The sequence below is a fragment of the Scardinius erythrophthalmus genome (assembly GCF_964197995.2).
Source record: "Scardinius erythrophthalmus genome assembly, chromosome: 15".
Taxonomy (NCBI): domain Eukaryota; kingdom Metazoa; phylum Chordata; class Actinopteri; order Cypriniformes; family Leuciscidae; genus Scardinius; species Scardinius erythrophthalmus.
This window is the reverse complement of record NC_138235.1, coordinates 15,957,867-16,201,451: the sequence shown is the minus strand read 5'-3', so window position 1 is coordinate 16,201,451 and position 243,585 is coordinate 15,957,867. Positions and strand designations below refer to the sequence as shown.

Sequence of the window (243,585 nt, the reverse complement as noted above, 5' to 3'; positions counted from 1 at the left end):
CTGGGCCTTTTTCACAATGGAGTCAATGTGAGTGTCCCACTTCAGGTCCTGAGAGATGGTGTTGGCCAGGAACCTGAACGACTCCACTGCTCCTCAGTGCCGCTCATGATGGTGAGTGGGGGAGTGCTGGGGTGTTTCTCCTGAAGTCCACGAACATGACTAGTTGTTATGACTGCACCAGACAGCCAGTTGTTCAACTGTGACTCTGGTGACTCTTCATCATCCTGGATAATGCCGATGACTGTGGTGTCGTCTGCAGACTTCAGGAGCTTGACTGAGGGGTCTTTAGAGGTGCAGTCAGTTGTGTTCAGTGAGAAGAGCAGTGGGGAGAGGACACAACCCTGTGGAGCACCAGTGCTGATAGTGAGAGTGTTCCCAGTCTCAGTATCTGCTGCCTATCTGTCAGAAAGCTGGTGATCCACTGACAGATTGGGCTCGGCATGAATAGCTGAGTCAGATTTTATGATAGAAGATCTGGTCTGATGGCATTGAAAGCCAAACTGAAGTCCACAAATAAGATCACAAGTCCACAAATTGCGTAAGTCCCAGATCTTTTAAGATGTTGCAGGATATAATGCAGTCCCATGTTGCCTGCATCATCCACTGACCTGTTTGCTCTGCAGGCAAACTCAAGAGGATCCAGCAAGGGTGATGTCCTTCAGGTAGTCCAACACCAGTCTCTTAAATGACGTCATGACCACCAACATAAGAGCGACAGTCATTAAGTCTAGTGATTTTTTTGGAATGATAGTGGAGCGTTTGAAGCAGCGGGGAACGTCACACTGCTCCAGTGATCTGTTAAAGATCTGTGTGAAGATTGGGGCCAGTTGGTCAGCAGTGCAGACTTCTATACAGGGAGGGTGAAACACGTCTGCGCCTGGTCTTCTGTCTTTGAAAACTCTGCTCACGTCCTCCACACAGACCTTAAGCGCAGGGTTGCAGGAGGTGTTGGTGTATGTGTGAAGTGCAGATCAGAGCGGGTGTGAGGTATGAGACTGGGCTTTTCAAATCGGTGGTAAAACATATTCAGATCCTCAGCCAGGTGTTGTTTCTCCACAGATCGTGGGGTGGTGTCTTGTACATGGTGATGTTCCTCAGACCTGTCCAGACTGACTCCGGGTCATTGGCTGAGAACTGTTTTTTTTAGATTTGCTTAATCATGTTAATGCAGATGATTTCAATCTTTCTCAGGTTAAGAACCCTTCGGCGGATAAATATATGGATATACTATATTGTTTAAAACTAAGTGTGCATATTAAGCCTGGCCTATGATAGCGGGGCCTACCATAATACGTTGTTTATGTACTTTGCTATGCTGTTTAAATTGTATTAAATAATCATTACTGATGTAGAAGTTGAATTTAGCTAGACTTTAGCTTCTTGACTGTAGCTTTGGTTAAAGATCAAATGTATTTTTGCTTAATGCAGTATTTTTTCATAAATTAGTTTGAGATCAAACATTAATTGGCTGCCCCTTGTGTAGGAAGAGGAATGTAACTGAGAAAAAAAGCGCTTACTGAAAACAAAACAAAAACGTTACTGCATTTACATAATTATCTTAATAACAGTCACTAGAAAAACATAATTAAGAAATAGTCCAGAGTGACAGTTACACTGTTAAGTTTATTAACACTATAAATACATGAACACAATTTCAGACAAGCAAAAGAATACTTTTACCATGTGCATTATGGGTAGCCAAAAAACATTCAGACATTTAGTGATGGGGTTAATATAAATAGGTGTGCATGTTGACTTTTACAGTTCAGGACATCATCAAAGTGCCCACCGTGGTGTGGCTTATTTTTATGCAACTGCTGTCTCTTATTACATAACACTACTCTCTCCAATACTTGAGGAGCACCATGGAATCATTTGGCCACTTGAACTTCCCCGTTTCCATGATCTGTGTGATGTTGGCCTGCCCTGTCCCTCTGTGTGGTCTCTCTCTCTGAAGTCATGAGTGTGGCTCAGAACAGACTGGTTTCGCTTGACTCCAGGATTTTTGGAAGAGGTACCTGTGGGTGTGAAACAAACGTAAGCTCTTTTGAAATTATATTAACACAACACTTGGACCATCAGTACATTTCAAGATCACTGACAGCTTTTCAGTTGGCATCACAATATCAAAGTAAATAAAATAACAAAGATATGTCTGTGTAAAAGGAAACAACTCTCCTCAATGGGGTTGTCATGATATCATAAAAATGTCTTATGATGATATTATACCAGCTGATGAAGTATCACGGTTCCAAGTAGTATCACGATACAATTCAGTATTGTGTTAATTCATTGTTCAAATCTACAAAATGAACCAAATTTTCATACATACTGGCTATTGTTACCAATCAAATGAAATCAGTCCAGCTCTGCACAGTATAGCACAGAAGCTGCATGAAGTGAAATTAAGATGTGGCATTAATGCATTTACGCTGCAATTAAAATCGCATCAGTAATGTTATGAGCTTAATGTTTTGAATATAAAACTGATTATAGAAATATAAAAAGTTGAAAAAAATAAATAAATAATAGGCCTTCTTTTTTAAAATGGGAAACAAAAATCACCAGTAGGTGGCAGCAAGTCTCTACTTCAAAAAAAAAAATAATCTAAAATGTATTTTTTATTTATTTTTGCTCACACTAGCACGGCCATTTAAATTCTTGGGCGTCAGGGACAGACGCACAACGAGTAATCTATGCAGAACCATAAAGCAGGGCTTCTCAATTGATAGGTTAGGCATATATATGTGTGTTTTGCAGTTCTGTTGCTGCTGTGTAAAAACTATACTAAATGCAAAGTTAGCATGGAAAAATGAATGGCAAGTCAGCTTTTAAAAAGAAGAAATCATGTTTCATAGAAGCTAGAGACTGTTTCATAGAAGCATAGACTTCATAGAAGCCAGTCAAATGTAAAAACTACACAAGGGAAAAGAAAATACCTTGAAATTACCTTAAAATACCTACAAATTATTGAAACAATATAATTTACAAAATGATATATTTTTCTAGATTCAGACTAGGGACGCTAATGATTAATCGAAGATCGATTAATTGTCAATAATTATTTAATCGATAACTTATCGATGGTCATCATTAGATTGTGTAATTTTGAGGTGTGTGCGGCTCATGGGCAAAACACGTACAACAGACACACAGGGAAAAATGAAGCAAGCACGCCGTAGTTACGTATTACGGCATCTGCTCTTCAATCGCTCTCGCTGTACTTTGATGTCACACACCGATCCGTCTGCGCGGTGTCAAGTCGAACACACTTAGGGCCTGATTTACTAAACAGGGCAAATTAGCGTGAGAGCGCAATCCCACAAAAGCTCCGATGGGAAAGTTCTGTGCGTGATGTACTGACGACACACAAATTAAAGAACACAAGATTCAGCCGGATCATTTCCATAATGACCAACGCAATCTACCAAGAGCAGTGCAAATTAGCGTCTGGTTTAAGACATGCTTTTTTGGCCCGTTAAATAATGGCGCAAATACCAGTAAATTAATGTGCGCAAACCTTAGTAAATCACCTTGTTTTGTTTATTTAAAAACTTTCTTCCCATTAATTTTGCGCCTGAAAGGGAAACTCCTACAAATGCATATGCAATAAGGTCAGCCGCAAAAATAACCCTGTCCATGCTTTTTCAGCGCAAATTTTTCACTGCGTGTCTTTAATAAATCCTGAGAATTGTTTTTTTGCCGCCAATATGGGGTTTGCGTTAATGTCTTCAAGCCAAGCAACGAATTAGGTAAGCTAGCTGTTTATTTAGAAACATAATTAAGCATGAGTCAAAAAACCCTTGAAAGTGATTTTACTGAACAAAAGAATTACGTACTTGTGTAAACGCGACAATAAAAGTACATATAATAAACAAGTAATAAGATCCTGGTGGATGAGTAATGGTTTTCCAGCTCTATTTCAGCTGTGCGCTCCTATTCTATGGCGCACGATAAATAAAAACCTGTCAGTCTGAGCGATCAAACCAATCCAAGCACACTCTAGCTGTAAAACAGTGTCAGATTGGTCTCTACACATCTTCCCTATCCACTATACCCACCCACCACCCCCGAAATCCAGTTTCCATTGGTTGAATGTTCAAATGACGTTGGAAAACACTGCATTATAATTGCAACATGATCCGATCCTGGAAGTTCTATAGCTTTAGCCAAGCAGCCTGTCATGCCACTCCGGGATCTGCATTGTCTTATGTTGTGTTTGGGCTCGCTTGAGACCATCTGTTTCACATAAAGATATACAATCTACTATGGTTTACTAATGTTTCGTGAAGGTACAAACAAAAATATATACATGGCATCATATGGATACTGTTTACACACGCGTCAGTGGCGCTATTTCATACAATACTTGGTATAGTTTGGATTAACTGAAACAAATACGTTTGTTGCATTGCTTGTTGAGACCTTTCAACGATACATGACACAAGTTAGCCTATATACAATGATTTTACAGATCACATTTTCATGTAAAGCAGTTATTTTTTCACTCTATGAAAATAGAGCATATCTAATATGTCAGCAAATTTAAAAGCACCTATATTCACTGTAAACCCAAGCTGCTATGCTTTAAAACGACAGCTATTTTGTGTTGGTTAAGCAAGTGGTTGTCAAGTAATGTGATAACTTAGTAGAGCCCCCTCTGCCCGCTTTGGATTTAAGAGATTGGTTATCGATTAACCGATTGTTAATTTAAACAACATTAGATTATGGGAATTTATGTAAATTGGCGTCCCTAATTCAGATGATGCCTTGTTATTAATTTTGTATGTATGTAGGCTTGTGTAGTTCATAGTAACATTAATACATAAACAAAGAAACGTTAATACTGTACAATAATGTAGTGTTTGATTTTTATGGACATTTTTGTACTGTGTTGACTTTCCCCTTGATCAGAGTCCTGAAGCAAGACCAGTTGAGAACCACTGCCATAGAAGACCTTAGTGTGCCCCCATTGTTAAAAGAACAACAGTTCCCAGTTGTCCCTCCCTGACAATGGCCCCCACTCAAGTTTGTGCACACAGCAACTAATTAATTGTTAACTTGAGAGACTTCAACACTACATACCGCTTTGAGATAAGCCACGTTGCTCTGTCGAATCTCGCTGAGCAACTGATCCCGAGGTGTTGGGTCCACTTTAGGTGGCTGTCGCCTTCGAGGAACCGGCTTTAGAGTCTTTATCATATCTTTCAGGTTGGCTCTCTCATCTGCAGGTCCTTCTCTTGCCGTGCTTCTTTGTTTAGGAACACTCCTCAGCTGAACATTAGCTCTTCCCTCTTTCCTCTCATCCCTTTGGTTCAGTTCCAGAAGTGGATCCCTTCGTTTTGGAGTCTTTTTCAGTTGTACTTCCTTTAAGGGGTTTCCTGTGTCTGAACTTCGAGGATGCTGTTGTGGGTCAAGATATTGAGTCTTGCGGAGCTGCTGAGGAGGACTTGGTTGTGGTGAAGGTTCAGGAGAACCTTCAGGACTCTCCTCAGACCCATCTTGAGAGCCCTGCAGTAGGGACAACGGTATGTAGCCTCCTAGCATTTCCAACATGCCAGGGGGCAAGTTGAGAGAGTTCTCATACATCTCCATGACCTTCCTATGCTCTTTCATCTGCTGGAGCTTCTGCTCCTCCATTCTCTGCTGCCGCTGACGGTCCAAGTTTCTGGTTAGGAGATTGGTGACCACCATCCGAGGCCCAGGGAGTTCAAAGTGGTAGCCCATCTTCAGAAGAGTGTTGTTAGCCTTGAGGAGACGAGACACTTCCATTTCTGCATGGTGTCCTAACATGTGCCTTTGGTTGTGGAAGCGGAGCTCAGTAAGTGTCTCGTTGAACTGAAGGCAACGTATTATTGCCACAATCCCTTTTCCTGTGATGAAATTGGATTCGATATTTAGTGTGGTGATGCTTCTGTTCTCTCTGAGCATGTTAGCCAGAGCGAATGCCACGTTTTCGTCTGCACCGGTGTTTGCGATGCTGAAGGTCTTAACGTGTCTGTTCTTCTTGAGAGCATTGACGTAATCAAGGAGCATTACTTTGGGAATGTTTTCAATGTTGTTGAGATTGACATCTGTGACAGAGGGGTTGTTGTTGTGGATCTTATCCAAAGTGGTCTCCAAATTCGTTTCATTCCCAGAAGGTCTTGCGGTCTTTTTAACAAAAGTACCTCCACCCAGGGCAAGTTTCGGGATCTTCAGCTTGGATATGACCCTTTCCTCTTTCTCGGGAACCCAGTTCTCATATGAAGAGGGAGCAGGTTCAGACTTGGTGGAATCAGGTTTCGTCTCCTCATTCGCTTTAGATTCTGTCTCATTAAGTTCTGATTGTTCTGTCTTTGCTTCAACTTTTGTATCTGTAACCTCTGGAGGCGGCTGTAAACCATCTTCTGAGGTCACTATGGGGTCGGTGGCATCAAGTTCTATCTCGACAGGCTGCTTGCTTGCTTTGTCCTCTTCTTCAACCTCCATTATCACTTCTTCAATCACTTCATCAATAACAACATCTCCCTCTCCTCCCTCAACCTCCTCAACGATCTCCTCATAGACATATTCCACCTCTTCAACTTTATCTCCTTCTTTTGCTTCAAGCTCCTCATCGGTTTTCTTCTGATGATGACAAATGGACAGAAGGGTCAAATCTGAAGAGTTGAACAACTTTTAAAGACTACAAATTATGAAACATTTAATCTCCAGCAACTTACTCAAAGCCTAAAAATAGAATGTCCTGTTTACAGCACAGTTGCTGTTTCAAAGCATTTGTTGTTGTGGTATTTTTGGCCTCCTGGTTGCAGCAGTTATAAATAGTCAAATTTGATGATTAATAATCAGAGTTCGAAGCACTTCAGCAAAACAGTTTATATGACATGACATGCTCTGAATGTAAACAACGCAAACAATAACTTATCTTACCTGACTGGGTAATAGAGTTGTGGGAACTCTCTCCTCCTCCAGCATGCGTTTGGACTCTTTCTCCCAGTACATATATTCCACCAGTGATCTGTGATCAAATGATCCAGTGGGTGGTTTGTCAGTTTGGTCTCTCTGCCTCATTCCCACTGGCACTCTCTCGTCAGGAGCGATCTCTTCCATCTCACTCTGGAGCTGTTTGAGCTCCTCTGTCGAGAGGCCTGCCAGAATCTCATCCTCATCTATCTCTTCTTCTGACTGGGGCTCGCTGCAATCTGAAATAGAAAAAATATACACCGTTAAATAATCGTTAAAAAAAGTTAAACTTAGAATTTACTTGTTTTCTTACAAATAAATGTGACTATGTTGTGTTAAACCAATGAAAGCCGGATATCGGGCACAAATACCATGTGTATGCTGTTAAATAGCTGAGTAATTTCTGTGCCACTAGCATCACCAAAACAGGTTTCTCAATCACTCTCCCTGCCTGATATTAGTCAGACAATCAAGGGAATAAAAATATACAAACTTGGACACATTTTGTCTGAAAATTGTAATAACCATCCCTTTAAGTGATATTACACATCTTGTACTGAATGTCAGGACAGCTAATATGTTCAGTACAACAACACGAATGCGAGCTTGATATTTCTTAAATATATTTTAAAGCTCCATTACTTAAAACTACAGTGCGATACTACCACCAGATTTAGCACTGGTCTACTGGGAGTTAGTTAGAGATGGAGTAGGCTGAGTGTTAAACTCATTTTCTTTCAGCACCTCAGAGTTTTTTTTACAAAGATCACCTATTTTTTTTCAAGATTAATGGCAACAAACGGCTGAATATATTACCAATAAAATACCTCGGACTGTCGTCTCATGAGAAGCGTCTCTCTGCCTCATTCCCAGCGGCACTCTCTCGTCAGGAGCAATGTCGTCCATCTCACTCTGGAGCTGTTTGAGCTCCTCTGCCGAGAGGCCGGCCAGAATCTCGTCCTCATCGATCTCCTCTGTGTATGACTCCTGATCCGTGCGCTCAGACATGTCCACCTTAGTGTTTTCAAGAACTCAACTAAAGCCACTGGTTTTGAAGCGCAGCGAGCGTCGTGGCAGGACTCAAGGCCTTATGCCGCATGTACGATCTAAAATAACCTCCATTCAACAGAGGGGATGGTATTTATGGAACAAGTGGGGAGATACAGACATAGACTTTTTTCAGCAGCTTGAGTCAGCTGGTCCGTCCCTTGAATTTCAACATGACAGACTAGAGAGAGAGAGTAGGGTGGAGAAAAACAGCAGCAGGTGGACATGCCAGTCAAGCGGCCCCGGTGGCTCAGACGCTAACTTCAGCTACAAACATTTTATTTAACTGGAATTACAGGATGACCAAAGAAAAATAGACATTGTAAACCTGGCTGTTTGAAAGGCCAGTAAAACAGGCAGGTTCCATGTGTTAAAAAGCTGCGTACCATCAGCACTAGAAATATATAGTGATTTGACCCCTAATCCTCCACAGTTCTATGAGGACAGAAATAAAATCTGTCTGATGTTGAACACAACAGTCAGGCGGTCAGGAAAAGCAGGCTGATGTAGGATGGAAAGACTCCACAAACATTAGTGTTGTCTAGCGTTGGAGGAAAAATACTTGAGCAAGTGTAGTTTGTCGGAAATGTTTGGAAAGCTAAAATTGCATATTGACATTGAGAGCGTTTCAAAAATCAAAAATTTTAAATAATTGTGGGTTGACAGTCACCTTAAAATACAAATATTGCATAATCACAATATCCACTCATTTTATAATATTACACCAGGAAAACAAGGCATTTCATTAAAGTGTTACATATTATAATATTCTTGGTGATCCCTTTATAGATGGCTTTCGGTATATTCGAAATCTATTAATACTGTATCATTTGTGACAGATCAAGAATAACATTTTTTGAAGGTTAGCTATAAATATACTAACGGAAACAGCTTAAATTGTTTATTTATGCCCACAAAGATTATATAAACTGACATGATATCCTTGTTCTTCCTTACTTTTACAAACTTTAATCAATGAATAGGCATAGGCAATCAATGGCATCGTTTTTCCTGTCTCTTCAATAACATGCAACATATTAATAAATGATGTTTATGTGTATGAAAATATAGTATCTGCATTTGACCCTTGTATCAGTTTCATTTTTTTTCTTACATTAATGACGCTCGACATGTTTTGAGCAATTACCATAATTCCCATGTAGAATTTTCTCCCACCTACACTAATTATACATCAATGTGTATTGTAGTAGTAATAATTCTGCAGTGTTGAAAAGAGGCTTATTGTTAGGTTGTAGCAAGAAGATTTGGTTTAACGGAAGGACAGCTAAACCAAACATGAACACAATGCCAGAAACTACATATTGTGCACCAATATTGGCAGAATCTGTAATCTGTCTTTAAAAAATGGTAAGCATGGGCAAAACCTATTTTTGCATGCATTCACAAAAAATAACACACTTATATAGGCCTTTTCATAGAGGCCTTTTTGTTTTAGTATTCAACCTGTAGAAGTTCCCCGATTGTGAATCACTGAGAAGTATAAAAGCTGAATTGGTGATGGATTCAAATAATGTGATCCATTTTCTCTTTAAATTCCAACAGATTTTATTTCAATTAAAGGTAAAGAACACAATAAATTAAACAAACAGGAAAAAAGCTAAATGTCCAATCGTTTGGAGGGATTTGGATAGCAACTGTGCCTGGCACTTAGACCAGTGACATTTGAGGTCTAAAGCTTGCACAAATACTCTTTGCCAAGCATACATTTCCCATAATTCCACATGACAGTGGCCAGCCTTCTAAATTCAGATACAGGGCGATGGCATACAGTAGAGCACATTCATTAAAAACTTGAGCATGTTTCCAAGGGCAACAGAATTAAAGCTGCGATTCTTCTTTAAAAATGTACTTTCAAGTGGCCCTTCATAACACAACACCATAATCTGTGCTTTCTCAAAGTAGAGGGGAAAAAAAATGGAATCAACCAAGCAAATCACTGTTTGATCAAAGCTTTGCACCTGTACACCAAATCGAAACAAAAGCACTAAATGTATACAAAGTATACCGGATTATTATTTTTTGGTATAATATTCATTACTTAGTGTACGTTAGTAATATAGAAGCGTGTGCTGCTGTATATACCTTTCTGTCAACACTTAAGTTAAGCTCTCAGAAGGATCATCCTTCAAAAATAAAATGTGAAATAAAAATGTTCTCAAATATCACTCAGAAATGCATGGAACTGGCACAATATAATTACTTCTGAAAGCCACATGGCTTGCTGTCCATAGAAAGGCAAGATTGGAAAGTTTTACACTGTTTTTCAAGAAAGGAAATGTAAAAATGAAACAGATAATAAAGCTTAGCCTCCAGCACTTAATAATAATAACAATAATTATAATGATAATAACAATAAGAATTACAACAATATCAACAGTAACCATAATAATTAAAATTTGTTAATCATAACAAGTAAAGCATAATAAAGCGTTTTATTCCCATTGTCAAAGATTCTGGCACAGATTGTTAAAACAATGAATAAAAAGACATTCATGAACCCGGTCCTACACGCACGCACACACACAAACAAACAAACAAAGTGTCAAACAGAATGGTAAGGATGTGTAAAAAGACTAGACAATCTCTCTCTCTCTCTCACACACAAACTAAATAAATAACCATTTAATCCCAATAAGTGAACAGCAATTTCACTACAGCACACATCAATCCCCAGGGTCTCATTACAAAGCGTCTTTGTGTTTCGTCATTTCGAATGGACTGACAACAAAAGAAAGCTGTGGTTCACTGATTAAGAAATCGATGCATATTTCTGAATATTCCAGAAGTTAGAGCAATAAATATTTAGTGGGAAGGCATGATATCTCCGTCACATCACACGGCTTTAAGATTTCAGAGGCAGACTCAGTACAGTACAATGGCAAGGCTGCGAGGAACCGCGAAATACGTAAAAAGAGGGACGAGAGGAGAGAGTCTGAAAGCGCTTCAGTAAAGGCTTTTGAATGATGTGAAACACCCCCCCCCCACACACACACACACCAAACCTACAAAATACACACATTTGCATACAGGTTTTGTTTTTTGTTTTTGTCTTATAAACACGCCACACTGGAAACCTTCTGTATAAAACCAAACCCATCCCTGACTGTGTCCACTATGGAATGCAAACAATGAGGAAATATTATATTAAATCTACTCGTATACTCTCTCTCCTCCAGTCTCTCTCCTTTGCCATTGCTGAAGACTCGTTTTCTCTCCCATAATAGAGAGAATAAAGATTGTTGAGAACTAGAAAGATTCGTTTCTGCATAGTGTTCACCCACCTTCCCCACAAGCGTTCTTTGTCGAAAACACAAAATCAACATCTCACTTATATGTATCTATATACATGATTTCCCCCTTGATATAAATGTTTAGGAATGAAAATTGCAACCAAATAAAACATTACAAGGCATACATAATAATTAGCAAACCTAGCACAAATGTTCATATATAACAGTCATAAGGACATACTGCGTATCCTTAAAGGTAGGTGCGGTCACCATATTCATCTATGTAAATTGGAATAAAAATGTAAACCACAGAAACAGGGAATCAATAGGAATCTAGTCAACGTTTAAAGTGCAAGTCTGTTGCAGTTTCTCTTCGCAGAAAACAACAATGTGCCAAAAAACTTCTGACGTGAACTGCTGCGCAATAGATTCGCCAGCGCCCCCTGGTGGCAGCTGACTATATGGCAAGAGCACATCTTTCGTACACTTTTTCTGTCTGACCCATCGAAGCATGGTACTGATTTTGGACAATCTCCCAAGACAACACAATCTCTTTTGTCTGAAGAAATAGCAAACACATACACAGAAACCCGTTTGGTCCTCAAGGAAGAAAGGAGACAAACTGAAGCCTGGGTCAGAAGCACATGGAGTCGGGGCGAGAAGACTCTCCATTGTCTCTCCTTTGGCAGCCCTGTGGGCATCACAAGGATCTCTCTGTATCCGGCTCCAACCGCATACCGAGATCCGAGTGCCTCACCTTAAGCATATCTCCTTACAGGAACAGGTGGTCGACCTTGGAATAGGATTCAGGCATTGGACTAGGAGATCCAACTGAAGTCTTTCTCGCTTCCCGCTCTGGCGTCTCCTTCCAGAGCCGAGTCACTTTCCTCTTTGCCATCGTCTATTGCTCTGTCGTCTCGCTGCGACATCCCTGAGCCTGCTCGCCATTTCCCGTTCTCCTCCTCGCCTTCACCTTCTCCCATCAGCTCGGCCTCCACCATCATCTCCTCTTCTCCGTCTCCGTCGGCGGTGTCATCAGGGAAACGGTGGTCCCCGGGATACAAGAGTTCCTCTTCTGGGGAGCCGTCCTCGCCGTTCTGGTCCAGCAGGGCAGCCATGCCTCGACCCGAGCAGTCTGCGCAGACGCCGTGGCGTCGAGAGCCGTGTTTGATGCCCACGCTGGCGGCCGACATGAAGACGCGACTGCATACTTTACACACGTACTTCTTGTCCTTACTGTGCACCTGAGAAAGAGTGACAACGCATTGTTGAGAGACAGCAATTCATGTCTTTTACAAAAAAGTACTGTGGCAAAACCATTATAACACCATAGTACACTTAAAGCTATAAGATACGAGAGGCTTACAGTGACCCTGTTTGAGCCTGGAATTAAAGGGAATGAAAATTCTGTCATCATTTACTCACCCTCATGTCGGTCCAAACCCGTAAGACTTTTGTTCGTCTTCCGAACACAAATGAAGATCTTTTTGAAGAAATCAGAGATCTTTCTGTCCCTCCATTGACAGCCATGCAACTACCACTTTGATGCTTCAAAAAGTTCATAAAGAGATCATAAAACTAATCCATATGAATTGAGCGGTTTAGTTCAATTCAATCTGTTCATCATATAAAGCGATCGAGTCTCTTGAGATATTTGGTCTAAACCGCTCGATTCATATGGATTCGTTTTACGATCTCTTTATGAACTTTTTGAAGCATTAGTTGCGTAGCTGTCTATGTCAGAAAGCTCTCAGATTTCTTCAAAAATATCTTCATTTGTGTTCTGAAGATGAGCGAAAGTCTTACGGGTTTGGAACGACTTGAGGGTGAGTAAATAATGCAAGAAATTTCATTTTTGGGTGAACTATCCCTTTAAGATGTTTCTCAGGTGATCTGTGGCTGGTTGCAAACAAGTTAGTCATCTAATTTTCTCTTCAACAGTGGTCACGACTCAATTTTAAGTCATGAGGTAGATTGGTTCAATTTGAATTCGGAAAGGTGGCTGTAATGCAACATTTTGGATACCAACTGCGTAAAACACCAAGGAAGAAGAATCTGTAAAGTGGCTGTGTTTATGCAATAGGCCCCTGTTCACAGGTGGACAGTGTTAAAAACGTGTAAACGGGGTCCGACAGGTTATTTTGAGGTATATATTTGTTAATATTCAAAATTGCATGTGACCACACTGGATTTATACAACCACAACAGTTAATCATGCACAGCCAAAGTTCAGTTAATACAGGTACGGTTAACAAGCAAGTTAATGAGATTTTTGCTCAACATGACATGCCAAAGCAACAGCAATATAAAACACCCCACTGCTCAATAGATTGATATATTAAGAATAATTCTTTCACCAAATAATATAGTTTCCCAACCTTTTTGTCCTTAATTGTACCCCACAGCTCCTTCATTACTTGAACTTAATCAACAGAAACCAGAAATGTGTTTCTCTTTTACCTTAATTTACACTGGATATCATTTAGCATAATCAGTAATATTAAAGCTGCACCATGTAACTGGTTGTGTTTTGGCTTTGCTCCTCTGTGTGGATGAATGTAGTTTGAGGCAAAGGTGTACACAGATAGAGGACATCAGAACCAATGGACAAATAAATTGTAGTTATTTAGTTTTTACCATTTTGCAAGATCCATGGTCAATTTTTTTTAGTTTGTTGTGACAACAAACGTTCAGCTTTACACTGCCCAGAGCCAGAGTCACTATTCTCTGTGGACGGACATGACGTGACATGCATGGTTGAATGATGGATTTTTACCCCAAATCCATACAAATCATTATTATATTACTTCTATACCTAAAACAATAACTACTGTGGATAAAGACAGTATTCAGACTCACCAAGTAGCTTCCTCTCATCTGTTATTTTAAACTGCATTTGGTTTAATATTGTTTTGATATATTGTTGTAATTTTAATCTTTTGAAAGGTTCACAAAACAAAACTTTGCCAGTAACCCCAATAACCTGCTTCAGTACGTCTTAGGTGAAACCCTGGTTGGGAATCACTAATATACAGCAGTTAATTAGGCTATTTACAGTTGCCTAGCAACATGCCACATTCATGTAAAATGTACGTTTTATCCACAATTTATCTGCACTTTATAATGGCTTTGAACCACTGATCTATATAAATGACTGGATTGCTCATTGACGTCATAAAAAGTGAAGCCACCGCGCCGCCATATTGGTGTTCCCTAGTATTCCCTCCCATTCTATTGAATTAATAGGAAATCTTCTGATTTTAATGAGAAAACATTACCTAACGAGTCAACGTTTTTATATCTGAAGTCTCCTTGTACAAGTCGGAAATTTATTCAAAGTTATGTTCGTGTTCATTACAGTAGTGAATATCAGCTGACGGATGAGACACCTAAGCATTTATATTTCAAAAATCTCACAATGATTCTTCTAAAATCTAAATATACAGATGTATGCTTTGCAAGGCATGCGCACACAACTTAATTTGTCACGTTGAGTATTTCACTGTGGTTATGTAATTATGTTGTTAAATAATACTGTTTTTATTCGTACAGTAACTGTAAATGATTCAACAGTGTTTTTGTTAACAGCATGTATTTCGAAGCAGTGAAGACAACACATTAAACGTTGGTTAAATGAATAATTAGCTCAACAATAATAATCAAAAATAACACTTAATTCATATGCAAACTGTCATGCTAGTAAAAAGCCGCAGAATTTGAGCTGACCTGTTGCTTTTTAACGGTTTGCAAGATCTCCAAGAGTCTGAAGTGGATGTTGGTCAACAAAAAGACATCAGGAAATAATATACATGCTTCACAAGTTATTCAGACAAATGACGCTGACTGCGTATGGATTTAAAGGAACACTCTGACTTTTTGGGACTTTAGCTTATTCACAGTATCCCCCAGAGTTAGATAAGTCCATACATACCTTTTTCATTTCTGTGCGTTCTGTAAGTGTTATTTGACGCACCCACCTCTAGCCTAGCTTAGCACAAAGACTGGATGTAAATGGATAAGGTAGCATACTAATCCCAATAAGTGACAAAATAATGCAAACATTTTCCTATTTACATGTTGTGATCTGTATAGTCACAGCGTGTACAAATAACAAGGCTATATGAGACAGAGACCACTTTTAATCGTATAAATACTGGGAACTATATTCTCACTAGGCGTAGGAGCACAGCTACTTGGGCGGAGTGATTAGCGCAGCACACAAGACGCCCTGTTGATGGTTCCGTAAACAAAACAAACGTGACTTACTAGCTAGTAGCGAACGTGACTTGTGATCATGGCTGACTTTGAGGAATTGTCAGAGGAATTTTACTGGGTATCAAACCAAGATCCAGAACCATAAAGTTTTGAGCCAGAATACACAGACGAGGAGTTACAAACTATGGAAGCTGTAAGACAAGATACAGCGAACACCCATGATTGTAAACTATAAATTTACTATCTAGTAATTGCTGACTCTATTTCTCCAACTCTGAGCGAACTCTCTGCTCCTCACCACAGGGCGTCTCGTGTGCTGCGCTAATCACTCCGCCCAAGTAGCTGTGCTCCTACGCCTAGTGAGAATATAGTTCCCAGTATTTAAAAATGGTCTCAGTCTCATATAGCCTTGTTATTTGTACACGCTGTGACTATACAGATCACAACATGTAAATAGGAAAATGTTTGCATTATTTTGTCACTTATTGGGATTAGTATGCTACCTTATCCATTTACATCCAGTCTTTGTGCTAAGCTAGGCTGGCGGTGGGTGCGTCAAATAACACTTACAGAACGCACAGAAATGAAAAAGGTATGTATGGACTTATCTAACTCTGGGGGATACTGTGAATAAGCTAAAGTCCCAAAAAGTCGGAGTGTTCCTTTAAAGACATGATCATGCATGGTTAACCTTTTTATATATAATATAGTGCAATTTAGTAATGGGATTTTATGTATTATAATATTTATTGTATATTCTTTTCAATTTCTGCTAATAATCTCAGATATATGTTCATGCTTAATATTTCCTGCATAATAAAAATGTAGACACGCCCATCATAACGATTTCTATACATCGCTTATTCTACCCGAAAAGACAATAAACATTACAGATAACGTTCGAAGTATCAATTAATGTACATACATATATCCTACAAAGATATGTGCGAGTGATTCGCTGCAAATCGGGTGATTTTTAGCTCAGTGTTTTAAGAGAATGAGAATCGTAAGATGGCGCTCGAACATTTCCAGTGGCAATGAGCAATCCAGTCATTTATATAGATCAGTGCTTTGAACACATTTACATTTAGGCGTTTAAAAGATGTTTTTCTCCAAAGCGGCTTACAATGGATTCAAAGTAATCAAGACCTTGACATTGCTAATTCCGCGCTCTACTGTGGTACATTCACTTTATTAGCGTTACATGTATAGATGTACTGTGCTAACATTGCTTGCTTCACAGGAGAAAAGAAGCATTTCAGCAAAGTACTGTCTCTTATGCAGACCTTTGAATTTTTCACCACATTTTAAGGAAGCGTTGACAACATGCGGCGGTGTAGCATATCGGGTGCGATCCATCATGCTGCGGATCATGAATTAAGCAATGTTTAGGTGTTAAACGTTTCAGCGCTAAGCAGAAGCAGCGCTGTCTGTTATCATGTCACACTATTACAGGCCCTTTGATATGCTCAAAACCAGAGCTAATTTCTGTGGCACGTCGCTTAGCCACACAGAGACCAAGAACGTGCCAAAGCATGTTTATGAGTGCCTCCCATGAGATGATACAGTAAATGCAGGCTTTAAGAAAGAGAAAAGGAGAGGAGGTGTTAAAAGACTCCTGGCAATAAGGGCAGAGAAAAACTGAGATAAGAGGGGTTTATGGGATATGGCAGAATCTTGTGTTTAATAGGGGCCCACTAGAGACTCGAATGTCTCCCACACAAACATCTTTACAAAAAGCACATATGCTGTTTAGGCTTTCAAAAAGATAAAGAATTAAATGTTTAACCATGTGCTTCAAAATTTGTAATATTTAATAAAGAGCATTTTATTTTGAGGTGTATTTACATCCACATTGCCTCCACAGTGTAATCTTAATCAGTCTGCAGTGCCGTGTACTTTTAGTGGCGTATACTGTAGTATTTGCTCCAGTTGCTCCGCGCTCACTGCCGCCCCCTGTTGGTACTGCACTCACCAGCGTGTGGCGTTTCATGTGCTCCCTCCGCGTGAACTTCTTCCCGCAGATCTCACAGGGATACGGCCTCTCACCCGTATGCGAGCGCATGTGCCTCTTCAGGATGCACTGGTGCATGGCGGAAAAACTGCAGTACGGGCACTTAAACTTCTTCCTGATCACTGTGAAGTCGTTTACTGTGGATAGAGATGAAGAGATGTGAGGAGAGCTGATCAGAGTATGAACACATGCAGGTTAAGCCACTGGAAGTATGAGAGTTAATATGTGAGAAGTGTTAAAGCCCTGCACAAGGCATTAATGCCAAACCTACTTACCAAAGCACTGGGCTAATCTCTCTCTCTCTCTCTCTCTATTGGATAGAATGACTTTAATTAACAGCCGCCATTGCTGCATTAACATTATGAGTTGATTCGTGTTAACCCTAATTATTTTAATGGGTGGTGTTTGGGCTTCTTCTCATTTTAGCATTTTGTAAAGCCATAAAGGATGAAAGAAGAAGAAATCTACATCAGAATGAGCCAACTGTAATGTTAAGGTCATGAAAAGCAAGGACACATATTTTGCTTTAAAATGCCCATTTTTTTGTACCAGTTTTTCAGTTTCCGCCACTGAATAAAAATAAAAAAAGTTATTTTTTCTCAGAATTGCGTGATATAAAGAGTTTGTGAGATAAAGTCACAATTACATTTTTTATTTAGTGGCGTAAACAAGCTTCCATAGAATTGTAACATTATTTTTATGATAATTAAAAAAAATTGGAGCAAAAAGCTGAAGCTATCACATTTTTGTCAAACACTACTTCCAGATCAGATTCAGAACGATGATAAAAACACAGATGGAGTCCATCAACACCCTAATGCTTCACAGTCCTATAGCTCGTCCTGAGTTGACATTTCATTCAGTAACATAAGGCAGTTTTGATTTATATGCTGTTTAATGTCGATGATTGCATTATTTTACAGATGCACAGATGCATTCAGCGTGAGACTCACGCAATTGACACTTTTCACACGCTCTCACGCCACACATCCATTTTCTCACGCACAGAAAAATCGCGAAGCAAAGAGGACACGGAGACCGACAGACTAGACAGAGCCGGTTACTTATGATATATATATAAAAATAAATAAATCTCAGCTCTCAGATTCTGTCAATTATATTATGAAACTCAAACCATTTTGGCATCATCTCTACTAGATAGTTAATAAACACGAATGAACAATGTTGAAAGAGACAGAACAACTTACAACTTATTTCACTGTAGTGTGTCAGTAGGAAATATCAGTTTACATTATGAAACATTACTTTTGCCATTAATTGTAATAATCCAAAGAGATTTTTGTATGCACAAGGAGTCTGACTACAGCCGATATGAGCTGATCTCACCATCATTGAGTCCGTCTGTGATTACATGAAGAAACAGAAAAAACTGAGACAGGCTAAATCCAGAAGAACTGCGGCAACGCTCGAAGAAACCTAAAATACTAATGTGCCTAAGACTTTTGCACAGCACTTTACCTGTATTTTAATTTAAATATTTTTATGTAAGTTATTTAATGGTAGCACTTTATTTTATAGTCCTGTTCCCCATGTATATATTATAGTAACTACAATAACTGGGTAATAACTAGGTTCTAACCCTGATCCTACCCCTAAACCTAACCTTAACCCATGTATAGTTAAAGCTGCAGTCCGTAGTTTATCCTCTTTGTCGCCATCTTTGTTCGAAATCTGCAATTGCAGTTATTTGCGTAATTATCAACTTTACATGGGTTGTGCCTCGGCACGGCACAGCGCGGATGAATCCAATGTTTTGAGGAGAATGTGCGGCCGTCAGTCACCGCTGGTGTGGATACTGGCATTCGCAATCACAGATTCTACTTTTGGAACTATGACCAACATAAGAATTTTCACCGGAAAATGTCATCAGAACAAGAAACATCCACTTTAGTTCTGACCAACTAAGGGAAAAAAAGCATTGCAGTAAATCGCGCTGATTAAATCTAACAATCGCTTATCACGTCAAACTATACTATGCAAATTATACTTTGTTCTCAAATTGTTAATGTTAACAACATCAGCATTGCGTGAATGCCCTTCCGATATTTATCCTTTATCCCTTTTTTCTGTAGCCACTCCAAAGTCCGACGTCTTTTGCATTTTACAACGGGTGAATCTTTATTCTTTATGTACTTGCTCAAAAATGTATTTTGGATCATTTTTAACCCAAAAAAGTTACGGAATGCAACTTTAAATTATCTTAAATTACCCGGTACTGTCTTAGGAAAGTACACTAAGTACATACAAGTGCACATACTGTAAAACAAAGTGCAACCTATTTTATAATAGTTTTCAGTGCAAAAAAAGTAGAGTAAGGTCACTCATAAATGGTCAGTGTTCATATTATTATTATTATTATTAATGGCACTTTCACATCAGTTACTGTACATTCTTTCCAATCCTTTCACTCCGTGATCTAGTGGCAGACACTGAAGATAGCCGATGCTCTTCTATCACTTACAAACTGCAAGAGAGATACTCTCCCTAACTCACCTGCCCTTAGCTACCAAAAACAGCCCCAAAAGACAGTTTCCTTAGCAACCACAGCCCTGAAACAGATTTTACTGCTCAAATTCAACAAAGAAAGATGAAAAACCTACAATGCAGCATAGCATAGCATCCCATTGTTTGCTGAACAATTGCTGCACAAATTATCAACCCAAACTCACAAAACCAAACATCAATTCCACATGTTCTTCTTCTAATTCTTCCATTTTCTGTTAGCAAAAGATTCAGTCAGAGGCAACCATGCTTTATACTGCGATGACTGTAATGTCATCAGACAGTGATCTAGACTGGCTCAGCTAATAAGCCGATAGGCAACATTTAGGTAAGAACAGACCCGAAGCCCAGGTTTACCTGTAATCCATATGCATGAAACCAACATGTCTCAGTTGAGCAAATTTACTACTTAAGAATATGAACAGCTGCCCTGGTACTTTGACAATCTACACTTTTTAAACACCTGATTTATGACAACAAGCTGAAATTTGAGGTAGCAAATAAACCCCATGCGATCCTCCAAACAAAACTGTAGTACTACAATTCCAATGTGTAGCTTGTGCTCTTTTTTTTTTCTTTGATAATAAAATAACCACACAGGTTTCATGATGCTTTACAGCAAAATTTATTGTCTACAAAATTACAACCAAACAATTACACAATAGAATTATTCCAGAATACATCATTTACAGAAATCTGTGCTTAAGTTCATTTCGGTAATAAAAATAGTGCAATTCAAAAGAGCCGTGACTGAGATTTCTGATGCGTTTTCACACCCACCGTTCAATCCTCTTGAAACAATATATCAGTCATTTCATTTCCTGAGGAGAAAGTGTTAAGACCTTGAAAACTTGCAGTGCAAATCTCTCTCTCTTTGCATAGTTCCTGAACAGTGGTTCCTTTCACAAATCACCCTGCATTCAACACAATTGAGCTGGCAAATTAAAATTCCAATTTCGAATATTTGTCGCATTTAAAATGAAAAAATACACAAACGCTGGAAAAACACACGTTTTAATGTTTTTCTAAGCCTATCCAGTTGAACCCACTTGATGTGGCGTCGCTGCGTTGTTCATTCGAAACACTGCAGAAATAGAGAAGCTCAATGCAGAGAAGGTTTTGGTTATGTTAAAACCGTTCACACACGGAGAACGCATTTTCTGCGCTCTCTCTCCATTGTTTTCTATGTAAACATGCGCTAGACGGACATCTTTGACCGTTACACTTGCGTCTCGCACAAGAGAGCCATGTTTAGAAAGCCATGAAGTTAAAAGAAGTTCAACATTTAAAAAACATGTCTCGAGACTTTGTGGCTCATGTTTTTAAACACAAAAGTGCTGTGTGTGATCGGCGCTTCGGCACTTTTTTATTAAACTATGCATAAATACATGCCGCTGTTTTGTTCATAATTGTTCATGCAATTTACGAAATCAGATTTGATTTATAGACGTTAGTTTAAACGTTATGCACTTTTTTTACACACTCATGTTATTTCATTGGTTTGAATAAACAACTTAATGCAGTGCATTAATATTTTTCTCATTGCGCCCTCTTGTGGCCTCAGGACACAAGCCAAAAGCTTTTTTTCCCCTTCCTGAAATAATGCCTTTTAAATTTGAATATAATCCAAACATTAGTAAGATTTAAATAAAAATTTGAATGCAGTTTTTCAGCCAATTTGACAGCTCTACAACAAAGCACCACGCTTAACAGTTTGAAAGATAACCGTTAGATCGCACTTTCACTTTAAACTTGGAAAGTTGTGTACCAAGTAGACATGTTGAATGAGGAAGAAATGCAACAAAGCTTTACATACGACACACACATTGGAAAGTATTTCAGAGCAGAGCGTGATCAAGACCACAAAGATGCCAGACAAACATCTCCATATTTTCTGAGGAGAAAAAAAATGAAATTGGGAGACTCAAGGACAATTTTAGGGCGGTTGTAGTGTGACAATAATCCACTTTTTTTTTCACTGCGGTGTCAGTAAGAATGATGTTGACACATTCAGTTACTGCCAAATTTGATTTACTGCATAAGGGCACCTTATGAGTTTACCCTGCATCAGAAAATACTGCAAAACCTCTGATTTCAGTTAGGACAGTCCGTCACAAAGACAAAGAGAAAAAAATGCCAGTGACACTCAAAAGTTGTGCAAATGTTAACTTTTGCTGCAATGCGCACTTGACAGGCATGACCAATCGCAGAGATTCTTTGAAAGGTGAATCGAGTTTCAGAAATCAATTCGCTGTGTTTCAAACTAACTTCTAAACCCTTCCACACTCTCCAAATGGATCTAACACATCCTGAATTCTCCATCAGAGCTTCCCCTAGTGTGTAAGCGCCCACTGTTACACTAGTAAACACATCATAACTGTATGACATATGTTGTGTGAAAATCACAATTAGCATATTTTTGCCTCCAGGTATTACTACAAGATTAGACCGCCTTGAAGATTTCCCAGAACTCTCTACTAGACAAGTTTGTGGTCTGACCACTCAATGGCACGGCCAACTTTAAAGATTAAAAACAGAAAATCTTAATTCACTTTAGACATTTCCATCTTCAACAGTCAATAAAAGTGGCTAACTCTCGAAACACAACCATAGTTCCATATACGTTAGCAAGGGTCCAGAAAACACCCTAAATGCCCTTTCACTTTCCCTCTGGCTGTGTTAAGAGTCAAGACTTAGGAACTAGCGTGAGATCACACAACTTAAAAGGACTTGCGTTTTTTCTTCTTACGTCTCCTTTATCTGTGTGATTTAGGGTCAGCATGAGAACAGAGAAGAGCTAATTACTGACATAATTCAGTGTACTCGCATAGTCATGCACACACATTTGAAAAAGACATAGCAGGGTGAAAGATTTAGGACATTCCCTAATCTTCCCTCATCCCTAATCATCTCCTTCCACTCAAGCGCAGAATGCAAGAGAGAGATTCCCCTGCAGAGGGCAGCATTGTGCACAGGTTAAACAGCTGAATTCACTACTCAACATCCAGACCCTTGTGCCTGAGTCCGTATTGCAGTCTAAGCATAAGATTGGTTCACTGGTAGATGGGTGCAATGCCACCCAAAATAAAAAAGAAGGCATTGGCATCCAATGCACCGAGATCACTGTGTTCTCCAGTCTTTAGTGAGAACTTGAATAATCCTGCGTTGTACAAAAAGCAGACAGCTCTATATGCGACAAGAGAAATGCCATAAAACGTCTTTATTTTGCATAGCAATTGTGCCTATCAGCAGACATATGCAGTAGTCATAAAACAACCTGACGGTTTAGATATTCCAAAAACATATAAATCTGAAAATTTCTCTAAAAAGAAAGCTAGAAATATCAACAGTGCTGTGGCCAAAAATCGGGGAAAGGCCTGAATTGGGATGACCTGAAGTTTGTAAAACATTCCCTTTATTGAAATGACGAGTCTTGCTGGTTTGGAGAATCAGTCGTCTATACGGATGTGGCCGTGGTCATCTTCCCGTAAGCTGTGCAGGTTCCACAGCTGCTCGCTGGGCGAGATTCCCGAATGACAGCAAACCTTGGCATGGGTGGCCAGGTTTTTCTGCGTGCTGAAGGTTCGGGAGCAAGCGGGGCACGTGTACACGCGCTCGCTGGAATGCACGGACGACAGGTGGCGGTTCAGGTCGGTGCGGTCCCGAAAGTGCTTGAGGCAGTAAACGCACTGCATCAGCTTCCGCTTGAGGTGGATGGTCTTCTCGTGGCGGTCGGCGTTGGACTTGAGGGTGAAGCTGGCGGGACACTGCGAGCAGTGGTAGCGCGCCGGCGGAGGGTTGAGCGGGGACGCGGCCACTACGGGGCGATGGTGGTCGAGGCAGTCCAGCGAGAGGGCCATGAGCGAGAGCGTGTGGCTGTATTCGTGCTGTCTCAGTTGAAGCAGGCTGCTAAACAGTTGCTTACACAGAGAGCAGGCGAGCTCCTGCCGCCAGCCCGGCCCTCCGCCCTGCACCTCCGCCACACACGCTCCATGCTTCTCCTCCACCATCTGATCTTCCTCTACAGGAACCTGGATGCGCTCCAGCCCTGAGAGAGAGAGAGGTGAGAACTAACGCCAGGATATCGGCTTATGTATGTGAAAAAAATAACAGGCAGTCATGTGGCGGGCCATCGGCGTCACAGACGCCACACATACCTGCATTGTTATTTGGATTGTCGTCTTCCTCTTGCATTTCCTCCTGTAATAATACACACAACATGCAAATCAACACTTGTGTACTTCTGATCCCAGGTCTGTATAGAGGTGTGTACTCCTGAGGCATGCAAGTTCATGAGGTAAAACACACAAACAGACACACTGGAAAACGAGGAGAGAGATGGGAGCCTTGAAGGAAAAAAGAAAAGCAAAGAAACAGTCGAAGCAACAGAACCTGAGACACAAAAAAATAAATAAATAGCATGCAAAGAAAGCTGACGGTCTTTCGTGCAAAAATATTGTTTAACCAGTATTTTTACCTGGCTCATTTTACGTAAAATGTATTTTATAGATTTTATTATATGTATTAGAATTCTAAAATGTTAACCTTAAAACAATTAAAAACTCGTTATCAGTAGGGTAAGAAAAATAATTCAAAAGATACTTTCTGTAAAGTAAATGTATCTTAAGTGATATTTTTACTGAATAAAAAGTACCATTTGGTGAGCAACCAGCAAGATTTACGTAAAGTTTTAATGGTTTTAATGTTTGTATTCTATTATTTATTCATTCAACTTGGGTTTTTCAATAGCAGATCCAACAGGTGGAGACAAAGAGAAAACCCCTGGCCCACAAGGGGATATTTAATATTTGTCTATGAGGAGAGGTGTGTGTTTGTTTGGAAGGTGGAGGGTTACAGATCCGATTGTGTTTTTTCAACCGTCCTGTGAGATGCATGCAACTTGAATGTCTATAGATGTGGCCCTTCCCCCTTATTCTCGTTCCGCCCTCCCTTGCATAAGAGTGACACATTATGGTTTAAGCAAACAGATGGCTTGTCCACAGAGATGGTACAACTTCTTGGGGGGGAGGTCCTGTGAAACCAAATGCCACCTCAGCACACACGGGGAGAATGCAATTTCCTGCTCACTCTAAAGAAAACTAAACCCAAAAATCCACCCTGCCCCTAAGCATTGTCCCTCTCTATTGATTTCTACCACCACCAGGATCCCCCTCTTATCAGAAGACCAGAAGCTGCGGAAGTTGTGATTTGATTCATGGAACAAATGCACAGGGCGCACTGAGGACGATAGACATCCTGAAGTCGGTCACTTTTTTTTTTTTTTTACTGATGTTAGGGGGGAAATATGTAGAATTCTGTGGAATGGATGTGGATATGGTAAAATGTGTTAGTTATTAAGATATTATATATTAAGGCGGACATAACCCATTGGTTCTTGTCCAAATTTAACTTTTACATTTGGTCCCCTCAATCTTAAATACTCGATTACATGATTGGATAAAGACATAATGAAACCAACATTTTTGATCTATGTTTCCCAAGGAAAGGAAGAAAAAGCAGAAACATGAATTAAAAAAAGAAACAGAGAACATGCAAGAACAGAGCAGAGAAAAAAAGAAGAAGAAAAAGCAACAAATCTTCTACAGAAATCCGACAGATTCTTAATAAAGAGGATACAGTATATACCAAGAGACACACACAAAGCTGAAGGATAAGTGGCCTATAGGGTGTTGTTGGACTTACCTCAGTGGGTGAGGCCTCCGGGGCCTGTTCCGCATTGAGTTTGTCTGGGGGGCCCCCAAACTGTGACATACCGAGGGCCCCTGGGGGCCGCAGCACAGATGGCGGAGGCGGCAGTAGAAGAGGAAGAGGAGGAAGAGTAGACTGAGGAGAAGATGAAGACGCCCCGTGTTTGCTACCAAACAGGGCCCCTGGATGGTGGGAGCTGCTGCTGCCATTGGAGCAACGAGGCCCTGAGGAGCACAGGAAATGAGTCTCACCCACCTACTCTCAGACCAGCGGCCATCTTCCATACAGCAGCAGAGAGAGAGGAGGAGGAGGAGGAAGAGGAGGAGGAGGGAGGAGGGGGCAAGGGGCACACATAGCCTTCATTTAGAACCAGAGAGGGAGAGGAGGGAAAAGATGAAGAGACCGGAGTGGGGTTAGGGCTTGGCCTCTCTCGCTCTGTTTTTTTGGTCCTCTCCATCCACCCACGTGCACACACAAAGAATGACTGTATGTGTGTGTGTGTGTGTGTGTGTGTGTGTGTGTGTGTGTGTGTGTAAGTGAGCCATAAAGAAATTGGAAAGAAGAGGCTTTTAAATAATGGCGGAAGTTCTCTTCATTTTAAAACCACATCTCAGGCTACTTGCCAGAATCCGTGCGAAAAGTTCAAACGTACATGAAATAGATTGTAACTGCCTTACTCGGCAGACACCAAGAGTAGCAAAGGTTCAGAGAAAAATGAAATATTTACACCAATTATATAATGTTAAGGGACAAATGTGTCATTTTTATTTGACTTCTTCGATGGATGATTTGTCTTTAATTACTGTATAGAACAAAAAAGCTTTGATGCAAATAATTAGGCATGTCAATTTAAGGTGTTAATTCAGTGCATAAATGTAAAAAAATAATTACTCATGCCCTACGACATATGTAATTCTGTAATAAGGAAGTTTCACCTTTTTAAAGCTTTACTTGATACTGCAGATGTCAGTCTGCATTAGACTCTTGAAAAAGAGTTTTTGTGATTTACTTGTCTGTCACAAGAATTTGTGTAGCATTGAAACTCTGCATTATAATAACAAATATATTTCCTCATTAGACCTGTGCTAGATCTATACTATATACAAGGTCATATGAACAGCCAGTGTGTGTGAGACAGGTACTTTCAAGCCACGGTTTCTGAATGTTCTTCTGGTCTTTCTTCTTTTTTTTTTTTGGAGAAGAAGAATGTTTGTGGACTCCTGTTGTTGGGAATATGCCGGAGTTGCTGGTTAAGAGCTAAGTGGACAGATGCACATGCTACAGTAATGCACAACCACGAACAGATTCCTGGAATTCTCCACTCCTACACCGTCCACTCCCATCCAGCACACATCACCCCCTCATTTCTCTTTCCTCGTGTCTGCAGTGTGTGCTACAAACTCCTCGTCAATTAACAGCTATTGAATGGTTGAATGTATGGTTCGCATCTATACATTAGTCCATTGTCATTCTCATTTGTAAAATTCCCAACTAAAGTGCACTCGGGTGCTTTGATGTATGTTGCAAAACTTTCCAGGAACTTATTCGGGGGGGTGAGTGAAAATGTGGTGTAGGTTTGAGTGATCGGATCTGGGGCAGCCATTTGACCCGATTACCACCAATAGATATTGTCCATTACAATAGATATTTAAACACTGATCACAGGTCAGGGTTTTGATCAAGCCTGCAAAGCTTTGTCTCAGGCTTTGCCTTAAAAATAAACTAACTTTCACCTCTCTCCTATTAGTTATCTAAATAAAGCAACATGTCCTACGGTTGGTTTCCCAATCTAATGGAATCTACAGGGAGAAAATTCTCATCTGAATGTAGATGAGAGGATACAGGAAATCATTTATTATTACAGCTCATGATACACCAGATTTAAGAGAAACTAGCACAGGTTTACTGGCACACTGAGGTTAACCACCAGCTGCCATGTCTTTTCTGATGGAAACGGTACAAACCTTCATTTTACGTTCCCTTAATGATACCTAATTGGTAACAATGCTTTTTGTTTGGTTTGGAAGACAATTTGTTGCATGAGCTTTGGCTGCGGAAATCGCATACTCCGTATAGTATGAATGTAATCCGGACGTACTGCATTTGTGTTATCATTGTCATGTGACCTACCAGTGTCACTTAACTGCCATTCACAACTTTTCTCCCATGGCCGTATCTCACCAAAAGTAGTAGGTCATCCAGGTACTTTTCACCTACTGTTTTATGTATATTGTTAATTTGCACATACTACTCTTTTCATATACTGTTTGCCTACTGTATACTAGGGAAGAATGCTGTTTCGGATGCAGCTTATGTTTAGCATGGGCAGATCAAACACGAAACTGTCTAGCTACAACCCACCGAAAAGAGTAATGATCTATAAATTCTGCAGAAAAGGAAGCAGAGAAATAGCTCGAACTGCAGGACAGTTTTACCTTCATTAGCGAAGCATTTACACCCAACAGGAAGGCACATGCTCAGGTCTAATTTAATGAAATTTCAGGCCAAAAATAACCAAACATTCAGCTCACTTCTCCTGACAGCTTGCCAACAGATGCACAATTACGAGCACCTTCATTTGAATTCCACCTAAGCTAAGCAATTGAACATACTTGGTTCCAACTAATTTCCAAATGTACTCCAGCATGTCCTATCTACAGCAATTTAAACTGAATTTGCTCAGTTGGTCTATGTCAATACTTCAGAAATGTTTTACAATCAAGAGTGCTGATTTTATTTTTTGCATTGCCAATCACTATTTCTAAACATCTTGAGAAAATATGAAAGTACATCAACTGATTAAAGATAAGAGAAAAAGAAAAAGGTATTCTAAATGTAACAGTGCATATACTACCAGTCAAAAGTTTGAACAAACCAACTTATAATAATTATTTTCCACATTTCACATTAATGGTAGTCATCAATGTATGAAATCATTACATACCTCCCATTTCTCCATTTGTTATCAAAATGAATATTTTATGATTAAAATCATTCAAATATAAACCTTTTGATCAATATTTGAAAAGACAACAAGAAAAAAAGATTCTAAAAAAGATTCCAAATTTAGCTTGTAATGTAGGTGTGCTTGTTACATATCTGACAGTAAGGACAAATTCAGTTGGACAGAATACAGTATTAATATGGTATATGTATATTCATAATCATAAACCTATTTAGTTATCTAAATATTTTATGCATACTATCCCATGTGCAGTAGTGTACATTGTTCTGTATTGTATTGCATTAGAGCATTTTATATTTTACTGAGCTGTAGTATTATCAGTGTATCATTTATTGTTCACACTGTATTGTATGTGGTTTGGATTGTACATTGAGTGCGTAGCTTGTTCTTTGGAACAACTCAGTGATTCCTAGTAAGTGTAAATTTGTATAACCGTATGCATGAAACCACACACACAAACACACACACACACACACACTCCCCTGAGACTCCGGCAGTGGCGTTGAAGAGGACAGGTTGTCAGCCTGCTGTCAGTGTGTATAGATCAATGGAGAAGACAGGCACACACCTAAAGCAAGTTACACCACTAAACCTGACCCAGGATCAGCCAATAACACACAATCTGGGTTAATAACAGCAGCCTGCAGGACGCAAGGGGACCCCCCGTGACCTGCTCGGCCCCATCAAATCAATTCCTTTCCCAGAGACTTCAACAAATCTACTTTGAAGTTTGTGAGAGGAGGGCGACTAGTGATCCGTCAGAGTGGGCACAGTGCGGTTGAACGAGCGTTGTTGTTTTAGAGGGTGCAGAACCCCAAACAATCACTGGTTGATCGGTTACGTATTAACGAAAGTGTGTTTGTGCCGACTTCAACACACATCCCTTCATGTGGAACATCCTCAAGATCTTATTGTTTAATATTGAGATTCGAAGAACAAAAAATAATGGATTTTCATATCTCTAATAAAATCACAAAGAAATAAATCTATTGACATTATTATACACTGGTCTTACAGAGACACTTTATCCAAAAATGAAACTTCTGTCATTATTTACGCTCCCTCATGTTTCAAACCCACATAATTTACTTTCAAGCTAAGCTTCAAAAAGGGCTTAAAGCACCATACAATCAGTCCATACAACTTGTGCATTTCTGAAGCCGTATGTTAGCTATGAGTGACCAAATTTGGGTTTGAACTCGAGAACCGGATCAGTCCGTTTCGTGAATGAATCATTTAGACCAATGTGAACTGGATTAACTGATCTATTAAGAAGATCTAACTTAAGTTTGTTCAGGAATCAGGAATTGCTACTTTCCTCATGAATGTACCAAGAAGAGCTAAAGCATGATTTTTAGCGAATAACGGCACATTTGTTTTCCCCAAAAAAAGGTTTTCTTTTGTAACCCAACCACATTATTTAGAGTCCACTTTTCACAATGCAATCTATACGCAATTAAAATCAATTCATGCGCAGCAATTTTCTTGATGAATATCCTGTTTTACTCTGAAATATGTCACACTAAACAGTAAAATGGTGACTTTAAGCCAAAAGTGAAGATCACAGGAACATTCTGCCAGTGCTGGTGGAAGGCAGGAGGATTTGTACATTAGCGAGATGATCAGATTAATGCTCCTCTACGTCGTCTTTTAGCTAGAGTTTGGGAGACAAAAGCTCCTGTGGCGTGAGTGACAGCCACTGTGTTTCATCCTCAAGAGTGGCCATTAAGACTTAATGTAGTTCAGCAAACACACACTCTTGAGCCTGCCCTAAGGGTTTTAAGAGCAGGAGTGGTTCAGAGTTGTCCTCCCTCTCCTATTCACAAGACTGAACTTAAACAGACAAAAGAGACAATTACCAACCTAGGACAGAGGGAGAGAGAAGGAGACAAGGAGACACAAACTCTCAAAAGGAAATAGCCAAAAATAACAACACAGACCCACAGACATTCAATACTTTGACAAAGTGATCGAGTGTGGGCAAAGATTGGGTTTGGCGAACCCAAAGCTTTTATGAATTTCAGTGCCATTCATAAAAGCTCTGGTGTTTTTGGAGGAGGTATTCAACCACAAAAATGCCACAACTCACACACACTTCACCAAAAGAACGTGTTGAGGGTATAAATATGTATGGATGCATCTAAACATGACAAACTACACTAGAAATTCTAGTTATTTCTCAGTTAGTACATTGTATTACATGTATTGAAGTACATTCAAATGTGAAATTCAACAGTGGGTTCTGTCTGCAGCCATTTAAAACAGTATTTTTACATCTAGAGTCATTATGACTACACTGCAATACAGACTGTCTCTACAGGGTAGCAGACATCACATCATTTTTCTCTGTCCCATCATAAAAAAAAGATATTAACACACACACACACACACACGTTGGGTTTCCATGTTCTATGGTGACTTTCCGCAGACATACCCGTCACAGAAAACGTTATGCATTTTTAGAGTTTCATAAAACATCACTTAGTATGATTTATAAGCTGTTTTCTCCATGGGGACCAGAAAATATCCCCACAAGGACACAAATTTTGGATTTTGCCATCCTTGTGGGGACATTTTGTCCCCATTTACCTGAACCACACACACCCTCACACATATGGAATTTTTGAGAATGTGTAATATCATTGTTGTAAATGTCAATATTTCATCATGCAATTCTGTTAATATTTAAGTAACTGTCAATACTGTCTCCAGTCTAAAGTGTCTCGTTAAACTAAATCTGCCATTATACTAGTGTCAGGTTGTATTAAATAATGACACTATGAAAAAATATGATGCCCCAAAGTTTAAACAAAACTTGATATTCTCTAGGCACAGTCAACTAATAGGATTTATTAAGACACAGGGGCACGAGGTACACAAAGACATACAGAGAGAGTTTATATAAGAGAGTTTTCAAGCACTCTATAGTAGCAAAAGAGCATATACAGTACCATCCTAGCAAGAGCACAACTGAAACTCCAAGGTTTTGGACACATAAAATACAACAGTGGGTCTTGAAGCACTCAATGACAGCACATAAAGCCTTTACCATTCTAGCAGCACCATATACAAGTTCCTATAGATCCTCTAGAAACATCAATGTTTACAGAGAAGACCTACAAAAACTCCACTATAGCACATACAGCCCAGCGGATAAGAACCTAAAAGTCCCTACAGGACCCTATGGTTTATGAAGACCTATCTAAACCTATTGGAGAGTCTTCATGCACCCAATGATAGCACATAACACACAGCACATATTGTTCTAGCAGGAGCACATCTACATCCCAGTGGGATTCTATCAGAACCTAAGGCTATGGAAACTCCATGAGTGAGAGCAGCAAACCACAGTGTGACTTACGGGAAAGAGAGTGTCCTCCCTTCGGCAGGTATTCGAACAGAAGCGGGTTATCCTCTCCGAGCATCTCTGCCCCCAGAGACAGCAAGCTGTTCTTGCTCATGAGGGCGGCCCGCAGGTTGGCCACCGATCCCCCTCTCTCCTGGGACACGGCCTCGTCCCGCTCCGCGGACAGAAACACGCTGTCCCCCGCGCCGGCCTCCTCCTGCTTGACCAGGAGGTCCATGCGCTCGCTGCGGCCGTCCGACATGTGGGCTTCCGTCACTTCTGCACCTGAGAGGAAAGAGAAGGAATGTTAAGAAATGCTCAGAGACACAAATATACACACTCACATTACAGGATGGGAATTTGTCGACTAACTTGCAAGAACAGGTTGAGGCCTAGACGAATGACGAATACGGCTGTGTAAAAATATCCATTTTTTCCAATTAACTGGGACTTTTATTTGAACAATACTGTAGAACTTCTTAAAATCCCCAGATTGATCTCATGACTTGACTAAATGTGACCCTGGATCACAAAACCAGTCACAAGTCGCATGGGTATATTTGTGGCAATAGGCAACAATACATTGGATGGGTCAAAATTATCCATTTTTCTTTTATGTCAAAAATAAATGGACAACTTTAAAGGGGATTTTCTCAATGTTTTTTGCACCCTCAGATTCCAGATTTTCAAATAGTTGTATCTCGGCCAAATATTTTCCTATCCTAAAAAACCACACATCAATGGAAAAATGATTTATTCAGCTTTTTTTGTGATGTATAAATCTCAATTTAAAAAAACTGACCCATGTGACTGGTTTTGTGGTCCAGGGTCACAAATCTTATGACCAGGTTATTTTAATGAATGGTTCAAAAAGACAAATTACCATTTTGTATCTGAAAAACTGTCCTGTATATTTTACAACATTAACAGGAAAAAAAATCAGCATTTTCTTCATGTAAAATGAAATGGATTTTCATTCAATTTATTTTCTGAATGCATGTTACTGATTTTTCTGTGAACAATTGTTATCATTTTTAATCAAAATGTCTCCACTTGATCTTCTGGTGAAACAGCATTCTTCTCTATGGTGCCGTATGCAGGTTTTCTCCAATCATTTTGTTCGTACATTAGCGAGAACTAATCTTTCTTAAAATCGATTGCAAGCTTGCGTTCAGATCTGCTCCATCCAATTAACACCAACTGATTGAACCAAGTCCAGCCCTACGTTTGATTTAGTCCGTTTTGGCTCGGATGTACATCACAATACTGAAGAAAATATCTGTCGCTCATTCTGACTCATTGAGACTTTAAAACTGAACTACACCCAAATGAATCAGAATCGAAATTGGAATTAAATCGAATTGAGTTGGCAAAACGGACCTGAATTGAATTCCAGCCCTGAACAAAAAAGACAACTGATAAATAAACCATCAAAAGAGAAACCAATTTCATCCCAGCAGTTATCATTTTAAACAGAAAAAAAGCCATGTCAGTTTTACCACCCTATTCATAACTACTGTCAAATCAGGCAACACAGAGAAGGCTGCCAAAACACACACGTACACACTCCACCTGTCAAAAGACAAGGACAACTGCTTGGATGTAAGGATGTCCAAACTGTAAGAACAACGGTAAAAAAAAGTGGCAAGACAAAAGCAAAAAAAAAATATTTACCAAAAGAGAGCCAAAAAGGCTTGTTTAGACTCAACTGACAGCCTAAAGGAGAAGAGCTTTTCAAAACAGCTGTCAGTGAAGCTCAGATCACTGGAAGCCTCAAAGCAGCATGAGTGACAGCCCAGCCGGCGAACGGCTTCAGTCACGGCACCGCAAGACCTGTGCACAACCTGCCATACTTCACACCACTTCATTACACCTTACTTTAGGACAGCATGCTAGCAGAAAACACACACACACACACACACACAGCTAGGCTCTGAAGCATGTATTGTGTTTACACAGTATTCTCTGGGGTCTGGAAGAATAGACAGAGAAATGGAGACAGTGTGAGGGGATGAAACATAATGAGTGTTATAAACCCCCTCCCTCAACACATACACACTGTAACTTCATCTGAGGGCCTCCCAATGACAAGCATCAACTTCATCAACTTTGAGTTTTAGAGGAGGATTTGGCTCATTTCCAGAGAGAGAGAGAGAGAGAGAGAGAGAGAGAGAGAGAGAAAGACTCTCTCTCCCTGTGTTTGTGTGTGTGTCCTTGTGGGGACATTTTTTTGGGACAAATCCAACCTGTGTGTGTGTGTGTGTGTGTGTGTGTGTGTGTGTGTGTGTGTGTGTGTGTGTGGCTCATGAAGCAGTGACCCCCATAAAGATCTTATCTCTTCTGGTGTCCACAACCTGGAGTTCACAAAAAGGTCACTCGTGAACAACTGAGTCTCCATCATTCAAACTTAATTAAAATGTATTTTTGGAAAACAAGTGCTGTTTAAGCAGATTCTGTAATCATAAGTTTCCAAAATGTACCTTAGTGGTCTTGCCAAGCTCAAATAAAGCTGGTTAACATAAAGGATAGTGACTAATAACCTGTGTTCAACAGACTGTTCAAAAGAGTCCTCAAGATAACGAAAAGGAAAACTGTTTTTAAAAATCCAGTTGAAAAAACAAATGTGCGGAGTTCTTAGAAATGTATTCAAGCTGCTATATATCATTTTCAACAATGGTTTTTGATTTAATAACTCTAAAAATGTCATGTGTAACCATCAAGTGAACAGAAATTACATTTCCTTACACCTTGAATATGTGTAGGTTAAAAGTTTTTTTTTTTTTTTTTATAAATGTAATGAATCATTTCAAGTTTGAACCATAATGACATTTACATCCCAAACGAACCTTGCCATGTTATAAAAAGGTCAAAAGGACTTCCTGACACTGTATTGGGGGTCTCCAGCGGTCCTCTTCAAGATCATTCTTTCACATAAAGTGAAGCTGTTTTCTTAATATATTTTAAGAAATAACAATAAATTCCAAATTCAAGAATTTCATCCCTTAAATGATTTTGTTTTACTTCATTATGATATCTATGCTGCCCAAAAAAACTAATTCATTTATGTTTGCAAAATACATACACATTTATCAGATAATAGGTGTATTTAAGTCATTGCCTGAGTTAAGTGCATTTTTATTGCATTTTTAATATGTAATTATTATATTTGGGGGAATAAATGAGTGTCATGTCATATGGTCTGATCCACTTTAGAGTTTATACTGGCCGAGATCCGCCCATTTTCACAGGAACTGGTCTGCTCTGACCAACATATAAGGCATCCAACCACAAGTTGTTTCGTTTTACACGCTATTTGGGGACGAGTTTCAAACCTATTTTTGTTACCATCACAAGTCGATAGCACAAAAATAAACTGAGTCTTGAAATAATTAAAAAACATTGTTGGTCCAGGACTGAGTGTATAGAATATCAATTTAACTTTAATTTAAGTCACAATGTGAAAAACTGAATATCTAGCGAGTGAGAGTGAGAGTCTTTTCAATAAAAAAATTAAATAAAAATAACATAGAGAGAAAGAGAACACATCTTATTCTAACTGTTTGAGGTGCTGAAAGAAGTAATTGTGAAACAGAATTAGAGAGAGGATGTGGAAGATGTAGAAATGAGAGAGGAAGCAGAAATGTGGAGGTGAGAGAGAGAGAGACAGAGAAAGAGATGAAGATGTTCACTACTAAAACAAGATAATTCCAACATAATTTCATCATTTCAAGATCGTAATTTGGTTAATGTGTAATTTATGAAAATGTTTCTCATTCATAGATTCTGTGCAGCTGCAACACTTGTTGCTTAAAGAAATGTTGAATGGTGTTCATGAATATCTGACTGCGTGTGTAGCTCAATTGCCACAGGGGAACATTCCACTAAAACCAGCGGATTAAACGCAATTCAGTGTGTGTGTGTGTGTGAGCAAAGTATGTGAGAGCGAAAGAGTGTTAATGGATGCACCCATCATACAATTGACCCTCACCGACCCAGGGCTTTAGAAAAAATCATACAATCAGCCAAACATACTCTGTGTGTGCCAGAGTTTGAGGGTGTAAATGTGAATATATATTGGAAAAAATACAGTAAATAAGATGCATGTGTAAAGGTCAGTAAGATTTGTGCGTGTAAACCTCACTCCCATGGCCTCAAGAAGCCCACTAGCGCCTCTAGTGTCCTTGTTAGTGCGCCCGCCTCCCACATCGGAGACCCCAAATCCAACTCGGAGCGAGTCGAGTAGGGCCGTGACCCGGATGGGAGTGAGGATTGGGGGGGTGAGTGTAACAGATGTAGGCCAGTAAGAGCTGAGCGTCTAAACCTCACTCCCCTGGTCTCAAGAAGCGCACTAGCGACTGACGCTATGGGCTGTGGTCTTTAGCCTCTATGTTAGCGCGCCCGCTTCCCACGTCGGAGCGGTAAACACACATGGTCAGGACACATTGAGCCTTAGTGCACAAGTGGGAAATGTGGGTTTGAATAGTGTCAGATGAAATTGTAAATATAAACACTGCCCAACTTAACTTATGGTCAGCGGGTAATAAATTGGAGTTTGGCTGGTAACTTTACTAGGAAATGCAACATAAATCCAGTAATGATAGTCTACCTATAGATGGGAAAGAAATGTTGTTGACAAATAAGCAGAAAAAGGACAAGCAGGAGAAAGAAATGAGCAGTGGACAGGTAACACACACACACTGATGTGCACAAACATGCACAGGCAGAGTTAATTAAGTTGGGGGAGTGGGGAGACGGGAAGCAGGAATTCATTAGATAAGTTCACCCCTCATCTGTGGGCCGGGGCCACAGGAGTCAATCAATAAAATGGATCTGCCGCTCCCAAATGCCCCAAGACACGACGCCCACAACGAAGAGAGGAGAAACTCGCCCCTTTGACCCCGATTTCTCCCCCTACACACCTGCCCTGACCTCTCGCCCAACACAAACACATTACAGCCAACACAATACTGAGGCATGCCGTTATTTTAACCACAACATATTCCTCTGTTGCGCTCTATAACATCTCACTGTTCATTACGTCCCACTCAACGCACCACATGGAGATACAGGAGGGATCATTCCCATAGCCATTATGAGCCCACTGTGATTCACATCTAAAAGTACAAACACACACTATACACTAATGCATGAGGAACAGTGGTAGTCTATAAGAAAATACTGTCTCTTATACAGGCATCAACAGGCAATACGGGCACGGCAAGACGGTTTAAAAACACATATAGAAACCTATAGGAGAGTCAGTGAGCAGTGCCAGTCCTGCTCCATCTGGTACCAATCCTGGGAAGATATGCAGAGTCATAAATATGCACAATGACAGACAAATAACTGCCAAAAAAAAAGTACAAAGACGTAAAAAAAAAAAAAAGTAAAAGTAAAAGACATCTTCTCCAAAGCAGGGGGTTTCAAAAGGGTGGAGTGAAAAGTGATCTAGGGTCAGTGGAACCGCCTAGAATTCAATTTAATTTTAATTATGTCATTTTGTAGGCTTATTCATCTGACTTTCATGTTTAATATTACTCTAATAGACTGTCAGTGGGTAGAAAAAGACACACTTAATAAAAAATGATTCAATATGAGTATCAAATGTTAAAAAATATATAGTAGGCCACTTAGATATACTACCATTCAAAAGTGTTTCTTTACTTCAAAGTCTTTACTCTCACTTCTGATTCATTTAATTTGTCCCTGCAGAATAAAAGTACTACATCCAAAACAAATACTGTACGTACACAGACAACGGTAGTGTAAACAGCATGGTAGTGAATTATTACCATGTTTATGTATGATGCTATTGACAAAACCAGGATACAATATATAGTCAGAATATGGCTTTACCTGCACATGCAAGTGAACTGAAAGTTTTTCTTCATCGCTAGCAAACTGTAGGGAGCTTTTGCATGTTTGTTTTAAATGATTGTAGGAAAATGTTCCACTTCATCTAGAACTAATTTTGTTCTCCGTATTCTGAAGTTTCCAGTTTTACAGAGTGAGACACGATTCAGCGCATGAGTGATCCATCCAAATGATTCCCACTCAAACCCCGAACTCGTTTTTACTAACCAGTTTGGCCAATTCATGGAAAAGCACTTCCTCAAAAGAGTGATGCATTAAAATCCCGTAAGAGAGTCTTCAAGTATTCAATTATAACACTAATTATTCATCATATACTACAAAGCATAACATACTATACAATTTTTAAATACTATTTTATTCAATCCACACCATACAAGACACATTTACTAATGCCTCTCCGTTATTACGTCCCACTCGAGACGGCGCATTGAGATACAGGAGGCATTGTTGCGCCTTTGTTTCTGATAGCAGCTTAAGTGATTGAGGAACGCTTATGGAATCTTTCTTCATGTGTGTAATCCGAAAGCTTTAATGGGCGCTGATTGAAGTGCTGTGTCACCCCGAGTGAGATTACAGTGGGAATAATGGCACGTATTGTCCCCCGTTCCTCTCATAAGAGAACGCCTGAATCAGTTTGATTCTTTCTTGCAAAGGGGATCTCAGTTTAATGTGGTTGCCATGGCAGCCAGGCACTCTTGGCTTCAACATTTATGCTAAATAAAACACCCTTTTAAGAGTAGACACAAATAGGCGGACCCACCGTGTTGGCTTTGTGTCCGTGCGTGTGTGTGTGTGCGTCTGCGCGTGGGCGTCCGCTGGTTTGTCGTGTTCTAGAATGTAAACTCTCGGCATGAGAGAATATGCATTCAGAAATGCGAATAAGTGTGTAATAATCGTGCGTAGTGGCTAATGGAAGACCTTGTGGTGAGGCACTGAATGCACGCTTCGTCTCTGAAAGAGCTTTTGTGAGCATTGAGAGTGTGTGATCTGTGCGTGTTAATAGTTATTGGAGGGGATGGGGTTGGGCGAATGTCTATTAAAGCACAATAAACGAGAGAAAGACAGAGAGAAAAGGGTCAGCTGATGGGCTTTGACCCAGTGACCCTCTGTTCCAGCTGCTGTGGCGATTACGACCCTCCCCGGCTGAAACTCAACACTGTCTTTTGTTTCAGCCGGTTTCGAGGTGTCCCTGGACTCTCTCCATCTCGCACAGAGATCAGGTTTACGCACACACAGCGTGGAGTTTGTTTCTGTTCGCTGATAAGACACCGAGAGCTGTTTAAGCTGTCATGTTTAACTCTTATCTGCTGCATCGTTACATCAGAACTAGTAACACGCACTCATTAGCCACGATAAACGTCCCCTCAGGACACCGGAACGCACATGTATGTAAACACACACACGCCACTCATGTGTCCAGCCGGCTTATAGGTAGGGAGGGGAAGGTCAGGCCTGCTTTCTCAGCGTGGTTGGAGTTCGAAAGGGTAAAAAGTAATTTCCAAGGAATGGAGGGAGGGAGGCACTAAAAAAGCCGAAGAATTCAGAGGCAATTTAAAAGCAGTGTGGGAGAGGGGGATGAGAGGGAAAAAAAGAAGAAAGAGGAGGCATGATGGAAAGTAAAAGAGAGGTTGTTATTTTTCTCTTTCTCTCGCTGTTGTTTTTTAGGGACTAGTCGGGCCACAACCTCCAAGGAGAGAGAGAGAGAGAGAGATAGAGAGATAGAGGGAGAATAAATCAAACAAACCCTGAAGGCTAGAAAGGAGGGAGGAAAGACGAGAGGAGAAGTGTGGGTAATGATGGAGGGGGGAGTTGAGTGGGCGACGGAGAGGACGAGAGGGTGAGCGCGAGCAGGGGTGGAGGTGGAGAAGAGGAGTGGAGGATTGCAGGGCTCAAGGTAATCTGGGGAGTTAATGCAGCTTAGCAAAGCAGAGAGAGAGACCGAGAGAGAGAGGGAGCACAAAGTGGCAGACAGTGAAAGCAGCAGAAAGAGAGAGGGCGTAAGAGACAGAGAAAGACAGACGGAGAGAGAAAGGGAGGGCCGGAGAGAGTGGGAGAGAGGAGATCTTGGGGAAAATGGAATGCTGGGTGGAGAGGGGAAGCAAACACGCAGGGCTTTGTGCTAAAAGCACGACTCTGGGGAGGGTGCGACCGACGCTAAATCCAGAGCACAGGCCAGAAATCAGGGTTTAAAGAGCAGCCAACAGGACCGGCCCTTTTTAGACGTGCACTCTGAGAGCCAAACACATGTACATATGGTCTAAAGTGAAACTGATGGTGAACTAGGACAATTGATCAGCCATAAATAGTTCTTAACTATTGCTTCATTTACAATGCTTAATTGACAATGTTGTCATTGTCATGTGACCTACCAGCATCAGTTGTGTCACTTCACTGCCATTCACAACTCCTCTCCCGTAGCCTCATGGGGAAGGAAAGTGTCAATTGGATAACCACTTCAGAATCTCGCCGGAAGTAGTGGGTCATGCGGGTAACTTCTGAATAAATGCTAAATAAATGGGTAAATGCTACTCATTTCACATACAGTTTTTAACCTACTATATGCATATTTGGTTTTTGAATGAATTGGTTGAGTGAATGACTCAATGACTCACTTGCAAAGACAGTCACTTGTTTTGTTCCTGAATTAATCAATGTTTTTGAAAAGACTGAAATGTGCAAACACAGAAAAGCGGTGCGATACAAACATTTCAATGTCCCAGTTGTACTGTTATATCAGCACTCTTGCAATGCTGCTCGGCCAATCAGATTCGAGGACCGGAACTAACTGCTATATAATGGAATTTTAAAGCTAGTTTCGTCCTTGTATATTTATCATAAACAGTTATTTACAGCATCATATACTATACAAGAGTCTCTTTCCAGCTCTCTGGAAAATGAAGCTTAATGGGAGGAATATTCCACATACATAGTATGTATCGCCACACTGGAGTTCTGGATAAACATCTGATGATACACTTTTCAATAAGGAAAAAAGTTGTTAGAAGTCTTCTCTGATAGGCCTTTGTTGCTGAGTTTCTTACATCAGTGAAAGAACAGGCTATCATTCTTACAGTTCAATTTAAGCCACATATTATGTTGCAAATCGTTATAAAGCTACCAGCCAAATGGAGTTTCTCCAATTGAATTACTCGCCAAAGGCAATTTTACTCACATTTGGCACTTAACGACTGTTAATTCTGGACCCTGAACATACACATCACAAACATTTTGCACACAGAAAGCTTCCACACAGCTGATAGATGTTGGTTTGTGTTGTACCTGTGAGGAATGTCACTTTGAATGAGGTTAAATTACTGTGAATTTAACAGCAATGTTGACGACACGGCCTGGCGAAGCATTTTTGTCCAGCCGATTCCCAAGTTTGATTGTGGCTTTAGTCATTTTCCAAACCTCATCTGATACGAGGTGTAAACTGGGGCTATGTGTATGCGTTCCATTCCACGATTACTGTGTTTCTGCCTCATCATGAGCTGTATTCGCTCAGCTGTATGGCCATATCCTTGGTAACTTCTGTCATGGGCGATGAAGAACACAGGAGCCAGAGGAAAGAGCTCAGAGAGAGAGAGACAGTGAGAATTAAGACGTAAAGTGGTCAGTAAAGATGTAAAGGTCCGCCATAAGAGTCCAGACATACTCCAGGTATGAGGCCAAATGGAAAGCCTGAGGAGAAATGAGCAGGAGGGAGACGCCAGGTCTTTAGGCGTATAGACAGAATCCTTAATGTCAGATTATCTTAGAAACGATACAATTCCAAACAAAAAGAGAAACCTCAAAGCTCATCATCAGTAGCGTCGACTGGGTCAAAATCAATTTAACGTTTTAATAAGATCATTAGAAATGATTCTGTTGAATGATCAATCATGCACATATTCCCGGTTCCGTAGGTAATTCTGCAGCTGTCAAAACACGCTGTACAACTTTACAACAAGCATGTCCGGCGTGTGACCGATGTGCAGTCTGCAGCTCCACATGGTCAATGGAGCTCCATGGCAACAGGATCTCATTTAAAGGCTTCTACATTTCAACTCCACACAGTTGAAGTGAGCACGAGAGCCAACAATGAACAATGAGAGATGACAGGATTGCATGTGATGTGATCTGGAAATCTCAATACAATTCCACGCAAGGTTTCCACATGTGATCTCGATGCTTTCAAAACACGCCATACAACTTTACGCCCATGGCACATGGTCATTGGAGCTCCATGGCAACTACATCTCATGTAGACGTTCTACATATCAAGGCAGTTCTTAAGTAAACGCAAGAGTTCATTAGAACAATGAGATATGGCGTGATTGTGTGTGATCTGCTGAAATCTTAATATAACTCTGTACAAGGTTACTGTGACTGACGTGCCAATCTAAAATGGAACAATAAAGAGGTTTTCAGGAGGGGGAAGAGTGGGAAAGAGAAAAGAGAGGGGACGAAAGCAAGAGAAAATGGGAAGCTTCTTATTCCCTCTCGCCAGAGGAGAGTTGGGTCATTGAAATTAATTGCATGTGATCAAATCAGCTGAATCAAGGCAGATTAAGGAGGTGCCCTCCTCTAGAGTATGATGGACGGAGAGTTAGAGACTCTAGGTCTTATTTAAGCTAGCTGATGTGTCACTTCCTCTTCCACTTGTGGCGGGGGCCACAGAGCTGGCCCAGTTGACATGTGGGTAATAAGCCACACAGTTACACACAATCTCTCACTCATCAAAACGCATCAGAGCTAATGACAGAGTGTGGAGGAGAGAACAAGACTGGGCATGAACGGAGAGAGGCATCCCCGTTAAACGGACTAATGTCCTAAATCTTTAAAGCTTCATTTTCATTCAAGTTCAATTAAATATGGCATTTACCCTGAACTATGGTTCATAAATAACAGTTTGATATCTAATATGTCTAATAAGCATGCAAAGAGCACACACAAATATGGGTAAAATAGCCATGGTTTTATTGGACTGAACAATTTTTGTCAATTCTTCTCAGTATTGAATGTAAAATAAGTACATCTATTGTCATTTCTACTTCAACTTTGTCTGCCATCTTGAGATTTTCCCTTTTCTCAACTTTGCTTTGGTTGTGCGCCTACGATGCCTTAAAAATGGGCAGCGGCCATAGCAATAGATGCTATTTATACTAAGTTAATTAGTGATAGATTCTGTTTACACTGTAAAAATAGCAGTATTTTCTATGCAATAAGTGTGAATAGAAGTTAGATGCTATTTGCACTTATATATAGTGGCAGATACTACTTGCACCTCAGTGTTGTTGTACATTAAACGGTGTGCAATAATAACAGAGTAAAATAAAAATGAATAAAAACACTTTATTTACACTTTTTGGATATTTATTTCATTTTTTTTGAAAAAAATAAATGACTATCCGATCCGATATGTGATGGGAAAAGGGAGTAGAGGGAGTTCGGCAAAAGACGGATTTAGCACGGGTCGATTAAAGTCAAAACTTTCTGCCACGTGCCTTACCCCTACACTATTGCTACTGCCGACGATTCAGCATCTTCTGTTATTTTGTCTGGCCCAACTAGATGTCAGTGGGTGGAGTCAGTGTAAATAGCCTCTGCCAAAAAGGCAGCAACACTCTTAACAACACTCGATAAAAAATGTCTTAAAAAAATCTAGGAAGAATTACTATACTTTGGTAATGAATATAAGAGAAAAGAGGAAAGACAGTACAAAGGGAGATGAAAGATACAGATGGAGTGTAGGGAACCAGAGGTTAGACAGAAAAATGAGGGAGAGAAGTGGGTAAAATGAGGAAAATAGCAAATGAAGGAATGAGACATAATTGACCTCATAGTTGCAATTCCTCAGAAGAAAAGGAATGGAGGCTGGAAGTAGTGGAAAAATAGAGGAATAGGGAAGGATAGACAGGATGAATGTGGAGAGAGAGGGGGAAAGAAATGGACTTTTTGGGAGGACAGTAACGGCCGCTTCCTCATGCGGTCTCAGGAATGCAGGACGGGTGGATCTGAGTGTGTTCTGGTGTGTGTGTGTGTGTGTGTGTGTGTGTTTGCCCGATAGACCAGACAGGAATCCCTAACCCCCACAGACTCTGGAGCCAGTTATCAGAGAAAGAGGGGCCGGGATGTCACAACTTTTATCTCTCTTTCTCTCTTGCTTTCCCCCTCCCTTTTTCCAGTTCTCTCTTTTCACATCCTCCTCCTTCTGCCCCTCTTTCTCCATAATTGTGCCAGAAGAAAAAAGAAAACAGGGAGGATGTGGGGTAAAAGAATGAGAGTGAGCTAGAGGCGAGAGGAGGACAAACCTTGTGAAGTGAGACTGCTTCAAGGTTGTGGTGAATTCTTTTACAAAGCCAAACACAGAACAGAAAGAAACATCAGATCATATCATTATCCTGTTTCTATATTCTAGTGCATGGCCATCTGAAATTCTCTATTCTGATTGGGCAGTTTTTCTGGAAAGACACTGTAACTTCTATAATGAAACTTTATGACTGTTGTCCCAGGCAACCGATTTCCTTCATAGCTGTGCTTATTTTTCTCTTTTTTCTTAATCAAATAATTATGTGTGCAAATAATAATTTAATCTCAAATCAATAATTCATGTGTGTTAATTGGAAGTGCAAGTTAGCAAGTTTTGACATAAATAGTGACATTCACTTTGATAAATGTCAGCTTGTAACCACGGGTACACCATTAACCCTCAAGCAATCATATTCATCCATTGTGAAAAGCTGAGCCGAAGCCCACCTCAGAATTAACAATGCAATGTTCCTCCACAAGTAACGTGCAGTTTAACACCTTAACCACTAGAGGGCCAAATCTTCAGTACCGCAGCTTCAAAGTACATAGTAAAAATACGCTCTTAACACTAGATCTGCAACTTGTAAAAAAACTGTGATGTAGTAACATAGTTACGTCACTCGACAGATAAGCCAGTTCTGAGAGTGGTCCGCAGATCCCCTGGCTTGGCTCCAGCACTATTTCTGTGGAAAGGGGTGTGTTTGTGTGTGTGTGTTTGTGTGTGTGTGCAGTTCCTGCCGTGAGATTCTGATTGTTTGGAGCCGAGCTGGTGATGAGCCCAGACCCTCCATACTGATCACCTCAGGAGAAGGACGGTGACACCTCTCTCACTCTCTCTCTCACCTCACACAATACCTCTGAGAGAGAAAGACGGGGAGGGTGGGCAATCTGCTGGCTTCCTGCCGTTTTCTCGGAAAAAGGAGCCTTTAACTTCACACCGCTGTCATAGAGTGAGCTGGTCCAAAAAATCCACCTCGGTACAAGAGTATTCACAATGAAAACCACAATGCAGCTCTTACTGTGTGTCTGAGTTTGAGTGTGTGTGTGTGTGTGTGTGTGGGCATGGAACAGAAGCCAGGGAATGCTTCTAACGGTGTGAAGCTCACACCCAAAGATACTGCATCTCTTCAAGGGCATACCTTCACACACACACACACACACACACACACACACACACAATTGCTGCAGTCCATTATTTGAAAGAAAACAGAAGTGACACACTGAATCGGTGGGGCACAATTGAGGACATACAAGAGATTTGTACACTGCATTCATCACTACTAAGACCCCCCCCCCTAAACCACATGTGCATTTACCTAGTTATCTACATGAAGACATACCGTAGACTTCAACCATGTTTACGTAAAGCAAACTGTGATGGCCACAGCGACGTTAGCATTTCCATTCATCTCAGCAGCGATTGCTTGGCTGGTGCAGGAAGTACATCATTTGAAATCTACCATCTTTGTTCATGGGTACTCAGTTCTGGACACTTTTTTGAACCAGTCATCTGAGTTAAAAATGTTGTGTTACTTAAAAAAAAAAACTGGTATAATGTTTTGAATAGCCATCAAAGGATAATATATATTTTTCAAAATGGTGCAGCTAAGACATAATGCTAACTGACTGGATCTATTAACTTGTTCAAAATGCATTAAATATTCAACACATTTGTATGACCTTGTTTCCTAAAAATAAAAATAAATATAAAAACAATATATATTATTTTAGAATGATTAAAAATGAAATATTAAGAGGTATATTATTACTTTTTACTTCATTGTTGACTTTAAACGATGAAAATGGGATAAAAAAATAAAATAAAATAAAAATTATTTATTTATAATAAGACTAACCCAAACCCAAATCTTATTCCTACTCCTCAAGAAAATGTTTTGCATTTTTATTCATTATAATAATAATGCATATTTTATGTTATTATATTATACAACATTATTTATGTATGATGCACTTAGTAGTTTACCTACAGTAGAGCACACCCATTTATCTAGCTTCTAGGGACAATTTGTATGACACACTCATAATCCACTGCTCCACGATCACACCTGTGAGCACATATGACACACACATAGCACATCTCGCAACACAAACCAATGGCATCATCTTCTGTGCACACGCAGCTGTGGTGTTGTAGCTACAGTTCATGCATCAGCCATTGCCCACTTTACACACACAGACATAGGAATTTCCCCTTGCACCTTTAACGCCCTCTCCCCTAAACCTCTCCTTATTTAGGAGCGAGGGAGAGCAGGGTGCAGCCACAGGGAGGAGGCGAGGGAAGGGCAAGACAAAGGGTGGAGGGTCGAAAAGAGTTGGGGAGGGTGTGGGGTTGAAAAACGAGTGTGTGTGAGGAAGGGAGATTTTGCCCTCCCACGCCGGTTGTGTGAGTGTGTATGTGTAGCAGGGCCAATCCGACACACCCAGAGGGCAGCGAACCTCCACATCCTGCCCGGGGCGTCCGTTTGTCCAAACAGCTCAGTTCTTCCTCTTCTCTACTCTCTCTCTCTATGCTGAAACCAGTCTGACTGGAGGGTAGAGAACAGGAGAGGGTGGGGGTTTGTCTATAAAGAACAGAAACCCCCCGTAAAACCAGAAGAGGAAGAAAAAGCCACGGAGTAAAATACAGCAGAAGAAAACAAACAGCAGGGCGTTGTCCTGCCCTGAATAGGGAAGTTTGATGGTTTGGTGGTGTTCTTCACACACTCTCAAATACACACACAAGCACCTCTTACCCTCTCTGTCCACAGCAGTGAGCTCGGAGCTAGTGCACGGCGATGACAAGAAGTACAGCGAGGACCCGTATGCAAGTCTTTCAGGGTGTCTAAACACTAGACAAGTCAAATGATATATCCTGTCAGGCCTATAATCATGTCCCAGAATGCTCTCTTCTCTCTCTTCCCCTGTGTCTCTCAGTGATCAGTCTTTAGAGTGGCTACCAGCTACAGTCATCACATACCACTGCAAATCTACTGATTTCAAAATGGGATGGAGCAGGGGTGTCCAATCCTACGACTGGAATTTAGCTCCAACACAATTGCCTAGAAGTTTCTAGTAATCCTGAAACCATGATTAGCTAGTTCAGTTATGTTTAATTACGATTGGAGCTATCCTGCAGGAAACGGGGAGAAGGATTGGACACTCCTTGAGATAGTGCATCTCAAGGACACAGAGCAGTGGTCTCCAACCCTGTTCCTGGAAGCTCCCCAACAGGACACATTTGGGATGTCTCCTTGATCAAACAAACTCATCAACTTGTTACATGAGACCTTAAGATCTGAAATGATTGGGTTAGATAAGATAAACCTCCAAAATGTCTACTATTGGAGAGTTTGTGGAACAGTTGGAAATCACTGATGTAAAGGAAACCTGCAAGGATGAATGCTACACCATCCGACCAAAAGTTAAAACTGTTGCTGTAACACAGGGGTGTCCAATACTGCTCCAGGAGGGCTACTTTCTGGCAGGGTTTAGCTCAATCACACCTGCATGGAAGTTTCTACTGATCCTGAAGACTTTGATTAGCTGGTTCAGGTGTGTTTAATAAGTGATAGAGCTAAAGGCTACGTCTACATTAATCAGGATCCATTTTCGTTTCAAAACGCTCTCTGTCCACACTAGCGTTTTCAAGCATTTTCCAAAAGTTTCTCATCCACATTGAAACTTCAGAAAACTATAGATTTACCTTACTGCGCATGCGTAAAAGCTCGTAAAAGCTCACTGAGATGATACAGATGGAACAGACATCATAACATTCTCATGCTATTCTTCTGGCAGGATCATTTTATTTAACAAAATATTCACTGATACATGCAGGTCGCACTCAGTCACCATTATATGTTTGGGCTAAAACACAACTGCTCCCATGTTTTCAAAAAGCTCTGTTTTCGCAGGACAAAAACGCCGTCTCAGTGTGGACAAGGCCAAACCCTGCTGGATATTGTCCCTCCAGGATCAGGATTGGACGGCATCTATTGATCAGTGAAATTTCAAAGAGTCCAGGAGTCCAACGGGCCAACCTGTGCTTTGAGAAATCCAATTTGCCACATTCCTGGCTGATTTCAAACTGATCCATCATTTTTCACACTCTCAAAATGGATCTTTATGCATTCCTATCTATCCAATGCTTCAAACTTTCTCCAGTCTCTAAATACCATTAAACTGATCACAACATGCCTGTCACAAGTGTGGACAGGCCCTCTCCATTAAAAAGGTAAGAAACACAAAAATAACTTTTGAATAATAGCAGGACAATCCCTGTAACCCCCATGGCATCCGGAAATTCTGAAGGCGAGCGGCGAGAGCAAAGCACTTTCCCCCACCCTATGTATTGTGATTAGAGGGATTATCCTTCATTAAACAGCCCACCACGATACTAAGAGGCTTGTCTCATTGTGTTCCTCTCAAGATGTCTATTATTTTCCAATAAGCCAGATGAGCATGGTTTTCCCTTAAACTGGTTAATGTAAGGAAATATGTGTTGTGGGTGGGGCTTGATGTGGACTGATTCCAAACAAGACTGGTGCTTTTCACAAAAAATGTAAACAACAGAACCATGGCTTAGTGGTTACAAGGGGTGCAACAATTCATCGATATGGATCGACGCATCAATCAAATGTCTAATGGTATGATCAATGCAAATGTGTAAAATCGCATATGTATTGTTTCAGAGGAACCTTTATTTACACTCTCCACATTTTCAAGCAATGTCTGTCTACGCATTACCGCCAGCGTGTGCATTCTCGTTTAAACTTGCCTGTCAAAGCTTTACAATAAGGACTGCCTGATGGCGCGGGACAGTTGACGGAACTGTCACTGTCCCAATCGGGCCAGTGTTGCATCGTCACGAAAGTTTGTCATTTGCACGTGTTTTTAAGCCTTGCCAATTGAATCATTCAAGCGCAATAAGATGTGAAAGAAGATAAGCAAAAACTGAATTGAGTTCTCTTTCGCTTCTCTTTGTGCTTTATTTTTGCAATTTGTTTTTTCATTTATTTTTCTAAATAAATGTATTTTTTATACAACTGGAGTACCTCATTTTTGTTGTTTCCTAATGAGGACTAGATTTTACAGATCGCACATTTTATCACAGAAGCCTGAAAGACTTTCTTGACTGATGTCATGTCATAAGCTGTCATCAGATTACTGATCTCATGTGTGACTTGATTTTTTTTTCAGAATTATTTATTTTTCTTTATTATTAAAAAATAAAATAAAGTGCGTACATGATGTGCAATTTTCAGATAAATGTTCATGTTATATATTTTGGTTGCATTTGTGAGTTAAATAAAGATGTAACTGGTTGTGTAAAATAGGCACATAATATCATAACATCGACATATCGATCAATATACCCCTGAATAAAATTGTATTGTAATCATATCACAGAAGTTTTTGATGTATCGGAAAAAAGCTCTTAATTTTGAACTCTCAAAGTGCACCAGATTGATGAACATAACTTAAAAATGTACAAAATGTTCTTCCTGGGGGGTGGGGGGGGGGGGCTGGGTCGGGGGGACAAGGTCCACCCACCCCAGTTTCACAAAGTCCTGTGGGGAAACACTGCTATTTGTTGCCCCATGGGATTGGGATGGAGCCCGGATGGCAGAGATGGACACTGGGCTACATTTGTTACTGACTAACCCAACTCAAGTGTGGGGAAGGGGCAGACCTGCGATCTGCCGAGCAGCTCAGGCATTCTGCTACAAGGGCAGGGGGTGCTGACGTTTTGGAAAATGACTTTGCTATCATCGTCATCTTCATTGGCCAAAGCCGAGGCACCGTGGTGTGTCCTGGCTTGAGGCACCTCTTGGTTTTAGAGGCCAAAGTGTCTATATATAGTGCATGTGTAAAGGATTCTGGGAGGGGTAGGTACTCAGAGAACAGAGCACTGAAGCAGGAGGGAACTCCACCACAAGGAAGTCTGGATTTTTCTACCTATGATAAACTCCAGAGTGTTCACTTTCAAAGACACTGACAGTGAGACACATAGGTGGGAGGTGTGGAGGAGTGACAGACATGTCATTTCCAAGCAGAGAGAGCGAAAGAGAGACAAGGACAGTGGGAAGAGACCTAAATGCAGTTTGTGAACCTGAAACCTGACCAACAAAAAAAAGAACAAACAAAGGTTAGATAAATTATAAATTGACCAACAACAAAGAACAAAGATAATTTCCTGCTATATACTCACAACACTTTAAGTGATTATTGTCTGAAATGTTTGAGAAATTATTGACTGTGGTAATTAACAGTGTGTCACACAAGCTGTAAACTGACATTAGGTTGAAAAATACCAAAAAATAAATTCCCTTGGTGGCCATCTTGGTAAATCCCTGGGGCAGCTATTGTCCAATTGTTCCAAGTAGTACATGAAAGAGGAAAGTCCCAAATCTCCAAAACTGTTTGCTAAGCTCATGTTTATTGCATTTATCACATCACCAATAAAATCTGACCGCAAAACTTTTTCATGTCATGTCTAAACCTTGTTCTTGCAAAACTATTTTGAGATTTGCATTGTCTATAAATGATGCATATGAGACCCACACAATGTTAGGTTACCATCAACACAACTATTTTAAAATTAATTTACATTTTAGAGACAAAACCTAAGAAAAGATTGGCTCTTTAACTAAATGACAAGACTTCCTTTCCAACCGACACTATATTGTGCATTGCGATTTCTTCTATTCCTTCCAAAGTGGTCAGTTTCCTCATTATATTGTCTCCGGATTCCTTTGCCCACTATTAGTACTTAAACTAAACGTTAAAAACGCTACCTGGTCAATTAATACCTAATAATGTTGGCCTGTTTCACCTTACTGTAGTTGAAGACTTGTTCTAGCGAGGGAGGAACAGAGGGAGACTGAAGAGAGAGGCGACAGAATGGCATAGAACGAGGCAGAACACAAGAACTCTGTCTGACAGTTCGACATGACGCCTTACCCCAGAACAAACAAGCATTCAGCTACATTGAGGGGCAACCCAGAATGCCATGGGGGAGACAGAGGGAGAGAGAGAAACAAGAGAAAGAAAGAGAGAGAAGAGCATTGTGAAGGTCATCTGGTGGGATGGAGAGTCTCAATCAAAAGAAAATAAGGAGGCACATCAGATGAGAGGGAGAAGGAAAACTGAACCAAAAAAAATAAAAAAAACTTGCTATAAGGAGTGAGTAAAGGCATAAGAAAGAAAGAAAGAAAGAAAGAAAGAAAGAAAGAAAGAAAGAAAGAAAGAAAGAAAGAAAGAAAGAAAGAAAGAAAGAAAGAAAGAAAGAAAGAAAGAAAGAAAGAAAGAAAGAAAGAAAGAAAGAAAGAAAGAAAGAAAGAAAGAAAGAAAGAAAGAAAAAAGAAAAAGGGTTGGGAAGAGAGACTGTAAAACTTCTGTAAAAGTTCAACTTGTTAAATATATAATCTATTTTAGTTTTATTGCAGAGGGAGGAAATATGAAAGTAGATTTTTAAACTGGGAGAATGCGATGAGGGAGGGGAAAATCCAGAGGTGTTCAGGGTGGGAGGGTTGAGATCTGTTCACAATGTTTTAAATATTAAAGCTATTTCAGGTTTAATGAGGTGTAAATACTATGGGGAGAGTGGTAAGAGGATGGGGGTTAAAGGGGCCTCACTCTCATTATTTCAAGCGCACACCTTTAGACTATAGAGACCCAGAACGAGGGAACTGAGAGTGAGTGTAAAAACAGAGAGATAAAGCTGATGAGCTGGGTAAAAGACTAAGAGCGTGATGAAGACACATTTGAAGGGCATTACGTGAATAATGAATGAATGAACAAAAGCGAATGATTGAAAGAGTGCGTTAATGATGAGTGGAAGGTGCATAAGTGAATAAAATGAATGAACAAGTGAATGAATGAGTCAGTAAATGAATGCATGATGAGTGGAGTGCATAAAATGAATGAATGAGTCAGTGAATGAGTGAAGGAATGAATGAGTGAGCAAATTAGTGAGTAAGCCAATGAGTGAGTAAATGAATGAATGAATGAGTCAGCGAGAATGAAAAAGTGAGTCAAGTGAGTGAATAAATTAGTGAGTGAGTGAGTGAACAAATGAATGAGTGAGTGGAATGATTGAGAGAAAATTCAGTAAATAGACAAATGAGAATGAGTGAACAAAGAAATAAATGAATTAGTGAGTGAGTGAGTGAGTGAGTGAGTGAGTGAGTGAGTGAGTGAATTAATTCGTATGAATTAGTACCGAGGACTGAGTGACCAGTGAAAACATGAATAAGTGAATGAATGCATGAATATTACGCAAATGTTTGTATAACTCTGTGCGTGTGTGTGTGTGTGTGTGTGTGTGTGTGTGTGTGTGTGTGTCGGTGGGGACTTCAACCTGTGCACTGACTCATGGGGACCATCTGTGATGCGAAGGTTTAGGGGTAGAGTTAGTTTAAGGGGAGAGAATACAGTTTGTACAGTAAAAACGGTTGTCTATGGAGAGTCCCAACAAAGATAGTACACCAGAAGTGTGTGTGTTTTCTTCACACAAACACTCTGAAATCAAATACAAGCACACAATGGCCACATATGCATCTGTACGCAAATAAACACAGATACCTGAAAAAAAACCCACTTCTCTTCTGATGAAGATTCACTATTTAAAAACAGAATAGCACATTTACAGTACAACTTTTGAAAAACGACCGAATGACCTAAACATGGGCATTTTGTCTTGTGGAAGGGGAAAGCCAAGATGATCTTCTTCTCATTTTCCTAGTATCTTTCTGATCAAGCGATATCCTTGCTCATGAATAGATAATCTAAAATAAAGTTTCAGTGACCATTTCCTGCGCAGCGTCAAAAATTCCCCCAAAAGATAGCGTGAAGTTCACAGACACGGTCAACCACAGAAACCCCCCTCTTCAACAGGGAGTAAACCTGAGACATGAACAACCCTGAAATGAACAAGCCACTTTCACACAGATACCATGACATCACATCAGAGACACATGGGTAAATTTCCTTCTGAAACTTCACTCTATGGTGGTAATTTTGTGACCTGAAAAGCGAGTGCTAATGCTAATGCTAATGTATACTGTCGTAGCCTCTAGCATTAGACTCAGGCTATGGAAAGTCTACTAGCACAAAAAGGATTGTTGTTTTAAGAGACTGTGAGACAGGGAGCTGTGACTCAGGTCTGTGTAACAACCACAGTGTGTTTGTTTGTAAGTGAAGAGCGTGGCTGCTCGATCAAAGGAGTGGTCTGGCTTTCGGAAGAGCGTTTCTACATTCCCATTTCACACTCCTGACAATGAGTAATGTGATCATACCACATGTAGATGGGTGGGGACAAACTGATACAACTACTATACAACAAATAACTGTAGGATGATAAGAAGAAAGATGAGCACTATATGACAACAAAGAAATGAACATGTGCATCTTTGATAGCGGCATTGCTCCTCTCACAAACACTTCAGGTTGCTTAACTTTAACTTACACAAATAAATGAAAGTTAAAAACACTTCTAGCTACTGAAGCTTGATTTCATGCGCCATTTACAACCCATAACTATTTTACGAGGTGGCGATTTCAGATGAATTCGGAAACGTATTGTTTTTAGAAACTCAGTGTAAGCATATCATAGGAAAACGTACAGATTAAATTGTATGAGTTCAAAGAAATGTAAGTGTTATGATTTAGTTCAGAAAGCAATACATAAACAACACATTTAAATGTACAGTATGGCATTTTTCGCCACTAGGGGTCGCTAACCTATTTACAATAACAAAGGCATAGATTGATGACGCAACATTTGCTAAGAATTATGGATCTTGTCGTCAACGTCAAGCCGACCGATCTAATAATGTTTATGGATGAGAAAATACATCAATGCTTTTATCATGACTGTGATATGAAGCAGTTCGGGATTGCTAAGAGACAGCAATCAGCTCCACACGCGACACGAGTCCCGCGGATATAAAAGGAATATGGACATTTCATTCTACCGAACTACACGCAGAATTACTAGCAGTACTCACAGGTCAGTTTATTAGACAAATTAAACTTGTGAGGTAACGCAGCGCTGTTTCACTTGGTCTAACATTACACTAGCACAATAAACTGCATTTGAATGTGTTGAAATGTATGTGTTAGTCTGTCTGTATGAGACTAGCAGTAAACTAGATCAACATTAGAATAACATACAGATCATATTCTGACATCTTATCATTGTTGAACTATAAAATATTGATTAGTTTTATGTAAATGTGCTCACCTGTTTAATAAAGTACATGTATGTAGGAGCGGTCGAAGTCTCGGACGTGGAGCTCTCGTTTATATACTGTCTATGGGAGCTCTAGGCATCTCGAAAAAACAGCGCTGATATTGATTCTCGTTTTAGTTCTTATTTTTTATCCAAAGTCTGCTTGCCATGGTCCGTAATGTTTGAACGAAACAACAACAGCGTGCAAATAGACATTGCGAACTACAAAGTTGTCCGGGTCAGTCGCTTTGGTTACTATCAGAGGGCTCTGGTTCATAGCTCTGGTTGCCATGGCAGCACGAGCGGAAACCAGGGACAACGCGGATATGACGCCATTGGCGGCGACAAAACGGAAATAAAGAAAAGGGACGTTTCTCAAATTAAATTACAAATTTCTCCTGGTTTGAAAGTTGTTGGAAACAGTCGGGATAATGTAAGTACACAACTAAAAAAAATATATAACATAGATATAGTGATTTTTGCTATTTTTAAAGCAAAAAGTTACATATTGTGCCTTTAAATGGCACTGACATTTGAGGGTAGCTCTACCGCCCCCTTGTTCCTGCCACAGTAATGCAAGAACATTAAGTATCTACAACAGTTATGTATGCTCCTAATGTGCTGACTAAATATTTACTTCTCTCTTTGTGTGTCTCTGTGTGAATGAGCGGCGCAGTTTCATCTACTACACTAACTCAAGCACGAATGGCTTATTGGTTTTTCACCATCTACCGTCTCACTATAAGAGGACACCGCACATGATTATTATGATTGAAGTAACCCTTAAAATGGAATCCAGAAAAATTTAATTGGAAAAAATTTGGTGAAAAAATAAAACAGATTTCATAGGGCGCTACGAAATTAAAGGCACACTAGGCATGATTTGTACCTTAATATAACAGCGATGATTTCGATGGAAAACAAACTTGTAGTTTAGCGGGGGGGGGGGGGGGGGGGGACTGGGTTCATTGGCAAAACCAGCAATGCTGGTTTGAGAGGTTTGGCGCCCCGCCAAATCTCGTGAGAATCACGACTTGCTTTACGGCACGACGTCACATACATCAACAACATATGAAGCAGCCTCTATGGAAGACACTAGCATGAATTTCAGACGTGAATCATGGCAAGAAAAGAAAACGAAGAAAGCGTGGTCGGAAGAGTGCAGAGATGACTCTGATGGAGTGGTATTTACGCCAGTAACGTTAAATACAAGTACTCCACAGCGACTCTAGGGGTCTAAAAATAGAAACTGCATAGTGTGCCTTTAATGTAAGAATAATCACCTAGCATATCCTGGTCTGATGTGTAGCCTAGAAACATGTAGAAGTGTACATCTCATTTAAACTTAGCAGAATGCAAACAAACAAACAGAAACATATTGATTGTAATATTATGACGTTTCTTCAAAGTTTCAGAATCTGCATTTCGGGAAACACGTCCATTATGACGCCTGCATATTCTGCATCCAGCTTCAACACCCTTTCAACACCAAACACCTGCTAAACATCCAGTGCAACCACACATCCCCTCTCTGGAACTGTGATGGCTTGATGCCCTGTGTTTGCCATCGGTCAGTAAGATGCTCCGAAAGGGAATGTCCAGTCATGGCCAATCCATTCAACAGAGCCCTAAACAAAAGGGCGCATTTGAAACCCAAGGACATACTGTATGCAAAGAAGAATGGGTATGCAAATCAGCCCATTGGCATTTTTCTGGTTCTTATCTTACAACATTTATGCAGAAAACAGTTTCAATAAGAATTGAGATAAATAAAGTGATTACGTTTTTTAGAAGACCAGAGAAACCGCTAGAAGCTTTACACCGCAGTCCTGACTGTCTTTTTTGGTCTTGGCTGCTTAATCATGTTAAAAACCATATCCACACACACACACACACACACACACACACACACACACACACACACACACACACACACACGCACATGTTTTCATGTTTTAAGGGGACTTTTCATAGACATAAGGATTTTTATACTGTACAAACTGTATATACAATCCCCTTATACTAACCTTACTTCTACCCATCACACAAAACTTTCTGCATTTTTACATTTTCCAAAAACATCACTTAGTATGATTTATAAGCTGTTTTCTTCATGGGGACCAAAAAATGTCCCCGTTTGTTGGGAAATTGTTTCCCCATACTGTAGAGTTTACCAGGCCACACACACATACACACTTTTCAAAATGCAGGTTGAGAGATATCCTGCTGTTAGCCAGAACGTCATACCAAGAGCATGGTAATTCAGATATACAGTTCTATAAACATGCCAACCACCAATTACAAGCTTCTTAAAACCATTAGTCTGTGCACAATGCAACTTGGACATCAGCATCCTGAGATCCCATTTAGTGTTGTCAGCAAACAGCACCCTTTACCGTGCAAACCATTACCCCTGCAACTAGACACTTCCTGTGCCCTTTAACCAAATCTGGGAAAACTACCTTGTGACTGGACATCTACACAGACATGGACTGCGTGGAAGCTGAAATCACTTATGAAGGCATTTATAGAGTCCTACTAATTACTGAAGCTCTAAAGCTTCTATTCATCTCAACATGCTTATGGGAAATATAACAGGTGGGTGATAAAATACACAAAAATAAATAATCTGTGTTTAGCCTACTCTCTACAGTCATCCAAAGTCACAATGAGAAATAAGTACTTCATAAAAAGTAAACACAGGTAACTTTTCTCAAAATTACTTATTTATTAATTAAATATAGATATGTAGAAGAAATAGGCCTTTCACAAAGATTTCAGCAGTATGTAGCATGTCTGACACACAACGCAAATGCAGCCTCACCACTTAAAATGGTTATCACACCAACCAAGTTTGCTCATAATATGCTTTGTTGAATGCAACGGTCATGCAGCTTAAAATCCATATGGTCGTTACAGGTCATTATAGAAAGCAAATGTCATGGTAATACTGAACAACTTCTATAACTAATACAGATAAGCACAACTGATGTCATGTAATACATAAAAGCAATGACGAGTGAAAGAACTAATCACCTAATCAATGAACCCCTACATTATGCTACTGACTGAGATAGGTTTAAAGTAGGGATGCCCCGAGACGATCCCAAGGATAGGTATTGGGGCCAATTAAGCTTTTTTTTACTGATTGGTATTGGCTGTTCTAAGCTCGATCCTTTATTTTTAAAGGGGGTAACTTTGCTTTTCATTTATTACTTAAAGCTCATTTGAAGTTCTTCGATACTACATCAAAAACTACTAGCCGAACTGATAAAGTTCACACATTATTTAAAATAAGTTAACAGTCAGTAATAAAATAAGAACAACTACACAAATTACAAATGTAAAATAACACTATTTGTTCACTGCAGAAATTAAATATAGTTTTATCTTTGTTTTATTAACATTAATGACACAGACAACAGTAGAATTATTGGGTGTCTGCTGTCACTTTAGGACCGAATGCTCGAACTGTAAAAACTGACAAACATACGGTTTCTTTATCATCTGTTTACTTATGACATTAACAAGAGAATACTTGCAGAGACGGGTATTTATACATCATTTTGTGTTTATGTGTCAGTTCAAGGGCAAGGAAACACGAAAGAGGAATCAATTCGGTATTCGCTTCCCGACTTTCACCTCTTCTTCCAGGTTTAAAATTGTTTGAATGCGTAAATTGGCAAGACAAAACGCGTCCAAATTATTAACTTTCAATCTGTGATGGTTAAATTTAGCTGTTAATCCGCGAATCACATGCGCGCCGAACTGTGGGGCCTAATCCGTACGGATCATGGATCAACTGCGATCCGTTCCACCCCTAATATTTGATGCGCACTTTTGTAAAGAATCACTTGAAAGTAATTTATTTAGTGTTTATTTTTATCTGCAGCTTTCAAAAAAAAAAAAACCTGATCGGGACATCCCTAGTTTAAACAAAACAAAACCATATGGAGCTACAAAAAACTTAGCACCTTGTTAGCACCTACATTTTGGGTTTTGAGGACAAACCTGTCTGCCTCAAGTCCTCAAATATCTACTAATTCAGTAGGAAAATTACAGCCGAGTCCAAAACCCGGAGCAGGGCATGAAGGCTTTCGCAAAACAAGTCCTCTTTCTCTCACCCTGATCTGACTCGTCCAAGCCTGAGCATGTAATGTGTACCAAACAATTTTCTCATCTTAACTGAGCATTGAGATATGGCCCATATTATCAAATGACATCCAAAGCAATTTGCCGTTTTGCAAGTCCTCGGTTCCTTAGCGGACTGAGATTTACACACGGTTAAGAGGGATGATTTTAGATCTGAAAATGTTTCCATTCCATTTACAACGTAATTAAATTGACCTCAAAAGCTTGACTAGAATATTAGTTTGGCTTATAGAGGCCAATGCGTGAGGAATATAAATTTGTACTATTTATGTTGCACACAAAGGAATGGGCGTGACTTTTGCGAGCATGTGTTTGTACGCAGCACAGAGAGCCGGTGTGTACTTAGATGTGTGGAGTCTTGCACTTGATATTTGATCTGTGGGGTTGGGTCAGCAAGCGCAGTTATTTCTGTTGGAGCCCCAGGTAGCAGGGCTGGCAAACAGAGAGGATGAGAGAGTGCCTCGAGAGTTAAGTAGGTAAACTGGCGCTAAGCTGATGCAGATCTCCGCGAATTCCCCTCCCTCTCTCCTTCACTTTATCCCTTCTTCTCCACACTTCAGAAGACCTTGGGGCACCCCCCCATCCCAACACACTCGCACACACACTTACAATTTAATCCTCATTCTGCCACCAAGGTCAATTCAATTATCCTGTTTTCTTAAAGTGTGTGTGTGCCCATTTCACAGTCGGCCTGCACAAATACACCAGAGATTAGAGCTGCCACACTTTTAATGATCTACATACCTATAAGCAACTGTATCTGAGACAGGTAGGGCCTCTTCCCCGCTTGCTAGCGTGATCTGTTCCTCAGCACGGATTTTGTTTTTAGGTTGATGAGGCTGCCTCGCGTCCCATGTGTCTTTCCGAAGTTAATGAGGAAATTAGTTTTTTCAACCCCAAATTCCCCACCTCAATCTGTAGTTTGTCATGCTGCTATACTATTAGTGTTACAACAATAATTTTCATCTTCATCAGAGTTCTATTTCTATCTAGGTTTGAATTATACAATCAAACACGGTGGTAAAGTATTCCAGAAGATCTGACTCTCACGGGAATCGACGAGGCAGTGCTTGCGTGTGATAAAGTTGCGTCCAAAATCGCATACTGTCTGAAAAAGCACTACATTTGATGAGGAATGAGCTTTGTGAATGTTAAAAAAGTATGTTGCACATAGTATGAATGTAATCCGGATGTACTACATCTGCCACCTACAGCATCAGTAGTGTGCTTTACTGCCATTAACAAATCCTCTCCCGTGGCCTCATGGGATAGTAAAGTGTCCATTGGATGCGCACTTCAGAAGCTCGCCGGAAGTAGGTGGTCACCTGGGTACTTTTCGCCTACTGTTTTATGAATACTACAAATTTGGACATATTACTCATTTTGTGTTTTGTTTTTCACCAACACTCTTAAAAATAAAGGTTCAAAAAGGCTTTTTTAACAGAAATGCCATTAAAGAACCATTTTGGGAACAGTTAATAGCCTAAAATAGCCTTTTTTCTTAATGTGAAGAACGTTTTATTAAATAGTGGAATCTTTTTCCACTTTGAAAAAACCTTTGTTGGATGGCATGGAAAGATTCAATGGATGTTTAAGGTTCTTCATGGAACTGTAGATGCCAATAAAAAACAAAAATGTTTTTAAGAGTCTATTATATAGTAGGGAAGCATGCATATTCAGATGCAGAGTAAGTCCCTTCTGCAAGACCTAACATACTTTCATTAAAAGGTAAACAATCGGCTCAATGATGTTGTCAAATGTTTTCCAGTGAATGTGATATAATAATACTAATAAAGTAAGCAATAAAGCAACCAATTCAGCAATCCTACCTGGAATGTCCTGGTTGCCGTAGCTCCAGCCAGGGGTGGAGAGCATGGACGGTAACGGAGAAGCTGTCCGACTGTCCCCTTCATTCTGTTGGGTTATATGCCTGACTGTGTCCTTGTTCTTACGGTTCTTCCTGCGGCCCGTGCCAGGGGGTTGCCAGCCCCCCTCTCCTCTTCCACCTTGCTCTCCGGGTGTGCCTTGTGTCCCTCGGCCAGCCCCGTCTTGCAGATTGGAGGGGGAGACCTGCTCCTCTTTGACCTGGACAGAACGGTAATCAGCAGGCCACAGGGGCTGCAAACAAGCATCCTCCTGGCTCTCATGGCTTTTGGGTTCCTGGTCCTCTTTGCCGTAGTTGCTACCGCCCTCATGGCAGCTAGCGATGGCTGAGTCTCCAGATGAATTTGCCGGGCTAGTGCGCCTGGCCAACCACGGCGAGGAGCTGCGGGCCGAGATCATGGACGCCAGTGCCTCCGAGGCTCCGCCCACACCAGGCCCAGCCCCGCCTCCAATAGAGCTCACCACGTTGCCCATCTCAATATCCGCTAGTTCATCTGCGAGTTCTGAGCGAATGCTGATGTCTAGCGCTGCCTTGATAAAGCCGTGACATGCCTGCACTATGTCGGTCATTTGAAGGTAGCTGGCAGCCGACATCACCTCGATCACATTCTTGCTTGTGAGCGCCAAGTGGGCAGAGTACATGAAGTCAAGGATGGTCTTGAAACCTTGGGCCGTGACAATGTCCAGGTGCGTGATGGTGGCCTGCTGCTCTGAAACCTTCTTCACCTGGCAATAAAGTGTCTTGAAATAGCGGCTGCTGCCCAGCAACACGTTCTTGTGCGCCTTGAAGATCTTGCCCTCCACGATCACACACACGTCGCACAGGATGCCGTGCTGCCGCTGCTCGTTCAGCTCCCGCAGGAGCTGCCGGTAGTGCGACGTGATCTCCATGTCTTCCTTCCGGTTATTCATTGGACTAACGGGTGGCTGCTTCTCCTGAACAGAGTCTGGCGGAAGACAACATACAATACAGAAACCCTGGTTAGTACAGTTGCAGTAGATGCAGGAAATAGACCACAAGTTCCTACAGCTTACACTAGTATACACTTTGTAGATTACTGTGAAACAGTTGGCATTAATAAACATTTTAAACAGCAGTATGGCACATTGTTTTCACACATTATGACCACATTATGTTCCATGTGAATGGTATCCAGGTATCACTATCTTAAAAAAATAAAACCTGTTATTTTGCATTTTGCAATTCAAGATTTCAGAAAATGTATTTAAAAAATTAAGCTGAGCAGAACATTATTTTCAGCATAATGCTGATAACCACAGAAAATCATTTTGACTTGCACTAAGCACAAAAAACATACAGTAATCCACCATGAAGGTCATATCTTTGTTAAAGCACTTATTTTCAAAGTCTAAATTATTTTCTGCGGTAATCAACATTATACAGCAAATTCGGTTTTGAGCTTGAGGCAAAAAAGAGAAATAACAGCTAACATCTGCCAGTTAATTTGTCACATTAGAAATGCGATGTCAGATTTAGAGCACGGCATTGTGGGATACAATATAGTGTGCAATGTGCTCTATTGTTTGCTGCACATTTCGGCAATACGGGTATTCACAATTCACATACTGTGCACAGTATACATACTACATACTTCAAGAATAGTATAATAATATGCTAATCCAAACACAGCCAATGAACCAGAGTAAGAAGTAGGCCCAGATGAATCAGGAATCTGCAGACTTTTCTCCACGTTTTTTTTTTTTTTTTTGCACTACTTTGGGAAGAAATATACCGGATTGTGTGAAATGTATTTGGTAAAATGTGTTAAATGGAGCTGAGAGTACTTCAATGGTAGCTGACAGCATTATCAAATTAGTTGAATTATTTAATAAATGAAAAACACAATTCTGCAGAAACGCAGATTGCATGTGAGCCTGGCAATCAGGAAATATTTCTTCATTTTAAGGTGTCCAAATCTGTGTGGCAAACGGCTTTTTAAGATGTTTAAGTAGTGAGACAATTGACAGTCCCTGACACTGCTGGTAACCGCTTATGCATTTCGAAGAAAACTTAAGATTAATATTAAATCAAGAGAAGAACTGCATTTTCATGGAGCGTCGCATCAAAATCTAGGAATTCTCACTTATCACCGAAAACCTACCTCCATAAAAGACGCCTACCAGCACAAAACCTGGCAGAAGAAATTGACCATAGCTTTGAGTTGTTATTACTGAGGTCTTCTATCTCTGTAAAAAGTCATTTAAGCACTAAATGTCACTAAAATGCCATTCTGAAGCAGGTGACATGCATTGGCCAGCTCTGATGGCTTGAGGCTGATTGTCTTCTGGACTACAGCCATCACCTTTCCTCGCTAAAAATGAATTATCTGTTTGGCAGCTCCATTTTCCACTTTATTATTCAACTAACTCACAAAATGGTAATTAAATGAAACAATTTAGCAACAAAAAAGAGAAAAGTGAGAAGAGGAGAGGCGATGATTGTGTTTAAGTGCTTTACACACTCACTGGGTGATTTTATTTGGCAGCTAATAAAGCGAACAGAGAGAAACATCATGATTAAAGGGTTGAACAGTGAACACCTGAGCATCTCTGCTATAATCATTAAGATAGAGAGATGGGGGAGGAGAGCAAGTTGAGGTTATGCATTGTTCTTGAATGTGCACAGAGGAAAGAGAGAGAGAAATACAAAACATACACTCAACTGGGAAGAGGGGAAAAGCATAGGGATGAATCTCACAAAAACAGTCAAAAAAAAATTCTTGGTTATATTCTACCCCAAAAACAACAAAATAATATTTAAAATAAAAACAAGCCTTTTTTAGGGCAAGTTTTGCAACATGAGATTATTTTCATGACAGTTAAACACATGAACTCACAATTCTCAGTAGCCTTCAGTAATAGAAAATAAATAATGCATTACTGCATTTTTTTATTATTATTATTATTATTTAAAAAACTTTGTCAGTGACTCCACAAACAAAAATCACTTGTATTCATGAATGATTCAGATATCGGCTGAGCGAATGATTCAATGACTCGTTTAAACTGTAAATACAGTCACTTGTTTTGTTCCTAAATGAATTAGTGGTTTTGATTAAATCAGTTGAGACTGAATTAAGTCTGTTTGAACAAACAACCACTGAATTGCAATTCAATTAAAACTGAATGCCAATTTCAAATTGCTAAATCACAGTAATGAGAATTAGACTGTTTTCCACATTACAGGAATGGGGACTGGGCCGGAAAATTGTCTTAATGGTCATACGATTATGCTTGATCTTTTTTAACATTAAATATGATCCCGTCTTTGTAAGATTCACCCACAGACTGATTCATGACAGCAGATGCCTGTACTAGCATCTCTTGCTAACCGCCAAGCCATGATTTCACTGACACCTCACTGAGGCCCTGTCCCTAAGCCCTCGCGATCTTCCTCTGAGTCCACACTTCCCTGACGTAACGCCACTTTGACTGCCGAGTAAAAGTCTGCTGCGGAGCAAAGGTGCGCATATAGCGAGCACCCTTCAAAAACCTAAATGACAAATGGGACACCTTCAGCTCTCGTGGTCTTAACAGACACGTGCACGCGGCGGCCATTGTAAGTCCACAAGTTCACATGAAGTGTACCATTTGGGACAGGGCCTGAGATGCGACTTCCTACAGAACATGCACTACATATTCACACATACGCAGATATCCCCACTAGGCTACTAGCATCCTCTATGAGCAGCACAGAAACCGTCCTGGTTGGGGCTAAATCGCAGGGACGTGGAGTGTTATCAAATGGGGCCATGATTTGTTTTGTGAGCGTTCAGGCTGTCAGCTCACATCGGGCCGGCTCCAGCGTGACAGCTCCCGTTCACTATAGTGACAGCAGCGTTTGCTGCGGGGCCGGCACACTTCAGGTCATGTTTAGGAAAGTTCCTCTCAACCTGATGGCTTGTAAGATCAAATCAATCCTCTGCCTCTCCCATGTCCACTTGTACAAATACACCTTACTTGGAAGACTGAAAGAAGAGGAGACTGACATTGACAAGTGACTTTTTTTTCTTTTTAATAGTTTTAAGTTAGCCTCCAACTGCTTCACTTGAGGCTTTTTTGATTCGATTGCCGTAGTCCGACTTGTTCTAAAGAACAACAACTGAACAATGTTGCCTGATGTAAAGGGATAGTTCACCTAAAAACTTTTCCTCACACAAACATATCAGATGTATTCAGAAGACTAGGAACATGAGTCGCATGCATAAACCATACTTTTATGGTTTGTTTTGTCCTTTTTAGGACAATCTTTACTTTTGTGTTCCACTTGAGAAAGAAAATTCATACAGGTACGTTTTTGGAATGGCATGAGGGTGAGAAGTATTTTCTAACATCTGAAAATCTTTTTATCAAAACCAATTAATTTTTCTCTGACAATGAGGATACGCTCAGTAAATAACGGCACTTTGCACCCCAGACACACCAAATTAGGAAGTTCTTTTCATGTAACTATTCAGAACTACTTCAACTGTGCAACCAACAATGAATATTAATATCTTTCCATTGGCCGACTGAGTTACATGGCAATCTGGGCAATCAAGTGCAAAACAACAATAAACATAAACAACACAATTGACAGACGTGCAACACGGCTAAACACTGAATGAGACAGAATGCAGTCGGACTAATCAGATTTTCTGCTTCACTGGAACTAGACGGATCTGAAGCTTAAGGAAGAGTATGACAAAAAGGAAGAGTGTGAAAAGAGAAACAGCAGGGTCACATTACCTTAGTGAACCCTACAGAGCCCAGAGCGGATGTGCAGGTGCAAGACCATATTTTACAATTCATATTTTTGGAGAAGGATATATGCAAGGAGGGGCTGATTCCAGAACAATACTTTGAGATGTCTATAAACGCTCACTGAAATAACCATCAAATTAAAGACTACATGCTTTTCTAATCGCGGGACTTGATTTTATGCTTTGGGAATTGGTTGGATAGTGAAAGTGGTTTTGATGTAACAGATGAAATAATGTGCACCGACGACCAGGGATATCATAGGGTCAATTTTGATGTTGACTTTAAAAAAAAGAACTTTCTTGTTCTTCAAAAGAAGGCTGATGGCTTTGAATTAAGCTCTCCGACTACAATACCAGATAAATTGGCCAAAAAAAGCCCTTTAAAACTACATAATCTAACAGTGTAGTTCAGATGATTATACATGATTGGAAGCAATTACTTTAATAAGGGTCGATAACCACTATCCATCAATATTTTACCACCAGGAGCACAACATCGTGATATTATCTGAGTTCGCCGCAGCCCAGCTTGTGTCCGCACCAAAATAGAAGGTGTAAGAAGTGGTAGTAGTAAGGTTAAGGTTAGGGTTAGGCCTGTAATGGGATTGGAGGGAAGAAATGTGCAAAGAATGGAGGCTAGAGCAACATAAGTCTCTGAGGATAGAGTGTTAAAGACTGCCACCACCGCTTACAGTTCCTGTCACCAGCAAAAACTCAGATCTGGAGTGACTGGGTTCCTCCGGCCAAGAAAACACACACACATTCATACAAACACCCATGCATATATGTCTATGCTCTTCCCTGTTTTTGTTGAGGTGGTTCTGATATTCTTGGAGGGGATGGGGGAAACAAGGCCATCTTTCTTTCTTTTGCTTTTCGTTTCTGTGCATGATGCTGGGAAGGACAGTCGTGACATGCGAGGAGGTGGCGGAAATAGGAAGGGTGGGAGGAAGAAGGAGACAGCGAGCGCTCAGAGGGTGTAAGTCATGTATGCGTCAGTGTGTTTCTCAGGCAGCCAGTCATTTTAAACCACTCAACTGGACATCAGGGCCATTATCCGAGGGGTTAATCCCCAATTTCACAGAGCTGGCTACAGGAAAAGCGGAACAAAAAGGGTGCAGCCCTGTATAATAGCACAAAATGTATGCTACAACTGTAGCTGACACATAAGAAAAAGTTGTAAAAGAAAGGCAAGTTTGAAACTTTTTCAGAAGTTCATGAAAGTTTTATGATGTTTTATGATAAAATAGCTCAATTTAATTAGGGAAAGACTACAAGCGTACCCTTAAATTGGCTTTCCAGATGGTGGTAAAACCATTAATTGACTCAACTAACAGCTGTTTAAATGTGGTCTGACCGAGTAAATGACTCATTAAACGAGGAGAATTGGTATTAAAAGATTAGCCAAATAAAACAAAATAAACAGAAAATGAGAATTAAGCACAGCTTTAAATAAATATGATTACAAGCGCTATGCTGGGGTATCTCTTTAAAGCATCTAAGAAATAAAAAATGTTGTGTTACAACAATTTCAGAGACGAATGAGCTAAGGATAAAAGGTGGATGCATTTAGTCTCGCTATTTATAACTATTAGGATAGCAATATAAATAGACACAAGCAACTGAGGAGGATAAAAAAAGGTGTTTTGGATACACTGCGTTGATAAATACTAGATGATTACTACTTATAATTAGCAAATCTAAAGCTTATCAAATTGTTCATATACATTAAAATATTAATTAAAATACATAAAACAAAGTTGGCATTTCTGAATGTACATTAATGTAGTTATACTGTATTATTACGCAACAATGTTTGTCAAAGAAAGTTTTAACACGTGATACCAAAGTGTTAAATAAATGTAACTGATAAAAGTAAGGTAAGTTTCATACCAAGTTTGATTATTTTACTCTCAAAGCAAGCAGATAAGTAGAAGCTCGTTACGATATGTTCTTTGGCACAATCTGTTCTAGGTACGATTAATAGATAGGACTAAATAACATGTGGGACTTTGGTGAAATTAATTTGACTGCAGCAAGAGCAACTCAGAATCTCAGATACTTTATGTGCTGCCATTTTGCTGGTGTTTTCAGCACTTACATGTTTTAATAGAGACTGCCGATCAATTCAAATTGAATAGAATAATTGTATAATAAGCTGACTAATTAATCAAAAATATTGCAGTTAATTGCATATATCAATATTTGCTGAAAAAAAACCTTCCAAAATAAAGATAATTCAAAGATATTCAGATTTTACAGATCCATTCATTTGATCAAAAGTGACAGTAAAGACATTTATAATGTTACGAACACTGTTCTTTTTAACAAAATCCAGAAGAAAAAAAAATCACGATTTCCACATAGAAATATTAATCAGCAAATCTGTTTTCAACACTGATAATAATCAGAAATGTTTCTTGAGCATCAGATCAGCATATCAGAATGATCATGTGACATTGAAGACTGGAGTAATGATGCTGGAAATTCAGCTTTGATCAGAGGAATAAATTACATTTTAAAATATTAAAAATATTATTATTTGTTATGCCAAAATCCTAGAGTTCTCTTGACCATATATCTCTGCATAGACTGAGCAGCACTATCTCCGTGTCTGTCTTTAGGCCAGACTCCAGCTGGCCCAGGTGACAAGAGCCTGTCACACCACTGAGAATGTGACAAGAGCGGATCTAAAAGGCTTTGAGAGTCTTAACCCTCCGCTCAGCTCCACCCGGCTCAGCACCTCTTCCCTCCCCACCCACGTCCTCCTTTACCTCCTCCTGAGCATTAAGCCGGAGCGGTGAAGGTGAGTCCGTGCTGGAGAGCTGGATAGGTCAGAGTGTCGGGTGAGTGGTGTGAAACCGGGACAGGGAGACTGTAGTGTTTACCGGTTCACATCAAGGCCTTGTCCCTCAGTGCTCTCTGCTAAACTGCGGTCCTGCAAGGTTTCATCCTGAACTTCTCACTGAGACTTTGGCCTGAGCTAGCTGGCTAAAAATTAGCGGTGAGCTTCAAGTATTCCCTCTCCCACTAATGGCAAGTTTTGTAGTAACATTCGTCATTAGACATTCTACGAACTATAAGTAACTTCATAAGCAACTTATTCCACTAACCCAAGCCCTAAACTAACGGTCTACTGATACTCTAATGAGAGTTGATTGACATGTAGAATAAAGGATGCATGTCTAAAGGGGACTATCAAAGTAACCAATACTTTTATCCAAAATGACTTACATTGCATTCAAAGTAAACATTTTTGAGCAGCTCCTGCATTCCCTGTGAATCAAACCAACATCTTTGATAGCGCCATGCTTTACTGTTTGAGCTACAGTAAACAGTTCCACACCCAAGCAGAAAAAGGAAATGCATTAATCACGTCCTTTATATCAAATATAGATATTTTATGTGTTTGGATGTTACATAATGGCAGAAAGATCAAAATTAAAGGGATAGTTCACTTTGAAATAATATTTTGGTATGTTTTAGCTTACCTCAAGGGCATCCAAGATGTCGGTGTCTTTGTTTCCGCAGTAGTTTCAATTTTGATATTTTTAAGTCAAACCGTTCTTGTCTGTCAGTCCTATAATGCAGGTCTATGGTCACTATCTCAAAGAGCATGCACAGAGAAGTCCAAATTAAACAATTCCCCATCGTAAGTACACATTGATGGCCTAAGACACGAAACGAGCGGTTTGTGTGAGTATTTATATCGTTTTTACCTCTTGTACACAACCACGTCCAAGTGATCTGAGGGCGCACGCGCTTCCTGGTGTGTGACGTGTGCGCGCGTTCTGGCTTAGTCTGCGCAAGCGCCGGAAAGTTTACAAGAGGTAAAAACGATATAAATACTGTTCATTTTCTCACACAAACCGCTCATTTCGTGTCTTAGGCCATCAATGTGTACTTACGATGGATGGGGAATTGTTTAATTTGGACGATGGGGAATTGTTCAATTTGGACTTCTCTGTGCATGCTTTTTGAGACCGTGACCATAGTCCTGCATTATACGACTGACAGACAAGAACGGTTTGACTTAAAAATATCAAAATTGAAACTACTGCGGAAACAAAGACACTGACATCTTGGATGCCCTTGAGGTAAGCTAAAACATACCAAAATTTCATTTCAAAGTGAACTATCCCTTTAATGTCATATCCATGAGTCTTTCCCATAAAATAATTTGTATTTTTTGCTGTTTAGTTGACACTACAGCATAAAAAGTTGTACTTTCACATTTAAAACAATAAATATTTAATAAAAATAAAAAAATGCTGAGTATTCACAGCAATTCATATACATGAGCAAAGCTTTCAGAATCGAGTCACTACTACCTTTACAGCGGAAATAATTGTACATTTTTTGCCATCAAGCAAACACCCTTAATTTGAAAGTTTGGATGTGTCAGCATGACTAATTAACATTCATGAGAAAAACTGCCATAACATGACTCAAGTTTTCGCCATCATTCATATGGCTCGCTGCTATTTTTACAGCAGGAGAGCCATTATGAATAAAATTTAGCAAGTTGGCAATGCACACATCCTTAATATAAAGTTTGTATGCGGCTGAACAGTCCCAGAATATGGCTATTTTTATTGTAACATTTTTCTATTTTACTATCAACTGAAGTACAGGTACTTTGGACACTCGTACTTCCATGCAAACTCACAGGCACACAAAGGCCTTATCTCTACTCTTTAGTAATGCTCTGGCACACTTTTCCCTAACGCCTGGTGAACATTTCCATTCATCTCTGAAAGACTGCGACAAACTCCCTCCCCAGAAAGTATGCTGGCAATGCCTGTGTGTTACAGAAACACTGCCCTTCTCTCACTGCATTGGTCTCTGAATGATCACAGAATCATAACACATTACCATTATTTATGCCTTTCCCCTTAAAAACAGCCACTTTTTCCTCTAACCAATGGAAAGGATTCTGGAAAAAGTGTGTAAAGTTCATGCCAAGGCAAAACGCAGTTAACCTGTTAACCCTTTAAACTGTACCTGGCAGAGGCACTTCTTGCAGTGTGAGCTATCTGGCCTTTGTCCTCCATCTTTCTCTCACTCTTTCCCTCCCTCTTTCCCGCTGTCCTAGTGTATTTCTGGGCTATTCACTGCCTCGGAGGCCCTGAAGCCAGCCGTGTCTCCAGTGGAGGCTCCCTCTCTGACAACCCGGGGCTTAGCCTAAATTCTCTCGCTATTAAAAGCTGTGAAATGCAAATAATGAAACATCTCATTACCACTGTAGGAAAATGAAAAGAGAAAATGGTAGGGGGAAGATAGAGGGAGAGTGAAGGGAGGTTAGCAGGAGATAACCTGACAGAGTGTCTTTTGTTTCACCAGAGCTGGTGTTATGGAGGGAGTCAAGATTGGATTTGCCAGTAAAATAAACAGGGGTGGATCCTGGAGTAATGTTCTGGGGTGACTTACGGCCGTAGAGATGATGGCATGAGGACACACACACAACACACACACACACACACACAAGAGATCCGGGAGCTAACTGTCCATACGGGTTATACTTAAAATGCTGTATGTATTCAGTATGCAAAGTGAGTTTGAGGAGACGGGTGCACATGGGAGAGTCCCTAGGGGGTCCTAAAACCTCAGTGTGGGGTCTTGGTTGTCACATATCTCCTCCTATTACCAGCAACAAGGCCATGGATGGGTGAATCACACCTGTCAAGAACATGTCCACATGTCCAGGTCACATTTCATCCCACAATCGAAAGAAAAAAACATATTGTGCACCACGACACTGAAGATATTATTATATGACCATTAAGATGTTTGCACATTATTTTAGTGACACATATTCTCATTAAAATATTTCTCACTGGTGATTAGGGTAAAGGCAGGGAAACAAATATTACCATGACCAATTATTTACAATATGTAACCTTCACTCTAAAAAATGCTGGGTTGTTTCAACCCATATTTGGGTCAAATATGGACAAACCCAACCGTTGGTTTAAATTTTGAAATAAAATATGAACAAACCCAATCATTGGGTTGAAAAAAATTATACATTTTTTTTTTTAAATTTCCGCCACTGAATAAAAAAATTTAAAAGATAATTGCGCCTTTTTATCTTGAAATTCTGACTTTTTTTCTCGCAATTGCGATTTTATATGATGCAATTCAGAGAAACAAAGTCAGAATTGCCATATGTAAATGTAAATGCACAATCGCGGGAAAAATAGTCAGAATTGTGAGATAAAAAGTTGCAATTAACTTTTTTATTTTTTATTCAGTGGCACAAGCTTTTCATAATTCGTGCATTACAGTTATGAGAATTAAATTAATTGGGGGATAAAGTACTTAATTGGCATAAAATAAATATCACGATGGCCTAAAAATGTTTCATTTTCTTTATGCTCTTTAAGTATAATTATTTTTTTATTTTTTATTTTGGGTGAAATCTGACCAAGACATATTTTTGACAGTTTTTTGTGAGTCACTCATATCATTCATTGTAAAAAATAAATAAAAATATTTTTCTTATTTAGTGTTTTTTTTCCAGGTTTCCAATTAAGATGTTTTAAAATAAGACATTTACATTAAGTAAATTTAAACTGCATAAGATGTTAAGATAATATCTTAATAGAATAGAGAATATATTTTAATATATCTTATCTTTAAAACTCCTGAACTTTTACTGCTTCAGAATCAGTGCACCAAATTGAGTTGTTTGTACTAATAAAACAGCAAAACTTTTATCAATACCTCAATAAAAGCTACAAAATAATGTCTTAATATCTCACACTATTTTGCTTTTCAAGTAAATATATATGTTGTTTTAAGGATGTATTTATACTGGAAAAAAGAAATTCACAAGAAATTTTCATGCAATGCGTGTTATGATACTGCAAATGAGACGATTACAGGGATGGGTTAAATTGAATTGAATGAATGAGTTTGTGTATCTTCATGTTCGCTGAGGGACGGGCTCACTTAAACGCAGAGTTGAGAGGTTGATGACAAGCTAGTTACTGAGTGGGAGACAAATTCCAGCACGATCTCCACCTCTTCCTTCTCTTTCGCTGTCTTGCTTTCTCCCACTTATTTTTTTTTTCTCTCTGAGTGTACACTCACATTAACACACACACACAGAGTCATCGTTTCAAATCCACCAAATGGTGTGCCGATGACTCCCTAAAGCTCGGGCTGCCGCTACTCACGAATCGACGACTCATCTTTAACACCTTCCTGGAGCTTGCACCGTGAGAGGTGTCACAACAAACTGGCGTTGTCACGCTGCACTGAAGCAAGGCGTTCCTGTAAGCACACACTCCTGTGCGCGCACACACCAACACACAACCTCACACACCATGCTGTGACAAGCCATTATCACAACAGGAAGGCTCATCACCGCCAGATAGGTCCACAAATGCAAACTTCACAGAATGATCCGCTGAATCCTGCTTTTCATTTTTATACTTCATAAAGCATACATTTTTAGCATTGCACTTGTTTTGTGCAGATGCAATTTAGTTTATGTCCATTGTCCACCCCCTATGTCACTACGCACATATGCATTTATATACACATGGACGGATGGACAGATGGATGGACGGATGGATGGACGGATGGATGGATGGATGGATAGCAAACTCTTAAATTCTCGTTCTTTTTAAAAGTAAGATTTAGAGGCTTTTAGAGTTCCAGATTCAAACCTACACACACACACACACACACGTCCTGGCATGAGGTGTCTGTCAGGAAGCTAATTGTCATAATCAGGAACACTGGCTCCTGTCAATGACTCAGAGAGAAAGAGAGGAATAGAGAGAAAGAGAGGTGCAGGTGGACAGAAAGGAGGGGGTGTATGTAGCGTGACTGCTGGGCTGTCAACAAAACATTGGCATCCTTCTGAAAACCATCCGTACTGGATAACCCCGAACTAACAGCTCGCCAAATACTAAAATGATGGGGAGAGAACAGGAGGAGGTGGCAGAGAAGAGAGACAGCTAGACGGTGAAAGAAAGAAGAGAGCGGAGAACAGCATGACCTCACAGCTTATTAACGAACTGTTGCTCCTCTTCAAATCGCTGATCATGACATTAAAAAAGCTCTCTCTTTCTTTACAGGTGTGACATTCAACTAGCAGATCTTTGAAAATGACACTTCAAACAGGTTTCCTTGAACACTCCGCCATCTGCTATTGGTCAGACAACCTCATAGCTCCGCCCCTAACTAATGTCATTGGTTAAGCCTCTGTTGCGGTGGTGGAAGGCTGGTCGAAGGCTCAAACAAACAGAGCGATGTTTTGAAAGCACCATAAAGAGCCACAGTTTCTACTTTTTATGGAAAATCAACTTACAAATGCCTTCATTATAGCTGACTCTGTATATTAAGAAAAGCATTTTAATTAACATCCAAAAGATTACTCACTTCTCAAGACCCTCACTAGCAACTCAACTATTGTGAGCAGGGCAAACCTTTATAAAATGTTTCCCAAAAGTTACGTTTCACTTGAATGGTTGCGGCATTGTCTGGTTAAGATCTAACAGGCCGTGCTAACAAGCCAAACTCTACGCCTCGGTCAGGACTTCCTTGGGTAATTGATACTGTGGGGCTCAACATTAAAGGGTAAGTTCAACCAAACTACCACTATGACAGTTCAAAAAGTTCATAGTGATTGAAAAGAGATTGTAAAACTAATCCATATGAATTGAGTGGTTTGGTCCAAATTTTCTGGAGATACACGATCACTTTATATTAGGGCTGCAACGATTCATCGAGTTACTCGATTTACTCGATTACAAAAATTCCTCGAGGCAAAAACTCTGCCTCGAAGCCTCGTTAAATTCCTATGACGCGCACTGTACGCGCAGAGATCTGATTTCACACGGACCGTTGTTCAATGTTCAGGAAGCACACCATAGCGCGTGATACATTTTGAATTTATTTGGCGCGATGGCAGAGAGTAGATAAACGGCAGAGAATGTCTAAAGTTTGGGATCGCTTCCTTTCAGCGTCGCTGAATCAAGGTAACGATTCTGTCCCCCGCATTTTTTTTGACCCAGCGCCAATATTTTCGCCCGTGCCGAAGCCTATGATGTTCGCTGAATTTAATCCCACACTGTATTTGTAGTGATGTCGTGATGCGGTTTGACTAGATATGATGTTTAGCTTTGATGATTTTAAGAAGTAAACGTATAGCCTAAAGAAAGAACCCCTTCACACACACACACGCACCCTCGTCTCTCTCACGCGCCAGTCAGACCAATTGCGGCAATGCATCACATATGCTTTTATTTTACTTTTATGTAGCCACGCAACAATAATTTCAGCAAGCATTCACTGTATTCACCGAGACGTGATGGAGGAACAAATACTGTATTGCAGTCTTTGCGAGACCTTGTTTGTAGGCTATGTCACGTCTGCCAAATAGTTACAGACAACAACAAAAAAATTAAACTCCCCAGCCTGCTTCTCCAAATCCACTCGTACTTTTGGGGAAGACATAATCGGCTACCAAAGTAATTGAGCATAGAACATTTTAAATTAACAAAAAAATATAATACTACAAAACGTGCTAATATACTTCACTAGCCTAAGTGAAAAACAAAATGCTGTTCTTTTTCTATTTAATAAAATGCATATTTGCAATAAAACATTCCCCTTTTCAAAGCTACACTTATTTTTTTTTTTAATATAAATTGTATACATTGTGTACCTGTTTGGCTTGATATTTTATATTCATTTAATTTATTTTTGTTCTCCGGTGGGAAATTTGCAGAAGGTGCAATCCTTTTTTTGTAATGTTGTATTAAGAAGACAAAACTAAGACCAAATGGCCTTTACCATTTAAGTTTGTATTCATAGTTTTACATGTTATAGGCTACATGTTTTACAGTATAAAGTTGACTTAACTGTATTGTTATATAATTGTTGGCACTGGCACTTATAAACACTAAATGGGTAAAAATTACAATAAATAGGCTTAGTTTTGAAGCCAAATGTTGGAGTTTTTCAGCCACATCATTTTCGATATGCATTATTTGTTTTGGTTGTTTAAAAACACACAAAAAGTTTTTATCCGATTACTCGATTAATCGATCGATTAAGTGCTAGATTAATCGATTACAAAAAGAATCGATAGCTGCAGCCCTACTTTATATGATGAACAGATTGAATTTAGGCTTTTATTCACATATGAACATTAATAAACTCACACATCAGTTGTGGTAAACAGAAGCTCAAGCATTTTCACTTGATGTGCGAGAACCAATGAGGTTCATTCTTGTGTTACGCATCACGTTTGAGCTTCTGCAAGAACCAATGAGGTTCATTCTTGTGTTACGCATCACGTTTGAGCTTCTGCAAGAACCAATGAGGTTCATTCTCGTGTTACGCAGCACGTTTGAGCTTCAGCAAGAACCAATGAGATTCATTCTCGTGTTACGCAGCTCGTTTGAGCTTCCTCAAGAACCAATGAGGTTCATTCTCGTGTTACGCAGCACGTTTGAGCTTCCTCAAGAACCAATGAGGTTCATTCTCATGTTACGCAGCACGTTTGAGCTTCCTCAAGAACCAATGAGGTTCATTCTCATGTTACGCAGCACGTTTGAGCTTCCTCAAGAACCAATGAGGTTCATTCTCGTGTTACGCAGCACGTTTGAGCTTCTGCAAGAACCAATGAGGTTCATTCTCGTGTTACGCAGCTCGTTTGAGCTTCCTCAAGAACCAATGAGGTTCATTCTCGTGTTACGCAGCACGTTTGAGCTTCAGCAAGAACCAATGAGGTTCATTCTCGTGTTACGCAGTACGTTTGAGCTTCCTCAAGAACCAATGAGGTTCATTCTCGTGTTACGCAGTACGTTTGAGCTTCCTCAAGAACCAATGAGGTTCATTCTCGTGTTACGCAGCACGTTTGAGCTTCCTCAAGAACCAATGAGGTTCATTCTCGTGTTACGCAGCACGTTTGAGCTTCAGCAAGAACCAATGAGGTTCATTCTCGTGTTACGCAGCACGTTTGAGCTTCAGCAAGAACCAATGAGGTTCATTCTCGTGTTACGCAGCTCGTTTGAGCTTCAGCAAGAACCAATGAGGTTCATTCTCATGTTACGCAGCACGTTTGAGCTTCAGCAAGAACCAATGAGGTTCATTCTCGTGTTACGCAGCTCGTTTGAGCTTCCTCAAGAACCAATGAGGTTCATTCTCGTGTTACGCAGCACGTTTGAGCTTCAGCAAGAACCAATGAGGTTCATTCTCGTGTTACGCAGTACGTTTGAGCTTCCTCAAGAACCAATGAGGTTCATTCTCGTGTTACGCAGCTCGTTTGAGCTTCAGCAAGAACCAATGAGGTTCATTCTCGTGTTACGCAGCACGTTTGAGCTTCAGCAAGAACCAATGAGGTTCATTCTCGTGTTACGCAGCACGTTTGAGCTTCAGCAAGAACCAATGAGGTTCATTCTCGTGTTACGCAGCTCGTTTGAGCTTCTGCAAGAACCAATGAGGTTCATTCTCGTGTTACGCAGCACGTTTGAGCTTCAGCAAGAACCAATGAGGTTCATTCTCGTGTTACGCAGCACGTTTGAGCTTCAGCAAGAACCAATGTGGTTCATTCTCGTGTGACGCAGCACGTTTGAGCTTCCTCAAGAACCAATGAGGTTCATTCTCGTGTTACGCAGCACGTTTGAGCTTCAGCAAGAACCAATGAGGTTCATTCTCATGTTACGCAGCACGTTTGAGCTTCCTCAAGAACCAATGAGGTTCATTCTCGTGTTACGCAGCACGTTTGAGCTTCAGCAAGAACCAATGAGGTTCATTCTCGTGTTACGCAGCTCGTTTGAGCTTCCTCAAGAACCAATGAGGTTCATTCTCATGTTACGCAGCACGTTTGAGCTTCCTCAAGAACCAATGAGGTTCATTCTCGTGTTACGCAGCACGTTTGAGCTTCTGCAAGAACCAATGAGGTTCATTCTCATGTTACGCAGCTCGTTTGATCTTCAGCAAGAACCAATGAGGTTCATTCTCGGTGTGTTTTCTGTATTTTTGCATGAACCAGTGAAGTTTGTTCTCACGCATAAAGCAGGTTCGGTTGAGCTTCTGTTTACCACAACTGATACCACAACAATGTTTAAATGTGAATCAAAGCCTAAATTCAATGTTCATCATATAAAACGATCCAGTCTCCTCGGAAAATTCGACCTAAACCGCTTAATTCATATGGATTCATTTTACAATCTCTTTATGAACTTTTTGAAGCGTCAAAATGGTAGTTCATTCTCTTGCTGTTTATGGAGGAACAGAAATCTCTCAGATTTCTTCAAAAAGTTCTTCATCTGTGTTCCGAAGACGAACGAAAGTCTTACGGGTTTGGAATGACATGAGGGTGAGTAAATGATGACAGAATTTTCATTTTTGGGTGAACTAACCCTTTAAGGGTTTTTTTCAGCTACTTCACTCAACATTTTTATTTTATTTTATTGTTTTAAGAATAAAGCTCACTAAATGTTATTAGATTTATGATTAAAACTAGAAAATAACAATAAAAATGTATATATTATTACATTTTAATGTCATTTTACATAAACTGGCCTTGTTTCAGGTATGTTCTGCTATTTTTACTGAAAAAGATTTTAAAAATAGATTAAAAAGTGAAAGTAACAGTACCCTTATCACACTCACTCTGACGCCATGCCATCTATATCGTCGAGCCCCATATTAACTCATATGATGTGTTTCTGTCGTTCAGGGGCATTTTCACACCTTCGTCTTCTGCCTGCTGAGGACTAAAGGGGAAAAGATGAAGAGAAACACAACTGTGGCTATACTTAGAAGGTTTGACAGTTTGTGATCACAACATAGAAAAAGAAGCGAGCGAATGAGTGAGAATGGAAAAAGAAAGAGAGTCCAGGAAATTAGTGATTGTATGGGTCTTACAAGTCACATCACAGATTTAATGCACTTTATATTAACCCATAAAACATTATGTTTCAACCTTCCACAAGGCTGATATGACCCTACTAAATAATTCATTATCTCTAAGAGCTTCTTTTGTTTCATATTTGATAATCAAGTATAGCTTAACAATAGCCAGTGTTTTTACCCAGGATTGTGTTTCCATGGTAACCACGAGTGTGGCCAAGAGTCAACCCTGTCACCACACGCTTCGCTCCTGTCCCATACTGTCTGTTTTTCCTTCTTTTGTACATTTCCCCGTACGAAGCCTTGACAGAATGGCTCAGGTGTCTCCTGCTGAACTGCAGACGCTAACATCACTCGATTAACAACGGATAGATTATCTGAGCGATGTACATTGTGCTGCATGTAGAGATAACAGGGCTAGCGTGTTGCTCTGGTGATCACGATCATTCTGCGACACCGCCCACCTCACAAACCTAATTTTAAAGAAAGTCACACATTCCCACGTTGTGAGGTGGCAGTATCGAGTGTCCAACCAACACTTTCTCTGATCAACCCCTTGGGTGGGTTGGGAGGGACGAGAGGACCTTAATTTCATTCCCTTCCTCTCATGTCGTTTTACAAAAATAAAAAAGCCCAAAATGCTGTGATGGCACTTTGTGTATTTAACCATGATGACTAAATCATGTTAAACAATCATTTAAAAAATAAAAAATAAAATCACGTCAGTGGAGGTGCTATTGGGTCTGAAAAGTTCAGATAAATAATAAAATAATAATACAAAATTGAATAAAAAAAATTATATATATATATATATATATATTTTTTTTTAATTCAATTTTGTTTCAATTTTTTTATTCAATTTATATACAAAATAAAATAATAAAAAAGTGTTCACATCTAACCCATTCCTCCTTAAAACTCTGCAAAGTCAGTGGGGGCTGCCAGAAGGTGTTAGGAGATTTGAAAAATAAAATAAAATAAAATAAAATAAAATAAAATAAAATAAAATAAAATAAAATAAAATAAAATAAAATAAAATAAAATAAAATAAAATAAAATAAAAGTTTTCACATCTAACCCATTCCTTCCTAAAACTCAGAGACAATTGCTACAAAGTCAGTGCGAGTTGCCAGAGGTGTAAGGAGGTTTAAAAATTCAGATAATAAAAATAAAACACAATAATAAGCACTGAAAAAAAAAAGACATTTACTAAACCACAAAGTGTGTCAATGTTCACAGCTAACCCATTCCTCTGACACAATGGCTGCACACACTTTCCATGCAGCCTGGCATGGCTGCGCTCACCTGGCAGTTCAAGCTCGGAAAGCAGGGTGTGGAAGCTGGAACCAGGGCAAGATCAGGGCTCTTATTTAATCTAGAAGATAAGAAAAGAAAAATGGGGCCATGGAGGGCACACAGGTACTATTTTCAACACCCCATGTCCTGGGCTAACAATCACTGGATTTGGGTGGGGGGTGGGGGGTGGGGTTGGGGGTAAGCCAGATCTGGTGATCAAGGAGTCAAGCATGAAGGACACAGTACAAAGCTGACTGACGTCGCCCATCACAGTGACAACACAAGTTTTGCTGTATATTTTTCAGATTTTCCACCAACTGCAATTTTTGCGTATCGTCACAGTGTGCAGATCCAAGTTGTTATTGAAGCTCTTTGACAACTGACAAGCAGAGGAAAATTACAGCGAAAGCGGCAGTCCCGCGACACGCCAGAGCATGAAGGCCGCTTTCTGCCCGCGCAATCGCGGTTCGAGAGTTTCCCATATGAGACACTTATCCATCTGCCGCAAATGTACCTCTTCACCGTGATGAATATTTCATGTTCTGATGGCACTTTTAAGACAGGACTAATTAACGAAAACTAGTTGATCTGGCATACGTTAAATCAGTTCAATTAAAAGCACGCAGGCAAACGCTACATGCTAATAGCAGGAGCAGAGGAATAATTGTATGTTGAGGGGGAAGTGCTGAATGTTAAACAGGCCCTGTTAACAGCACTTTAGCACTTGGCAATGAACTCCTCTCAGGATTACACCGACCCTTGATAATGGACTAATGCGGATCGGCACATCATACAATACAATACAATACATTTGGAAAAATCAGAGGCCTTCCAATGGCCATGGCATATCTACAGATCTGATAGACAGTGACATTGCAAACGGATTTAAAACCCAGTTGGGGATTTGGGAACTTATACCAACTTTGACTTTTGGGTTTGGGAATTTTCTAAGCTAGCATTTAGACACCGATCTAGATGGTTCTGAAGAAAGGAAGCCTTCACCCTAACAATCATTCCAATGGCTTTCTACAATTCACAGCGAGAAGGAAATGTGTTCTGTGGTATTGTGGAGTAAATGTGTTAGCGCTAGGAGCGTCTCCACCCTCCCTTAATGGTTAGCTCTTGGCAGACAAGATGGGATGAAAAGTATAGAGACAGACTAAACCATCTTATGAAAAATAAACAGAGCTTTTAAGAGACAGACAAAAGTGCTATGGAAAGTGGGCAACCCACTGTCCACCGATTCACCTGAGAACGTTTGAAATGGTAATGGCCTTCCTGTCCAAAACTGAATGCTAACGTTTTTACTTTTTTACTCCATTGGTTTTTGTCGTATCTCAATTGTTACTTTCATTGATGAGCATTTGTGTGTCATTTTCCACAATTTTTTTGTAATACTTATTCCAGCTTAATATGCAGAGACTGCTGTAAGAATGGCATTTTAGGTTGATTTCCCTGTACACTATGTGCTTCTCTGGTGCTTTCAAAACATTGCTCTGTTTGTTTGAGGATACTGATCAGGGGTGTGTTTCCCAAAGCCAACTATGGTTGCAAGTTCCGTCGTTACCAACACAATTCAACAGAACTTGCGACCACAGTTGGCTAATGACGCTTCTGGGAAACACACCCCGGACCAATACAGTAACACTGACTCAACCAATGGCGTTTTGGGGCAGGACTGTCTGTTTGTCCAAACAATGGACATCCCATTAAAGCGCTGATGGGAGTGGAAAGTTCTGCGCGTGATCTACTGACGAAACACAAATGCATATGCAACAAGGTCAGCTGCAAAAATAACCCTGTCCATGCCTTTTTAGCGCTTATTTCTTGAATGCGTTTCTTTAGTAAATCCCGCCAGTAGTTTTTTAACGCCAAAAGAGAGTTTGTGCTAACGTAAGTTGTTAGTAAATCTGGCCCTTAATATTTTTAGGGTAAGGGGTTTGTTAAAATCCCTTAAATCTAATTTGGGAATAACAGTAATTATGATGCTTTCATGAGAAATCATCAACATCTATTGGACTTATTGAATTATTGGACTGTATATTACGAGCATACCATGAGACCATGACTAGTTTAAAGTGTAAAACTGTAACTTTAACCCTGTTATATGTTAAATACCCTGACTGTTCCCCGATAGTGAGTTTTACAATAAGGAAAAATAAAAAAATGAGGCAAAATAAGTGTGAAAGCATGCAAAGATTGCATAATCCATTGGGAGAAATGAATATGGCACTGCGACATTATACTGTATGTGTGTAAAATGAATATAAACAGTAAACTTTTATTATAGTCAGGGTTGCAATCACTGCAGTTCCCATGGAATTGCTTCAGGTTTTTTCACAGGTTTAAGGTTTGACATATTGCATTTGTTGTATTTGACAGAAATGCTTGTATTGAAACATTTTACTCAACCGATTCATAGCCTTCTAATTATAAAACTGTGCTAGATGACTGTAGGAGTGTGCAGAAATGTATGACAAGGAGCAAGAAGAAGAAGTATTTTTAAAACTAAAAATAGTTTCTTTTTGAATAGTTAACCATATATTGGTCACACTTTATTTTTAACAGTGTAATTATACATTTAAGTGCAGAGTAATATTAATTAACAACATGTACTTACTACATTAGGATTAGTGGCATGTAATTATGCATAATTTACTGTTATCCCTGCAGTAAGTACATGTAACATTTGTAACAAGGGCACTGTAAAATAAACCCATACTTTTAGTTACGGTAGGTCATTGGACTAGTCTTTGGTTAGTTTTTGTAAGCAACCCTTATTATAATACTTTGTGTTTTGGATGTCTATGGCATGTGATGTCACACTGTCCTCAAAACTCAAATGCGTGACATTACTGCTGGGGAAAAGTTAGAAAGCGTCACAAATACGTGCCAGTAGGTTTCATATTTACTTCATTCGATACTCGCATATGAAGCTCAGTAGGGATGTACATTAGATAAAGTCTACTTACTCTAAATCCCTAATCACCACGTTAAAAGGGCTGAAGAGGATGAAGACAAGTATGGTTTTAACTGGTGAGGGTTAGCATACCTCCCTGTGTGTAAACATCCTGTATTTAAGACCACGTGTGGTCAGAAAGTGAGCCAGAAACGACTGAGCGCGACATGGGTGGGTGTGTTGTCAGCGAGTTTGTGTGTGTGTTTACTTTTCAAACCCAAAAGCAGCACTAGATTATGTGACGATTTAAGACCCACTAAGCTGGACCAAATCTCACCCCGTACACACAACCAGACTGATAATGAGAGAGAGAATTACAGAAGATATTATCGAACAGCGCAAGGTGGACAGGCATAAGGAGAAATAGAAGAGGAAAAAACAGAAACAAAAACCTCATGACCACATCCTCTTTTTCACCCTGGGAGTGTAAAGCCCACTGCTGCCTAAGCTCTTGCCCAGTGTACGCTATCTCATTTCCAGGGGCTTTTTTTTTCTTCATTCGGTTCCTCCCCCAGGGCTTTCCACACAGCCTGAGAGCCCCCTCTGAAATATTCACAAGGCACCTGAGGACACAGGTCTTTGTGGGGCGGTTCCAGGGAGGTCGGCTCCGGTTTAACCCACACAACGAGTGCCTAATCTAGGGGGATGAACACATCTAAGTGGCTGATGAGCACAGCTGTCACTCCACACACACACACACACACACACACACACACACACACACACACACACACACACACACACACACACACACACACACACACACACACACACACACACACACACACACACACACACACACACACACACACACACACACACACACACACAGCTCTAGGGAGCAAAGCGCACCTGTATGCATCCTCACTCACACAAAAGAACTTCCACAATCTAGTTTAAATGTCCACTCGGAAGATAAGCACGGTGAGGGAGTATTTTGACTTAGAAAAAAACTTCAATGTTTTGTTCATACTCGTATGAAATTTTATACTGGTTTAAAAGGAAAACATTATGAATGAAACTCAATTGACGTTAATAGATCCTATATCAATATCCTAACAAACAGAATATCCTTAAATGTATAGCTGCTGGTACACGTCAAGGCTTTCTCACGATTTTTCCGCCTGTCATGTGTACAGGTACACGTTCAAACCCACATGTAAAATCAATTTCTTTTTTGAGGAATTGTATAATAGGCAATTGAATTTGCATACTGCCTATAGATTCACTGATTTTAATAAATGTCTATATTGTCTCAGTTTGGGATTTGACTGTTTGATGCAGACTGTCTTTGTTAAACTAGTCGGTTACAAAATTCCAGTTTCACGTTAATTAGTTGTGGCACACATCCCTATTGATAACGCATATGGTGTGAGGGTGTAAAAATTAAATAAAAAATTCAAAACGCAACAATTGTCTGCTGAACAGTCATGTTTGTGTTTAGCTTTAAATATTGATGCGAATCAAAAAGGATGCATTAAACAAGACACGTACCGTACAGATGTTTAATGCACAGTATTCATGAGTGTGTTTCTAAGCTGATAAATATAATGTCAGGCTTTGTGTGGTCTTAAAGTGAGGGGGAGAAGCCGGTCCCCAGTGTTGTTGCAGGTTCATGATTTCTAACCTGTTACCCACACAACACAGCCCACAGCCCGGGGAGAGCAGCCATCTTCCACACACTCCACCCACACACACACACACACACACACACACACACACTCAGCTGTGTGTCGTGTCAGCTTGCACCCCCATACCCTGCCCCCCCACATCAGCACCCTTTCTCCACCGTTCACACACACACACACACACGGCCAGTTGAACTACCCCCTCTTTATCTGTTTCTCCATCCCTCTGCACCATCAGCCACCTCCTCCCCCATATCTTGTCTTTCTGTGCAAATGTTCAGATTAACAACCGCAACCACCCTGAATAAACACAGCACTGCACTTACTTGTTCAACTAACTGCCTGAACCTCCCTCAAGATACACTTGCACATCCACACACATGCTAAACATGTATGCTGAAACATTATAACAGTACAAACAGTCAAAACAAACTCCAGCAGGGTGGAAACCCTCATTTAAAATGAAGAATAATTCAGCACGTAAAAATAACATGCAGGGTTAAATACAAGTTCTGCACTTTTAGAAGCGTCTATGCTATCGATTTCCATAGAAAATGTCAACTTTAGTTTGTAGAGTCGGAACAGAAACTGTGTTGACAGAGTTGCACTTGCAGTGGAAGTCTATGGGGCATTAATTTGCTGTTTTGTTTGTTTTTACAAACTGAGGCATAATTACCAAACCAGGCTCTCTGGAAAAATCTGATAATTCTGCAAAATGGTTTTACATTGATTCTTACATGTTCCGTGGCTTTCAAAGTGAAAAGTCCAGTGAAGGGAATGTGAATCTGGCAACGTTTTATTACATTGGTGGCTGTACGTATCGCGGAATTGAGTGGCTCTCAAAGGTTATTCACGTTTGAAAAAATGTACTATCTACACTAAACCTTTACCATAAAACTATAAGATACTGATAACAAAAGCGAACGTGAGCTAAAAACGCATTTGCTGAAGGTTGGGCGAAACGATTTTGAATGCGCGATTGCTTTTTACTTTCACTTTTGAATTCGCGATCACGCGTATCCTGTGTATAGGCCTATAATTTGCAGGCATCAGGGAGCCGCTTCCTATATGCTAGGTATTGAAACCGCTTTCGAATTCACTGACACTATGCAAAACCACATTGGGGGCGGTGCCGCGGTGGGCAAGTAATGAAATCAGTGTACAGCCGAACACCATGTAACACCGGTAACACTGACTACCACAGCAAGCCTAGTGAAAAGGAATACACGTTGTTGGTGTTCTACTGCCTTTAGTGTTCATTTCAGCTGGATGAAATGCAGTGAATTGTATGTATAGGTACGTTTTTGGACTTTTGCCAAAATGTAGGTAGAGGCGCATTTTTCCATTGAGCCTATGCTGAATGATCCTCTGTGGTACAGCAAGCCGTCAATAGACTTTAACTTGTATTTAATTTTCTATTAACAGCTTAGTAAGCGCTGGACGTGGACAGATATGATATTTCGGCTTCATTAAAACAGTTCCTATAGGAACACGACGCTGCTCTTTACTTTTATTTCAGTCCCTCTCTTCCCTTTACCCCACGCAGTAGGAACCAGTTCCCCTCCCCTGCTTTCTGTTGACACAATACAGCCACACCTGTGAGGAAGTCAATATGCATAGTGGACCAAATCCCCCTCCTGTCTAAAATGTTCTCCCAGTTACACACATACGGATTCTCCATTAAACAAAAACACCTGGACACGACCCTGACCCGCAACACTGCCCTCTAGAATGAGAGCTCTTGCTAAAAAGAATACACAAATACAGTGTGTGCACGTTTCGAAGAACGCTTTTATCTAAAGTGACTTAAACCATACTTATAAAGGTATATATTTGTGCACTCAATGTGAATCAAACCCGTGGCACTGTTAGCAACACGCTCTACCTATCAAACACTTTATACTCAAGTAAAGGAAGGTGGCAAAGAAAAGACTAGAGAAGCACCACATTTTAGTGCTTAATAACAGTTTGGAACTATCAAAGTACATAACAGATACAAAGACTGTATGCAGATCTCTTGTCCTGGATCGGTCAGTCCAGCACACGGTGTCATTAAATGATTCTAGGCTATCCTGAATGACTGTTTTCCATCCCAGGAGAGAGAGAGAGAGAGAGAGAGAGAGAGAGAGAGATGGGTGGACAGCCTGTACCTGACAACACCGTCACACACACACACACACACCATCGACACACCACTAACATCAAGACAACACCAATTACAATCTTTACATCTACATTAGACGTTAAGGATAAATAATGCCATTGTCATGTTAATTAACTCGTTGTTTAATTAAAATACAGGTCACGGGTGTCAGAGGTGAATTAGACCTATAAAAATGATCTGCAAAGGAAGTTGTCATGTTGGCTTCATTCTGTGTAGATGGGCATGAGGACAGTTCCTTACATAACCAGTTCTTCTGCTCAACTGACTCATTTTTGCACTGCAGACAGTCACAATGCCATAAATATATGAATGTAACTTTAAAAAGCGTGATGTTTACAATTATTCACGTTCTTATATAGTTATGTTATTTTTCAGCGCGGTAAATTTCGCACGTAATGCGTTAAGTAGCTTGACATGTATTGTCTGAATACGACATTTTTTCCTATACTCTTATAAAACATTTCCAACAAACCAATCAGAATCGGGTGCACCTGTAGCGAACAAGAGCCGACACGGCGCGAGCAAGCGTCATAATAATCAATACAGAGTGCTACATTCTTTTGACACGCGCTGAACGATACATTGTTGCGCGTAACGCTCGATTCGAATCTATCAATTCATAGACGCGCGTTCGAATTCATTGTTGACGTATATCTGTAAAACCGCTGAGGTTTCGCCGTAGGCGAGTCAAACAAGTGGGGTCGCTCCCCTTAAAACCAACCCGTCAGCGAAGAGAAAATGGAGGAAGACGGAACTGACCAGCTTTAAGGGGGCAGACGGGGGGGAAAAAGAGACAATAACCCGAAGAGCAGCGCTCATGTCACCTAACGCTTTCCTCGGTGAAGACTCAAATACACTCCGCTCTCCTCAACTTGAGGGAAGTATTAGGCTACGAGCCCCTGGGTTTAATTATGCAGGAAATAAAATAATAGAAAAGTGTGTCCAAAAAAAAAAAAAAAAAAAATCCCCTTCCCTTTTCTGGTAGTAGGTTTAGGGTGTTGACGCAGCAGAAATTTCCAGCTGGAGAAATTCCCCTTTTGGAGGTTAAATGAGGGGAGGAGAGTGGGGTTAAGCCCTTGCCTGCCAAAGCTGAGCTTTTCGTTTAAATACCACCACCACCACATGCACTGACCCCCTCCCAAAGGACATGATTTTAGGATGAAAACTTATGGCAAATGTTGTAGCCTAATACAAATAGTATTAAGTTCTCAATGGTGAAATATGAAACACCGCGCGTCGAGACAAAAAGAAAGTCTCCCATCACTGCAATAAAAGTATCCTGAATGAATGACTGCACATCTGACAGCTGTTCTCAGCGCGTGCATCATCTGTCATGAACATGTTCTCACCTGGAGACGTCAAACAGGTTGCTGTCACGCAGTCTACTTAATGACGTGAAATAAAACAAACACACCGGCCTCGCGGAAACTCTTAACTTCCACTTACCTGGATACCTGTGTTGAGGCGCGAGCTCATGTCTCTGCTGCCATACATCCAGATGACAAGTCAAGATTGTAAAAGCACTGAGAGTGAAGCCTGTGCGGTGGTCAGGAGAGCTGTTAGAGATAGTGTGGAAAGGTGAGAGAGGCATACCTGTTAACCCATGAGTTCTGGGGGGAGCGCGATGTCGATGCTTTGGAGCTCCAGTGTTTGCTCGTGACAGGTTTGAGAGAGTGTGCACGTCAACAATGTCAGCAGTCAGCTGGGAGACGCGCGTGTGTCGGTCAGTGTAATTCCCCTGCTCGCTGTCTCCCTCTCTCCACGCTCGTCTTTTTCTGTAATTCTCCCTCCCCTGCTTTTCCGTGTCTCGGTATCAGGAACCAACCTCCCCCTCTCTCTCTCTGTGCGTGTGTGTGTGAGAGTGTGTGTGTCTTTCTCTCTCGCTCTCTCGCTCGCTCGACTGAGAGTCAAATACAGGAAATGAGGCAACATAAACGCTCACATTCACCATCGAACCCTGGACAGCTCCAGCTGAACTCATGCAGCCATGAAGCCTCCAGGTCAATTATGAATATACAGAGGGCAACATGCCCACTTTATTATTACAAAGATGCTTATCCTACTAATATGACAGGTGGAATACGGATGCTGGATTTCAATTTGATTTCGTCCTTGCATACTCAAAATCAATCAATAAAAGCAAAAAAATTTGATTAAAATAAACATACAATAAAATAATTTCATTTAATTAAAAATAAATGTTATAATCCGAAGAATCCCGTTGATTTGATACAATTTGATATATGCATGACGTGTAAATATAAAACTGTAATTTGTGTAATTAATATATATATATATATTAATATATAATTATACATAGGCCTATATATAAACACACACACACACACACACACACACACTGAATCATTTAGCAGACGCTTTTATCCCAAGCAACTTATTATATATGATGTTAAAATATGTAAAAGGAGCGGCCATTGTCTTTCCTAATTTCCCCTTATTTTATTTTTCTCCCTTTGATTTCTTTAAAACACGAATTGCTCATTTTAAAACTCGTCTGTTAGAGCTGCGAGTGCCCAGTTCACAGGGCATGTGATGATTTTTCCTGTGGCTCCTGCTGAATTTGCATGAGGAAGCGTCTGTGCGTATAGGCGCGTGTAGGCGTCAGTGAGTGAGCGGCTGCTGCACGCTTTTGTCCACTGTGCGCGTTCTCGAGCGCGTGGAGAGTGACACGCGCCCCCTAGCGGTGAGAACGGCGCGTCGAATTCGCCAACGCGGGCATGTCTCAATCACCTACCGACAAATGTAAATCACAGGAGGCGTGGTTACTTTTGCTCGTTTAGCATATTCTCAGAGACACAATGAATTCTGCATAGCTTTACACCAGTTCAGTTTTTTTTGTTATTTGAATGCTGTCAGGTAATGGTCAGGCCATTTTGAATTGCACGTGTGCGTACTTGAGAGCTTTGGCCAGATCAGAATGTGTGTCAGGCAGGGTGTGTGTGTGTGTGTGTGGATTAAACCCATTGACCTGTGGCAGGGCTCCTGTCTTAGGCTCCTGTGTAAGCGTGTAATGCTGATGTTCTTTAGCCACTCTCCTCATCCGCAATCCGTGTCAAAATCAAGCTGCTTTTCTCCCTCGCTCTATCCGTCTGCCTGTCCATGTCTGCCAAGCTGCCTGACACAACATAGCCTGCCTGATTACGCCCCCTTTTATCCTGCCACCTCTTAAACACCACCCCCCTGCTTCCAGCAAGGGGCTCAAACTTCATTAGCCCTCTTACGTATTTATTCATTCATATCATGAGCACTCATCAAAGCTGGGCCAGAGGGACAATGGCCAAGGAAGGCCTCACATACACATAAGCATAGGGAAGTGTCCAGACTACATAGCAATCATATTATTTTCTCAACAAATGCACAGGCAGTCCTGCTAGTGCTAGAAACTCTAGGCTAGAATTATTATTTTTTTTTTTGGACAAATTAATCATGTGAAAAAGAAGTGCACTTTAGCATACTTTAAAAAAGAGTACTTGAGAATATATTTAGTTTTCAAACACTTAATTGCATGTTTATTGCAATTAAATGAAAATGTATTATATTTGAAAATTATATTAAATGCAATTAGCTGAACTTAAAAGTGCTTTTTTAAGTAGCCTATAACTTAAGGATTTAAAGTCCCCTTATTATGCTATTTTAAAGTTTCCTAATGTTGTTTTGGAGTCTCCTACAACAGGTTTACATGCATCAAAGGTAAAAAAAAAAAAAAAAACACTTTAATTTTCTCATAATATACACTCTACATCACCACATTTTTCAATGATTCTCAAACGACTCGTCAGATGATTCAGTCCCTCCTTCTGCGAGCCTACTCTGCTCTGATTGGTCTACTCTGCTCATTACCATAACTGAACTTCAGCTCCGGAGGCTTCCTCAGTCCTCAGCGATTGTACACACTGTAAAGACCTTATCAATCCGAGTCCAATTATGAAACACAGGAAGAACTAGTTATTCATCTTGAACTCAGTGATACGCTACTCAGTTTGAGGAACATTATGAGATGTTTCAACTGTAATTCTTCACCATCAGCATTAACAAGAGTATGTCCATCAACAAACCGATGTGTATATTTCTAATTTATTGCGGTGCACATGCGGGAACTGCATTAACTGTACCAATAACAGTTTGGTTTAACTTTAAGGTTCGTAAAATAAATCTCTAAAATTACTCAAAGTGGTACAAATGACAGACAATGTGCATTAATGGACACAGTTTTATGTAATAGTGGGCCACAGCTGATTAGCATTAACTAATTCAGTAAGACAGTAATAGTGTGAGTTAGCCAGTTAGCTGGAGACCTACACAATATAAAACACAAAACTAAGTATTTTGAACAACCAGTAGAAAATATATCAATAATTATTCATACAGGTTGTGATTCTCAGGAGCAAGCTGGTCCAAATAAACTGGGTACTGACTCAGCTTTCAAGAGCAAACGTTTTGCGAATCCCATGTTGAACTCCCGCGAGATTTGAGAAGCAGTCGTCAGTAAAATGACGTGTGTGTGTGGGCTGATCAAGTTGTTCGTGGGCGAGCAATGTACAACATAGGCGGGCATTATGCAAATGTCTTTCTAGTGACGTAGAACCATCACAAAGTGGGATTCGACAGACAGACGACTCATTTAGGCGGTTCAGAGTCGATTTTCTTTTTTGGGAGACAATAACTTTATTTATTGTGCACTTTCGACTTTACAACTTTGCAGACCGTTTACATTCACAGACAGCTATATTACACACTGCATGAAAGGGAATATTCAAAAAACCATAATAGGGGCACCTTAAGTATATCTTTATATGTAATTTCACAATGATTTCTATTGCCTTTGAAATATGGTTAAAGTTTATAGTCAAATGTACTGACAAGCACTTATGGTAAACTAAAATACTTCAATGTAATTTCTTTTGAAACTTGTATGTCATGTATTTACTAGTATATTTAATATATATTAACTTTAATTGTGATATCAAATAACACAACAGTTCAAATTATAATCAAGCACTTTACGCGTGCTTTAGTATGTTAGTCAACAACACATCAAAATAAGTGCACTTCTTTAAAGCACGACAAAAGATTTTTAAAACAATGATTTAAAATGTTTTTTAAAATAAAACTTTTAATTTGACATTATTACAAAGTGCACTTTTTTAAGTGTAATTTTAAGTGTTAATAAATAAAGTGCCCATCTCTTTAAGTATGGTTAGCTGGCCTTTTTATTTCATTAATATTACATTATTTGCAAGTACAGTTTATTTTTAAATATACTTAAAAGATTTGAAGTACACTACAAGTGCATGTTCAATACAGTTAAGTGCACTTCTTTTTCACAAGGGTAGGCATCTTGTTGCTGCCTAAAAACTTTGTTATTTAGGCCACTACAAACACATTTTAACTCATCAATACACTCAAACACATGTACGCACAGATCGTCGATGCATAATTAAAAGAAAACACTCCCGTAAAACGTCAGTACAGGAAACGAGAATGGAGTCCAAGTGCTGACATGTGTTTGAACTGTGACAACAGGAGGAGAAACATAAATAGCATCCTTACAAACTTTCTGAAGTCTGAAATTAATTGCGTCTTTACTCCGGCCCCCCTACCGTGAAGCGCAATAAATCGCACACGTCAAACAAGCGGGAGCAAAATATATATATATATAAACATTAACTGTCATAAAAATAGCACGGATGGATTTCAAAGCACCGTCCCCCCACCTTTCACTATCAATTTGCCAGCGAGCTGAATAGTGCTCTGTTTCTGCCAGTCTGTCAGTGGATGTGAAGGGAGACCAGGTGTGTGTCTGTTCTATTCAGCGACGGTGCTGTTTTCTATGGGGAGTGCGGGGACGTGGTGTCCATCTAAAGGTGCAATGTGACGATAATGGCAGCTGACAAAAACCAAAACCGACTTCTACACTAGTACCCGCTCTCAAAAAAAAAAAAAAAAAAAACCTCAAAACTAACAAACAAAAACAACATTGGAATGACAGCAAAACAATGACACCTTCACAGGCATTATTGGGTGAATGGAAAAGAGGTTGGATAAACTGAGGAAAGGGAAGTGAGAGTGAGATGTGTTGTACTGTAGATTAGATACGTGACAGACTATCACACAACGTAACGGCTCTTAGGTGTCTGCATGTCCATCATCGTCTAGTCTGGTCAAGTCTAATCTTGTCATCATGAAGCAGTGTTCAACACAGGGCACTTTCACACCAGAGCTTTTGTTGTGGACTCAGGTCCACTTGACGTCAGGTTTTAGTTTGTTTGGTATGGCGTTAAACTACAAACAAACAAACAAACAGTTCGTTTGGTTGGTGTAAAAGCATTTGCACCTTGTGTGAACTTGTGTGAACCAGCAAACCACACCTGAGTCTATTTTGAAATGTTGAGCTCAGAGCTGGTGTACGATTCATTTGGACTTGCAGTTGGTATGAAAACAATCCGGGTTAATTTGCACAAGTGAACAGCTATTGGTTATGTATTAGTTTGTTAGGCCTGAAACATCCTCTACTCAATTACATGAACACACTCTTCTAGCTACTGTACAGAAGCACGACGTGTCTTGGTGCTACGAAATACCTCAGACCACAAAGTACAAAATACAAGTGTGTTGCATTCTCAGTGTTGTATGGTGGCTGAGAGAGCTCAAAGTGCTGCAACTGAAGAAGACACGCAAAACACCATCAAATACAGAAATGAGCTTTAAATACTCACAATGCACATATGAACAGGATGTTAAAGTAAACAAAAAACTAGCAGCGCGTTTCTGTATTTGGTTGCGTTGTGAGTTTTTGCAGAGCATTTCTGTATTTGGTTGCTTTGTGAGTATTTGCAGAGCGTTTCTGTATTTGGTTGCTTTGTGAGTATTTGCAGAGCGTTTCTGTATTTGGTTGCTTTGTGAGTATTTGCAGAACATTTCTGTATTTGGTAGCTTTGGTTGCGTCGTGAGTTTTTGCAGAGCGTTTCTGTATTTGGTTGCTTTGGTTGCGTCGTGAGTGTTTGCAGAGCGTTTCTGTATTTGGTTGCTTTGTGAGTATTTGCAGCATGTTTCTGTATTTGGTAGCTTTGGTTGTGTCGTGAGTATTTGCAGCACGTTTCTGTATTTGGTTGCTTTTTGAGTATTTGCAGTGTGTTTCTGTATTTGGTTGCTTTGTGAGTATTTGCAGCACGTTTCTGTATTTGGAAGCTTTGTTGCTTTATGAGTATTTGCAGCACGTTTCTGTATTTGGTTGCGTCGTGAGGATTTGCAGAGCGTTTCTGTATTTGGTTGCGTCGTGAGTATTTGCAGAGCGTTTCTGTATTTGGTTGCTTTGTGAGTATTTGCAGCATGTTTCCGTATTTGGTAGCTTTGTTGCTTTGTGAGTATTTGCAGCACGTTTCTGTATTTGGAAGCTTTGTTGCTTTATGAGTATTTGCAGCACGTTTCTGTAATTGTTTGCGTCGTAAGAATTTGCAGAGCGTTTCTGTATTTGGTTGCGTCGTGAGTATTTGCAGAGCGTTTCTGTATTTGGTTGCTTTGTGAGTATTTGCTGCATGTTTCCGTATTTGGTAGCTTTGTTGCTTTGTGAGTATTTGCAGCACGTTTCTGTATTTGGAAGCTTTGTTGCTTTATGAGTATTTGCAGCACGTTTCTGTATTTGTTTGCGTCGTAAGTATTTGCAGAGCGTTTCTGTATTTGGTTGCGTCGTGAGTATTTGCAGAGCGTTTCTGTATTTGGTTGCTTTGTGAGTATTTGCAGCATGTTTCCGTATTTGGTAGCTTTGTTGCTTTGTGAGTATTTGCAGCACGTTTCTGTATTTGGTTGCGTCGTGAGTATTTGCAGAGCGTTTCTGTATTTGGTTGCTTTGTGAGTATTTGCAGCATGTTTCGGTATTTGGTAGCTTTGTTGCTTTATGAGTATTTGCAGCACGTTTCTGTATTTGGAAGCTTTGTTGCTTTATGAGTATTTGCAGCACATTTCTGTATTTGGTTGCGTCGTGAGTATTTGCAGAGCGTTTCTGTATTTGGTTGATTTGTGAGTATTTGCAGCATGTTTCCGTATTTGGTAGCTTTGTTGCTTTATGAGTATTTGCAGCACGTTTCTGTATTTGGAAGCTCTGTTGCTTTATGAGTATTTGCAGCACGTTTCTGTATTTGGTTGCGTCGTGAGTATTTGCAGAGCGTTTCTGTATTTGGTTGATTTGTGAGTATTTGCAGCATGTTTCCGTATTTGGTAGCTTTGTTGCTTTATGAGTATTTGCAGCACGTTTCTGTATTTGGAAGCTCTGTTGCTTTATGAGTATTTGCAGCACGTTTCTGTATTTGGTTGCGTCGTGAGTATTTGCAGAGCGTTTCTGTATTTGGTTGCTTTGTGAGTATTTGCAGCATGTTTCCGTATTTGGTAGCTTTGTTGCTTTGTGAGTATTTGCAGCACGTTTCTGTATTTGGTTGCGTCGTGAGTATTTGCAGAGCGTTTCTGTATTTGGTTGCTTTGTGAGTATTTGCAGCATGTTTCCGTATTTGGTAGCTTTGTTGCTTTATGAGTATTTGCAGCACGTTTCTGTATTTAGTTGCGTCATAAGTATTTGCAGAGCGTTTCTGTATTTGGTTGCGTCGTGAGTATTTGCACTGCATGTGTTGTCAAAATAATGATGTTTTCCTAATATGCTGGTGTTTTTTTCTTTTTGCATGTCACCTTCCTAAAAGTCATTTTTTCAGGTTTCTCAGAAAACATAGAAGTTAAAACAAATAAATTCGTTCTTCTTGATGCAGCTGCCATCTTGAAAAGCCTGTAAAATTGCCTAAGTCTCATTGTCTTTTGACTTAGGCAAAATAAAACAGCCTAAGTCAGACTCTTGACATAGGCCATTATACTACAGGGGTAGAATTGCATGATCTTTTCAACTGAGGATGTGGGCGATTTTACCAGAGGTGGCCAGCATCATGAGGAGATGACTTATGCAAAAAAAAAAAATAATAATAATAATTGTCACAAAATGACTTTGGCATTTATTTTAGGAAGGTGACGATGTGTTTTCTTCAGCTGTATTTTGTTGAGCTCTTTCGGCACCGTAGTGTTGCCACTAGGGGTGCCATTGAACTATGAGCAACAGCTTGAGGTACTGATGGGACAAACAAAGCTTTTCAAAATTCTGAATCAATTGAACCAACTGTTTAGCAAAATGATTCACTGTTTCAAAATACTCGAACACCACAGCTGGTGACGCCTGCTGGTCAAAATAACGTAAATGCAAAGAAAACTCAGCTCAAACACTTTTTTTTTAACTAACTGCAAATGTGTTCTTGAAAGTAGTAATCTATTAAATGTGATTTACAAATCTTTAAATAACATTACATGTGAAGTGTCTGTAAAATATCTGTCCTTTTATTAATATGTAGGGCTTTATTTTTTATGGAGGGCTTGATTATTCAGAACCCCTGAAATTTCTAAACGTTTCGAAACAGTTATAATGAAACGAAGCCTCGTTTACTGAATTCATGTAACAGTTTGATACATGCTCCAAACCACTGGTTCAAAACGAATGATTTGCAAAGGTTTTGAAGCTCCACAAAGCTGTGTTTCGAAAGCACTCAAGACTACAGGACAATCTTGCAACAGTATGCAAGTTAGCTAAACTGTTGATATGTCTAAATAACTAGATGTTTATTAGATAATTAACAATGCATGGCAAGGGGTGTGATAGCAGACAGTCAGTCAATCTTTCTGCACGATTTAACTAATCTGTCAACATGTTTTTATTTAGCTAGCTAGCTAGCTCAATTAAACAGATAGTGTCTAATGGCACATACATTTGAATTTATGTTGCCCCCTTGAGTACTAAAGTTTGTTACTGCTTCAGTTACACAAAAAAGCCCAAGTATAGCCTACTGTATGTCTGCTTACTTTTACAGAGTATATGTGCATCCCAATTTGTGCATTAACTATTCTATGCCATTTTGTAGTATAAATAATGTGAGTAATGTGTTCATTCTGAAATTCTAAAAAGAAAAAGGGCACTTCAAAAAAAAAAAAAAGTTGGATATGTTGGACACTTTATGCACTCACTGTCACAGCTTTTGTGTAGGGGAGAGAGAGGGGAACCCATGAATCTGATGACAAAATAACCTTATAAACTTGATACACTAGACAAATTAGTACATAATGCAAAGTATAAGTGCATAGTGTAGTACGTCATTTGGGAAACAGCTCCAAAGAAATTGCCTTATCAAGCAACTCTTTGAATTCAATCAATCCACATGTCTCAATCTATGTAGTTTTTTTTTTTTTTTTGGTAAAATATGCAGGCATATTCTTGTCTTGAGATGTTACTCAGTTACTTTAGTAAACAGAGGCCGCTAATAATCTCAGAGGTACTCATGTTGATGATGCAAAGGTAGCAGGGTTACAAATACTAATATTTGAAAAAAAATCTAACTGTTCAGACCAGACAATCGAACCAAGTGTGCTAACTGGCCTAGACTCACTGAGTTAGAACAAGGTTTTTACTGCAGTTAGAGCCCTTTATATTAGAGACGGTCTGTGCTGTGAGCTGGGCTGAACTCGGGCTTCTCTCCTCTCTCTTCCCACTCCACCCACTCCATTTCCTCTTCTTCTCTCATTTCTTTTGTAGCACCGAATGGCCTTGGCTGACCATCACTAACCACCCCCCTTGCTGCCCACCGCCTCTGCCCGCCTCAGAAATCACTCAAGGCCCTCTCTCTCTCTTTCTCTCCTGCTCCCTTGCTTCATTTCTGTGCGGCTCTTTGCAGTCAGAGGTGACCTTCCCCAGCTTACAAGCACATAGACTCAAGGCTTGTCTCCTGTTTAGCTTTAACAAGCTCCTATCTTTTCTTTCCTTTTCTCACATTCAGTGTCAGTGTTTTTAAAACATAAAAAACGAAAGCTAACCAAGACCAATGTTCCTCAACTCTTGTAGCTGTCTCTCTTCTCACCTTATATCTCATTCACTCGCTCCGTACTTGCAGGGGGGAGTATTAGAGTACAAAACGACCTTCTCTTCCCCCGAAGCAAAAACATCTTATAGCGGAGGTCGCCCTCCTGATACAGCTCTCCAGATTGGAACACTATACTGCTTGTTTTAATGATGTCAGGGAAAACACAAAGCTTCCTGGACATCGCTTTCTCTTTTCTTTTGAAATACTAAAGCCTTTCCTTACACCCTTTGCCAATTCCTTAAATCTGGGAAATCATTACATATATAATAAATCATATATAATATAAACACAAACATATATATTAAAGGGTTTGTTCTCCCAAAAAATGAAAATTCGGACATAATTTACTCACCCTTATGTCGTTCAAATTCGTAAGACTTTTGTTCATCGTGAAATGAAATCGGAGAGCTTTCTGTCCCTCCATAGAAAGCTACGCAACTTACACTTTGATGCTTTAAAAAGTTCATAAAGAGATTGTAAAACGAATCCATATGAATCTGTTTAGCCCAAATTTTCTGAAGAGGCTAGATTGCTCATTTAGACTTTTATTCACATATAAACATTTATCAGCGGACATAAATAGAAGCTCAACCGTATTTGCTTGACTCGCGAGAACAAACCTCATTGGTTCTTGCTAAAGATCAAACGTGCTGTGCAACACGAGAATGATCCTCATTGGTTCTCAAGTCAAGTGAACATGCTTGAGCTTCCGTTTACCACAACTAATGTGTGAGTTGATGAATATGTGAATTAAAGCCTAAAAACAATCTTTTCATCGTATAAAGCGATAGTGTCTCTTCAGAAAATTTGGACTAAACCACTCAATTCAAATGGATTAGGATTACAATCTCTTTATGAACTTTTTGAAGCATCGAAGTGGTAGTTGCATAGCTGTCAATGGAGGGACACATTAAAAACATCTTCATTTGTGTTACGAAGATGAACGAAAGTCTTACGGGTTTGGAACGACATGAGGGTGGAATAATGATGGGTGAACTAACCATTTAACAGATCTAATCAATGAATATCATCTAATCTAATCGGATCTAATATCAGAATATATCATTTAAATATATAAAAATGAAAAACCTAAAAAAAAAAAACTTTCTTCAAAGAGAAACATCTAAAATATATAACCATTGAGCTCCATGTTGCTCTTCACAGCAATCCCAACCTTTCCACCTCACGAGTGGTTTGAAGGTCTAGTGAGAGCTGCATGTGTTGAATGAGGGGGAGGAAAGGGTTAATCCTCAACGTTGCCTCCTGCTTTAACGGAGCAGCAAGCCATTTAGTTTGACCTTACCTAACCTTTAGGGGCCGTGACACACTCCCACACCAGAACAAATTACCACTGACCTCGCTGGGAAGGGGCAGCTCTCGGCCACGAGTGTGCTCAGGTCATCGGCTCTGGGCTGCATGGGAACTACAATACAATATACACGAATATATGAGTGCGTTACTCAGGAAATCAATGCATTGTGTATTTTTTCATTAGACAACACAAATGCATACCAGGATCAACACAGCGTGGTTTCGTGTGCTTTTTCCTTTTTGCCCTAGGGCGGTTTGTGCACAAAATATTTTACAGGAGTTTTTGAAGATTTCACAGTGTGGTTTCATGTAGATAAACACAATTAGAGGTAAAACACAAGAGGAACTGATGTCAGTAAAAGTCCAGAAAAAATTTTTCAGACAAAATTGGTGTTTTTGCCTACAAGAACATGCCATTTACAGGGAAACACCCTTGTGGCATAGAGTTTCCTCCAAACAGATCTCAAAAGCCACCCCTGTTGTGTCCGTCTTTCGTCATATTACTCTCCTCTCGCTTTATTACTCTTTTCCTGTATGAGTGACTCTCACAAAACAAGTCTAGATCATGTTTCACCCCAGATGTCCAGATGTTTACAGTGTTTTAGTATTCATCATTACCCTCAATGCCTCTCAATGATGTTCTTATTACGGTATTATAGTTTTTATAGTAATAAAGTAAAAAGTGCTGTGATACAATATGGCCATGATGTAAAAAATAAGTCAAATTATAGTTGTAATAAGAATATTGGAAGACGGGCTATGAAAATAAACTAACTGTCTTTATAAAAATAGGATTCATTACATATCATAAAATGTAATGCCACAGCCATGCTTCTTTATATTTGATGATGAAATATGAAGTTTCTTTTTTCCCTCTTCTTCCTCCACTTTCACTCGCTCACAGCCTACTCATCCTCTTCTCAAGCTGTTTATCTATTGGGGAGAATTTTTTTTTTCTTTTCATAATCGTCTCAGAGGCTGACGACCCGTTTCCACACTAGCGAGGTGGAGGCCTCTGTGTGTCTGAACAGCGGTTAATGTGAAAGGACAGGCCCCCAGCCTCTGCCACGAGAGAAAGGACGAGAAGAAAACACACAAGTGCAGAAAGAACCGATAACCACTCTCGCTTTTTGTATCCTGGTCCTTTTCTTCCTCCCTCCCGCACTGAGGGATATGTATTGGAAAGTAGCTGGCACCAGAGCCCGTGATGTCACTGCTGGTAGGTGTTTAAGCAGCTTACTAACATGAGAGGAAGAAAGAGAAAAAGAGAGAGCACACAGCGTGGGTTGAAAGGGTAGGGGCATGTGCAGATGCTGTATGTGGGTATGTGCTTGGTGGAGGATGATGTGTGTCAGAAGGGCAGATTCATGGAGCCGGGAGTGACCGTTCTTAGGCCATGAATGTCTGCAAGAGTTGCTGACATACTGAGTTTGAAGACGTGATTAGTGGTGTTGCCTAACAGAAGAATTACTAATACTATTGCTCATACTTAGGGCTGTCGATCAAGGATTTGAACAAAACTCTAAAGGGTTCACACCAAGGATGATGACTATAATGAGATCTATGACATTTTAATTATCATTCTAATTCTATGAGAATAGGGAGTCCACATAATAACTATAAAGATAATGACACAGAGGAACGATATTGTTGGAATCACTATCAGAACGAATTCTTCCAGCTGATGAATGATAAAAAAAAAACATTGATAGCCAACTCGCCGCCACTGTCTTTTTGCTTTTTCGTAGAAATAAAAATCATTTAGTTAATGACGCTACAAATATATCCTGTTAGCGCTTGCTCTGCTCCATACGGCACGAGCTGCAGAGTCAGATTTCACTTATTATGTGACGAGAGTAAGGAGAGATGACGGACAAGATGATGGTGTGCAACAGATCCTGAGCGTAGTGGTTGCACAGACCAGTCTTCTTTAATGCTCTTCCATTACGATTTAAGCTTGACGTCAACTAGTCGCTGATCATGGCCTATAGAGGGCGCAACAGGATAAGAAATCTTTGAAGTCCACTCTTACGCTCCGTTTCCAACAGTTAAAATGACAAGTAAATGCATAATCCGAGAGCAATCCACAATATGTTTGATTATATCATCTGGATGCTCAAAATTGATTGGGTGAATGCATATATTAATTGCACACATAAGTTAATCGCCATTCTAAACGAATGCGCTACTGCATTGTAACACACACACATACAAACAGTAGTGCGCAATTCACGCGCAGATCACACAGAAACATGCAATAGCGCAGAAAGGTATTGCCAACACTGTTCTGTGATTTATCAATAAAATAGCTTAGAAACTGAAAAGTTCTAGCATATATTTCTAAGTAACTAAAACCCACAGCTTCACTATTAGTAGACAGATGCTGCCATGTAGAATTAATTTACACACAATCGCTCTCTGTAATTCATATAAATGTAATCTCTACTGTGCTACTTTATCTGTATCTGATAATATAACGACCCAAAGACAAAAGAACTTATAAAAATAAGCTGTTATGTAGGAGCAATAGCCATGTGGGCAGCGCTGTATTATATGCCGTCGCTGTGCACAAGGCAACCCGCGTTCGAGTCTCAGCTTGAATTTCAGGCTTATTTCCTCATTAATCAGCGACTAGTAGACGTCGACTCAACTTTAATCACTTTAATCACTTTAATGTCGACTTAAAAAATTCTGAAGTCAGTCAACCCCTACCTGAGCGTAATGGATAAATATCTTATCTTGTAAAATAGCAGCTCACTGTTGCCTGTAAATTATAAGCCTAAACACAGAGTACGCGTGATCGAGATTTCGAAAGTAAAAAGCGAGCGAGTGAAACCCCGGTGTTATCTGTTATCTGTGTCAAATGTACATTTCCTCACTCTGAAATTCCTTGCAACAATATATCGTGCCTATATCACAGTACAAAGTGCAACAATATGCATTGTGGATGTTAAAAATGAATCGTGACATGTATTAAGATGTGTTTTCAGTGACCCAATCACAAGTGGTAAGCCAAAAGCGTCTCCTGTGACATTGTGTGGCTGTTTGAAATGAGAATAAAAGAGAAACAAATGAAGACAAGATCCAGAATGAAGGTGTCAGAGAGACGTATTACACATTTAAGGGGGGTCAAACAGAGAATCCAGCTGCGTTGTGTGTATATGTGTGTGTGTTTTGTTATTATGAAAGATTTAAGCCCCATGTGTTGTGCAAGAAGACCCACCCTAATAATTTTCACACTCCCACAGGATGGAATGGGTTAAAGGACGCAAAGGGAGAGGCATCATGGGAAGGCGTGGGATGCTCTATCCGTCCGGCCTGTTTTGCGGCTACAAAGAAAAAGTGAGGTCAGAAAAGGAGGAGTAAACGGGGAACAGTGATAGAGAGAAACAGAGGGAGGGAAAGAACATAATTGAAGGGTAGGGCTGCTGATCAAGACACACAAGGAGAGTTTCAGCATCGTCGACACACAAACAATGCTCACATGCCAAAATAATGATAGCACCAGGCGTGGACAGAATTTAGAGACAGTTCATATTTTGTGGGAAAATTTATGGAATTCAGTTGAATGGATTGAAGTAAACAATGTTTTAAATGGACCTGAGAGTACAACACTCCTATTGGTGGCTGAAAGGACATTCAAACTAGCCAAAATGGGCGGGGAAAGTGTCAAATATTATAAATCACAGGTGTTTTAGTTCTATAAAAGTATTTGGAGCTTTTGATGAAATTCTGATGACCCTTCTGAAATGAATATGTTCTATCTATGCCAAACTACATAGGGTAAATGCACAGTCTTTGGTACTGTACATCATTTGGGATTGAAGTTTTAAAGATTATTCACCCATTTTATCTTATGACAGGTTAAGATTCTCTTGAAAAGTTGCAGTAGCCTATTGACATGACTTGAGGTAACACACGTCTATAGAACATTGTGTGAGACCAGTTACACACCAAAGATTTAATTCAGTGTTTATTAGGGGTTTTGGAATGAACCTTAAGAATGAACCAGGCACATTGAAAGATCTAAAGACACATGGATACAGTTTCACCCAAACATCAACATGCACACACACAAACAGAACAACATGTCTTTGTCTTGTCCTCTCAGCAAACTCGTGCTGATGAAGACGCAAACACTCCCTCATTTGGTCACTCCTCCCCCATCTCTCCATTTCTCAGTTCCTCTATCCATCCCTCCCTTTCTCGCCTGGCCAGCTCCACTAATTTAGTTTTTGATTTCTTCTCTCACCTCAACTCATCCCCATTCCTTCCTCTCTCCCAAGAAAAACACACCCACGAGAGTGTTAAAAGATGACATAGTATTGAACAAAAGGGGGGAATTACACTTACAGAATGATTTCTGAAGGATCACGTGACACTGAAGACTGGTGCTGGAAATTAATTTATTCTGCAGAGAAAAATTACACTTTGAAATATATTAAAATAGAAAACAGTTATTTTAAAATGTATTAATATTTTACAATATTAATGTTTTACTGTATTTTTGATCAAATAAATGTCACATATAGCTTGAAAAACAAAATTCTGTTTTTATGATCCTCTTAAAAATGTAAATTAAAATAATAATAATAAAAAATCTTCCATGTACATTAGTTTTTTTAACTAATATTGAAAGCAGAATGTTTTAACTTTTAAAAAACTATGTTTAAAAAAATAAAAAAATAAAAAAACAATAATGAGAAAGCTGTTTATCCATTTTCTACCACTGAACATAAGACTGAAAAATCAAGCCGAATCCTTGATATTAAATAAAGAAAAATGAATGAACGCAGTGTACACAGACCCTTCTGCAGGGAAATAAAACACATTAAACACATTTATACACATAAAACAACATTTGTCTCCCATGTCTTTCATTTATTACACATACACTAGATTACGCATGCCCAGTATATTCTTTAAAAAGAAGAGAGAGCAATGTTAAATGAAGAAGTTACAAGGAACTGTGAGCAAAACAAGAAAAAGAGAGAGACAGAGATAGATAAAGCTGTCTCATCCCATCATATATAAAAAACTTCAGAAATGAGTACCACATCTCACAGGGGAGCAAGAAAGAAACCGAGAGAAAGAATGCTGAGAGGGAGAAGCAAATAGAAATCCCAATCAATACAGTCTCTATGAGCAGCTCAGACGCAGAGAAAGTGGGTCAAACAATGGCAGAAGAACAGGAGTGAGCGAGGGAGAGACTGTGAGGGAGGGAGGGAGAGAGAGAGAGAGAGGAGGTGGTGACCCCTGTTGACTACCTATCCAAGACCCACAACCCCTGATGGCTTTATATGAGACTTTTGGGAGATTCTAGGCAATGCATTGTGGGATGCATCCTGCTTCTAGTCAGCTCAGTGACTGTAAGACACAGTGTGTTTGTGTCTTAATGGCTTAGCCGAGCACAACTGTTCTAACACACTGCAAAACAGAGTCAAAATGGATTGTATGTGAGCAGAAGATGTTTAGCGGAATTTAGTAATGCAAACACAGATTTACCTTCCATATGGCTTATGTGAGATTGATAATGTTGTGTTTTACGTACATGTTCTTGTGCCACTTTTGATACTGTTTACTGTTCAATTCCAACGTAAATGCAGCTAATTTAATTAAGACATTGTCTGAGGAAAAGTGAGCGGTCCTTTCCTTTGCAGAAGTGTCCAATTGAGGTTGCTTGATCATTTTTGAGTGATTATCTCTTTGTATTAGTATTACAAAATCACTAGTTTCTTTTTATGATGTTTCTAGAAAGCCTTAGGAGGACCTATTAAGTATTTAAATTATTCAAGCTTAAATAGTTTAAATGACTCTGGGCCTCTTTTTGTCAAAGACAATATTCAAATGCCTTTTTATCAAGTCTGATATTTCCCTCTGGTATCACCAAGTGAAGTGTTTGTTTTGCAATGTCAATACATCTAGGAAATCACTAAAACAAAACAGCTTTTTACAGACGCTTTCACCCGGTGTCTGAAGCACGTGTGACTACATGGCGATACCATCAGCTGACGCAGTGCGATAACGTCACCCGGGACGCCCGAGTGTATACATTTTTTTTCTGTAATGGCAGTTGAATTTTCAGCATCATTATTCCAGTCTTCAGTGTAACATGATCCTTCAGAAATCATTCGAATATGATCAAATTTGATCTAATGTTCTATTATTATCAATGTTGAAAACAGGTGCCTCTGTATATTTTTCAGGATTATTTGATGAATAGAAAGATCAAAAGAACATAATTTATTTGACATAGACTTAAATGTCTTTAATACAGACATCCCACCCTGCAAAAACTAATTGAATCAGTAGTCCGGGGAGAGTGAACGTGTGGGCGGAGTCCAGACAATGGGTTGATAGATGGTTGTGTCACCGTGACAGCGTCTTGGCTGACCACTTGTGATCCAAAAACGCATCTTAATACTAGGTAAAAACAGGGTTTCCTGTTGATGTGGAACTTTCACTGCGTCTGATCAGATGCTATGTTGAACACCATCAGAATGACCGGTGTCTGAAGCATGTGTTCAAACACGACAATTTTACTGACCAACAACAGTCCATGATATCACTACTGATGCGTCTGTGAGTATAAGAGAGCACCTGCGATATTTGTCATCTGCTTTTATGTCTTCAGGAGCCATTTGCTTGTGTTATTTGAATGTGATTACCATGGAATTGGTCATTTCCTCTATGTTCTAGGTTTTTGACATCTGATGATACACATGATAGTCTTCACTGTATAGAGATTTATCCTACTATAACTACTACTCTTTTGTTGTTTGATTAACATTAATGAACAGACGGCAGCGGTAATATTAAGCTGCTGTCACTTTAAGACAAATGCACGTATCTAATATACTCACCAAACCAGGCATTTTGACATATTTAACTGTTTAGGCGTGAACCCAAAGCTCAAAGTTAACTTTGCTTCTCCCCCGCCGGTGTCTTGGAATGCACGCACAGAAAGCCGCTTGGGGAACAGTATTAATTTCCCGGCTTAATGCAGTTTTAATAACTCTTTATTATCGAGCAGGTCCTGCAGTTTAGCAACAGAATATTGTATTTTACAACAATCACTTATCTAGCTAATTTGGACGTGAAGATCTGATTGGCTCTTCTGATTCTGATCTTTATAGAGACAACCTATCAAACTATAAAAAGCTATTACCGGCCAATCACAATTGGTGCCCGATCAGTAGGAGCACCCTTAGTCCAAATCTTCGGCGAAAAACTCTGAGGGACCGCGTCCGTCACAGGACTGGAGACAGGGCCAGAGGGCGTGGACACTCGTGCTCCTCCTCCTTCGAGCAATAGGGCAAGACTCTAGAAGGAAACGGCAAGATCTGAGGGATGAAATTGATTTAGCAGACAAGATCAAATTGCTGAGAAGAAATAACATCTCTCCTCCTTCTTTCTAACTTTAGCCTGTGCTAATTGTCTTAGTACAAGCTATAGCAGGCCCTAGATGAGTACGGTGAGGGTTGAAGCAGCCTAAAGCCTGTTTTATACTTCTGCGTCGAACTGCCGCCGTAGCTACGTCGTAGGCTTTGTGTAGCGCGCGTACCCTACGGCGTACCCTGACGTGCACCTCTCCAAAAATGTAACAACGCGTCAATTCTACGCGGACACAAGCGCGGTGATTGGTCTGCCAGAACCCCTCCCTCGGGGTTTCACATGCTCCCTAGGTGCGCGTCAACGCGGACAACGACACAGAAGTATAAATTAAAACCAACACGTTGCCTACGGCGTATAGGCTCCGGCGTAGGTCCGACGCAGAAGTATAATGAGGCCTTAAACCCCAGAAATTGGGGTATTTTAAGTAGGTTATCTCCCTAATGCCCCCCCCCCCAAAGAAGATAGCAGTATCAATAGTTTGCAGTTAGTCCTTAGTGGCTCCCCTTAGTATGCTGTTCTTCAGGGTTGAGTGTATAGCAGAATCCTCCCCCATTTCTGAGGGTCCTAAAGTAGGAAGTGGTATTTTGCCTTTAAGCATCCCTTCTCATATTTAGGCACCTTTGGGAGTGTTGGAGTCTTGAGTTTTGAGGTGAATCCAGTCAGGGTGTGAGTGCTTTCCCTATTTGTATTGGGGGAGCAAAGCTGAAGCTCCCCTGTGGATCCCTAGGAGTAGACATTCTTATAGTGGGATATTAATTATTCTAGATAAAACGATTCCCATGCTTTCTCCTTCTAAAGGTAGTCGTAGGCTAATGGAACTAGAAATGTTCTCCCAGGGCCCTATAGACCAGGGTTTCTCAATTCCGGCCCTAAAGGGGCCACTGCCCTGCAGAGTTTAGTTCAGACACCGATCAATCTCACCTATCTGCAATTTTCTAGTAACTATGAAGACCTTGATTAGCTTGTTCAGGTGTGTTTAATTAGAGTTGGAACTAAACTCTGCAAGGTAGTGCACATAAACACCACATAAACAAGCGTGCAGCCATCTTTACACCGTGCCCTAACTACACACGATGCGACGCCGCAACAAAAGGTATATTTTCCATGTTAATCAGAGTTTTTGTCCTAACCAGCCGCGACGATTCTATTTTAGAAACGGTTTCAATTTTTCTGCGACGTCGTGGCTGGAACAACAAACATAAAGTGATAATCTCAGGTACTGTTTATGTGCTTTATTTTATTTATTTAATGCATGCAATGTGACTTTGAATATCGTTTAGTGCTCCAGCTTTGTAGCTGCAAAAGCAACAATGGATAATTCACCTCAGATCTTGAAGTTAAACAAATGGAAACAAGAAAGTTCAAACTGTGAACAAACAAGTGTATTCTTTGACAAAGATTGTTTTAGTAACTCAGAATCATCTATGTATTTTTAATAATGTTTAAATGGTGTAATATTTGTGAATTTGATTATGTAGCGTAATTATCCATTTTCTTGCGAGTGCCGTCAAGATTACTCTCTGGTGCTGTGGCACATGCTGTGGGTTTTGATTGATTTTGACGCATCTTGCAGTCGCGTCGCGTCTAGTGTGGACAGACAAATTATTTGTCGCTGGAATCTTATCGCATCGTGTCTGGTTAGGACACGGTGTTAGAATTTTGTCTCTGAACTTCTGTTTTTGTGGTAGCTCTGTCTATTTCTATGGCATCACTGTTGAAGAGTAATTAGCTGGTGAAGTGGATTTACTTATTGTAGAGTTAATGAAAGTTATCGTGAGCATTGAAATGTTTGAAGTGGATGTCATAACAAACGTCAGTAGACCGGGGAAATTTTAAAACGAGAGGTTTATACAAAATACCGACCCAAACCTTTGAACGTGTATGTGTAAATTTCAGGGAGTGGGTAATGGTTAAATAATCAAATGACTTCAAAGGCATTTAGAAAAGGGCTCAGGTTGTTGTGTTGCTATTCAGCTACTGTAAAAATAAAAGGTTATTTTTTCCCTGATGGCATTTTAAACCTTTGTGCCATATAAACACATGCCACAAAAAGTCAATTTTACTCAACAGTTGCAATATCTGCCTCTTGTGCATGTATTTGTTTCATGAGCAGCTCATGTTCCAGCCATTCATGATCAACACAAACTTTAACTGTTGCCCTCTAAACACAAAACGCTTTTTCTCATCAGCGAGAAGGATGTGAAATCAGACAAGGCCTGTCACAAAGAGACACCCATGAGCTCAAAATCCTTTTGAGACGCAGAACACCTTTTGCACCTCGTGTGAAAGCGCGCAGAGAGGTAAGATGAAAAGAGTTGGTGGAAAGAGTTTCAAAATCTGAGAACAAAAGACTAATTGGCCATCTCTTCCTCTCACCCTAGGTTTGTGGAGGACGTTGGTGGAGCGCAGAGAAGTGAAGAAAGAGAAGTAGAAAAGTTGGTCACTGTTTTACACACACACCAACATGCATGATCTCTCAAACATATCTATCCAGATGGTGTTTAACCTTCCGCCCACACACACACACACACACACACACACACACACATGCATACACACATGGTCCTCCATCTTTCTTTTAAACCAAAGTACTGTAAACACTTTAGGAACAGACCTCTTATCCAAATATCCTTTAACCATAAACACACACTGATGTGTTGCTGCACAGACTCAACCCTTCATCAGCGCACACACACCGAAACATATAGACGGTCATGTAGGGTTCTTCCCCCTGAGGATAAAGCCTATTGTTATACACCAGCGGGATGAACTCAAAGAGGATCTACACACTGCTCTTCATAACCTCTATAGTCTGTAGCTTCTCTGTTTTCATGACTCTGGGTGGAAACAACACAATGCATCACCTGACACAATCATTAATATTCCTTAATATTTTATTTAGATGATTGGCATACTGTATGCACCTTGCCTTATCTTAGGTCTCTTATGGTTTATTTAAAGGTGCACTAAGTTTTTTTTTTATATATATTTTTAAAAAGTTTCAGTATACGTTTTAATTACTGAAGGCATTGCAATATATTTACATAGTGGTGTGCAGTGGTGTTTTTAAATGTACGTGTGTTTAAAGTTTTCAGGTAATTTCAAGTTTGATTTTAATGTGACAAAGCGGTGATATCTGGAGTTGTAAGCTATGTATTTATGAATTGTTTACTTTTTAATTATTCTTCCCATTAAAGTCATAATGGTCTTCGTTCAGGCCGATTCGAGCACGAAAACAAGAGGCGGGATTTATTGCACACACCAATCATATCCAATCAGAACCGATCATATTAATAGCACGATGGAGGCATTTCCTCCTATCACTTGACTTTCCCCCATTCATCTCAATTACCCCCCATCAAACTCACCTTGCGCATTATGGGGTCTGTTAAGTCAATAGGCTTAAGATTTCTTTGAAAAACTACTGTGAAGAAAATGAAGAATATGTGACTGCTTTGCAGAAGCAATGTTAAAAACAGCAACAGCTGTCATCTACTCATCATTAAGTGTCATGACAAAAAAAAATGCTTTCTTCCATGAAACGTAACGATGGTGATGGTGTTATTCCAAGTTTTATGAATGTTTTTGATTGCTTTATGAGAAAAACACACCGCAGACTTAAGTATTCACTTAAAATCTTGTCATCGATAAAGTATCATACATTCCATTCGAACCTGGCGCGTGCACAAGGAAGTTTAACTTCAGCACAGAGAGCGCCACACACAGGAGAGGAAGAAACTTGGTTGCTTATTCTATTTATTACTGGCCTACTGGCACATCACACACTTCAAGAACCACTGGTGTAATGTATTACAGTTAACTTATTCATATAACGCATTTACATGTCAGCATTGTGCCAATGATGTTGGTTTTGTTGTAAGATGTGTTCTTCTTTTATGACTTCTATCGGTTTTACATAGCCTACAGCTAATTACAAATACTGATAAAAGCCAAACCTCGATATTTACTTTATTTTATTATTGTTATTACAAATGTGGACGTCCCTGTAAATCCCAAAGTGATTTTTTTTTCATTTAAATAACATGCCTTTTTATAAAGCTATTAAAGTAACACTATCCCTTTCATTCAGCATTTCATTTTATTTATGAATATATGTTTTTCAAAATAAGTACATAACCAACTGCCCACAAAAGGAGGTTTGTCATATCTAGCTCAGCCAGTGACGTGCGGTGATGTCTTAAAGAGGCTAGGCACTGAGTTATGAAAGCCAGATTACCTGATTTATTGTTTAGGCTAATAATACATAATAACAGTAAACGTTACACACAAGCGCGGCATATCAAGAAATGTACAAATCAGGATGTATCTCTCTCTCTCTCTGTCACACACACACACACACACATACACGCACGTCACACACACACAAGCGCAGCACACAGGCACACACCGGTAACAGTAGTTTATGTCCACTCCAGCATTAGAATGCAACCATTATTAATCCTTATTGTTGCACAACGGCCAAAAGTAAAAGTAAAATCACACACTGCTCAATTGAATATGAAGGCAAATGGCTTGCATTAATTCAACCATATTTATCAATTCAATATTAAGCCCAAAATAGTTTTTGACTCACCAATCGATTATTTGTAGCCTACATAAAATTCATCCGCCGCCCTTTCCTCGTGAAGACGTCGATCACAGCTTTGTAAAACTCGTCTTTACGGGCCTTCAGTTTGCAAAGTCTCTGGTTCTCAATTTAAAACATTAAACTCTGTGATGACGGCCTTTTAACTCCGGTGCTGTCATTTTGGCTTTGAATTTGGCGCGGGGATTAGGCATGTAGGCTAGCTGTGGTGTAACGTTAATGACGTTAGCTGCGCAAATGTCCAGTAATATCTCGATTTTAATTGGTCCATGTCTGATATGTTACGGAGATGTTACGGGCATACCATATTTACGTCCAAAGGCACAGCAGAGTTGTGCTTTTTTACGTACATGTTAAAGAATACAGGATCGAAGTGCGCATGCGCAACATGGGTTTTTCGCTTGCCGTCTGCAATGAATGGACAGTAAAAGCACTGCTTATTCTACGATTTGTTTTTTATTTGATTATGCGTAACTGCTACATTTGTCATCATAACACACATATTGCATATATAAATCACAAGAATAAACAGTAAAAATACAAATACAAGTTTATTATTTAATAAACAATTTTATTTTTGAATTTTGGCAGGGTAGGCAGTGCCTAGTTTGCCTACCCAGACCGCACGTCACTGAGCTCAGCTAAGCACAATGCTCCTATTACCTCTATGAATCATGCTATGAATGTGTGTGGGGGAGTTTTTATATTTTAGGGGCAAGACCGCTAATAACACATTCTCATATTTCAAGTTGATTACTGCTGAATAAAATGGTTGGGGACGTCCTCAAAAATATAAATGCTTCACGAAGAGACAAATGAATGTCTTAATTTACTTTTATTTGAAGTTTAAATTTTAAGGTAAGAGATTGCATTAGGGTTAATATTGAAATTATCTCAACGTTAGTTAGTTGGTTAGTTCACCAAACGATCAATCATTATTTACTCACCCTCATGTCGTTCCAAACCCGTAAACATTTGTTAATCTCCGGAAAACAAATGAAGATCTTTTTTAAAGCTGCAGTCCGTAACGTTTGGCGATCTAGCGGTTAATAAACAGAACTGCATGCGTCTCGCGGAAGAACATTGTAGCCGGAGCTACTTCTCTGTGTTTATGTATATGACGAGTCACGCAGACGCAGGTACTGGACTACTCCACAGTGGCCCCGACCCAAACCAGTCTAAAGTCCACACTTATTATTAGGTGTACCATAGTGATTTAGGATGAGACAAAAACATGGTTTGGACAAATGGATTCACAATGTTCTCGATTATCATATACATTTTGGAAATTTTGGAACACACAAAAAAGTTACAGGCTGCAGCTTTAAGGAAATCTGAGAGCTTTCTGTCCCGTGCGTTCACGCAACACTGCTCTCGCGTCAACACAACATGGATGTGTAGTGGTCCGCTCGTGAACATGCGTCGGAGTCTTGGAGATTCATATTTTGTTAATAAAGTAGCCTAGTAATTTTTTTGAGCAAAAAAAAAAGCACTCATAAAATTGAGGTTCAACCACTGGAGTCACATGTATTAGCTACTTTAATGATGTATTTTCTACCTTTCTGGGGATTGAAAGCGGTAGTTTTGAAGGCAGTCAATGGAGGGACAGAAAGCCCTCAGATTTCATTAAAAATATCTTCATTTGTGTTCAGAAGTCTTACAGGGTTTGACACGACATGAAGGTGAGTAGCCTAATTAATGAATTTTCATTTTTGGGTGAACTAACCCTTTAAGTTCAGATATCAGTAAGATAAATGTCACTAGATTTCACTAAATTAGTCTCACCACACACATTTCTTTTCTTTCTTTTTTTTATTCACAGGGGAAAATATTGCTAAACCTCAGCCAGAACATTTTTCTTTTGTGTATCAACATAATTGTTTTTTTTTATAAAAAATCAACTTAATTGTTGGTGAATTTCCTCTGAGCAGTGCTGTTCACTGGTTAGCATGAGTTCACATCATCATCATCGTTACACATGGACGATGGTCCCTCTAGTGGTGCATTAGGTGATGGTGGTGTCGACATGAGCAGAACAGATGTGCTCCTGCTCGAGGGTTCTGCTTTATTTTATCTGCAATCCGCTACCTGAGTTAACAGATTATAAAACCTTCTGAAGACTTAAGCCAATTATTTATCTCAGTATTACACACATGATCCCTTCAAAGATCTACATCTGGCTCCCTCAGGATTCCAAATAAAAATCTGCATTCTGCAATGACTTTCCCACACACATTGTGTGAAAAACAGCTTGAATAGTTGATGCCAAGAATGACACCTAACAGACTTTGGGGCTTAAGGTTAATGCTTGGGAAAATGTGCATTAAACTATACCATTAAGCGTTTTAAAGCACTCGGAAAGCTCCTTTAATTAAGCTTGTTTAAAGGGACATGCGTCAGATTGCTGTTTCGCCACTCAGGTCTTTTGTTGAAGGTTTTAATCCTTTGACCCAGTGACCCACTCTAAGTGGGTTTCTCTCATTCCTTATCAGATTGCCACACCAATCGCTGTTAAAGCTGCAGACCATAACTTTTTAGGGTTAAAAATTATCCAAAATAAAATTTTTGAGCAAGTAACCAGCCAGTGTTCCAGCCAGTGTTCAAAACTATCTGCTTGCCTTAGCTCGATTCAAAATGGTAAGCTTGTAATAATGTTTTTAATTCCAGTGGTACTGGTACCCTGGTAATCCAGAGTTCTCGCGAGAGCACAAGTTGAATTTGCTCAGCGAGTTACTCTGGTGTCGAGTAATGATGACCATTAAATATGCCCTTGTATCCGAGCTGCACCAATCACACCGGGTTACCTGATATAGGCGGGCCAGAGGACGACAGCACTGTGACGTCGAAGTCAGGGACGTTAGGCCTATTTTAGGGGGGCTGAAGCTACCCCAAAATGTTCCTAAGACCCCCTAAATGATAATAAGAACAACAATAACAATTCGATTTATCAATAACCTTATCCTCATTCATATTTAGACGCAACAAATGATATAGGCTATATCCAGCTACAAAAAAATAGCCGAAAAGTCGGAAGTTGGAAAGAAGGCCGCAGAGCTGCCAACTCTCCCGCATTCACCGCTAGACACACGCAATTGACACTTTTCACACGCTCTCACGCCACACATCCATTTTCTCACGCACAGAAAAATCGCACAGCAAAGAGGACACAGACAGAGACCAACAGACTAGAAAGAGCAGGTTACTTATGAAAAAAGAATCTCAAGATTCTCAATCTCAGAATCTCAATCTCAGATTCTGTCAGTTTTATTACGAAATAAATAAATAAATACCGTTTTGGCGCTTGTAAATGTTACGTGACAGATCCCTAGCGCACGTGAACCGATCATCTCTACTAGCTAATAGTAAATAACACGAACACTGTTGAAAGATACAGTAGTAGGCTACAACGTACCGAAATGTATTCTTAGGCCTATACATAATATCGATCAATCAGTGTTTTTTATCAGCATGAAGAGGTCAATAACACAGCTGGGGAACAATTGTTACATTTACCTCAGGAAAGCCATTTAATGAACATATAGGCTATAGCACGTAGTTGGCAAGAAAAAAAGAGCTATAGAGAGTATTTTGCTAAATATGTGTTCTATATTACATATTTATTATATTTTTACTTATATCATTAAATAAAGTTGTTATTATAATAAAAAAACGCATTATATTTAATTTGAGTTATTTTTAACCTTAAATAATACTGCCAGCTGATAGGGCTCTCTGTGTGTTTACAGCATTAGGTGAGATATTTTTTTTCTTGAGAAAAATTAACACCTATCTTGAGTAGCCTACCTAATATTTATCCAAATGAGTCAATATTAAATCAAATCACAATAATTGAATTGAATTGAAATAATAAAAAAGCGTAGCTTACCAGAAATTGTACCATGCACCATAACATTTACATATAATTTTACACTTATGCGATACTAAAACCTGAAATGGGCACTTTTTGTGACAGCAACCCTATAATTTTTTATCAAAGATGTGGCTTAACTTCAGAATTTGAACTAAAATCAGTATTCTTATGATTGCTCTGAACATTTCTGACTAAGTTCAACAAACATTAAATTACTTATTCATAAACTTAAAAAAAGAATTAATAAAAATGTAGGTGCGACGGGTTTGAGACTAGGGTAACATGGTTGAAGATGGTAATGGGGTTGAAGAGACAAATACAGCTAAACATATACATAGTTGTTTTTTTTACTCAAATTCAAGATTTTCTATAAACACAAGTTACAAATACCCTGGGGGCTAAGCCCCCCCTGTCTTCCAATCCTAGTGACGTACCTGGTCGAAGTCATTAGTAAACATTGCAAGATGGCTATAGATGAACACCAGTTGTTTGAAACGGCTTTGGCCGCTACAATGAACGAGTTAAACTTGCCTTTTTCTTTAAAAGAGGAACAGAAGACGACGCTCGAATCGTTCCTTTGCAAGAAGGGCGTTTTCTTTGCCGACCGGATACGGTAAGAGTCTAATCTACCAGTTAACTCCGCTGGTAGCTAAGCGTATGGGGTTTATTGTTGTTATTGGTCGTAGTGTTATCCAATTTCGTGAAGTGAGATTTTCAAATTCATGCTTGGTGCCGCCCCTCGAGCTGGACGATTTTCATTATGCCAGACTATTAATATTTCAGATTTAGGTCTGGATTTCCAGGCTATGGTACTGGTGGATTTTCACGGGAAATTCGAGCATGTCTTTGCGTCATTACGTCACATCTGTACACATAAAGAAGGAGTCTCGGCTAGTCGGCTATACATACAGACGGTTGGTCTGGGAACGCCCCCGGGAACGCCCTGTCACGTGATGTGAATTTAGCCCGTGGGGGAAAACATTGCCTTGGCGCTAATCGAAATACACGGGACAATCATGCCAAAGAGTTGCTGTGTCGTTTTCTGTACCGCCAATAAACAAACAAATTATGAACTGAAGTTCTACATACTTCCTAATAAACACACAGAACCGGAAAGGAGGACAAAATGGCTTGAGGATGATCAAGGGAAGTTGTGGAATCCCAAGACTGTGTATGTGTGTAGTCGGCATTTCATCACAGGTAGGCTATGTTAACATTGTGTTCATTATTAACGTTATCAAAATAGTGTAAGGTTGTTTCAGAAAGTGGCATGCATGTATAATTACCCTTATCATTCTATCTTAAGCAAAACTATGTAGCCTAGTGTCAAACCTAAACTAGTCGCATGAAAACGACACTCGGTTACTAACGTAACCTCGGTTCTCTCTAGAGAGGGAACAAGTGTTGTGTAAGTTTAGCTTACGCTACTGGAAAACTCCTTTTCTCGAGAATACTGAAGCAAAAAATTATCCTTTAATTTTTAGAATGTAAAACGCATTTGCTGCAGCAGGCAGACATAGGCGAGGCAGCTTGCGCGCCTATTGGCTGCTGTGCGGCAACTGCTGCAACCTATCAGTGTGCCTTTGGCATGACTCCAGCGCCAATGGGAAGCCTTTCCCAAGCTGTCGTCATGGCCCGCTAAAATAGGGTGTGGCTAGACTATAAAACCCCCTCGCACAGGTTGCACAAGTGATTTCAGTCGACTAGAAGCGAAACCAAAGTGCAGCACAAGCACGGCAGGCTACGCAACACTCGTTCCCTCTCTAGAGAACCGAGTGTCGTTCTCTTACGAGAGTACTCTCGTGTTGTGTAAGTTTAGCTTACGCTACGGGAACTCTATGTAAAGCGCAGTGCGTGCTAATTTCAAACACTTATGTCCCAAGGGCAGTAGCCCGGGGCTCATACAAAGTGAAGTGAACGCAATGGCATAACAGGGCGGGACGACTCGGTGTTATGAGATAGGTGCATAAACATATCTATACAGTTAAGGCAGTATGACCACCTTAAACTGCATAGTTCACAGGACCTGCAGCACATCAACAGTCTAATCAAACTGAGTTGGGTAGACAATGTTAATATAGCATCATCAGACTGATAGCAGTCTGGCCTGTAAGGCAGGTACTTCCATGTTATAAAACCTTATAAATGTAGACAGCGAGGCCCAGCCTGCTGCCATACAAATGTCATGGATAGAAACTCCACTTGACCATGCCCACGATGAGGCCATACCTCTAGTCAAGTGGGCTCTCACCCCCAAGGGGCAGTTTAGACCCTTGGATGCATAAGCTGACACGATAGCGTCCACTATCCATCTGGACAGGGTCTGTTTCGAGATGGCTAGCCCTTTGATGCGGCCACCAAACGAAACGAAAAGCTGCTCCGTTGCCTAAAAGTGGCGGAGCACTCCACATAAATCCTTAACGCCCTCACCGGGCAGAGAAGGTTAACCCCTACCTCACTATCAGAAATAGGGAGGGCCGATAGGGAAATAACTTGCGCTCTGAAGGGAGTCGCAAGCACTTTTGGGACATAACCATGTCTTGGTTTGAGGATGACTTTGGAGTCATTAGGCCCAAATTCCAAGCACGTAGCGCTTACTGAAAGCGCATGCAGGTCGCCCACCCGTTTTACTGATGCTAATGCCAGCAGAAAAGCGGTTTTAAAGGACAGGTACTTTAGCTCCACCGCGTGTAATGGTTCAAATGGTTCACCTTTCATGGCCTCAAGGACCGTGGAAATGTCCCAAACCGGAACCGAGGGTGGTCGAGGAGGATTCAACCTCCTAGCACCCCTGAGGAAACGAATTATGAGGTCGTTCTTTCCTAGCGACTGGCCGTTCGCAGGATTTGTGAACGCTGCTATAGCCGCCATGTACACTTTGAGCGTGGAAGGGGTTCTCCCGCTGTCCAACAGCTCTTGTAGGAAAGAAAGAACCACCGTTACCTCCCCTTTTAGCGGGTCTAAGTCATGAGCTGAGCACCATTCAGCGAACACTGACCATTTAGACATGTAAAGCCGTCTAGTAGACGGGGCTCTAGCCTCTGTGATCGTGTTCAGCACTCCCTCCGGGAGGTGCAGTGGTGATAGTTGATTGCCCATACATGTAGAGCCCACAGCTCGGGGTATGGGTGCCAGATCGCGCCCTGAGCCTGTGACAGCAGGTCTTTTCTCAGTGGAATTGGCCATGGAGCCGCACTCCCTAGCTCCATCAGTTCTGGGAACCAAACTTGATTCTCCCATAGCGGGGCTATGAGGAGTATTGAGCATTTGCTTTCCCTAATTCGTTTGATTACCTGTGGTAACAAAGCGATCGGGGGAAACGCATAAAGAGGGCGTCTGGGCCAGTTTAGGGCCAGCGCGTCGTTTTCTTTTAAGAAGAACATTGGGCAGTGAGCGTTGGTTTGCGACGCGAACAGGTCTACCTCTGCTCTGCCGAAAATGTCACAGATACCTCGCACTGTAAGAGGGTGCAGGGACCATTCTCCTGAGGCCGCCCTGGCGATTTATATAAGACACCACTGACGTGTTGTCTGTTCTGACTAGAACGTGGTGATTTCTTAGTGCAGGGAGAAAGAACTGAAGGGCATTCTCTACCGCCTTCATCTCTAGACAGTTTATGTGGAGACGCTTCTCCGCGTCTGACCACAGGCCCATAGAAGGTCTCCCTTCGTATAGAGCGCCCCAACCCGCGTTGGAGGCATCTGTCGAGATCACTTTTATCCGTGAGGCGATGCCCAGGTTCACACCTGATTGGTACCAGCCGGTTCTCATCCACGGTTTCAGAGCGGAAACGCATGTCTGATTCACCGTGAGACGGAGCAGACCTGAGGTCCATGCTCGCGCTGGTACACACCGTCTCAACCACAGTTGAAAAGGGCGCATATTCAGCAAACCCAGCTGTAGTACCGTCGAGGCTGAGGCCATGAGACCCATCATCCTCTGAAACACTCTGAGGGAGAGATTTTTCCCCACAGTGAATGTCGCTGCCAAGCGCTGATATTGCTGTCGCGCGTTCCTGTGTCAGGTGCGCTCCCATAGAGCTGGAGTCCAGTTCTATCCCCAGAAAGGAAATTTTCTGGCTGGGGAGTAGAATACATTTTGTCCAGTTCACTCTGAGACCCAGCTGATCGAGATGGGCCAGCAGTAGTGCTCTGTGAGACACCAATTCCTCTTTTGACTGTGCTATAATTAACCAGTCGTCCAGATAATTCAGGACTCTCATGCCCCTTCGTCTGAGGGGCGCGAGCGCCGTGTCCATGCACTTCGTAAATGTACGAGGTGCCAGGGACAGGCCGACAGGAAGGACGGTGTACTGATAAGCCTGGCCCTTGAAGGCGAATCTCAAGAACGGCCTGTGACGGGCTGCTATTTGGATCTGAAAATAAGCGTCTTTCAGATCCACTGATATAAACCAGTCCCCGGGTCGAATTCGAGCGAGAATTTGTCTGGTTGTAATGATTTTGAATGAGCGCTTCATCAGCGCTTTGTTCAAGTGTCTGAGATCTAGTATAGGGTGGAGCCCGCCGTCCTTCTTTGGGACTAAGAAGTAACAGCTGTAAAACCCTGACTCGCTTTCTGCTGAAGGGACAGTTTCCACAGCCCCTTTTCTCAGTAAATTCGCTATTTCGGTACGAAGTAGGTGTGCTACTTCCTGACTCACCAAGGTTTCGACCCGGGCTGTGAAGCGCGGAGGTCTGCGAGCGAATTGTAGCGAGTATCCCTGCTTCACTATTTTTAGCACCCATTTCGACGCCCCTGGGATGCTTTCCCACGCTATCGCGTGAATGGCCAGGGGTAGAATGAAATCTGGGTTCAGGTTGCTCATATTCGGGGACCGGGAGACCCAGCCATGATGACGTACTTCGTTCATCATGTTCACTTTGAGTGGGGCATATGGTGCTTCGCGCAGTATTTCTGTAACTGGTTCACCGACCGTGTGAGCGGGATGATGCTTTAATACAGACACAGCTCTGTTCACAAAGTGTTCACAAACTGCCAGCGCGCTCTGTCATACACTGAGGCGCTATGTGTGTGCGTAGCGCAGATACAGTCATATTCACAAGTGGGGGTGGGCGCTGTATAGCGGGCACATTTCCTACACTTAGAGTATGAACGGCGTGAGCCGGTTTGACTGATATGGACCCTGTGGTGGTGTGGGACACTGCATGGGTAGTGCTTGTGTGTAAGAGTGAACACTGGGTAGTGGGCACTATTCCTACACTTAGCGGTCGAGCGGCAAGAGCCAGCTTTATTGTATTCGACCTTGGATGAGTGTGACACACAGTGAGGGTAGTGTTTTTGTGTAGGGGTGGGCACTGGGGAGTGGACACCTGACCTGTATTTAAAACACCTTCGGCCTGAGCCGGAATATGACCCGAAATAATGCTCTTTTTGAGAAACATGTGGGTCGCTGTGAAAACTAGGGATGGGACGATACACTTAAACTCACGATACGATGCACCTCGATATGCCAGGGTCACGATACGATACGTCACGATACGATATCAAAAAAGAAAAAAATATTACTGTATAACAACAACTTTATTATGGTGACGTTGAAGGTGGTGGTTCATGTTTGATGTGTTGGTTGTGGTGTACGGAATGACAGCATGGCATAGCTTACAGACAGTCTTAAGGCCATTGCACACTGAGTCCGAAATTTTTGTATGCGTTTTTTCGTGTTCGTCAGCCTTAAAATTCGTCACGCACAGAAACCTTGCACACTGAGTCCGATGCGTATTTATTAAACCTTTGTGCAAAAAAAACGCAAAAATACTAAATGGATTCGTCAAGCAGTGAGGATGATTTCGTTGCCCTCTTTCTTCTTAAAAACAGAAAAAGAAAGAGGAAAATATTGGGTTCATCATCCAATCCTGAGATTGCGCCGAGAGGAAGGAGAGTTTCACCTCCTTATCAAGGAGTTGCGAAATTATCCCGAGCAATTCAAAATTTACCTCAGAATGTCAGTGGAACAGTTTGATGCTTTGCTAGCGATACTGGAGCCACATATTAAAAAGAAGACGGCCAATTTCCGTGAACCAACCGATCCTGAACAGAGACTGGCAGTATATCTAAGGTATGGACACACACACACACACACACACACGGCCGGGGAAGCGCTGGGCAGACAGAACCGAACAGCTGGATTTTGTCGTTCGCTTGCACGGTGGCTCTGAATTGTCAAACACCATTCAAAATACAGGCTGTGGATGCAAAAAACCCAGAAAATCGAAAAGAAAAGGTGAAATGTGACGTTCAGAGATATGCCTTCCTCAGCATAGGTTTTATGATACAATTTCCGGTTTCTTCGTGTGGGAAAATCACGCATTTATATTACACTGTTTTCTATTGCAGGTGCTCACTGAGACTGGGGTTCGAATCCAGCTAAAGCCAACTTTTTGTAATATTTATTATTGAATTAAATAAGCATTCTTTTTGAATGCATACTGTTCCAGTGTCAATAAAATATACATATTTTATTACATATACTACGCAAATCATGCAGCAGTGCCATCTATCTTTATTTCGCGATCCATTTTTTTCGACCTCGATGCGTTTCGTCACGTTTTGTATCGCGATATTTCGTCAAACGATATTTCGTCCCATCCCTAGTGAAAACGGCGTCTTTGTGCATTCGAGCGAGTTGAAAAACTGGCTCGTTGGCTGCTAAATACACCCTTCGAGTCGCCTCTGCTGAGGGAACTGAGAGAGAGAGGTTCGTGCTTGCTTCGATGGCGGTCCGGCCGCAGCGGGACTCGACCATCGGCACCTTCCTAGGCTGGCTAGGAAGACTTGGGAGGCTCAAAGGTCGGCGCGAGCTCGTGCCTCGGTGCCCGGGCGGGCGGCGGACTGCGGCGGCTGGTGGAGCGCGATCGCTGACGCAAATCCCGGCCCTGGCGCTGTTGTGAGGTGGGCGGAGGAGGCGGTGGGGGCGCTGTTTTCCGTGCAGGCGGCTGCTTCCTAGCGCGGCCTGCTGCGGAGCTAGAACGCCGCGGCAAAAAGTGTCTCATGGCCTGAGACGTCTGCTGCACCTCGGTATAGCGTTCGGCGAAGCCCTTCACCGATGGACCAAACAGACCAGACGGTGACACGGGAGCGTCGAGGAAGGTAGCGCGGTCAGACTCCGACATATCGGACAGCGTCAACCATAAATGGCGCTCAGTGACGGTGAGGGTGGCCATGTTGCGGCCGATAGCCTGAGCAGCGGTCTTGGTAGCTCGGAGAGCTAAATCCGTAGCACTCCTCAGGTCCGTCACGCTCTCTGCAGATGGGCCAGCCTCGTCCAGCGACCGGAGAAGGTTGGCTTGATTAATCTGCAGCACGGCCATCGTGTGCGGAGTGGAGGCCGCTTGACCGGCGGCGGCGTAGGCGTAAACATATCCCCTGTCTTTCGCGCTGTCAACCACTGAGAGTGTCGAGGAGACAGAGGATTTTAGCCTAGCCGAGTACGGGGCTCCCCATGACTTGGAGAGCTCGTCGTGCAGCTCGGGGAGGAATGGAGCGGGCCTAGAAACAGGTGCAGCGCGACGTCCAGGCAGATAACAGCCATCCAACCTGTTAGGCGCGGGCTCCTTGGGCGTTGACCAATCGAGGCCGAGGTCCTCTACGGCCTTGGTGAGAAGACGGAGAAGTTCGGCATCGACGGAAGCCCTCACGCTGGATTCCTGCGTCGACGGGGCGGGGTCCGGGATGGAACCTGACCAGGCCTCACCATCAGATGCGAGAATCGAACAGCTGTCCTCCTCCGCAACATCCCGCTCCATCTCGTCGGGCGCCACAGCAGCGGGGCGCTGGCCGTCGAGGAATGAGACGGGGGACTCTGAGAAAGGGGCTCGCGGGGACGCTGCCGGCAAGTGCTCTTTTCCAGAGGCATCTGGTAGCCTTTGTGAGCGGCGCTTTTTACGGCGCGGCCCAGCAGAAGGCGTCGAAACAGCGCACAGCTCGTGGCAGTCCCCGCTGCTGAGAAGGGCTCGGCACGAGCCACAGGACGTGACGGGCATTGAAAAATGCCTTTTTGCTCTTTTACAAGAGAAATAAAATGCAATAATAAAAGGATATGAGCGCCGGATAGCGCAGCAGGTACGGCGAGCGAAGGCGACGAAATCCGACCAGGTCCTTGACTCTAGCTCGTCCCGCTGAGGTGCTGTTCTATGGCATTTGCTTCTCTCGGAAAGTCCAGCTAAGTTGTTTGCTGAAAGGAGACGAAATCACTTGTGCAACCTGTGCAAGGGGGTTTTATAGTCTAGCCACACCCTATTTTGGCGGGCCATGACGACAGCGTGGGAAAGGCTTCCCATTGGCGCTGGAGTCATGCCAAAGGCGCACTGATAGGTTGCAGCAATTGCCGCAGAGCAGCCAATAGGCACGCGAGCTGCCTCGCCTATGTCTGCCTGCTGCAGCAAATGCGTTTTACATTCTAAAAATTAAAGGATAGTTTTTTGCTTCAGTATTCTCGAGAAAAGGAGTTTTCCCGTAGCGTAAGCTAAACTTACGCAACACAAGAGTACTCTCGTAAGAGAACGCGTCTGCTAAGAAACACTCGGCGCCGAGTAGGCCTACTCTTTCCCTTTCAACATAGTCATATTGATAACTCCTGTCAGATATAATTTAGACATAACCTCCCATATTCATTCGTTTGTTTACACCGTTTTGCTGTAGGTTTTAAAAGTGACAAGGAAGATCACCCAGACTACATACCATCAGTGTTTCCACAAAGAACACAATCGACGTTGAAATTGAATAGACTGCAGAGACTGAAGAATCGCTCTCGTAAAAAACTTAAATATGAATAATACTTCAAATATGTCTGGAAACGACACCTCCGGCCATTTGGTTGGGTCATTGACCCAGTTTTTAATTAAATAAGGGCAATCATAACCTATTGTATGGAGCGAATTCTGTGCCATAATTTAACAAACAAATCCAGCATTTTGCAAACAAACTCAATCTACTTCGCAAAGGAAAACTCGACTCGCAAACAAACTCGATCCGCTTTGCAAAGGAAATCTCGACTCGCAAACAAACAGAAAGCAATGTGCAAGCACAAAGGTCACAAATGCGTGCAGGCAGATTTTCTCACAAATGCACCCAGGCAGATTTTCTCACAAATGCGCCCAGGCAGATTTTCTCACAAATGCGTCCAGGCAGATTTTCTCACAAATGCGTCCAGGCAGATTTTCTCACAAATGCAGTTGAGCAACTTCCTCTTCTAAAACAGTAGATGGCGCTAAACTATAGGCTAATTTAGCTTTAGTCTCCCGGGAGAAGCACTGATTTGAAACTTGCCTTTGCCTACAGCTGAGGAAAATGACCGGTGAACGGGTGTGTTTCTGTCTTATTTGATCTATAATTAACCTTTTTGAGGTTTTCTCTTGCCAAACGTTTATTGCATATCTAGACAGAAATCCACATTAGCACTTAGTAGCACTTCACTCTCTCTAGAATCGGGGAATCTGGAAGCTGAAAGCTCTGCCATCTTGTTGCTTTTTGTCATTTTTTTCTGCATCGGACTCATGCGAAATTACTAAATTAGTGATTATGTCTACACTGAACAAATCTATTTCTTTCGTTCTCCATAAATGAATGAGAACATTTAATTTAATTGAGAGGCGGGTTTCATTTGTGTGTCCAAAATAATAATTTGGGCACTGCATAGGCACAGGCAAGATAAGAAACAATTGTATATTGTTTTTTTTTTTTGTTGTTTTTTTCATTAATTATTTTATTACATTAACTGTTAAGCTGACTGAATTCCAACTAAATAAAATAAATAAGTGGGAGCCTCCTTTCAATTAAATTAAAGGTTCTCATTAATTTATGGAGAACGAAAGAAATAGATACAAGTGTAGACATAATCACTAATTTAGTCCGATGCAGAAAAAAATGACAAAAAGCAACAAGATGGCAGAGCTTTCAGCTTACAGATTCCCCGATCCTAGAGAGAGTGAAGTGCTACTAAGTGCTAATGTGGATTTCTGTCTAGATATGCAATAAACGTTTGGCAAGAGAAAACCTCAAAAAGGTTAATTATAGATCAAATAAGACAGAAACACACCCGTTCACCGGTCATTTTCCTCAGCTGTAGGCAAAGGCAATTTTCAAATCAGTGCTTCTCCCGGGAGACTAGCGCTAAATTAGCCTATAGTTTAGCGCCATCTACTGTTTTAGAAGAGGAAGTTGCTCAACTGCATTTGTGAGAAAATCTGCCTGGATGCATTTGTGAGAAAATCTGCCTGGGCGCATTTGTGAGAAAATCTGCCTGCACGCATTTGTGAGAAAATCTGCCTGGGCGCATTTGTGAGAAAATCTGCCTGCACGCATTTGTGACCTTTGTGCTTGCACATTGCTTTCTGTTTGTTTGCGAGTCGAGATTTCCTTTGCAAAGCGGATCGAGTTTGTTTGCGAGTCGAGTTTTCCTTTGCGAAGTAGATTGAGTTTGTTTGCAAAATGCTGGATTTGTTTGTTAAATTATGGCACATAATTCGCTCCATACTATTGCAGTTAATTTTGCAATGTACCGTTGCTGGTCGGCAGGCGTCAATGACTCGCAATACAACATTTTTGTCATTCAAATACACACGATGTTCGCGGTGTTTTCCCCCACGCCGACTCCACCCTCGCCACGCCAGACCACGCCCCCAACTATGACTAGATGCCGACTGTATGTATATTGCGTGTGAGGATGTTGGAGGTGGAGATTTATAGCCTTTTCTCACAGCACGTGATATAATTAAACTTATCAATTTGATGGCGGATCCAGAAAGGTTCAAACGACAATCACCAGGAGATTCACCCATTGTAAAACGCAAAAGACTTCGGACTTCGGAGTGGCTACAGAAAAAAAAGAGACTGCAACGGGGCCCATGCGAAAACAAGGATAATATTGGAAGGGCATTAAATGTAGTCACGCAATGCTGATGTTGTTAACATTAACAATTTGAGAACAAAGTATAATTTGCATGGTTTGACATGATATAAGCGATCGTTAGATTTAATCAGCGCGATTTACTGCAATGCTTTTTTTCCCCTTAGTTGGTCAGAACAAAAGTGGATGTTACTTACTTGAGATGACATTTTCCGGTGAAAATCCTTATGTTGGTCACACTTCCAAAAAGTAGAATCTGTGATTGCGAATGCCAGTATCCACACCGGCGGTGACTGACAGACGCACATTCTCCTCAAAACATTAGATTCATCCACGCTGTGCAGTGCCGAGGCACAACCCACATAAAGTTGATAATTCCGCAAATAACTGCAATTGCGAACAGAGATGGTGACAAAGAGGAAAAACTCGGACTGCAGCTTTAAGGATGTGTGGCCTTGTGTCACGAATGAGGATTTGAGCAGAAAAGTTGCAGATAAGTGGTATTTGAGACGCATTACACCACTCGCAATACTCAACACACTGTATAAAAAAAAATAATTTGGGGATGTATTTACAGTACGGTTCATTTGGCATAATGAATTATCTACACATTTTAGGCATACTGTAAGAAGGGGAGACCAGGCTTGGTGGGTTATGGGTTAATTTTTGGTTCATAATTGCATGCCCTCTTGATCGACACATTCTATCAAGACAGGTTAAAGTCAACATGGAAGTATAGTTGTGATAGTATTTTCTTCCCTATTGTGACGTATATCTGAGTGTAACGGCTTCTGGAATGAGAAAAAAGTAGGGCGGGATTTTTTTTTTTGTCCTCAGGAAGTCCCTAGTTTGCAGTTAGTTGTGGAGGATTTTAGTCTCACCCTCCGCCGATACACGTGTCATGAAGAGAACAGACTTTGTTTCGAGGAGGAGGGGAGGTTAACGGTTTTCATTAAAGGTGCAGTAAGCGATTCCTGAGAAACGCTGTTGATATTTAAATCACGCCATTACCCAAAAAGGATCACACCCCTATCTTGATAGTCCCGCCCCCAAATTCACAAGCACACTATGCAAAACAGGCACCTCCCCCCTCATGAATATGTTTATTATATTATATATATGTGTATACGCCCCTTACTGCTGATTGGCTACAAGTGTGTTTTTGGTGCTTTCAACAGTGTTTCTTAGAATTTGCTTACTGCGCCTTTAAAGATTAATGATGTGCATGGATGAATTATTTATAATAAGCACTGCAACATTCTGTAAAAAATATGAATTGCCAATTTTGATTTCATGGTGACCATGAAAGATCAAAACATGCTGAGGACAATAGAGAACAACAGAAATCAACTGCAATAGGAATAAATGAATAACTTAATTAAAAATGGACAAAAAAATATATTAAAATATATATTAATGTAAGAGATGTGAACCAGTTTGATTAAAATTGTTAAAAATAATGCCAGCTGACATCTTTTATAGAAAGTGTCGAACGAGGATGATCTCGCTTGGTGAGATTGGTTTTGGGGCAGTGTAAAAGAGTTGATAATTTATCATAGCATGTGAACATTTACACACACACACACACACACACACACACACACACACACACACACACACACACACACACACACACACACACACACACACACACACACACACACACACACACACACACACACACACACACACACACAGTAAAACAGGACCGCAACCACCTTAGATCTTGAGAAGGAATACATCAATATTCAGATTAGCGGTCAACCAATTTGAATTTTGTAATGGCTGGTCCTTAAAATGTTACATTTGGTCCCTCAAAATGATTCTAAAGTGTGATTAAAAAGCTATTATAAAGAGTTGAAAAATGCTTAAAAATAAAATTACAAATATTATTCATTATTATAATACAATATATAATTAAATAAGACATGTGCATTGTAAATGGTATGCACATGTGAGTGTTTGCACATTTACACAACACAACAGATTTACCCAATAACTTTCATTTGCACCTAGTTGGGTTTTGAACAGATTTATTAATTTGTTGTTTTTCGAATCCAAAAACATACTAAATCAAGAATCATATGTAAATATCGAACATCTTGCGAATCTGTAGAATTGCTTCCAAGCTGTTACAAAGTTAGGCAGTATTGAATAGTCTTTTAACCCATCAAAAATAATGAAATAAATAACCCACACAACATCTAAAGCTATAACGCTGACAACACATGATAATACCAAACCCCCGACAGTGATTTTTGAGGTGATGGAGCGCTGAGGTGGTTTGGAGGACCACCGGTTCCCGTGTGGGTTTCAACGAGGCAGGTTTTCATGGGCTGACGAACCTGAGATTGACCAGAACTCAAGCATTCTCAGGTTGGACAGTCCTCAAAAGCACTGCTCATTCATGATGGTCAGATCACACCGACCACAGATTACTCGCATCGTCTAGCTAAAAAAAATAAAATAAAAATTAACAGCAAATTCTACACTTGCCAAAAAGAAAATTCATTGTATCAATTTAATACACAGCAGATAATGAGAAGGAAATAATTGCATGTCTTGAATGCAGGAAAAGCAAGCACGTTCACATCATATGGAAATATAGAATAAATAGATGGAGAAATTTAGAATTATATTTCTGAAACGTCTCCTAGATTTTCCATACAACCAATATATAATAATGGATCCATAATCTGAATGGAATCAGGTACAAGAATCATTACACCAAATTTTGTTTCACGTTGACCAAATGTCCCCCATAAAAATAGATGTCCCCCTTTTTCAATAGAAAAAACTCGACTCATTAGTTCATTATTAGACTCATTATTGGCAATATATTTGACTTTGTCATGCAGTGTGTACGCTATGACCAACTTTCGCGCCTTTCCAGCTGGAAATGGCCATTGAAACGTTTCCTTCAACTTGCTACATCTATAAAATCTATAAATCTACATCCATTCAATTTGAACGATTCATTAATATGAAGCTAAAACAAAGACAATTTAATCCGATGCAATGATTCTATCACAATTCACAACCATTCAATTACCTGCGATGTGTCTGACGGTAATGACTTTACTGAACACCGTCCCACAGCTTCAACCATTTTTATACCCCAAAAACTCATAAAACATTGCTCCTGAGATCACGTTTGACACCAGGACGACGTTCGCAAAAACTAAAAAACTCTAAACTCTAAACATTTGTGCACGCGCATCATCTCGACCTGTATTTCTCACTTAATACATTTAATTTGCCATTGACTGTGAGGCTGGTTCATTTAGCTATGTGCAAAACACTCACCTCTGCCTTACCTACACAGACGCTCAGTTGTTCCACGCTGACTGAAGATTTCGAGGCCTTCAAAATATCAACCTTTTCATCTTCTCGACCTCTAGAGAAGCAGGACCGTCCCGCTCATGCTCACACACTCACTCCTGTGACCTAAAGGGCCTTTGCTCACTGCTGGAGATGCTCTAGAGCTGCCACACACACACACACACACACACACACACACACACACACCAGCAAAGCACCTCCTTCCTGTTTGTCACTATGAACAAGCCTTGTGGTAAACTTTCCATGACATCTCAATATTGAAGGCCACTAGAGCACGTTTCATTCATCTCAAACCGCTTCTTTTAGAAACGTCTTATGACGCGGTGATTGTTTTATGACAGAGGAAGAGCAAGAATATAGTTTTTTTTCCGAGATGAAAATTTGAGTGCCGTCAAGGAAAGAGGTTTCATTTAAGCGTCGCTTGATCATTTTGACCAGGCTGATTGTAATGATGAGTCACATTCACCTAAAGCTGCATTAGTCACTTCAAATACACTGTAAAAGATCCAAATGTTCTCAGTTTGCAGTTTGAGTTTGCAGAAGACACACTAGTTACATTGTGTGTGTTGATATGTGAGGTCAGCTGATTTTTTAGAGCAGAAAACACTGAGAAGGGACGTCGGTTGATGTTGTAGTGTATGAGCTATGAGCTATAGCTGAGTGGAGTTAATTATGGAAACTGATGAAAGATTGCTAGGTTAGTTTCCATATCAAGAGGACAACCACAGCATCCTTCCTGTGTGTTTGAGACATGAATGAGTTTCAATCCCGCTGTCTCCGTTGCAAAAATTAGGCAAATTCTATACAGAATAAATTGTGACAAGTTTAATTCTGGCTCTTTCTTCTCTACACACCCATGGACAGGTTTTGGGGTCGGTAAGTCTTTCTGCTCACCAAGGCTGCATTTGTTTGATCAGAAATACAGTAAAAAACTGTAATATTGTGATATTTTCTGTGTAAATACATATTAAAGTGTAATTTATTCCTGTGATAAAAGCTGAATTTTCAGCATCATTACTCCAGCCTTCAGTGTCACATGATCCTTCAGATATCGTTCTAATATGATGCTCAAGAAACATTTCTGATTATTAGTGTTGAAAACAGTTGTGCTGCTTTATATTTGATATGGATTTATTTTTCAGGATGCTTTGATTAAAAGTATTTATTTGTAGCATTATAAATGTCATTATACTGTCACTTCTGATCAATTTAATGTTTCTTTGCTGAACAAAAGTTCTAATTTCTTTCAAAAAAAAAAAAATCTTTACTGAAAATGTTCAATTTCCAATTAAAATACTACTACACATCTTTGCATATACAATGCACAGCAGTTCACCAAATAATTCAATAAATGGTCATGAAACATTGACTTGAGTTGAAATCGTTTTATTATGCAAGGTTATTTATTACACAAATATCCGACTGACCAATCAAAATCAAGTATTTCAGAAAGTGTGCAATGACAAAGCAATAAAATAACACAAATGATAGACTTTTATTCCTGCTGCGGGTCAAAAGTCCCAGTATACATTCACTATGCCGTGACATAATCACTGCAGATCTCAGTGCTCTAACATAAATACAATATTGTTCATTTTTATGAAGTTTCTAAGTATTGCAAAGTATTTTGCATTATTTTGGTTAACTAAATCAAACAAACAATGCACAAAATCCCATCATATTTCTTCGACAAAATAATCTCCTCAGGCTAGGTACTTCCTCAAAGTGCTCAGTGGGGTAAAACGATTAAACCAAACACTATTAAACCTAAATTTGAGGCCAAACACCAACGCTTCCTGTGGGCTAGTTTTGCTCTTGTACGTCCTGTATGTTTTCGAGCGAACATCGAGCAGATCTGAGCCATATATGGTAAAGGCAGCGATAGACTCACTGGACAGATGCAAGAAGCAGGTCATTTATTTTAATTTTAAAAACCTCTGAAACAAAACTTTAATTGACCTAAAACTCAACGACCACCGATTAGAGACAGAAGCTGTTCGCTCATGTTAGTGTGTTTGATAGATAGAGCTCTGCAACTCCAACCCTTGAACTGAGCTTTACATCTTCTACTTAAAACCGTCTAACCAACTCAAAATTGTGCGGGATTTGAAAAACATGTCAAGTTTTAAAGCCTGAGCCATGGTCTAGAATGCCTTTCTCTGTTGTGAAAGTGTAATTGTTAACAGCTTGTGGTTTGGTCAGCAGCCGTCTGCAGGTAAAGCGAGACTGAAAGCAAGATTAAAACAAAGCAACGCCCACACATTTTTTCCGATGAAGTGGTCCTTCAAAGAAACTCACTGTCTAAGTGTCGCAAGGCAAGTCTTATTTCACTCTCGGAAAGCCGAGTAAAAGTGGCGTGCTGTATGCCATGACATATTTTTGAAAATCCCTAAACATGTCAGCAAAAACGTAAGGCAATGGATCAAGAGCATGAGCTTCAGAATCAAACACTACACACTTTACATTAAAAAACAACTAAATTAACCTTTATAAATAAAACCTTCACAAATAAAAACTTCACATAAAACATTTCTGTTTGGGGAGTGCAAAAGAGTATAAAAATATTTTATAATGTACAGATATCAGACATGATTCGTCAGAATGGCGTCTCAGCAGCTCGGCTCATCCATGTCATCATCACTCCAGTCTGGAGGAGCATCCGTGCCAAAATAACGATCCCCGAAATTTCCTGGACACACACACACAAAAAAAAAACATTCCCAAATTTGTACTCACATTTCACAAATGAACCCCTAAATCAATATCGGAGAAACTGCATGAGCCGAGGTTTTTGACTATTATTTCATATCAATCAAGCACATTTTACCCAAATATTTCATTGCTGAAATTCAATGACTGACATAATCTAGAAATGAGCAAATTATTTGACAGCATTTAATAACCTTAATGTTACTTAATAAAAATGTTCATGTTGGATCACACTGCATTAACTGAATGTAAATAAATACAACTTTTGATTTACAACTAATGATGTATTAGTAAATGTTGAAATGAACATTAACTAAGGTTAATGTATTTAACTAATGTTAACTAATAAAACCTTATTGTAAAGTGTTACTGATTCTTTTTACTGTCATTTATTAATTTTTACTCTATTTTTAGTGTTTAAAGCAGAATTAAAAGCTGTACAACAAATACTATTTTGATACATTTAATTGAAATATCAAATATAATACATACATATATGTGTGTGTGTGTGTGTGTGTGTGTGTGTGTGTGTGTGTGTGTGTGTGTGTATAAATATCATATATATAACCAGCATTTATTTGCAATAGAAATCTTTTGTAACATTAAAAATGTCTATCCTGGCACTTTTGATAAATTTAATGCATCCTAACTAAATAAAAATATTACTTTATATATAAAAAAATATATATATAATAATATATATATATATATATATATATATATATATATATATATTTTTTTTTTTTTTTTTTTACCCCAATTATATAATAATATATGAGTCATGAAAAACTAATAGTCATGAAAAAAATGTCACATTGCTAAAAACCTATAAAAAAGCAACATATAGTTTATATCTTATGATTTAGGGTGAAATATGTCTGGTTTTGTGAGATTGGCCTGTTTGTGTAAACGTAACTTGAAGGCATAAAGGAAAAAAGGCCACAGTCAAGCAAATAAAGCAACGGCTCACCTATGCCAGGGATGATGTGGAAGAGGTCATTGACCTTCTTGTCGACGGCGGTGGTGATGATTTTGACCTGAGGGAAGGCGTACGCCACGGAATGCACACCCATCTCGGCCATCAGCAGAGACACCAGCAGGATCTTCTCCTCCTGAACGTCATGATCCTGCACACATACACACACACACACACACACACACACACACACACTGCATGAAGCATGTCTACACACAACAACAGTGCCTTAGCAGGACATTTATTTCCAAAAAATATCATAATGGGGTTGGCGATATTTAAATTTTATTTCACTATAACAATATATATTATGATATAGTAATTTTGTGTTATTTTATCTAATTTCTGTTATAAAAAAAAGCAAATTACAAACAATAGGTCAAAAAACAATACAACAAAAATATTAATTAAATTCAGTTTGTACAGCAATGTAATCAAATGTAAAATTAAAATGTCATAATTGCACTGTGTGAATTAAATATAAAATTCTTAAAAAAATAAGATTCTCATTCTCTCATCGTTAGTCAAGAGCAGTGAGTTATTTTCTCTTTGGTTTGATTCACATTAATGACACAGAGATCCAGGTTTATTAGGCTGCTGTCACTTTAAGACCAAATGCACAGATCCATTATACTGATACACACCCGGTTTACACACATCTGTTTACTCTCACTTGAGACATAACCGGCTGTGTTTACACGAACACTCCACACGCTGGGAATCTTGACATAATTATGTGTGTATTCGACCATTCAAGCGCAACAAGACGTGAAAGCGAACTGAATTCATGATGGCATGCTGGGAGACATGGCTTTCTGTGCACCCGCTTACGTTGTGCTGTGTGTCAGTCAGCGCGTACAAAACATCCAGCTCTTTTTCACTGCTTATTGTGCCAAATAAGACTTTTATCGAGCACGTCCCAAATTCACGATCGCCTTTTGAGAGAGGAAGCTTTCTGTGTGCTTTGGCAGTGTGATAGATTGCGCTTATAACCCTTTTTAACATCAAGCACGTCCTGATCTTTATATTCTCATTCATGCATTTTATCACTCTGAAGTGTCAATAGTGCTACATATTAACATACTGCAACATATAGCACAATCTCTAACGATAGACATTTTATACCGTGGTAACGATATATATCATCATACTGCCCAGCCCTAATACATTTTCAGATGTGGAGGGCTTTTTAGATCACGCATCTCTTGTGATGAATGCATATACAGTGTTAGTAGATAAATATAGGCTGGCGAGTGCATGAGAAGTGTGCTCTAAGTTTCTTCTGGGCCAAAAGCGGCCATCGAACAACAAGCAGCTCGGCCTCGGATCAACTGTAGAATTAATATGTGAGATTGTGTGAAGTTATGTCATGCTCTACGGCCGCTGTCAGATAAGTGAGGTTTCACTGCAACGCCTACACTCACAGACAAACGAACTGGGCCGCTCTACATGTGGTGCTTGAGTAGGCGTGTGTGCCTGTGCCATTGCGCACCATCAGTTCCATTAAACGGCTAGAGCTGCTGCAGCTGTGTGTGTGTGTGTGTGTGTGTGTGAGTGTGAGAGAGAGAAAGAGCTCAGATACACTCTTACAAGCAACACTCTGATGGCCATCATGGCTGCCGCCCCAGTGGACACAGTGCAGTCCATCAGGATCACATGATCTTCGCCGATGTCTTTAGGTAGACGCAAGTAGTGCAGCTGGATGAAAACATAAAAGACAACTTAACAAACGCCATTATGTGCAGCAATAGGTTTAAAATAGTTAACATATATACACACACACACGCATATATATATACATACATATACATACACATATATATATACATACATACACATACACACACACACACATATATATATACATATATATATATATATATATATATATATATATATATATATATATATATATATATATAAAAAACAGGGCTGTCAAAATTAAAAATGTTTAATGTCTTTTTAAAATTATATTTATTATATAAGACTATGCAAAATGTAGGACGATATAATGTTACAACTGTGTTATAATTTTTACAACTATAATTACATAATTACAAATATTATAACAATGTTACAAAAAAAGTCTTAATTTTCCTTAAAGCAAAGTATAATAAATTTTTTTCTTATGATTTGGGGTGAAATATGACCCAGATATATAGCAGCACTGCCTTTAAACGAATGAATGTTTCCCATGGACATACTATGTACTTATTATTGTAATAACAATAACTGGGTTATAATTAGGTACTAAACCTAGCCTTAACCCATGTAGTAGGACTGTAAAATAAAGTGTAACCAAATAAAGTGCTACCAATCAATCAAATGAATAGATGCATAAAATGTAATTAAAAAACATCAGGGCTGTCAAAAGTAAGTCCATGCGATTATTTACATGTCTAACACAAGTGTGATTTCTCAGCACTGACTAACCAATAAAAATACAACATTAAAGGGCACTTACTTCAGTACTGTCAGGAAGTGGTAATATATAACAAGAGTGGTACTAAAAAAACAACAATTGTATCGCAGCATTGTATAGTTGCTTCTGCAGACCTCTGTTCACTGCGTTTATATGTACACACATATTCCACAATTGACCAATAATTTCACATATTTTTTCTTCTCTCAAACTGAATATATTAACTACGAAACAATTGAGATAAAGCACGTTTTAAATTATTTATTTTAACTGATTGAGAAAAAATAATAATAATACAGATAAAAAAAAAAAAAAGAATAATAAAGTTGGGTTGCACCAATAAGGATTAAACTTCAGTCTAGATTAAATCAAGGTTTACCTAATGCGATAAAACCTTGTTTTAAAAATAAGCAGGTTTACATTTAAACCATCAATTTGATCCATAACTTTAAACTCAGATTTAAATCTCAATTAGGAATTAACTTCAAACTTACAGGTGAGAGGGTTTATGTAAATAAAGTGCAACTTCAATTAAAATATGTGGTTGATTGAACAAAGACAGAAAGAGTGGGTATGTCGTCAGGTCTCAGAGAGAATTATTACAAATAAAAATGAAAATTAAAGCGCAGTGAGGATCGTGGCGGCCCGTAAGCTTACGCCTGCTATTGAGTCCGGGATGCGGATCCGTCACTCATCTCGGTGCCGGACGAAGAAAAGAAGAGAGGAATATATTTAGGATTTAACGGCAGGGGTGATGATGAGGTGAGGTTTCTCAAACGGACAGGCTGGCGCTGTCAAGAGTGGAGAAAATCACTCTGCGAATCATGCTAGTTTTTTTTCTCATCTCAGTTGCTTTTTAATACTTTATGCTGCCATGTCACTCCATTATTTGATAGTAAATGCAATGTTTTCATTGCCTGCTAGATCAGTAACGGACGTTTATAACGTCATTTTACAAGTTTATTTCCTGTATCTGTAAGAACTATTAATGTCAGCGAGAAGGAGTTTCTGGTGGTCAATAAACAAGGAAATGGAGTATTAACATTGATACCGTTTAATTACAATGGCGAACACATCATGGCGGTTAATCGCAGGTTATAATTCTAATCCCTAATTTGTTAATCTGTGTTTAAAATTAAGTGCTGCAACAACTCGATTTAAAATAAAACCATCAACAAATCCTTGATTAGCTCTAAACTTGGCTTAATTTAGTCCTTATTGGTGCTAAGAGTTAAGCACATTGCACCTGAAGGCAGCAAAATAGAGACAGAAATGGACAAAACACCTATAAATTGCACTGACACAAAATACTGTATCACGAAAATGTGATACATTTAGGGCTCACAAATGTGTAGCTCCCTTTATGGATACTGAAATTCATCAAAACTCATTTAAAATGAAAATAAATAAATAAAAGAAATACTAAATCTACTTTCTGCTCGCTTGATCTGATTTTTGAAATGTTGGGAGGCAGTAACAGCGGAAAGGGGCGGTACCTCAGGCTCTCCTGTGTCCTGATTGGTCTGGATGAGGATTTTGCCGATGCGGACGTCTTTGCACACGGCTCTGAGCGCGGGCTCCATGGTCTCTCCCGCCCTGAGAATCGACACACCCGTGATCTGCTCAAAATACAGAAACGGTGTGATTTCCTTTTAAGGCCTTAACATTTCTATACAACAGGGAAACAACAACATGTTCTATGCGACAGAGAAAATCCTAAAACAAACACGTGCATTAGGGCTGCATTGTCAAGAGATCGCCCAAAAAAGACATTTCAATGCATGTAGAGGCACATTGTTTTCTTACCCCCTTCCCATGGAAGGTTCTGCCCTCGTAATCCTCTCCTTGTGGGGTCTGAACAATGTTGACCTGCAGCAGATAACAGGCAGACTGTAACGTCAAGTGGTTTTTGTCCAAGCACAACAAATGTAGCTAAACTGATCTTCCTCTCTGATTAAAAGCCGCAGTAAAATGTCAGCAGCAACATGATGAAGCTCACTAGTTCACTGCAGTTCTCCTGCGAGCGTTTTAAGTGTAAAGGTCGTTGTGTCTCTGTTGCTTCTGCTTGTTGATAAGCCGATTTCTCTCATGTTGTGTGTGTTTGTCTGAATTTCCACTGCGGTGGACAAGCAAGCTAAGTTTCCACGTTCAAGACGAGGCTTCCATGCCCACACACTCAAGTCCGTTCGTGTGCCATTACTAGGTTGATCTAAAAAATTCCCCAGCAATCCCTCCTTATCTCTTTTCTCACCTGAGATGGAAGGAAGGACAGCGCTCTCTCGATGAGGAGACGCATCAACCTCTTGGAGTAGAAGATGAACTCGTCTCGACTGGTCTCTTTATTTCTGCAACAAGCATTGATAACAAAACCACTTATAATCAGATTAAAAAAGTACATTTTAAAATGTGTTTGAATTGGGAGATATCCTATTTATTCATAATTATTATGTCACAGTTTCAATGAATATCATGGTGTAACACGGTTAAACGGGACATTTAAAAACATCAAATGAATGGAACATCGCAGTTTTCCGAACTGTCAGATAGACGGGACATATTGTAGGCCTTGCCTTTTTTAATATGCAATAGCCGTTAGTCATAGCCTGGCATAACCACAAACAGTTTGTGGCATGGACACAAGCAGCGAAGAAACTTTCTAAATGAAAGTTCAAAACATTTCAGCCACAGGCTTCTGCTATTTGATATTGGTAGTTGGCTGATGGGAGTATAAGGAGGGACAGTCTCATTCTTGCTTTTGCCACACAAGAATGAGTCACAGGTGTAATAAAATACAGAAAACTAAACAAAAAAATAAAATAAAACCAACTACAAAACTAAAACTGATCAAAAAACAAACAAACAAAAAAAAAACAGAAAACAAAAACCTTCAACAAAAAACCTAAACAAACTACAAAACAAAAAAACACAAAACTAAAACAAAACCTACACAACAAAAAAATTAAATAAACAAAAATCACATACAAAACAAAAAACAAAAATAAAACAAAACTACAAAACAAAAAACTAGAAATAATAAACAAAAAAAAATACAAGACAAAAAAAAAAAAAAATTGTACATTTTCCCATTCAGCCTATGTCATGTTTATAATTCGGCATATTGTTGGGCCTTTCTTTTGTACAATACACCCTTTAGCACTCACTGTGTTGTGTCATCACATGAATATCTAACGTAAAATCTGTGTTTAGAAGCAGAACTAGTAGATGGAAACAAAACCCCAGCAGTAGCACTGAGTTTATCTCAAACAAATATTTTGTTAATTCTGTTACTGCTAGACACTGGCACATGAGATGCTGTACAGTTAGTCGAGAAGTTTCTGCCAGTTTTACACAATGCAACAATGTGCAGCCCACGCGTCACAGCGCAGGCGTGAGTGTGTGTCTGACCTGATGATGGTGTGCATGCCGCGGACCTGCGGTGTGTTCTCCAGGACACTGAGAGTCTGAGGAAGAGGCTGCGCCTGATGGGCCGACGCTAGTGCCGCCCTGTTACCATCACACACACAAACAGACAGGAAGATGTCAGCACAGCGGCGTTAACAGCAGTGTGTGTTCATTCAAACGCAGACACATGCTCACACACCAGTTACTAGTGTCACCCAAACGCTGATCATTCAAACAACACATTCATGTTAGAGGAGAGCGCCAAGCCAGGAAGTATAAGCATAAAGCAAAAAAACAAAAACAAAGGACAACCTCCAAATGAAAAAGCTGACCTATTTATGAATTTGTATTTTTGTCATAAATAAGACAGCTATATGGTGGCTCCAAAAAGTAGACTTCATTCTGAACAATGTCTCTGTCTTACTTTTTAAAAGTCTCTTTTTGTGAAATGCTTTGTTCGTAAAGTGTCCCTGTGCTGTTGTCTCTGGTTTGATACACTATCGCTCAGACGTTTGAGGTCGGTAAGAATTTTCATTTTTCTTTTTGAAAGAAATTAATACTTTTATTCAAGCAAGGTCACATTAAATTAAACAAAAGTGACAGTGAAGACATTCACATAAATAAAGACTTGCAGTTCAAACAATGCTGTTTATTTGAACTTTGTTCATTAGAAAAATCTGAAAAACAGTAAATTCAAAAATATTAAGCAGCGCAACTGTTTTCAACATTGATAATAATCAGAAATGTTTCTTGAGCATCAAATCATCATATTAGAATGATTTCTGAAGGATCATGTGACACTGAAGACTGGAGTAATGATGCTGAAAATTCAGCTTTGATCACAGGAATAAATTACATTTTAAAACAGTTATTTTAAATTGTAATAATATTACACAATATTACTGTTTTCACTGTATTTCTGATCAAATAAATGCAGCCTTGGTGAGCATATACTTCTTTCAAAAACATAAAACATTCAAACCGACCCCAAACATTCATACATGTGGATAAAGTGTTCAAATACTTTTTGAAGCCGCTGTACACCCTTTCATAAAGGATTTGTTAATCACATCTGTTAGAAAGCTTTATGAGCTCTGGGTAGGTCAGTCTTTATTGGGAGCATCCTATTGATTCAATTAAACAAGCAGTCGTGTCAAAGACTGCATCCTGTCAACAAATCATGCAGAAAATTCATGTAATGCAAATTAACTGCTTCGTTAATACATATGCAGACAATATGCAGTCTTTGAAAATCACACCAAGATCCCTTTTTTGTTCTACTTTTGGTTTGTAAATCCAACAGCAAAAACTAATAAAAACAAAAACAAAAATCATAAGCAAATCTCCTCACATATCCCAGCGGAGCTTTCTCTGTGGGGGAAGTGACAAACAACAGAAAAACAGACAATGACAACAGGAAGAGAGGGAAAAGAAAAGAGACGTCACACACACTATCAGGTGAAGGAGGATGAGGTGGTCACATGACTCCGAGTGGAACAAGAGTGTGACAGCTGCCGTCAGCACTTCAACACACAGTTCTGTGGGTAAACCAGCGCTGGTAACGCAGGACGGGACAGTTCACCAAAAACTGACTCAAAATACCGTCATCATGAAACAGAAAAGTAGCAGACTATCCTGCTTCTAGCAACATCAAAATACAAATGTTATGTAATAAAAGTCTTTTGAAGCCTTATGAAAGCTTTTTGTGGGCAACCGATGGAAATCAAAGTCTCTCATGTATGTTCAAATTTGGATGGGTTACGACAGGTTTGACGTCAATGACGGTCAGTAACGAAACCAATGAATTCTGATGTCATTGACCTTGTCTTAAAGGGACAGTTCACCCAAAAATAGTGTTAATAAGGCTAGTGGTAAACAAATAGAGCAAGATGAATCGCACTTTGACAATTGTGGTTTTTATGTGCGCTGAAAAAAAGAGGAAGCGAAAGAGGAGAATATGAATGAGGTCATGGCTAGAGAAAAGAGGCCAACTTGGCATGGCAATTTTGCAAATGGGCCTTGAGGAAAGTAGTTTTAAGTTTTACACCGTGTCCTAACTACACGCGACGCCACGACAAGCGACAAAAGGTATCTTTTCCATGTTAATCAGAGTTTTTGTCCTAACCAGCCGCAACGATTCTATTTTAGAAACGGTTTCTATTTTTCTACGCTGTCACGGCTGGAATGTCGAGACTCCGCCCACACGCTGTTCTGATTGGCTGTGGGTTTTGATTGATTTTGACACATCTCGCAGTTTCATCTAGTGTAGACAGACAAATCATTTGTCGCTGGAATCTTATCGCATCTCGTCGGGTTAGGACACGGAGTTAGTGCCATGTCGCGTTGATCAATATGCCCTTTAATGTTGTATTTTTATTGGTTAGTCAGTAAACGTAGGTCATAGCAGCAAACACACTGTGAGATGATCATGCTAAACTTCTGACACAGTCAGAAAATGATCGCAGGATATCTTTGACATGACAACGGCCGTCTCTGAACCCCTCTCACTGTACGACGTAGGAACAGTTTAGGAGCCACAACCACAGAAATCACCGCGATTAGTCATCTTTCATTTTACATTTCATCTTCACTTTATTGTACTTTCACCTATAAGCACAAACTCATACGGATGGTTTATTTTACCTCATCTAGTGTACGGATTTATTATAGGCTAGTTACCATATACTGTATATTAACACACTCTACATTATGAAAACTGGTAAAACAAGAAACTTCTCTCGAAAAATTTTAACTTCTAAAATAAAATTAAAACAGAATTCCTGATAGCAATTCTAATAATTTCAAATTAATGTTTTTTTTTTCTATAAAAACTGCAAAAAATACTGTTTTGTCACACAGAGGTTGATTAAGTCCATTTATTCCGCAACCACAATTGCAAACAATATAGTGGAGATTCATGTTTGGATTTATTACAGTTCATAACTACAGCAGTCAGCACTATTTTGTCTTTTTTCAACAACAAAAAAAGAGACAAATTTTGGTTAAGTTTTTATTATTATTTTTACGATATTGCACGATATTGCATGATATTGCACAGTTATCGCTTAATGACCTAGGTGTCGTCTTGTCATCGTCTTGTATTTAAAAAAATAAAGTTGTCGAACATTTTTTGTCATAGATTTCGTTAATGAAATGAACCCCAAAATGAAAACTGCATTTGAACAAGCAAGCACAGTTTAACTTCCATTTACCATATTTGATGTGCTCTATATATGTCCGATCAATGTTTATATGTGAATAAAAGCCTAAATTAAAGCTACAATATGTAATGTTTTTGCCGCTAGGGGTCGCTAACCTTACAATAACAAAAGGTGTAGATTGATGATGCAGTAAATGAGTTGATGACTCATAAGTGGAATGATGGAACTTGTCGTCATGCCGATGGATCTAATGTTTATGGTTGAGTGAATACATTGATGTTTTTAACATGACTGTGGTATGAAGCGGCGCGATTGCTAATGAGAGACAGATATCAGCGTCACACGCGAGTCCCGCGGATATAAAGGAATGAGGACATTTCATTCTACCGAACTATCAGCAAGTGCTGAATTACTACTCACACAGATCAGTTTATTTGACGAATAAAACTCGTGAGGAAACACAACGTTGTTTGGTCTACACGATCACACTAAACTGAATTTGAGTGTGTTGAAAGTTATAATGTTATTCTATGTGTTTGTTTGTTGGCTGTATGAGACTGGCAGTGAGCTAGATCAACATTAGAATAACATACTGATTATATTCTAACAGTTCATCATGTTGAGCTGTATAACAGTGATTCTTAGTATTTGCTCACCTGTCTAATAAAGCACATGCAAAAGCGGCGTCTCGTCAAGTCGAAGTTAGTCGTGGACGTGGAGCTCTCGGCATCTCGGAAACGCCAAGCTGATATTGATCCTCATTTTATTTCTTGCTTGCCATGGTCCATAATGTTTTAATGAGCAGCGTGAGCGTGCCGCTAGACGTAGCGCAGTTGTCCACGTCCGTCGCCATGGTTACTATGGCAGTACAAGCGGAAACCAGGGATAACGTGGATATTACGTCATTAACAGGCGACAATGACCAGGGACGAGCCATTATTTAAAACTGGAATTTCTCTGAAATTGAAAATCTTTGGGAACTTTTGGGATATTGTTAGTACACAAGTGCAGGAAATATATCACACTGTGCAAAATATCTTCGTTTGTGTTTGTGTCACAAAGACACATGTCTGCGTTGGTATCGACACGAGGGTGAGTAAACGATGACATAAGTTTCATTAGTGGTTGAACTGTCCCCATTTACACACCATATTTAAACATACGCAAACACAACTGATATTTCTGAAGTCGTTCGTGTGAATAAAGTGTGAACTCTTAAACTGGTGTAGTGACGGGATCTGCTTGATAGAGATTAAAACAGATATTGCAGATTCCTTCCTCTCTCCATGACATGCTTTTTGTCTTTCGGTTTCAATGACGATACAATTATGATACTATAATGCATCACGGCGTATAGAATTGTGGCATGAGAAATCGTGATACAAGTTTTTTTTAGTTTTTTTGGTTTGTGTGAATCTCCTCTTTGAGCTGTGAAAGTGCTGACAGTACCATGCAAATGCATCTTTCTTTCTTTTATCTTTTTTTGAGAAAAATGTCAGTTTTGCTGTGGGTCCTGTTGTAGCTGTCATTCTCTCATTCAATCTCACTGACACAAAGGTCTGCTACATCCTGTGTCGGGGGCTGTACTTCCTCATGTTCCTCTCTCTCTTCCTCTACTCTCTCTCTCTCTCACACACTCATCTGCTGCTGTTTCTAGCCCAACGGAAAAATTAAACTCTTTGTAGTAGACATAGGAAACTTCACTGCGTGCGAGATGCCGTGTTCAACAATAGCTACAGAGAACAGAGAGAGAGTGAGAGAGAGAGAGTGAGAGAGGGGGAAAGAAAGAAAGCATGAGAAAGTAAGAGAAAGAGAGGTCAAGGGGAGGAAGACAGCCACGTATTTTTAGACACAGCATGCAAGGAGTGTGTCTGCTGTAAAACACTCAAGGATGGAAAAAACAGAAGGTATCTGCCTCCCTCCTGACTGCAGCACAAAGCATCTATCCTCCCATCTTATATCATATCATGAGGCATCCATCCCATGATGCTTTACTGCTACTCATTACCAGACTGATCAGTGCTGGTTTCTCAAACATCAAGGCTGTGAATATATGAGTGTGGGTCAGTATCTGGTAATAAAGCTTGGCCCTGTTATTACTGGTTATTACTTTTACTTTCCTTGTTGATAAAAAAAAAAAAAAAAGATTTATTTGTGCAAATCTCATAAAACCGGTCAAGAACACTACTGGCTCATATTTCTCCCTCAAATGAAAAAAAGGGGGAAAAGAGAAATAAAATACAAATAAAATTAAATATAAAATGTAAATATAAAAATTAAACTCAAATAAAATATTAAATTATAAACTAAATCAGTGTTAATGCTAAAATAATTGAAAAAGTTGAAATAAAATATTAATGTTGCATGAAAAGCGCAAGCTAAAATAAATAAATAAAATGTTGCCTTAGTACTAAATTTTTTGTCTAAGTACTAAAAATAAAAATAAAATACAAATAATTAAATATTTATTTTTGATATTTGAATATTAAATAATAAATATGAACCATGTACAAAAATTAATTTAAATTGAAAAAAGTAGTAAATATATTAAATAAAATACAAATGATATTAAATATTTATTTTATATTTACATATTAAACGTACCAAACTAAAGTAAAAAAAAAAAGTACTAAAACAAAACTCAAAACTAATTAAAAGCAAGAAAAAGTTCCCATCAAAATTGCTACAATTTAATTGAAAATATCAAAAATTATTTAAAATACTAATTAATACTATACTAGTATATAAACAATATTAACTAATTAAATTGAAATTAAAAATAATATAATTTTGAGATTTTAGAATGAAATATCACAGATGTGTTTTCATGATATTCAAACTTATTTGATTTATTATTGGATTACTGCCCCACACTCCTGCCCATAATGGCCAATGTGACAATCAGTAACTTAAAGAGACACTGCCCTCTTTTGGTCCCTACAGGAAGTGCAGCAGAGCTCAGGAGGAGGACAGTTATAAGAGGCTGTAGCACAAGTGTCCCCGTGGACTGATCTAAGGCCAGTGTTTTTCTGCATTAGTAACTGCTCTGAATCTCATTATCAGTAGTGAATTTGATTGTCAGGACTAAGCCCAGATCAGTGCTGAGGGGAAACTTCAGTGCAGGCAGTGACAGGGAGTTAGAAGACGATGAGCAGTGCTACTCTACCTGACGCTGAGTTCACGCTGTGCCACCGCAGGAGGGGGGTTTGGGGGGGAAGAGGGGCAGAAATGGAGAGAATAATCCAGTGCGGTGAGGAAGCAAGGTCAAACAAAACGTGTCACACCAGTATTACAGAAAATTAACAGGCCCACATAGAATCTGTGACTTTTTTTTTGCTGATTTTCAGGAGGAAATCTGTGGGATTCTATGGAGTTTTTAATTTCGGGGAGCTGAGTATATTACATTCCTATTGATCGGAGAAAGAATAATTCAATTGATCAAAATATTCAACAAACAAACAGGCAAAGGCCAGGAAATGTCTAGAAGTTTATGAAGGGCAATCATGGAAAATACAGATCCCTGTAGGCCTGAAAATGAGGAACACCATTTGCTGTTCAAAACTACAGTCAGTGATACAAACATGACATGTCAGATATTAGTCCACTACAAAGCATTCCCAAGCGTTAATTAAACCGCTTCTCATGAGGAGCGCACACAGATTAATCGCTCTAATATATCAGAAAAATATAACTCTAATATAACAGAAAAAGCATTTAGGAGGAGACGATGAAGGTCAATGTAAAAATAAAAAAACAGGCTGTTTATTCCTGAATTATGGACCTTATTCAGAACAGCGCCATGACGGGTATGAAAGCGAGGCTCTGAGGGATAGACTCACCGTGCTTTCAATGGCATTTGCTGTAAAATGCTGTATAAAGCTCCAAGATCACTTTTAATTTTCCACAGCTCATGATGTCTGGAGTTTTTGTCATTTGAATTTTCTCAAAGATATTTTGCAGTGTTTCGTCAGCAGAACAATCCATAAACCCATTAAATAACAGTACAACCCACTGAAGAGATGCATGTCTATCCCTCACAGCCTCGCTTTCATTCCCACTAAAAATCAAAGATGGCGCTGCTGTGAATAAGGTCTATACAGAATATATTTGTGAATATCTTAATAAGTTTTGATTTTTTTTTTCCTGAAATGTATTTCAATATTGGGGGAATGACTTAAAATTAGAGCTGCACCAATAATCGGTATCAGCCGATAAAAAAGAAAAGAAAAAAAAAATCACTTTTACCACGATTGGCCATCGGCCGATTGTTTAAAACAAACAGCCGACGATCAGGGCCGATTATATCCTGTCAATCAAAGCGTGCGGACAAACACCTCAGACTGCAACTCGTACTGTGTGTGAAGAAAATGTCTCTTGAAAAGGGGGCCTGAAATTGACATTGTGGAACCACTGGTCTACAATTAGTCTATAAGTCAATTTTATCATCCACAAGGGGGCGATATTACACACCCGAAATTCATGATAACCAAGAACCAACACATGATGAAATGGTGCATCAGATTGGGACGGTCATCTACCCAGTATCTTTGATTGCTTTTACAGTACTGTCCACTGCTAAATATGAACATAATCTCAAGATGTGTGCTGTGCATACCTCCTCCAGCTGACTGTGCACATGCTGCACTATGAGATCGATGGCCACCATGTTGCCGCCACCTACAGGAGATAAGCACAGGAATCAAAATCAACGTCACTAACAAAGCTGCTTTCAGGCAAGCTTCCAAGGTTAAAAAAAAAAATAATACACAGGGAAGGAGACCAGAGGCCTTTTTTTTACTTTTGAATGGATGTATATGATTGGCCATCAACAAATTGGCCATTACACTTTCTCCAATGGTAGAAATGAATCCCATAATGCAGTGTACTCTGCATTTGTATGCAAATTTAATTAAATGCACAACTAGATAAATATTTTATTAATAATACATTAAAACAATATTGTAATGCAATCTGAATGCCTCACTCACCACGTGGCACCACAATATCTGCCAGTCTCATCGTGGGCTCGATGTACTGTTCAAAGGCTGGCTTCACAAATTTGTTGTATTGTTTGATCACTCCCTCAATGTCGCGGCCTCGCTCTGTGATGTCCCTCCTGAGCCTCCGTACCAGCCGGATGTCAGAATCAGTGTCCACAAAGATCTTCATGTCCAGCAGCTGAGAAACAGACAGATGAGGCTCCAGATCAGCTCAGTGAGAAGCTGGCAAATATCCACATTAGGAGAGAGAGTTGTTTACCTTCAGCAGCTCTTTATCTGCAAATGACATGATGCCCTCAAATATAATCACACTGGCCCCATACACCGTTTTCTGCAAACAGATAAACACTCATTAAAAGTCAAGCATTAAAATATGCTAGGTATTCTATGTATGATTATTTTGTGTACTTCAAAAAAAGAAAAAAAATGTGTTTAAGTGTGATCCTAGTAGAGAGAAAAGTAAACCAGCAACATTTCATTTAGAGAACGTAAACGGCATTTTAAGCGCTTTTTCGGTATATAACAAAAAGTTGATTTATAATGCATTTGGCTACTTTTTCAAAAGGTATCTTGCTGGTAGTTAAAGGGTAACTCTCGCCAAAATGCAACCCTAGGGTCTTTTTGTTAATCTACCCGAGGCAAACTTTGAAAGCATAATTAGAATGGAAATGCCACTTTTAAGTTTGACCGTATTTTCGCTTTCGGTCAAAATGCCTTTTGAATGGGAGTGCTTGGGGCACGACTATGATAGCATCAAAATCACTATTTTTAAAACACTAAGAAGGCTCGACACAACATGAAACTTTGCTCAAAGTATCACCAGGGGCTCTACACATGAACTCCAGCATTGAGAACATTGTTTGTGTACACAGAGTTTACTAAAAAGAAAGGTTTTGAACAACTCACTGTATCTGTGTCCGCCGGCATTTTGACAGTCAAAAATAGTCGATCTCCGAATGCAACGTATCAGGGAGGAGAGTAAAGATGGATTAAACTCATAAAGCTTAGTTCCATATAAATTCACGGATTTTGTTGTTAGTGAAAATCAATATTGACCATGTATTTGAAAAAGGATGCTCATATGAGAAGCAATACTAAAATTCAGAATCAGTTAATTTGCATTCGGAGATCATCATTTTTGATATGCTGGCGGACTGGAGTTCATGTGTAGAGCCCCTGGTGAGACTTCGAGCAAGTTTCATGTTGTGTCGAGCCTTCATAGTGTTTTAAAAATAGCGATTTTGATTCTATCATAGTCGTGCCCCAAGCACTCCCATTCACAAGGCATTTTGACCGAAAACGAAAATACGGTCAAACTTAAAAGTGGAGTTTCCATTCTAATTATGCTTTTAAACAAATGTTTGACTCGAGTAGATTAACAAAAAGACCCTAGGTTGCATTTTGGCGAGAGTTGCCCTTTAAACCATTTTAAATCCATGAAGCAGTTTTCCCAAAAGTGATCATTTCCATAAACCTGACACTTTTCAAGCAAATCAGTGTTGAAAAATCAAAGCCGTTTGCACTCACCCATTCTTTCTGCCGTCCGTGCGTGGTGAAGTCATACACTGGGATCTTCACACTCTTGCCCTGCTTGAGTTTGCGGAGTGTGTGCACCAGCAGGCTGAAATCAAAGGCGTCTGGATGGTCAAAGTTGTAATCATTACTAGCAGCCAGCAGCTGCTGGTCGGCCGTCAGAACCTGCAGGAAACACGTCACAGCAGACGGTCCAAGGTTACACCTCTGACTTCAGCTCACATCTCTGCCAGCCGTGTGTGAAGAGATCAAGGCTGATAACTGAAAGGTTGTAGGTCCAAACCAGACAAGGGTTGATCTGTCCTTGAGCCAGACACTCAACGATGCCATTGCACTTGCTGCATTTAGTAAATGTCATAAGCCATTAGTGTGCATTACAGTGCTTTTACCACAGGTAAACATGACGCAAAGGGGTAAACTATGGTAAAATCACTGTAACACACAACCATGAGTGGCTTAATACTCCAATATAATGACAGCAAAAAGCAATCTAATCTATGTTTAAAAAAAATGTAAAAAGTTAAATATTATCAAAAGTGACATTTAACGATTGCTTAGCATTAAGAATCAAGAGATTTCCATTTCAAATAAATGCTGTATCAAAGAATCCACAAAAAAAAAAAAAAAAAAAAAAAAAATCAAATCAAATCAAATCATCATATTAGAATGATTTCTGAAGGATCACGTGACTCTGAAGACTGGAGTAATGATGCTGAGAATTCAGCTTTGATCACAGGAATAAATTACATTTTTAAAATAAAATATATTCAAAAAGAAAACAGTTATTTTAAATTGTAATAACAGCTTTTACTGTATTTTTGATTAAATAAATGCAACCTTGGTGAGCATATAATACTTTTCAAAAACATAAAAAAATGTTACTGACAGTAGTGCATTATATTACTACTAATAAAGCAGATGTACAGACTTTAAATGATATGAATAATAGAAACACTGACTGCACTCACACCTTTTGATTAATACGTTCCTAGTCATTTTGGATTTTTTAAAATAAGGATTTTTCCATTTTTAAAAATAATTGAATAAAGAATGGCAATCAAAAAGTAAAAAATAGTTAAAAAATATTTTAAAACAAATCAAAAATATATAATTGCAACTTCCATGACTTTTTAAAATTGTACTATTTTCCACAATTTTATAACTGCCTGATTTTTCCATGAACCCTGTATTTAATTACAATTAAATACATTAATCCCAGCATGAACTATCTGTATATGAGTTGCATTAAGTAATATTCTCCAGACAAGAGAACATATTAAAATATATCCAGTCTTCCTGGAAGGATATATTCTCTGTCTTAAGTTACAAGTTGAATGTTTTTGCCACCCTGCATGCAGAGACAGTGCCAGACTACTGAGTAAATGAAGTGTGTGGTGTTATTACCCCCCTCCTCTCGTTGGGCACACGGCTAAGGCCAAGCTGAACTAAATTTAGGAGGAACATTTACACACAGGTACAAGTGAACATACACACACACTCACAGGACATTTACTTCCTTCGTTGTGTTATTTGGCCTTTTTCTCTCATACAAAATGTAACGATTTCTCTTCAGATATGCCAGAACAGCTGGTACACCATTTAAACAAATGCCTAACTAGTCTAGACTATCCGCTATGATCATCTTGACAGGGTCATTCGCATTCCTGACTGTTTAACAGAGCTTACTCAAACGTCATTAACACATAACAGCTTGTGTTTTAATGCTGGACTGCTCACGGCTGTGAAGACAGTCAGCACACCTGAGATGTTCCTCTGGCAGACGTGAGAGGATCTGAGAAGCGTTTACTCTGAGATTCCTCAGTGTGCTGTGAAGCCACAAGCTGCCTGAAAGACTTAATGGATTATATCAAACAAACCATTGGTTTTGGACCACATTCGGGACAGTTTTCCATGTACTGTATAACTTCAGGTTTGCTATGGAATTGTAAGTGAGCAATTTCAGCCATATTGCTGATTTCTGTAGTTTGGTTAACTTCAAACATAAGCCCTCTCTCCTAAACCCTGCACACATGTCAGCAAACACAAACACTCAAAATGAATCACAGCCAGAGAGACAGCCGTTTCTTACCGTTAAAAAAAAAGTGCCACTCCCCAAAAAGACTTATTGCGGTGTACAGAGCTCAGGGCTGTCACAGATATGGGTGTGATATTTAACATGCGAGAGATGTACGAGATGGCGGCGCTACCTTGTAGAAGGAATCCATTGACAGAAGAACGACCCAAGGAACATCCAAAGCCTCGATAATTTTACGAGCAACTGTTGTTTTGCCTGAGGCACTGCCTCCACAAAGCCCTATGGGTAAAAAAAAGACCAGTAAATTGACATGTGACGATGGTCGATGATGATCGTGATGGTGTATGAGTTAACAATAGGGCTTTTCACACTTGATCTACTTAACCCTGGGTCATTAAACCCTGGCTAAACAGAATCCTGGGTTATCTTCACATTTCACACTGCTCATACTTAACCCGGGGTTAACAATTAATCCTGGGTATTCATGAGCTGATGTTTCACTGTACACTCCTAAACCCTGGGTCAAGGTCCTTATTTGCATATTTGCAGCCAGTGTCACTGATTGGACGAACGCAGCACACGACCCGCTTACATAAAGGCATTGCACATCTTCGTATTATACAGTAGTCAACAAGTGGAAGTGAAGTGGATCAAAAAAGTTCATCAAAGTTGTCCTAAGACAAGAACGAGTACTGTTCAAAATTCATGCATAACTTTGATGAAAGGTTTTGATCCACTTCAAATGTTGACTACTGTATATTGTCGTAGCCTATTATCAAGTTTATACAAAATTAACTATAAAATCAGACTAATAAAGGTAAGAATGAAACTGTCTCTTTGTCATGTTTTCTGTCACCTTTTGACATTTTCCCCTTAAACTTTGAAACATAGCTTACTGTTTATACAAAACGCTGTGTTTCTGAGACTGTCCAAAGCATGTGAATATGAGGCATGTGATTGGCTGCCTGTAGTGATTAACACCGCATCATTTCACACAGCGCAAGTTTAGCATTGCAATGCGGGGGGTTAACAGCGCAAAAGGGGTCCTAACCCTGCTCCAGATCAGGGTTTCATTACTCCGGGTTAAATGCGCAACTAACCCGCTTCTAAATTACAAGTGTGAACGCTCCTTCACCCGGGGTTAAAAGCAGGGTTTAAAGTGACGATAACCCGGGGTTAAGCACAGCGTGAAAAGCCTTAGGCTACTGATGTTTTTTTCCCTGGAACGCTTTACTATACCGACCAATAACAAAAGCTTCTTTGGACTGGGTCCCGTGCTCATTGTACCAGGGTGGGCGTCCGGCGGTGTAGATGGTCCTCTTACTGGTCCGCAGAAGCGGAGGCTCGGATTTGCACTGGCTGGTGGATCGTTTCCGTGGCGACAGACCGGTGTTGACGGAGGGGAGGAGCCTGTCCAGAGAGCCTTCGCCACTGCCACTGTTGAAAAGAGGAAATAAGACACAGTGAACAAGAAAAGCCTCTTCCTGCTGTTTCCTGTGTGAATTCTGACTTCCTGATCACAAGCTGTACAAAGACCCCAGTTCACTCGGTGGCCATCACAGCTAACGCCTCCTAACCTATTTACTAGCTTTAACTATGTGGGGAACAGGGCATACAGCTCTATCTATTTCAACGAGGAAAATATGTCAAGATCTGATAAAGGTGGTGTCATAAACTTTGTAGCATGTTGCAACCTCTGGGAAAAACAACAACGACCCCATATTACTCAGCAAACATGTTAGCTGTAAATGTAGCACATCATCGTGATCAATGAAACGGAGATGACTGGAATATCGTGTTGTCATGTCTAATGAATGTTATGACAGTTGAGCTAAAACAAAGCAACTGACCTCATTTCGATCAACTAGTTTGAGTTCTAAACAAATACTACCTTATTAATAATAATGAAAACATAATTATGGCCAGTGGTAGCACTAGCATGGCATGATTAAAGATAACCCAAAGGACCTGGTTCAAAATAACAACGTGTCCTAACCAGACTTTAATAAAAGTCAATTTAAAAGTTACTCCTGTTTACTTCCGTCAAATCCCATGACCTGAGGGTGGACATTTTTACAATCATAAGGCCTTTTACTTACTAAGAAAGTATAACTATCAATTACATGGTCAAAAGGTAGATTGTGTACAACAGGTTTTTCATAAAAGTTTTGATCATGTTTCGAGTATCAAACATGATACAGTAGGCTTTAAAGGGTTAAGCAGCATCAATATGACATTGTATCCCAATTCAAATCAATCAATCTTAAATGTATATCATGCACCAAATTTTGAAGACCTGGTTCAGTGGCCTATGAACACAACGGTGAAAGTAAGTTGGATAAAAAGTAACTGCTAAAAGCCCAATAAATACATTACATAAAAAAACAGAAGATTTCAGTCCCAACATTACATATTATTCATGTAAATAATAAAATATTAAGTATATATTTACCCTATGATATTTACATGTACATGCGTTCATTACTATTATTGCTCTGTGATAAATTGCTTATGTTCTGCTTACATAAAAGCATCTGCTAAATGCATAAATGTAAATTATTAGGTACATACTTGTATAAATACACTGTAAAATGACCATTTATGTAAAGTGAGACTAAAAATATCTATGCATAAGCCAACTATGCTAATGGTGCAGTAAGTTTAATGAAAACATGCTCTGGTTTCTAAGAGCATTTCTGGAAAGACTGATGAGTCACAAATAAACCAAAGAGATACAAGGTAAAATTGGTGGATGCCTACAAGAGACTCATTAGCAGCAAAAAAAAAAGTATATTTTATTTTATATATTTATATATTATTTATATTAATATATAGTATTTATATATTATATTATATATATTATTATTAAAATATATATATTTATATTAAATTAAATTATTTATATTTATTTATTTAGATTACATTTGCATTTCATTTTAAGAGAAAAATACTTACTGAAGCAGGCGAGAACGCAAGATGTCCACAAAAGACGAGTCCATGTACGAGTCCATTAAGTAAAAGAAACAAATAAAATACTACGTAGTACCTACTCTCAACTAAACATCTGTTTGTATAAAAAATGCCAGTCAGATCAACTGACACATGACTGCATAATCCCTAATGCTTACATGCCTCGGTAAACAAAGCCTACTTCACATGTGCAACTATAACTGGTAAAACTAGAATAAAGCAAGTTTACTAGGCAGAAAAGATGTCTTGTGTGCCAAGTATGCCTTTGAGTTTCTGTTTGTGTGAACAGAAATCATCCTGGGTCATCTTTCTAGTTTATCTGCCCTGCTAAAATATGAGAGAGTGATAAGAGATAAGATGGTTAAGATGAAACAGCGGACTCTGCCCTTGCATTTTTTCAGAAACCACAAACCAGTCAGTCAAAGTCTTTCTCTTAAAGGAAATGATCAAATGACTAATCATTTACTATACGACTTTCTTCTAGTGAAATATCTGTTCAAAGAAAGTGATTCAAGCAATTTTCAGGGCAGGATTTTCAGTGAAAAACTTTAATCTGTTCAGCACTAGCCATATGGACTATTAAAGAGCTCATATTATTGTGGGCACTTCAAAAATACGGCGTGATCACTTGCATATTTTCCAGACAACAGCGGAAACAACTTAAAATACTCATAATTTTTTGAGTAATACATCATTCAAAACTATAAAGGGTCTACTTGAGTAAACTCACAATAACAACGATAAAGTTGTGCTTTTGTAAAACAGAAAACAAAAAGGATGCGTTTTCTGCCTTCTCTGTCTCCGTGGACTGGAGCGCGTCACAAAAATAAACTGAAACTCAGTGTATACTTGCCTCGAAGACATGAGGAAATATATCTATAGAAAGCTTGAAATGTCTACTTTTAAACAAACCAATTCAAATCAGAAACAAATACTCTCTGATTATGTAATCCGTATGAAGAATAGGTTTAAAATGAATATAAACGTGTGATAAGTCGACTAATGGCTTAAATGAACGAGTACTAGTCGACTACGAAAATCTCTAGTTCAACTGGTCAGATTCTCTCTCCAGTATTTGATATTGTTGATGTTGGTCTGCAGCACTCAATTACACAATGCTCTGTTTGTTGTTATGATGACAAAAGGTTTCTAAGTTACATTTACATAGGCTGGTCTGCCATCTACCATAAGTCTTCTAACAGCGTTTATCGATGTCAAAATCATTGACCAATCAAATCAAAGAAAAGGCTTTACTGTTCACAGAAGACGAACATGAGTTCCAGAGAGATGCTTCAGTTTGAACCATGAAAGAGAAACAGTTTTATGATAGAAATGTTAAATGACAGTAATTTCCAGTGATGCAAACTACTCTACTTGGTCAAATTTTACCATTTTGGATTGAAAACAGGCTAAAATGTACACGAGCCATGTAATTCATAACAGAGTGTGACAACAAGAACAACATTAACAAAGCTATTTTTGACATATAGAGTGTGTGTGCATGCAAATTTCCAATGTGTTTGGCACATGTTGCATTCCAAAATGCAAATTCTAAACGCCTCAAACATGCAGAAATTGCAGAGTAGCATTTACTGTGAAGTGAAAGTGAAAACGAACGTTTCTTTACTCTCAAACATGCAGAGCGTCAGACTATATGTTTACATAATTACATCACAACTGCTGGGATTTGATGATCGCACTAAGCCTAAGCCATATCTCATTCTAATAACCATACATAGTCAATATTCATAAATAAGTTATGGGGCAACGGGTGCCTATTTTTACTCACATTTGACGCTCTGAAAGCAAACCATGCATAAATGTATTCGAAAACATAACATTTAGGAGTTTATTTAATAATTGTTCAAGGCCATTTCACGATTTCAATCATCACACAGTTTTTTCTTGGATTGACAATTCACGTGAGTCATACTTTTCAGGTTGGAAAATACAGAAATACATATAACTGTGGAAATTATAGCCTCCATGCCTAAATTATACATTTAAAGTTCAGAGATATTAACTACATGTACTTACAATAGGGTTAGTTGCATGAAATGATGCATACTTTAATGTTATTACAGCAGTAAATGCATGTAACATCTATCAAGGACGCTCTAAAATAAAGTGCTACCAAATTTCATACCATCACATGATGCCACAGAGCAGTGTGAGCATTCTTCAAAACATCTCCTTTTGTGTTTCACAGAAGAAACAAAGTCAAATAGGTCTGGACAACATTAGGATGAATAATGTGACAGATTTTTTTCGGTGAACTATCCCTTTAAAAATTACACACTAACCTCAACGACAGCACATCAGCAACTTCTGGTTTGCATCACAAGTTCACTCAAGGACAGTATGAGAATACACCATTGTGCAGTTTACTAATGAAACATTTTCACTGTAAAACACCTCATAATATAAAAACAGCAAACAGAAAACAAATCAAAACCTGACAGGAGGTGCCAATCACACGCTGTGGTTTTCAGCAAACACATAAAACTGATGGATATTTGCTTGTAAAAACAGAGCAAGTAGAGAGTCCTGTCAGCGACAGCTGTGTGATCTCACTATATACAACGTGTCTAACTACTATGTACTAATATTTCAATTAAAGACCCCTTGTGGTGAAAATCAAGTTTTTAATGCTGTTTTTATGTCTATGTGGTGTTTTTAATATGCTTTAAGACAAACCATGTGCAAATTCATAAGTCACACCATTGCTGAGTATTTTCTCTTTAAAACTGCAGCGAATCAAAGACAGGCTCAAAAACGTGGTTTGAAATCACAATATTACTCCGGTACAAGTAAAAGTTGTAAATACCGATTTTTACTTAAGTAAAAGTACAGGAGTACTTGTTTTTAAAAGTACTTAACTATCAAAAGTAACTTTCAATGCATTGTTTTATTATTGTTGCATTGTTGTGTGTAATACTTAAAGTACCGTATGCCTCTGAATCTATGCCTGCCTACCCTCATGTCAATATCACATTTATTTCTAGAACACCGTTCCAGTAGTGGGATTGAATGTGAGATTGAATAAGTGCACTCAATAATGTCCACAATGGTTTTGGACACCCAAATGGCTATTCCCTCAAATAGTGCCCTATTTAAAGTTTTTTGGCTTTTAGTATGAATATGTTAGCCTTACTGTTATCTATAAGCTAGTGTGCTCCAAAAAAGTGACAAAATTCGCATTTAGAAAACCAAACCCAACGTTGAAAATGAAAATCAGGTTGATTTCAGAATCCAACACCAGATTGCCATTAATCTCCAACGTTGGACAGACATATTGTGGTTGAAACCGGAAATCGTGTTGACGTCGGAAACCAACATCAGTCGGTTTCTGACGTCAATTTGACTCATTTCCAGCCAAAATGCAACCCCTGCAAAATGCAACCCCTGTGGGTCCCCCCAACCAAAATAATCCCCTGACTGACATTACTACTTTCTATTCAAGGACATGACCGAATTGTAGTGGAGTAAAAAGTAAGATATTTGTCTTTCAAATGTAGTGAAGTTAAAGTAAAAAGGTTCCAAAAAAAATAATACTCAAGTAAAGTACAGATACTCAAAAAGTGGACTTAAGTACAGTCCTCAAGTAAATGTACTTTGTTACTGTCCACCTCTGGCTGGTTGTTGGAAGGAAGATATCTGACTGAGATGGAGAATGAAAACATGTTTGTGTAACGTTAGCGACACATCATTAGCTGTTTGATAATGTAGTCAAGACAAAGGCTAACCATATTAATTACTGTTATGTGTCCGACGTCGTAGAGAGCGATTCATAAAACGGATCACCATTCTGATACATCGACTTGCAGACGAGCCTGTATAATTCACTCTTCCACTTCTTCTGAATCCGTTACTGAATTAAACCAGTATTTCCACTTGCCATTGTGCAGCATTTACTACAGTTAAGTTGAGCTGGCGGGAGTGAGTAGAGGCGGGGCTCATTTGCATATTCATGGTTCTGCATATACTAAATGAGGCAAGTGTGTAAAGTTATATTCAAGCTATTTTGGCATGAATTAATTATTTCCACAGGAAAAAAAAAACGTTTAAATATGTCATTTTGGTGATCAAAGATGAGATTTAAAGGGGTATAATGCCCTTTTCACAAGATTCAAAATAAGTCTCTGATGTCCCCAGAGTGAGTATGTGAAGTTTTAGCTCAAAATACCCCACAGATATTTTTATACAGCATGTTAAAATTGTCACTTTTTGAGGGTGAGCAAAAACGCACTAGTAAACTTTGTGTCTTTTACCTCACACAGACACACACTGAAAATTTCAAAAACTTTCAGCCTTTTATGTTAAACCGGAGACATACAATGATGGAGAGACTCAAGAAGAAGTGACAACATGTAGAATGCAACAGGACATTTCTGAATGTTTAGTTGATGAATTTATGTGCTTATGTGTAGTTATCTTCTAGTCATTAATTAGCATATTCTATCATGATAATCTATAAATCGCGTTCCCGGGGGCGGGGTTTATGTCAATTTTAGGGCTGGTGATGTCACTAACCCGGGAGGAATGTCGTGTAGTCCCTACCAGTCGTTTGTTGTAGTCCTTAAAAAGTAATTTCTTTAAAAGCAAATACTCCCTTTGCTCTGAACTTTGGGAGTTGTAACTTTGCAGATGTTGTTTATGCTCAAACAGCAACATTACACACTAACTAAAGTTAGAAAAGTGAAATCATAATCAACCACCCCTTTAAGGGATAAAATGATTGACTACAGGGGGCTTTAATAATTTGATACAATGTACTTATTGTGTACATACACATTTTTACATTACACTTATATTTAAAAAAAATCTGTAACAATTTATTTTAAGGTAAGGTAAGGTCAACTTTATTATCCCCAAGGGGCAATTTGTTTCACAGCCAGCAGTAAACCATACAATCATACAAAGAATAAACACCACCACAACACACAAAAAGAAAGGAAGAAAAAGAAAGGACTTCAATAAATAATTTACCTTCAATAATTAAAAAAAAAACAATGGCAGCTGGTACAAATTCATTTTTAAATATTAGTCCCATCTAGATTTGCCAGTACCAAATGATGTAGTTACATGTTACGACAGTAAAAACAGTGAATTATGCATAAGTAACTAACCTTAAACGTAACTCCATAGCCTAGTAAGTACATGTAGTTGAATAATAGGTAATACTTTATTTTACAGTGTCATTGTTACATATTTTACATGTACTTACCATAGTAATAACAGTAAATTATGCATAATTACATGCAACTAACCCTCAAACAAACCCTAATCCTACCCTAACCCTATAGTAAGTACATGCAGTACTCAGTACTTAAATATATAATTACACTGTAACAATGACACCTTAAAATAAAGTGTAACTGAATAATATTACTCTGTACTTATTTGACTACGTCTAGGCTACTACGTCACCTTAAAATAAAGTGTATCCAAATTTCCCTGTAATTAGGCTATATCTGTAATTAATTTCTGTAATTACATCTATAATGCCACTGTTGGCCCTTTCCCACCCTTAAACCCACGCATATCACCAAACCTGTCCTAACCTCACCTGTATCCCACCTCAATAGCAGCACAAGCGTTCTGCAACACAACATCAACACAATAAATACATTGGACCTAACAATTACTGTTAACACTTTATTTTACAGTGTCTTTGTTACACGTTACATGTACTTACTACAGTAATAACAGTAAATGATGCATAATTACAAGCAACTAACCCTAAAACAACCCCAATCCTAACCACATACCTGTAGTTAATTATTATTACTTGCATACTGTAACAAGGATATCTTAAAACAAAGTGTAACCCAATTGTTATTTTTGATGCAAGTACATAGTAGTAGTTAAAGACAGCTAATATAAGTGTGCAAAACAGCAAACCTCAAAGCCTGACAGGATGTGCCAATCACACGCTGAGATTTCATCAGATAAATTATAAAAACTGATGTAAATTTGCTTGTAAAAACAGAGCAAGTAGAGAGTCCTGTCAGCAGCAGCTGCATTCAAGTGTGCAAACTGCTTAAGAAACTACTCAAGAGCGTCCAACACACTTGAGGATGGAGAAAAAGACAAAGATGCTAAGACCAGCATAATAAAATAATAAAAAAAATAAATAATAATCAGTGAGTTATCAGGCTTACCTTCCATCTGCCCTAAGAGACCAGCAGCCTGAGATCCTGGCTCCTGAGTATGCTGGGAGTGTGTTCATGATGGGACAGACAGATGAGATGAGATGAGATGAGATGAGATGAGATGAGATGAAAGCTCCAGAGAAAGATCAGCGCTAATGTAACCGCCGGGACGTACACACACACACACACACGGGCGCTCAGAGAGCCTGCCCTCTGGCAAGCCGAACGGAGCGAGAGAACAGGAAGAAAAACGAAAGTGAAGCAGAAGGGAAGAAAACAAAACTGTGCTTTCTACGTCGGTTGTGTTTTAGCAGTCACTAGCGTTAGTGGGCCGGGACCATTCAAGACAAACCTTTCTCTCGCCCTAACATGCTACTATGGACACTGCCAACAAACGTAAGAGGATAACCTGTCCCGCAGATTATGTTTGGCGGGTGGTATTAATAGCAGCAGGTTGGAAACACGCAGAGCTCACACACCCCTCCGCTGGCCTCTTACGGGGCGGCTCATCTGTCTGTGACACTCACACAGGCTGTTGCTGACACGGGACGGTGAAAGAGCGCGAGGGAAAGCAGCGATTTTGAATGGTGTTCTTAGGCTCGGGACATAAACAAATCAGGTTGCTCTGTGAAGCGTGGAGCGGTGGAGGAGGTTTGTGCGCTCTCCATTACACCCAAGGGCTCTGAGATCACCTTATCAACCGGCCCGTCCTCTGGGGCGTCGCTCCACCTGCTCCCCCTCCCGGGACAGCACTCACAAACATCATGATGAAACTCACTACCACCATCACAGCCCGTACTGGCCGTGATCTTACAGTGCGAGCACATCCACAAAAACACATTCAATTCGCCAACAAAATAAATACACAGACTTAACTCTGTGTAAAGATCCTTAAAGGGATAGTTCACCCAAAAGTGAAAACTCTGTCATTATTTAAGTTGTTCCAAACATGTATGAGTTTCTTTGTTCTGCTGAACACAAAAGAAGATATTTTGAAGAAAGTCGGTAACCAGACAGTTGATGGACCCCATTGACTACCATAGTAAAATATTATGGAACAACTTGTGAGTGAATGATGACAGAGTTTTCATTTTTGGGTGAACTATCCCTTTAATAGTCTGCATCTGAAACTAATTCATGTTTAAGTGTTACAGTAGTATTTTAATAATTGATTATAATTATATAATACTGAAAGTTGAACATGTAAAATTGCAATTAGAATCAACCAAAGAGATGGCAACAAAACAGCTGTTATACACACACATCACAAATCCTAAAAAAAAGCTGAATTTTCAGCATCATTACTCCAGTCTTCGGTGTCACATGATCCTTCAGAAATCACTCTGATATGATGATTTGATGCTCAAGAAACATTTCTGATTATTATTAATGTTGAAATCAGGTGTGCTGATTCATATTTTTGTGTAAACCAGGACTCTTTTTTTCAGGATTCTTTAAAGGTTCAAAATAACAGCATTTATCTGAAATAGAAATCTTTAGTAACATTATGCATGTCTTCACTGTCACTTTTGATCAATTTAATGCATTTGTGCTGAATTAAATGTTAAACTTTTGAAGGGTGGTGTATATAGTAACCTAAAAGATTTCGCTCCCAAATGTCAAGACTTCCTGTTTGTACTTCAATCCTAAGCACGTGTATGAAGGACATTCCCAACAACAACAGCTGCTGGTCTGGATATGAGAAGGCACAGTCACGTGACCCGTGCTCGCAGTGATGTCACAGAGTTAGACGAGCGCGCCCCCTCGCGTCGCTCTGCCGCGCTGCAACGCGGAGGTGATCATGATTCAGCTTGATAAATATAAACTATAATAATACAGTTGCAGTGTTGCATAATATAGTAAATACTACTCCAAATTTGTTCTGTTACTTAATAATTTGGCCTATTATTAGTTTAAAATGCCATTCAACCATGTGTAATTAAGCCAACCCGGCTACAGGTGTCGTCCACAATACTGTTTAGGGCAAGTGAAGTAACGTTAGTTTAATTACATGTAATAATTAGGTGTGGCTGAAAAAACGGTCCAAAGAAATAACGGCGATGATCCTACATGCTCTCCTGAGATCTTCGCAACATGTGCTTCAGGGTCATTCACCATGGGGTGAGCAGCAGTAACACACATTCACTGACAAGACCATTTAAACAGAACCAGACGCCACAAAAACCACATATTCACACAAATATAGTCATGGACTGAAACAAGACGAGGAAACAGGGTTACAGTTTCATAATTATGTGCTTAAAGAGACATGTCTCTTCCATAGACTGTACGGTCTCTCCGCACATCTTGTTAGTTTAGGGGGGGTTTATAAATATCACCAGAGGCATATATGACCAACGCGTGTGTTGCAGAGTGCCAGAAACACGCGAGACGCACCAGGACCTCCAACACGCACGCGACTGTCACTGTGCGCTCGTCGTTTATGTTTACTACACACACGCGCATATTAAGATCACGGGGAACTTAATAACTGAGAGGTTAGGAGGTAAAGCTCTTGAAATGTACCTTGTGCACCGCATAGAGGCTTTTTCTCCGCACTCCATCGCCGAGACTCTTCCGTCTCCGCACACGGCAGACATTGTTGGATTCCTATTTGACAAACAGCTGTTGCGAGTGCGACTCTGGCCTCGACTAATGCTGCTGGGATATGTAGTTTTATGCGTCATAGGGTCGCGCATGTCTTCAGCGAAGCGGAACTACAAATCCCAGAATGTAAATTGTAACGTATATTTTTAAGTACAAGTTTAGGTATGATTTTTTCTGTACTGAATTTAATTTATGCCAATTGTACTGGGAAAACATTAATTTTCTTTACGCAAGATTCATAATACATTAGTATATTATTTATTTTATTAATACTTTGAGTTGACAGGCCTGTGTTATACATACTGCCGTTCAAAAGTTTGGAGTCGACACATACATAACTGTGTGTAAAGATCCGTTATAGTCGCCATCTAAACTGAAACAATGTCCTGATAATTACATCTTTTTTTAATATAGTTTTAATTTAATAATTGATTATAATAACATACATGAACTGAACAGAGAACGTTTACACGCACAAATCTATTAATAGAATCAACAAAAAGGACGAGGATAATAGTTATACATGAATAAACTGTCACAAATCCTAAAAAACGAATAAAATAGGTTATATATTACTAATATATTTTTTTTAAAAACAATATATATATATATATATATATATATTATACAAACCCTACCTTTCAAAAGTTTATGGGCAGCAAGAATCTTTTATATTTATTTTATTATTATTATTATTATTATTAAAGAAATTAATACCTAAACCAGGAAGTCGGTCAAAAGTGACAGTAAAGCCATTCACAGTGTTTAAAAGAAAAAAAAAATGCTGTTATTCTGAACTTTCTATCAAATCCTGCAAAAAAAGTTATAATATTAAAATATTCATATTATTTTACAAATTATATTTTTGTGCCATGTTCATCCAAACATAAGAAAACAATTCAGCCAGTCAAATCTTTCTCAACATTTTATTAATTATTTGAGGGGTATTAATGCACAGTTAATACACCAGGGGAAAAAAGAGAGAGAATAATAGTTTAGATTCAGAACTCTTGCCAACCTAGTTAAAAACTTCAAAGGAATAAAGGATCATTGTGTCCATTACTTGATAAGTATTAATAGATTTTACAGTTTCAGAATAAAATGTACTCCTTTGGACCATCCTTTTGTACCTCAGACCAGGGGACCCAGTGGCCCTGCTCCGAATCACTTCAAATCAATCCCAATGACTTTCGTTTGTAAACTTCTTTGAGGATGTTCTCCGTCAGAACACTGATGGGGCAAATTCGAACTTCTGAAATCCTCATTTCACACAAAAGTTGAAGTAATGAAAATAATGATTTTTAAAAACTGGTAGGGGGCTCCACTTTCTACAGACCCCCTTAGTACAAAATTCCACAGCACACAATCAAATTCACCAAAACCTCTACCGACACTCCATATTCAAGCCTATTTCATGGGATTACAAGTGCACTAAATACAGAAATACACACCTACACACAATCATGCTCGCACGCACGCACTCTCTCACACACTCACACACACACTGTGTATAGCGTTTTTGACAAAAGGACATTTTCAACATGTACTTCGACCTGTATAGAAAAGCGCAGGATCATATTCAAATAGTTTAAAGCAACTATGTCACAAAGAAAGAAGCAAACAAGCAAAAGAAAGCGAATACAGTTCGCACTAAGCTTTGTAAATCATATTTAACGTTGCAGTAGTGCTTTCGACTGCAAGATATTGCTGTAATTTTGAAATAAATCTGTTGCGATGTCATGATCGTACAACGTCTGCATATGTGTACGCCACATAATCTAGGAAGACGGGTAATTGAAGCCACGCACAATATTCCTAGCGGAAACTACACGCCATCTTTCAAATCGAGCAATATCGTGTGAAAACGAAACTTCCATTGAGAAAGATACATTCTACTGGGCGAAACTCAAAGTACATGTCTATGTTAAAGTAGTACGGTCGTTGGTTTCATGGACCCAAGATGGCAAGATCACACCAGCTCAGAGACGGTATAAAGACAACATAATCAGAAATGTCATGGAGCAACATTGAGCTTTATCTCAGTTTTGACCTCGCAACATGCATGATACATGTGTTGCCTTGTCCTCTCCTGCAATGTTCTCTCAAGAGGACAAGAACCTGGGTGAGGAGAATCTCAGAAACCTGTGAAGAACATGCCAAAGTTATGTTTTACCAGAAGATCAAATGAAAGAAATTATATTTTGCTTAAAGGGGTCATGAGATTACATTTGCCTTGATCTTTTGACATATAAAAGGGTTTTGTACCATTAAAACATCCTGCAAGTTTCAGAGCTTAAAATGTCCTCATTATAAAACTGGGATTTCATTATTCAAGCTCCAAAAATGGCTCGTTTTGATATTGTGGGATCTGTGATGTCACACTGGCAAAAACATTTGCATATGACCGCCTCCAGAGCAAGACATCGACCAATAGCTTTACATTATCGCGCCATAGGCTCCGCCCACTGGATGTGTGAGCGTAACGTCGAAAGCAAATGGAGTCTGTCGACAACATGGTTTATATTAATGGCGTCATGGATCACGTCGGAGGATTTTATGTTTGTTCGGAGCATTTGACTGCAGATTGTTTTGTAAACGAGGCTCAGTGTAATGGAGAGTTTGCAAAGAAACTTTTGTTGAAAGTTGAAGCAGTCAGCGGTATTGGATCTGACAGCAGTTACATCACAAACCTTAAGTAAATGATTTCATAAAGCTTTGTCTGAAAATGACGCTTTTATATGGATAATGTTTTTAAAACACTTACTCACATGCAATAGCGAGTGGGGGTTGATACTGTGTCCTATGCAATGACGTTAGCCAATCATAACAGTGATGTTAATGACAAGCCTTAAAGGAGCCGCCCCTTAAAAACTGATCATTTCAGACAGAGGGTCAGAATGAAGGTTGAAAATAATCGTTTTTCCACAAACATATTTCTATTAACATTATAAGAGAACCTCAATGAATATGTTAAAATAATAGAAAAAAATCCATGTAATGACCCCTTTAAAAAAACTTATGCATCTATAAAAATGATTTTTTAATGGTTTATGATGTACTTACATATATATATGTATATACACACACACACATACATGTTCTTCAAAGGTTTTATAAGATTTTATCAGACAAAATAAAAGACCATTTTTTTCAGTGCAATAGGGGGATTTCAGTGCGACTGAAGCCGAAGAAGTTTTTTTATTTGCCATTTAATGCTTGACGCTTCGTTTCTGATGCAGGACAATTAAAATGAGATCTGCTACAGTAATTCATGTCATAAACATGGGACTCGATTGCAAGTTTGACTAACTGGTTCACAATTTCATGCGCAACATTCCTTAAGGTAGATTGGCTACTAGCACCTTTTGCCTAAAACCATGACAAACCAACCCTAGTTTTCTGAAGCAACTATGAGATTAAAGTCACATTTACAAGTATTAGTATAAAATAAATGTATGCAACTTTCAGCTTATTCTTCTTTTCTCATTAGATAAATATATTTGTAATAATTTATCCTTTTTTTTCTGTGTGTGACCTGTATGCTAATAATTTTATGGCAATTCTTTTTCATGATTTCAAGTACCTCAGTTAGAATTATTAGGGTTTTGGAATACATAATTTCTGTTGCAAATGATAATTTTTTTTTTCAATCTATAATCTTTTATACAAACTGAGGAAGAATAAAAAGACACACTGCTTCCATTAGTCACCTTCGAGGGGACTGTTATGGCTTCAAACATAATTTTCATTTCATATCTGACATAGATTTGCCTTCTAAATTGGGGGATGGAGGACGGGCTTCATTTGCACGTATCACACGGATCAAATGGCAGGCGTTCGGGGTTTCTCGAACTCTCGTGGATTCATGTAAAGGAAACTGATCCGAGATCTCACAGCGCAGAGCCACTCATTTAAGGTCGGGAGAATGGAAGCCTAACAGTGCCTGCAAAGTGCAAGATAAGGAGGGAAGGGGGAGGAGGGGTTAAAGTGCAATACGAGCATTTTTCTCAAACAGGCCTTGATCAGAAAGTTGGGAATCAGTGTGTGCAGGACCATTCAGATGTTCAGTTCAGGACAGACGCTCTGATTCGGAAACATTCGGATAAAGCCTGCAGCGACCATTCTGATTGTGCTCTTCAATGCTTTACACGACAAGCTTGTGCACCCAAAACACTCTCACTATTGCATACAGGTCCTTTAGTGCATACCACACACATTGCTTGGACTCCTATCAAAAGTTCACGGCTGAATGTCGCAAAAACATGTCCAGGACACATTTCACCCTAAAATCAAATAGAAATTCTATTTTGCATAAATAAATTCTAATTTGACTGAAAAGATTGTTTGCATTGAGACATTTTTCTCACATTTGCCTGCCAAATTCTCATTACCGTAATGCAATATATATGTAACTTTTTTGCATTACGGTAATGAGAATTGGGATATAAAATGTGCTTAACTTTCATAAAAAATGTTTTGCCAATGCAAATAAAAATTAATAGTCCTGAAAAAAAAGCTTAATTTCCTTTTAGTGAAATATAATTTTTTCCTTTGCTTAAAATTTGAAGTGAAATCATTCTTGAGAGATTTTGCGAGATTCACCAAAAATTCCTCTTTGTTTTTTTTCCTACTTGACCACTATCATTTTCATTGGAGCCAGGTTGAGTCTTAGGGGCCGTTCACAAAGAACGCATTTTTGCATTCCACTGCGTTTTTTCCACTGATTTTCTATGTAAACATGCTCTAGATGGACGTGTTTGACCATTGCACACGCATTCCATATCTTGCGCATGACATGGCAATCTAAATGCGTGGCGCTCAAGAAAAAAGACGCATCTATACAACTTCCACAACTCCCTTTTTGTGAACGACCCCTCAAGTTTAAGCAAGGACTGATGACATCAAAGATGTCAAAGGGCATTCCTGTGCTTCGAAGTATTACATATTTTCCTGCCAACACATTTGTAGTCATTATTAGGCAGTGCGTGCCTGCTGCAAACGTTCCATTTTACTATTGATTTGAATTTCTCTAATCATCTGCACTGTATATTCCTTCTAAGTTAAACATCACAAGCTTATATTCCCATAAAAAACGATCGGACAAATGAAAGCACATAGCTCTACCAATTTTCAAAGCATTTAAAGGTTTTAACAAAGACCTCCGGGTCAACTGCAGCAAACTACAAACTACTGCAAACAGCCCAAAGGGATGCGGGATAAGGAGTTACACAAGGCTACGTGCTCAGACCTCTCACGATTCCGAGCAAGAGACAGGACAAGAAACCACAAAAGCAACACTATTGCACAGTAGCACACTGTTACAACAGCCGTCGATCTAACTCCAACCCTGCCACTGACGAAACAAACCCGAACACATCTGAGGAAAAGCAACCTAAACAATGACCAACTTTTTTTGACGCACCTTGTTTGAAACCGATGGACGAAAATGAATTGCTTTGAATATATTCATATATAGATATAGATATTATATATACACAGCAGAGTATTACCGTGATAAAATGTTAGCAGTAAATTAGCTCACCATGCTAATTGAATGAGTTTGATATTCTATAATAAAAGAAATCGTTCAAACACATCATGAAACCACCAGACATGTTGACTCACTGTAGCTACCCAAAAAATCACATAGAAATGTAACTTTGTAACTTCTGCTCTAAAAAATATATCAACTGGGAGCTTAAATGTTATTGACCCCTTCAGAGTGAACAACCTTATTAAAATGAACTATAAAAATGGAATGAAAAACCAACAGGAGTAATATATATCAGTATACACAAGCACACACATAATGTATATACTCAGCTTAAAAAACACAAAGATCAGTGTGAAATCAATACAAATCGTTGTTTCCTGCTGTTTTTCATCCCCTCGTTCTTCCGTTCATCTTTCCGAGCTCTTTCTTCTGTGTCTTCCTTCATTTCCGTGACCGAACTGAATAAAGTTTACCGGTGTAGTTCGGAAAGCATCCCTTCTGGTGCCGACGTAGTGAAAGCCGTGTTACTCAGTGGCCAGAGCTTTCTTAGGTTTGGCTCGTTTCTTTATAGGGGGCGGTGTGTCTCTGGTTTGGGCTGGATTCCCACTGTCCACTGGGTCAGAGGGTGTGGTTGGGCTGTGGGTGATGGGGTTGGGTGCAGGGGTTCGGGTTTCTGAGGTTATGATCTGGGGAGGAATCGGGACTGGAGCAGAGGTGAAGCTCTTAGTCTCTGCTGGAAAGGAGGCTGTCACCAGGTGGTGATCTTTGGGCTTTCGTCCCCTCTTCTTCCCAGGCACTACGTTTTTCATGTCCTTCTGTAAGCCATTGCTCTCTGGCTCTTTTCTCTTGTTGTTGGCCACTTCATTGGTAGATGCCCGAAACCAGTTCTGTGCACATAGAGCCACATCAAGTTTAAAGAGGAACTGAGTCTAAAGGCTCAGCTGATGGATTTGCATGAATTTTCAGCAGTAGAACATTCTAGAAGGAAACTATTCATCCTTATAAAGCCTTTTGACATAGAAAGGCACAAGGTGATGATTTGTGCATAGTAAGACATTTATCTTTGTGTACTAAAACTGAAACTAAAGATTAATTAAAAAGCATGAATAGAAATAGTTCTGTAATGCCCCAAAAAAACTACCGGACATTACTCAAGTTTGCATCATCACAAAAATATTTTAATGATCAACACTTCGGTCAATTGCTCGCAAACCTGAGGATGGTCGACTGACCAAAATGTTGCTCAGTAAAATATTTATGTGATGATGCAAACTTGAGAAGTATATGTGAGATTTATATTTTTCAATATTTCGGTAATAAAATGATATCTTTATGATGGTAGAAATGTTGTGACCTGTGTTATAATAATAAATAAAACCAGCAGATGCCAATATAGCAGATTCATTAGAAGGTTAATTTAAAGATTGAACCGATTTTCCGAATCCAATCCCTCCATTAAATGTTTAAAATACATTTAAAACCAGAATATTTTCAAAAGTCCATTGAATTCAAATGTCTTGGTTATATTAAATGTAAATAATTCTGAGAATGTTCTGATTATTTCTTAGCAGTTTTCTCAACTATAATTACTAAAACTAATATATATTTATTATATTTATTAATATATATTATATATGGAAGCATTGAAACTTCACAGATGGTGTACCTTCGTTTGTCAAAAAAGTTTAGCCTTGTTCATTCATATCGAACTTGATGTGAACAGACATACAGTAGACATTTCGTTACACTAGAGGACTATTAAGGGCAACTGCTCAGATTACTCTGCATTGAACATACACTATACCGGGTGAGCGAGTGTTTGGTTTACCTGCGAGTGTGTCTTGCTGATATGATACTTCACTCCGCTCTCAGAGTTAAACTCCTTTTGACAGAGCAAACACGTGTACTTCCCTACGTCGCCCCCTCCCTGTGTGGAGAACAATAACAGCAGTGAAGCTGATACAGTATCAGCAATGTCTGAGGCTAAAAGTATACACAGTTTATACAGTTTATCTATAATTTACAACTACGGGTAAGAACGCAGAGGACTTGTTGTACCTTGTTACAGCTTGCCAAGTGAGCTTTAAGTCCAGATACACTTGAGTAAATAGCCTCACAGTTCTGTTATGGAAATCAAGAACAATTTATAGAGAAGAACTGAACAACAAAAACAGCAATTCAGCATTTTCAAGAGCTGTTCAGCTTCTCAAGCAAATCTAAATCTACTGATCTCATTCAGATGTTCATATTGATGTTGGAATCTGCCATCTAAGCACCAGCAGCTATTAAAGTAATTGTTAAATGAAAAGCAAGATGGTGTTCTTACGCAATTGGGGCAGCAGATAAATCCTTTTTCCTTCACCTTGTTCTTCCAGCTCTCCACAGTTTCAGGGCTGAAGTTGGGGAGGCCTGGTCGTGTGTAGTTTAGCTAAAACAACAGATATAAAGCAAAGTGTATACAGGAAGTTCAAAATAAGTAGACAAATGTGTATATGAGTAATTAACTAAATTTATAAACACTACTGATTTAACTCATTTTTTAAGTGGCACAATATTAGTTTTTGTGGCAACATGTAGTTGTACAGTGTGACAAATCTTTACAGTAGCTATGTTTCCAACCAAAGTTGCTAATTTAACTTATGTGCAAAATTAGAATATCGCATAAAAAAATTGCGAATAAAGCACTGTTTCCATCCCATATGCTCAAGAGAAGAAAATCTTCACTTCCTAGGAAATTGGTGCAAAATATCTGTATTAAAAATGGAAGTTGGTGCAACCATGGAAGCCACTGTGGCTGTTTTTTCGTACATTATACAGTACTATCAATAAACACTGTCGTGTTATTTTGCATTCGGGAACGATTGTGTTTGGGAATACAATCGTGTAAGTCAGTCTTGGGAGGTAATTATTCGGAATAATTTTGATGGCAGACTTGACACTTCAGAACGACTAAAACAACATTTGAGACGCTGTGCAATGAAATTGGTCTGCTGGTTATTACAGTTATCCAATCACATCCACTGTTGAGGTAATGTTTTTTTGTTGCACATCAAAGGATTTATTCAGTAAATGTCTTTCCATCGTAGTTTATGTGCATGTCTTGCATGTCAAAAATGATCCGCCTCAATTGAGCGCATATGTTTTTTAAGTGCGTTTTTAGAATTTATGCACATCTTGCGGTTTCCATCCAGCAAGTTTTGCACAAGAACAGGTGGATGGAAACTTAGCTACTGAAAAAGTACCTCTTATTGAAATCCTCATTGTTTGGAGTCATATAAATGCTGCTAATTAACAAATCTCAGACTTTTAACAAATATTACATCATTTGACAAGCCACTTTTTGTCAGTAACTCATAGTGTATCAGTTTCAGAGTAGCCTCAACACTGCCGTACCCTTTTGATGTCTGGTACGAGGTCGTCTTTGATGCGGCGTTTGTTGCCCCAGTCTTTGGCCAGCTCGTCCTCTGCGATCTCCTGCAGGTGGAAAACTGCCACCTGAGCCGAGCGCCGTCGCACCCTTCCGCTGGGCGTCCTCTCCAGATCCAGCAGGTCCTCCACCTCTGTTTTCTCCTCCTTCCTCTCCTCCATCTTCTCCAGCTGCTCGTCTACTCTCTCCTTTGCCTTCCCTCGAGCCTTTTTCAGCTCAGGCTCTTCCTCCTCCTCCTCCTCCTCCTCCTCCTCCTCCAGCACATCCTCCTCATCTTTACTGTCTTCTTGTTTCCAGTCCTCAGATGTGAGCTAAATGGGGGAGGCAAAAAACGTTTGTGAGATGAAGAAATCTGCCAATAATGTGTATATAACATCACACTTTTTACAGATGATATCAGATTTGGACGATGAACTGTAGTCTGTGTGTGTAATCTCACCGAGTGAGTGACGGGGTGCTCAGTGCGCAGGTGGTAGTCGCGGCCAGCTTTGGAGCGATAGGTCTTACCACAGTGCTGGCACAGGAAGACAGGCTTCTGTGTGTCTGGCAGCTCTCGGCCACAGCGCTTCTGATGATACTGATAACCCATCAGGCTGGAGAAATGAGCTGAACAGCCCTGTTTGACAGAGAATCAAACACACTTCATTAATTCACTCATTGATCTGTGGGATGACAGTCTGGGTACAGCGTTCCCTTGAAGGGCCTATTTGTTAAAACAAACTGCATAAGCACACTTAGTGACAAATAAGCTATTTTTTTTTCTATTTTCCACATCTTCTCCCCTCCTCTCTAGATTTCTCTTCTTGTCTTTGAATCAGACTGCTCTGCTACATTAGAATGAATTTCCATGCTGGTTTACACTGGTCTAGCTGGTGTACCAATATACCCACGCTTATAGACAGACAGACAGACAGACAGATAGATAGTCATAACACAGACAGTGCCGTCTAGGGAGACAGATAGACGGCTGCCACCAGTGACAAATCCCTACCTCATTGGGACATTTGATTCGGCCCGTCTGTTTGAGGACGCGGCGTAGCCTCTCTCTCTCCTCCTGCTCCTCCCCAGACACATTCTCACTTGCCGACGGCTTACAAATGGGAAACAAACACAATGCAACACATTAGCGTCTCTCCAGAAACTCTTCCTCAAGTCTTTACAACAATGTGTTTCCAATAACTGCTTTCTGAGAGCCAGATGCCCGGCAGTCTTCAAAACCTTTATAGAAAGGCCATTACTCAAGGTATGTTATCAGCAGTTGTCAGACTGCACTTTATACAGCGCAGTATTTGGTCTGATGAAAACATCAGCAGAGGAAATGAGACTAAGGTATCTAAACAGATACAGTAGGTATCTAGAAACCTCAACACAGGACCTGAGGGTGAACACGAAGCCTGAGACGCAACTTCAGTTCTGTACTGAAAAACTCACACACCATTAAAGCTAATACCCAAAGACACAAAAAACACAGATGATGTGAGATCACCTGACTATATCAGCCAGCAGCTTTCGCCTGGTTTCCCACTGAAGCTACGTAGGGTTGAGCCTGATCAGTACCTGGATGGGAGACTAGGCTTATGCCGAGAACACACTGCACGATTTTCAAAGTCATCGGATTCGCCACAGAAACAAAGATGTGAAACGATTAGTTTTCCTTACTAACCAGCTATTCGACCACTGTAAACAATCCTCTTCAGAGAATCTATTTGGAGTCGAATCGTGACTCACTGAGTCGAAATACTGTAGAATTGAATCATGAGGCATCTATAGATCTGATCTCCATTCCTTATACCAGCAGTTATCCCCTTACAGAACAAAAATATATGGGAATATACTGCTAAATATTATGCGATATATTACATAATACATTTCCATATATGGGAAACTAGAGCTTATATTTTTCAATATACTGCAATATATGCATTGACCATGTATGGCTATATATTAATACATATACAATACTTATAAATGATGACAAAAATAGCATTATATGTAATATTCACAAAGTTTTATCCTTTACTGTGTACATATATCACACATACATGCTCCCATATAAATGTGAATGTATGTTCACTCATATATATACACAAACATTCACAGAATGAGCTACAACAGATTTCTAGTTCCCAGCATGCTTTGCTTCTGACTGCTAAAGGAGAGCAAATGTGAAAATTAAGTCTTATTTAATGTGTTTTGCTCAATATTAATATGGAGGGAGATCTGTTAGTGTTTAATGTTCTATTATTTTGGAAATTAAAGGGTTTTCTGGTATGTCTGAGTTTTTGGGGTTACCATTGTGCTGAAGAGTAGCGCCTGTGGTTAGGTTGACGGTTTGCCAAATGCCATCAAGTGCAAGACTATAATTATTATATTTTAGAAGTAATGGATGTGCACTTATCTGCATAGTGATAGTTTCTTGACTAAATGCTGTGGTACAAGCAGATGTGCTTGTGCTATTGTTAGCTAGCTTGAAAATATGAAACATTTATAATGTAAATAATTAGAAAATATAAAAAATGTATTACATCATATATTTTTCTATACATGTGTGTCTATGCTGCATAAGTAAATATATCTGTAATATATTACACATGCAGTACCATATCTGATCACATATACATCTATATTTATGAAGTGTATTACTGAATATAAAATTACATGCATTATGATATATTAGTAAATATATTGTCACATATTTTTCAATATATGAAAAGCGGCAATTTCTTATGTATTATTCAATATATTAGATAGACAGACAGACAGACAGACAGACATACAGATAGATAGAGGTATATAGACAGACAGACAGATATATAGATAGATGGATATAGACAGAAAGACAAAGACAGGCAGACAGACAGATATAAAGATAGATAGATGGATATAGATAGATAGATAGATAGATAGATAGATAGATAGATAGATAGATAGATAGATAGATAGATAGATAGATAGATAGATAGACAAAAAGACAGACAGACACACAGACAGACAGATAGATAGACAGATAGATAGATAGATAGATAGATAGATAGATAGATGGATATAGACAGATAGATAGATAGATAGATATAGACACAAAGACAGACAGACAGACAGACAGACAGACAGATATAAAGATAGATAGATGGATATAGATAGATGGATATAGATAGATAGATAGATAGATAGATAGATAGATAGATAGATAGATAGATAGATAGATAGATAGATAGATAGATAGATAGATAGATAGATAGATAGATAGATAGATAGATAGATAGACAAAAAGACAGACAGACACACAGACAGACAGACAGACAGACAGACAGACAGACAGACAGATAGAGGTATATAGACAGACAGACAGATATATAGATAGATGGATATAGACAGAAAGACAAAGACAGGCAGACAGACAGATATAAAGATAGATAGATGGATATAGATAGATAGATAGATAGATAGATAGATAGATAGATAGATAGATAGATAGATAGATAGATAGATAGATAGATAAAAAGACAGACAGACACACAGACAGACAGACAGACAGACAGACAGACAGACAGACAGACAGACAGACAGACAGACAGACAGACAGATAGATAGATAGATAGATAGATAGATAGATAGATAGATAGATAGATAGATAAAAAGACAGACAGACACACAGACAGACAGACAGACAGACAGACAGACAGACAGACAGATAGATAGATAGATAGATAGATAGATAGATAGATAAAAAGACAGACAGACACACAGACAGACAGACAGACAGACAGACAGACAGACAGACAGACAGACAGACAGACAGACAGACAGACAGACAGACAGACAGATAGATAGATAGATAGATAGATAGATAGATAGATAGATAGATAGATAGATAGATAGATAGATAGATAGATAGATAGATAGATAGATAGATAGACATAACACATAAAGTGAGACACAAAGGACACAGAATTTAGGACATATTAAGGACAGACAGTGCCGTCTAGGGAGACAGACAGACGGCTGCCACCAGTGACAAATCCCTACCTCATTGGGACATTTGATTCGGCCCGTCTGTTTGAGGACGCGGCGTAGCCTCTCTCTCTCCTCCTGCTCCTCCCCAGACACATTCTCACTTGCCGACGGCTTACAAATGGGAAACAAACACAATGCAACACATTAGCGTCTCTCCAGAAACTCTTCCTCAAGTCTTTACAACAATGTGTTTCCAATAACTGCTTTCTGAGAGCCAGATGCCCGGCAGTCTTCAAAACCTTTATAGAAAGGCCATTACTCAAGGTATGTTATCAGCAGTTGTCAGACTGCACTTTATACAGCGCAGTATTTGGTCTGATGAAAACATCAGCAGAGGAAAGGAGACTAAGGTATCTAAACAGATACAGTAGGTATCTAGAAACCTCAACACAGCACCTGAGGATGAATGCGAAGCCTGAGACGCAACTTCAGTTCTACGTAACAAGTATGCATTTATTAACAGCCCAGCAAGCAAGTATTATGATATAAAGTTCTTTGGCGTAGGCCACGTCGTAGCTCGCAATCCGAGGGTACGGAATCTGCATTTCCTGCCTGAAGACGAAGGCAGGGGCGCAGCAGACCCCCTGGGAGGTGTAAGCCCGACTAAAGGTCCAGTGGCGGTTCTCCAATAATAGGGGTGAAGGTTTCTGTGCGTTACTGTCTTTCCTTTTACGCAATACAACAAGATTAAATGAAATACATTTTCTCATATGTATCACCTCGTTATTTCATCTGACTCCATAAATGAAAAAAGGTTTTAATGATATCTGGGCATCATTAAAAGTGAGCGAATGTTTGATTATTCTTTTTAACTCTAAGGATATTTTACCCCGTTCAGCTTAGGAAACTATGTCGCTCAGAGGTCCTCACGTTTTCTGTTTTTAACGCGGGTCTCACGATCACAATCTCGACAGTTTTGATCATCAAACAGAGGTAATTGCTATATACCCGAGATCGGCCACATTCAAGTTTACACAATCAAAGACACTTTGGTATAGCCCCCATGGAATTGCTTACACTTGAATTTAATTTAAAGGTTTACTTCAGTAGAGGTATGGCCACTATTACAGATATAAGCTGACCAACATTACTTCTCTCATAATAGCTTTGGATTGGCCATGCTGTGGTTTTCCACGTACTCTTATCTAAAGTAACATTAAATTAAAACAGAGGTAAGACACACCCAAATTTAGATTGGGCAAGCAGCATTTTTGCTGTTCTAAACAGAAATTCACTTCTTGTCTTTGCGAACCACGTACACTTGAATTAGTGCCAAATATTAGTCGTCACTAATCTGATGCAAAACTTGCGGGAACATTCGAATCCGTTTAATCTACATGGGAAAAAACAATAGCAGAGTCAGTCAGAATAAAATCAAATGTAACAATTTATAATGTCAGGTAAATGTATCATGCCAATTTTATTATCATTTCAAAGATAATAAATACAAAACATCAAATGCTCTGGAATAAAGAGAAAAGATGTGAACCTGACATTAGAAAATACATGATGCTGAGAGTCTCGGCCACTCTCTGCATCACGGGGTAATTTGAGCTACAAATCGCCACAAGCCTTCTTCAGCATCTCCCTAAACATGCAGACCAAGGCAGAAACCTCTTTTCAAATGTAAACATGAGTTCACAGTGGGAATTTGCATTAATCACCGTCCCAGACTTACTGGTGACAGAAGTTGATTTAGATGGAAACATTTGCTAACAATGGGAATTGGCATTGAGTTTACACCTCTGCCTGGAAGACACACCCTCCTCTGTGTGCGAGTTATCTCTAAACTCTTAAATACATTACCTTTTGGTTTACTTCTTTGGGAATGAGACCTTTGCACCAGTTGCACTGAGACATTTCAAATGATACCAAACGTGTAATACTGTATGATAATTATTCACATTAAACCATATAGATTCTTGGGTGAATTTTGGTGATCTCAGCATGAGAGAGAAGGAGTGGGGGAAGAGGGAAAGAGGTGTAGATTAGGATGATTCTGAGGTGAGACACCATTGTAAGAATGGTGCACTAGAGTGAGTTCAAATGTTAATTTCCTTTGTTCTCTCAGAGAGTTGCTCTCTCTTCCAGTTTTTCCAGTCTTACAGAGGTATGGGAAGGGACCATCCTGGTGGTGGTGGGGAGGATGGAGGTGAATGTAGGCGTCAGCATCTGCAAACTCAGACATGTGTAAGTACTGATCTTTTATACTACCAAGTATTAGAACACGATTGGATAGATGAGAAGGTAATAAGTGACGTAACAATTGAGTCTTCCTGGCAGAACTTACGCTAAAGCTTTCATTTCTGTACTAAAAAACTCGCACACCATTAAAACTAATACACAAAGGCACAAAAAAAACCCCACAGATGATGTGAGATCACCTGACTATATCAGCCAGCAGCTCTCGCCTGGTTTCCCACTGAAGCTACGTAGGGTTGAGCCTGATCAGTACCTGGATGGGAGACTAGGCTTATGCCGAGAACACACTGCACGATTTTCAAAGTCATCGGATTCGCCACAGAAACAAAGATGTGAAATGATTGACAAATTGTACGGTTGATAAACTAGTTTTCCTTACTAACCAGCTATTCGACCATGGTAAACAATCCTCTTCAGAGAATCTATTTGGAGTTCAATATTAACACAATATATTATTCTGTATATTTTCAAATATACTGTTAAACCACTTAATACATTGATCATTCATATATAGGCAAATATATTTTCTTTTTGTAAGGGTCAAGCAGGATGAGTTAAACGTATTTAAGTATCTACTGAGACAGACAGACACATACATACATACAGTGGAGAAAATAATTATTTGAAATTTATTTGAGTTTGCCCACTTAAAAAAAAATGAAGGGTCAATAATGTTTATGGTAGGTTTATTTTAATGGATAGAGATAGAACATCAACCAAAAAAATCCAGAATTTTTTTTTTATATATTTGCATTTCATTAAGTGACATAAGTATTTGATCCCCAAGCAAAACATCATTTAGTTCTTGGTGGAGAAACCCTTGTTGGCAGCTCAGAGGTAAGATGTTTCTTGAAGTTGGTCACCAGGTTTGCACACATCTCAGGAGGGATTGTGGCCTATTCCTCTTTACAGATCCTCTCTAAATCCTTAAGGTTTCTTGGCTGTCGCTTGACAACTCAAAGTTTCAGCTCCCTCCACAGATTCTCTATAGGATTGAGGTCTGGAGATTGGCTAGGCCACTCAAAGACCTTAATATGCTTCTTCTTGAGCCACTCCTTTGTTGCCTGGGCTGTATGTTTTGGGTCATTGTCATGCTGTAAGACCCATCCACGACCCATCTTCAGTGTTCTGGCTGAGGGAAGGAGGTTCCCGTCCAAGATTTGACGGTACATGGCCCCGTCCATCAGCCCCTCAATATGGTGAAGTCGTCCTGTACCCTTACCAGAGAAACAGCCCGAGAGCATAATGTTTCCACCTCCGTGCTTGACTGTAGGGATGGTGTTCTTGGGGACATAGTCAGCATTTCTCTTCCTCCAAACACAACGAGTTGAGTTGATGCCAAAAAGCTCAATTCTGGTCAAATCTGACCAAAGCACTTTCTCCTAAGCCTTCTCTGAATCATTAGATGTTCATTGGCAAACTTCAGACTGGGTTGTACATGTGCCTTCTTGAGCAAGGGAACATCTAATGAACATCTAATGATTCAGGATTTCAATCCATTGTGGTGTAGTGTGTTACCAATGGTTTTCTTGGTGACTGTGGTCACAACTGCCTTGAGATCATTAACAAGCTCCTCCTGTGTACTGCCCTACAAAGGCAAAAGACCTTAACTCGCTAGAGTGTGGAACTGAGAAAAATTACTTTAAAGATTTGTAGTTGTCCAGACAAATATTTTTATACTGTCCTGGAAATCTGGCAATTAGATATTTTAATAATGAAAATTATCTACAGTACATAAAAAAAATCTTGAGCTCAAACTTGACTTTTGACCCCTATTTTGAAATTACTGTACTCTGCCTTTGTATTGGCTGTATGTATTGTATGTAACTTCCACATTATCAATATTTGGTTACTGATCACCATTTACAAAATCATTGTAGTAACACATGTATAAAATAGTGATCATGGCATTTATTTTGAATGATTTACAATTATTTATAGCCATCTACTTATTGCTATCCAGTACTTTGGTTGCATTCTGATGGCATTATTAATACATTAGACATGACACAATACCTCCATTGCGGTAAAAAGTATCTTCAATTGGTACACAGTGGCGTAAGAAGAACGATATGAAAAAAGAAAATGATCACGATAAAACAGATCCTTGTGCACATTCGACCCGGGGACTGGTTTATAGCAGTGGTGGACCCGAAAGAAGCATACACTTTCACATTTAGATAGCCCCTCTTCACAGGCGCATCCTGAGATTTGTGCATGTAAAGTATGAATGCAGTGCTTTCCCCTTTGAGACTCAGTTGGGAGCGCGTTGTGGACTACCTCGACAACTAATACATTCATAGCATAACCTTCTGTGTTCGGTGTCTTTGCAGTATGCGGTGGTTTCAGCTGTCTGCACTATTATTGTGCTTGTGAACTTGGCTTGTCCCGCGGATTTATGCTGGACGCTGTATAACCATTATTATCACTCCCTGTGACATATTAGTCCCGACTCCAGCGTCGGCTCGACCATGTTCAGGGCGTTGCTGAAGGCGCCGGCGCAGTTTTGGCACTCTGCCAGGTAGATGCATGAGTAGTGCTTTGTTGTATTCACCTGCTACGGCATGAGTAACATTTTTCTGTCAACTCTGCATATATCCTTTGCGATCGATATCGCACATTTGTCGATGGAGTGGGTTCAGAGTCAGACCGATGGAGTAAATGTTCTGAGTCTGACCACGTTTGTGCAGGACAAAGCTGTCCGTCTGAGGTCATTTCAGAGGTTACAGGGACTGATGGCAGTGGTACACAGTAGGCTACACCATAATTTAAATGCAGCAAATTTTAATGGACAGTAAAACAAAGGAAGAACACCGTACAATCTGATAGGTAGCATTATTTGACAGAACACCGGCACAGTGACTTCATATTGACGCACAGCTAAACAAAGGCAGAGTAGCCAACTGTAACTCAATTTAAGAATTCCAAAATAAAGCCAAAGAGAGGTAACTGGTGTTACAGTGTTCTGCTTTTGGTTTCTCATGGGCTTTTGGAAGTTACTGTTAAGACCCATTATTTTCTCGAAAAAACTATGAAATTGTCTCAAGATACTCATCCACATGATAAAGGAGGTCTTGAATGTGCCAAAAACATCAATAACTCATTTTCAACCAAAAACAAAGTTACGACCTTTTGCCTTTGCACGGCATTGTAGTTCTGGGCTGATCCCTCACCTTTGTCATGATCATCCTTACCCCATAAGGTGAGATCTTACATGGAGCCCCAGACCGAGGGCGATTGATGGTTATTTTGTATTTCTTCCATTTCCGAATAATGGCACCAATAGTTGTCTCCTTCTCACCAAGCTTCTTGGTGATGGTCTTGTAGCCCATTCCAGCCTTGTGCAGGTCTACAATCTTGTCCCTGATGTCCTTTGACAGCTCTTTGGTCTTGCTCATGGTGGTGGGGAGGTTGGAATGGAAGATACAGATTCTGTGGACAGGCGTCTTTTATACACATAACAAGCTGACATTAGGAGTACTTTCTTAAAGTGACAGGACTAATCTGTGTTTCACATGGGCACATAATCAATCTGTGGGAGGCAGAATTCTTGATAGTTGTAGGAGATCAAATACTTATTTCACTTGATCAAATGCTAATCAATTTATAACCTTAATATAATATGTGTTTTCTGGATTGTTTGGTGTCTATCTGTTAAGATAAACCTACCATAAAAATTATAGACCCTTCATTTCTTTGTAATTGGTCAAACTTACAAAATCATCAGGGGATCAAATAATAATTTTTCCACTGAAGATAGATAGATAGATAGATCCCAAAACTGCTTCACACGCTTGACGTTCTCTTCCCGTCTAAGTGGGCGGTTCTTGGCTAGAATAATCTGGCCCAGACCGTATGCTGATTCTCAAAGGTTTGGCTCAGTCAATCTACTCAGCACCTGGCTCAAATAACCAAATCACAGACCCAAATGCACATCCTCATTAATGTTTCATACTGTTTCTGAGACATTTGCTTGTGCATAATTTAACACATTTCTTTGGAAATATTGTTTGCAGCTAATGCTTGAGCTTGGCAGATGGAGCTTATATCCTCATGGCCCTCTTTAACCAGTTTTTCTCTCTCATGTTTTCATACTAAACCTCACAAGAGTTACAAGGGACGCCATCATCATTACGGGATGTGCCGATCCTATTCAGATGTTGGCGAATTTGACTGGAAAAAACATGAACTTTACTCATAAAGCAGATTACCATGATTTGCTGTGAAGAAAGATTACTGGCAGGAACTGTGTTAATAGCTTAGGAATGCTGAGGAAATTATTACAGTAGAGAAATAAGGCCGGGGAACAGGAGACAATCATTACAGTTGAAATGCAGCTTGACAACTGTTTTAAAAGGCATTATTAGACCTTTTCCCATATGTGCAGTTAATGGTTAGAGCCTAATGGATGCTTTGGTCTTAAAGTGGTGCTGGAGTTTGGAGATGGTGTCAGATATAATAGAGATTAGCGGCCGATGTGGACGTACAGTAGGGCAGCCACTGTACAAACACAGCTCCACTAGTTCATTAAAAGTATTAAATATGTCTACCTCTGTTGGTTCACATTAAAAGCACATTTCATTTGGGCTATATTACACCATGGTTTTAGCATGTGATTTTTTTGCCTGTGGACAGAAATAATTTCACAAAACAAGTGAAAAGAACGAACCTCACACACTTCCAGAGACTGACATTTTCATGTATATACAGAAAAGTTGATGTTAAAAAAATGATGCAATTTTAACTGATAAATCATTTTATTTCTAATCATAACTTTTCATTGATTTTGACATCTTGGAGATGAGCTGTACTTTAGATCTGTAGATGAATTCTTATAAACAAGATGAAGTAAAATGTGTTCTGGCACCGTCGCTTACCTTAGTGTGGTCAGCTATGCTGTGGTAGTCGAGTCCAGCTTTGGATCGGAACTGTTTCTGACACTGCTGACATTTGAGTGCGTCCCGCAGCTACAAGAAAAAACACCACAGTTTATGATGTCAACATCAAATATCATGAAATCATGGATTCCAAATGTGACATTTATATTTCACATACCAATTATACTTGACTTGTGAACTGTGAAAGTAATTTGTAGGCATTTGTAGGTTTATTAACCTGATAATTATCCAAATATTACCTACCAGCCCCACACAGGAACTTTGACAATATTTGATTGATTTTGTTTGGTAAAGAGACAGAGAGAAAGAGAGAGAGAGAGAGAGAGAGAGTTATCAAGCGTGAGTGAATTAACAGTGTTCGGCAGCAGCGTCTCTACTAATTGCGAAACTGTACGTTTATCTGCTTCAAGAACAGCGGCATTTTTACCTCACTAGTGAGAAATGTCTTGTAGCTTTTAAGTTGCTAAACTATTTTATCGTCAGAGCAGCGCTGACAACACATTTCTGTGTGAGTGTGTGTCTGAACTGTATGTGTATGCGTTTGTGTGGGAGAAAGAGAGTATGTGCTTTCCGTACATAATAAAACATAATTTTGTGGCAAAAAAACTTGGAAATAATTTGTCGTTTTTATCCTATTGTTTACTATATTTATTTGCTGAGTCATTGTGTGTTTTGGTTCTTTTGCTGTTGTTGTCAGCTGTAAGGACCTTTGAAATAACTAAAATCATTTGGTGAGGTGATATGGAACTGTAATGCGGTCAACATTAGCCGTGCGTTTGTTTGTTAGCGAATGTTTACACTACAGTTCAATATCTGGGGTCAGTAAGTTTTTTAAGTGATTTTGTGGCTGCATTTATTTTATAAAAATACAGTAAAAATAGTAATATAGTGAAATAATATTACAATTTATAATAACTGTTTACTATTTGATTATATTCTAAAATGTAACTTATTCCTGTGATGGTAAAGCGTGTCACATGATCCTTCAGAAATCATTCTAATATGCTGATTTGATGCTCAAGAAACATTTCTGATTATTATCAATGGTGAAAACAGTTGTGCTGATTAACATTTTTGTGGAAACCATGATACATTTTTTCAGGATTCTTTGACGAATATTTGAAATAGAAATCTTTTGTAACATTATACAGTAAATGCCTTTACTGACACTTTTGGTCAATTTAACACATCCTTAATGAATAAAAGTAATAATTTCTGCATGGAAATACACTAAAAAATGAATGAAAAAGTAAGATCAATGACTATCATTTGAATAAATTTTCTTTGCCATAAAACGTCTTCTCCCTTAATGCCCATCACAGCCATCATTGATTTCACACAGGGCTGAGGAAGAGGCTAGAGAAACTACAATTACTCGTGACCCCGCAATAACGCAGCCGATCGATTCCCCTTAAATAGACATGTCATCATTTTTATAGAGTTGTGCTATACACTGGGCTGGCACCATTAGACTCTACTCCAGATGCACACTGGGTAGGGCCACTCATTGCATCGCTCTCACAGACGCTCAATCAATAAAACGTCCCTAATGACTCCCTCTGGCCTCATGCGCGAGGTCCCGAGAGAGAGGTGTCTAATTGCATGCCTGAAACATTCTCCTCTCCGCTTCCTCTGCGGTTTAGTTGTATAAACAACAGAGGGAGAGTAATACATTAAAGGTTTGATTCTGTCTCTTACGCCATGTCGGCCTCGTTCACAAAACGCAAGCAGAACAAATTTCTGTGTAAATCGCTCATGAATCCGTTCTTACATAAACCATCCAGATGAATTGAACGTGACAATTTACGTATGAATGTTTTTGCATATGATTTACATTAAGAAACTCTTTCTGCTTGTGTTTCATGAATAAGGCTTTGTCTTTCTTCATATGAAAGAGATTGTGCACATCTGCTACATTATGTTTGATGCATTTAGAAAACTGAGACAGATGTGGGGAGTGGAACTGTACAAACAGCGCAATCCACCGAAGTCCACAAGGGCATTTTGGGTAATTAATACCTGAGGGAAAAGACCTTCAGGTGGATGAGAAATCAGTGTAGATTCCTCATGAGGAATGTTGGAAGATATCTTGACTAGATATCTTCTTACGTGTACTAAGTTAGATTTCATGGTTGCTGAATAGAGTGAATTGGCTTCAATATCTTGAGGAAGGAAAACAAACCAATGGCTTTGGTTCAAATGTAAAGTGAGTCATTCTTCACCACCAAGTAGGTTTTCCAAACACACTTCCTGTTTGCTTTTTGTCCAACAGATCTTAAACTCCATTGGGATGGCATTGGGTTGGGATCCCACTGGTCGGGATGCCCAAACCAACACAAACTCCACCTTTAACCCTTAAATGCATCAAAATTTCACCAAACATTATTACATATTCGGGTCTTTAGTGACCCGGATCTATATCTAACACAGATGGCTCTCTAACTGCCGAAATAGTATAAAACTCTCCTGATATTTTACAATAACAAAATGTCTAACTATACTAAAAAATAAAATCATATTTTGTTAACTTTTGGAGCTTGGAAGGGTTTAGTTTGAGCAGATGTTTCATACCATCATCACTTTCCTCATCAGAGCTCATTTCCCAGTACATTCAGCATCTGGCTCATATTCGCCATCTCAAACATATTCTCAAATCTATAGTTTTCGACGTCTTCAAAATCAATATTTTGATCACTGACAGCTTCTTCACCAGACCCATCATCAAGTGACAGTGACACTAAGGCCGTTTTCAGACCTGTAGATCGTTTGCTTTGTTCTGAAAAAGGGACTTAATTTGTTACAATGTTGCGTTTTCTTCTTGTTCGGTTCACCTTCATAAGGCAACATTTTAAAGCGTACCAAAATGTTTTTCTGTAAGTCACATGTGAGTAAAGCTGTCCTCTTTTAGGTCAGAGTTTCCTCTGAGTCATCCATCAAGATGAATGAAAAAAATTCACTCCATAAGCTTATTGTGGCTTTATCTGTGGCTTTATCTTTAGCAGGTTCCGAAACGAACGTTCCAAACAAACCAGGTGTGAAAACGACCTGATATTTGATTGTGTTCAGTACTTGCTCTACAGTAAATCACTGAGTCATTTCAAGCTTTGCTGATGATTCTTGCTATTCTTTTGTTTTCTGCCTTTGGTAACTATGAGTGTATCAGACATTGCCACCTTGAGGAATAAAAGTGAATTGCAGTCATCGGAGATTCAATTTTTGTTGCGCAGAAAAAATATACCTACGCTATTACATAACTCGGGTCGCTAGTGACCCTATATAAAACATTAATTAGAAAACAGGCATTATTTTATAATTTGTCTTTTTCATGTTATATTGTTTATAATGAATAGATTGAGGAATACTAAGAAGGTTGATGTCTAACTTTCAAAAATGAATGAGGGGGAGGGTAGTAAATGGCGTAACGGTTTGCTAAAGACCCCAGGTATGTGTTTTAAGTGTTAAACTAATTGTTCCATTGGGAATGTTGAGAGTAATTTGTAAAATGATGTGTCTAAGGCTACGCTTATGTTGTCCAGGTGACCAGAGTGAGTCCTGACCTTCTGACAGATCTCCATGTGCTTCTTAAGACCGGGGACGGTCTTGCGAGTGACAACAGAGCAGGTGGGACAGACCACTTCCCCTCTCTCAGAGATGGTGTTCTGCCACTGGGCTTCAGCAGGGGGCACTGAGACAGAGACATTAAGATAAAACACATTTAAGATCACAATAATGTAAGCTACACTACAGTTCAATGGTTTAGGGTCGAAAAGATTTTTTGTTATTGTTTTTGAAAGTCTATGTTCATAGAGACTGCATTTATTTGATCAAAAATACAGTAAAAACAGAAATATTGTGAAAATGTTATTGTTTTATTTTTATTGTTATTTTGCTTTATATGAGTTATTTTGCACTGCAGAGAGAGAGAGACCTGAACTGATGGCAGCAGGTTCTTTTCTGGAGTGAGCTTGAACCGACTGCTTTCTCTGTGACTCCTCGGTGAACAGAGTCCCTTCCGCCCTCTTCATCCGACCTGCTTTTAACTTCTCCTCCACCTTATTCATTCCTGTACAGCACATTACAAATTACATTAAGGGAAAGCAGAGATCTCACAAGTCACAAAAAAAGAACACAAACAAGAACAAGGAACAAATGAAACTCTTAAATTCTCCTGGTGGTCAAAGAGCCTTGTTGTCTTGTGGTGCAATGTTTTTTGCACATGCACCATTGTAACTTTAACAGGAAATGAAACACTTCTAGAATAGACCTTATAGACCCCCTATTAGCACCAACAGGGGTAATTATTATCAAAGAGTATAAGGTTGATAATTATAAACACACAGCAGTAAAAAATACCACTAAAATATCAAGGAGTATTTATTGAATGGAGGCTTGGACTAAATTCTGAAAGTCAATGTCTGACAGATTTACTTCAGATTTAACAAACCTCTGACAACACACGCCACAGTGAGGCAGTCAGTCATGAAAAGAAGAGGTCATGGCAATCTAGTATGTCACTTAAGAGACTGTACTTTACATCCCTTAATGTAAGAGTTTGGCTTCTCTGAAGAAATTAATGACAGCTCAGGCAAAAATGCAGGAGAGACTAAAATAATAAGTCCATTAAATGGCCCTTTTTGTATAAAAATGTGCCTTACTGTAAAGTGTTTTAGGCCTAGAAGAGTTACTAATATCACATAAAATATGGGCTTAGAACCTGAAAAACACAATTACGTTTAAATCAATGGTGAATTTAAACATTTTTGAGTCTGAAGATGGACTGGTTCAATACCAAAAACCTTAAAAATTGAGAAAGATTCTCTGCAAGGCGTGTCATTGAGCATCAAGCAAGGTCTGATTTAAACATCTATCATGAATGTACAGTTCCACTGGGCCTTGTGGTACAGCTGCACCTCTGGGCTCAGTGGCCCCAAGATGCAGCTCCGCCTCTAGGCTTAGTAGGTCTTGTGGTACAGCTGCACCTCTGGGCTCAGTGGACCCAAGATGCAGCTCCGCCTCTAGGCTTAGTAGGTCTTGTGGTACAGCTGCACCTCTGGGCTCAGTGGCTCCAAGATGCAGCTCCGCCTCAAGGCTTAGTAGGTCTTGTGGTGCAGCTCCACCTCTGGGCTCAGAGGGCCCCAAGATGCAGCTCCATCTCTAGGCCTAGTAGGTCTTGTGGTGCAGCTCCACCTCTGAGCTAAGTAAGTGTGTGTAGTAATACTGTTATAAAATTAACAGATGTTTTTCTTGTTGACGTTGATTTGTTTGGGTTTAACTGCCATACTTGTTCACTGACTGATTCAGTTTTATATTTTTTATGGCTACAAAAATGTGCCCTCATAAATCCCTCTCAAAATCAAATCCTGAGGGCAAATATTGACCCTTAATAAAAAATGTTATTTACAGGCTGGAGGAACAGATGTAGGAAGAGGGATAGGAAGAGGGTGTATGTGTGTGTGTGTGTGTCAGGTTTTAGTAATTTACCGTGAAGGTTCATAAAGGGACAAAATAATCTTTTTCACATATAAAATGCCAAAAAGTAAAGGATTAAAGTTAGTCTATAGCAATGTTGGGTAAGTTGCTCTAAAAAAGTTATAAATTACTAGCAACAAATTACATCTTCAACAATGTAATTATATTACTTTACTAATTACTCTCTCTCTAAAAAGTATTGCATTACTTATTACTAATTACTTTCTAAATCCCATATCAACCTCGATCAGTTGAACAATACAAGGACAGACATGAAACTGCTCTTTTAATTATTTTTAAATAAATAATATAAAATTGCATAAATTATTCTTAAACTGACCATAGTATTTAAAGGGAGAAGGTTACATTAAAAATATACATTTTAACATTAGACGTTAAATTTGACTGCTTTAAACCACTATTGTTTTAAATAGAATTGTTCTATTGGTCTATACAGTATTTAATGCGATTACATCAGAAGTAACTGTAATTAAATCACAGAAATAGTACAGTAATTAATTACTTAGCAATGCATTACACCCAACATTGGTCTATAGTAATAATAATTCGCTTTAAGAATACAGAATTCAGACTTTGAGAACAACAGAATTTATCGGAGGTTGTATAAATTACATTATATAAAAACGTGTGTGTGTGCATGTGTTACCTTTCAAACCGAATGTTCCTGAAATAGACGGCTGTTCCCCGGTGAACTTCTTTGGAGTTTTCTGCTTCCTCCCTGGCTCAAATGGAGAAGAACAACAACAAGAGGTCAAACATCTCAATAACATGGCGAAGAGCTACATTCATGGTTGCTCTATGACAAAATGCAGTGCTGAACGTTTATAAGCAACTGTTGTGAGTTACAGTCTCATTAATGATGCTCAAATTTCAGCGCACCAAAGGCGAATGAGCACCTGCTGTTCCACATGCTGTGGTTCCTCCCGTGGAGAACCTGACACAGCTTCATGAACCAGTGATGGGAGCAGAGATCGGATATCCATTTCTGTGTGTTAGCATAGCCTTTGATTGTCAACTTATGTAGCACAAACACAGCTGCTCTAGTGCTTTTTTCTTGACGTTTCAGACAGATGCACACACACTGTCCTCGCCTCTGGCTCTGGCATGGAACAACAAACGAAGGGATCGTGTACCCAAACAAAGGCCATAAATAGCGGACTCGCAGCATGAGCCACGTCGCCGTCTCGACACACAGCGTCTCTGCCAGGCAGAGACAGAGACAGCAGCGCCACCAGGTACCAGAGAGACTTAATGGCCAGCAGCCCTCGGATCTCACACAGAGCACTTACACACTGCTGTTTAAAGGGCCAGGCCACCATTTCCTACAGATGTAGGGCATTCTGGGACGTGTTCATGAGAACTGTAATAGAGAACTATCCAAACCCTGGAAATTGCAGTACAGATTGAAGTACTGGGAGCTTCATCTTTTCTGGATGGTGGAACTTCCGGTTATGTATTACCAACAAGTTGTATTGCTCAGAGTGAAACTGCATTTGCGAGGGAAATTAAAATGTCATTGCTCATACAAATGCACACATATTCACTGCCAGCTACACAAAAAGTTATAAAAAGAATAAATAAATAAAATTAAATTTAAACGTATAATTTTATATTTACATGATTTTATATTATACATTTTAAATGCATTATTTTTTACATTTATTATTTAAAATCTATTTTTAAATTCTTTTAGAAACATTATTCATTACACATTTCTACACGTTTTGGTAAAGAACTTAAAGAATGTAACCTTTTTGCCCACATTTTCACTGGCAACAACACAAATAATTATAAAAAATTTCTTTAAAATTGAATGAAAAATGAAAAAATTTATATTTTCATTTTTATTTAATATAATTGTAATTATTTAAAAAATATATGTATAATACATTTCTACACATGCACAGTATAAAGTGTTATTTTTGTAAAGACCTTAAATAATGTAACTTCTATGCCTACATTTTCACTTGTAACAATTTAATTTAAATTTATAATTTTGCCTTCACATTTATCATTTTAAATTTATATTTTTTTCATTCAACAACACAAAAAATAATGAATAAAGAAAATGTAAAATTTTAGTTAAATTTATAATTTCATATTCACATTCATCATTTTAAATGTATAATTTTTTCATTTATTTAATATTTAATTTTACACATACACAGTATGATGTTTCTTTTTATGTTAAGTCATTATCACAAACATCACAAAACGAATTTCGAAAACTTGTCACTAGTTCATTAACTTCCAAGAAAAAGAAAAATTATAAAAGGATGTCTGTTTTCTAATTAATGTTTTGTAAGAACTGTTGAGGGTCGCTAGCGACCCGAGTTATGTAATATTGTAAGTATTATTTTCCGCTCAACAATAACAGATTCTCTGATGACTCAATAAGTGCAAAAGTTGAAAAGATAGAATTCATATCCATAAGTCACAGAAAAACAAATGTTTACATTTACAAGGCAAAAATATGCTTGTACATGATAAAACCGGCCAAAAACTCTCTCACACTGGCCTTAACTGAGATTCTTATAGTTATTGGTACTGAACAATTACCACATTCATATTTCATGGTATTACATGTGGTACTCCAAAGAATATCATGACATTCCCATGTCCATGGACAGGTGTTTGGGGTGCTTTCATGCACATCATGAATCTTAGTGTGTAGCAATCTTACTGTGCTTCATTCTCTCGGGGTCCTCCTCAGGGAAGGGTGGGGGCAGACTGTCCTCCTCGCTCTCACTGTCCCCGGTATCTAAAGACGTCCCCTGCTGCTGGGAGCTGTGCCGCTGTCTCCTGTCCGGCCTCTGGGGGGCGCATTCCCCATTCTGTAAGAGCTGCGACACCTCCTGGGTCTTCTTCACCTTGAAAAATACGGGTGATGGAGGGCTGTTCTCCATGGGCCTGAGAGGGAGCACAGGGAACACAGGCTATTAAAGTCAATCCGCAGAGGACTGGTACCATAGTAACCCATGAGGACTTCATCTGGAGCTTAATGATGGCAGTGTGGAAAACAAGTCATGTCCTGAAGCGATTTTTGCTGTGTCAAATATTTCAAAAAGCTCATTCAAATTTGCTGCAGAAATTAATTAAAAGTGGCAAGATGGAAAAGGGTATTGAGCTTTCAGACCTTTTTTTGGCATTCCCCTTCACAGGGGTTTTCTGCTGTTTGGGTTCGGACTTGGGATCGGATCTGGTCTCCAATGTGACTCTTTCTGGATGATTCCACAGCTTGTGCTTCTGAAGACGCACCTTGGTGGCAAATACAGCCTCACAGTACGGGCATCTGTGACTCAGCTTCTCTGCTATGGTCGCCTGAACGAGAGAGAGGGACACACACACACACACACACACACACACACATACACACACAAAAAGTAAGTTCAAGTGCTATAGGTCTTGGATTCAAGTCAAAATGACAGTGGGTATTTCCAAAGTTTCTAAAGTTACTAAAGTAGGTATTGGTCAAGATGGTTGACTAGTTAACCTGTCATTGACAAGTGAGGTCAAGTAGTTTGACTTTTATGTTTTTTATATTAATTATATTATGTTATAATTGTATATACACAGTATACCATATATATAATTGTTTATTATGTTTTTATTATACTTTATATACTTTTATTCAGCAGAGATGCATTGAATTGATCAAAAGTGACAGTAAAGACATTTATGATTTCTATTGCAAATAAATGCTGTTCTTTTTAACGTTCTATTCTTTAAATAATCATGTAAAAGATAATGATATATATATCACAGTTTTTTTGCGAAAATATTAAGCAGCACAATTGCTTTCAACCATGATGATGATAATAATAAATGTCTCTTGAGCATCAAATGTGACACTTGAAGACTGGAGTAATGATGCTAATAATTCAGCTTTGCATCAGAAATAAATTACATTTTAAAATACTTTAAAATAGCAACCAGTTATTTTAAATGAAAAATGTATTTAATAATATTACTGTTGTTTACTTTATTTTCGAGCATATAAAGGTCATATAAATGGTGAGCACAAGAATCTTACAGACCATGAAATATAGTGATGCACATGTATATTTTAGGTGTGATATATTTCTAATATATTTGTAAATGAGATCAATTTAAAGACTCCTAACAATGTTTTTTAAAGGTTTTAGTGTGCTGTGCTTAGCATGCTTAAACCCTCAAAGAAGTTGTGTCTCTAAATTCATCAAATTTGCCAACTTCAAAACAATTACCTTTACCTAAAACAAGCCTCATTTTAAAGGGCTTCTTATGATTGACTGACTGACCAGTTGAGTAGCCGTTCAAAGAACCTACTGATTTTAAATAAATATTTTTTTTACATAACTATTAATGAATGAGAGTTGGTAGCATACATTGATTTTGCAGCGTAAGAATGTGTACTTTGGATTTTAGTTCTTACCCCTTGGCATCGCTGATAGTGATATTTAAGTCCGTAAATACTGGGGAATTCCAACCAGCAGCCTGAGCTTGGACATTTCACCCTGGAACGACTCTTAAACTCCTCTTTCCACTGAACCATCATATGGGCCTACGTCCGGGAAACAAACAAACAAACACACACACACACACACACACACACACACACACACACACACACACACACACACACACACACACAGGCATTAGAAACTATTAGCAATCAATTACAGCCCTCTGTGAGATGTTCTTCCTCCAAATACAACAGTTGGAAATAGTTTGGAAAGTCCCTTTACTCCATGACACAAAAAAACACCCAAAATCCCAATCTGGCGTAGCTTCATTCCTTCATCAACAGCCAAAACGGATATTTTACAGCTTTACTCACAGGAATAATGCGCAGCTCCTGCACCTCCACACGAGGACGCCCTTTCTTCTTGCTCTCTGATTTCTCATTGTAGGAGGAACCTGAGAAAATATGAACATGAAAGAACATTCCCAATTTAACAATGTTATTTACATAATGTAATGTCATTTGCATGTGATTTTATAGCATATTATATGGACTTATTGTGATAAATTGTAGCAATTTATATATATAGTGTATGCTTTTATCCATTTCCATAACTTTTTTTCTCACATCTGTCATTATATGCTATTATTACTTGCTGTTAACTTTATTAGATTAGCATTAAACATCATTAAATTTCTTTTGTCAAGATTTTAGAAATACTGCATTTCTACAACAGCCATCGAATAAAATTCCTATATACCTGCGCAAGCATGGAGAAAATAATGGAAAGGAAAGATATAAAAAACGTACAGTATAAACCTGTTTTTCTTTTAAATATCATGCACTGAAAAATAAGAGCAGGAAAGTAATGCAAGTCAGTTATTTCATGGTAGTTTCTATGGAATTCCAAACTTATCCTCTCCTACTTAAAACACCTTAATTTTATCAAAGAGGAACCATTAACCTTACTTCAGATTAATGATTGGCTTAGAAACTCCCTTCAACACCAGTCAACATGGCAGCTCTCCATATGTTCCAGACGTTAGTGAGGCTGAACAAACATTTAGAGACACAGTCAATTGCAGATGCATTGTGCGTACAAATTAGTGCCATTGCTTATTTCATGCGAGTCCCAGGAGAACAGAAGATGATAGCATGTGTTGGCTTTCTGGTTGGTGGAGGTCACAGAAGGTTGCTGTAAATCCATACTAGCGGTGGCAAGGTCAAAACATTGAGCAAACGGCAGATAATTACACACTAATTCTCCATAGAGGCCCGCTGGCTTATGGCTGCTAAGCAACTATATAATAAGGACACTTACAAAGTGGCTTCAGACAAATTGTCTGCAGTGTGTGTGTGTGAGTGAGTGTGTGTAAATGAGAGTGGTAAAGGCCTTTCACAGACTAGAGTATATCAGCCATTAATCAACCATTTCTCTGACACGGCACTAGGAGGACACACTACTTGAGTTAAAGGGATGGGTCACCTAAAAAGGAAAATTCTCTCATTCACTCAACCTCATGTCATCCCAAAACCCATATGCTGTTATCAGTAAAACACAAGAGGATCTTTATTTTATTTTTTTCACACAACTTGTTTCTATACAATGACAGATCAAGCTTCAAATCAAGATGTTTATCAAGCTACACACACACACACACACACACACACACACACACACACACACACACACACACACACACACACACACACACACACACACACACACACACAAATATATATATATATATATATATATATACACTACTGGTCAAAAGTTTTAGATCGGTAAGATTTTTTTATGTTTTTAAAAGTAGTCTCTTCTGCTCACCAAGGCTGCATTTATTTGATAAAAAGCAATAGAAAAAAAAAAGAGTATTATTGTGAAATATTATGACAATTTAAAATGACTGCTTTCTATTTTAATATATTTTAAAATGTAATTTATTCATCAGATGAAAGCTGAATTTTCAGCATCATTACTCCAGTCTTCAGTGTCACATGATCCTTCAGAAATCATTCTAATATGCTGATTTTATGCTCATAAAACATTCATTATTATTTTCAATGTTGGAAACAGTTGTGTGCAATTTTTTTCCAAAATTCTTTGCTGAATAGAAAGTTCAAAAGAACAGCATTTATTTAAAATAGAATATTTTCTAACATTATAAATGTCTTTACTGTAACTTTTGATCAGTTTAACTCATCCTTGATGAATAAAAGTATTTATTTATTTTATTTCTTTCCCCCCAAAATAAAATAAAAATTCTTACTGACCCCAAACCTTTGAACGGTAGTGTTTAATGTTACAAAAGCTTTCCATTTCAGACAAATGCTGTTCTTTTTAACTTTCTATTCATCATAGCATCATGAAATAAAAATGTAAATAACTGTTTTCAACATTGATAATAATCAGAAATGTTTCTTGAGCATCAAATCATCATATTAGAATGATGCTGAAAATTCAGCTTTGATCACAGGAATAAATTACACTTAAATATATATTCACATAGAAAACAGCTGGTTTAAATTGTAATAATATTTCACAATATGACTGTTTTTGTTTGTATTTTCAATCAAATAAATGCAGCCTTGGTGAGCAGAAGATACTTCTTTTAAAAACATTAAAAATCTTACCGATCTAAAACTTCAAAACCCCTTATGATGCCAACGAAAAAGAGGACCGTGACGTCGCCCGGTATGGCGCAGCCGGGGCCCCACCCTGGAGCCAGGCCCGGGGTTGGGGCTCGTATGCGAGCGCCTGGTGGTCGGGCCTCCCCCCATGGGGTCCGGCCGGGCTCAGCCCGAAGGAGTGATGTGGGGCCACCCTCCCGTGGACCCACCACCTGCAGGAGGGACCGTAAGGGGCCGGTGCTAAGTGGATCAGGCGGCAGTCGAAGGCGGGGGCCTAGACAACCCAATCCCTGGGCGCGGAATCTAGCTCTAGGGACATGGAATGTCACCTCTCTGGCGGGGAAGGAGCCTGAGGTTGTGCGTGAGGTTCAGAGATTCCGACTAGAGATAGTTGGGATCACCTCTACGCACGGCTTGGGCTCTGGAACCACACTCCTCGAGAGAGAATGGACTCTTCACCACTCTGGAGTTGCCCATGGTGAGAGGCGGCGGGCTGGTGTGGGTTTGCTTATAGCCCCCCAGCTCAGCCGCCATGTGTTGGAGTTTACCCCGGTGAACGAGAGGGTCGCTTCCCTGCGCCTTCGGGTCGGGGATAGGTCTCTCACTGTCGTTTGTGCTTACGGGCCGAACGGCAGTGCAGAGTACCCGGCCTTCTTGGAGTCTCTGGGAGGGGTGCTGGAAAGTGCTCCGACTGGGGACTCCATCGTTCTACTGGGGGACTTCAACGCCCACGTGGGCAGCGACAGTGACACCTGGAAGGGTGATTGGGAGGAACGGCCCCCCTGATCTGAACCCGAGTGGTGTTCTGTTATTGGACTTCTGTGCTAGTTACAGCTTGTCCATAACGAACACCATGTTCAAGCATAAGGGTGTCCATCAGTGCACATGGCACCAGGACACCCTAGGCCGGTGGTCGATGATCGACTTTGTAGTCGTTTCATCCGACCTCCGGCCGTATGTCTTGGACACTCGGGTGAAGAGAGGGGCGGAGCTGTCAACTGATCACCACCTGGTGGTGAGTTGGATCCGATGGCGGGGGAGGAAGCTGGACAGACTCGGCAGACCCAAACGTACTGTGAGGGTCTGTTGGGAACGCTTGGCCGAATCCCCTGTCAGAGAGATCTTCAACTCCCACCTCCAACAGAGCTTCGACCAGATCCCGAGGGAGGTTGGAGATATTGAGTCCGAGTGGACCATGTTCTCCACCTCCATTGTCAACGCGGCCACTCGGAGCTGTGGCCGTAAGGTCTCCGGTGCCTGTCGAGGCGGCAATCCCCGAACCCGGTGGTGGACACCGGAAGTAAGGGATGCCGTCAAGCTGAAGAAGGAGTCCTATCGGGCCTGGCTGGCTTGTGGGACTCCTGAGGCAGCTGATGGGTACCGACGGGCCAAGCGGACTGCAGCCCAGGTGGTTGTGGAGGCAAAAACTCGGGCCTGGGAGGAGTTCGGTAAGGCCATGGAGAAGGACTATCGGTCGGCCTCGAAGAGATTCTGGCAAACCGTCCGGCGCCTCAGGAGGGGGAAGCAGTGCCCTACCAATGCTGTTTACAGTGGAGGTGGGCAGCTGTTGACCTCGACTGGGGATATCACCGGACGGTGGAAGGAATACTTCTAGGACCTCCTCAATCCCGCCGTCACGTCTTCCATTGAGGAAGCAGAGGCTGAGGGCTAGGAGGCGGACTCGTCCATCACCCAAGCTGAAGTCACCGAGGTAGTCAAGAAACTCCTCGGTGGCAAGGCACCGAGTACCTCAAGTCTCTGGATGTTGTGGGGCTGTCCATGCCCATGGTGAGAGGCGGCGGGCTGGTGTGGGTTTGCTTATAGCCCCCCAGCTCAGCCGCCATGTGTTGGAGTTTACCCCGGTGAACGAGAGGGTCGCTTCCCTGCGCCTTCGGGTCGGGGATAGGTCTCTCACTGTCGTTTGTGCTTACGGGCCGAACGGCAGTGCAGAGTACCCGGCCTTCTTGGAGTCTCTGGGAGGGGTGCTGGAAAGTGCTCCGACTGGGGACTCCATCGTTCTACTGGGGGACTTCAACGCCCACGTGGGCAGCGACAGTGACACCTGGAAGGGTGATTGGGAGGAACGGCCCCCCTGATCTGAACCCGAGTGGTGTTCTGTTATTGGACTTCTGTGCTAGTTACAGCTTGTCCATAACGAACACCATGTTCAAGCATAAGGGTGTCCATCAGTGCACATGGCACCAGGACACCCTAGGCCGGTGGTCGATGATCGACTTTGTAGTCGTTTCATCCGACCTCCGGCCGTATGTCTTGGACACTCGGGTGAAGAGAGGGGCGGAGCTGTCAACTGATCACCACCTGGTGGTGAGTTGGATCCGATGGCGGGGGAGGAAGCTGGACAGACTCGGCAGACCCAAACGTACTGTGAGGGTCTGTTGGGAACGCTTGGCCGAATCCCCTGTCAGAGAGATCTTCAACTCCCACCTCCAACAGAGCTTCGACCAGATCCCGAGGGAGGTTGGAGATATTGAGTCCGAGTGGACCATGTTCTCCACCTCCATTGTCAACGCGGCCACTCGGAGCTGTGGCCGTAAGGTCTCCGGTGCCTGTCGAGGCGGCAATCCCCGAACCCGGTGGTGGACACCGGAAGTAAGGGATGCCGTCAAGCTGAAGAAGGAGTCCTATCGGGCCTGGCTGGCTTGTGGGACTCCTGAGGCAGCTGATGGGTACCGACGGGCCAAGCGGACTGCAGCCCAGGTGGTTGTGGAGGCAAAAACTCGGGCCTGGGAGGAGTTCGGTAAGGCCATGGAGAAGGACTATCGGTCGGCCTCGAAGAGATTCTGGCAAACCGTCCGGCGCCTCAGGAGGGGGAAGCAGTGCCCTACCAATGCTGTTTACAGTGGAGGTGGGCAGCTGTTGACCTCGACTGGGGATATCACCGGACGGTGGAAGGAATACTTCTAGGACCTCCTCAATCCCGCCGTCACGTCTTCCATTGAGGAAGCAGAGGCTGAGGGCTAGGAGGCGGACTCGTCCATCACCCAAGCTGAAGTCACCGAGGTAGTCAAGAAACTCCTCGGTGGCAAGGCACCGAGTACCTCAAGTCTCTGGATGTTGTGGGGCTGTCTTGGCTGACACGCCTCTGCAACATTGCGTGGCGGTCGGGGACAGTACCTTTGGACTGGCAGACCGGGGTGGTGGTCCCTCTTTTCAAGAAGGGGGATCGGAGGGTGTGCTCCAACTATAGGGGGATCACACATCTCAGCCTCCCTAGGAAAGTCTACGCCAGGGTACTGGAGAGGAGAATCCGGCCGATAGTAGAACCTCGGATTCAGGAGGAACAGTGTGGTTTTCGTCCCGGTTGTGGAACACTGGACCAGCTCTATACCCTCTACAGGGTGCTGGAGGGTTCATGGGAGTTTGCCCAACCAATCCACATGTGCTTTGTGGATTTGGAGAAGGCATTCGACTGTTTCCCTCGCGGCGGCCTGTGGAGGGTGCTCCGGGAGTATGGGGTCCAGGGCCCTTTGCTAAGGGCTATCCGGCCCCTGTACGACCGGAGCAGGAGCTTGGTTCGTATTGCCAGCAGTAAGTCAGACTTGTTCCCGGTGCGTGTTGGACTCCGGCAGGGCTGCCCTTTGTCAGCGGTTCTGTTCATAATTTTTATGGACAGAATTTCTAGGCGCAGCCAGGGGCCGGAGGGGGTCAGGTTTGGGGACCACACGATTTCATCTCTGCTCTTTGCGGATGATGTGGTCGTGTTGGCCTCATCAAACCAGGACCTCCAGCATGCACTGGGACGGTTTGCAGCCGAGTGTGAAGCGGCCGGGATGAGAATCAGCACCTCCAAATCCGAGGCCATGGTCCTCAGTCGGAAAAGGGTGGCTTGCCCGCTTCAGGTTGGTGGAGAGTTCCTGCCTCAAGTGGAGGAGTTCAAGTATCTCGGGGTCTTGTTCACGAGTGAGGGAAGGATGGAACGGGAGATTGACAGACGGATCAGTGCAGCTTCTGCAGTAATGCGGTCGCTGTACCGGTCTGTTGTGGTGAAGAAGGAGCTGAGCCGCAAGGCGAAGCTCTCGATTTACCGGTCAATCTACGTTCCTACTCTCACCTATGGTCATGAGCTTTGGGTCGTGACCGAAAGGACAAGATCCCGGATACAAGCGGCCGAAATGAGCTTTCTCCGCAGGGTGGCTGGGCGCTCCCTTAGAGATAGGGTGAGAAGCTCGGTCACTCTGGAGGAGCTCAGAGTAGAGCCGCTGCTCCTCCACATCGAGAGGGGTCAGTTGAGGTGGCTCGGGCATCTTTTCCGGATGCCTCCTGGACGCCTTCCTGGGAAGGCGTTCCGGGCATGTCCCACCGGGAGGAGACCCCGGGGAAGACCTAGGACACGCTGGAGAGACTATGTCTCCCGGCTGGCCTGGGAACGCCTCGGTGTCCCCCCGGAAGAGCTGGAGGAAGTGTCGAGGGAGAGGGAAGTCAGGGCATCCCTGCTTAGACTGCTGCCCCCGCGACCCGGCCCCGGATAAGCGGTAGAAGATGGATGGATGGATGGACCGATCTAAAACTTTTGACCAGTAGTGTATATATATATATATATATATATATATATATATATATATATATATAGTTATAGATATATATAGATATATAGATAGATACACACACACACACACACATATATATACACATACATATATATGTGTGTGTGTGTATCTGTATATATATTTGTGTTTGTGTGTGTGTGTGTGTGTGTGTGTTTGTGTATATATAGTACACACACATATATATGCTATATATATCTGCTATTAATTCTACTTTGTTAAATTCGAAAATTAATTAGAATTCTATATCATGTTTGGTAACGCTTTTCAAATTTAGGAATACAATCCTGTAAATGTTTGAATTTTAAAGTTTGGGGGAACTATCCCTTTAAGAATCACACACACACACGCACGCACGCACGCACGCACGCACACGCGCGCACACACACACACACACACACACACACACACACACACACACACACTCTTTTCTGCTAAATTCTCTCTCTCTCTCTCTCTCTCTCTCTCTCTCTCTCTGTGTATATGGAGGGCAGACTCTTTCACTTGCACACTCCTCTCGTTCACAATTATCCGTGTCCTCCATCACAGCGGCCCTGCGACTCTCCACAGAAGTGTGTGGGAGGGGTACAGAACGCTGGGAGAGTGAAGAGGAGAGGGAGGAAGGGCGGGTCTGAGACCAGACAACGCGCTAATTAAATGTCACAAGTCCTGCTATCTGCCCCTTTTCACATCTGAGCTGTAGAAGCGGCTGATTTGCTCTTTTTCCTCTCCTCACAGATGACCCTGTTAACCAGGGTAGCTACAGGGGGGCTGAGGCTGCTGGCCAAGGCTACTACATCAAATCTTAATTGACCTATTTGTTTTGTTTATAAATGTCCCTGTTCTTCTTCTGCAGAATGAAAATTACTTAAACTTGTACATGTATACATACATATATATACAGTGATGAGCCATTATGAAACATTAGCCATGAAACATTATGACCAGTCTAAGGTGAAACAAATGTCGTTGTTCATCTCCAAACACAGCCACATATTAAGGTCTGGGTAGATTAGATGGTAAGCAAACAATCAGTTCTCATAATCAACGGATGCAGGAGAAATGGGCAGGAATAAAGATCTGAGCGACATTGACAAAGAGCCAAATTGTTATGGCAAGCCGACCGTGTCAGTGTGTCTCTGAAAGTCTTGTGTGTTTCTCCTGGTCAGCATTGGTGAGAATTTACCAACAGTGATCCTGAGGAGAGACAAACGGGTGGCCAATTCCACATAACTTTATTTTTTCAATTGCGGATGAAGTTTATTTACTTAATAATTTTAAAGCAACATGTTTCCTCACTTTTTTAAGTTAAGTCAACTGATCACTTGTTTTAGTGTATGATAACAGCCTTTAGTATGCTGCAGATGACATGACACTGGTCGTCTTCACAGGATGGGATATTCACAGTCTAGAAACGGGGCTGTGAAACATAACTCATCTAAGTATAACAGATAGTGATTAGCACAGTCTTTTCAGTATGCCATCCACTTATAACAGAAAGCTGCATTAGCAGGAGGACATCAACCTCCAGCTTAACTCAGGTAAGTATCCGCTAGGGCTGCACGATTAATCGTATTTTAATCGTGATAACGATATCTGTCTCCCACGATTAATTAACCATAATCTTTAGTTTTTCTTATGGGTTGAGAGTGTACAGATGATCAACTGCGTCACATGTCTCACATGACGGTGTTTAGATTTCAAGCGCGCTCTCATGGCTTGCAGAAGTTGGCGTCACGCGATAAGCTTACAGTCATTCAGCTGAAACAAACATAATGGCAGAGCAACAAGATGAAGGTGAAGAAGTGCGTTCGTTAGTTCCCAAAAAAAGGGTCATCATACTCCATTGTTTGGAAGTATTTCGGGTTCAGTGAAAGTGATGTTGATCAGGTACGAGTCTTATGCAAACTGTGCTCCTGTTCCGTACAGACGTCGCAAGGTAACTCAACAAACCTCGTCAACCACCTTAAAAGCCACCATAAAGTACAATATCAAGGATTTCAAAGGTTGAAGGCACAAAAAGCTGCAACCACAAAAAATTCCCAGCCTTTCACAACACAGACAACAATAACGGGGACATTGCTCAACGCAATACCATATTCGCCTTGCTCACAAAGACACACGGAAATAACAGAGGCGATCACGTTTCGTTTAGCTAAGGATATGTGTCCAGTAAACACCGTAAGCAATGAAGGGTTTAAAAAAATTATTGTCACACTTGACAAAAGATACAGCATACTATCCGCAGGTTAAATAGGTCACGGATATTGGCACACAGCAGAAAGCATAACTCAGGAGAGTATTCACAGGTAGAAACCATGACAGTATTTGCAACACGACATCAAAACTAACTAAGGGCAGTATCAACAGGTCACTTTTATAGTCCTTGTTGAACGATATCAAACATAATTGAATTCTCAGGTAAATCCATGAACTGTTTTTGCAGGTTAACACCAAATTTAACTAAGGTTGATATTCATAATGTCTTTCAATCAGTCAGAAAACACATGACAGACTGCATCTCTGGTAAGTACACGAATAATTAACTTGACTTAAAATCCATTCTGAGAATAATACAGTCACTGCGGTGATCACGAAGAGTTAGATCCATACAAGAAGAGCAAGGAGAGTATCACTCACAGTCATCAAAGCCTGACAAGGACTGATCTCAGGGTATGTTAACAAGACAACGATGTACAATTGGAAGTTTTTCCTTTGTACAGACGACAACGTTGTCAAAATGATCCCCATTAAAAGACATTAATGCTTTTATTGAGCATTTATTTTACACGACTGTTTTCAACATTGATAATAATCAGAAATGTTTCTTGAGCATCAAATCAGCATATTAGAATGATTTCAGATTTCTGAAGGATCATGTGACACTGAAGACTGGAGTAATGATGCTGAAAATTCAGCTTTTATCACAGGAATAAATTACAGTTTACAATATATAACAATAGAAAACAGTTATTTGAAATTGTAATAATATTTCATAATATTATTGATTTTATTGTATTTTTAATCAAATAAATGCAGCCTTGGTGAGCATAAGAGACTTCTTTCAATATCATCTCACCATCCCCAAACTTGTGGTTAATGGTAGGCTATGTTAAACGAAATGCCACACTAAAATGCCACATAGGTGGTTTGTGAATAAAATAAAGGGTTTTGTGCTTAAATGCTGTGACTGTTTATTGAATTCACCACTTCTCTTTGTAAATGTTGGGTTCTCAAAAGCTGCTTTAAAAGGGACAAGGTGAATTAGATTCATACTATTATTTGACCTAAAAAGATCATGTACAAAGGTTCCTGGGGCTTCTCTTCTGAGGTATCCCAGTTAGTTTTGTGGTTATAGTAGTGTTGGATAAAGGATTAAACATAATCTTTGATCACACCCGGAGGAGGGCCAGGAAAGTCAATAGCAAAATTATATGGTGTTTAAAAGAATGTTTGGGAAGCTTAAAGGAAGAGCCATGCTTGGGCTAGAGGCTATTGTGGGTGGATTTGAAAGCACACTATTTATGATAACGAGAATTAGAGAGATCTGTTCAGGCTGAATTAGGCTAAAGCACACATAAGACATTTGCCTGGTAGATAAGCACTGTATTAAGTGTCTGTGTGTCTGTGTCTAGTATTCCCCACGTTATGGGGCCCAAAAAACATTTTATGTTGGTCCCAATGAGGAAAACTGCCTATAAATCATATGAATCATAAATCAAACAAGTGATGTTTTTGGACATTTTTCTGTGATGGGTAGGTTTATGGGATATAATATACAGTTTGTACAGTACAAAAATCATTATGTCTATGGAAAGTCTCCATAAAACAGTGTGTGTGTGTGTGTGTGTGTGTGTGTGTGTGTGTGTGTGTGTGTGTGTGTGTACAGTACTTAAGAGATAAGAGGTATGAACGCAAACAAACACATTACAATGGCATGGGTTTAGTTTAGTTGAGAATTTTGTCCGTCATTATGACACTTCTGCTGATGAGGAAATGAGGTATGAATTTTAATTTCGGTCTTCAAATATACAGGTCCTTTAGATAAAGAGCATAATTAAAAAATGTTGCTCTCGGGAAAGACATGTTTGTGTTGCTATGGGAATGAGAGCTACTCGTCTTATTATCTGTCAGGCCGCTTCCAGTGTGGATGTACTCACACACATTACTACCAAAGTGGTACGCTTTAATAATACACACGCAAACTTTTTCATTACTGGTGTTTACTAAGGCAAGGTCAAAACCCATTATCATAATTGTTACACTTCCTTATGCACTCTTTGTGCTATGGACATGAATGATATCTCAAATGATGTGGCTTGTTGAGGAAAGATGTTCTGTTACTATATTTTTCTAAGTGATCATACTTGTACTGAGAGGTCTATAGGGCATCATCCTCTATAGGGCACAGCTGATTGGTTCAGGCTGTTTCAGTAGCCAATGAGCTCGCTGCTCAACCTTCAAATACTTGGTTAGTTCAAATATTTGCCTTTGCAGTGCAGCATGCTTTCAGAAACCCTCCACCTTCCCCAGCACCACCTGTGTAGATCTGCTATGGGTAATTCATGTACGCTATATTGATTATTGAACAGAAGCAGCATGTCTTGCTCACAGCAGTGTGTCTGTGTATGTATTGGCAGTAGCAAGTCCTGTACTTGCTCAGCAGCAGCAGCAGAAGCAACAGCAACGTAGCAGATCTATTCCACCAAGACCAAATTGTTACACTCCCCCCAATTAGTAACAAAATATATCAACATTGTTATATCCATTACCAAGCCAAACACCAGTTGTCATGACATAAATAAATTTAATCTGATTCTGGCAGATGATGAAACGGGGGGGCCTAGTTAGCATCACCTTGGTTCCCTCGACTAAAACCCAAAAGGATTTTTCTATTGGCTTTTGAATTATCGGAGAAAATATAACAAAAGTTATAATTCTTACATTTTGTTCAAGATAACCTTCACAAATGACAAATTTTAAAGCTACACTGTGTCATTTTTTAAGTTGATTCTTAACAAAAAACACTTTGTTCTTTCAAAATGATATGTGCTCATTAATGTGTAATTCTACCAACTAATCAAGTATTCTCGTAAGCGTAGAATCTGCCATTTATAATACATACGAGCGAGTTGCTCGAATGGCGGCAGCCATGTTGCGCCTCCATCTTGAAAGTGCATTAGCCAAAGAGGGACAGGCAGCCATGTTGCGCCTCCATCTTGAAAGTACATTAGCCAAAGAGGGACAGGCAGCCATGTTGCGCCTCCATCTTGAAAGTACATTAGCCAAAGAGGGACAGGCAGCCATGTTGCGCCTCCATCTTGAAAGTACATTAGCCAAAGAGGGACAGGCAGCCATGTTGCGCCTCCATCTTGAAAGTACATTATCCAAAGAGGGACATACCTGGAAATTCAAGCTTCGCATTTTGCGTTTTTACACTCAATGGCGCCGTGAATGCGAATGCGAGGGGGAGATTACTCGTGACTGCCGGCAGATTTGAAATAATACGGCCACCATAGGAGTTAAAACGCCTTCGGAATTGGAGGGGCTAGAAAGTAATATTCAGTTGGTAGTCATAAACAATTTCACCGCTAGATGGGAGAAAATCCTACACAGTGTAGCTTTAATGAATTTAGAAATCAAGATCCGGTATAATCGGCAGCAGTAAAAAGCTAAAGGTAGGCTATAAATAAACTACACCACGGTCACACGACTTCAACGTCACCGTCACTAAACTTCAACAACTCTTTTGACTCCAGCCAGTATCCAACCAGCAAGATGGACACCCTAGCAACCACCTAATAACACCCAAACAACCTCCCATAACACCATAGCTACTGCATAGCAATGTGTGAAAAGCACCTACAATCCTTGGCATTTCCGAATCGATATTTCAATACATTACAGCATTTGTCACTGGCAACATTTACATGCACCCAAATTGACAGTTCAGTCGGACTGAAAAGCCTTCATGTAAACAACTCAATCGATCCGACTGAACTCGATCCAAATGAAATTTCGATCCGATTGAAAGGGGTGGTTTACTCCTTTTCCAATCCGATCAAGAGAACATGTAAACACTTGATCGGATTGAAAACCGAAACTGAAAGGACTGTGCATGTGCAGTGACGTTGAAATAGCGTAATGACGTACAGTACGAGCTGTTCTTCCTGATGAATAAAGTGACATATAGTCCCGTCATTCTGAAATTCACATTTCACTCAGCGTCTGTGAAGTGGAGAAGGACAACGTCCCACCAGTGCTTGTTCTTTCATATTCTCATCCACAGTTATGACCAGAAATTGATAAATATTAAGTCTGCTGTTTAAAACAAATAAAGAACCAATGTAGGTTCTGATGCGCAAACAGCGAGAAACTATTTGTGCAGTGTGTGCCTGTCAAAAAATCAATTCCGACTTTGAAGCTTGTGACATATAAACGCGCACATCAACCCGATCACATGTTTAGCGTTCATGTAAACACTACATTCAGATTCACCAATCAGAATGAATTCAGTGTGTCATCAACACTCAGCAATGTCCTTGCCCCAGCAACATGTGTTTTTGTTATTGCTCACTCTTTTTTTTTCTGGTTTCTGCAGCAACTCTGAGCACTTTCATATTCTTTATCCTGGCTGAAGCACTCTTGTTTCAATCTATAAGAATAATATAATCAGCCTATGTTATATTTTAAAGTTAAAGTTGTTAATATTAATAAGTTGAGTCTTATGTTTATTTGACGGTGATTTCACACTTCTTGTTTGTATGAAGGCTAAATACAAATAAAAGGTGAACATTAATTTATTTGTACAGTTTTTATTTCTAAAATATATAGTTTAATAGGAGGAGGTTTCATAGACTTGGCAAATTAATTTTTCAGAAGTTTGTAGGTCCAGACATCCGTTGTGGGTGTTCTTGGCAGTTTTTCTGAGCCTTTTATATAGTTCATATCAATATCGGAATTATATCGTATCAATCTAAATTAAGAAATATATCATGATACACACACACACACGCACGCACGCACGCACGCACACACACACACACACACACACACACACACACACACACACACACACACACACACACACACACACACACACAAACACTCCTTGTTTTGCCCAAATAAACCACTCTCTGTTCTCCAGCAACACCCCCTTAAAAAGCCTAACAAAAGGTGTGTGTGACACACACATTCCCCAAGACACAAGAACAACTATTGTGTAAAGACGTTGTACATAATTATAAAATGGTAAAATCTGTTTATGACTGCATACATCACACACACACACACACACACACACACACGGGTATGCTGTAATTTTTGAGAGCATGAGACCCTCCCAGCTGTCTTTGGCTGAAGCATATTGCTCATTTTCATCCTCACTGGAGCAGGAGAGAGAGAGAGAGAGAGAGAGAGAGAGAGAGAGAGAGAGAGAGAGAGAGAGAGAGAGAGAGAGAGAGAGAGAGAGAGAGAGAGAGAGAGAGAGAGAGCGTAGAGCCAGAAAGGAGTGCTGCCAACTGCATAATGATCTCAAATAACCCGGCCACTCTCCTCTTTGCTTTGCCTGCAACAACTTCTTCACTCTCTCTCTTTCACACACACACTCCTTGACCCTCTTATTTTCCCCTCCTCTGTCTTCCTCTATTCATAAGGCTCCTCTCATGGGTCTTTCTGTGTACAATAATCAATTTATATGGCATACAAACAGTATCAACAATTATTGAAAGCAATATCTGGAGCTGATTGCAGGTATTAAATAACTGTTGTGAAAGGTTATCAATTTCTTTAGCTGTATTTAGAGTCTAAGGTAAACACTGCTCTAAACACACTTTTGACTTTCTGTGCTTAACTGATTCATTAGGTATTCATGAACTCTTCGTTAGGCTATGTATTCTTTAAGTCTTCATAAGATGCTCATTAAGTTTTCGTCCAGTGTTCTCTATGCTTATTTTATGTTATTCGTAAAGTTCTCATTGTTTCAAGGTGTTCATATGATTTTCATGATGTATTCATAAAATAAGAATATCAAAAGTACTAAATCAATACTAATAAAGAAATTTAACAATTTCAGTTTGGTTATATAAATTTTTTAAATAAGTTATTCATTAGCATACTACTATTTGCTGTGGTATCAAAATCATAACATTTTAATGTTAATGGAATCAATAATTGAAATTATCATTATGTTTATTAGGTTTCAACATGCAAAAATGATTTTTGCTGCTAATGAAAATTACTTTGTTAAAATGAGCAACTACAACACATTCCTTGAACATTTTGTGACGAATTAATTCCATTATGTTCAATCAAGTGCCCTTATTATGCTATTTTAAAGGTTCCTAATTTAGTTTTGAAGGTCTCATACAATAGGTTTACATGCATCAAAGGTTAAAAAGCACTTTAATTTTCTCATAATATACATTGATTGCACATCACCACATTTGTCAATGATTCTCAAACGACTCGTCGGATGATTCAGTCTCTCTAAATCCCAAATCATCCTACGTGTCGTTTGAGAAACATTGAAAAATGTGGTGATGTGCAATGTATACAATGCATATAATAATAAATAAAATTGCCTTTAGCATACTAACATGCATTATTGTTAGTATGACATAGGAACCTACATTTATTAAAGAGGACATGAAAATCTGACTTTTTACATGTTTAAGTGCTATAATCGGGTCCCCAGTGCATCTATCTACTGTACCAAACAAGAAAACGTGAAAAGTGACAACCCAGTAATCTTGAATTGGTAAGCCTTTCTCTGCAAGCATGTAAAAAAATAAGCCGATAAAGATTTCGTTCCCCTTCTGACGTAGGAAGGGGATCTTGTTATAATATTATCGTCCCTTCAACTGCACGTTTCCACGGTGCGTTTTTGCTCACACCCAAAAATGGGCAACTTTGACAACCTATAAAAAATGATCTGTGGGGTATTTAGAGCTGAAATTTCACAGACAATTGTGTTGCTGTTTTCACAATACCATCTCTCATTATTCATCAGAAGAATGTCACGATGTAAGCATGTCAAATTATTTTACAGTGTGTGTTCTTATGTTATATTTTTATAGATTTTCCAAGCAAGTCAAATTTTTCAGTATGGTTTTATTTTACTGCATGTGGCTCTAATTATCAATTAGCTCAAAGCCACCCTGACACCATTTGTCCAGCCTCTGACTTTCCAATAGCCTTGGCAGTAGCACAGCAAAACTGAGTTTCAGAGAAGATGGAAGAAAATCAATTCCCCTGAAGAACTGAAGACAAAACACATCCTTCACTGTGAAAGTTGCTCTGACAGCTAACTCAGCCAAGACATCATATTTCCACTCCAGAATCGACACTTAAAACCCACAGAAACTGTCCTCAACCTTCTCATCCCTTCTCCATCATTACTCAACTCCTTCACCATCCACATTCAACACAGAACTCCTCAACTAATTGTATCTTCTCCAAGAGATCTCCTCTGATATTTTGCCTTCCCTGTTTTCTGACACCTTCTCAAATGGTTCTGCTCCATCAGGATCCATCCGTATACACCATAAAATATGCTGTATTCCGTCATTCAGATTCTGTCAGTGTGTAAATCAGAAGCAGCAATCACACTTTCTTTCTCTTACCGCTGATTTAGTGATGATGCAATGTACTTCACATCTCAGAAATATCTACATGCTCTCTCTCTCATGCCTCTTTAGTAAAACGTTAAGCCTACCTTTAAATAATTTCATTTAATACTTTGATACTGTTCATAATAATGAAAGATTCCATACATTTCCAAAAATCCTGAAACCTGTCTCACGATTTCCATTAAAACATTAAGCAGCTAAACTGTTTTCAACATTGATAATAATCAGGAACGTTTCTTGAGCAGCAAACCGACATATCAGAATTGTCAATCAGTAATAGAAAACAGTTATGTTAATTTGTAATACCATTTCACAATGTTAAAGTTTTTTACTGTTTTTTGAAACAATGCAGCCTTGGTGAGCATAAGAGACCTCTTTCAAAATCCTAAAAAAATTGTGAACAATAGAGTGTCACAAACTTAGCAACGGTCTTAAGTGTGTGATGGACCAAATAAACCATGTGACTGAGAAGCTCATTCCAGAGAACAGCTCTGTGGCACACAGAATCACTAAGGACACAAAGTCCTTTGTTTAAAGCCCAGACTGAAGTTGTGCGAACTGAAAAAACATGAAACACATACTAATACAGAGCAGTGTTTGAGTATATGTGTTGGAGCACACAGAAATCTGCAGTGACACTACTACAGTACTGAAGCTACAGATGAAGCCATTATGGGTGTACAGTATCATAACCAACAGCTGGACACACTGACCCCCTCTCTCCATTTCCCACTTTCTCTCATTGTTCAAGACTCATTGTTCATTTCCTCATGCTTTGGCCTTTTCCCAGATGAGAACAGGGGTCAGGGGAGCTCAAAAACATAACCCCATTTTAGGACTCTCAGGAGAGTTAAAACCAAACAAGAGTCTCAGGATTCTATTCCATCATATATATACACAATAACCTATCACAATATAGTTATTCTTGTTATAATTTTTTTTTACAAACAATAGGACAAATACAAATGAGATAACATTTTATTACGTTTTTAAGAAATGCTACAGAAATTGAACAATCAAATGTAAATTAAATTCACTGTATGAATTAAATTTGTTTATTCTTTATGAATTATACATTTAAATTCTACATATACAATTTGTATTAAATTTAATAGAAAAAAATATATTTGTATTCACATTAAAGTCGGCATGAAAAGTAAGTTACAACAGTCTTTTCTTCCCTATTGTGATGTATATCCATTTGAAACGGCTTCTTGAACGAGTAAAGATGTAGGGCGGGACTTGATTTTGTCCATGTGGAATTGATTGGATGGTTGTGTTTTGCTATTGGTTGATCTCATGTGAGTGACAGTAAACACCACGCCAGTAAACACATCATCAGAGAAGCGAAGAGATGGAGGGAGAGTTATTTTGTTTAAAGATTATGAGGGCACAAAATTATGTGAATGGTGTGATGATAAAACGATGTGCACGGATGGCAGCCAGTATAATATATTTCGATTCACACTGTACATAAAATGAAGGCGCTTCATGTATTTCCCTGTATTCAATTCACGCTGCATTCACATGTTCACTTATTTACTTTACAACAATCCAAGATGCTATATCAGTCAAACTTATTGGTCACACTCACACAGTGTAAAACAAAACACTATTAATTCACCAATCAGGCCAGAAATTAGCGAATGATTCAATCATAAATCCCAATCACTTCTCTCTTTCTCATTTATGGTGTTCCGCTGTCACTCGCGTGATGTGTAACAAGGAGGCAGACCTAAACAGATTAGCCCATTACTACTGTATTAATTACAATGTTTCAAATAAATCCTATAGAATTTTGCAAGTAAGGCCATGTGTGTGAGTGTCTTTTTGAGGGTGCATACAGGTGGGGGGCTTGAAAATATTTTCTTCTACAAAAGGGTGTAACGGTTATGCTCTTTTATGTCGTGCTTTAGTTTTGTTTTCACTCTGTTTGATTTCTTTGTTTCCCGATTTCCTGTGTTCCCTAGTCAGTTTCCCTGGCTGTTAATTATTTCAATTTCTTACACACCTGTTTCTGTTCTGTTCTGTTCTACACTAAAGACCCCTCAGTCAAGCTCCTGAAGTTTGCAGACGACACCACAGTCATCGGCATTATCCAGGATGATGAAGAGTCACCAGAGTCACAGTTGAACAACTGGCTGTCTGGTGCAGTCATAACAACTAGTCATGTTCGTGGACTTCAGGAGAAACACCCCAGCACTCCCGCACTCACCATCATGAGCGGCACTGAGGAGCAGTGGAGTCGTTCAGGTTCCTGGCCAACACCATCTCTCAGGACCTGAAGTGGGACACTCACATTGACTCCATTGTGAAAAAGGCCCAGCAGAGACTGAGCTTCCTTCACCAGCTGAGCCACCGGAGCTGCGGACACAGTTCTACTCAGCCGTCATTGAGTCTGTCCTGTGTTCATCTATAACTGTCTGTTGTGCTTCAGCCACCAAATCAGACATCAGGAGACTACAACGGAGAGTCAGGACGGTTGAGAGGATTATTGGTGCCCCCTGCACACCCGCCCACCCTCCAGTACCAGGGGCCGGTTTCACAAAGATAGACTTTGACTATGGCTTAGATATAGTAGGTAGTCAGACTTCAGATAGACATCTAAATCAGACCGTTGCACCAAGCACTTAAGACTCTATCTTAAGTAGGACTACACTGCAATGCATTCTGGGTAAAATAAGACACTTTTCAAAACAAAAAAACATGGCGGATCGAGTAAGCGCACTCAACCGCTCAGTGCAGTTTACCCCAGCGGAAAATATGTATTTGTTGGAGGAATGACGGAGTATGTTTTTATGTTTCCACTGTTCGATCGCGCCCGTGCCTCTCTCTCTCTGACACACACACACACACACGCACACACTTCAGCATTGCAATCTTGACATCGCAGCCTGTTATTATGCAGCATTCACACCAAAAGCGAATAGAGCGTCAAAATCGCGTCTATCGCGTCTTGTTCGACGCTTGAATATTTTGAATCCATTCGCGTGTCCAAGGCGAATAGGACGCGCGTATAAAGCGAGCGATTGAAGCGAAATAGACGGGCGTTCAGAGCTATGACTCCACTATGACTCCACTACCCCCAGTTGCGTGAGCGGTGTATTGCATTTCACGCATCGCCCGTGACGCTTGCGTCTGCTTGCGTCCACTGGGGAGCGCGTCGATCGTTGCTCGCGTTGACAATAGCCGCTTTCCGACCGGAGGAACCTTTTCACAGTTCCTAGAACTATTGGCTGTAGTACCCGGATGTCGGCGTGTTCGCACCGCAGGAACTAGGAACGATTTTAGTTCTAGGAACTCTAGGAACTAATTTAGGTCCTACTTCAGAGTAGGGTCTAAACCAGCACTATAGGAACTACCCGTGACGTTAGTGTACGCTGATTGACCGAACGCACGCGGAACACCAGCACCCGCCATTTTTAAAACAGCTAAAATGTAAACACATTGTAGCCTATATATTTACTCCATAAACTAACTATACAAACATGGAAAACAGTGATAGATGGGTCTCTAAACCTTAAATGCTGAAGAGAAAATCCAACGCAACTTTGAGGGGACCAATCCAAACATGATTATGTAGGCTAATAACCTTTTTTCATATACTGTCTACTTTCTATAACAGTTCAATCTAATATGATATTAAACAGTACTGTTAGACAGATCGCTAACTAATAAACACAGAGAATGTGAGCATTGTTTGCTCTGGCGTTTTCAGCGCCGCCAAAATAAAGGTCCGTCGCGCCGTCAAAATAAAAGTCACCGTGCTTGTGTCACTCCCTTAACCCTCCTACCAGTTCCTATGGCCACTTGGCCAGTGCGAACGCAAACAGCAAACCCGAGTTTGGGGGAGAGTAGTTCTTAGAACTGTTTAGAAGTGGACAGTTTCTAGAACTACTTGGTCGGAAAGCGGCTATACTAACTATACGGCCCTAACAGTTACAAGGACATTTTACTTGGGAATGTAACTGGAAGAAATGTTTAAATTATGAGCCATTTTCCCTTTTCTTTTGGCAGTTTGTAACTGATTGTTACTGCTGGATGCCAAGGTAACGAGTCTTAGACCTAAGTTAGCCTGGGGGTAAGGTGTCTAACTTTTTTGGTCTAAATTAAGTCAGTCTTTATTTTTGTGAAACAGTCTACCTTGCATTAGACTAGTCTATGAGCAGATTTTAGACTTGTCTAACACTATAGACCGGTCTAAAATAGCTTTGTGAAACCGGCCCCTGTACTCTTCCAGAGTGAGGAAAAGGGCTAATAAAATCATCACAGACTCCACTTACCCCGGCCACAACCTATTTTACCTTGCAATACCCCACTTTTTTGTGCAATATCCTTGTAAATTAATTTAGTTCTGTATTATTAACAATACTGTAAATATGTTAATATGTGTAAATGTTTATTCTGAATAAACCTATCTGTCTTTACACTTTGTTATATTTTTTATTCTTAAATGTTATTATGTGTCTTATATTCATGTGTGCGCTGGAAGCTTCAGTGCCAAGGTAAATTCCTTGTGTGTGCAAGCACTCTTGGCAATAAAGCCCTTTCTGATTCTGATTTAAAATGAAAATGGTTTTGAATTGCTCCTTTATGTGTTAGACTTTTTACATACAGAATACTTATAAAAGATTTATGCGATGGGAAAAGACAAAAGTACTTTTAAGATAGCTAACTGATTTCTTGCTTCAAGATAACTAATTTAAACTCAGGTTTCCTGTCATTTCTCCTCTGTCTCTTTAGCTCCCAGACTGCATCACAGATCCCCGCTAATTTTAGACAAATCCAAAATAGAAAAGAGCATTCATCTAGAAGCCACTCTTTTACACCTGATTAACAATGACAGCACAATGTCTGTTCAAACATTAAACTTGTGCAATTTGCTCTTTATTTACAACAAATGTACAAGTTTATTTACAACTCTAAAGGCCAAAAATGAACCACCACCTAAAATCAACACTCACCAAGTGCCAAATGCGAGTAGATTTGCAACACGGTATGAATTGACATTTTACAATAGTTTGTTTGACTCTCAGTGATGTGAGCAAACCGTATCAAACAGATGCAATGTTTTCAAAAGATTTAAATGAACTTAATGAATCTTATTTGGTACATAATCAAGAAATACTGTGTTAAAGCTGATTACAGAATATGTTGTGCTTAAATATTAACTAAATTATATTATTAAAGTAAAATATATATAAAAAATTCCAATTCACAACGAGCTACCATAGCAGCTTTCTGTCATTCAATCTTGTGTTTATGTGTCCGTAAAATAGCTATTAACATGGACACTTCTAAACAGCGACCCTCCAAAGAAATCCTCCATTGCCAAAGCAAAGAAACCTCGAATTCTGGAGTGCAACAAGGGAAAAGTGATCAAAACAAACTCGAACCACAGCTGCAGATATGATACTTGCTTGCTCAGATAATTCTTTTCTGGCTTTAATTTCGTTGGAAACTCTTCTTACTATCAGTGGGGCTTGATGTAGCGTGACAGATCCACTCCGACATGACGATTACAGTAACAGTGCCGAAGAACATCTCACTCCCCAATAGCTTTCAATTTTATTTTAAAACAAAAATGGCGACAGAGAGGCTAGTTTTAACAAAAATATGCCATTTTACAGTAAAATAAACTAATATGACTTAATAAGGCATGAATATTGTCAAAATTTAATAAACATTTAACTAACATTTTGATTACAAGTATGTTTTGCTTCAATACACTGCTACTTAATTTGTCTTTATTCGTCTTATGAATATTCCTTGTGAGTAAACATATGCTATATAATTTATTAAGTGTAAAATGATATTATAAAAAAGCCCAGCAGGTGGTATTTTAACAAGCAAGCCAAACTCGAATGACTCACTCAAACTTGCACTGAGCCAGAGTAAAAGAGCAGAGCAAACTGAATTTCTGAATGGATTCAGATTTCTGCAGCAATAGAGAGACTGAGCGAGTGGAAATGGGTGGAGTGTGTGTGTGCGGGGTCACAAAAAAAAGCAAAGAAAAGCGGTAGGATCCATTTCCCTAGACTCAAGGTCCCTGCACTGACTCTTAAGGTCTGAATCGATTTTTAAACTACTCTCCATAAAGCTCCAGCACATCATTGGCCTTGCAGAGCTTGTTCTGGGTATAATCTCCAGCTATCATCTGCTGACACAGGGCCAAAAGTCTGTGGCAGTCCCAGCATCCCATAATTCACTGCTGCTGATAATGCTCCAGGAAAATGTTGCCCTTGTACACTAATCTAGGAGCAGGCTGAATCATAAGCTACTAAAATGATTTTTAGAATGGCCTTTTTCTGCTGATAACATACAATTTTAGGTCCCTCCTTAAATAAAACGATGCTAAGTAGCAGAGTGGTTTAATCATTTCTATCTTATCAGTACCCTGTTGTTAAGGGATAATGGGTTATCAGATAAAGGAAGAAAATGATCATGTGAATCTGATGGACTATCGCATCTGTCATCAAGATGTAATGTCCACAGTCTGACAGTGACTTGATGATACAGGATAAAAGGACTATCTATTTTATGGCACAAAAGAAAAGGACAAAAATCAATATCTACACTTACTGTGTGTGAGAAATTGACTTGTAGTTTACCATTACCTGTAGTTCAATACAATAAGTTAGCTATATCTGAAAAAGGGTTTTCAGATTGGGTTAATGTGTTTTAAACCCTAGATTTAAGCCATTTAACACTCGATGGAGCAACACTTGACACTTGTAATTTTGAAACTGGGTAAGCACCAATTTTGTACTGATAACCCTAAGATTTGGTGCCATGATGCCTGTGTGAATCCAGCATCAAAAAGCATGAGTTCTGTGTTGGTCCAGGCTGGTTTATGGTGGACCAGCAAACCAACAACCAACCATCCAATACCAAAACATACCATAGGCTGGTTACCAGCAATGCTGGATTTTTCTAAGCCTACACACATTAAGCTTTGATAAGAGACAGCATGGACAGATACGAGGCTGAAAATGACACACTCAAACTTTATTTCTGCATGTGCCACTGTTTGTGTTCACACCTAGCAGCTCTCTTCAGTAATGCTGTGAAATGGGCGTTGCTCAGGCATGGAACAGATGGACGCTATGCAGTGGGTCAGAGATGAGCTGCATCATCCCTGGCGGCCTGGCACCTGACAGCATCAGCATCACAGCAACACCGCCGTCTAATAAAAGAGCGGTTGCTGAATTTATCAACTAGGCGACTAACAAACTGATATAAAAAAAAAAGATGGACATGATGCAGAGATTCGACAGCCAGAGGTGCGTTTCCCGTACAATGACGTAAGTCGCTGCTTAAAGAGTTAGTTCACCCAAAAATTTAATTCTGTCAGTAATTACTCACCCTCATGTTGTTCCAACCCCGTAAGACTTTTGTTCATCTTCGGAACACAAATTAAGATATTTTTATCTGAGAGCTGGCTCACTCCTTCATAGGCTTCTATGTAATCAATATCTGCCATCCCAGAAAAGTTAGTAAAAACATTGTTAAAATAGTCCAAGTGACTACAGTGGCTCAACCTTAAGTTTATCAAGCGACGAGAATAATTGTTGTGCACAAAAAAAAAATTCTTCTGTATGGGCCACGAAGCATGCGCGAGAACTGAGACGATGACGCTCACGATCATTTGATGGGAAAGTGTGAAAGGTAAGCCATTCATTTAGCAGCATTGGTAAGGCACTTTTACGATTTCTCATTGGTTTCTCACGATTCGGACATCCAGGAAATGCACACTTTAGAACCATTTTAAACACTACATCGAGACCCATCTGCGCCATCTTCTCTGTTCTCGCGCATGCGTCGTGACGCTCTCGTGAACTCACATCAGAGGCCCATACAGAAGAAAATTAATAGTTGAATAAAGTTGTTATTATTGTGTTTTTTTGCGCATAAAAAGTATTCCCGTCGCTTGATAAACTTAAGGTTGAGCCACTGTAGTCACTTGGACTCTTTTAACGATGTCTTTAAAAACTTTTCTGGACCGGCAGAATGAAATTACCTAGAAGCCTATGGAGGAGTGAGACAGCTCTCAGATTTCATCAAAAATATCTTAATTTCTGAAGATGAACGAAAGTCTTACGGGGTTGGAACAACATGAGGGTGAGTAACTACTGACAGAATGAAAATTTTTGGGTGAACAACCTTTTAACTACCATAGTGCGATGCATCGTTGAAGAAAACAACTAGCTAGTCACGACTGTTTCTCGTTCAACCACGTTGGTTGATGAAGTCACAAACTTGGTGGAGTAATAACTTCTTTTAATGAATCGTTTGAGATCGAATTAATACTAGACTTTTTGCTATAAATTACGGACATGGCATCTGAGGACTATTTCTCATTTTTCTCAGTTATTTTGCTTTATTTCCATATTCAATCATAGGCTCATTCTTACTACTAAAGCACGTTCAAAACCGCGGCTTTTAATCTCTTGACAAACTAAAAGACGTAAATGACATATAGCCTATATGTATTCTAAATAAAATATATAGCTTGCTTATTTGGCTCAAGATAAGGATTTATTGAGTCCACATGTCATGCTAACAAGACTCTGCTTCTAACCACAGGTTGAGAGCTGTCGTTCAGACCACACAACTTTCGGGAACTTTTTTCACACTTTTGGTTTCAGGAAACACCGACTCTATGAACTATGAACTATGCTGATAATGACGGAATTTGCGACCATAGTTGGCTAACGATGCTTTTGGGAAACGCACCCCAGAAAGTGTCCAATTACTTTTAATTTTATATATTTTTATATAGGGGTGAATTCAGGTTGATTGGGACACTTTTTCCAAGTCATTTCAATGGCAAAAAGTGTCCCACTCACCCTGAATTCACCCGCTACACTCACAACCCACTTTATTAGGTACAACCGCTCGTTAACTTATTTAAATACCTTGTTGATGCCAGAAAATATTAAGCAGCATAACTGTTCAACGTTGATGATAATGAGAAAAGGTGAGCATCAAATCATCATATTAGTATGATTTCCGAAGGATCATGTGACACATGATCTGGAGTAATGATGCTGAAAATTCAGCTTTGATCACAGGAATTTTGCATTTTAAAATATTTTAAAATAGAAAAGAGTTTACTGAATATTTAACTTCTTTCTGCGAAATTTACTGCTTGAAAAGTGTGCTTAGATATCTTAAAAATAAGACTGGTTACAATTGTGTTTACAATAATTCATGAGACCATACAATGCATTATAAAGAGCATTACAAGGTATAATAAATGCATTAAAAATACATGATCAAATGCATTATACATAAAGGCTTTAAGTAAAGTGTTACCTAACTTTCAGACTGATATGTTTCCAATTTTCATGTTTTCCTAAATAAATGCACTGATATTTAACTGTGAGTTAACCTCAAGCCAAAAAATGAAACTATTCTCTCATTTATAGTGTAATAGTTTTTCCAGCCTCTCTGACAGGAAAGAGGCCAATTACACAGAGGCATATTTTACACATGCACAAAAAGGTCTTAAGACACAGTCAAAAAGCGTGTCTGCTCTGCGCTCACTACAATTACAGCAGTCAGTAAGAATGACCTTATTTGTTCCTACTGCCTATTTCAGCTGCACTGGCCAACTGCACACAGCTGTTGCCAAAGGCTTTCCAATGCCTCGGCGAGCACTGCGATCATTCAGCTTTCCACGGGGAAGCTTTCCTAATGCTAGGAGAGAGAGACAGAGATAAATAGTTTCAGAGATAAAGTAGGGGAAAGGGAGGAAAACTACGACAGGGATTTTATTAATGGCCACTACAATTCACGCACACTGCAAAAAGTGAACACACTGTAAAAAAAAAAAAAAATGTTCATGCATATTTAAAAAAAACTTTTATATATTAAAAAAGCTATTTTCATTAAAAAATTCTAATCTAATGTATAGAAAAGATAAGCAAGAAAATAAGCTTTTCTAGTAACTTTCTATCTTAACAATGTTTAAATGTGTTTAAATGTAAAAACAATGTTAATTTTTACAGGAGAACAAGACAAAAATATTGGTTAACACACTAAAAAAGGCCTGCAAGCCGTTATTCCTCTGTGAAAAATGTAAAATAAAGTATTTTAAATGTGGATCATAGTTGTATTTAAAAATATTAAGATTTTTTTTTTTTTTTTTTCAGTGTATGTCCCATTTATAGTTACTATTTCTATGTAATCTGAATCTAAAAAAATCCCTTTCACTGCAATAAAGGTTGGGTTTAGTCATATTCAGTACTTTCTACATTAATTATATAATCGTTCATTTTTATAGTATATTACATTCTTTTTTCATTTTATTTCATTTTTATTCCCAGTTGCCACTGGGGGTTTTATTATCTATCTTCTAACTAATGGGTAATATAATTCAGAAAATATGTTTTCTCAAGCAAAATGGGAGCAGAGCAAGAGCTAAGTACATAATGAAAAGACAGCAAATTCCCCAGTGGGCATTTGTGGGCTTTAACTAACAGTTTGCTACAATTCACACTGTATACAAAACAAAATGGCTGAAATTAGTCAAAATGTTTTTATGCCTACCTGCGTTCTCAAGAACTCCTACAGTTTTTGTCGAAAAAGACAAATCTCTTTAGTTTTCCAACAAAAAGGAACAGCTAAAGACACTGAGAAAATGTTGATCAAGTAGAGTAGAAGGTACTGCAGTGGCTATAAAAAGTGTACTATGTGAAAAATCAATCCAAGAAAAATCATGTCAGATCTTTTTCCACATTTAATGCAATATTCAAACCAACAAAGGTCAAATAACACACAAATAAACAGATTATGGGACGGATTATGATGTGGTTGTGCCCTGGGCACAGGCATGTCTAAAGGCACCTGGCGTTCAGTGGGGGTGTGGGGGGAGTGTATGTGTCGGTGGTTGCGGCCGTCCGATTTCTCGTTTCGGCGGGGCAGGGTGCCAACAGGGCCCACCCGTAACTTGTTTGATCCCCCTCACCCCCCCAGTCTTGTGCTTGTGCGTTAATCCGTCCCTGGTTTTACATCTCAAAGAACTGCAATTTTAACAGCGGTGTGTAGACTTTTATATAGCCACTCTATATCATGGAGAAGATTTTCAGTGAATATAAATTTAACTCTCTTCCTCACAGAAAGTGACTGTATGATCCAGAGCACTTGGAATGTTGAGTTGAGTTGTATGGACAACTTTTATGGGCAACTTTTATTAGGGGTGTAACAAGTCACGGTTCCGTACGTACCTCGGTTTTGGGGTCATGGTTCAATATGAGTTCGGTACAATAGGAAAAATGGTCAGAATTCTCACAATTAACTACGACTTCTGCCTCAATAAACCCTTAATTACTTCTCATTAATAGTTATTAAGGTAGTTGTTAAGTTAAGATATTGGGTAGATTACAGGATGTAGAATATATTAATATGTGCTTTATAAGTACTAATAAACAGCCTGTCCTAGTAATATGCAACATATCCACAATGCTAGGTTTCTTTTCATTTATTTTGAACAGACAGTAGTGCAAATCACAGTTTGTCCCACCTAGCGGCATTTAGTCCCCCTTGAGGAAGCAGTAAACAGAATTCACTCTTGCACAGGTCATATTTTTTGCAGGGCTGATAAAAAACAAAAGGTATTTGGTCACAATCAGCTACAAAACTGAAAAGCCTCTTGTGTTATAAAAGGACAAATTAAATAGAATAATGAAAAATAAAACTCCTTTGTCCATGAGAGCAAAAAGACGCATTAGGCGCATGGGCACTATTTAGTGGACTTTGTTTTCAAGCGCTCAGTTCATTAGCGCATGCGCTCTTCTTCTTCCGGTCTTCTTCCTGTTGTGGAGGTTAGCAAACAGCGTTGCATTACCCCGTGCACCCCCTTCTGGATTGGAGTATGGATCGCCTGTGACTGACTGTATTCGTCGTCTGACTGTATGCACTACTCTGATAAATACATGTACCATTACACCCCTAGTGCCACTGGTCAACCGGCCATCAATCGGAACTGGACAGTTTTTGCTCCAAACACACAATCGGCAACTGGACGTTTTTTTGTTTTATTTTGAACGACCTCTGTTCCAGACTTGTACACAAACTGCATTGCAATCATTTCCGAAAATGTCATTTGTGTGGAAATATTACTATAAACAGCACGTTAACAAAGGCCAGAGATGGGACATTGGAACCATTGGACCATTTGCTTGTCAAAAAAATCAGAATTGGCCATGAAAAATCACGATCAGTGCATCTTTAGCTCCAACACCATTTCATCTACATGGAAAAGAGTGACCAGAACAATTATCCAACATTCATCCATTTGTGTTCCAAGGAACAAAGAAACTCACTTTTTTATTTTTGGGTGAACTACCCCTTTAAATACAGTAGGAAAATCTCTAAGGGTCAAAGAGAGGAAATGGTCTTTTGTAAATTTTGATTAACACTACATGTACAGATTTTGACTAACCTTATAAGAGACTGATCACATTGTTCCTTTTCAAGGGAACTCGAGCTGCGTCAAGACGCTGTGGGAATGCCCCTGTGTGATTGCGTCGTGAAGCACACGTATAATCAGTCCAATGGTGTGAAGAGACGTCATAGGAGGGTGACGTCATAGGCCAGGGAACTATAAAGCACACCTGAAAGCAGACCGCGCCAGCTTCTGTGGCTTCAGCAAGCGCTCTCTGTATACTGTCTCTGTCTATTTGGTGTTGTCTGTCATTGCAAGCACAATATTCACAAGAGAAACAATGTATGTATATATATATATATATATATATATATATATATATATATATATATATTATGGCAGGCAAGCAAGATTTTAAGTGGTGTGCTGTTCCCTGCCCTCGTTTTATCACAGGTGGGGACATACATGAGCTTTGTGTTGCTTGTTTGGGAGTGGAGCACGCCCAGTCAGTTCTCAAGGGGGCTGACTGTGAGCATTGTGAGAAGCTGTCCGTGAGGATGCTCCGCTCCCGCTGGGCATTCTTCGAGGAGGACAGGTCGGTGCGTGCTCCCCAGGGTGCCCCTGGCGACGCACAACTTGGGGCTCGCAAATGGATCTGACAGCGGGGTTTGAGACGGGCCCAGCCCAGTCCTATCTCATCCTTCACCTGTCAGATCCAGTGCCTTATCTCAGGGAGAAGCACGTGCTGCGGTTTCTTCTCCCCTGGCTGAGGCACCAGTGCTGCGATTATCCAGTTCTGAGGAATTCCTGCTGTCCCAAGCAGGGGACACGAGCCCCTGAGGGCCCCTGAGGGGTCCCATCTCATAGAATCAGGTCTCTTGACCGAGGTCGTGGAGAACATACTCCAATCCAGAGATCCCTCCACGAGAAGACTGTATGCACTGAAATGGAAACTATTCTCTGCTTGGTGTGGAGAACACCAGCTGAATCATGTTAACTGCCCTGTTGGTACAGTACTCAATTATCTGCAAGAACGTTTCTCTGCGGGGTTATCTCCTTCCACCTTAAAGGTGTATGTGGCGGCTATATCGGCTTACCACACTCCTCTGGGTGGTGCATCAAGGAAATATCCTCTCATTTCTCATTTTCTTCGTGGCACCTTGAGGCTCAGGCCTGCACTGCGCACTAGAGCACCGGCTTGGATTTGGCCGTTGTATTGGAAGGCCTGGTTTTTGCTCAATCGAGCCCATTGAAGAGATTTCATTGAAGAAGTTCCTTACACTAAAAACTTTATTTCTACTTGCTATTTCTTCTATCAAGAGAATTGGAGATTTGCAAGCCTTGTCGGTTGCGCCTTCGTGCTTACAATTTGTACCTGGTATGGTGAAAGCCTTTCTTCACCCTAGGCCGGGTTATATTCCTAAGGTCCCTACTAATGTTGCGGGTCCGATAGTGCTGCAGGCCTTCTGTCCTCCACCTTTTAATACACCAGATCAGGAAAAACTTAATCTGCTGTGCCCTGTGTGGGCTTTGGATGCCTACATACAGAGCTGCCCTGTGCCGTGAATCAGATCAACTATTCGTCTATTTCGAGTCACCAAGAAAAAGTTAGCAAGATGAGCAAGTGACTAGTCGAGGCTATCTCACTTGCTTATGAAGCGGCTGGTCAGCCTTCACCTTTGGCTGTAAGGGCCAATTCTTCCAGGAGTATGGCTGCTTCAAATACTTTATTATCAGGGGTTTCCCTTCATGACATCTGTGATGCGGCAGGCTGGTCCTCACCGCATACATATGTTAGATTTTACGACTTGGATCTAGGCTCCACTCCAGGGTCTAGGGTGCTTGCTTCTTAGTGTGCGCAATGATTTCACACAGAACAGGCATCTGCTATTATGGCGTCGTGGCTATAGTGTTCCCACAGCGTCTCGACGCAGCTCGAGTTCCTTTGAAAGGGAACGTCTCAGGTTACGTATGTAACCCTGGTTCCCTGAAGAGGGAACGAGACGCTGCGTCGCCCTGCCATACTCCCTGCGTGCCTGTGATCGACTTTCTTCGGCCTATCAGAAGCTACCAAAGTCTTTTTTCAGGTGTGCTTTATAGTTTTCTGGTCTATGACGTCACGTCACATCATTGGACTGATTATAAACGTGCTTCACAACGCAATCACGCAGGGGCATTCCCACAGCGTCTCGACGCAGCGTCTCGTTCCCTCTTCAGGGAACCAGGGTTATATACGTAACCTGAGACGTTTACAAATATTCAAACTTTCTCACTCAATTCGTTATCGGTTATTAAATATTGGGTTCACAGATAAATAGCTCCATCTGGTTAGCCTCTAAATATAGCACATCCAGCAACAACATTACACCACTGCAATTTCAACAGGAATCAACAGTGTCACAGGTAAATTGACTTAATATTCCAAAGTTTTATCTTTTTTTAACATCCAATCCAATATTAGGCTGGTAAAGCCTAAACTAATATTGGTTCTTCTGTAATTACAAGTGGACTTCAGGGGAAATATAACATGCTGCAATAGTGTTGAATATGACCCCTTTAAAGAAGATAAAGCCGTTCCAGACATTAGAAACTAAACAGCTGCAAGTGTGCATTTCAGCTGCCGACATCTAACTGACTAAGACCAGACAACTGTCTCGCACCCTTGGCAGAAGTCGTCATGCACTCTCTCACAAACACGTACGCGCTTTCACACACAAAGATCAATTCATGAACGACACTTTGGGTTAACCCACATCCCATGAAGGCTTGCATGAATGCTTCGGGTTCGACTGACTAATCGGTGGTATTGTGACATCACAACCGCAGCTAGGGAAAAAAACACTATTGTTTATATCTGAATTCCTTCCAGACGCATTGTTTACAAGCTAAACACAGTAGCCACCAACCACAGGCCACAAATAGGAAGCCAAAAAGAATATGTAAATAAACAGAAATTCTCCATTTTCCATAATGTAAATCATTTTGATGAACAGTTGTTGTTGCCTCAAATGCACAGAAAAAAAACACATGATAGGTTTCCTGTAAAAGATCTAAGCTTGTAAAAAGGCCATCAATAAAAACCCTGATGAGAAAATAAAACGTGTCAATTGATCAATTAACCCGCTAACCCACTTAATCAATTCCCTGTCACTTACTTTTGTAAAGACGGGATTCAGTTCTGCCTCAGTGGTCGGTGGAAATACTAGCGGCAGATTGTTGTTCTACAAAAGCCGACATCCATTCCAGTAAGTGTTAAATGAATGCATTAGAAACCTGCTTTAGAACATGTAGTCTGTGTCGAGGAGAGGTGCTCAGCAGATAGAGGCTGCAAACTCAGCGATAAATATTCTACGGCAGAGACACTGTCTGGCCTGACGCTGCGAAAGCAATAAAATGCTCTTCACAATCTGCAGTAAAATTCAAACAGCGTGGCCCGGCACAAATATCATTCTCCTAGCTCACTTGTGAGTCAGCGCCAAGTTTGTTTTCCACCAGACTTCTGCCAGTAAGACGGCTGCGTTCGCTTCAGTCTGAGCAAAGAATTATGGGATTTTTATGTTCATAGCAGTTGCTTCACAAGTGCTATCTCAAATTTAGCTTACTAACTAAAACTGCATGCTACAGCTGGCACATTTTACATTTACCAAAATGATAAACAAATGGAACAGCTGAATTACATAATTTTAGTACCATAAGCCTCTCCATTTAGCAAAAAAATCCATTATCATTAAAGCCTATCAAATTATGGTTACCAGAGAGAGCCTCAATTACTAATAATGCCCATGCTGGCCAAATAGAGACAACAACAAAAAACATGAATATGGAACTTCCTTTAGTTCTCTTTCAAAACACTTAACTGCCGTAAAACGGAGATGAGCAGCGCTAGTGGAGTGAATGGACCAGAACGCTGAAACATTGCTTGTTTTCTCACAAGAGCTCATTAAACAGAAATACATATACGTACTCAATTACGACATTTGCCTAATTGTGCCTCAGATTGTGCCTCAATTGTGCCTCAGATATTCAGTGATCTGGATATGAGTGATAGCTCCTTATTGTCAGAATATCTCTCCCTCTAGAACTGGGTTTTAACACTTTAACAGCCAATAATGTTGTATTATATGTCTGGCCTTTAATAACATGGTATCCTGTTATGTATTTGAATTTGAATACTTTATGATACTTACATTGCATAACAAGCCCCAAAAATCATCACTTGATGTGAAAGATATTAATAAAAATGATGTTTATTTAGCCAGCGCACATACCTGTATTTTCTTCCTGTTTTCGGTCGAAGTCCATAGTAATCGATTGTCGAGTTCACGCGCGTGATCATAGGTAACTAACCCTATGCGTGTGAACTCGACAATCGATTACTATGGACTTCGACCGAAAACAGGATGTAAATACAGGTATTTGCGCTGGCTGAAATAACATCATTTTTATTAATATCTTTCACATCTACTGCAGTCAGATTCACCCGTGTTCACTCAGAAGGAATCACTCACATTAGCTGTGCACTTGTAATGACACATCAAGGATGTTAAGAGGCTAAAAGCAGGTTTAAATATTGCCCCATTGAAGTCAACAGGGTGCAAATTTTAAAAAGAGGATAACGGTGTAGGCAACACCGATTTTTGTCGTTGTTCTCTGTATTGACAGCACTCCAAATTTACAAAAAAATGAGCTCAATGTTAAAATTGACCGGAGTTCTCCTTTAAACAACTTTGTTAAAAAAATTAAACAATATTTAGTTTTCCTCCAGCACAGCACTTGTAAAGGCCTGAAGTTCATCTAAGTTCAGCCATGCAGGGAGAAAAACAACCTTACTACCAGTGAAGGACTTCATCTGTCAAAACACCTTGATGTGTTCAAATGTGTAAACGTACTCCACAGACTTCTGAATCTGAAATTGTCAATGGTTTTACAAAGTTGTTTATATATTTTCAATGTGCCTGCCATTTAAACCTCAATGTTTGGTGAGTGCCACCTGCATCAACCAAAGATTAGTCAACACTTTGCTCTGTGTGTGTTACCGTGATTGTCGTTTTCAGTGCTGCCCATTCGGGCCATCTCGGCGGGGTGGGCCTGTTTGGCAGCGCGCCCCTTTGACACGCCCGAGGAGGGCTTCACCACCCGGGCACCGCTGGAGGTGTCCATACCTGTTTAGGACACAAATAGATCAGCCCGGAGGAAAACACATTATCTGCATACAAACTAAATAAACACAAAGATGTTTTCACTGTATTTGAAAGTATTTAAATTGGGGATTACAAACACCTGCTGAGACAGTACAGCACACACACACACACACAGAATGGCATAAATTGCACATTCACACACATCTAATTTTCATTGCCTGATTGCATGGGGGAAAATTACAATTACAGTCTTTCAGCACGGTTGTCTTCCCATGCCAGAGAAACTTCCTTACTGAACGTGTTAATGGGATAGTTCACCCAAAAAAATCGATCTATCTATCCATCCATCCATCTGTCTGTCTATCTATCATCTCTCTATCTATCTGTCTATCATCTCTCTATCTACAGTATCTATCTATCTGTCTGTCCATCCATCCATCCCTACATCCATCCATCTGTCTGTCTGTCTGTCTATCTATCTATCATCTCTATCTCTCTATCTAGTCTCTATCTATCTATCCGTCCATCTATCTATCTATCTATCTATCTATCTATCTATCTATCTATCTATCTATCTATCTATCTATCTATCTATCTATCTATCTATCTATCTATCTATCTATCTATCTATCTATCTATCTATCTATCTGCCTGTCTGTCTGTCTGTCTGTCTGTCTGTCTGTCTATCTATCTATCTATCTATCTATCTATCTATCTATCTATCTATATTTCTGTCTGTCTGTCTATCTATCATCTCTCTATCTACAGTATCTATCTATCTATCCGCCCATCCGTCTGTCTGTCTGTCTGTCTGTCTGTCTGTCTGTCTATCTATCTATCTATCTATCTATCTATCTATCTATCTATCTATCTATCTGTCTGTCTGTCTGTCTGTCTGTCTGTCTGTCTGTCTATCTATCTTCCATCCATCCATCCATCCATCTGTCATCCGTCCGTCCGTCCGTCCGTCCATCCGTCCATCCATCCATCCATCCATCCATCCATCTGTCATCCATCCATCCATCCATCTGTCATCCATCCATCCGTCATCCATCCATCCATCTATCATACATCTATTCATCTATCCATCCATCTATTCATCTATCCATCTGTCATCCATCCATCCATCCATCTATCTATCCTTCCATCTATCAATCCATTTAACCATTCCGTTTTTTTAACATTTTGTTTTTTTATAATTATTTATGTTTGTCCTACTTATTATACTACTGATAATTAGAATAGCACACACACACACACACACACACACACACACACACACACACACACACACACACACACACACACACACACACATATATATAAAAACCAAATTAATCGAGTTCAATCTCTGGCTGAATGTATTTTTTTCACAGTCATCATCCAGAAGGGAAATGGCCAGCTCATTGCAACGAATGAAGCCTGACAATGACTGATTAAAATAAACAGCACTGATTAGAATGTGATCATACTTTCTTATTAACTTAAATCAATGTCATTTCAGTTCTTCATTAGGTTGGGCCTAATGGGTCACTAATTTGTGTCTTTTTAAACTGCCATTAATTTAGTGTTCTGTTATTTGCAGAACAGTGGCCGGGCATATGGCTGCATGATTTATCATGTGTCAAAAGAGATTTTACGAACATCACAGATAAATGTTTCGCCTAATGCATGCCGTGGGAATGTTTCGCTGTCAGAGCCACTAATACATTTCCGGTGAGTGCTAATTGAGAGGATTACTTTTGCCATTGAAGTGTGATCATAACAAACTTTCCAAAGATTAAAAGTAGAAATGCTACATGAACTGACACACGCACACACACACACCACTAACCATCACAGGATATGCGATAGGAAGCGACAACCCTTCCCAATTCAAATGCCAACCAAAACAACAGGTACTGCACACAGGTCCACTGTGTTATTAAACCACAAAGCGGGCCGTATGCCGTATCACCATTTCAAAGAATGGCCCTCCCATCACCTAACCCACATAGAAGAACGATGGATCTTCAAGTGCTGAAGATCATTAGACCAAATTATTTATGGCCCAGAGTCTGAAGCTCATTTGTGAGCCAGCAGTTTGTTCCAGAAAGGAAAAGAGCAATAAGGTAATAGGAAAAGCAGCTGGTAGGACTAAGTGCTATGGTATTTGGGGAATTTATCACACACTTTAGAAAGGCTGTGGATGGATGTATGCCTACACAATCAGAGAAACACACACGGCTCATTCCCGCAGTGCCTATCAAACTAGAACTTTTGAAGAACACATGCTTAAGTTGTAATTTAATGAAGTATTTCTATAAAGAAAGATCCAGACTTTCTGAAATGCTCTGGTCAGGCTCAAGCACTTGAATGAATTACAACTTCATAATTTACACAATGGCAGGAAAAATAAAGAGTATATGCTTACTTAACAGAATAAGTTGAACTGAGTTGGCTTACATGATGATGTCAACTACAAAAAATATTACTTTTGAAAAATTTATATTAAGCAGTTTTCTGTCAGGATGAGATAGTTTAGAGTGCCACAAAACAACTAATAGTAGGCTAATACCACAACATCACACAGTTCATTGCTAATATTTTGTACAAATAGGTGTTTCGTTGTTTTCCCATGAAAAATTAAGCCACTTTCTGGATGACAATGTCATTAAGGAACTGGATTTGTTTGTTCGTTGAAGTTTAGTTAAGGTTTTAACAAACGACTAACATGATGGTAAGCGATATTGAGGGCACAGACAAAAAATCTATACTACTGATTGTTGATTCAAACAATATTACCAACGATGAAAACACCTGCAATATTTAATTGTTTTCCTTTTCACCCCAAGGGAAAACGAATCTATTTTTATATTTTGAAAATGTCATATTTAACCCAATATACTAGGGACATGAAAAGGTAGGCCTATTACAGTAAGAATGACCCACATAAGTCTTTCTAAGTGCTCAAACAGTGTGTGAGTGTTTATTATACCTGACAGTTCATACATAACCACCACAACACATTTCTCTAGTATATTTCGTTCCCCCTAACACCTTGTTACACATGAAACCACGCTACTTTACAAAAGAAAGGCGAGCTTATGCCTTTATTGGCAGTATTATTGACAGATAATCGACTTCTGGAAGACCACACCTACCTGGAAAGCCACCCGACACTGGCGGGTGAGCGGGTGAGCGGGTCACCCACGTGGGGTCAGGCTGTAGCCTTTACTCTCGCGTCGCGCTGCTTGACTTTACATGGCAAACACACCTGGCGCGCGGGGGGTCACGGACAGACGGGCGTTACGGTCGGTAGCCAAACTCACAGCCCCCGCTGTGCGTGTCCGATGATGATGATGAAGAAGAAGGTGAAGGAAGAAGAAAAAAAAGAGCAAGCTGATGCAAATGCCCACAAGCCGAACACTTTCACCGTGTTTCCAGACTGCACTCGGCGCCCCTCTTCATTAATGTAATCCACGAGCTCTCTCGTATGAAAATCCAACTCAAAAGCACGCGCACAAATACGCAGAAACGCCGGCAAAAAATATGAAAATACAAGAAGCTTTCATAGGCAGTGAAGCAAAATGGCGACTTTAATACGAAGGAGGAGTAAAAAAAAAAAAAAAAAAACCTCGCGCTGTTGCTAAAGGAGGCACGGGGATATGTTTAGTGCAGTATAATCGAGGGTGGAAGAAGTGAACGCGACGGAAAGAAAAGCGGAGGGGAAGAAGAAGAAGAAGGCACAGCGTCGCGCAGTTTCGCCGCAGCCCCGCGATTCCTGTCCTTACCTCGGGATTATTCCGTGTATTTGTTTGATAGGGATATTATCTCCGCGACCGTGTACAGTAACAGTAGGCTATGGGTGCTGGGTCACGCGCGTATCCGCCGCCGCCGCTGCCTTTGACAGTTGTGACTACAGTCGGCAGGCAACTTGCAAACTCTCGCGTTATTATTTATGATCACTCATTTTGATATCAGGCCAATCATTTAGGTATTTCTGCATAATAAAGCCCCTGCCTGAATGGAAGCGTTTGATGCGGCTCGACGTCATGCCGCTCAGTTATGACGAAAAGGCTTCGGCTACAATGTAGCTTTCGTACACATCATTTGATAATGGTCTAAACATTATGACGTAGTCGGTGCGATTCTGAGTTTTCAGAAAAGATGACGTAGTTTTAAGGCAATAATACGAGAATATTCTTACCGTTATGTCGTCTGTGGATAAAATATTCGTATTTTTAATCATACTTTTGAGTTTTCCCATAGTGTTAAAAATGTATTTTCTTAACCAGTAAATATCTGGAATCGTGCAGTCCAAAAGACAAAATAGCCTAAATAATCTTAGAATGTTCTTAACATGACGATGAAAATATTACGTATTTTTTTGTTTCTGAACTTCTCAAAATAAAACATATATAATTTTTGTAATATTTTTATTCAATTTACCAACTAATTGCCTAAAAAAAATTACGACTTTTCTCAAAATGATCTTAGTTTACCTATACAGCCTCAAATTATTCATTTTTTTTATTTTTATATTTTCTAAATAAACAGCAACTGAGGTCTCACTTTTCACACGTCACGGGCTCTTTAAAATGGCTTAATAGAGACTTTGACCCATCTCTTTTTTCCTCTTCACACCATGACGTAATGTAACTAGCTACTATTACTGCGCCCACCAGGAGGGGGAGGCAAAGGACTGCTTTTCTGAGGCTGTTGTTGAGATTTCAAAACGAATTCTTATTTTATACTGGCTGCAAATGGATTATTTGCCCAAAATGTAACCTAAAAAAAAAAAAAACACCAGAAAGTCTTAATTAGGCAGAAAAGCTCTTGGATTGCATGATAACATGCTCTGTTTACTTATCTTATCTGTTTTACAGCATTAGTTAATACATTATAATTTACCAAAATAGGTTTTCCATCATTACCTTCTTCTTTCACTTCTCTCATACAAAAAAAAAAGTTAATGTCACCACATGTTTTTACATTGCTTTAACTCATCAAAATAAGTAAAGCAGTTTTCAAATTTTTTATAAGTTATACATGATTCAACTCGTTTTTTAAGTCAGTTTAATGTAATTTAAGTTGAAGTGACTTAAACATCCAAGTTGATTGCACTTAAAAATTTAATGCCGCAACTTTTTTTTTTTTACAGTGTACGTTTCATTCTCATAAAAGTGTCCACTAGTCAGCGGTATAGTGCAGGATTATTTGACAGTATAGGATGAGTTTATGACAGATGATAACAGGCGATGAGCACTTAACACGTCTGTGGGTTGGACAGGCCTGTCCCTCAAGCCATCAATCACATGACTTTAATAATGCACATATAAATCCTGTAGGCTTTTGTATGTTATTAATACATCAGTCATTTCAGCACAATTCGCCATAACAGTCCAGAGATAGTCAGCTACAGAAAATCATATGTAACGGTTCAACAAAGCCTTGAATTATATCCACCAGAGGCCATAAAAAGCACATGAACCCTGTGTTAGCGACTGGTGAAGGCCGACCTACTCTGAAATTACAAACAGGGTTACAAAGTACTCTTACATAATGGCCAGTTCATCTCATTTGGACACATTCCCATAACCCTGTGGTTATATGTTAGTCCAGCTGCTTGTAGGCCATGAAATGAAGTAAAGCAAGCTGTGTGAAAAACTGCTCCGGCGCTGAATAACTCACTATTGAAATCCAAGAATAACAGAGGACATGGAGAGAAATGTCTTTCTGCTGCTGAGATTGGCAGTGTGTTTGCTGTTTTTGTTTTACGAAGAGCTGTTAGTTCAAAGGTAGAGCAGTTTCCGCTGACGTTCCAGTTTGCATAGAGTCTGATTCATCTATCAACATCAATTCACTTTCCAGGGGTCTTTGTCTGGGATCCTTAGGGGGTCCACCATTTATGGCTTGATCACAAGCTACTTTTTGTGTGAAAAAAGTAAACAGCAAAACAATATTAAATGCTAGTTAATAATATTTTTGACCAAGGCAAAGGTTTTGAAATGAAAGTGTTTCATTTCATCTGAATGTTTCCCACTCCCACACTGAGTATATATATATATATATATATATATATATATGAAGAGTTCAGATGCAAAAGCCTCTAAGTGCCATCTGAAATTTTCTTCTAGAATGATAATTTTTATCAAGCTCGTATATTTAAGTTCAATAATTTCACTTAAATGGCAATGCAAATTGCATATTAATTGTCATTTAACTGAAATTACTTAACTTATATAAGTTTTATAAAAATGATCATTCTAGAAGAAAATTTCAGATGGCACTTAGAGGCTTTTGCATCTGAAATCTTCATATATATTAGGGCTTGCATAGACTAGTCGAGTAGTCGATAGATCGACTACTTCAACCACTAGTCGACGCTGTCGGAAACAATCGACTACTCGAGCGTCCATTAACCATAAATGAATTAAAATGGCGCACGTCACCAACAGACACCACGCGTCAGATGTGTGGAAGTATTTCATCAAGGATGACAAAAATATTGTAATTGGCCAACTCTGCAAGAGGCCGTTCACATATTGCTTCTAAAAACGTGTGGAAAGCGCGCGCGGCCGTGCCGCTGTCCCCTACAAGCGCTTGCGCTCCCGTGGCGTCTGTCGTTGCTATGCAACCAAACTGCGCTCTCCATGATGGCGAGGAAGTATCATTCAGCAAAGGATTAATTTATTTCTAGCCCTTGCATTAGCTTTACTACTAGATATATTTCTGGAGATGAGAAGGAAAAACCCGCCTGGAAAAACTAGCGCACCACGTCCGTTGCTTTCATTATGAGCGCGCTCGCCGCGCGCCTACATTTGAAATAAGGACCTTGAGCGCGGAAAAGACGCGATATGTGAACGGCCCCTAGAAGCAGACGTCTGAAATGAAAGGCAAGAGCGGCTATTTATTTGGCTTTAGACTGTTACATGAAAATTTTAAAATGAAATGTCATAATTTTAATGTTTTGAGAGTTTACTTATGTAATTGTTGCATTCGGCTATGAATTAATAAATGTTTATTGATAAGATCTAGCTATTTCATGTCTTTTCATTTACAGTAGCATAAACGACGAGTAGTCGAGTAACTCGAGTATTGTTTTGATAAGAAATCGACTAGCAGAAATCAGTAGTCGTGCAACCCCTAATATATATATATATATATAAATATATATATATATATATATATATATATATATATATATATATATATATATATATATATATATAATAAAATGTGATATAAAACGGATTACTGTAGATGTCTACTATATTTAAAACTATATTTTTTTTTATTAGTGCTGGGCAGCGATTAATCACTTCCAAAATAAAAGTTGGTGTTTACATAATGTTTGTGTGTGTACTGTGTATAATTATTTTGTATATATAAATACACACACAAAAAAAGTAAAAAAAAAAACAACACACATGCATATATTTAAGAAAAATGTGTTAGTTATATATAAAATATTTATATATAATATAAATTATATATACATATATATATAAATATACAGTATATACATGCAAATATTTCTTAAAAATATACATGCATGTGTGTATTTATATATAAATAGTTTTACTAATATTATTAGTACATATACATATTTATACATTTTAATGTATTCAATTAAAATGTATGTATTATTTAAATGAATTGTACTGTTAATAATAATTGTAAAACTATATATATATATATACTTATAATTTTAAGTCTAGAACATTCAAATCTTATACCAGTATTTATATATATATATATATATATATATTATATAAACTGCATATACCGTGTTACAATCCACACTTCTCTCTTTCTCTTTATCTCAGTTTTCCCGTCATATAATGCAGCTGAAATTAATGATTATGGTTGAATACGGACTGACAGAGCATAAATCTGCTGATATTTGTGTGTTGCTGATAAAGCAGAATTGTGTCATAGATCTTGAACACCATTAAGCAGATTTCTCAACACTTACTGGTCAGTTTACCATCAGGTGTTCACTTACCTTTGAGTCACGGCCCAGTGGCTGCAGGGGAGAGGCGTGTGTGTGTGTGTGTGTGTGTGTGTGTGTGTGTGTGTGTGTGTGTGTGTGTGTGTGTGTGTGTGTGTGTGTGTGTGAGTGAGAGAGAGAGAGAGATACAGTGATGATCGATCACACAGATCTTAGATGGAGTGTGTAACATGTGTTCTGTGGAGCACAACATGCACAAAACCCAGAGGAGAGTGCAGTCGTATATCACAATAGCGGAGCAGTTCAGGGATCTCATATAAATGCTGCTGTCACAAGCTCACTGACAGAGATACATATGCGTCCACGCTGCGCCTGACTAGTTCTGAATTTGCCCCGTCACAGGCGGTGTTGTGAATAATGAAAGAGAACATACACGGAAAGCCTTGCTAAAATAGCACAGAGCATTTGTACGTAGACCCTGCTGATCCGGGGGTTTGACTGCTGGTTTTATACAGGATTTGGATGGTGGCTGACCAGCTAAACCACTTGCTTGGCCAAGCTGGGACACCATATAGACCAGCTGAAACCTGCTAAAAGCTGGTTCAAACATGTTTTTCCTGCAGAAAATCATATTACATGCCTTTTTAAAGTAGCCTATCATGCATGCTGCTCTCTTTTCACTTCCTGATGAAAAAACAGCAATAACTGTAATTAATGAGAAGAGAAACATGTTACTACGGTTTCCTTTATCGTTGCATCACAAGTCATTAAACTGAAACTTTTCTCAAAAATGGTATAAAAGTGAACGTGAAAACAAACAAAGAGTGCATTTCTAAGAACCTGGCACATATGTTTTAATGTTCATAAGATTTTTTCAGTCACACTTTATATTAGGTGTCTTTAAATATTATGCACTTAATTAAAAATAATAATAATTCGGTCCAATGTACTTATTGTGTTGATGTTGTATTGCGAGATACTTGAGGTGGGATATGGGTATGGGGACAGGTTTAGTGGAATGCGTTGGTTTAAGGGTGGGTTAAGAGTGAAATTATTGATGTAATTATTGTAATTATGTACAGTAATTACAACAATTAATAAAGCAATTATGTAATTACATTATTGATGTAATTACAGATATTGTCATTACATTATTGATGTAATTACAGAATTAATTAATTACATGCAGGCATTTTTCAAATATAAAAACGTGTACACAATAAGTGCATTGTCTTAAATGATTCATTTAAATGTCAGTGCATTGTAGTTAAATACGCTTAATATAAAGTGGGACCCATTTTTCCTTTTGGTTGCACTTTATTTTACAGTACGTGCACTTACATGTACTTGCCTAAGAAAGCACTGGGTAATATGAGGTAACTATGGGTAAAGGTTAGGTGTTGTTTTTGGCAGCCTTTTTTAATTTTAGTTTTAGTCTAGTCTTTGTGTCAGGCTGTCATTTTAGTTTTTATTAGTTTTAGTCACATTCATACTCTTTTTAGTCTAGTCTAGTTTTAGTCGACGAAAACTGATGACATTTTAGTCTAGTTTTAGTCGACGAAAACTGATGACATTTTAGTCTAGTTTTAGTCAATGAAAATTGTATTTTAGTCTCTTTTTAGTAATGTGATTCTATTTAACCCAGTCAATATAGAATTTCAAACAAGGCTATCTTATTATAGGCTATTTAGTAGGCCTATATTTAGGGCTGTGACGGTGGCAGGTTTTTTTTTTTACCACCGCGGTAATGGACCAACTACCGGCGGTGGTTGGGGGGTTATTTAAAAAAAAAAACTCGTTTTATATTTCCACACAAAGACGCGTGATATACACTCTGCGCTTTGAGAGGGATGTGGGACACAGGCAGGAAAACACGAAGGTATCGATCTCTTTATGATATCTTTGTGTTTTCTACTTGATGTAAATTGGTTTGAAGAGCGAATTTTATCCTCCACAAGGGCGAAATATTTAGGCTATGTTTGAGATTGCGCTGCCAGAGAAAGTGAAACTAAAAATCACCCGCGCGTGTGAAACGCGCTTTACAACTAAACTTGACGCGCCCTATGTCTATAACAAGCACAAACTGTGTAAAAAAGAATTTGACATGCAAGTACAAATGTAGGCCATCTGTCCTACAGCGTTTTTCTACTTTACCACAGTAAAGAATACGAATATAATAGGCCTAATTAAAAGCGAACCAAGAAACGTTTATAATACCTTTAGAAAATGGGTGAGACGTGACGTGAGTGAAGATTTGGGAAAAGAAACAAGAGATTCCATGCAGGGATGAGTCACGATTTTTGGATATTCGATTAGTTTATTTAATTATAGGATATCGAATAGGTTGTGCGATTATTCTCTAAAATAAAATCTCCATGTTCTGGCGCTGATGCGGTGACGTGTTCATGTAACCAGAGACGCTGCCAATAACATGCAGCTGTCACAAAGAACCGGCAAAAGTAATGATTATGAATGTGTCAAATACATCAATGAGACATTTTAATAGAATAACTAATGGAGTAATATATTGTTAAATTCGCTGATAATCGGGTGACCAGATCGCAATCCAGAATTTAAAGCCGACAAAGCTATGGGTTCACGCACAACTCTCTCATTCGTCGTGACGTTATAACATTTCGTCTCGTCTCGTTTTGGTCAACGAAAATGAAGAGACATTTTAGCATAGTTTTTATTTTTTTAAACCACATTTAGTCTCGTTTTTATTCGTCAACGATATTGCATTATACATGTATTTTAGTCATCGTCACATGACCATGCATTTACGTCTAGTCTCGTCTCGTTTTCGTCAGGTGATAACGGTTCGTTGACGACAATATTTCGTCATAATTTTCGTTGACGAAAGCAACACTAGGTTTAGGGGTGGGTTCCGGGATAGTACCTTTATTACACACAGATATTGCAATTACTATATTAAGTACAGTATGTTCATGGAGAACAGGACTGTGAAATAAAGTGCTATACTTTTCATTTTCTTGTCATTAGTCCTGATAATCACGACACTGTGGTGGTGGTGCTCATGTGCAACTCATATACAACCATTAATTCGGACATGACTTGAAGGCTACACACACTGTATTGCTGCATTTCTGAGGCAAAATATTTTCAGACAAAGTACCCTCTGGACAGTGTCCCACGGCTCAAACTGCCCTCTGTACTGTCAGCATTTGATTGGTTAAGCCATGTGGCAGCCAATGAGGCATGACCCTCGAGCCCCAGCGCTGTCAGATACTGTCACATAATGTCACGGGCTGCTTATAATGTGCACATTTGTGTGTGTCTGTGTTCCAAATGCACAGATAATTATGCGGCTGCAATATTCCATGTTGTGTGGTAATTGCCTCTCAAGGTGGCGGTGGAGATCGACCGCTCTTTAATTATCTGTGTGTGTGACATCTGCTTCCACAAGTGACACTCAGAGACACAAAGGTGCGTGCAGATGCACTGGTCTGTTCTTTGTCGCAGAACTGCACAATCACTCAGGACGTCGGGCTGACAATATTCCCTGCAGGGGAAAAGGGAACAGGTGGTGAAAGAGAGATAATTTGTGGAGAAATGGCCTAAGAAGTTTGTATTGTGGTGTGTTTATGTGGATGGCAAATGTGAAAACTGGCAAATGTCCTCTGATGCCATAAAACAGCTTTTAAGTCTAGAACATTCAAAACTTATACTTACACACAAGAATTTCTTTGGATTCATAAACCTGAAGTCCCTCTCACTGAAAGAGAAGAAATCCTTCATTGGTTCTTAGATTTGTCACCAAAGAGGTAAATTTGAATGTGTGAAGATTGAAAGTTATCCTATATGGCTGTAAGTCTACAGATTCATGATTTATTATCAATTTAAAGGGATAGTTCACTTTGAAATTAAATTTTGGTATGTTTTTGGTATGATGTAGGTGTCTTTTTTTTCGCAGTAGTTTAAATTTTGATATTTTTAGGTCAAACCGTTCTTGTCTGTCAGTCATATAATGCAGGTCTATGGTCACGGTCTCAAAGAGCATGCACAGAGTCCAAATGCACAATGAACTGCCGTAGACAAGGCGACATCTAGTGTATATATCTATGCACCAGTCTGGGCACACGTCACACACCAGGATGCGCGCGCGCCCTCAGATCACTTGGATGTGGCTGTGTATAAGAGCCAAAAACGATATAAATACTGTTAGTTTTCTCACACAAACCGCTCGTTTCGTGTCTTAGGCCATCAATGTGTACTTACGATGGGGAATTGTTTATTTTGGACGATGGGGAATTGTTTTAATTTGGACTCTGTGCATACTCTTTGAGACAGTGACCACAGACCTGCATTATATGACTGACAGACAAGAACGGTTTGACCTAAAAATATCAAAATTGAAACTACTGCGGAAAAAAAGACACCTACATCTTGGATGCCCTTGAGGTAAGCTAAAACATACCAAAATTTTATTTCAAAGTGAATGTCTATTGAATGTCCCTTTAATATTGAATGTCGAATTCAGAAATCAAGTAATTAAATAAATGAAACATGTGGGAAAAAGCCAAATCCGTCACTATAGGCCACTGGGATTTCTTCTGATGCGCCCAGTGACCAATCCGGGCCAGGTGATCTGCTTTATTTCATGAATGTTAGGGTCTGTCTGGATCACAAAATGCATTTTGTAAACTAAATATTCACTATACATTGTGAATGTAATATGTGATTTCATTTATTAATATGAATACCAAAAGGAATGTACCAAAATATTTCTTAAAAAGAAATATGCATTTTGGGATACATACAGATCCTTTCATCAACAAAATTAGGTTCCCCTTAAAAGAGACAAACGGTAAACTCAGAATTCAAAGAAAAAAGTGAATTTCGAGATATAGGCCACACTCAAATTGCAAGAAAAGGTCAGACTGGAAAGTTATAAACTCAGAATTCCCAAAAAAAGTCTGATTTGCAAAATGTTGCAAAATTGCAAGAAACAGTCAGAAATGTGTTTTATAAACTCACAATTCTGAGAAAGTCTGAATTGCACGATATAAGTTCACAATTCTGACTTTAAAGGTAGGGTAGGCAATTTTGACAGGCTAGCAATAGCATGCTAGCTTTGAAAGCATGAGATCCACCCTCCCTTCAGAGCGTCTCCAAAGCCACGCCTCCTCCAAAGTGCATGAACATGTACAGCAGAGTTTGCAAAGTGTCATGAGAGACGGTGTTAAATTTCCTCATGTCTCAAAGCTCATAATATTACAATAATAATGAACGTAAACAACTTACAGAGCTCTTACTTGAACCACCCGCCTGCTGCAGATTAATTTCGGCGTTGATAGTGCTGACATAGAAACGCAAAAATTGGGACGTGAACAGCTCCGGGAAGAACGTCATGCGTTGCCATCTTGTAACTATGGAAGTTATGACATGGCGTGAACGCGACATAGGCTCACTGTTTTGGTTCAGGAGGAACAACGAAAACAACCAAAAAAATTGCCTACCTTACCATTAATTCAAGAGATGTTTCTCAAAATTGTGACAAATAAATACACTTTTTTCCTGTGACAGAAGGCTTCCAGACAACATGGAAGGCTAATTCTGTAAAAGGATATGGATAAGTTGCTAACAAACTGATACATAAGCATTGTGTCCAATTCGTCAAGTACTTGAGTCCTTACGTCAGGAACTTCACATTTGAGGTATGAATGTGTGCAATTTATTCTAAAAACCCATTGAAAACTCATAAGGGAACTATTGCTTGAAAATGGAAATTTTGTTACACGTTTTAGCTTACAAACCGAACAGCTCTTTTGAGTATTGAATGATTTCGAGAGGCTTTAGAAGTGGTTTCAAAACATGAAAATGAGAAGGGGAGAAATAATGGATGTGGGCCAGATGCACACAGTGGGAAATAAACTGGTGATTAAAGGAATGTGGAGGAGTTTCAGGAAGATCATAAAGAACGGCTGTCTTTCAAAACCTAGTGGGCTGCTTAACTAAACAGTGTTTTTGGGCATCGTAGCCAGGTTTCAATGCATCAATCATGTTAAGCTAGTGGGCTAAGCAGTTAGCTTGCTAAGCGAAGGCTAACTGAAACACAAAAGAAGGGGAGTGTTTAATATGACCTTACGTATAGCTTCAGTCAGTGATATATACTGTATGTCCTGCTTAAAACACGGTGTCACTGCAATAAAATATTTTCACATGTAGATGTAGCCCAGTGTAGCCTACTCTGGCTGATTTAGTCAGGATAAATAATTCATTTGAGTTGTATTAATTTAACCCACCAAGGCAGCTCACTTGGTTTTGAGTGGGTGAAAAAGACAAAAGTTGGCAACAAGAAAGACAATAGGTTTGAGATATAGTTAAGCTAAAATAAATATTTTCACCCTTGGCATGTATACTTTTTGACTGTGGGCCTGCTGAAGTGAATCAGCTTCCTGTAGTGTGACCAGGAGAAGCTTGAGGTATTCAGACACACGGCTCAGAGGACCCTCATGAATAAAATAGCATGCCGACTAACTCCCCTCCATCTCAGCCTGCGCTGCACTGGTGCGAAGAGATTCTGCTCAGCAGAAGCGGACAGAACACCTGTGGATGTGTGAGAGAGATGGGAAACCGGTGCACTGCAGGACTTGTAAAATCTCTGATGGTGAAGATCAGCTTTTTCTGTTTTGGTGCATGCAATGTTATATTAAGTTGTATTAAATCAAAGCATTCGTCAAAACAGAAAACAGTGCTATAATATGGGGCATTGGCAGTGTTTCATTTGTTAACATAGCAGCACAACTGTTTTTAACATTTATTACATGAAATTTTCTTGAGCAGAAAATCTGCATATTAGAATGATTTCTGAAGGATCATGTGACATTGATAATGCTGTGCCATTACTGGAATAAATTACATTTTTAAATATATTCGAACAGAAAACTGTAATATTTGTCATTTATATTATAATATTTATAATAATCACATTATAAACATTTTTATAATATTTCAAAATATTATTGTCACGGCTGGTTGCAGGAAGGGAGAGAAGAAGCAGGATCTATTTGCAGCAGTCACTTTTATTTACAAAAGAAAACAAACACTTGAGACCAGGAGAGATCAGGAGATAAAACAACCCAACATAATACAGATGAGACAAGACCATGATGGATTAAATACACAGAACATAACGACATGATTAATTTTCACAGGTGTAGCACATGAGGGCAGATCAAAAACTATGACATCAAACAAAGGAAAACTGAAAACACAGATAAAACCTGACATTTACACCCTTTCCCAGTAGGCACCTCCTGGCATCATAAACAAAAACATCACCAAAGTGGAGGGGAGAGGGTTACCAAAAACTCTGTGGGTGGGAAGGAGGGCTAAACAGTAACACAAGTCCATAGGGGTGCAAGGAGAAAAGTCCAAGGAGACTCTGAATGGACGCTATGGCTCTACCTGATGATGCCACAGGAACGGCTGCCCACAGCTGAGCTCTGGGTGGTGATGAGCAGAGCGGGGCCAGGGAAAAGGGCAAACGAGTCAGAGTCAGGGAGGCTGGAGAAGCAGGTGAAGCCGGAGGGACAGAGGGACAGGGTGACGCCGCAGGAGGAGCCAGGAGATCCATAGAGCAAGGCGAAACTGGGGCTTGGAAACCCAGAGGCAACACCGGTGGGAGCGAGGACAACAGAGCCGCCAAAGAGATGGAGGAGCCCAGTGGAGCTGCAGGACTAGAGGAACCAGGTGAAGCCACAGGCCCGGAAGTCCGAGGTGGAGCCAAGGAGATGATGGACCATGGTGGGACGAGGGACCATAGCCGAGGGACCGAGCAGAGGAAATAAGGAGCAGTGATTGAGGAGGAGACAAAGGAGCTTGACTGTTGGGCAGGACCAACGGAGACAAAGGAGTTTGGAGCTTGGCTGTTAGGCGGGACCAGCGGAGACAAAGGAGCTTGGCTGTTAGGCGGGACCAGTGGAGACAAATGAGCTTGGCTGTTGGGCGGGATCAGCGAAGACAAAGGAGCTTGGCTGTTGGGCGGGACCAGTGGAGATGAAGGAGCTTGGCTGTTGGGCGGGACCAGCGGAGACGAAGGAGCTTGGCTGTTAGGCGGGACCAGCGGAGACGAAGGAGCTTGGCTGTTGGGCGGGACCAGCGGAGACGAAGGAGTTTGGCTGTTGGGCGGGACCAGCGGAGACGAAGGAGCTTGGCTGTTGGGCGGGACCAGCGGAGACGAAGGAGCTTGGCTGCTGGGCGGGACCATCGGAGACGAAGGAGTTTGGCTGTTGGGCGGGACCAGCGGAGACAAAGGAGTTTGGCTGTTGGGCGGGACCAGCGGAGACGAAGGAGCTTGGCTGTTGGGCGGGACCAGCGGAGACGAAGGAGCTTGGCTGCTGGGCGGGACCAGCGGAGATGAAGGAGCTTGGCTGCTGGGCAGGACCAGCAGAGACAAAGGAGCTTGACTGTTGGGTGGGACCAGTGGAGATGAAGGTGCTTGGCTGTTGGGCAGGACCAGTGGAGACAAAGGAGCTTGGCTGCTGGGCAGGACCAGCAGAGACAAAGGAGCTTGACTGTTGGGTGGGACCAGTGGAGACGAAGGAGCTTGACTGTTGGGTGGGACCAGTGGAGACGAAGGAGCTTGGCTGTTGGGCGGGACCAGCAGAGACGAAGGAGCTTGGCTGTTGGGCGGGACCAGCAGAGACAAAGGAGCTTGGCTGTTGGCCGGGACAAGCGGAGATGAAGGAGCTTGGCTGCTGGGCGGGACCAGCGGAGACGAAGGAGCTTGGCTGTTGGGCGGGACCAGCAGAGACGAAGGAGCTTGGCTGTTGGCCGGGACCAGCGGAGACAAAGGAGCTTGACTGTTGGGCGGGACCAGCGGAGACGAAGGAGCTTGGCTGCTGGGTGGGACTAGCGGAGACAAAGGAGCTTGGCTGTTGGGCGGGACCAGCGGAGACAAAGGAGCTTGACTGTTGGGTGGAACCAGTGGAGACGAAGGAGCTTGGCTATTGGGCGGGACCAGTGGAGACGAAGGAGCTTGGCTGTTGGGCGGAACCAGCGGAGACAAAAGAGCTTGGCTGTTAGGCGGGACTAGCAGAGATAAAGGATTTTGGCTACTGCGCAGAAACAACTGAGACGAAGGAGCTTTGCTGCTGGGTGGGACCAGCGGAGGAGGAAGGGCCAGGGAACAGGTTGGGAATAGATAGATCATCCAACCAGTCAGGACCGGCGAAGGGTGAAGGAGTTTGAGGGTGTGCAGAAGGGAGGTGACAGGCTCCGTGTCCTCCAAGTCAATGAGCCATTCCTCAACCTCTGGCTCTGGGAGGGACCAAAATGTGGGTGCAGGCTTCGGGATGTACCAGGCGACAGGCTCTGTCTCTGGGACGGGCATTGTGGCTGGCTCTGGCTCCATATTTGCCACTGGCTCAGGCTTTGGGTCCATGGTGGTTGTAGGCTCTAGCACTAGGTCAGTGGCGGGCATGGCGAGAGACTGGATGGGCTCTGAAAGACAAGTGGGGACTGGTTTGGGTGCTGTAGGGTTGGGACCCTTCTCTCTCTCACAAATGGTGGAGGGGGATCCACAGAGAAAAAGCACCCATTCCACATACTCACAAAGCGTCCCGCAAGGACCATCTCCAGGCAGGCGAGTTTTCGTCTGGACATTGAGTCCTGCCCAGTAAAAGACAGAGGCTGTTGTCAGGGTAACGAATGAGGTGAGCCAGATCTAAGAAACTCTGAGTGTGGTCCTTGAGGAAGCAATCCCCCTGTGAGAGATGGAGGATCCTTCCTGCTGCTAGATCCATCAAATTGGGTCAGTTTCTCTGTCACGGCTGGTTGCAGGAAGGGAGAGTAGAAGCAGTATCTATTTGTAACAGTCAATTTTATTTACAAAAGACCAAA

The 243,585-nt window shown here is 39.8% G+C and overlaps 4 protein-coding genes across 22 annotated transcripts; all 4 read right to left on the bottom strand.

Moving 5' to 3' along the window:
- Window positions 1–1,603: 1,603 nt before the first annotated feature.
- On the bottom strand, window positions 1,604–8,138 carry lmod3 (leiomodin 3 (fetal)). 2 transcript variants are annotated; one of them, XM_081387144.1, is made up of 4 exons: window positions 7,773–8,138; window positions 6,913–7,184; window positions 5,086–6,609; window positions 1,604–2,018 (listed from the first exon to the last, which is right to left on the bottom strand). In XM_081387144.1, exons 1-4 carry the CDS (start codon window positions 7,951–7,953, stop codon window positions 1,971–1,973), a joined length of 2,025 nt encoding a protein of 674 aa, XP_081243270.1. In that variant the 5' UTR covers window positions 7,954–8,138; the 3' UTR covers window positions 1,604–1,970. The 2 variants fall into 2 exon arrangements, with proteins under 2 accessions (XP_081243270.1, XP_081243271.1); XM_081387145.1 differs by having other exon boundaries at window positions 5,086–6,606.
- A 1,405-nt stretch (window positions 8,139–9,543) lies between these two features.
- Window positions 9,544–128,678, bottom strand: zbtb46 (zinc finger and BTB domain containing 46). Of its 4 annotated transcripts, XM_081387143.1 has the most exons (8): window positions 87,730–88,020; window positions 60,393–61,394; window positions 32,031–32,300; window positions 25,699–25,928; window positions 24,153–24,195; window positions 23,921–24,043; window positions 17,434–17,609; window positions 9,550–12,487 (listed from the first exon to the last, which is right to left on the bottom strand). In XM_081387143.1, the coding sequence occupies exons 2-8, from the start codon at window positions 61,357–61,359 to the stop codon at window positions 12,062–12,064; spliced, it is 2,235 nt and encodes a 744-aa protein (XP_081243269.1). In that variant the 5' UTR covers window positions 61,360–61,394; window positions 87,730–88,020; the 3' UTR covers window positions 9,550–12,061. The 4 variants fall into 4 exon arrangements, with proteins under 4 accessions (XP_081243268.1, XP_081243267.1, XP_081243269.1 ...); XM_081387140.1 differs by lacking the exons at window positions 9,550–12,487; window positions 17,434–17,609; window positions 87,730–88,020 and adding an exon at window positions 128,459–128,595 and having other exon boundaries at window positions 20,581–24,043; XM_081387142.1 differs by lacking the exons at window positions 23,921–24,043; window positions 24,153–24,195; window positions 25,699–25,928; window positions 87,730–88,020 and adding an exon at window positions 128,459–128,678 and having other exon boundaries at window positions 9,544–12,487.
- Window positions 128,679–129,853: 1,175 nt separating this feature from the next.
- uckl1b (uridine-cytidine kinase 1-like 1b) lies at window positions 129,854–161,490 on the bottom strand. 14 transcript variants are annotated; one of them, XM_081387065.1, is made up of 16 exons: window positions 161,373–161,456; window positions 158,856–158,907; window positions 150,961–151,158; window positions 149,894–150,000; window positions 147,681–147,851; window positions 146,413–146,484; window positions 146,142–146,331; window positions 145,769–145,830; window positions 144,320–144,336; window positions 137,996–138,094; window positions 136,842–136,935; window positions 136,397–136,459; window positions 136,087–136,209; window positions 133,759–133,866; window positions 132,163–132,319; window positions 129,854–131,172 (listed from the first exon to the last, which is right to left on the bottom strand). In XM_081387065.1, exons 2-16 carry the CDS (start codon window positions 158,860–158,862, stop codon window positions 131,093–131,095), a joined length of 1,548 nt encoding a protein of 515 aa, XP_081243191.1. In that variant the 5' UTR covers window positions 158,863–158,907; window positions 161,373–161,456; the 3' UTR covers window positions 129,854–131,092. The 14 variants fall into 14 exon arrangements, with proteins under 14 accessions (XP_081243191.1, XP_081243182.1, XP_081243192.1 ...); XM_081387056.1 differs by lacking the exon at window positions 144,320–144,336 and adding an exon at window positions 139,344–139,363 and having other exon boundaries at window positions 150,965–151,158; window positions 161,373–161,448; XM_081387066.1 differs by lacking the exon at window positions 144,320–144,336 and adding an exon at window positions 139,344–139,363 and having other exon boundaries at window positions 151,009–151,158; window positions 161,373–161,448.
- Window positions 161,491–162,365: 875 nt separating this feature from the next.
- Window positions 162,366–230,548, bottom strand: znf512b (zinc finger protein 512B). 2 transcript variants are annotated; one of them, XM_081387651.1, is made up of 18 exons: window positions 228,926–230,548; window positions 225,678–225,803; window positions 191,798–191,877; window positions 191,393–191,521; window positions 190,115–190,299; window positions 189,662–189,888; window positions 187,625–187,696; window positions 185,417–185,551; window positions 185,046–185,173; window positions 181,468–181,557; window positions 174,401–174,499; window positions 171,366–171,464; window positions 170,814–170,990; window positions 170,341–170,685; window positions 169,274–169,375; window positions 169,006–169,068; window positions 168,776–168,874; window positions 162,366–167,834 (listed from the first exon to the last, which is right to left on the bottom strand). In XM_081387651.1, the coding sequence occupies exons 2-18, from the start codon at window positions 225,799–225,801 to the stop codon at window positions 167,472–167,474; spliced, it is 2,517 nt and encodes an 838-aa protein (XP_081243777.1). In that variant the 5' UTR covers window positions 225,802–225,803; window positions 228,926–230,548; the 3' UTR covers window positions 162,366–167,471. The 2 variants fall into 2 exon arrangements, with proteins under 2 accessions (XP_081243777.1, XP_081243778.1); XM_081387652.1 differs by lacking the exons at window positions 225,678–225,803; window positions 228,926–230,548 and adding an exon at window positions 223,797–223,921.
- Between the last annotated feature and the right edge of the window lie 13,037 nt (window positions 230,549–243,585).

What these genes read in the sequence shown, in the direction of transcription:
- uckl1b (XM_081387054.1), bottom strand. Translation starts at nt 158,923, where the DNA reads ATGAACACACTCCCAGCATACTCAGGAGCCAGGATCTCAGGCTGCTGG. An exon ending in GCTATTGAGGTGGGATACAG is followed by an intron (nt 151,159 to 158,260) that starts GTGAGGTTAGGA and finishes TCTTTTCAACAG; the next exon opens with TGGCAGTGGCGAAGGCTCTC. An exon ending in CAGATAAAGAGCTGCTGAAG is followed by an intron (nt 146,332 to 146,412) that starts GTAAACAACTCT and finishes TCTGTTTCTCAG; the next exon opens with CTGCTGGACATGAAGATCTT.
- znf512b (XM_081387651.1), bottom strand. Translation starts at nt 225,801, where the DNA reads ATGGACACCTCCAGCGGTGCCCGGGTGGTGAAGCCCTCCTCGGGCGTG. An exon ending in GAATCAAATGTCCCAATGAG is followed by an intron (nt 170,991 to 171,365) that starts GTAGGGATTTGT and finishes TCTGTCAAACAG; the next exon opens with GGCTGTTCAGCTCATTTCTC. An exon ending in AGCACCCCGTCACTCACTCG is followed by an intron (nt 170,686 to 170,813) that starts GTGAGATTACAC and finishes TCCCCCATTTAG; the next exon opens with CTCACATCTGAGGACTGGAA.
- zbtb46 (XM_081387143.1), bottom strand. Translation starts at nt 61,359, where the DNA reads ATGAATAACCGGAAGGAAGACATGGAGATCACGTCGCACTACCGGCAG. An exon ending in CGGAGGCCTCACCCACTGAG is followed by an intron (nt 24,196 to 25,698) that starts GTAAGTCCAACA and finishes GTATTATTACAG; the next exon opens with GAGGAAATGCAAGAGGAAGA. An exon ending in ACATGAAACGCCACACGCTG is followed by an intron (nt 12,488 to 17,433) that starts GTGAGTGCAGTA and finishes ACTCTTTCTCAG; the next exon opens with GTGCACAGTAAGGACAAGAA.
- lmod3 (XM_081387144.1), bottom strand. Translation starts at nt 7,953, where the DNA reads ATGTCTGAGCGCACGGATCAGGAGTCATACACAGAGGAGATCGATGAG. An exon ending in CAACTCTATTACCCAGTCAG is followed by an intron (nt 6,610 to 6,912) that starts GTAAGATAAGTT and finishes TGTCATCATCAG; the next exon opens with AAGAAAACCGATGAGGAGCT. An exon ending in ACGTGGCTTATCTCAAAGCG is followed by an intron (nt 2,019 to 5,085) that starts GTATGTAGTGTT and finishes TCACACCCACAG; the next exon opens with GTACCTCTTCCAAAAATCCT.